This window comes from Balaenoptera borealis (genome assembly GCF_965194805.1).
Source record: "Balaenoptera borealis genome assembly, chromosome: 2".
In the NCBI taxonomy this organism is placed as follows: Eukaryota; Metazoa; Chordata; class Mammalia; order Artiodactyla; family Balaenopteridae; genus Balaenoptera; species Balaenoptera borealis.
The window spans coordinates 94218039-94506396 of NC_138867.1; the positions used below are offsets into that span (position 1 = coordinate 94218039).

The 288358-nt window shown below is 38.8% G+C and overlaps 2 protein-coding genes, 1 long non-coding RNA gene and 1 pseudogene across 12 annotated transcripts in view; 2 read left to right on the top strand and 2 right to left on the bottom strand.

Moving 5' to 3' along the window:
* Positions 1-27763: 27763 nt before the first annotated feature.
* Positions 27764-199588, bottom strand: LOC309622625. Its single transcript, XR_014241040.1, has 2 exons — positions 198849-199588; positions 27764-29379 (listed from the first exon to the last, which is right to left on the bottom strand). It is a non-coding gene; the product is annotated as an uncharacterized lncRNA (long non-coding RNA).
* On the top strand, positions 51389-80819 carry NREP (neuronal regeneration related protein). Of its 5 annotated transcripts, none has more exons than XM_082378591.1 (5): positions 51676-51743; positions 52296-52337; positions 53643-53711; positions 74711-74788; positions 79069-80819. In XM_082378591.1, exons 3-5 carry the CDS (start codon positions 53709-53711, stop codon positions 79192-79194), a joined length of 207 nt encoding a protein of 68 aa, XP_082234717.1. In that variant the 5' UTR covers positions 51676-51743; positions 52296-52337; positions 53643-53708; the 3' UTR covers positions 79195-80819. The 5 variants fall into 5 exon arrangements, with proteins under 5 accessions (XP_082234715.1, XP_082234714.1, XP_082234717.1 ...); XM_082378592.1 differs by lacking the exon at positions 51676-51743 and adding an exon at positions 51791-51923; XM_082378590.1 differs by lacking the exon at positions 51676-51743 and adding an exon at positions 51961-52108.
* Positions 199589-221246: 21658 nt separating the features above from the next.
* Positions 221247-222924, bottom strand: LOC309621760 (L-lactate dehydrogenase A chain pseudogene; annotated as a pseudogene). The gene has a single exon. The product of its transcript is annotated as an L-lactate dehydrogenase A chain pseudogene (transcript).
* Positions 222925-242782: 19858 nt separating this feature from the next.
* The window catches only part of YTHDC2 (YTH N6-methyladenosine RNA binding protein C2), an 83391-nt gene continuing 37815 nt past the window's right edge, over positions 242783-288358 (top strand). For 3 of the 5 annotated variants that reach the window (XR_014239172.1, XM_082375159.1, XM_082375160.1), the window contains exons 1-20: positions 242783-243189; positions 244731-244821; positions 251478-251674; positions 253011-253210; positions 258122-258288; positions 259056-259158; positions 260416-260572; positions 263517-263624; positions 264751-264899; positions 266653-266788; positions 270570-270696; positions 270909-270974; positions 275831-276009; positions 276263-276359; positions 276438-276525; positions 276612-276692; positions 278399-278481; positions 284953-285058; positions 286524-286643; positions 286952-287224. Coding sequence is in view for 4 of the 5 variants with exons in the window: in XM_082375159.1 (XP_082231285.1) it covers positions 243003-243189; positions 244731-244821; positions 251478-251674; positions 253011-253210; positions 258122-258288; positions 259056-259158; positions 260416-260572; positions 263517-263624; positions 264751-264899; positions 266653-266788; positions 270570-270696; positions 270909-270974; positions 275831-276009; positions 276263-276359; positions 276438-276525; positions 276612-276692; positions 278399-278481; positions 284953-285058; positions 286524-286643; positions 286952-287224 (2715 nt within the window). In the remaining variant the exon portion in view is untranslated. Of the gene's footprint in view, positions 243190-243282; positions 243501-244730; positions 244822-251477; positions 251675-253010; positions 253211-258121; positions 258289-259055; positions 259159-260415; positions 260573-263516; positions 263625-264750; positions 264900-266652; positions 266789-270569; positions 270697-270908; positions 270975-275830; positions 276010-276262; positions 276360-276437; positions 276526-276611; positions 276693-278398; positions 278482-284952; positions 285059-286523; positions 286644-286951; positions 287225-288358 lie in introns of those variants that run through there. The other 2 variants (XM_082375158.1, XM_082375161.1) reach the window with 2 other exon arrangements.

The window sequence follows — 288358 nt, forward strand, 5'->3', positions numbered from 1 at the left end:
TCTTTAATCCATTTTGAGTTTATTTTTGTGTATGGTGTCAGGGAGTGTTCTAATTTCATACTTTTACATGTACCTGTCCAATTTTCCCAGCACCACTTATTGAAGAGGCTGTCTTTTCTCCACTGTATATGCTTGCCTCCTTTATCAAAGATAAGGTGACCATATGTGCATGGGTTTATCTCTGGGCTTTCTATCCTGTTCCATTGATCTATATTTCTGTTTTTGTGCCAGTACCATACTGTCTTGATTACTGTAGCTTTGTAGTATAGTCTGAAGTCAGGGAGCCTGATTCCTCCAGCTCCATTTTTCGTTCTCAAGATTGCTTTGGCTATTCGGGGTCTTTTGTGTTTCCATACAAATTGTGAAATTTTTTGTTCTAGTTCTGTGAAAAATGCCAGTGGTAGTTTGATAGGGATTGCATTGAATCTGTAGATTGCTTTGGGTAGTAGAGTCATTTTCACAATGTTGATTCTTCCAATCCAAGAACATGGTATATCTCTCCATCTATTTGTATCATCTTTAATTTCTTTCATCAGTGTCCTATAATTTTCTGCATACAGGTCTTTTGTCTCCTTAGGTAGGTTTATTCCTAGATATTTTATTCTTTTTGTTGCAATGGTAAACGGGAGTGTTTTCTTAATTTCACTGTCAGATTTTTCATCATTAGTGTATAGAAATGCAAGAGATTTCTGTGCATTAATTTTGTGTCCTGCTACTTTACCAAATTCATTGATTAGCTCTAGTAGTTTTCTGGTAGCATCTTTAGGATTCTCTATGTATAGTATCATATCATCTGCAAACAGTGACAGCTTTACTTCTTCTTTTCCGATTTGGATTCCTTTTATTTCTTTTTCTTCTCTGATTGCTGTGGCTAACACTTCCAAAACTATGTTGAATAATAGTGGTGAGAGTGGGCAACCTTGTCTTCTTCCTGATCTTAGTGGAAATGGTTTCAGTTTTTCACCATTGAGGACAATGTTGGCTGTGGGTTTGTCATATGGCCTTTATTATGTTGAGGAAAGTTCCCTCTATGCCTACTTTCTGCAGGGCTTTTATCATAAATGTGTGTTGAATTTTGTCAAAAGCTTTCTCTGCATCTATTGAGATGATCATATGGTTTTCCTCCTTCAATTTGTTAATATGATGTATCACATTGATTGATTTGCATATATTGAAGAATCCTTGCATTCCTGGGATAAACCCCACTTGATCATGGTGTATGATCCTTTTAATGTGCTGTTGGATTCTGTTTGCGAGTATTTTGTTGAGGATTTTTGCATCTATGTTCATCAGTGATATTGGCCTGTAGTTTTCTTTCTTTGTGACATCTTTGTCTGGTTTTGGTATTAGGGTGATGGTGGCCTTGTAGAATGAGTTTGGGAGTGTTCCTCCCTCTGCAATATTTTGGAAGAGTTTGAGAAGGATAGGCGTTAGCTCTTCTCTAAATGTTTGATAGAATTCGCCTGTGAAGCCATCTGGTCCTGGGCTTTTGTTTGTTTGAAGGTTTTTAATCACAGTTTCAATTTCAGTGCTTGTGATTGGTCTGTTCATATTTTCTATTTCTTCCTGGTTCAGTCTCGGCAGGTTGTGCATTTCTAAGAATCTGTCCATTTCTTCCAGGTTGTCCATTTTATTGGCATAGAGTTGCTTGTAGTAATCTCGCATGATCGTTTGTATTTCTGCAGTGTCAGTGGTTACTTCTCCTTTTTCATTTCTAATTCTATTGATTTGAGTCTTCTCCCTTTTTCTCTTGATGAGTCTGGCTAATGGTTTATCAATTTTGTTTATCTTCTCAAAGAACCAGCTTTTAGTTTATTGATCTTTGCTATTGTCTCCTTCATTTCTTTTTCATTTATTTCTGATCTGATCTTTATGATTTCTTTCCTTCTGCTAGCTTTGGTTTTTTTTATTTCTTCTTTCTCTAATTGCTTTAGGTGCAAGGTTAGGTTGTTTATTCGAGATGTTTCCTGTTTCTTGAGGTAGGCTTGTGTTGCTATAAACTTCCCTCTTAGCACTGCTTTTGCTGCATCCCTTAGGTTTTGGGTCGTCATGTCTCCATTGTCATTTGTTTCTAGGTATTTTTTGATTTCCCCTTTGATTTCTTCAGTGATCACTTCATTATTAAGTAGTGTATTGTGTAGCCTCCATGTGTTTGTATTTTTTACAGATCTTTTCCTGTAATTGATATCTAGTCTCATAGCGTTGTGGTCAGAAAAGATACTTGATACGATTTCAATTTTCTTAAATTTACCAAGGCTTGATTTGTGACCCAAGATATGATCTATCCTGGAGAATGTTCCATGAGCACTTGAGAAAAATGTGTATTCTGTTGTTTTGGGGTTGGTCCACATTTTTAAAACCACATGAATCTCCCTCTCTCTCCCTGCATGGAGAAACTCTGGGCTAGCAGGAAATAAAACTATGTTGTTGTTGGGCTTCCCTTGTGGCGCAGTGGTTAAGAATCCACCTGCCCATGCAGGAGACTCGGATTCGAGCCCTGGTCCGGGAGGATCCCACATGCCGCGGAGCAACTAAGCCCGTGCGCCACAACTACTGAGCTTGCTCTCTAAAGCCCACAAGCCACAACTACTGAGCCTGTGTGCCACAACTACTGAAGCCCACGCGCCTAGAGCCTGTGCTCCCAACAAGAGAAGCCACCACAATGAGAACCTTGCGCACCACAACAAAGAGTAGCCCCCGCTCACCACAACCAGAGAAAAAGCCCGCATGCAGCAATGAAGACCCAACACAGACAAAAATAAAAATAAAATAAAATAAATTAAAAAAACAAAAAAGGAAAAACTATGTTGTTGTCAAGGCTGTATCATCAGAGGCAGCAGTACCCATCCACAGGGAGAGTTGGCTATATGTGCTCTTTGATACACATAGCTATTCCTGTCCCTAATATATAGGCATATGTATGCCTATATACAGGGCTAGATACACATAGCTATTCCTGTCCCTAATATATAGGCATATATATGTTCTCCACACCACAGCTTTTTATTTTGAAATTTCAAACCTACAGAAGAGAGGCAATAATAATACAATAACACTCATATAGTCTTCTCCTAGACTCACCAATTGTTAACATTTTGTCACATTTGCTTAATCTCTCTTTCTTTTTGCTCTCTCTGTAATAAACACACAAACATTTATTTATTCATTCAACCATTAATTCATTTACTTGCTAAAACATTTGAGAGCTAATTATGGGCTTGCCATACTTTACCTCCAAATACTTAAATGTATATCTGTTAAAAAATAAAATAAAACAAGACAGTCCTACATAAATGCAATTATCACATGAAACAATATTTATATAGTACTATTATCTGATACACAGTTCATATTCTAATTTCATCAACTGTCCCAATAAGGAACTGTACAGTTGTTGGTTTTTTTTCTTTTTAAAGTCTGGGATCCAATTAAGAGCAAGTATTGGGGCTTCCCTGGTGGCACAGTGGTTAAGAATCTGCCTGCCATTGCAGTGGACACGGGTTCGAGCCCTGGTCTGGGAAGATCCCACATGCCGCGGAGCAACTAAGCCCGTGCGCCACAGCTACTGAGCCTGTGCCCTAGAGCCTGTGAGCCACAACTACTGAGCCCACGCCACAACTACTGAAGCCCGCACACCTAGAGCCCATGCTTTGCAACAAGAGAAGCCACCGCAATGAGAAGCCCACACTCCGCTACAGAGAGTAGCCCCCTCTCACCGCAACTAGAGAAAGCCCGCGTGCAGCAACAAAGACCCAACACAGCCAAAAATAAATAAATTTTTTAAAAAAGAAAAGATTAAAAAAAAACCTCAGAAAAAAAAGAGCAAGTATTGCATTTCATTGTAATGTCTCTTTAGTCTCCTTTTTATCTAGAACAATTCCCCAGTCTTAAATATTTTGTATTTATGTGACATTGACATTTTTTGAAGAGTCCAAACTAGTCGTTTTGTAATTATTCTTTAATTTCAATTTGTCTGATTGTTTCCTCATGATTATTTTCAAGGCACACATTTCTTGTCAGGAATACTACATAAGGGATACTGTGTCCTTCTCAATGTATCGGTCAGGGGGCTCACATTTAAAAAGTTACTTGATTCTTTTTTATTCTCTTCTGTGTGGTTATGTTATTTATTTGATATAACTAGGTTCATTTATTTCTGCTTGCATTGGATTCTGGATCCCCCTATCCTTTATTATTTAACTTTATTATTTAATATATAAAACATTAACATGGCTCAAAATTCAAAACTATATAAGGTGGTGTAATCAGTGAAATCCTATTCCATCCTCTACAGCTTCTACTCTGTTTCTTATTATGTACAACAGATTTTGTATATGTAACAGATTTCTTCCTATACCTATAGATTTATATACATAATATATGTCTTCCTATACATAATAGATTTCATTGTTTTATTATTGTTTAATGTAGTTCAAATTGTTAATTGTATCTTTTATTGCATCTGGATTTTGAGTCATAGTTAGACATTTTTCCTTACACTTTTTGTCTTGAAGGAATTTACTCATGTTTTCTTCCAGTCTTTTTATGGTTTCATTTTATTTTAACATTTAGATCACTGATCTATTTTCAGTTTATTCTTGTATATGTGAGTTATCTTTTTCCAACTGACTGTCCAGGTATTCCAAATCATTTATTAAAAAGTCTATTCCCCCAATGTTTTAAGATACTACCTTCAACATATACTAAATTTCCACATGCTATCTCTTTCTAGATTTTCTATTCTGTTCTATGGTTCTAACTAAGCATTCATGTGCCAGTACCATATTGTTTTAATTCTATAGATTTCTGTTTAAATGTCTAATGGAGTAGTCCCTCTTTCATTTTTCTTATTTTTCTCATATAATCTCATCTCTATTCTTCTTCATTAAGCCTTTCCTGACCATTCCAGAAAAGGTTTCATAGCAAGTTTGGAATCAACTTGTTAGTTCCAGAGGCGGAAAAAAAGATGACTAGTTTCACTGGGGTTGCATTACATTTATAGATTAATCTATGGAGAAGTCATATTTTTATGGTCTTTATTTGTCTTATTCAAGAATAAGGAATATCTTTTATTTGATCAGTATACTTTTATGTCACTGAGGGGGACTTTCACATAACTTGTTAAGGTTATTCTTGTATATATTATCTTTTGTGTCTATGCATGATTTTTAAAATCTTCCCTCTTCCAAATGTTAACACTGATATCTGTGAGGGACATAACATAAAATGAAATCAAAAAAATTCTATCAGGAAATATAACTGATAATACAGCCAGGGGATTTTTATATGATAGGGCTATTAATAATGCTGAATATTCTTGCTTTGTGACAATAATAAATATTAATATGCATTTCAAATGCGACCTTGTCTTTCCCACTTGCATCGACATAAATGCTCTGAGCAATAAAAGATAAACTTAACATCTCCTGCAAAGGGAGAACCCCAAACATTAGAATATTATCAAAATGAGCAGGTAATTAAAAGGAAACAGATGAAAGCATCAGGAAAGAAAATCATGGTAAAGATGTGTACAGCATTTAGACACATCAATTAGCTGTCTGGTGAATGTGTATTTTAGACAAAATACTCATTTGGTTCCTTGTGACTGTATGTCAAACTGGATTTCTTGAAACCTCTCTGTGAAATAGTCTTCTCCACCTTTGGTAATCACCTCTGTCAGTTTTTGCCAAGATCTCTATTTAAGGCTTTTCCTTTGGAGGATTCACCTACCTTTATAACTTCATTTCCTATCCAGATTAAACAAAATCCCTATTATTAGACTTTACCGAAGTAATAATTTCTTCTTCTGACCTCTGACTGTATGACTGGTAACAATGGCACTTAATAATTTCCACGGACTTGCTCCACAGTTGTATTAAACTCATCTTACCTAAAATCAAATTTACGTCTGAAATCTTAATTTTTTTCTTTGACACATCATTCTCCCAGTTTTTTATTCCACTGGTTCATAGTCATTTACAGTCAATCGGTCACCAAATTCTGTGACTCTTCCATCACATTATTTCTTGCTTCTGTTATTTCAACTTCATTCTTAGGGTCATTGCCACAGTCTGGTCCAGCATTGATCAAAGGTCCATCTAAGGATCCCACAGTCCCTTGCAGCCCACTAAATATTCTGCAGAATGTTTTGTATTTTCAGAGAAAAAAAAAAGCTATGAAATTATTTTTTCATATACACTTTGTGTGTTTTAAATATAAAATTAATTCTAATTAAAAATACATTATGTTTTAAAATAATTTCTGTCCTCTAACATGTGCTGAAGACATGTCAGTTTGCTTTGGCTAATGTTCAGGTAGTTGGGTGGACCTTAGCTGATATTTTTCATACTATTAGTTTGTTATTTTTTACATTTGTTAAATATTATTTTTAAAAGTACTATGCTGATCTAGGCCCTTGCCATCTCTTACCTGGAACTCTGTGGTATCATACTTACTGTCTTTCCTGCTTCCCATATTTCATTTCAACACTCTCTCCTACATAAGGTACCAAGTCCGTTTCTTAGAAACATTCTGTTCTCCCTAATGTTTTCAATACTAGATCTTATCCTGAAAGTCTTTAACAATTTGGAGATCACCTGATTAATGATTCACCTATTTTTTTTGCCCAAGACAAACCATCTTCCTACTGTCCTTTCCAACACTGTATTTGACACACTATTAATGTTTTTATTCATTGGATTCTTTGCCTTAATATTTACGATCCCGCTTAAACTTATGCTCAACCAAATCTTATTTTTCCTTTAAGGCTCTATTCAATTCTTCTAAAGCCTTTCCTGACCACTCTAGGCAGCAGTGTCTTCTCCTAACAACCTATATTAGTGGTTCTTAATCAGAGTTACTCATCAGAATCCTCTATTTTACATTAAAAATTTTTAAAGTATAGATGCTTGTGTCCTCTGTCTCTAGATTGTGATTCCATAGGTCTGAGATATATAATCTGGGAAACTTGTTTTTTAAAGTTCTACCAGTGATCAGAGCTGGCTCCATAATTTGCAGGATCCCCCACAAAACAAAAATGCTGGGTCCCTTGTTCAAAAAGCAGGGGGAAAATGCCATTAAAAGTACTAAAATACAAAGCTTTTTCTTTTTTTCCCGTGATCTCTCTCTCTCTCTCTCAAGTTACCATGTTAGTTTTTACCTGCTATTTAAGTTTGTTATTTAAAAAGTATAAAATTTTAAGTCGTTAGAGTGAATTTTATTGTTTATCTTTATATTGTACAATGCCAGTTTTAAATGCAAATATAAAGGTATCTAGTTCAATTCATACTCCATAGCTTATACATGCATATGTAGTTTTTCTTATCAGAACAGTGGAAAACTTCACAAACTAACTCAACAGTTCTTTCAGTTCTTGATATGCACACATTCTATCAACACTCTCTACCTTCCACTTACTGAGGAGCAAAGAAAGACTGAAAGGAAAAGGACTTAGGAAAAGTTTTAACTTTCTCTTTCCTTTTATGTCATCATTTTATGCGTGTTTGGTGAACACAGGGAAGTAACACAAGTAAGAAAGGAAATTATATGATTCCATGATCACCATTACCTACTTTCTGCAAATTCTGGAAGGTAAGTGGACTATTGGCTAGGTCTTGGGAACATTTTATTTACAAATAATTTCTTAAGAAAATAACACTTTTCCTGATTCGGGGTTTATTGAACCAGAAGTAAGTGACTATAACCTCTGGACAAACCTAAATCAGAAATAACTGGTATTAGGCCCAAATATTTTATTCCTTAGTGGAGATATGGACCTAAAAATCTCAGATTTTCATGCAAACATTTGCATATTCAGTACAAGAGCAGATTAGAAGCATATAGGAAACCTAGGCACTAGAAACAGCAAGACTACAGTCGAGGGAGAAAACAAAAGAGAAAGGTTTTAAAGTAATTGTATTATGGAGTCAGTTATCTTAGGGCAAAAGATCTTCAACATCTGTCAGTCCCATGTGGGATTTAACATTTGATAATGCCAAACCTCCCAGGAAATGTTAAAATAGCTATAGTACTCTCTATTGACCAAGGTGTGGAATTTTAAAATCCATTTCCGAAGATTTTTGTATTTCATTTTTAGAAAATTTGGGCCTTAAATAATTTAATTTCTCATTTCTCTATGGTCTTATGTAAATAGGAGTTCAATCATATTTGTTATAATTAAATTTTACCTGTCTTTCAAGATCCAGTTGTACCAAAAGAAATAATCTTTTCAAATAACCATTTATTATATTCTTCAGGTCAAAATATCTAAGTTAGGTCATTAAATTTAAGGGGAAAGCTGTATCATTATTTAATTAGTTCCCAGTAATCTGTGCTTAATGTAAAGTTCCCAATAATAACAATGTGTAAAAGTGACAAAATGAATGATTTCTCTCTTTCTGGCAGACTTGATATCTTTTCCTATCAGTCTTCTCTTTCTGAACTTTATACACATTGCTTAGTTCTCCTTTTACCTAGACTACTTCCCTTCTTCCATAAATGTGTTCTATTGAATTGTCTAAAATCTACCTCTTGCTATTACACTCTTTTTTCTAAGAAAACCAATTTTTCTAAAGAGGATAAAAGTCCCATCCTCATCAGGGCATTTGCAGTTGGAAGGCTATTCTGACTCATTCAGGCTGCTACCAGCTCTAGCACTTCAATTATCTTATTTAGTGGACTCATTTCATTTGAACATAAAGATGGCACAATTTTGGACTCATTTGACATCTGAGATACTGCAATCCAGCAGCCCTGCTTCTGGCCTTCCCAGTTTAGCTGCAGAGACTCTAAGAACTCTAGCAAGATTATCAGCTTTATATTTAGTATCAGAAAGTGCATATTTAAGTGACGGACTTCATAAATTCAAGGGAAGACAGCCCATCCAGTAGATGGTACTTGCAAAGTCTGGACTCTTGCTCAAGTCGTCTTTTCTTCTCTAAATTCTAGTATATATATAGACTTGATCCTGAAGTGTTAGCACCTTTCACAGGATAACAATTGGGCCAGTATTCCACCACCTAATTTTAAGCTATAAGTAAAAAAATTCAGTTGCAAGAAAATAAAATGTCACAGTATAAATACAAGCTATGAGCTTTTTTTTTAACCACTTTTTAAAAATTGAAGTATAGTTAATTTACAATGTTGTGTTAGCTTCAGGTTATGAGCTTTTCAATATTTTTTCTCTGGCACCTGAATGGTGCCTGACTCATAATAGGTGCTCAAAAAATAAATATTCGTAGAATGGGTGAATTTTTGAATCTCAATTTTCTTCTCTAAGCTGTCCCATAGTCCATGTGTATTTACCACTAGTGAGTTTTTTACTTTCATTTCTTTATTTATTTATTTTTGCAGATACTGCAATTGTGTTTTCTTATCTCTTTGGTAAACACTGTCATTCCCAAGACTCCACTGTTTCTCTTAGCAGTATGGATCCCACTGATTCTTCAGTTTTCAAAATTATTATCCAGTTTTACAGCAGGAACAGCAACCCCCTAAATACAACTTAGTTCTTATTTATCAGCTTGGTAGTTGTTTTAAAGGTTTCATACAAGGTAAAGTTGTCTCTGAAATGTGACTTTTTAAAATTGTTGTACAGGCGATAAACGATGTTGTGTTAATTTCTGCTGTACAGCACAGTGATTCAGTTATATATATATATATATATATATATATACATATATATATTCTTTTTTATATTCTTTTCTATTATGGTTTATCACAAGATATTGAATATAGTTCCCTGTGCTATACAGTAGGACCTTGTTTTTATCCACTCTCTATATAGTAGTTTGCATCTGCTAATCCCAAACTCCTAATCCATCCCTCTCCCATCCCCGCATCCCCTCGGCAACCACAGGTCTGTCCTCTATGTCTGTGGGTCTGTTTCTGTTTCGTAGATAGGTTCATTTGTGTCATATTTTAGATTCCACATATAAGTGATATCATATGGTATTTTTCTTTCTCTTTCTGACTTCACTTATTATGATAATTTCTAGGTCCATCTATGTTGCTGCAAATGGCATTATTTCATTCTTTTTTATGGCTAAGCAGTATTCCATTATATATATATATATATATATATATATATATATATATATATATATATATATATATATGTATAATACCATGTCTTCTTTATCCATTCATCTGTTGATGGACATTTAGGTTGTTTCCATGTTTTGGCTATTGTGAATAGTGCTGCTATGAACATAGGGGTGCATGTATCTTTGTGAATTACAGTTTTGCCTGGATATATGCCCAGGAGTGGGATTGTTAGATCATAGGGCAACTCTATTTTTAGTTTTTTGAGTATCCTGCATACTGTTCTCCATAGTGGCTGTATCAATTTACATTCCCACCAACAGTGTAGGAGGGTTCCCTTTTCTCCACACCCTCTTCAGCATTTATTGTTTGTAGACTTTTTGATGATGGCCATTCTGACCGGTGTGAAGTGGTACCTCATTGTAGTTTTGATTTCTGCAATGTGATTTTAAGCTTCTTGAGAGCAGGGGGAAATACCACAAGCCCCTTTGTTGTACTTATAGGTCATATCAAAGTATTAGTCAATGAATAAGTGATCATTATATTCTGAATGTGTGATTAAGTGAGTCATCTATTATTAGTTATTCATTAATTCCCCAAATACTTAACTGGGCCAGACTGTGACACCACAGTAGGTTTGAGTAGACATTTCTTTCAAAATATTTTCCTTTGCCATGACTGTCCTTGTAATCACTGCCTCACAATATGATGAAAAATAAGAATTATGTAAAGAAGCAGAAGCCCTGAGTCTTGTCTTGGCTCTGCTTTCTCGACTCAGTGACTTTGGGATGCCAATTAATATAGTTGTTGTAGTAGACAGAATAAGTGTCCCTCAAAGATGTCCACATCTAATTCCCAGAACTTGTGAATATATTACCTTACATGGCAAAGGCACTCTGCACATCTGATTACATTAAAGGTTTTAAGTTAGGGAGAGAACCTGGGTTTTCCAGGTGGGCCCAATGTAATCACAAGGGTCGTTAAAGACAATGGAAGAAGGAGATAGAAGAATTGGAGAAGGAGGTGTGGGAACAGAAGCTAGAAGTGAGAGAAAAAGAGAAAGAGGGAGGGAGGAGGAGAGAGAAAGAGAAAGGGAGAAAGGGATTTGAAGATGCTACTCTGTGTCTTTGGAGATGGAGGAAGGGGCCCTGAGCCAAGAGACACAGTTGACTTCTAGAAGCTGGAAAAGGCAAGGAGACAGATTCTCCCTTAGAGCCTCCAGAAGGAGTGCAGACCTGCTGATTTCTTGATTTTAGCTCAGCAAAAGTCATTTTGGACTTCTGACTTCCATAACTGTAAGATAATACATTTGTACGGTTTTAAGTTTGTGATAATTTATAACAGCAGCAATAGGAAACTACTGTGGTTGTTGACTCAGGCTTTACTGTTCAAAAACACAGCATTGCCTCAGTTATTCTATCTCCAAATGAGAATAATGAAAGCACATTCCTCTTAGATGATTGCTTAGCTATGCTTGACTTTTAATAAATACTTATTTGCACCAAGTATTCTTTTTTTTGATAAATACATTTTAATATTTTTTCATATACTTACAATATCCTTCACAGGGAAAAAGGAAATAGGAAATTCTTTTGAAAGGGAAAGATAATGGACATGTAAACACCGAGTATTCTGTTTCTAATTGATTTTAAAATATCAATTGTAGCTGTCATTTATGTATTTTTGAGCTATTTAATTAGCTGTTCCTGGAAGAATTAGCTAAATTTTACCAAAGCAACCTACTCTCAGAGTAGGTTGTATACTTAGTATAGCTTAACGCATGAATCATTTCTTAAACAAAAATATATGTTACTGGATTTCAGGGTTAAATATATATAAATTGTTTGACTTGAATATTAATAATAATAGTAACAGAAACTTTACCTCCTATTCAGTTTAGAAAAATTATTATTATTATTTTTTTAAAGCATAGACTGTAAAAGACAGGTGAAGACAAATCAAAAGGATGATTCAAGCAACTGTGGAAAAACTTTGATGTCAAGGGAAATAGTTCAGAATAATTCAGATTGATTGTCTACACAGCTTGAATTTGCCAAATGAAAGCCAAGTTTCCCCCACATTCTGCTGTGCAGGGCTTCTTTGTGAAGCGGCGTCAGCAAAATCACCTTGATGTTTCCTACAGGAATCAGCAGTCTTGAATAGAATATAGCCGTGAGGTAGTCAGTCCACTCCCTGGCTGCTGACATATTCATTTCATTTATTCTTGTGTATTCATTTAATAATGATCCATCTGTGCTTCCACATCTAGTCATACAAAGTGGAAAGATTAAAAGAGAGTAAAACAGAGACACAATATGGTGGAATATCAATATCTCCTTATATGTCTTTATAATGCTACTTGAATCAAAGATACTTATACCAGTTAACTATTTTAAGACAAGGCAATTTTTTACATCAAATTTCTATACTGAATTCTGAACAGAACACATTAAATTAATTTATTTTCTGTTTATTAAAGATGGATGCTATAGATATCACTTCGATTTAAGAAATTTTTTACAATGGATACTCACTCATCAACTTTCCCTAATATTATTGGGTGTATAGCATTATGCAAGAGAGTGAGGCAAATTGCTAAAACCTAACACTTCTCAAAATGAAAAAAAGGTAATTCAGTTGGGAAATGCCCATATTTCCTTTGAATTCATAGCACCCACTTGACTGAGTGGCTTGTGGAGAGCTCTGTTATTTGACGTGCCTGGTTATAGTTTTTAAGCAGTACCACACATCCCCTTTCCCTTGCGAAGGCCCATTTGTATCCTTTGTACAGCGATGTTCAACAGCAAAGAGCTAGAAAACTAGAAATCACAAAGGACCACCAAATAATAAGAAACATTATCACAAAGGAATTTTCGAATCCTAATGTGGCTTTAACATGTGCCAGTTTAGCCAAGTGTCAACCGTATTACAAATGACATACATGAAACTAAGTTATTATCTAAGTTAGTAAACTTAATAACCTAGTTATAAACTAAGTTATAACTAGTTGTTATCACTAGCAGAAATGAATTTTATTTGTTCATTTCATTCAAACAATTTCTTCCTATTTTTTCCCCTCCCTTCTTATTTCTTTTCTCTCTTCTTTCTCTTATTTTCAGGTGCCGAAAAGTTACCAAAATATTTTTTTTCTACTGGTTCTGTGGCATCTAACCACTCTCCTTTTCAAACTTTGTAGATATTATTTATATATGCAAAGTGTCTTGAAGAGGAGAAAACTGTGCTTTACCCTTTTCTCACAAGGGCCCTATTAGAGTAGAATCTGAGCTGTTATCTAGTTTGCTAAAACCACATCATCTGTGGGAAATTAGGCTATTTATTTTTTTATTGTACACCAAAGTTTAATCTACACAATCTTTACAGTATTTTTCTTTTAATTTTAAGATGTTGGTAACAACATATATATTAAACCTTTTCCAAAAATATCATAAAGTTGGATTAGTTGGTTACTTAATAATGGTATCTCATTCTATATAGGATATCTAGAGCAGTGTATAGAACTCTAAACAACACAATTAAAATTGGAAACTCAAAAATTTAACTAGGAGAATGAGACTGTCAGGGTGGTAGGTAAGTATGCATTCATGCAGGCCATAAGAGCTTGTATAATTGTAAAACCTGGGCCATAAAATGGGCTCTAAGCTATCAATTAAATGTGAATCTCTTATTTGTCAATCCATTAAAAAATAATATATTTGCTCAGAGAAGCAAGTAGTTTCTTCACATCTGGGTCTAAAGCAAATTATTTTGTGTTAATAATAAAAATAATTCTCTCTTTCTCTCTTTCTCTCTCTCTCTCTCTCTCTCTCTCTCTCTCTCACACACACACACACACACACACACACACACACACACACACACTAACTCTTGGGCATTGGAACTAATATGTATGTAGCTTCAGAATGTTTTTCTACTAAGGTCACTGAGGAATACCATTGTCAGATGAGGGGTGGTTATAGGACCTTGAGCAGGGAATACTACCAGCTGGGACTTGGAAAGAAGTACAGTGAGGGAATATCCAACAGAGTTGAGAACATATGACAGAGACATGTTCTGAGCCAGCAGGTCTAGTGGCTGCTACTGGTTCCATGTGGTCCACTCCAATATACAAAATTCGAATCATTTTTTCCCTGTAAGGAGATTAACATTACCAAATCTCCAAAGATCCTAGTTCCCCAAAAGTGCTATCTTCAGATACAACCGCATTAGTTATGTGTTGTACATTGATTGCATTTACTTCATACCAAAATTTAGGAAGGGCATTGGATACCTGATATGTATCCAGAGGCAAGTGACAAGAATGGAAGAGGTTTCTCAAATTATCGTATCTGAGGAACATGTGACAGGCTTGGTGATATTTGGAGAAGAAAAAGAAACACTTAGTGAGTTCATGCTAACTATCTCTAAATATTTAAGACAGTCATGTTGAAGACTTTTTCTGTATAATTTAGGAGGCCAGGAAGGAAGCAGAGCTAGAACCACAAAACGGAAGTAAGCACCAAGGACAGATATTTTAACAAATGTAAGAAAGGACCCTCTAGTAATTAGAGTTTTTTGAAAATTAAATGAGCTGCTTTGAGAACTGCATAAGCACCCGTCATTGGAAGCAAACGATCAGAAGGTGAAGGAACATTAATGAAAGATAGAGGCTCTTTCAGAGAAAATTGGACAAGGTGGCCTTTAAGGCCCTTTCCAGCTCCTCAGCACTTTGATGGAAAAGTAGAGATCTCTTTTCATTTTTTTTCTAGCTCTTGCTCTTGCCCTCATCCTCCCTCTGCATCTTCTTCCCTCTACTTTTCCATCTCCTTCTTGTAGTTTACACATGAGAACCAAGGGGACTCGGGAAGACATATGAGTGCTTTAGACCTCACTCCTGCCCCAGTGTTGCCTCTCTCACCCCCTCCATTCCCACTCATTGCTATTGATAATCCATGTTTTCCCCAGTCTAATAAAATGTGGGGGACGGCAAGCACAGCTTCAAGTCCTCTTTCTTTTCCCTTCCACCAGCTCACCACCTCAAGCCACTTCTTATGTATAAATTATGGAGTCATCATGGCATGCACCTATTTTTACCAACAGTAGCTTCCAAAACTTGGAGTAATGATTAGTCACTTTAAGATAGAAATGAGTCACGTCTGAGTACAACATCTCTATGTTTAACAAAGTCATGCTTCTTGTTAATGAAGAAAATCATGATGGATATTTTGTGGTCCAAAGAATCTGTATCAAAGGAAGAAATGAAACAGGAATCTCAGTGATGGATTATTGCTAGGAACACTTCCTCTTATTTCTCTCCAGGAAGATAGGATACAGATTCTGGCCTGCAGTTCATATACATATCTGATGTTCTCTCTGGGCAAGATACTCAATGACTCTATAACTCCAAGCTTGAGGATGGCACCAAGGGAGCCCTGAGAATATAAGCCTTCCCTTGGCTGGAACAGTTTCTCCCTTTTCCAGGCACACCCAGCCTGACTTTGTGGAAAGTAATTTTGTTCCCAGATAGTATCATTGTATTTTCTCTATAAAAATAAGTGGGGAGGCAGAGTCAAGATGGCGGTGTGGGAAGATGCAGAGTTAGCGTCTCCCCACAACCAGGGTGCCTGCCGGCCACTGGTGGGGGACTCTGACGCCCAAGGAGACAGGAAGAATCCCAGAGTGAACCAGTAGGACATAGGGGGACTGAAGGGGGAGGAGAAGTGGAGGCCAGACAGGATCGGCACCCCTGAGGCTGGGGAGATCAGGAGAGGCAGGTGGAAGGGACTGTCCTGGAAGAGCGGGAGAGGAGTGAAGGGCGATCACCTGGCCCACTTGGTCCGGGGAGGCTGCTGAGCTCCCAAGCTGGCTCCCCACCTCCAAAGCCGCATCAAGGCCACGTGGGTCCTTGGGGGCATAGGAGGGAGGCCAAGGGGAGACCAGGAGAGGCAGGTGGGAGGGGCCCTGCGAGAGGAGTGAAGGGCATTTGCCCCGGCCACTCAGGCTAGGGGAGCCTGTTGAGCTCCCAGGCCAGTCCCCTGCTCTCCAAGGCACACCCACCCCCTCCTGCCGCATTGGTCCTGGGGGCATAGGAGGGAGGCTGGGGAGATCAGGAGAGGCAGGTGGCAGGGGCCCTCCCAGACTCCAGACCAGACGAGCAGGAGAGGAGAGGAGGGCGTTTGCCCGGCCCACTCAAGCCCAGGAAGCCTGCTGGGCTCCCAGGTGAGGTCCCCTGCCCTCTGAGACCAGGGGTGGGGGGCACGCCTGAGCCCCTTCTGGTCCTTGAGCCTAAACCCCATCCCCCACAGCCCTCAGGACCTTTTCCAGCCCTGTGGGTCCGGAGCATTGGCCCCACCCACCGCCCAAGCCTCGCCCATGCTTAGGCCCCGCCTTCCACAGCCAAGGCCTTCCCCCAACCCCTGCCCTTTTTTATTTCTTTTTTTTTCTTTTCCCTCCTCCTCTTTTTTACTATTGTGGTACTGATGTACCTTCCAGTTGTTGATTCATCTATATTTTTATTTTTACATTCTTTCTAACATATCTGTTAGTTTCCTAGTCTAATTTTATTTTTTACTTTATCATTGTTCTCATTTTTTTTTTTTTTTGCCACCTCACATGGCTTGAGGGATCTTGGTTCATGAGCCTGGGGTCAGGCAGAAGCTCCTGCGGTGGGAGCTCCAAGTCCAAACCACTGGACAGAGAACCTCAGAACCCAGGGAATATTCATCGGAGTGAGGTTTCACAGAGGTCCTCATCTCAGCACCAAGACCCAGCTCTACCCAATAGCCTACAAACTCCAGTGTTGGAAGCCTCAGACCAAACAACCAGTAAAACAGGAACACAATCCCACTCATAAAGAAAATGAGATGGCAGAAAAATATGTCATAGATGAAGGAGCAAGGTAAAAACCTACAAGACCAAATAAATGAAGAGGAAATAGGCAATCTACCTGAAAAAGAATTCAGAGTAATGGTAGTAAAGATGATACAGAATCTCAGAAATAGAATGGAAGCATAGATTGAGAAAATACAAGAAACGTTTAACAAAGATCTAGAAGAACTAAAGAACAAACAAACAGAGATGAACAACACAATAACTGAAATTAAAAATACACTAGAAGGACTCAATAACAGAATAACTGAGGCAGAAGAATGAATAAGTGAGCTGGAAGACACAATGGTGGAAATAACTGCCAAGGAGCAGAATAAAGAAAAAAGAATGAAAAGAATTGAAGACAATCTCAGAGACCTCTGGGAAAACACTAAATGCACCAACATTTGCATTATAGCGGTCCCAGAAGAAGAAGAGAAAAAGAAAGGGTCTGAGAAAATATTTGAAGAGATTATAGTGGAAAACTTCCCTAACATAGGAAAGGAAATAGTCAATCAAATCCAGGAAGCACAGAGAGTACCATACAGGATAAACCCAAAAAGAAACATGCCAAGACACATGTTAATCAAACTATCAAACATAAAATACAAGGAAAAAATATTAAAAGCAGCAAGGGAAAAGCAAAAAATAACATACAAAGGAACTCACATAAGGTTATCAGCTGATTTTTCAGTGGAAACTCTGCAGACCAGAATGGAGTGGCAGGATATACTTTAAGTGATGAAAGAGAAAAACCTACAAGCAAGATTACTCTACCCAGCAAGGATCTCATTCAGATTTGACAGAGAAGTCAAAAGCATTTCAGACAAGCAAAAGCTAAGAGAATTCAGCACCACCAAACCAGCTTTACAACAAATGCTAAAGAAACTTCTCTGAGGGAAACACAAGAGAAGGAAAAGACCCATAAAAACAAACCCAAAACAATTAAGAAAATGGCAATAGGAACATACATATCGATAATAACCTTGAATGTAAATGGACTAAGTGCCCCAACCAAAAGACACAGATTGGCTGAATGGATCCAAAAACAAGACCCATCTATATGCTGTCTACAAGAGACCCACTTGAGACCTAGGGACACATACAGACTGAAAGTGAGGGGATGGAAAAAGATATTCCATGCAAATGGAAATCAAAAGGAAGCTGGAGTAGCAATACTCGTATCAGATAAAATAAACTTTAAAATAAAGACTGTTACAAGAGATAAGGAGGGACACTACATAATGATCAAAGGATCAATCCAAGAAGATATAACAATTATAAATGTTTATGCACCCAACATAGGAGCACCTCAATACATAAGGCAAATGCTAGCAACCACAAAATGAGAAATTGACAGTAACACAATAACAGTAGGGGACTTTAACACCCCACTTATACCAATGGACAGATCATCCAAACAGAAAATAAATAAGGAAACACAAGCTTTAAATGACACAAGAGACCAGATAGATCTAACTGATATTTATAGAACATTCCACCCAAAAGTGGCAGAATACACTTTCTTCTCAAGTGCACACAGAACATTCTCCAGGATAGATCACATCTTGGGTCACAAATCAAGCCTGGGAAAATTTAAGAAAATTGAAATCGTATCCAGCATCTTTTCTGACCACAACACTATGAGACTGGAAATCAATTACAGGAAAAAACTGTAAAAAAACACAAATACTTGGAGGCTAAACAGTGTGCTACTAAATGACCAAGAGATCACTGAAGAAATCAAAGAAGAAATAAAAAATTACACAGAAACAAATGACAATGAAAGCACTGTGACCCAAAACCTGTGGGATGCAGCAAAAACAGTTCTAAGAGGGAAGTTTATAGCAACTCAATCTCACCTCAGGAAACAAGAAAAATCTCAAATAAACAATCTAACCCTACACTTAAAACAACTAGAGAAAGAAGAAAAAAGAAAACCCAAAGTCAGCAGAAGGAAAGAAATCATAAAGATCACAGCAGAAATAAGTGAAATAGAAATGAAGAAAACAATAGCAAAAATCAATAAAACGAAAAGCTGGTTCTTTGAGAAGATAAACAAAATTGATAAACCCTTAGCCAGACTCATCAAGAAAAAAAGGGAGAAGATGCAAATCAATAAAATTAGAAATGAAAAAGGAGAAATCCCAACTGACACTGCAGAAATACAAAGGATTATGAGAGACTGCTACAAACAACTATATGCCAATAAAATGGACAACCACGAAGAAATGGACAAATTCTTGGAAAGGTACAATTTTCCAAGACTGAACCAGGAAGAATTAGAAAATATAAACAGACCAATCACAAGTAATGAAATTGAAACTGTAATTTTAAATCTTCCAACAAACAAAAGTCCAGGATCAGATGGCTTCACAGGCGAATTCTGTCAAACATTTAGAGAAGAGCTAACACCGATCTTCTCAAACTCTTCCAAAAAATTCCAGAGGGAGAAACACTCCCAAACTCATTCTACGAAGCCACTATCACCCTGATACCAAAACCAGACAAAGATGTCACACAAAAAAAGAAAATTACAGACCAATATCACTGATGAACATAGATGCAAAACTCCTGAACAAAATACTTGCAAACAGAATCCCACAGCATATTAAAAGGATCACACACCATGATCAACTGGGATTTATCCCAGGGATGCAAGGATTCTTCAGTATGCACAAATCAATCAGTGTGATACACCACATTAACAAATTAAGGAATAAAAACCATATGATCATCTCAATAGACGCAGAAAAAGCTTTTGACAAAATTCAACACGCATTTATGATAAAAACTCTCCAGAAAATTGGCATTGAGGGAAACTACCTCAACGTAATAAAGGCCATATATGACAAATCCACAGTAAGCATCATACTCAATGGTGAAAAACTGAAAGCATTTCCCCGAAGGTCAGGAACAAGACAAGGATGTCCACTCTCACCACTCTTATTTAACATAGTTTTGGAAGTCCTAGCCACAGCACTAAGAGAAGAAAAAGAAATAAAAGGAATGCAAATTGGAAAAGAAGAAGTAAAACTGTCACTGTTTGCCAATGACATGATACTATCCATAGAAAATCCTAAAGATGCCACCAGAAAACTACTAGAACTAATCAATGAATTTGGTAAGGTTGCAGGATATAAAATTAATGCACAGAAATCTCTGGCATTCCTATACACCAACAAAGAAAAATCAGAAAGAGAAATGAAGGAAACATTACCATTTACCATTGCAACAAAAAAGATAAAATACCTAGGAATAAACCTGCCTAAGGAGGCGAAAGACTTGTACTCAGAAAACTATAAAACACTGATGAAAGAAATCGAAGATGACATAAACAGATGGAGAAATATACCATGTTCTTGGATTGGAAGAATCAACATTGTGAAAATGACTATACTACCCAAAGCAATCTACAGATTCAATGCAATCCTTATCAAACTACCAATGGCATTCTTCACAGAATTAGAACAAAAAACCTTACAATTCATATGGAAACACAAAAGACCCTGAAGAGCCAAAGCAACCTTGAGAAAGAAAAACAGAGTTGGAGGAATCAGGCGCCCCGACTTCAAACTATACCACAAAGCTACAGTAATCAAGACAGTATGGTACTGGCACTAAAACAGAAATATAGATCAATGGTACAGGATAGAATGCCCAGAGATAAACCCACACACGTATGGGCACCTAATTTATGACAAAGGAGGCAAGAACATACAATAGAGAAAAGACAGCCTCTTCAATAAGTGGTGCTGGGAAAACTGGACAGCTACATGTAAAAGAATGAAATTAGAACACTCCCTAACACCATACACAAAAATAAACTCCAAATGGATTAAAGACTTAAATGTAAGACCAGACACTATTAAACTTTTAGAGGGAAGCATAGGAAAAACACTCTTTGACATAAACCACAGCAAGATCTTTTTTGACCCACCTCCTAGAGTAACAGAAATAAAAACAAAAATAAACAAATGGGACTTAATTAAACTTAAAGCTTTTGCACAGCAAAGGAAACCATAAACAAGACAAAAAGACAACCCTCACAATGGGAGAAAATATTTGCAAATGAAACAACAGACAAAGGATTAATCTCCAACATATACAAACAGCTCATGGAGCTCAGTATCAAAAAAAAGAAACAATCCAGTTAAAAAATGGGTGGAAGACCTAAATAGTCATTTCACCAAGGAAGACATACAGATGGCCAAGAGGCACATGAAAAGATGCTCAACATCACTAATTATTAGAGAAATGCAAATCAAAACTGCAATGAGGTATCACCTCATGCCGGTCAGGATGGGCATTATCAAAAAAGCTAGAAACAATAAATGCTGGAAAGGGTGTGGTGAAAAGGGAACCCTCCTACACTGTTGGTGGGAATGTAAATTGATACAACCACTATGGAAAACAGTATGGAGGTTCCTTAAAAAACTAAAAATAGAACTACCATATGACCCAGCAATCCCACTACTGGGCATATACCCTGAGAAAACCATAATTCAAAAAACATGCACCACAATGTTCATTGCAGCACTATTTACAATACCCAGGACATGGAAGTAACCTAAATGTCCATCGACAGATGAATGGATAAAGAAGATGTGGCACATACATACAATGGAATATTACTCAGCCATGAAAAGCAATGAAACTGAGTTATTTGTGGTGAGGTGGATGGACCTACAGTCTGTCATACAGAATGAAGTAAATCAGAAAGAGAAAAACAAATACTATATGCTAACGCATATATATGGAATCTAAAAAAAAATATTAAAAATGGTACTGATGAACCTAGTTGCAGGGCAGGAATAAAGAGGTAAACATAGAGAATGGACTTGATGACATGGGGTGGGAGGGCGAAGCTGGCGCGAAGTGAGAGTAGCCTCGACATATATACACTACCGAATGTAAAATAGTTGGCTGGTGGGAAGCAGCCGCATAGCACAGGGAGATTGGCTCGGGGCTTTGTGACCACCTAGAGGGGTGGGATAGGGAGGATGGGAGGGAGGCTCAAGAGGGAGGGGATATGGGGATATGTGTATGCATATGGCTGATTCGCTTTGTTGTGCAACAGAAACTAACATGGTATTGTGAAGCAATTATACTCCAATAAAGATCTATTTTAAAAAAATAAGTGGAATGAGTGATGATTAGGAACCTTGAAAAGTGTAACTTTTTGTTTAATTGCCATCATTGAGTATCCATTGCCCTAACAGTTCTCAAACCAAGGCCTGTAGTTTTCACAGATGATTCGCAACTAAATAAGGTTTGGAAATACTTCACATTCTATTTTTCTTGGAGAGTCAAAATGCACATTAATATATTAAAAACCCTGAGAAGTCCTGCAGGAAGGAAAATTGTTTTAATATGTTTAAACTAACATTTCCTCAACTTATTTGGCCACGCAAAACCCTTTTTTCAAAGACCATTAGTGGTACAGGACACCATTCCTCTGCTGGATATAGATGAGAAATGCTACATTATAACAAACCAAAGCTGGTACAGCATACATATAGCCCAGTACCTGACCTTAAATAGCACCCAACAGTCATCTTAACTAAATCTTTTATTCTGCATCTACCTGGCTGACAAAGTTAAGGATAACAATGACCAATTGTGTTGAATATTTGGGCCAAATAATCTCCTTTCCCCAACATATAGAATATATGAGGTAATATTGGGAAGATTTTTTACCTTTTAAGAAAATTAAAATTTCAAATTATAAAGCAGTAAGACAAGAATTTACATAGGACACCTAAGTTAGTGCATCTTCCTTGCTCCATCTCTCATGGAGGTAGTCAGCACAGAGATTTAAAGTGGAGATATTGTGACCAATTATATAGTTTGTAAGTCTATTGGAAGTGTCATCTATAGTTTGGGGGTTGTCCCCTGCTGATATTGTAGAACAATTAGGCCTTTCTACCACAAGTTCATGCAAAGCCTGAGAAAAAGTATCTATTTTAAAAAATACCATGTGGTTCTTTGTTTTCCTACACCCACTTACTTGAATTTTCCACTTACTGTGTATATTGTGGGAAATTTCTGGTTTTTCTCTGCTTTACTCATCAAAGTGTTATTTTTAGAGATAATTTAGAACTCTCAGATGCCCAGAAAATCTATTTTCAGCTCTATTTTACAGAAGAGTCAAAAGTTTCATATAGTTAAGTGTAAATGAAATTAAGCACTCAAAATGTAAGAGAGTCTAATTTGAAACACAGATTCTCCAAGTTATGAATATGTTCCAAGGTTGGCAGAATATATGATCACATCTCTAAGGATTGCCATTTATACTCCAACACAGGCAGAGGTGAATTAATGCCTTTTTAGCCTGATAGCTAATAAATTGCTTTAGGTGAGGACATTTTGAATGAGTTCAATTTTATGGTGAGCTTACTAGTCACACTGATAAGCTGACAGTTCCATAGACTACAGAACTTTCCGTCCTCTCCTTATGGAAATCCAGGGACATAGGCCTGGAAATAGGAATGCAGCATTTAGTAATATGGACTGGCATGTTAGAGTAAATATTTGGAGCACTCAGTAGTTGCAGATACCACTTATTAAGCAATTACCTAGTGTTAGGTGCTGTGCTAAGCATAATATTAATAACAACAGCTAATATTCAAAGCATGCTTATTCTGTACTGGGCACTATGATGAACACTTTATGTGCATTTTCTCTATTGATCCTTACAATTATAAACACGGACGAGCCTCATTTAAGATGAAGAAACTGAGACAAAAACCAGAAATTTTCCAGTCACATGGTTAGTCTAGATGGATTAATAGCTGAGTCCTGAGGAATTAATTCCTTATTGTGTCAAGCTACTTGTTTTCTCCTTGGCTATCCTTGGCATCTTCCTTTTTATTCCTGAAAGGTGAACCAGTGCCTCTCCTGTCTCAGTCTGCTTTGGCTGCTATAACAAAATACCATGGACTTATAAACAACAGGAATTTATTTCTCACAGTCCTGGAGGCTGGAAGTGTGAGGTCAGGAAGCCAGCATGATTGGGTGAGGGCCCTCTTCTGGGAAGCAGACTTCTTATTGTCATATAATGGAAGGGGCCGGGGATCTCTCTGGAGCCTCATTCATAAGGCACTAATCCCATTCATGACGGCTCCACCTTCATGATTTTCAGCACCTCCCAAAGGTCCCAACTCCCAACATCATCACCTTTAGGGGCTAGGATTTCAACATATGAATTTTGTGGGCACTCAGACATTCAGACCATAGCACGTCTCATCCTTCCTTGCACTGGTAGCCGTAGTCTTTCAGGCTACAGAACTCTTGAAGTTCAAAGAATAGTACTTGAGTTCTAACAAGTGCCATGAAAACAGATATGACCCAATTCTTTAAGCTTCAGAGAGAATTAGTCCAAATTTCATTACAAAGTTCTTTAATTTTTTTCTGAGGATCCTGGGAGTGAGGCTGTTTTATTTATCTATTGCAGCATAATAAATTTTCCCAAAATTAGTGGCTTAAAACAATAATAATTATTGATTATTTCCCAGACTTTCTTTGAGTCAGTTAGGACACGGTGGAGATGGCCTGACTCTGCTGCACAATGTCTGGACTCTATGCTGGAAAATGGGAAGATTGAGAACAGGAATCATCAGGCTTGTATGCCCACAGTTTTAAGAGTTGATGCTTGCTGGTTGCTTAGCTGAGGCTGTTGGTCAGAATATACCCACACATGGCCTTTCCATGGTGCACGAGCTTCCTTCCAAAATGGTGGTGTGGTTCTAAGGGAGACCCCCTGTGAGAAAGCAAGAGCCAGATGGAAGCCATATTGCCTTTTTGGACCTAGCCTCAGAAGTCATGCGGCATTCCTTCCCCCGTGTTCTAGTGGGTGAGGCATTTATAAGGATCTACCAGGTTCAAGGAGAAGGAACACAGACTCCATTTCTTGATGGATATGTATTAACATCACATTGTAAAAAGAGCATGAGAGATGAGGTATATGTTGGTGTGGACTTCTTTGCAAAGTAACTCGCAACAGGAAGCAAGAATGAGAAATGTAAAAATTTTCCAAGTCACTGATGACCCTTAGCTCCTGCTTTTACTGAGTTAGTTCCACTAATAAATTGTCTGTTTTTTATGTCCTCTCTCTGTTCTCTACCACATACAATAAGACTTGAAATCAAGCCTGCTTCCATAATTTACACACACAAAGAAATACACTCCCTACCAAATAAACACTCACAAGCAAAAACACTCATTAAAGTATTTTCTGTGAAGCAGACTTGACTGAGGCTTGCAGCAATGGATGGTATTTACATTGCAGCCAAACAACTTAAAATAGAATATTGGAAAACCCTAATATGAAAAGCCCTCTGGATCCTTTCCTATGTTCCAGGGCTCTCCTCCCTGGTTTCCTCTGTTTTCTTCTCTATCCCTTCTCTCTCAGGAGTAATAACTTTAAATGCCTTCCATTTTCTTATAAAAATTAATTCACATTCGCTCCACTGAATCTGCATACCCTATACTCAGCACATAGACTCTCTCTTGTGTACAAAGACCCACTAGTGTATTCTGCTAAACCACACAGGCCATCTAAATCTAAGCCTCACCCTTGCTCCCTCCTCCACCTCTTTCTGCAAAAGGAAAAGCGAAGAGATTTAGTCCTTCATCTGTATGAATTATTCCCTGTTTCCACCCCGAGCTTCTCCATGGAAAAGGCAGAAGTTGCTACATTCATTTGTGGTTTTAAATAACATTTTCCCCCTCTGCATTTCACTAGCGTGCATTGACTTGCAGCCAGCACTATCCACTTCAGTTTTCCATCTCTAATTTCCAGAACATTCAGGGAAAGTTTCAGCCTCAGACTTTATGAATATGCTTCAGAACAGATCTTCTGAGGCAGAAATCACCATTCAATCAAGAGAGAGCCTCCAAGTCCCCATTTATAATGAAACCAAATAGGTAAACTCCACTTTTGTCCTCTCTCCTATAGCACAATTCTGGGTTTGCTTGGGTTCCCTTTCCAAAGTCTATCCTTTGATCTTAGGAACTTTTAGAATTAGATTGACTCAGGAGAGGAAATATCTAAATACGATGGAGATGCTCTCTGACTAGTTCCTAAATAGCCAGATTCTGGAAGAACATTGCTTCCCATATGGCAACTATAATACAAATTCCAACTATTTTCTCCATAGTCATGTCCTCACTACTCCCATAACCCTCTTCTTAGCAAATCCACCCAAACCCTCTCCTCTCCATTCCCACAGCCCTGCTGAGAGGGAGTGCACCACATGATTCCACACACTTGCCTACAGAGAAATGGATTATGGTGGACGACTGGCTCAAACTCATCCAATCACATGGTTTTCCTAGGACAATGGGATAGGACTAAAGGATAGTAGCTAACATAGTCTGAGCAAAGCAGAGCAAACCTCTCAGCAACAACGGGGCACAAAGCAGATGCTGACAAATTTGACATGGATGCAAACCATTTGGCTTCCAGAACTGGAGAAAAAAATCTAGTTCCCCAAAGCCATCTAGTTCCTGCTTCCACCCCCTTGAGGGGTCTGACTCTTCCTCTCGCCCCTGGGTTGGCTGAGATATCCCCAAAATGAAACAATAAGCTGACCCTTATTGCTTCAATCACTTTGCAACCAAGCGAACAGATTATTCTACACGGAATATGAGAAAGAAAATGGAGAGATATTTTTATTTTCATTAATTTACTTACCTACTGTCTTCTGGGCATATATATTGTAAGTAGTGAAGAATTATAAATCAAGGAGTTTCAATAAAGTATGGTTGATGTTCCTCTCTGGTACTCTAGGACTGTTAAAAGGATAGAACATACTTTAATACTGAATGAAATGCCATTGTGAACTTATCCTAGGTAATCAAAGAAATTTCTCGAGAAATGGTATGCTACTGAAGTATCTCTAAAGATATTTTGCATGAACTAACCCTTAGACAGTGAACTTTATTTAAGGAGGCTCCGTAGCAGGGCTTTGCAAGATGCTAAAGAATATGCTACTCGACAGTTTTCTCAAGAAATCTCTATCAGCTCCTTAGGGTGAGCAACACAGCAAAAACAAACAAGCAAACAAAAAAAAACAACCTTGTAAAGCATTTCTGAGAAATGTGTGCCCATTTCAAGAAATGGAGTCAAATGCATTAGTAAATTAAGACATGTAATGGATTTGGGGAAAGCCTAAGTCACAATTGGAGTTGGACTCTGTATGAAGCTGCATGTATAATTCTTTTTTTTTTTTTTTTTTTCCCATGGATGACCACAACAAAAGCAACAATGATTGCAATTACCAAACATGAAACACACTCATACTATGTCATAATATTGACATTCAGTCCAGTAATCCTTCACTGTAACAGCTCCTTTACTTTGCAGTGAAAATTGATTTGTATATTCTTTGCCTCTGAGTCCTTGTGGGATTTTTTTTTTTTTTTAATTCAGACAGAAAGTCACACAAATTATACTCATCCTCATCAGTTCACTCAGTCCCATGTAATTAATTATTTTTTCATCTTGATCTTTTGTTAGCACTTTTATGAGTTCATCAGTTTTTCATTAGAGTTCTGAAAATGCTTATTCATTCAGTTCAGCAGTACAGTCAGTTACCAGAAACCTGTACTTGTAAGAGTCTTTTCCATGAATTTCTTGAAGATGAAACCCTTTTATAGGAACATATTTGCAAAATCATCAGAGTACACCCAGAACTGTCTGTAAATGACAAAAGACTTAAAAATGACCACGGTTAAAGATTTGATGAAAGTTCATAATAATGCAGTTGACAAGAAAATTAGTTATTTCTGAGATATACATTTTAAAGTAATAACTAGGATTATTACTTATAACATTATACCAGAACATATAAGATTTTTAGAAATTTCATGCAATGTCTGAAACATTTATATTAACATATTTCCATACATATTTCCATACAAATACAAATATAAGATTTTTAGAAATTTCATGTAATGTCTGAAACATTTATATTAACATATTTCCATACAAATACAAATATAAGATGTTTAGAAATTTCATGTAATGTCTGAAACATTTATATTAACATATTTCCATACAAATAACCCAATGAAAGTTTAGTATTAGTTGTTTTGTTTGTTTTTTTATACTGCAGGTTCTTATTAGGCATCACTTTTATACACATCAGTGTATACATGTCAATCCCAATCGCCCAATTCAGCACACCACCATCCCCACCTCACCGCAGTTTTCCCCCCTTGGTGTCCATATGTCCATTCTCTACATCTGTGTCTCAACTTCTGCCCTGCAAACTGGCTCATCTGTACCATTTTTCTAGGTTCCACATACATGCATTAATATACGATATTTGTTTTTCTCTTTCTGACTTACTTCACTCTGTATGACAGTCTCTAGATCCATCCACGTCTCAACAAATGACTCAATTTCGTTCCTTTTTATGGCTGAGTAATATTCCATTGTATATATGTACCACAACTTCTTTATCCATTCGTCTGTTGATGGGCATTTAGGTTGCTTCCATGACCTGGCTATTGTAAATAGTGCTGCAATGAACATTCGGGTGCATGTGTCTTTTTGAATTACGGTTTTCTCTGGGTATATGCCCAGTACTGGGATTGCTGGGTCATATGGTAATTCTATTTTTAGTTTTTTAAGGAACCTCCATATTGTTCTCCATAGTGGCTGTATCAATTTACATTCCCACCAACAGTGCAAGAGGGTTCCCTTTTCTCCACACCCTCTCCAACATTTGTTGTTTGTAGATTTTCTGATGATGCCCATTCTAACAGGAGTGAGGTGATACCTCATTGTAGTTTTGATTTGCATTTCTCTAATAATTAGTGATGTTGAGCATCTTTTCATGTGCTTCGTGGCCGTCTGTATGTCTTCTTTGGAGAAATGTCTATTTAGGTCTTCTGCCCATTTTTGGATTGGGGTGTTTGTTTCTTTGATATTGAGCTGACTGAGCTGTTTATATATTTTGGAGATTAATCCTTTGTCCGTTGATTCGTTTGCAAATATTTTCTCCCATTCTGAGGGTTGTCTTTTTGTCTTGTTTATGGTTTCCTTTGCTGTGCAAAAGCTTTGAAGTTTCATTAGGTCCCACTTGTTTATTTTTGTTTTTATTTCCATTACTCTAGGAGGTGGATCAAAAAAGATCTTGCTGTGATTTATGTCAAAGAGTGTTCTTCCTATGTTTTCCTCTAAGAGTTTTATAGTGTCCAGTCTTATATTTAGGTCTCTAATCCATTTTAAGTTTATTTTTGTGTATGGTGTTAGGGAGTATTCTAATTTCATTCTTTTACATGTAGCTGTCCAGTTTTCCCAGCACCACTTATTGAGGAGACTGTCTTTTCTCCATTGTATATCTTTGCCTCCTTTGTCATAGATTAGTTGACCATAGGTGCGTGGGTTAATCTCTGGGCTTTCTATCTTGTTCCATTGATCTATGTTTCTGTTTTTGTGCCAGTACCATATTGTCTTGATTACTGTAGCTTTGTAGTATAGTCTGAAGTCTGGGAGTCTGATTCCTCCAGCTCCATTTTTTTGCCTCAAGACTGCTTTGGCTATTCGGGGTCTTTTGTGTCTCCATACAAATTTTAAGATGATTTGTTCTAGCTCCGTAAAAAATGCCATTGGTAATTTGATAGGGATTGCATTGAATCTGTAGATTGCTTTGGGTAGTATACTCATTTTCACAATGTTGATTCTTCCAATCCAAGAACATGGTATATCTCTCCATCTGTTGGTATCATCTTTAATTTCTTTCATCAGTGTCTTATAGTTTTCTGCATACAGGTCTTTTGTCTCCCTAGGTAGGTTTATTCCTAGGTATTTTATTCTTTTTGTTGCAATGGTAAATGGGAGTGTTTCCATAATTTCTCTTTCAGATTTTTCATCATTAGTGTATAGGAATGCAAGAGATTTCTGTGCATTAATTTTGTATCCTGCAACTTTACCATATTCATTAATTAGCTCTAGCAGTTTTCTGGTGGCAGTTTTAGGATTCTCTATGTATAGTATCATGTCATCCGCAAACAGTGACAGTTTTACTTCTTCCTTTCCAATTTGTATTCCTTTTATTTCTTTTTCTTCTCTGATTGCCGTGGCTAGGACTTCCAGAACTATGTTGAATAATAGTGGTGAGAGTGGACATCCTTGTCTCGTTCCTGATCTTAGAGGAAATGCTTTCAGTTTTTCACCATTGAGAATGATGTTTGCTGTGGGTTTGTCATATATGGCCTTTATTATGTTGAGGTAGGTTCCCTCTATGCCCACTTTCTGGAGAGTTTTTATCATAAATGGGTGTTGAATTTTGTCAAAAGCTTTTTCTGCATCTATTGAGATGATCATATGGTTTTTATTCTTCAATTTGTTAATATGGTGTATCACATTGATTGATTTGCGTATATTGAAGAATCCTTGCAGCCCTGGTATAAATCCCACTTGATCGTGGTGTATGATCCTTTTAATGTGTTGTTGGATTCTGTTTGCTAATATTTTGTTGAGGACTTTTGCATCTATATTCATCAGTGATATTGGTCTGTAATTTTCTTTTTTTGTAGTGTCTTTGTCTGGTTTTGGTATCAGGGTGATGGTGGCCTCATAGAATGAGTTTGGGAGTGTTCCTTCCTCTGCAATATTTTGGAAGAGTTTGAGAAGGGTGGGTGTTAGCTTTATTCTAAATGTTTGATAGAATTCACCTGTGAAGCCATCTGGTCCTGGACTTTTGTTTGTTGGAAGATTTTTAATCACAGTTTCAATTTCATTACTTGTGATTGGTCTGTTCTTATTTTCTGTTTCTTCCTGATTCAGTCTTGGAAGGTTATACCTTTCTAAGAATTTGTCCATTTCTTCCAGGTTGTCCATTTTATTGGCATAAAGTTGCTTGTAGTAGTCTCTTAGGATGCTTTGTATTTCTGCGGTGTCTGTTGTAACTTCTCCTTTTTCATTTCTGATTTTATTGATTTGAGTCCTCTCCCTCTTTTTCTTGATGAGTCTGGCTAATGGCTTATCAATTTTGTTTATCTTCTCAAAGAACCAGCTTTTAGTTTTATTGATCTTTGCTATTGTTTTCTTTGTTTCTATTTCATTTATTTCTGCTCTGATCTTTATGATTTCTTTCCTTCTGCTAACTTTGGGTTTTGTTTGTTCTTCTTTCTCTAGTTTCTTTAGGTGTAAGGTTAGATTGTTTACTTGAGATTTTTCTTGTTTCTTTAGGTAGGCTTGTATAGCTATAAACTTCCCTCTTAGAACCGCTTTTGCTGCATCCCATAGGTTTTGGGTCGTTGTGTTTTCATTGTCATTTGTCTCTAGGTATTTTTTTATTTCCTCTTTGATTTCTTCAGTGATCTCTTGGTTATTTAGTAACGTATTGTTTAGCCTCCATGTGTTTGTCTTTTTTCCGTTTTTTTCCCTGTAATTCATTTCTAATCTCATAGCGTTGTGGTCAGAAAAGATGCTTGATATGATTTCAATTTTCTTAAATTTACTGAGGCTTGATTTGTGACCCAAGATGTGATCTATCCTGGAGAATGTTCCGTGCGCACTTGAGAAGAACGTGTAATCTGCTGTTTTTGGATGGAATGTCCTATATATATCAATTAAATCTATCTGGTCTATTGTGTCATTTAAAGCTTCTGTTTCCTTATTTATTTTCATTTTGGATGATCTGTCCATTGGTGTAAGTGGAGTGTTAAAGTCCCCCACTATTATTGTGTTACTGTCGATTTCCTCTTTTATAGCTGTTAGCAGTTGCCTTATGTATTGAGGTGCTCCTATGTTGGGTGCATATATATTTATAATTGTTATATCTTCTTCATGGATTGATCCCTGGATCATTATGTAGTGTCCTTCCTTGTCTCTTTTAACATTCTTTATTTTAAAGTCTATTTTATCTGATATGAGTATTGCTACTCCAGCTTTCTTTTGATTTCCATTTGCATGGAATATCTTTTTCCATCCCCTCACTTTCAGTCTGTATGTGTCCCTAGGTCTAAAGTGGGTCTCTTGTAGACAGCATATATATGGGTCTTGTTTTTGTATCCATTCAGCCAGTCTATGTCTTTTGGTTGGGGCATTTAATCCATTCACGTTTAAGGTAATTATCGATATGTATGTTCCTATGACCATTTTCTTAATTGTTTTGGGTTTGTTTTTGTAGGTCCTTTTCTTCTCTTGTGTTTCCCACTTAGAGAAGTTCCTTTAGCATTTGTTGTAAAGCTGGTTTGGTGGTGCTGAATTCTCTTAGCTTTTGCTTGTCTGTAAAGCTTTTGATTTCTCCATCAAATCTAAATGAGATCCTTGCCGGGTAGAGTAATCTTGGTTGTAGGTTCTTCCCTTTCATCACTTTAAGTATATCATGCCACTCCCTTCTGGCTTGCAGAGTTTCTGCTGAGAAATCAGCTGTTAACCTTATGGGAGTTCCCTTGTATGTTATTTGTCGTTTTTCCCTTGCTGCTTTCAATAATTTTTCTTTGTCTTTAATTTTTGCCACTTTGATTACTATGTGTCTCGGCGTGTTTCTCCTTGGGTTTATTCTGTATGGGACTCTCTGCGCTTCCTGGACTTGGGTGGCTATTTCCTTTCCCATGTTAGGGAAGTTTTCGACTATAATCTCTTCAAATATTTTCTCTGGTCCTTTCTCTCTCTCTTCTCCTTCTGGGACCCCTATAATGCGAATGTTGTTGCGTTTAATGTTGTCCCAGAGGTCTCTTAGGCTGTCTTCATTTCTTTTCATTCTTTTTTCTTTAGTCTGTTCCGCAGCAGTGAATTCCACCATTCTGTCTTCCAGGTCACTTATCCGTTCTTCTGCCTCAGTTATTCTGCTATTGATTCCTTCTAGTGTAGTTTTCATTTCAGTTACTGTATTGGTCATCTCTGTTTGTTTGTTCTTTAATTCTTCTAGGTCTTTGTTAATCATTTCTTGCATCTTCTCAATCTTTGCCTCCATTCTTATTCCGAGGTCCTGGATCATCTTCACTATCATTATTCTGAATTCTTTTTCTGGAAGGTTGCCTATCTCCACTTCATTTAGTTGTTTTTCTGGGGTTTTTTCTTGTTCCTTCATCTGGTACATAGCCCTCTGCCTTTTCATCTTCTCTATCTTTCTGTAACTGTGGTTTTTGGTCCACAGGCTGCAGGATTGTAGTTTTTCTTGCTTCTGCTGTCTGCCCTCTGGTGGTTGAGGCTATCTAAGAGGCTTGATGGGAGGCTCTGGTGGTGGGTAGAGCTGACTGTTGCTGTGGCAGTCAGAGCTCAGTAAAACCTTAATCCACTTGACTGTTGATGGGTGGGGCTGGGTTCCCTCCCTGTTGCTGTGGTGGTCAGAGCTCAGTAAAACCTTAATCCACTTGACTGTTGATGGGTGGGGCTGGGTTCCCTCCCTGTTGGTTGTTTTGCCTGAGGCAATCCAACACTGGAGCCTACCCGTGCTCTTTGGTGGGGTTAATGGCACTCTCTGGGAGGGCTCACGCCAAGGAGAACTTCCCAGAACCTCTGCTGCCAGTGTCCTTATCCCCACGGTGAAACAGAGCCACCACTCGCCTCTGCAGGAGACCCCCCAACACCAGCAGGTAGGTCTGGTTCAGTCTCCCCCAGGGTCACTGCTCCTTCCCCTGGGTCCCAATGCACACATTACTTTGTGTGTGCCCTCCAAGAGTGGGGTCTCTGTTTCCCCCAGTCCTGTCAAAGTCCTGCAATCAATTCCCACTAGGCTTCAAAGTCTGATTCTCTAGGAATTCCTCCTCCCATAGCCGGACCCCCAGGTTGGGAAGCCTGACGTGGGGCTCAGAACCTTCACTCCAGTGGGTGGACTTCTGTGGTATAAGTGTTCGCCAGTCTGTGAGCCACCCACCCAGCAGTTATGGGATTTGATTTTACTCTGATTGCGCCCCTCCTACCGTCTCACTGTGGCTTCTCCTCTGTCCTTGGACGTGGGGTATCCTCCTTGGTGAAGTCCAGGGGCTTCCTGTCAATGATTGTCCAGCAGCCAGTTGTGATTCTGGTGCTCTCGCAAGAGGGAGTGAGAGCACGTCCTTCTACTCCGCCATCTTTATAATTCTTTATGTAAGGAATTCCTACCTCTGACTGACAATGGGCCATGTAACGCGCAAACAGGACATGGTTCAGAGGAAAGGAAGTAGGCTCTACACTCACTAACTGTTAAGCAAGCATTTAAGCTCACTGAGCCTGTTTCCTCATTTGTAACATGAGGATAACAGCATTATTTACTTCAGGGGGATATTGTGAGGGTTTAACAATACAGTGCACGTAAAGCACTTGGCACATGCGTTGATGTGCTCAATAAATCTCATAATACTTGTATAGTAGTTGTTATCTTCATGATTACAACTCTATCTGGAAATTCTGGTGCAATTTTCCTGGTATACGGAGAGCCTGATGTGCTGGCTGGAGACTGGCAAGCAACTTGCCTCTCCTCACCCAGACCACTCGGTTTCTGATTTGTGTTTGTATGTGTGTGTGTATGTGCTTGCACACACGCTAAATTGATCCGTTCTAAATCCTGTAGTTTCTGCCATCAGGCTTCAGTTTCTTTGGCTTTCTTTAGCTTGCTTTATTCATGGGCAAAACAGAAAAACTGTTTTGATATTTTGCTGTCTAACCTTTAAAATTACCCACAAAACAATCATATTCCTGGACCTCCCTTAGGCTATTTGTCTCAGTTATCAGCCTCTCACGTGAGCCCTCACACAGGCAATCAGATGACAATTAGACTAGATGGGAAAAAGTGACCCAACCAGCTAGCAGAATATTTTTGGAGCCTTGCCATACTTTAACTATGTCCCTGACAGTTTTGGAACTTTGACAGTCTTAAATCATGCACCTTGCCCTCAATATGTTTACTTTTTCTTTTTTAGATTACTCAAAGTAATACAGTCAGCAGTTTTGGACTTAAAAACCGAGGTTAAAACATTTTTTGTTGCTAAATACCACTAGCATACATGTTTTGGTTAATGTGCAACTATAGTGAAGCATCATTTCATTTATTCCTGAGTGTCCCACCTCTCTTACACTCCCACTTTCCCATTTAAAGAAAAATGTGTGCGTGTTTACATCACATAGTACACAATTCGAATTGTATAATAGGTCATACAATTAAAAGTGAGCTACACCGTTCCCTCTCAGAGGCAATCACTGTTAGTTTCTTGTGATAAACATATACTTAAGCACACAAAATGTAGCATACATAGATATTCTCAGCTAAATTTCCTGGAGAGAATTAATCTCTCAAACCCTAAGGCATCAGTTGTATGTGATAAATTAACTTTTCTCCTTGGCATCAGGATGGGTATTATGTACCATTCTTGGGAGAATTGAAGAAATAATTACAAATAATTTTCTGTGTGCTGTGGTTCAGATGAGGAACTCTAGTTGAGAAATGCTTTCACTTAACAATCTAGCTTGCAGATTATATACATGGATACGTGTAGAGCTGCTGCCTTCCTCCTACACATCCTCCTACTCATCCTCATCCATTTCCATGTTCTTCCTCTTTTACTTTTTTTTACTGAGGTATAACATAAATTGGAAAGTGTGTAAAGTGTGTCAATCTTAAGTATATAGCATGAAGAGATTTGTATATGTGTACACCCATGTAAACACCATTCAGATCATGATATAGAGCATTTTCATCACTTTAAAAGGTTCCTCATGCCCCCAGAATCAACCTCTAGTCTCATGTCAGTCACTACAATTAGTTCTGCCTGTTTTGAAACTTCATATAAATGAAACCGTATTTGTATTTTCCTTCTTTCCTTCAACACATCAGAGAGATTGTCCAAGTTGTTGTGTATATCAGCTATTATTTTTATTGCCCAGTATTATTCCATTTTATGAATAGATTCGCCTGTTGATGGACATCTGGATTGTTTCCAGTTTGGGGACATTTTGAATAAACCTGCTAGGGACAGACTTACACATGTATTTTGGTGGCTACAGGCACTCATTTCTCTTGGGGATATACCTGGGAGAAGACTGGGTCATAAGGTAGCCCTATGTTTAGCTTTAGTAAACATTACCAAACAGTTTTCCAAAGTGGTTGTTCCAACTTTGTTCATTCTTTTTAACAGATGAATAGTGTTATATGATTTTTCCATGATGTCTTTAAACTAGCCCACTCTTAATAGATATATAAGTTGTTTCCAAACATTTGCTATTACAAAATGTGTTTCAAATATTGTACTTTTACATAAATCATCTTTACAAATACAAGTTTATCTATAAGGAAAAGTGTAAGAGGTGAATTTGCTGGATTCAAGGATTTGTGCATTTTTAATTTTAGTAAATATGAACAAATTGTCTCCAAAGTGTTTCAGCTAGTGGATATACCTACTGGCAATATTGGACACTGTCTCACCTCATACTCCAGGCACAGTATATCATAAAATGTTTTGAACTTCTCTGTCCAACAGGTATAAATTATATTAATTTGTGGTATTAATTTGAATGTCTCTTATGATAAGTGATATTGAGTATCTTTTGTAAGTTTAAAAAGCATTAGTATTTCCTCGTCTGCGACTTCTTTTAAAATATACTTTACCAATTATTCTTTGGGGTTGTTGGTCTTTTATTGATTTAGGGGAGCTCTCTTTACATTAAAGAAATCGGTCCTTTCTCTGTGATATGAGTTGCAAATATTCTTCCCCAGCTTGTTGCTTGTCTACTACCTCTGTTAATAATTGAAAGAGTAATTTGAAATATCCTTTACATCAGGTTTCTAAAGCATATTTTACAAAGCCTTAGTCTGCCCTTTCTTCCGCCACCCACAAGATGGGTCTTGATATCATTAGTGAGTAAAAAGTTTATTCTCATGTATGCTCTAAATGCATTCTCTGGATTATTAGAAATAATCTTGCCCTAATGCACACTCCAGAGAATTGAAAGTAAGCCTGCTTATAAAAAAGCAATTGGCAGACACACAGAACATGAGTATGGCTGCTAGCTTAACAATTTTCTCAAGAAAGCAAAAGACAAGTTGCATTCTTAGTAAGATTCTGTGTTAGGGTTATTTGTTCAGCTTTGAAAAGTGTTTATATGTGGTAGTCAGATGCCTCATGCTTCCCTAGGGCAGTCCACAAGTCAGAGAGAGATTGGCAGGCACGGCACACTGTTCCCAAATCCTTGGTCAACTTGGAGCATCTCAAAAAATGCCCTCAAAATGAGGCGTATTCTAAATAGCGATATCACTGAGATGCTTAAAACAATTAGTCTCATTCTTCAGGATGATTTCTCCTCACGCACTGACCTCTTCCATTAAAATCACAGTGTTATAACCTAACATTCAGTCACTTTCTTCTCCATTAGATTCTTTGCGGCCAAGTACCACTTATTATTTGTATCAGCTTCCTATTGCCTCCATAACAAGCTGCCACACATTTAGCAATTAAAACAACACCCATTTTTAAAAATCTCATAGTTCTGCAGGTTAAAAGCCCAGGTCACCATAGCTTGGCTGAATCCTCTGCTTAGTGTTGTAAGACAGAAATCAGGGGGTCAGCAAGGCTGTGTTTTTTTCCAGAGGCTCTGGAGGTGAATCAGTTTCCAAGCTCATTCAGGTGGCTGGCAGAATTCAGTTCCTTGAGACTGTAGAGCTGAGGCTCCTGTTTCCTTGCTGGCTGTCAGCCAGGAGCTCCTCTCAGCTCCTTAAGGCCACCTGCCTTCCTGTTTTATTGCCCCCGCACACCGCTCGGTTTTCAAACCCTCACCACAGCACTGGCTCATTCTCACATTTGGAATCTCTCTGAATTCCCCCTTCTGTGACATCTTGCTGCAGCTAAAAGAGGTTCTCTGCTTTTAAAGGCCTATGTGACTAGGTGGACACAACTGGATAATCTAAAATCATCTTCCCTTTTAAGGTCTGTAACTTTAATTATGTCTGCAAAGTCCCTTTTGCCACGTAAGATCACATATTCAGAGATTTTGGGGGTAGGACACAGGCATCTTTGGGAGGCCATTAAGATGCCTACTGTACCTATTATTTTTTTTTCTTCCTCTCTCCCTCCTTCCCTCTTTATTTCTCTCTTTCCTCCTCTTTCTTCTTTATTCACAGCATCTAGCACAATGCTGAATTTGTAATGTAAGGAGAATGAACATTGATGAGTTGAATGATCTTTTTAGAGTTCTTCATCTTGAGGCTTTAGTCTAAATTCTCAGAATGTATATTTAATCCAGAATTTGTCGGGTGGTTTATGAACCGCCAGAAGATCAGAGTAGAAAAAACACAAGGGGCTTCTCATCACCTTTCTCCTGCAACCTCGGATGAAGGGCCTGTCTGGTCCAAGAGTGTGGCTTTGTGTTTCTTAGTCTGAGGAAACACTTGGGGTTGTCCTAAGCACCTCAGGGCTGCTGTGCCATGCAGGGCTCTGGGGACAGAACAGGTAAAACTCTGTGATGACACAAGCCAAATTTGGACTCGCCGGGGTTTTTAGAAAAACAGAGAAGAATATTAGGCACTCGATAGAAGGCAATCTGTTTTGGAACAAAGAAATACTGTGGTAGAGGAAGAACTTTAGATCACTGTAACCTTATCTTTGGTTCTGGGCTCTTCTTGGCAGAAAGCAGAGACATCTTTGCATGAGAATTTTGATCACAATCTACCCAGAGGCAACTGAGAAAGACAAATTCTCACCGTTCCCCAGCAAATTTCACTAAAGATAAATCCTTATGGTTAAATATTCTCAGTGGAATAAACATCTCCAAATTTCTTGAGCAAAGAGATTTTGACTAATACTTTAGCTCCGACTGCTTGGTTTGAGTGAAATAAAAGCACTCTATCATTATTGGTTTTTTGCAATGGTCAAGGACTAATTAGTTACCTTCAAATACTATTTATTATATTTGTTTTAGAGAGTTAGATATTTACTAGAGTTTTTATGTATGTTTACAACTCAGTCTCCCCTTAGGCTGCACCTTCCTTGAGCAAAGGATTCATCTTTAATCCAAGGACATAGTACAGTGTTGGGCATATAATAGTTCCCTAATTTTTAAAAAATAAAGGCTCAGAGAATCAAATGAAAGTTATTTGCACTGTAACTTGCACAGTTGGATCTGTTGGATCCCTCAACCAGAGACATATGGATGATGTATAAACATAATTAATAGTTGAAAGAAAATGTGTTTATGTGCAGTAAAATTCTGGAATTATCAATACTATGTTGACTTTAGTTGAATACAGATAAACATGGAACCTAAAATAGATCATCTGAATATCATTCCTCTGCTACTGAAGAGAAACTAAGCAGCAGTAACCATTAGTAACAAGATAACATTACCTAATCCAAAACTGCCATGCTATGAAACTCAACATCATTTGTATTATACCTCCATGATTAATAACATGTAATAAGAAAGATTCATGAAAAGGAACATTTCAGGAAAATAACATCTTTCAAGTTGAGTCAAAAGTTATTCCAGTTACGTTCTTCATGGGAAACAAAGCAACCCCCTACTCAGAGGGTATGATTATAGTTCCCATAAAGAACCAGAGACATCCGTGTCAGTGTTTAGTGAGAAGCTGGATGAGATGACTTGGTTTTGCAGCTCTCAGGCCTTACACCTGTTCCTTTATGTGGGACCAGACTAAGTATGCTCACCAAGTGCATAAAGAAGTTCTCCCAAACCAAATGATGATTTGCTTATGGCAGCTGAACTTCCAGACTTTCAGAAACTAGAATATTTCTTAGGTAGAAATGAGATTGCCCTTTAAAATAAAGCTTTGCATATTAATGATGGACATCTCAGAATCATTTCTAAAATTTAGTGAAACAAGCACTGACAAAAATGACAAAAGAAGAGTATTTCAAAACTACTGAAAAATTAAAAAAAAAAAACCTTCCATCCTGTCATTTCTGATTGCTTATCAGGAATGCAAAAGTGAGGAAGTGAGCAAATAGAGTGTGACTGAGATAATAATTTTACAAATCATCACAGTTTGAGGGCAACTAAAGAATTTCATTTAAACAGAAGACCACACTTATAGATTTTCATACAATAATTCCATTCTAAGCTTTAAAGTCAAAGGATTTTAGAGTGTTAGAACTGGAAGGGATTTGGAGAAATTTCCAGTCCTCTTCCATTGTCTTATAGATCATGGAATTCCAGTAAGTCAATTTCCTCTAAAACTTTTTCTAATTACAGTTTCTTATAGTGGCATTTATAACAACCTATAAACTAAGCTATTTTAACAGCTGATATATATTTTTAAATCATTCTGTAATCACGATTCTTTTGCTTCAGTTTTTTAGCTAAAACTGTGGTCATGAAGAATGTTCTTAGGGATTTTGATATAATTTTTGGTTTATATTAGAAGGATAGGGAAATACTAAATTTTGATGGCACAATAAAATCCTGCCTCTAAATTTTCTATTGGATGTGTAATATATATGGAATATATACATGTTCAATTGTTTTATATATATATATATGTACATATTACATATACACATAAAAGAATATGAAGCATCTGGTCAGACAGTCCTGCTTTCAAATGCTATCTCTGTCATTTAGTAACTGTGTGTGATCTCAGGCAATTATTTACTCAGTAATCCCAGGTCTGTTAAAATGAGTTTTAAAATGCCTAACTCAAAGAATTTTGTGAAGTTTAAGGGGGATTATGCAGGTGAATGTGCCTAACACAATACCTCTCAAAACATATCAGCTCAGGGCTTCCTTGGTGGCGCAGTGGTTAAGAATCTGCCTGCCAATGCAGGGGACACGGCTTTGAACCCTGGTCCGGGAAGATCCCACATGCAGCGGAGCAACTAAGCCCGCACACCACAACTACTGAGCCTGCGCTCTAGAGCCCGTGAGCCACAGCTACTGAGCCCACGTGCTGCAACTACTGAAGCCCACGCTCCTAGAGCCTCTGCTCTGCAACAAGAGAAGCCACCGCAATGAGAAGCCCGTGCACCGCAACGAAGAGTAGCCCCCTCTCACCGCAACTAGAGAAAGCCCGCGCGTAGCAACCAAGACCCAACGCAGCCAAAAATAAAATAAATAAATAAATTTTTAAAATGTTTTTAAAACCCATATCAGCTCAATAGCTTCTTCTTTCATTCCTTCCTTCCACCAGCACTCATCTGTCTTTACCTACTACTTAAACACACTCCGCATCATTTCATTATTTCTAAATGAAGTATCAGTACTATTCTCCTAATAGCTGTAGGAAAAAATTTTTTTAACTTTAACATGGATGAGAAAAATAAATGTAAACACTTTTGTTCTTTAGGTGAAAACAGAATTTTCTATATTGAACGTTTCTTTCCTGGGAGAAAAAAAGGTTCCACGCATGAGCTTTGGAAAATACTTTGAAAGTACTCATTCAAATCACGATGTAGCGCTTTTTTCTCTTGCTTACCCAGGGAGAGGGAATAATTGGGAATAATTTGTTATTTTTCCTTCCTGAAGTCTAGTCAAGTTAGCATCAACTTCATTTCGGCTTTGGCACTAAATCAAACTTGAGCTTGATGTGGTTAAGGATTAAGAAAAATAATTTTAACACCTCAAATGAATTCTAAAGCTAAGAGCTGCCTTTACAGCCTAAAGAGAGAAACTATAGTTTGCTTTTATAATCCTCCACAAGTTCTGTGCATATTTGAAGTTGAATATTTATAATTTATTAAACATTTAGTAAAACTTCATTATCTGAACCATTTGACCATTTAAAACTCTATTTTTGAAGAAAAACTTGTTCTTTTATACTTATACATTAAGCAGATATTTTATCTACTTAGTGCCAGGTTTTATGTCAGACATCAGGGATCCAAAAATCAAAAGTAATCCCAAAGTCTGGTGATAAGACAAGCAGACACAATGAAGTCTTACAATACAACATAACACATCCTAAACTAGAAGAATGCTACCTTTCTGATCTCATCCTTGGTACTCTTTTCTCTTCCTCATTACACTCTAGTCACATTATCTCAATCACACTTTTCCTATCCTTGAACACCCCCACTGATTCATGCCTCAGTACCTTTGTACTTGCTTTCCCCCGCCTCTGATAGGGATGCTTATCCCCCATATCTTTCAATTGCTGGCTCCATCTCATTATTCAGGTCTTAGCTCAAGTGTCAACTCAAAGAGGCCATCCCTGAATACCCCTTCCCTCATCTTGCCCCGGGTCAATCTTTGCCACATCATTTAAAAAAATTCTTCATCTAAAAATGCCTTGCTTACTAATTTTTTACTTGTATCTTGAATATGTGATTGTAATTGTAGAATTAAGTTCCATTAAGATAGTGCCTGGATCTATCGTGTTCATGGCTCTATCTCCAGTGCCTAGCCCTTTGCCTTGCACACAGTAAGCAGATGCTCAATAAATATTTGTTGAATTGAATGAATGGTGCCATGAGGAGTAACTGGGGCCATCAGGAAAACTTCACACAGAGGGTAATGCTGAACTTGAGGCTTGAAGGACCATATTTGAGATACGGGATTAACACCCAAACTGGGGACTGTTTAGAAGGATTTAAGGAAGGTTTCCACCATATGTGAATGAGTGTGTGGAAGTGTGACCATTTGCATAAACAGAGAACAGAAGATGGTCCCATACTTCCAAGGGAGATGATAACTTCAGTTTTGGATAAGGTGAGTTTATGATGCCTGTGAGTCATTCAGGTAGGGACGTGTCATGGACACTTAGACAAAGGGAAAAAGATCTGTCCTGGAGACAGAGATTTCCACTACTTTTTTACCTTGTAAAGCCACTCAGGAGAGTTGCCAGTGAACTACTCCTAAGCATAGATCATTCAGGGACTGCTTTAATAATTTTTTTTTTTTGTAATTTGCAGCACATTTTGTGAAAATTACTGAAAATGTGCTGAAGCCAGACTTTGAAACATAAAGCTAGACTTTGAAACATAAAGCTAAACTTTAAAAACTTAAATTTTGTTTATCTCATTAATTTATCTCATAAAATCTTCCTTCATATATGTCCCCAAAATACACCTCTGTCTAATCTCAGTTTAGCCTAGCTCAAGTTGAAGCATTGACTGCATGGATTCCATTTATATGTCACCAATTTAGGCTTTGTTCATGTGTGTCCTTAAATCCCTGGGGTGGAGGAGAAGTTAAAGTAAATTGCAACTTATGAAAATTGGACAAAAAGAACTCAGGACATTTTAAACTGCAAAACTATAAAAGGTAAATTCGTTGACAGAAGGAACAAAGAAGGTTCTGAACTTAGCAACCAATGAAAAATTACCATTCATATGATTTACGACAGAAATTTTCTCTTGTCCAGCTCTTCCAGGGAAAAAGCTCTCACCAACCCCTTTCCTGGGCCTTCAGCCCTTCTCTCCCACCAGAACCGGAAGGACACCCGACTCCCTGGAGGAGAAATCAATGGGCTGCTAATTTGAACTTGAAGTTGTGAAGAGGAAGCAACAGAACACCAGGGAGGATGAAAAGAGGGGGAGTGCGGGAGGCAAAGGGCTAAGAATGCCTAGTAGACAATGGAAGGGAGGGAGACTCAAGGAGAGAGGCTTTCAGATGTCCATCCCAGGTGGACTCAGTGTGTAGGAGGCAACTGAAGATGCATAATGGAGAACCACCTTGCACCACCCTCTGCACTTGTGATCTTGATTGTCTAAACCTAAGAATTTTCTCTCTACTAAGGAGCAGTGTTTAACCCTTTCAACTTTTCAGGGCATAGTTAAGGGATTACAGCTGGATTCTTTAAGGCTCTGATCTTTTGGTGCAAAATGAGGCAAACCCATGCAAATGAAGACCTGGCAGTTTTTCTTGGACTCTTGTGATTTCAGCTTCTTAATGTGCACATTCTCAGAATTCTCAGGAAAGTCTCATGGGACTTTCCAATCACAGAGTCAAATTCTCACTGTTTTATTATGATGCCTTTGAGAATCAACAAAAATAAAACTTCACCCTGTCTTAAAAAATGCTTAGGACACCTTTTTCAACTCTAGAAAGATGTTTAATTTAGGGCCAACGCCAAAAACACACAACTCCAAAACTAAGATGAACCTGAGGTTATGAAATCTGTGCCCTTTTAAAAGGAACCGTAAGGATAGGTATGTAAATGAATGTATGTTTGTGGTGCGTGGGGCGGGGAAGAGAACCTTAGGTTTTCAGTTCTGTTTTCTGACAATACGTCATTACCAGTATTTGGTGGAGTAACTGGCACATGATGTCATTCAAAACCATTTGTGAAATAAATTAATCACTTCAAAGATCTCAAGTTTACAAATTGTCCTGCCTGCAGAACCATCTCTTTTCTGTAAATTGCCAGAATTTATGGGGTAGAAGACGGAAGATGAATCGGTGAAAAGGTCAAAGAAGCCAGAGAGTAAAGGCTAAGAAATTAAGGGGAGTCAAGGAGTGAAGGACTAACCAGTGTCCATTGGATCTGGGAATTTCTAGGCCTCAGGGCACAGCAGTGTGGGTGCAACAGCATGATGATTAAGAGACAGGATTCTGGAGTCAGACTTCCTGAGTTCAAGTCCCAGCTCCACTCTTTACATTGTATTAAGTAATTGGGTGGCTTTCTTTTCACCTCAGTTTTCCGTCTGTGAAATGAGGATACAGATGTAACAGAATTGATACAAGGACTCTATAAGCTAACTTTCAGCCCAGGAGGAATTCTTGTTTCTTTTCTTTCTTTTTTTTTTTTTTAATACATTTATTTATTTTATTTATTTACTTTTGGCTGGGTTGGGTCTCCGTTGCTGCACGCGGGCTTTCTCTAGTTGTGGCAAGTGGGGGGCTACTCTTCATTGTGGTGCGCAGGCTTCTCATTCCGGTGGCTTCTCTTGTTGTGGAGCATGGGCTCTAGACGCGCGGGCTTCAGTAGTTGTGGCACATGGGCTCAGTAGTTGTGGCTCACGGGCTCTAGAGTGCAGGCTCAGTAGTTGTGGCGCACGGGCTTAGTTGCTCCGCGGCATGTGGGATCTTCCCGGACCAGGGATTGAACCCGTGTTCCCTGCACTGGCAGGCGGATTCTTAACCACTGCACCACCAGGGAAGTCCCGGAATGCTTGTTTCAAATGCTATTTTCTGGGGACTTGAGGGTTTTTGGTGAAAAGTAATGCAGTCTAGTCATGGTTTAGATAGTCCAATCAGTGTTACTAGCTAGAGTTGTGATCCTAAGTGACTTCTTTCAATTTTTTTGCCTTTTTCCTCATTTGTTAAATAGGAATAATAAAATCTGTTTCTTGAAGCTTATGAGATATGTATTGGAAGATTTTTACAAGATAAAAAGAAAGTACAGCAAAAATATGTGAAAGTATTATTATTTTTAAATTCAAACACTTTGATCATTCTTTGCATGTGTATTCCCATGAATTCCAGGGAACTACAACATTTGATGTCTGAAGTGTCTGGCAAGGGTTTACCTTCTTGAGTATCTCCACAAGGAGAGGAAGTAAATCACTCCAATTTTTTAAAAGAAGAACTTCATACTAAAGGCAAAGAGCCTTCTGGCTTCCAATCAGCTGTTTCTCCCTTTGGTCAGCCTCCTCCTTCCATCTGCATTCTCCACTAAGTGGTCAGATGAGAAGGGTGATGAGGTGAGGAAAGTGCCTAATGAGGGTTCCCCAAACTATAACCCTGGGTACCTCAGGTTCTATTGAATCCTGAAGTCGGAGGATGACAAATCCCACTGTAAGGGGACAGAACTTGGCTCAGCTGTCAAGGTGCTTGAGTTAATTTCAAAAATAGATTTAGTATGTATAGAATTTTGTTTTAACCATGGCACAGTATCAAGGGATATTTAAATCTGGAGACTTTTTTTGTTACTCCATGTCTTGAATAAGGTGAGCACTACCTTCATATAATAAAATGGTGTACGTTCTGTCAGCTTCTTAGAGCATGTTTCTGCATTTTCCCAGTGTTATGGAGAATATCCATTGATTACTTTAATCAGTTTTTAAAAATTCACAATTTCCCCTTCTTCTTTGTTAAGACCAATTAGCTAACACACACACACACACACACACACACACAAACATACATGGGCACACACACACTGGGACTTTTAAATTCCTTATACTTGTTTTGGAACAGCATTTACCACTCGTATTATTTTTAAAGTTTTTCACCACCATTCAGATAAGTTTTAAGGCAAGCAGAAGGCTAATTTTAAAATATGTTTCATATGGGTCTGTTTTGCATAGTAGGATAATCTGAATAAATCTTCCTTTGAGACATTCCTTCCATTTATCTCTTTGTTTCTACAACAGCCAGCTTGTTCTTCACCTACAGGAGGGCTAACTTGACTTTTCCAGGGACTTTCAATTATTTCTAGATGCTGGGCAAAATACAAGCCTGAGATCACCATGATTTTCAAAAGTTCCTCATCTCTTACATTTGTCCTTTATCTTTCAAATGCTATGTTCATCATTATGTTTGATAGAGTGACGTAAGTTGGAAGTTATCCTATATCCACTTTTATGTTCAGATTTCACAGTTTGCTAAATATAAACCTATTTTTCCTCCTTTCATTGCCAATGTCCCCAACATCAATGGCTCAGTTCTTGATGTTTTGTGTTACTTCCTGAGACTTAACTGAATTCTCAGATATGAAGACACTTTTCTGAACATATTCTCAGTGTGGGTTTCTCAGTGGTGGAGTGGAGAATCCTCATCTGTGCTGCCTTCAGCAGCTGTGTAAATACAGCTGGAAACTTGCAAGTGGACAGCGTTGATTGTAAATTGGTTTCCTTATGTGTTTCGGAATGCTGTTCTGAGAACCATGAACCCTGAATTTCAGATGAGTTTCCATCGCTACAACTTTCATATACATATTTAATATTACTTTCTGGGTTTAGACAAAGCCTTGCCCTTAGTGGACATGTTACTTCTTTAGGCTTAGGCTCCTTCTTGGACTTTCTATTTTACAATATCCTAAAACTCATAACAAACAGAAATATTACAAATCCTTTAGTCTTCTGGATGTTTGGGGTAAGGCAGGTGTATTAGTCTACTAGGGTTGCCATAACAAAATACCACAGACTGGGTGGCTTAAACAACAGAAATTTATTTTCTCACAAATCTGGAGATCGGGGTGTCAGCAGAGTTGGTTTCTTTCAAGCTTATCTCCTTGGCTGGTAGATGTCCATCTTCTCCCAGCATCTTCACACGGTCTTTCCTTTGTGTGTGCCTGTGTCTTAATCTCCTTCTTATAAGGACACCAGTCACATTGGATTAGAGCCTACCCTCATGAGTCATCTTACCGTAATCATCTCTTTAAAGACCCTATCTCCAAATATAGTCACATTCTGAAATACTGGGGGTCAGGACTTCAATGTATGAATTTTGGAGGGGACACAATTCAGCCTATCGTAGGAAGGAAGCAGGAGGAAAAGGGAGGTAGTGATAAGAAAATTACTCAAAGCTTGCTGTTGGAGTATTGAATGTATGAGTTCTACACTCAACAGGTACAGAATTGAACTTATCATCACCTCCTTCTCCTCCCAAATCCACTCTCCTTCTTGTGTTTTCTGTTTCAGGAGGGACCATCGTCATCTAAGCAGTCACAGAGCCAGAAACCTGGAATCATCTTGGACTCTCTTCTCTAGCTAATCCCCGTTACTCTATTAAAACCCTAATGAGTCCTGCAATTCTACCTTGGAACGTATCTTGACTCCTTTCCTCATCTCATTTCCCATGGTCTCTACCTTAATTTGGGCTATTTATAATTACTCACCTGGATTACTATAATAATCCCCTAATTCATCTTATTTCCTCAATTCTGCCCTTTCTTCCTACTAAAATTCATCCTCCAAACTGCTCTAAGAGTAGTCTTTCTAGGAAAAAAAAAATCTGGTCATGTCACTTTCAGATTGAATTTCTTTAATGGTTCTATATTGCTTTAAGCATAGAATTCAAATTTCTTAGCTCTAATATGCAATATAATTCTTTCCCTTCAGTCTGATGGTCACATGTTCATTTCTGGATGAGCATTATTAGATCCAGGCAATCCAATACACTGATTGGCTAAAATAATTAGCATCTACTCCTTAGGGTCATCTTCCCTGGAATCATGGGCTGGATGGGGGAAAGATGGGGCCCAGGACAAAATCAGGGTTTCACTAAGAATGTGGAGGAGGAAAGAGACAGTGGGTGTCAGGCAGGTAACCAGTCATGTCTTCAGTCTGTTCCTTCATGGAATTTGCAGCCTAGTGGTGAAGACAGAAAAATAAAGGCAAAGTTACAGGGCAGTGTGATAAGGACAATTGTGGAGTTTTGCACAGGGTGCACAGCAAGCATGAAGGCTCCTTTGTAAATTAGACCAGGGCTTCAAAGAAAGTTTCCTCAAGGAGGTGATACACAACCCAAATCTGTGAAAAACGAGCAAGAGTTAACACATTGAAGAAGAGGAAAGAGGCATTGTGGCAGCAGGAACAGCAAGTGAAAAGGCCCAAGAGTCATGCAAGAGTCACTGGGGAGCCACACATCATTTGGGTTGACCAGAGAGGAACTATATATGTCTTATAAGTTTTATTCTATAAAGTTTCCGATAATACTTCTATTGTATTCTATAAAGCTACTGTGTATGTACTGCTAACTAAAGGCCAAACACGGTACGCAATTCCACTTAATACAGCACTCTGGGGTTAAAATGTAAACCCCAACCGAAAGATGAAGAAACTCAGACTAAAAGGCTAAAGAACTTATCCAGGGTCATATAGACCTGGCTCTAACCAATTTTATACACAGCCTTTCACTTAGAATTCAACCTCATGAAACTTGTTACCTCAAGCAATGACATAGGCTGAAAACAAATAGAATTGCAGGAACATACATTTGAGAACCAGATATCTAAGAGAGATTGAAGGAAAACACTGTTTCTAAAGTACATCTTCTCTTTTTGACCAAGTCCTCTGATGGACTATTCTTTGGCATACATGTCAAGGATAGAACACAACGGTCAGTTTCTGAAGCAGGGTTCTTCTGTCACCTGGCTGTCACCAGTCAGCAATCAAATTTCTTAGCTCATGATCTGCCCCCGTCTCTGCTGGAATGTCTCTTTCCCCCTTCTTCAATTTGCTGCCTTTTGTTCATTCTTCACAGATTCAGTTTAAGCATCACCTCCTTTAGGAAACTTTCTTTGAACCCCTGGTCTGGTTTAGAAAGGAGGCTTTGTGTTCACAGTGTACCTTGTGTAGAACTCTACAACTGTCCTTATCACAGTGCACTGTAACTTTGGCTTTGATTGTTTCCCTACCCCCTCACTCCAGTCTGTAAAGTCCAAGATAAGGACATTGCATTCTTCTTTTTCCTCTTTCCTAAGAAAACCTCAGTTTTGTTCAGGTCTCTGTCCCTCCTGCATGTGGTCCACATAGCTCAAGAGAGGCTACCTCTTTCCTCTCACGAATGGATCTGATTGTTTAAGCCAGTGATTCTCAACCAGAGGTAAGTTTTCCCCTCCAAGGAACATTTGACAATGTGTGGACACATATTTGGTTGGCACAGCCAGGGCTTGCTACAGGCATCCACTTGGTAGAGGCCAGAGATGCTGCTAAACATCCTACAATGAACTGGACGGCCCCCTATCCCCTCCCCACTGCGCCCCTTGGCCCCATCAAAGAGTCATCTGGCCCCAAACATCAGAATACTACTGAGGCTGAGGCACTCTGGTTTAAGTCAGTGTTTGTGTGACTTTGTTTCCTGACCGTTAATGGCCTAGGGATGAATATGAACCATACGGATGCAAGGGACTGATATACCATGAATGGGAAAAAGATGGGATGATAAAGCTAGAAAGCTGGATTGTGGTTACGTTGTGGCAAATTTTAAGTGGAAGACTAAGTATGGTCTTTGTACTGTAATGGAGCAGGGAGTAAGTACCGTGGTTAAAAAGTATTTCAGGCGAGTGGGTCTACCATGTCACCCGCAGGATAGATGGGAGTGGGACAGAGCGTGACAGCCAGGAGCACCTGAGACAGCTAGTGCTACATTTCCTGAGTGAGGTGACATGGTGGGTGGTCCTATTTAGGTCCCTAGTGTTTAGTGTAGTCTCCTACACCCAGAGGGACTCAAGAATGTTTCTTGAATAGTTGGTTTGCAACTGTTTTCTGGAACACAGTAAATAGATTATGATTCTGACCCAGTGTTCTTATTACTTAAAAAATCTGTGTCACCTAGATGTCTGTGATTACACGTGAAGAAAAAATAATGTTTAATAAATTCCAAATTTCCCTGTGTTTTGAAAGGACATCCTCTTAGGTAAATTTTGCATAAACACTAAAGGCAGTTTGTGTGTGTGTGTGTGTGTGTGTAGAAATGTTTTCTTGTAGAAGTAACTTTTGAACATACTTTCCTGGGATAGATTTTTGGTTCATGTGGCAGTGCCCTGTTGGGTTTCGAGTCTGACTCTGAGGTGAATGCCCAAGATCTCAATGTTGGGGTACCCTTTACCAGCTTCCTGGGGCTTCAGACCTGCAGAGGCAGCCCCCAGGCTTCTGCCCTATCCCACTGCCCCGTTTACTCCACAGACCTGCCTTCCATCACTTTCCTGGCTGGTGAACACTGGCCCTGAAGGCATTAGGGAAGTTCACTGAGACTTGTTTTTTCCCTTTGTTCCTAGTAATGGTTCCAAGGTAAGTTTTTTTGGCAGGAAAACGACTGTGATGTTTTAGATTAATTCAGGGAAGCTCCTAGTGGACCCCTTAAACATCGCACCCACAGGCAGCCTAATCAGTACTTGCTGCTTTGGTAGTGTGCAAGGACATCTATAGTCCTGGCAATAAGGTTACAGAGAATTTAGTCTTTATAATTGAGTGTAAAACATTGCTTTTTAAGGTGTGCTTTTCTGTATTCAAAAACACTTAAGACTAAAAAATAAGACATTCTATAAATATATGTTTAATAACTTAGTTTTCTAAGTCCACCCCCCCTTTCCTTTTGATTGTTATAATGGAAAACATTGCTTTCAGTGATTAGAAGTAAAATGTTGATGGCAAATTTAAAAGACATTATGATCCTTTATATCTTTTTTCTCTTGGCAAAGCAATTTAATTAGGAAATAATCTTGTCCTCTAACATCTGACAATTACCATAAAATTATATCCCGTTTGGTTGGCAACAAAACCAGTTTGTTCGAATCTGTAGCAAAATTTTGAGCTTTTACATTACTGTGAAAAGACAGTCAGATTTTAAATAAGAAAGATAAGGTTTTTAAAAAAAAATCAGAAATGCAAAGAACCGCTTCTAAAACGCAATCTCCAATTTTCAAAAGTACGATTTCAGTGGGGCTGAGAGTGGGGAACCTACTAAATCCTTCAGGGAAGGAGAAGGGAGCACCTGGGGAGGGTGCTGATCACATCAGAGCTCAACTCTTGTTGCCTGTGCACGCGTGTGACTGTGTGCACGCACGCGTGTGTGTGTGTGTGTGTGTGTGTGTGTGTGTGTGTGTGTGTCTGCCTGCGTGTGTGCGCGCGCGCAGCCACAGGGCCGCTGGGGTGCTCGGGCCGCGGGCTTCCTCGCGGCCGGGAGCGGGGCGCGCGTCCCCGGCTGGGCAGACCCGGGTCGTGCGCAAACGCATGCAACGCCGGCCCTTTGTGTGTCTGTGTGGCTCCGCGCCGCCGCGGGCACCATTTTCTGCTCCGCTCGGGACAGGCACATAAAAGGGAAGGCGGCTGCCGCCCGTCGCCGTCCTCTTTCCCTCAGATGCCCTCTGCTGCAGGTTTATTATTACAGTACGGGCCGCGCCGCCTCTCCCCGCGGCCTTGGCCAGCCGCCGGGCTATGCAGCGCCCTGGCCGCCTTCACGCTTGGCTCGCCCCCAAACCGCCTCCTCCGCCTCCTTATTTGTCTGAAAAGCAACCGCACGTCCAGGCGGAGAAGTCCGCCGGGGCGACAGAGGCCGGGCCGGCGTGAGTGCGCGCCGCGCTGCGGGGGGCGGGGCCGGGGTGGCGCGCCTGTCTGCGGGCCCCTTTGTCCCCCAGGCCCGGGCCAGCGCAGTGGGGGCAGCGGGGTGCCCGGGGTGCCGAGGGCCGGGGCGCGCGCTCGTTGGCCGCTCGCCGACCGGGCCCCGAGTCGCCGATTCCTGCCGAGTAAGCAGTCTGGCTCCGCCGCGGCAGCACAGTGGCAGCAAGGCTGGGGCGCTGGCGCCGCACCAGCCCATCAGAATTAGCTCATTGTTCACTAGCACACTAGCAGCAGAGAGAGGGAGAGAGAGAGAAAGAAACTGACTCTTAGAGAAAGAGACACACACTCTTGGAGAGAGAGAGAGCGCGAGGCAGGGAGACCTTCCCCTCCTTTTTCCAAGGCTGCACTTCTTGGAAGTGAAGCTGGTTTGGGTTTTGTTTCCCTTCCCCCTCCTCCCTCCTCTTCCTCCACCCCTTTTCCCTCCCCCTGCCCCCTCTCCCCATCCCCCAGCTGTCTTTCTAGCATGATACCCTTTTTCATCCACATTTGTGTTTCAGGTGTAGAGAGGAGAGAGTGAACAGGGAGCGGGGCTTTTGTCTGTAAGTATATGCCATTCCCATCCCCGGCCGGGAGCGCTGCTTTCTCTTTTGTGTCGATTTCTTGCCGTTGCTCTTAGCTGGACCCTTCAACCCTGCAGAGTTCATGCTTCTTCCCTCTTAATTTTAAAGAGCTGAAGCGTGTACTTGGAGAAATTCTGGCATTTTGGGTCCTACTGCATTAAGGCTGGAATTTAACTTGGGCTTTTTTTAAAAAAATGCACAAGTTAAGAGGGAGAATTCTTTTGCGAAGGGGTGGGGTTTTTTGCTTGTTGGTGTGGTTAATTTTTGTTCTTCTTGCTCATAAAGCATTGTTAGGAACTGTTTTGTTTCTTTTCATTAGATGCACTTTGGTGCATGCAAGCCTCCCCCCCGCGCCCCCCCCCCCCGCGCCTTTTATAAAATGAATTTGTGTCCCTCCATCCTTACACTTTATTACTCTTTCAAAGCTGCTGTCGCCTCCAGGGGTCTTTCCAGGCATTCGATCTTGCAACACTTTTTTTTTCTGCATTTTCTTATAAAGCAGTTGAACTTCAGGGGAGGGAGGGCTTAAAAATAACTGACTGCTTTTTGCTTGATGATGATAATAATCTGATTTGCATTTATATGTATCTGTAATACCATTATAGGAAAACTCGAAGAGCTTAAGATACCCTGTTAGAGAACTTTTAGTTTCTCCATTCATCTTAATTTTTGTCTTAACTTACGTTAACAAAAGAACTGTGTTCTGATGACACAAAGGTTGAGAGGAAAATCACTGCAGCATGTACATTAATGTTTATTTGGTTTAGGGAGAAGGGCATAATGGTGTATATTCCTGACTTTTCCCCCTCAGTGTAGTTTTTTTTTTTTTTTAAGCACGGAAGGTTATGTAATGCAGTGCCATTTCCAAAAATATCCACTCTGAGGCATTACACTACGCGGTGGAAGGCTGATTCCTATTCTGCTGTCTTGATTGCAAATATACTGCCAGTAGTATGTCTGGGAACAAAGAGCAGCCAGAAAACAATCTATTTTTATCACTTGGTTCTACTTTTAAGTTTGAACTCCTGCAATTTAAAGATGAACCCAACACTAAGAATAGCCCAGGACTCTGGGAAGCTAGGTACCAGGGATTCCTTTGTCCCCTATTTAGGCCTACAGACGGATTGAAAAGCTCTTTCAGAAGCCCCAGTGGTTACAATAATTTGCATGTAACTTAGCTTAACCACAGAAAATGGTTATTTGTCTGTAGCGTCTAAACAGGCTTTCTCATTTGCTGACCTGTGGTATGGCAATTTGTCTACTGTATTTAAACATATTTTGCAGGTTGGTTGGTCTCCTTGGACTGAAGAGAGGGAGGGTGCAAGGCCAAAACTGTTAAGGATTCTCAAAATGGTAAGCATTGGTCATCAGAGGAGATTCTCAGTTGCTTTTTATCAGTCTTTATTCCATATAAATATCAACCACCCACCTTCATCCTGCCTGAACCCTCCATTGTTCCTACCCCATCTGACCTTTCAAAGGTTCTGTCTGTAGCCTGGGGAGCTTTGCAGTACAGCAATTTATATGAATTGGATGTGGTGAATTAGGGATTAGGTCTTTGATTTTAAATCGTTTTGAATAGAAAACTGAAATTCCTCTTTCAGAAGTGACGATTTATTTAACTCCAACAACAGAAACCATTCTGTTCTTTAAGAAGAGTGATATGTTGTGACATGCGTGGAAGAGGTGGCAGCAGTAGGGCTCAAACAAAGCAATGACTCTTCTATTAGAGATAGCCAGAACTTATCCCCAAAAGTAGGAGTCTGTGTCCAGCTAATCCAACAGCTATAGGGTGTGCTGTCTTTGAAAGCATTATATACATAGAGCATGGACTTTTATATTAATACACTGTCTATTGTATCTCAAACATAATTAGTGTTTTTTTGTTGTTGTTGAGTTATAACTTCATTTATGAGAGATATCTGCTCAGTTTTAGAAGATAAGCATGTTATCCTCTAAATGAAAGTGTAACTATTTCTGATAAGCATTATGATCCACAGAGGAGGCAGTTAAGTGTTTGATGACTGATTAAAGAGATGAAATACACATTCAAAACAGTTGAATAAGTGTATTAATTGTCTTTGAAAAATTTCCTCTATGGAAATAAAGTTGAACTGAAAAAAAGAACAAATGTCATGAAACTTTTCACTTAAGTACAGCATGTCCTACTGCAGATGTTTATGCTCTTTAAAACACCTCTTTGCCACTTAGAGTGTGTGATTTCCAAATTTAGTTTTCATTTTTTCCTTTAAACGAGGGAGGAATTTAATGAATCAAAATTGAATCCGATGTACTTGATGTTTTCTTTGAGAACAATCCAAGTATAAGCTTCCAACGAGAAAAATGAATCAGAAGCAGTTAAATGAATTCTGTTAATAAGTAAGCTCTTATTTTTTGTGTATGCCTCACCTGTCATTTCAACAGGTGGGTGTCAAAGCACCTAATCAAATAGATCTTGTTTGGACATAGATTGATAATGACCAAATTAAGGAACTTAAGGTAGAAGGCAAAAGGGATGAACAGAAAATTAAACTAATCAGTAGGTTTTGTGCAAATGTTTCCTAACTCCATATTAAATTCCTAACTAGCCATTGTCACAGAGTTCTAGGATGGTAATAAAATAAACTGCTGCAAAGTATTTTTGTTTATTTAATTATCTTTTACCGTGACTGGCCACATCATCTTGTCTTGTAGCTCTTTATCCCAGAACCTTACCCTTTGTGTCACCATAGGTAGACCATGAAGATTCATGTGTATTGTGATATGTCAGGTGACCAGTTTGGTTGAACATCAATTTGACCACTGACTCTGCCAAAACTAGCCCTATAGATCAGGCTCAGAGAGTAAATATCATGTTTCCGTAGTAGTGAGCAGAGTGAGCTTTGTGGAAGGCAAGCATGTGTGCCAAAGCCGAGAATAAAAGTTGGAACGATTTGCATGCCGAAGAGCAATTCGAATTATTACTACATGTTGTCAGTTTCTTACAGTTGTCATTTACGTATGGTGGCAGAATGAGAAATCACAATTTGTTGCTCTTGGAAGGATTTTGAGTCATGGAAAAATTCTCACAACTTTTTGGTGATCCTTTCATCAAGATGTCAGTCCCTTTTGGCACAAGCCCATTGCCTGAAATGAAACCACGAACAGTTATTGTCGGTGGGTGATTCCAAGTAACTTTCTAGCAATTCTCTTATTCCAGGAGGTCTGAGGTCTTCAAAGTCTTTTCACATTCTAATGTAAAAAAAAAAAGTTTCGGTTGTGTTTTTTTTTAAACTGATATTAGAGGGGTCTTATACCTCCTTTTGTCCTTTTTGGAAAAATGAAGTTATTTTCTTTCCTTGATTAAAACGGATTACTTTGCTGATCTCTGTAACTGGCTTTTTAAAGACTTAGCCCGTCTACAGTAGAAACTAGTGCTAGGGAAGCAATAGAGTTAACACCTGGCCACCTCTAGGAAATATACAAACATGCCTTTTCTGTTAAATGTGTATTTCCATTTGCATAATTTAAAGCATTAAAGAGGATCTAATTTCAGTGTATTTGACCTGCTTAGTAAAGGGCTTATTCCAAATACAAATTTATAATCAGCTCATTCCAGAGTGAGAAATTAACTAGTAGACTCCAGAATTCAAAACAGAGTGATTCAATATTTAGACATTTGACATACCCTAAAGTGATGTTTCACAACGATAATTTGAAGGCACTAAAGAATACTAGTGTGCCTTTTGCATTATCAAAAAAATACAACTGCTTTGTTAACACTACAAGGCATTAATCACATTGTATTCTGTGTAGGGGACCCTTTGGGCACAACTCCAGGGGGCACCATTTACATAGACTACAGTTCATCTGGGGTTGTGCGTTTTAGGAGGACTGTTAAAAGTTTTAATTTTGAGTGTGGTTTGCCTTATCTTAGTTTTCTAGAATGTTTTTTTTAATAACTCATCCCTTAGCTTTTTCAGTTTTCTAGTAAACATACCTTTTTCCAGTCCCCCCCCCGACCCCCTTCTTTACAATTAACAAGATATTGTGAGTCTGCAGAAATCTTCAGCATTTCTTTAATTTATATTTAGCTTTTTGTTAAATTTAATTTCTAAGATTATATTTTATATGGGTTCTTGGTTTTTACTTAGCTGTTTTATTTTAAAGGTACTTGCTTCAGGTACATCACTGAGAAGAAAATACTTCAGAATGAGCAGATGGGTCTTATTGAATAGTTTGAAAAACTAAATTATTTAATTCAATGTCAAGAGTAAGTCCTTATTTTCAACATGACTACTCTCTGTGCTGTATACTTGCCTCCAAGTATGGATGTGCCATGGATTCACAGTGGCATAAGCATGGGCTCATTATGTTTTAACAGAGACCTAGGAATTGGAACAATTTTAGATTCTCTCTAAGACCGATGCTGAGCTTTTCAAAAAGATGAGTTGACCCCATTGTACCGTTCATAGAGCTCTGCTTTCTGTACAGTCTGTGAAGTGGCATTCATGGGCTTACAAGGAGACTCTTTCAATAATCTCTCCATTAACATAAGGTTTCCTTGTTTAAAGAAAAAGACAAAGATTGCGGAGGGATGAGGTCCTGTTGGTAGCTGTGCCATTGGGTTTTGGAATGTAAATTTACAAGTTGCTTAGTGATTCTTGATTGTGGAGATGCTGAAAAGTACCTAGGAGGGTAATTTTAGATGGTACTATCTTCTCTTTCACCAGGCCTTCTAGCACACTGTGAGGGGAGAATTGGGAATTGTTTGGGGAATGAGGACAGTAGGGATGGTCTATCTGGGTTTAGCCCAGTCCTGCTTCCTCTTGAACTAAATAGATATTTCAGGCAGGAGAAGATATTTAAGCAGAAATCCTGGAATAAACAGTTATTTAAAGCACCATTCTATTTTCTTTTGTTTGTTTCTTCTATTTTAACCTGATGCAATTCTTAAAAACTGGCATGTAAATCAGATCTTCATAAATACACTGAAGGAATTCACTTTATTTTAAACCCTAAGATGAATACTTTAAAATCAGAAAATACACTTCTAAAATATGAATACTTTACTAAGCCAAATGAGTAACCTCCAGATTATGAGTCTTATACATCGTGTTCACTTACATTGGACCGACTGGGAGCCTTGGAGTGAAGTACTGTGGCCTCCTTGCTCTTGCACATATTTTTTTAAATGCTGTTTCTGGCTGGGAAGTCTTTTAAGGCCTTATTCTCACAACCAAAGTGAAATGGAGGGTTGAGATAATTATCTGAATAATTATGCTTAAAACAAAAAAAAAAGTTGATTTTTGTCTGATTCATCTTGGCTATTCAAAATGTTGCTGGAGTGAGGTAGGAGTGGGAGGGATTTGCCTGAATTATCTGAATAATTCCTTTGTTATACAGGAAAAGACTAGCAATAAGGAAATCTTACCAGCAAATCCAATTTGAATATACCAGAAAATATATTACATGTACATGGACTGTGTCATCTTAGTTGATCAAGATATATTTAAAAAATTCTAATTTTAAACCACTCCTTTCTTTGTACTGGAAAACAGGTTAACCATAAATCTCAGCCCACAGCTGTAGAAATTATGGTTACTAAAAATATTACTTATTGGTTCTAAATTTATCTGAAATGGGTATTTCTGGACATATTTTGCACCTAAGGACAGCTTCAAGAATCTCTCATCTCAGTGGTTTAAAAAACAGCAGTGATCCTGAAACTGATCTATTAGCGCATGACAGTATTAGCAGCTCTAATGGTTTGGGACTTAAGCATTAGCATGGCTCTCAACTAAATTCTAAATATCAATTCAGTTATTAGTAGCAATGACATGGTATTAACCTAGTGTAACACTAGATTATACTCTCCTGCATTATTTGTTAGTTGGATCACATACATTTCTTTCACTGACCAGCTAAATTATAGGCTCCCAGAGGGTTTATAAACTTCATATACAGTGCTTAATAAAGTATTAAATATATGTTAGAAGCCCAGTAAATATTTGGTCTATACATGCTAATATCTATTAAGTTGGACTTTCAAAAAATTCATCCTTAATGACTTAATCTTGTTCAGTTTTGGTGGACTAGAAGTAATTTGTATCCTTTCATTCTTCTGAAGAGCTAGGAAGTTGAAGTGAGTGTAATTTTAGTTTCCACAGCAAATTATTTTCCTTTTTTTTTTTAATGTACCTCAATGGCATATTGATTTTTTTTAAATAAATTTATTTTATTTTATTTTTTTGGCCGCGTTGGGTCTTCGTTGCTGCACACGGGCTTTCTCTAGTTGCAGTGCACGGGCTTCTCACTGCAGTGGCTTCTCTTGTTGCGGAGCATGGACTCTAGGCACGCCGGCTTCAGGAGTTGTGGCACGCAGGCTCAGTAGTTGTGGCTCGTGGGCTCTAGAGCGCAGGCTCAGTAGTTGTGGTGCATGGGCTTAGTTGCTCCGCGGCATGTGGGATCTTCCCAGACTGGGGCTTGAACCCGTGTCCCCTGCATTAGCAGGCAGATTCTTAACCACTGCACCACCAGGGAAATCATCCATTATTTATTAACAGGAGAAAAAAATTGTGATTAAGCCATAAAGCCACTTGCCAAAAAAGAATGGCTTGCAATTGCTCACCTTTACCAGCGTTTAGAGCCACACTCTGAACAACCTGGTACGATGCTAGCTCTCTAGGTTTGATCCAGCTGTGGTACTCAAAACTCACAGCAGCTTTTCCTGCAGTCCTAAAAATCCCCTCTGGGATCCAGGAGGACCTTTGCTCCCAGTATTGGAACTTTAAAGCCTTTACTTATTTCCAGTATAATCTCATTCTGTGATATTATGAAAATGGTCCCAAGAAAACAAAGATGCCATGTCTGAAAGTACTGAAGAAAATGAGAAGAGTTAGCAGTAGGGTTATGTATATATTCCTGTGTCAGCTGAACAAGTTTTTTTTGAGCATTTTCTTTGTGCTTAGTTCTTTACATTATGGAAAGTGCACAGTTGGCCAGTGCCCTCAGTGGATTTATATTTGAGTTGTGGCAGGAAGACTAATATGCATGACAAACTTAAACATTGTCTTGCAATATAATCTAGTGCTGAATTGTAAGATGCAGAAGAGTGGTATTATTGGGGACTGGGGATTATAGGCAAAAACTTTTTTTTTTTATTTTTTTTTGAAAACTTTTTTTTAAGGAGGTAGAAATTCAGCTAGACCCAGAGATGACAAACGTATGGCATGTGTGCCACCACTGACCCTGCTATATACCTGTGGCAGACATTGCTAATCGGTGTCTTGACGCTCATTATTATTATTCACCCTGAATATGATTTCCAAATCCTCACAATCTTGTTCTGTTAACAACTGATTGGAGTCAGCACAAAATTTGAAACCTAGAAGCTCCTTGAGAACAGGTACTATGCCTTCTTAAGATTTTTAGGGCTTAGCATCAATCCTTAATAAATATTGAGTGAATGAAGAATTAAGAATATTCCGGTAGATTTAGTTGAGAGAAAAGCATATTTCTCATAAAAGAAAAGTATGCTTACAGGAGTGAGCATAATGCATTTTTACTACAGTAGGGAATGTCCTCCTCCCTGTTTAGGGCCTCTTTGCTCTCAAAGACAGACCTCACACACTCGACCTAGAAGTTGAGGACTTGATGTGCTGAGCCAGAGGAAGCCACTGAGCGGGCATCTTGGAGATGGCCCGAGGCTCTCACTCAGGTTCCAGCCTGTCTCAGGTTCTTTGCGTTTTGATTGTGCCCAACAGAAAAGAGCACACACACTCACATACACCTTCTGATTGATTGTAAGCCTAATTTACTGCTGCCTCTCACTCTCTTTGGGTCAGGGTGGAGTGGTGGAAAGGAAAGAAGGTCCCTAGCTGGAAGGAATTGGGAAGGGAGCACACGCTTAACCTCTTTCTTGGGAGAAGGTGGCAGCACTTCCACTGGTAAATGCCGGTGGGTTCGTCAGTGTCCACTTGGCCAGAGAGGGTGTTGCTGCCGTGCCAGCTGCATGAAAGGAGGCCCCATGCGTCCCTTCTGTGAGGCTGACTGGGTGTAGCCATGTGCTAATCAGTTGCAGCCACACGCACCCAGCTGGTTCTCTCTCTCTACTTCTTCCTGATTAGCCAGACGTACGTATTCAAAGTTCAAGCCAACACTTACATCACCATAATAAAATTGTTTACAATTTGAGGCCTACAGGCTGTTACTAATTTAGTCAGTAGTCTAGTGACCATCATAAGGGAATCTTGTCACATGATACACAAAAGTTAGGGAAAGCCAAGACCAAGAAGGATTTTTCTGGAATCTCTTCTGGAAACAGCACAGACTCAGAAGGCATCAGCTGCAAGGTTTTCAACATGAAATGATTTTACCAGCTCCTTTGGCCCCTTCAGATGAGGTTGGACTCATCCCCTAAGTCTCTCAGTAAGTGACATAGGTAAGCACTATTCCTTGAATTCCTTAAGCCTACTCCCACCTCATACCTTCAAGTATTTTTTTTCAGCTTCGGTGTTTAAGCCTTCATAAGTTTAATTTCTGTGGCTGGACAGCCATGCCAGGAACTCTGTGAACTCATCTTTTATTTCTAGCTACTATAGCATATATTTTCTTAGAGGGACCAGGCCACTTGTTATTCTGAACATGCCCCAGGAGGCCCTCCCTCTGTGCCTTTGCTTACTCAGTCCTAGAAAGAATGCCCCTCCTGACAAAATAAAGCTCTTCTTCCAGACTGAATTTAAATGACAACTCCTCCATGAAACTCACCCCAGGACATCCAGCAGGAATGATCTCATGCTCCTCTGTACACTCATCACACAACAGTCTACTTGTAGCTGGCTTCTTTCTGCATGCTTTTCTACCCTCCAAGATTGTAAACTTGAAACAAGAACACTGACCGCTAGTAAGTGAACATCAGGCCTCTTTTTGTGATAGCAGTTGAGGCTGTGATGCCTCATTTTTTTCCTTTTCCTCTACCAGGATGGTGAGTTCAGATGTGGGAAAGTTTCGTCATTGACAGGGAACTCTAGAACAGCTGGTGAAGTTGATTGGCATTCTTTTCCTACAAAGTAGAAGGAACCCCTAACCTTCATGGACCTTAGAATAGATTGCACCTCCATGAACCAGTCTGACAATTGCTCCAGTACCTGTGTAGGAACTGGCACATTCTTAGTAATCAATAAATGTCTATGGAATAAATGAATGAGTCAGACCTCAGGGATACATGGAGATCTGTTATTTCTGGGCAGAACCGGGTGGTTCACCTTGAGATTTACAACTAGTAATAGCCCAACACTTTGCAGGGTCGCGACAGTGCAGTCTGTAGAATGTATGACCCAGGAAATGAGATCACCATGGACAGGTGATGAATTTGCTGCTGAAAACCCCTCTCACTGAATAAAGAAGGCTCAGTGTTTGTTAGGGAGGTAAAAGGGGAGAGTTAAGTGAAGTCTAAGCACAATACAAAACCAGCTCTGTAGTTCTGTGCTCCCTTCTTCTACACTTCTTTAGACAGAAGAGGCCCTGAGAGTGTCCAGAAGGTTGGTTCAGTGTGGTCTGCTGGAAGAGGACTCTCATCTTTAGGGTGGAGTCACACATCCACCCAGAACACTGGCTGTGGGGTGCCGTTGTGCTCCAGGTTATCAGTGGCGTTTCGCCAGTGGTCCCAGTTTGCCTCTCAGCAGTCTGACTAAGGCATTCATGACGGTAGAGCATCATCCGCTCTGGTTTCACAAGGTAATGAAATCTTCATAAATGAAATGACTGCCTCTTATTACCTTAGAATGGTTTCCAGTCTAAGCTTTGTGCCTGAAAAGTGTTAGGATTATCTAGCTGGAAGTATTTTTAAACCCTTGATTTTACACTATGCTTGTTTATCCTCACTCGTAGACTAAAATACAAACGTAATTCGTGTTTGAAAAGGAGAAGGAGAAGATATTTAAGAGCATGTGCTCGATGAAAGGAAGGTCTCTTTGCCCCTTTTAAGCTGAGATTGGGAACCAGAGCCCTTGATTGGAAAGAAAGGGAGAATGGCTGAATAGTTGTTGCCAGTGAAAATATGAGCCAGAGGCTCATACCAACAGGCAATTAAAACAAGAGGGAGATTCATAACGTGCACAGAAGTTTTGGTGTGGTTGCTCGGTTCTAGCTCTTCTCCCTTCTCCACTCCAGCCCTTACTCAGATCACCATCACACACCAGTGTCCTTTGATTACTGGGGCAGGTAACAGCCTTCCTGTCTGAATTGTGTTTGATACAATTCCAGCAGGGAAAAATACTGCAGTCCAGTGGCTGAACAGGGAGAAATCTACAAAAGTTGTGTTTAAAATGGGTCCAGGCATTTTGAGGTCACTTTTATTGGATAAAGTCAGTGTCGGATATAGAACCCATTCTTGGACAGGGAAGAGTAGAAATTAGGAGAAGATACTGCGTGTTTGGCAGCCAGCGTTCAGAACTGTCAAGGAAAAGCTAGCGTCTGTAGTTAGATGAAAAAAAACTTACTAAGATACTTTTAAACATGACCCAAGTAAGGGATTGTTATCAAGTACTTTACTAAGAAGGACTGTTTCATGTCCTTCATTGTCATCATAGTGAAAGTTACCAAAAGGCTTATTGAGACCATGAGGGGAGAGTCTGTCCTTGTGCACCTTTGCCAGGCGGTTGCTGAACCTGCGTGCACTGTTGTGTCATGTGGGTTTGGCAGCACATGGTTGAACATTTAGCCTAGTGCCTGCTGCGTTGTAGGGACTCAGTTAACACTGGCTGAGAGAATGAATACTGGGCAGGGAACAGACCCACTGTTTGAAAGATGCGATCTCATGTACTTTCTGTGGTTGCATGGCTAAGAGAATTAGAATTTGAAAAGATGAATTCATTAACTAGCCCTCTACTTTCCTTAATAGATGTCCAGGATTTGGTGGCTTAGCTCTAGAAAACTTTTTTGGAAAAAAAAAAAAAAAAAGAGGGGTTTTCTTTGCTACTTTGGCACTTCCAGCCCAAGCTAATGGGACATTTTCTTTGATAATATGTTCATTCTCTAGAACTGAAAGCTACCTACTAAATATTAAATGCTTCACAGAAAGTAAGTACTTGGTAACTATTTCTTGATTTATTGATTGGATAATCAATTAATGTATCTAGTCAACCAGTTCAGTTAATAGAGCATCAAAAATTCTGCCCACATCTTCTTGGAGCCCTTCTCATCTTTGTAATTTTGATCCTTAGTCACCTGGATTTGACTGTTTCCAAAGCCTAGATGCTCTGGACTGCAACTAAGGCTCCATTTCATGGTGCCCTGTGGAGACTTAGGTCTAATTATACATCACGGAATGCCTCTGGCCTTTGGATATTTTGTTCACTTCTTGATAATAGAATCTTAAATTGTTCTGATCTTGTTATCAAGGTCTGGGATTCAAGTCTCCATATCTTTTCATTTCATCTTCATTAAGCCTATGCTTTTTTTTTTTCATGAGGACTCCTTTTGAAACTTTAATTTTCTTTTACAGGATTAACTGTCTACACTGTCACAATCAATTCAATTAGAAGTTCAATTAAATTTGTTTTTTTGGCATCATGTAAACAATTCATCTGATAGTTAATGTGAATTTTTACCAAATTGATCAGTATTCTTACGTTGTTCAGACAAACCCAGAGGGGCACTATGTCTTTGACTGATTGAATACAGTACTCTACCTGTAGTCTGAGTATCAGATACTAATTTCCTTGTTATTTTCTATTTGTTACCTTCATGATAGTAATAACTAATAATTGGCTTGTTCCCTGATCTCTATTTTTCCATTTTTCTGTCTTTAGTACTGACTGCATTTCTACTACGTTAATTAAAAGTTTCCAAGTGGAATAGGGTTAAATTTTTTTTTCCTTCTGAATTACCATTCTTAATAGTTTCCACACGGCCTCTCTGGTCTAATAAGTGTTTATTTTCTTCCTCTTCAACTAGGATTACTTTATACGTAGTGTATGGTTTGTATATCTGCATATCATTGGTAAAGATAAGAGTTTAATTCTCCTTTGACTAAACAGTTTGTTCTGAAATTGAAATTTTGAAAAGCAAAGTTAACAGTGAACATGATTTCAAAGGCATCTGATGAAAGAAAAATATTCTGAATTAGACTGTCTGTTACTAGGCCATCAGAGAAGAAGTCGTTTGAGAGTTCATTTAGGGGTCATATGGAAACGATTTGGTTTCTCAGCAAATGCCCTTTGTAATTAGCTGCAGTGTTTGCTAGATATTTGTATTGTGCTGAACATTTCCTTCCAGGGAAAATTGAAAAAAGACAAAACTGTGGTGATGAGTGTTGCTTGGGTTTAATTAGATCCGCCGTCCTCATGTAGCCAAGCGAGAGCTGCTGCTCTAAGAGTAATCTTTCCCCAACTACTGTAGTGACACGTGGACGAGCACACCCTCTGTGCCCTCAGACAGTGCTGATTTTTTTAGGTAAGTTACTTTTGAGGGCAGCTATTTATCAGAAACACAGCTGGCAGAGCAACAAATATTTCTGAGAAAACTACTCTTGATAGTAGGTGTCAGAAATCTATCTAAATTTCATCACAAGGGCACTAAATGGAGATGCGCAGCACCTACTTGGGGGTTGAAAACAGGCCCCAGCTCTCAGGGGCCTCATGATGCCACTGCAGGTGGCTCTGGGGAAATAGCAGAGAAGATTGATATTGAGAGACCGTGTTCTCTGAGAAGAGAGGCTGGGTTTGCATCCTGTCTTCTCCGTTTCTTGGGTATGTGATCTTGGGCAGGCTCCCTGACTGCTCCCCATCAGCATTCTCAACTGTCAAACTGTGAGGATGATGGTAATAACAGCTACCCCAGGTCCACTTAGTCCTTGCGTGCTGGACCCTGTTGCCATGGCTTTACAGGTATTGATGCACTTCGTCCTTGCAACAGCACCCTGAGGATTAAATGAGTGTGCCTGGAAAACATGCCTAAAATTAAAAAAAGAAATTATAATGAACTCTAGTATGCATTGCCATGGAAAACTGTGGGTCTCCAAATGTACATACTCTGCCCGTGTGGGTTCCAACAACTCTCATGCATCGCTCACAGTTCTCTTCCTTTGGAGTAGTATAGTTTTGCTGATTGGTTTGCAATCGAAGAAGGACTGAGGGGGAAAAGCCCAAAAGATGTCAATGTCAATGTATTCTGTGGTCGCAGAATGCAGTCAGGACTCGGAATGAAGTTCTGAGTTTCCAAAGCTGTCTTTTTCGCATTAATTGGAATACGTGATCCCTTTCCCAGGGAATTTAGCCTCCTAATTTGGCATTCCTTTTGCAGTTATCTTCACAACTCTTGAGGTAGTTGTTGGGTGACTCCCAGTACCGAAACACCTTGTCGATTTGGGTTGGTGGCCGCCCCCATAGGTCTTCTCTGCTTCCCATGGTACTGCCTGACTGACCTTTGTCAGGGAGAAGACTTCTACTGAATCAGACCAAGCTGTACTCAATGGGGCTGAAAATCCAGATGGTGTACAGGGGCACATCCATCCTAACCTTAATTCTATTCCTCTTGTACTTTTAGTTTTTTGCCAGTTTTCATAGAGGACAGGTTACTGGAAGCCTCTTAGTGCCCTGTTTGTGACCTAAACACTTATAGCATGCAGATATGGATCTGGCTATATTTTCCCCCTTTTTAAAGCCAATCTTCTTATAAGATAATCAACTAGCCTCTGATTTAAACCAATTTTAATTACACCCTCTCCACAACAGAAACCATTTTCCCTCCAAATTTGGTGATCTGTTATGATGCTGTTTGCTGTTGAAGAGTTATCAGTCTTTGAATGACCAAGACGGTACAAGACAAGCACTGAACTGTGAAATGACTTTTGCTAAATGCTGAGCGGTTTGCAGCTGCCAGCAGAAGAGGGTGCATTGATGGAAAGCGAGAATAACTTCTTTCGGAATGAGCACTTTGGGAGAAAATACACACTTTCTGGAAAAGTCAGTCTTGCTCATGTCATCAATAGGAATGCTTTGAAATGTCCACAAGCTCGTCAAAAGCAACTGGCTATCTCATCATTCATCCAGATCAAGAAAAACCCCAAATCCTTATGTCCAGATAAATAAATACCTATTTCACTAGCCTTTGATTGAGGGCTTTAGCGAAGGAAGTCTGAGTTTTCAGGACTTATTCTTCCATGTTGTTGGTGAAAAGTTTTATAAGATTTTAGTGGATAGTGCAGTAACTTCAGGACAAGAGGAAAGAAAAATCAGTATTCTTGGTGAGTAGAAATCAGACTTCTTATAGTTATTTGAAACCCAGCATACCTAAAATTATTCAAACCAGCTAATAAAAGCAAGTCTAGATGTTTCCTATTAACCTTGGAATGTGCTTGGAAAAAGTCCTGCTAATTCCAGATGTCTAGTATTGGAAAGCATATCAACAGCATGACTCTCATTTGTGGCAGAGAATACAGTTCAAAAATTCATAAGTGCAGTTTGGTGCACTGGGGCCCAATATGGTTTTCTTTCTTTCTTTCCTTCCTTCCTTCCTTTGTTTTTCTGTTTTTCAGTCTTTTGCTCTCTCTCTTTCTTTCTTCCTCTCTTCCCCCCCTTCATTCCCTTTCATCCTTCCCTCTTTCTTCTTTTCTTTCACCTTAAAAGTAGGAGAAACATGGCAAGATGTGGTGTTTCTGATTTCTTGATTACAAATGAAAACCAATTTATATAAGGGAATAAGGTGGTCCAGACTTAGAGCTCAGATGTGTTAAGTAAATATTTATTCTGGTTCCACTCCAGGGAGGTAAAAGATTTTATTAACATATTTGTTGAGGTCATGGGGCAAGGAGAAGCTTATGCTGTGCTTAAATGCCTGAGGGGCCTTTTTTTTTCTTGCTAATTAACAAAAGCCAGTATTTTTTTTCTGCTGAAAAGAGCAAATGTCTTGTTTTGTGGCCTGCACTTTCTTATTGTTCACTCACGAACTGCTTAATCTCAAACTAGAGTTTTTAAAAGCTGCTTTATTTTTTCCCTTCGTTAAGAAAATCTCTTCTTAGATATCCCTTATGAGATTTGTTTCCAAGCTTTCTTCTTGTACTTTTTCTCCTGGTTTACTTTGGGCTGTTATCAGCTTTTTGTACTTTGTTTTGTCTTCATCACTGAAAAGAAAAATCACCCATTAAAAGTCTAGATTTGAAGTGTTGAACTTAATTCCCTGAGTCCAGTGCACAGTTTGGCTCTGATTACTGTACCAGGCTGACCTCCAGCCCAGGGGAGGGTGCCTTGGCAGAAATCTGAGAATTCCTCGATCAGTAACTCCCTTTTTTGGATTTATGGAGCCTTTAGGTGGATGGCTTTGTGTTAAGCGTGTTCCTGTTGGAAAGGAATGAGGCTGGGATGAGAGGAGTTTGCACAATACAAACGTTTGCAACTGACCTCGGGTTCGGCACACTGAGTTCGACAGCTACTGCTTCACCCCTGCCTTGAACCACACGCCATCCAAACCCCCCAAACTCACATAACGCATGGTTTCAAAGAGGGGTGAAAAAGCAGAGTTGGGTAATGTTGTTAACCTTTTGTGGCTTGCTCTTGACTTGATTCCTTGCTTCTCTAACTAAGTCTTTGTTCTTATTCTTAGAAATCAAATTTTAAAAAGACTCAGCAGCCAAACAAGCAGAATATTATATTGTGGAACAGAGTGACTGTGAAAGCTCTTTGTGCTGACGATTAATTTCACATGTAAACACTTTCATTTTGTTGCCAGTGAGGAGACTTCCTTTTCCTTTCTCTGCCTAGTTGAAATCTAGAAATGAAATTCCACAGCTGTCAGGCTCCCACATATTCATCAGCGGCCTCTCAAGATGGCTTCACAACCAGCAGAGGGAAGCTAGAGGATTCCACTATTAAACTCTACACAGCTTGTTTCAAACACCCCAACTCACAAAGTAAAGAGATATGAATCCTTTGCCTGCCTGACCTGTAATCACGGGCAGTAACATAATCTGCTGCATAATAGTAATAAAATGTGGACATTTTCTGTGCCCATAGTAAACATATGCACCCAAAGCAAAGTTAATGCCCGTGGGCTTAACCAGTTTGTGAGCTGTGAACCACGGTTGTCTCTCCCACCCTTATTTCTACAGATTAAGAACTTATCAGGCCATGGAAAAACCGGGAGTGTCAGCAGGTGTTGTAATACAGCAGTGCCCTAAAAGGCCATGCCTTCCTTTCTAGCAGGAGGGCATTTGTGGTTGAGTGCAACAGTCAGGTGTTTGTAAGGCTTTCTCTGTGATTACCCATTGTTACCACAGCCAGCTCCTCTGTGTGTGTGTGTGTGTGTGTGTGTGTGTGTGTGTGTGTGTGTGTATTTAAGTTAGGTCGCTGCATGTTTCACTTAGTTCTCGAACCAGAATGTTGGCCAACTTGGGGACCAACTAACACTTTTATTTTACTTTCCAGAATCTGCAGAGGTGACGTACACTATCTGAATGACCCAGTGTTCTGCATATTTATCTTTTGGTCTTCTAATTGCAGGTCATTTCCCCCACTGTGTACTCCATCTCCAAGCAGCATTCACAGGGTTAGGCAGATCTCTAAGAGTAGGTCTCTAGAGAGGCAGCTCAGTGCATCATCTTTTGGCACCATCTAATCTTTGATGTAATGCTGTTCAGAGAAAATGACCTTGTAACTCATTTATGGTTTCGGTTTACATTCTGCCCTCTCACATGTCCAGTAACACCTGGGAGAAGACTGGCTTTTGAGGGAGATTCTTAATAGCACCACTTCAAAGGGTATTTGCAGAAATGAAGATCATGTATGTGCACATAAATTCTCCTTGTATTACAGTACTGGGTTTCACAACCTCCCAGCCAATTAGGCAGAATAGAACGTGGATCCACACGCACACACATGTGCACACACACACACACACACATTGGCAGAGAGATGATAAAATACACTCCTTTGCTGCTCAAAGAATTAATTATGCAGGTTGGACATCTGCTGCTCTAGTTCCCTCTCCTAATTGCTGGGGTGGGCACCTATCCTTGGTAAATCATAAAAAGGCCATTGTTTAAGCACATAGAATCCCACCAAGGGTAGAAAATAATATTATAATTATGGTCATTAACAAGCAAGCCATGCAACATCTTCATAGCAGGTTTCTGAGAAGTTACGTTAACCAGTGAAGTAAGCAGCATATATGTCTGTGGTATATTTAGGCTCCGAATAAAGCCATGACCCTGCTTTGAAGATTTTTCTCATATAACAGTCTCCCCAAAGAAATATTGATAAAGACAGTAAATGAGCAGAGGGAAATATGAATTTAGAAACAGGTAATAAATAGATATAGTTCAAAATTTACATGCAGTATGGTGGAAGTGATAGGAAGCATGTCAATTAGATTGATGCTGTATGTGGACTATACTGTTGGAAAATAAATAGCAAGTTTTGCCATGAAAAGCTTGAGAGGTTAGAAAAAAGAATTTGAATGATAATCTAGTTGGCATTTTGAGGGGCCGGGGTACCTTGCCTGAGTGGTCCCTGATTCCTCCACATTTTATTTTTCTAATTTGAACAAATTCTAATTTGGCAATAATCATTGCAAGCTAATTGTCTTATAGGCTTTAAAAAATGAAGTTAGTTTTCACTGTGCATTGCCCTGAGAATAAAACAAGCCTGGAAAGAAAGAAGGAAATAAAGATTACAAAAGGCAAAAACCATGAGCATTTTCTTCTAAACTTGTATGCAGTGATAGACAGTTGAAACTTAAATGCCCAACCATCAAATACATTTAAGGGAATCAGGAAGAAATAGTACCTTTTCTCCATAAAACTATATTAGTGGGCTAAAATATATTCAGTATACTTGAAAGCAAAAAAATTGGTTTTAACTAAGAATTGCTCATGGATATCTAAATACATATCTATCATGATTAGTGAATTTAAACCAACATGATTCTTCATGTTCTGTTGTTTCTAAACAGTCATCAATGAGATAAATGTAGCATTATAGAAAAAGACGCATTGACTAACATATTCAATGAGCATAAACCCTCAACCTTCCCCCGAATTCAAGCAAAACCTTTGCATGTTCTCCAATTTAAAACATTAAAATACTTCATCTCCTCTGTATTTTCACAAATACTGATGTTTTCTTAATTGCTGAGGCTATAGCTTGCTTCTCTGATTCCTGACATCTGGAAGAGCAGTATTCGAGCGGGTTTGAGGATTTTACTTGAGCAAAAGCAAACAATTGTTTATTTTATATACGGAAGACAGTTTTAAAAGAACACACTTCTCTTGTGAAGACTAAGACAAACTTTGGTTTACTTGTTTAATAAGACAACAGTTGTGAGGGATTCCCATGTGCTTACATTTCTGAGGTGCTCACACCACCACCACCAAGAGAGAACTTGGTGAAGTTTAAGAGAGGAAAAGTTAGTTGAACCAGTCTTCATGAAAAACACAAACTTGAATCCAGAAACCTGAACGCAAGGGATACAATTTAAGCCATGTGTCCACTTTCGGAGCATCAGTTGACTAATACCAAGAAGAATGAACAGCGTTGGGGTCCAGCAAGAACAGATGCTCTCCGGAAAGATAGATCAACTTACCCTCTTTTCTGACCCACATAGTATCAGTACTCAGAAGCCTGTATCACAGGGTCATTGTCAGCTTCTAATATTCTGAACTAGGTAAGAAGCAGCCTGTGGGGTTGCATCTGTGTTGTTACTATTGTGGCCACTGAGAGCTGTAGCGAGATCTGGCCGAGGAGGCGCCTCCCCCCACAGAGTTCATTACATCCTTACCCCTCAGCCTTCTGTCTTCCTTGGCTTGCATCTGGCAGCCATCACATACCCTCCCAGATCCCTTGCTGCCACCCTTATTTCCTCTGTTGACAGCACTAGTGGATGTCTTGCTAAATGTTGGTTTTGTTTGTTTTTTTAAATCTGTTGATGGATATTCCAAGCGCTATTACAGTTGACATAACCTATACATTTTTTTAAATTGCACTTAAAACACGCTGTGTTAGTTTCCTAGGGCTGTCAGAACAGAGTACCACAGACTAGGTGGCTTAAACAACAGAAATTTATTTTCTCACAATTCTGGAGTCTCGAGATCTGAGGTCAAGGTGTCAGCAGGCTTGGTTTCTTCTGAGGCCTCTCACCTTGGCTTGTAGATGGCTGTCTTCTCCCCGTGTCTTCACATGGTCTTCCCTCTGTGTAGACGTGTCCTGATTTCCTCCTCTTGTAGGTACACCAGTCATAATGGATTATGACCACCCATATGACCGCATTTTAACTTAATTACCTCTATATTACCCTATCTCCAAATACAGTTACATTCTGAAGTATTGGGGGTTAGGACTTCACCGTATGGATTTTGGGAGGAACACAGTTCAGCCCATAGCACATGCTTTAAAATGATCTTTTAGAGGATCTATCGCCCCTGCTGTTTGCCTCCCCTGCCCCTTGATTTGAGCTCTTAAGAGTCAGGAACTCTATTTCTCTTCTTGTCATATCCAGAGTCTAACTGTGTGCAGCACACTGCGGGTATTTCACAAACTCACGGTGAACGCCCGCGTGGACAAAGGTATTCTGAGTTATTTGAGAGTAAGGATAATGATTGTCATTGATGTTTTTCCTCTTAAGTCTTTCATGTTAGAGGCTTCAAAACACCACAGGTATAGGAATGAACAAAGCAGTAATGTAGGTAGCATATATTTCTAATAATCTGCCACCTTTTCCCAAAACCAAAAAATAAAAGTTTAACTATTCCACTTTAGATTCTGTGTCCAGGGATATACTGAGTTCTTAGAGACCAGCCAGACAGGTGTTAAGAATGTAATTGAGATTCTTATATGTCCCTGCCATTTTTGGCTTAAAATTCTGACTCAGAAGGAGACTAGATGAATTTACCACAAGGCCAAAGTGACATTTATTTTTCCTAACGTATACCCTGATTACTTTATGATTCACACACTAAAAAAATGCCTAATTAGAATGCCCTTGGTCAATCTGTAGCTAAATTAATATGTTTCAAAAGAACAAATTTGAAGTAGGGAAGGAAGTTTCCTTAGTCATGGATTTGCTGACAGATACTCATTGGCATACAGTCACTGGCTGTTTTTCTTTGAAAAAGGAAAGTTCTCGGAAAAAAACTTGTAATAAGTATTGTAACAGTAAGTATAATAATTTCTGAGGGGTAAGCTGTTTTTCCCTAAAGATCAGACTTGGGTGGCTTCAGTATTCATGTTTTGGACCTAGAAGTTAAATGCTAATGTAGTGTCATTTTGTTAAAGTAGAATACCATAAAAAAGCATAAGAAAACAGATACAACATTTACTTGATTTTGCTTTTCATTGCATCCATGTGCCTACTATGTTTCTACATGTATCAATGTTTTTGGTTTACAATAGAATATTATTTCTTGCTAATACATGTCATGTTTTTAATAATACTTAAAGCATGCCTTGAAAAGCAGTAGTATAGAGATGTCATCGTCTTTTATCTATTTATATTAAGTGAATTTACAGTAGATCCCAATTTGAGATCGCCTATAATTTCCCAAAGTGGGATTCTGTGTGCTGTGACTTTCTTTTAAGCCTTAAACAAAGCTTGTGCATCTAAGATTGCAGTTTTGTTTTTTTCACCCATTCCTGGTTCAGGGGAATGTCAGTGGTGTCTGTCTGTCCCAAACAAGGCAGATGGTGGCGTTCTCCTAGAAGGAGCTGAGCAGAGGAGGGAAAGCTGAGCAAGAGGAAGGAGTTTGGGGTTGGGGGAACCAAATGGCCCAGAAAGCAGACCCAGTCCAAAGTCAGAAAACAGGCCCAGTTCTTGCAGCATGAGCTCTCAAATATTTAAGACCTAAATGTGTGCGGTGGCTGTGGACTGGTGTAATTTTGAAAGAGGTGGTAGGCAATTTGCATTCTGGGATAATTCGAGGACATCAGGATGGCAGAAAGGACCCAGCTTTAGAACCTGGGAGCCCGGCTTGAGTTTGAGTCCTATCCTACACTGTGTGACTTTGGGCAAGTCATGTGACCTTTCTGAGTTTCAGTTTCCTCTTCTCTGTAATGATAAGACCTATTTACAACCTACCTTCAGGATAAACTAGGTAATGCATGCAAAATTGCTTTGTACAGTGGGATGTGCCATAAATGTCCCTGGGGTTGAGCAAAGATAGTTTCTGTTAGACTCTCCCACAAAACCAGCACAGCCATCACATTTTGTGCCTCAGACCCCCTGACCAAAGTGACTGATTGGGACATTGAAAACATTGCAGTCAGCCCGATGATTAGGCTATCACATCTAGTGCTTTCAGAAATAAACAAAAAAAGATATATAAGTCTGTTAACCAATTAATGAGGTGTAATTCTTAATATTATTTACTAAATGTGAAGCTTATTTACAGCATCTAGAGAATCAGATCTGGAGGGAATCTTACCTAATTTTCTCCCCTCCCTTCAAGCAGGGCTGTATCAAATGTAAATTAGCCCTGACAGATGGTTGTTGGATTCGGTTTCTAAATTTCTTAAAGAAGATTTCACAGTTTTCCTCTCTAAATTCTTTTAGTAATTTAACAATTCTTATGCCAAGTTCTTCCTTACAGCTGACCTAAATCTGTAGTTGTAATTTAAGTCCTTATCCCCCTACTCCTGCCTTTACCAGCGATGGAGAACAGCTGGTCAGCAACCTTCTTAGGGTGGTCATAACCCTTTTTAATATTGAAAGAAGAGTTGCTCAGTGGGACTCACTCTCTCCACCTCGTCCCACCCCTGCCCCACCCCCCCATATGCAACAGGTAGTGTCCTCTGAATCATTCATGGCGATGCCACCAGTCCCCTGCCCTGCCCCTCTCTGAGACACTTGGCTACTTTCAGGCAGCTGGGCAGAGTGTGTTGTCAGCGGACGTGTGGATCTGGGGAGGATACAGGCTGCTTCTTCCTTTCCTCCATATGCTTTGTGCATAATTGAGCCTTCTAATAAATGAATCAGGATTTAACAGTGTTTGGTGGGTACATGACACATTTATCTCATAAACATGGAGTTTTGCAAGGATACTTATCACAGGTTGCTTTGAATATTAGGCCTCCCCAGTGCCTTAGTTTGCTCAGGCAGTAAGCCATGAAGCTACCACTTTGCATGCTAAAAGATAGCACTGACTGATATCTCTGCTCTGTTGGACTTGGTCTTGGAAGACATCGAGCTAAAACTCTCCTGAGTGCAGTGTACATTCAGAAGCACACTGACAGTCTGAAAGAGCGGTCGGGCTTCCCCAACACTCTAAGTTGCAATTGGCAAATAAATGACCATTGAGGAGAATTGAGCTCATTAAGCTGTTCCCAAGTGGTTTCAGAGTGGATGCAGTTTTTAATCTGAATGTGTGTGCTTTTATGTCTCTCTAGGTTTATTACCCAGAGCTTTCTGTCTGGGTCAGTCAAGAACCATTTCCAAACAAGGAAATGGAGGGAAGGCTTCCTAAGGTAAGATCTCTAGCTGACATTTTGTTAAGGTTTTTTGTTTTTGGTTTTTTGGTTTTTTTCCATTTAGAAACAATTTTTTTTTCAAAACCCAATTATTTCTAATTTTAATACTCATTATTGTCTACTATAATAATCCATTAACCTGATACTATTATGACCTTGGAAATAACATATACTACAAAAAGAAAAAGAATATCCTAAAGTCCTATGACTCTTACAGTTCATACTATCTTTCTTTCTTGACAAGTCCAAAGTCCAAAGCAAATTTTCATTTAAGAATCATGGAACCAATTTGTCAAATGTACCTTTTACAGGTTTTTAATTTGTTTGTTCCATTCCTGGGTGGATAAACTCAAATATGAAGATATCTAACTAAAAGATATCTTAAAAGTATAAGATGGTGACAGTTTTGTCTGGTAATAATACCTGACTACCTGATAAGATTACCCATGAAACAAAAGAGAAAGAATATAAAAAAGCTGTTATATTTTTTCTTCTAACTTTTAGCCTAAAAATATTTTCTATAAACATGCTTTCATTGTTCAGACATCTTAGGGCATGACAATTCTCTGCCTTAAGAAAATTTGTAAAATTTAGATTTTAGCAGCATTTCAAAACAGCAACAACAACAACAAAAACATTTACCAGTTTTTACTGTAGATACCTTTGGACTTTGCCTGTTAGGGTAAAAAAATCAATTTGACCTTAAGCAAGGAGGACTGTACTTTTTAACCACTGACCTACTGATTTTGCAATTAAAAAAAAAAAATAGAGTCCATTGAAAATAAAATTTCCATTTTAAAATTTCTTAAGTGTAATTGACCAACGGAGAGGACTCCCCAGCTACTACTGTCATTTCAACTTTGGGAAACTATCTTACTTACCCTTAATGGTTTCAGCAATTTCCTATCTTTTATTAACAGGCAGACATTAGTTAAAGAGATTATGTCTACTGGCAGTTTGCACTGAAAGAAAACAATTCTAAATCACTTTTAATCTTTCAGAGAATTTCTGAAGGTCAAGGTCGAAATCATTGGCAGCAAAGTAGGTGAACCAAATGATTTGGGCCCTGCCTGACCTAGAGTTTTTATGATCTTGTAGAGTTGGAGTGGAGGTGTGCTAAAATACTGGAGCTTTACTTAAAACACACCCACACCCCACCTCCTCAGCACGACCACACCACCGGGGGCGCCGTATAGTCTAGACATTCTTTACTGGGCCACCTCAAGGCATAATTCCCCTGAGTAGCTGAGGGGAAGATGTGATTATGGAAGAGAAGGGGGAGAGTATAGTCTTTTCGTTAGTTCCTGCCCCATTGAGGCCTCCAGAGGTCCTCTCTTTGATACTGGTGGCATCAACTAGAGGGGCAAGACTGGGCAAGTTCCTCAGTGAGGTCAACAGTGCCTCCCTTTCCTCTTGGAAGGCCAGTCTGTGTCCTAGGCCTTGCCTGCATTGAGGTATGCTCCAAGGGGGCTGGCATAGTGGATCCTGGAATTCAGGTCTTCGGTTATTTTGAGTTCTTTCCTCTCTAAATATATGAATAGTATTTTAAGCATAATATATTTGTCCTTTTTCTAGCTGTTGCCTTCTGGAAAAGCACGTCTTTGCATAATCATATGAAAAACAATCTTGGCTTACTTGGCCCAAAGCACATTATTGAGTAACTGGGGGATTCATGTACTAACAGTCATCAGCAGAGAGGGCCATCCAACCTAAGGTACATCAGCGAAGGGACGTCTAGGAGCACATCCCCTCCTCCCGCCTTCTGGATTACTCAAGTTCCTCAGTCCTGTAGGGACCATTATATGGTGGATGATAGAGGAAGATATGACACTGTGTGTATGAATTCTTGCAAGGCCTTACTTGTGGGGAGTAAGACATCTTTGTGTCTCCTCTTCAAAATACGTCCTCCCCTTGCTGCAGAAGCTTGAAATTCCTTTAATGGGGGCAGAAATATCTTTTTTTTTGTTAATGAAGGACAGGAGGTAGGGACTGAAATCTAGTAAATTCCAGCCTCCAAAGGGGGGATGCACAGAACTTTATCTCCCCAGGAGCTCCCCAGGGTGCCTCTTAGCAGAACTCCCTGCATGGTTTACCACCACTGCCTTGTTATCTTCCAGTTATTCAGGTGGCTCCCATACAGCAAGTTAATTAAGGGCAGGCTGGCGGGACTGCTTTTGTCTCTGTTGACTTAAAATCTAATAGAGTGCTCAATCCATATAGTAGGCACGCAAAACATGAATAATGAAGGGAAGACACGTGTGAACATGTTGGGGCCTTGAAAGAGAAAAAAATAATAAACATGATAAATTCAAATCTGAAATAATCTCCTTCACATTTTTTTTCCTGAAAGGACTTCTTTCCCAATTACCCAGATCCCACCCAGCTCTTTATTTCATTTTGTTGTATATTTCTTTATGGAGATAAGAGATTAGTAAAACTGTGACTTATATAAGGACCAACTGATGTTCTATATATTCACTTCACAGTAAGTCTGAAGGAGGCAGTGTTAAAGCCGGCCATGCAAAGAGTATAGCTGTTGAGTGAAATGTGTTATGAACTTTTGATTCCCCTTTCTAGGCCTATGACAGTTAACAGCCATTGAATTCTTCATTTGTCCAAAACTTAAGCTTGTCATATCCTGAACCATGATGCTAACTGGTTGATGGGGGGGAGAAACAGACATTAAAGACATCAGGATTACAGTGGATTTCTTTTTTTAAGTAGTGGGATTGCATGCCAAAATTTCAAGACTGAAATTATTTTCACAAGTGAAGGGAACTGCCCAATACAATGCTTTTGGATATTTATCTAGATCCTTAAGTGTGTGTAGATGATGAATTATATTTTAATTTAATTTTCTGGTTTGGTCCTGTTGGTATTTAATGATACCAAAACAACCTCTAAATCACAAACTAAGACTGGAGCATTAAAGTACGTACTGGGTGGATTTCATATACATTCTAAAAATGTTACATGCTCTCAAAGTCTGAGATTTTTCAAAAATATTTAGGTATAACAGGTGTTTAATATGGGAACCCTATACAGTAAATAAGACTTCTTAAAGTTGAATTATCTGTTGCATTTAGTTCACTCTGGCGGCTGCTGAAAACATTTATTTGGTTTCAAGTTGCTTGGAAGTCCCTGACTTCTGAATTAAAAAAATTCGAATAAAGTAATTTGCAGATCACAAAGCAAGATTATCACTTTAACCCAAGTACTTATATCCAGTCAAATTGGCTTATTATAACTATCCTGTTAGAACATGTGACCTGAACAAAAAGGAAAAGAAAAAAAAACAGATCTTTTAAAACCATAGTGGATAATTTTTTTTAAGACAACTCTAGTAATTGTTAGGCTAAAAGAGACTCTTGTCAAATGTTCACTGTATTCATTTCTGAATGAGGCATAAAATCTAGTTGTGATAAGACCTTTTTTTTGCATCATCTTTTGGGCAAATGGGCTTCATTGTCCTGTCCTCTTGCTGTTTGGTTGTGATGGGGAGCTTCTCCCCGTGGGTACTCAAAGGATCATCAGTCACAGTGTGTTTGGATTCTCCTAGTCAGAAACACGAAACCCTCACTCATCAGGATCGTGAGGAGAGACTGGAAAAGCCCCAGTCAGTCCAATCTAGCTGAATCTCACTCTCTTCTGGCCTTGGTTTCCCACTAGTCTCCTCTTTTCTGCAGCCGCTGCCTTCCCACCCCCAGCCCACATGATTTCCCTCCCAAACACTCCCCTGCCTTTGGTACCCACTTCTGGTTCTTACTGTAAGGCCCATAGGGACTGTCCCAGTTGCTTCTAGAATAAACTGTACATAAATTACATTTGTGCAGTTGTGGTATGCTTTAAATATTTTTATTAGGTATTAGAAAATAAGTATCCCTTCCCACCACGGCCACTGAACTCTTTTTTAAAAAAAAGTGTTAGCACTCCTAGGAACACCTCTCACCCAGTCTTCTGTCGGGGGTCCTATCGGATGCTGGAAACTGTCTTCAGGAACTTGACTCTGGGCAATGCTGTCTCCTACGTGGCTGGGCCCAGCCATCAGGGACGCGCTGGATGCCACTGCAGCCGTGGCGGCTAGTGTTTAATTACTTCATGCCCCGACAGACCTAATATTTACATTCAGGTGAACTGTGTTTAATACGTAAACTCTGCAAAAACACCAGAAGTTCGGGGATGAAAGGCGGGAGAGAGAAGCAAAAGTTTTCAAATGGTTTTAGGAGCGTGACTCAGTGTGTCTCTTTTCTGTGTGTGTCTGTCTGTGTGCTCTTCAGGGAAGACTTCCTGTCCCAAAGGAAGTGAGCCGCAAGAAGGATGGCCAGACCGAGGCTGCCTCCCTGCATCCACTTGGCAGCAATGAGCTCCACTCCCCGGGAATCAGTTACCTCCTCTCTTTTTAATCACCTCCATTTGTATTACACATGGTGTATGGGTATTGATGAGGTCATGGTATCATATATGGGATTTTTTTCTGTGTAAATCATCAAGTATAAGAAGAAACTATGGGACTCTGAGCCTTGCTTTAGAGAATTTACAGTGGACAAATAGGTATCATCAAACCAGTTTTTAATCATTCTGACTCAAGTGAAAACGCTCAGAATTTCACACTGTGAATCCACGTTTACAACCCTTACAGGTGGGCCTTCAGGCCTGGTTTGCTACGACGATGTCTTCCACAACTCAAACCCCCTCTGCTCTCACACAACCGGTCCACTTCTGCCTTTTCACTCACACAGCTCCCGACTGCTTCTTGCAGAGGCTGAGAGTCCCCATTTTTTTTTTTTTTTTTCATTTAGATGTAACAAGCCTAGTAGTTTATGTTCATCAATTGTCTGTATATCTCTATATTTTATCCATGTACTCTTTCGATGTATAGAAGTAGTTTGAAACTCATTGTTTCCTTGTGGTAAGTGACCGAGATGCTGCCACAGGACCTGAGACACTGATGAATGGTGCTATTTTGGACTTTCAACATGCTCCTTGGCAAGGTAGCTCTGATGGAGTTATTTTTTATTTTCATGTTCTAAGAAGGTGTTGGTACTCTGTTTCCCCGAATGTTGTTCTCTAGACTGGATTGACTTGTTCTCCTTGTGTCTTCAGTGTGGCTTTCTTCTTCAGCGTTGTAGGTTGAGTGAGTGCCACCACAGAGCGGGAGAGACCCACGTCTCATGGGCTGGCACTCCTGGACACGCAGTCACTGTAGCGGGAGCAATCACAAAACTGTAATTTCCTCACCAAATCTCTTCCTTTCCATAGCCTCGCCTGCCTCACTTAGAGAACGAAAAGCAATAATTTGACAGGCGTTTTTAGGTGTCTCTTTTGGTTCTTTTCGTTTGAAAGAATATTTGGGGAAAAAAGGGCAAACTTTTTTTTTTTTTTTTAAACAAGTGCCCTCTGGAAAAAAATCTGAAAAACTGACATCTCAGTAGGAACATGAAAATTATACCTTTCCCAAAAATTAGGTTGGAAAAAAATGTTTTTACAAATTTTTTTTTAAAGGCAGAGCACTCTTTTTCGGCAGTTCTGATAAGCAAGGTGTAGATTTTACATTTTTGTCCTTGCTCCCAATGAAATGGATAAACAAAAATACAATCAGACAATACCATCCACTCATGGAATGTTGTTGTGTTAGCCAGTCTGAAAGCCCACCTTAATTTTTATATAACTGTCTTTTAGCTCTTCCTTTGACAGGGCAGGCTTTGTTCTGAACTGTCCCGCTTCTGACTGTTACACATCAACCGACGCATGCACTGCACTTCTTCGTTCTCTTCTCGCTCCCCCATTGGCCTGAGTTTCCTGTGCATTTCCCCTCTCCCTCCTTTGTTAGAATAGGTATATCCGCTGTGTAAATAGAGCAAGAAAACAGTATTCTGCATCTGTGGCATTTCCGTAGAGTTGCAGTTGTGTACTGCTGAATATGCAGGCTTTTGTAACAATGTGATCTTTACTGATGCACTCACAACAAGTACCCAATGTATTTTAGCTATTTTAGTAGTATTCAATAAATATGCAAGCTGTATGGTAACTGGCTTCGCTCGTCATTGGAAAGGCCTACTTTTGAATGCTTTCACTTGTTCATGTTAATTCATGTGCTCTCAGAGCCCCAAAAGTAGACCCAAGGACAAATATCAAAAGAGATAGAATCAGCTCTGCCTTTCATGCATTTTCCCTTCTGAGGGTTTTATGAGATTAGGGGCTAGGCAGTGGCTCATTAGGATGGTATTTGCAGAGCTGCCTCTGGGTACAAAGGAGAATTAAACCGAGACCCTTTTATTTCTATATTTTCTCTTTCAGGGCACTCCCACGCACCTCAAAACATTCTTTCTTACCCCTTGCCATAAAGACCTACTCTGTGGTATTCTTTACCCATCTCAAAAGATACCTGACCTTGCTGCTTCATGGAATATTTACACACACACACACAAAAGTGTACAAATGTGTAAGACAAAAGGCTTTATCCACTTGTAAGTGGATAAAAATTTGAGATAGGATTTTAAATCATGAATTCATGTATAGCCAGCTACCTGGAATCTAGCAAATGATAAGCTAACATCACAGCTGGGAGGAGTTACGTCTTGCCTTCTTGCCCTGGTTAAACTGGAACAGGAAAGGTGATGAGGCCAGGCCAGGAGGACGGTAGGCTGGGTTGCTTTATGCCCCTCTGTGTTAATCTATTGCCACCTAGCAAATTACAACCACACTTGACATCTTGGAACGACAAAATTTGCTTGTCTCACAGATTCCATTTGTCAGGAATTCAGGAGCAGTTGAGCTGGTGTTTATGGCACAGGATCTGTCCTGGGTTTGCAGTCAAGAGGTGAGCAGGCTGCAGTCATCTGAAGGCTTAACCAGGGCTGGAGAATCTGCTCCCAGTATGGCTTGCTCACATGGCTCTTGGCAGGAGAACTCAGTTCCCCCATGCATGGGCTTCTCCACAGGGCCACTTAAGTGTCCTTATGACCTCTGGCTGCCCCTGCAGTGAGTAATTCAAGAGAGAGCTGGGAGCAAGCCATAATGCCTGTGACCTATTCTCAGAATCACTATCATCCATCATATTCTATTCATTAGAAGCAAGGCACTAAGTATAGCTCACATTCACAGGGAGGGAATTAAGCTCTACCTCCTGAGGGGAGGAGTATCAAAGAATTTGTGGACACATTGGAAAACCAGCACACCATCTGAAGTTAAAGCCTCAGGGTAATTGTAGGCCAGAGGCTGGAAGTGAGAACGGCTGAGAGCAGACCTATAGCTATTTCTTTGATTGAAGAAGTTTTTACAGTCCTTGGAGCTCCAGAGACTGAAGGCAAATGAGGAGAGCATCCAGGAACTATAATACTATTTACTAATCCAAGTGCTATTAGCCCTGAAAGGAATATTTAGAAAATGTTAATGGAAGCTGTAAAAACAGGGAAGCTGAAATAAATGATGTTTAAAAGTCCATCCAACTAAATGGCTTGGGTTTGATGATGACAACTCCCTCAGTCCCCATGAAGCTTGAAATACTAGATAATTGACCATGCACTTCACTCTAAACTTGCAGGACCCACGTGTGAATCAGCTACGACTCGTTCAGGGTTAATAAACTGCTGAAGCGGAGCTGGAGCTAAGAAACTGGAGCAGTAGCTGGAGTCAGAGCGGGAGACCCAAACTTTAGTTAAAGACTGCTTTGTTCTCTCTCTAGAGGTAAAAATATCACCCAGGTGCCTTTGGGCGGACAGAGATTGGTAACTAACAACCGCAGACCGGATATGACCTGTAGACTTGTTCTCTTTGGCCTGCAGTGTGTTTTATAAAAATGTTGATTTAATTGCCAACATTTACAAATCGGAAGGTTTTCACATGAAAATTCAGGTTTTTGGCTTCCCTTGAAAAATGGGAGCTGAGTAGCAGCCTCCATCTCTGGTGAGGCCTGGCCCCTCCATTGTCCAGTCTCACACCGCTAATCTCAGACCCCGTCTGCTTTGTTCGTTTACATCACCTGCCTCCCTCTGTTGGCTTGTGAGTTTGCAACATGAAACTTCTAGTTTCAAAAGATGATGATGTGCTTATTTGCACCAACAAAGAGCCAGGGGATCTTCTACTTTCTGTTTGATAGCTGGAGCACGTGCATGTCTGTGAACACCAGACTGGAAACAGGCTCCTCATTACTGGTCCCCAAACAGGGGCTGCTGCAGTTCCCTCTGCACCTCCGGGCCCTCTTTTCAACTTTTCAGTTACTCTCCTCCAGTGACTGAGATCCCCAGGCTAAAACGTCTTGGACTGGGTTAGGTTAGGCTACATACGGGTCTGATAAATGCAGGGTTTTCAAGCCGGGGTATGTGTAACTCAGAGTATGTGAAGTCTTTCCAGGGAGTACATACATGCTCATGGATAGTTTTAAGGAACTCATTTCTAGATCCTCTATGCAAACTAGACGCGTTCCTAAGATTGTTCTGCTGAGAATGAGTCTGTATTCACAATAGTCCTCTCTCCACATTATATAAAAAAAGATACAGGTCTCATACATCCCAACTCTTAATGTAACAAATTGCCCTTAATATGACACAAAAACCCCAGATGTGGCAAACAAAGAGAAAGTTTCCTTTAATGATTAATCATAAATCCATAGTGCTTTGGGCTTTCCCTTCTTATACACACAAACTGATAGATTAGAAAACACAAGAAGTGAGGTGTTTGGACTCATTTGGATTTTCAGAATTCAGATAATACTGGTAAAGTGGAGTGATGGAAATAATGACAACTTTTACTTAATGCTTTTTCCTCTTTCTCCTCCTGACTCTTGTCAAAGAATGCCTTGCACTTGAGGGAGAGTCCTGAGTGAAGCAAAGAGAAAATCAGTAGGAGACATCAACTACCCAAAATGGCTTGTTCATGTAATTGTAAGCAATTTTTTCCCACTATTCTCCATACTTATCCCTAGGATATTTCTTACCTGGGAGGAAAGTAACTTAGAACAGCTAAAGCAGTATAGGTTTGCAATGCTGATTATTTTCAGTGTAATTAGGATGCCTTTTGAAAATACTCAATTTTTACACAATAAAATGGATAAAACTCAAGAATAAAAAATTTTCATATGGATTGTTTCAGACGTGATGTGCATTAGTTAATAAAATTATCAAAAACCTGTGGTATCAAAACAGCATGAAATATTTGTTTCAATTATAGTCAATTCTCATCATATTCTGTCTTATAAAATGTTTAATATCTTTTTCATAACAACAAAAAATATTACGTGCTGCTAGACTGATTAGCAGCCTAGAACCTTTCTATTATTTGTGGTGTTTCTGATTTTTACACTAGTTCTTATTTAGTGTAAAAATTTAGTTCTTATTTAGCTGCTGACTGACTTCTCCAAAGTCAGTCAGCAGCATTCAGTAACCTCACACAATTTTACTAGAGATACATCATGCCTTTCATCATTTTTCTTACTTGATTAAGAAAGTGTATGGATCATTTTGTTTTTATAACTTATTTAAACATGCAATAATTAATTATATTAGCTCTATATCATTTTCATTCTGATTGGTTTTAGTGATCAGTTTCACAAGATATGCTTTTAATTCTCATTGATTTTTATAATAATCCTCAAAATAGCTATTTGAATTGAAAAATGAAGTCAAAGTTTTTTTTCTGACAGAAAGTGAATCTGATTTGACTAATTGGGTTAACAGTGAAGACTGGCTCTGCCAATGCGGTTTGTGATGGACATGTTCCGTAAATGGGCTGAATCTGCAACTCCAAGGTAACAGTAATATGGTTAAGGGAAGAAATAAGATCAAAATATTTTATCCAAAAGCATTATTTTGGCAAAAGTATAATGAAATTAGTAATATATCTGGTTTTCCTTTCATTTCTGAAGACATGGGATTTAAAAAGGTGGGTCTAGGTGAAAGCATTACAGCATAATTAACAATCATTTGGTAAATCGTAGCAAAGATCTTTCTTCCCAGAAATTGAGAAAGTGAATTAGATTCTAATGACGAGAAGAAATCTCTTTGCAAGTCAGGGTGCTTTCCAATTCGTTGCTTATAAGAAAAATGCAGAAGGACCTAATCAAGTTATCAGGTGACAGAAGATTAGAAATATTTTTTGATAATAGATCATTATATGAATTTTGGCATATAACATGGAAGGAGATCAAAGAGTTGAATTACACTGCTATAATAAAACACTTTCAATTTCTACAGTTCATAGCTTAAAAACAAACAAAAGAAATAGAATTGATGACAACCCCTGTCTCATTTTAGCAATAAGTAATATTCATTCACGGATACTAGAACTAACTGAAAAAATTCATCGTCTCATTGAGGTGCATTTTCATTATAATTTCAATTTTTGTGTTTAATAATTAATATAATATATGCATGTAGTTTTAATTAGTAGTGAATTGCTATTAGTGCTAATTCATCCACGCAGATTTTTTTAATGCTTACAGTTTTATGGTCACAGAAGATAAAAGTTTTAAAATTTAGATCCATTTTTTTATTGCAGATAAATGTGATAGGGTGATCCATATTTATTAACATAAGATTCTTAGAGGGAACTGGAATAAAAATTTAAGTTCATGAAAGAAAAAGTCAAATTTCTTCAAGTTAAAGAATTGTTTGTTTTTAAAAATAAAATTATGGATTATCAATTGCATGGTGTTTGGATTTTATTGTATACATTTATGAAAGAAATTCGACTTTTATGTCAAAACAGAAACATTTACAATATACTCTAAATTATAACCTTTGAAAGTATTTAAATTTACGATGAAAAACTTTACTATTAACTTAAAAATTGCATGACGGAAATACTCTATTAAGATTCTCTTTTTTTAGAACAAAAATGTTGTAAGATCTCTGAGCTAGATAACCACTTATCCACTGGGCTTTGAGGAACTCACTCTTGGCCAGAAATACTTCTCACCCAGCCCCAGTGCCTGAATTCCCCCATTATTCTTCTGAATGAAGGAGCCTTGAAGTTTGCTGGCCATGAACTTAGTGCACTGCAGGGAACCAGACTCCCAGGGAACACAGCAGGAATGAATTTTGATGGGGAAGGGAAAGAAAGATCCAGACTACCTTTCAGTAGATGGTCCACTGAGGCCCTACTGCACAGGGAAACGGCAGGAGGAAGATCTCAGAGATCGGTCTTCCTGGGCTGCGAATTCAGTAAGTCGGTAATTCTCAGAGCCTTTACTTCATTTCCTTACAAGGTCAAATCTCTTTAGTGCTAATCCTTTTCTTCCAAATGCTTTTAGACACTTCGTTATAGCTCTATCTAGCATATCCAAAAGGCGGGGATGGTGGTCAGTGGTCACAGGAGAAGGGGGCCCAGGTCAGTGAGAGGTGGGGTTATACAGCCGGCTCCCAATCCTTGAGTCCTTGGGACCCCAGCACTGCTGGAGAAAAGCCCATAGAGCGGCAGGCAGCTTGGGCATCAGGGCAGAAAAAGGGGGTCGTCTTCTTTTATTGTGTGTGTGTCCATTAGGCTTACCTCTGAGCATAACTACATAGAAATAATGTGAAATTGATCTATTCCCTCTCACAATACACAGTGCCATTAACACATAGCTTAGCTATTTCACTGAGAGACCCATGCAGCTAGCGTGAAAGCCTCATGGAATAGAGAATCTTAAGAATGCATTAATTTGCTGATCCTTCAAGTCGGGCAGCTTTAATTATTAGTTGGAACCTTTCTGAGCCTAACGCTTGTATTACTTTCCACCCACCCTTTGGTCCTAGCTGAGTTCTCAGAGCTACAGAGATTAAGTGGGCTCTTTCTTCCACACAACAGCCTTTTTCTCCTCCAGGCAGAACTGCCTCAGTTCCTTTAGCCAGTTCCCCTGTGATCTGTTTTCTGGAGCTTTCAACCCCCTATTGCCCTTTTACAAGAACCCTTGTTTGTGGCTGACCCAGCTCCTTTTTAAAAATGATCGCCGAGGTCTGGGAAGGATCAAGGGCGGAGGCTTACACCAGGGACACATCATATGGCTCGCTGGCCCTCTGGGTGTCCTGTGATGTAGCTCAGCTGAGGGAGCAGGGGTCCCATTACTGTCCCTACAGCTGCTGTAGAGCCCCTTGCCCTCTGCTCCCTGACACGTGGGGCAGCCCCAGTCCCGAGCCAAGTCTCCATCCTCACCATAGTGCCGCTGCCAGGGCCCCTGAGAAGGAGGAAGACAGGCACGTCTTTTCTCAGAGGCCCTAGACCTTCTCCTGTTCCCTCCTCTCCCTGGGCTGTTTGTTCTGGAGAACTGGGAGAGGGGAGCAAGCAAGCGTAGCCACTCAGGCCTCTTCAGAGGCTGCTTCCCTGGTTCGCTCCTTCAAATCCCAAAGCTAGCTGCTGAAAAGCAAATGTTCCCTGCAGAGCTAAGGGGCACGGCTTTCTTGGAGAGAGGGGTGACCGGGATGCTCGAATTTGTCACTAACAGCTAGGACCCGCTTTGTCAGATGTGATAATGAAGGAGCGTTTGATGTGAGTTCTTGTGGAGGAGGACTAGCTCAGAGGGACATTTAAAAAGTGTGGCAGCATCTCCTGGGAAGAGTGTGAAAAATAGCCGCTTGCTCGTTGTCTGTGTAGGACACTTGAGGAGCTGCCGCTTATATCACTTCACATATGGCCCCTCTGCAGTGATACGAGGTCAGAATCATTAGCTCGGCTGAGGGATAATGAGTTGCCCAGAGTGGAATAGCTTGTCTAAGATGGCAGAGCCTTTTCCTTAATCTTTACGTTTCCTACACACTCTTACATGGCTTTTGGGGATATAACACGGTGTTAAACGTAGACTTAGCGTGTTGTTCATCAATTCCATGCCTAGGTGTACAGCCAAAGAACTGAAAATATGTGTACACAAAACAAATGTATATGGCAGCATTATTCATATTAGCCAAAAAGAAGAAATGACTTAAATGTCCATCAACTGATAAACAGCTAAACAAATGTGACATAGCCACACAATGTAATACTGTGCAGCAATAAAAAAAGCAATGAAACACTGATACATCTACAACGTGGATGAATCTTGAAAGCCTTATGCCTAGTGAAAGAAGCCAGTCACATAAAGTTATATATTGCATGATCTTATTTATATTAAATGTCCAAAATAGGCAAATCCATAGAAACAGAAAGTAGATTAGAAGTTGCCAGGGGCTGAGGAAGGAGAGAATGGAGAGTGACTGCTAATGAATATGCCTGATTACCATGTTCTGGAATTACATAAAATGTCATGGTTACACAATCTTTTGAATATACTTAAAACTACTGAATGGTACATCCTAAAAGGATGAGTTTTATGATATATTAATTATGTCTCAATTTTTAAAAATTCAACAGTAAAAAACCATCCAATCAGAAAATGGCAAAAGACATGAAAAGACATTTCAACCTAGAGAATATACAGATGTGGCAAGTAAGATGTGAAGATTGTTCGACATCATTAGCCATTAGAGAAATGCAAATGAAAACCACAATGAGATACTACTACACACCTATCAGAATAACTAAAATAAAAATAGCGCCAACACCAAGGGCTGCTGTGGATGAGGGAAAACTGCATTGCTCATACATTGCTGGAAGGTAAAAAGTTCAGCCCCTTTGGAAAACAGTTTGGTAGTTTCTTAAAAAATTCAGCATGCAACTAATGTATGACCCAGCTATTGCACATCTGGCCATTTATCCCTGAGAAATGAAAAGTTCTGTTTATGTAAAAGCCTAGGCCTGAATGTTTATGGCAGCTTGATTCATAATACCCTCAAACTGGAAACAACCCAGATATCTTTCAACAGGCTGGTTAAACAAACTGTGTACACCCGTATCGTGGAATACTACTCAGCAATAAAAAGAAATGAATTATTGATACATGCAACAAGCTGGATGAATCTCCAGAGAATTAGACTGAGTGAGAAAAAGCCAATCCCAAATGCTTACATACTGTATGATTCCATTTATATAACTTTTTTTAAATGACAAAAGTGTACAAATAACAGATTAGGGGCTAAAGAGAGGGTGTGGGCAGGATCAAGTGATTAAAAGCACAAAATGGAACTTCCCTGGTGGCGCAGTGGTTAAGAATCTGCCTGCCTATGTAGGAGACATGGGTTCGAGCCCTGGTCCAGGAAGATCCCACATGCCGCGGAGCAACTAAGCCCATGCGCCACAACTACCGAAGCCCGGGTGCCTAGAGCCCATGCTCCACAGCAAGAGAAGCCACCACAATGAGAAGCCCACACACCGCAACGAAGAGTAGCCCCCGCTCACCGCAACTAGAGAAAGCTCTCGTGTGGCAACAAAGACCCAACATAGCCGTAAATAAATAAATAAATTTATTAAAAGAAAAAAAAGCACAACCTGAAGGATCCTTGTAGTGATGGAAATGTTCTGCATCTTAACAGTCTCAGTGTCAGCATTCTGATTGTGATACTGTGGTACAGTTTTGCAAGACGTTATGACTGGGAAAACCGCGTAAAGAGTACATGAGATCCCTCTGCATTAGTTCTTACAACTGCATGTGAGATTACAATGATCTCAAAATAGAAAGTTTAATTTTAAAAATAGAGGAAGAAAAAAAACATTGAATGGCTGCAAAATATTCAATTATAGCAAACTTTCTTATCTATTACCTTATCTCTGATGAAACTCTTTGCCCCCAAAGCTATATATGTATCTGTCATGTTTCCTTATTATATTTTGCCAAACTGCTTTCCCAAAAGCTTGTACCCACTTACACTCTTATCAACAGGGTAGGCAGAGATACCTGTCCTACGACATCCTCACCAGACTTGCAGTACTCACCTGGTTTCCAATCTGCTAATTTTGTAAGAGTAAAATAGTACCTCACTGCCCCTATTTGGCTTTCTTTTTTTTTTTTTTTTTTTCATATTAGTGAGGATGAACATTTTAAAATGTTTATAAATCACTTATATCATTTTATGATTAGTCTATTCATCAAGGACCAAGGGATTCCTCTGACTCTTCATGCATGAAGCAATGGGCACAGGAAAACATTATGAGCTGGTTAAAAATTGATTGTCATTTATTAAAAGATACAGTAAAAGTAACAGGTTTGGGTGTTAAGGAAATCCTGAGGTGAAATATAACCAAGAAATGGGGAGATGAGCAGACATAAGCAGGACAAAGTCAGAGTTGTGGCCTAGACATGATTTAAGCCTAGGAGAAGTCAGGAGGTGATTTCTGTAGAGATAGAGGTATTACAGCAAGAATTTCATAGATAAAGAGTTGCTTGTAGCCTTTCCCAGTGGAGAAAAGGAGCACAGAGGTGGGTAAATATACAACAATTGTGCAAGAATCAAATGGCATAGAAATACAAATGGCAGAAAGCTAGAGAGGTAGTCCAGGGTACAATTTTAATCCCAGAAACAAGGTCCTAGTCTATTCTTTAAAACAAATATGGGGTGAGGGTTGCTTGAAGATGTGTGTGACTGTGCATGTAAAGTGGGGAATGGGAGATGTCAGATTGGTGATCGTGGACTCACCTGAAAGAAACGTGAAAGCAGAAAATCATTTACACTGCTTATAACAGGAATAAACAGGTAGCAGAGAGCTTGTGACTGTTTTTCAGGAAAAGGACACAGAGTTAGAAATGAAGAAAAAAGTGATCTCTCTAGACCAACCTTCTCAATCTGTAAAAGTACAAGACTAGAGGAGCCTCCTATGACCACACATGGATAATCACATCTAAATTACACCTGCCAGGAAAGAAAAGGGGCCAATATTGTAGAATCTGTGTGCTGGAGAGAAGTAAAGAGACCTGTCTACATCTAATATTCTACCCTCAGCAGGAATCTCCTCTGAAACCTTAGATAAATTTCTGGTAAGACCAAAGACAGTTTCATCTTGGATACTAACCTTGATAGGAATTTATTTCAGCAAAAGATACCTTCATCTATTTTTGTAATGCTCTAATTGCCAGAAAATTACTTCTTTGAGTTGACTCACTATTTTCCTATTTCTCACTCTCACCCATAAACTGTAGTTCTCTCTCTGGAATCACACAAAACAATGACAATAATAGTTTATATTTACCGAGTGCTGGCTATTTGACACTATGTACATTATATGCATTATTTCCTTTAGTTCCCACAACAATCTTAAAAATAGGTAATTTTTATTATACCTGCCTTACAGATGAAGAAATGGAAGGCAAAAGAGATTATGTAAAATTCCCAAGTTGATGTGTGAGAACAGCCAATATTTGAATTCAGGCTTTTTTTCTAAAGTATTTTTTTAGGTTCTGCTAAGCTGCCTTACAGGTCTAAGCCTGTGCCCTCGTGAAGAGCCCTGTGAAGTTTTGGAAACCAGCTCCCGCATAAGAGGTACAGGTTTCTGCCATCAAAATATTGCTACATCTGCTTCTAGAAACATCTCCATGAAAAGTATGGTCAGATGACATAAAAGGACAGAGAACGGGCACTTCAGATTGTATGAACTGTTTTGTGCCTATTTATTAATAGATGTTTGCTTAATAGACGTCTGATAGACGTGTGGCAGAATTTGTTTGGAGACCTGCTTTCATTATAACTTGGTAGTGACTTTGTGGGGAGGTAACTAATCTCACCCATTTCTATTATCTACTAAAACATCTGCCATTATTCACAAAAACAAACTAAAAAGAACCTCAGTGAATGATCAAACTGGCTCAGGACGGTTAGCAACAATTGGTCTTAAAGACAGGTTTCCAGGAGTGAGCATGGTATGTCAGGGGATCTGATCAGTGTAGAGTGGAGGGAGGTGATGGGCTCCCTCTCTCTGGACACTGACCTCTCTGCTCAGTCCAAGATCGTGGCGACCCTTGGCAGGTTCAACATCACGAGACCTCCACTGGAGCTTTAAGGACTCAAACTCCAGCCTTCGTCATTTTCACACTTGCTGCTGGCCCATCCCAACTTTGGACAAGCTAACGTGAGGTTTTGATTCACTCAAGGATAGCTTGTCTATGTAGAAAAGACTATTCAGGTGTTGATTTTGTTCTCAAAATTTGATACTCACTTTGTTAATGCTTTTTAATAACCTCATTCTTCCTTAGGCTCTAAATGCAATGTATAAATCCTATTATTCTAGTTATGCCTAGCAATTTTAGCAATCACTCTAATGGCCTTAGAACAACATGTGATCACATTTAAAACTAGTTCATTAAACACTTTCACATATTTTACATTGCATTAATAACTTTAATATATTTTATTTCCATTTAGAGTAATTTGTTTGCCTGATTGGCAAACTTTCCCAAGTACTAAATAATTCATATAAATCTAATAAATTAAGTTTATAAATATTGTGAACCCTGAGTTATCTTAAGTGATACTATTGTATCATATAGTTAGTAAGAATTCCACTGCAAACCAGAAGTCTGAATCAGTTACTTAAATATTTTACATTGAAGTTACAAAGCTGTCATTCAAATGCAATTCCCAAACATTACAAGTATGCAAAATGTTGAATTTTAAGTTTCCTTGATGCAAAAATGTTAATATTATTGGGTTTTAATTTTCTAAGATATTTCTCTACTCAATTTTCAGTTCTGAGATTGAAAGATTCTTACCTTTCAAGGAGGGCAAGTACCATCGTTGTTAATTGATGACTAGCGTTTTTGGCCTGGACCTTGATGAGATGCAGTACACTTTTTTAATACTTGATTCCATAACTTTAAGAAAGGTATGCCATGTGATCTACATTTTTGGATTCAAGACATACACATTATCTATTTTTTCCTGAAGTCTACTCACAGAAATCTGTAACTCACCATTCGTGCGCCAAAGTGACCACATTATTGATTCTTTGTCTCACAAGATCTATACATAATCATCTTCCTGCCCAGACCGAAAGACCTTTGACCATGGCCAGATCCCTGCATTCTTTTTCATTGACTTTCTAATATTACAAATTATAAAATGAATATTAGATGTCTCCCCTGTGACTTGAAGTCATAGGTGATGTGAAAATTTTACTGACAGGCTTTTTTTTTTTTTTACCTAATCTTTGGTTTTTATCTGGTCAGACTTAGGCTGAGATCATTTCAGATGCTAACTCTGCCATCTTGTCCAATTTCATGTCATCCTTGAATGTGATAAACTTCTCCTACTTCTCTGAGACACTGACGAGGGTGTTGACTGGAGCGGAACACTGCATGGCATGTTGGGGTGTCTGTCTTCAGCTTGTCTTTGGTCTGTAAGTCAGCTTCCTTCAGAGATGTCATGCCTGCCTGCTCATGGGAGTCATCTGGGGAGATTACCAAAACCTGACTTCTGGAATTCACTCCAGAGCCTAAAGAGCTGTGGCACAGTCAACTCTCTTGGACCATTTAACAAGCTCCCTAGGCTACTCTTAAGCAACTGTTTCGGCAGTAGTCCAAGGATTAGCTTTCATCACTGCTGCCTCTTTTTCCCTGACTTGATTACAAGGACAGAACTTAGGCTTTGTCAAGTGACTTGCTTAAGTCTAGACTCACTCGGTTTAAAGCACCCGCATCTACCTGTAGAGTAATCATAGCCATAAAGGAAACCGTAGCCTGGCATGACTTTTCCTTGTGACACAGATTGGCTCTAAAAGATTAACTCCAACCTCATCGTGTGCTCGGGAAAAATCCCGAGAATGATGTTAAATTTAATAGTCTTCAGCATCTACTTTATTCTCCCTTTTAAAAAGTTAGGTCATTTCCCCCCTCTGTACCATGCTCCCTCCCCCCCCCCCACTAAATCCTCCAGCTCTGTCCTTGGTCTCCATTGTTAGTTTCTCAATATTCATCTGTGATGAATCACTGACCTTATTGTCATCTTTCTTTTACCCATGAGTGTAAATTTTCCAGGTCTGAAGAAACAAAATAGCTATATATTTAAAAAAATAAAACCATACCAAAAAGAATTCCAGCATGAAGACATAAAAAATAGGCTCTAGAACAATGACTCTAGTTGTCTTGATTACTTAAAACTACTTGTCTGGTTTTTATCTGAATTGCACTTTGGCAAAATGATCTTTCTGCACTTATGATTGAAAATAACTTTGTTGCTTTTACTGTTCTCTTTGTGTTCTTATTTTCTGGTATTCCCCAAAGTCTGGCCCTTTCCCCACAACTGCTACCCACCCCTCTGCCCCATCCTGCCACTGTCTACTCTCACTATCTATTTTTTTTTCTAGTTACTCTAAACATTCATAATAGAAATGCATTTTATCTTATGGAAAAATATATGTCACTAGAACATGACCTCTTGTGTGAATATCCTTTCCAAATCCCCACTTTGTATGGGCATCTGTGACTGACCAGTCCGAGATGTGCAACTCTAAATCTCCCTGGCCAGCCACCTATCTTGAAAATCTCTTATTCCAACTGGGAAAAATATTTGCTAACATGCCTCTGATAACCTCCTCATGGAGGGCTTTTTCTTGGTCCCTTTCCTAGTACGCCCTTGGCGATGGTGGAACATCCTCCTGGCTCAGGGCTCCATTCTCCCCTCCCTCCGCTTTCTTCCCAACCTCCTTAACTTCATGCCAACTTCTGCTTTATCCAAAAGCTCAGGTTTCTTTATTTCCTCTCACAAAAGACTTTAATGGCCCAATCAGTAAGAGACTTGACTCTACTTTAAACATGAGCCCAAATCTTCAACATCAAAAAAACTGGCTTTACTTCCCCAATGTAAGGCAATTTTAATCCTCAGAAACACAATTACTTGATCCACTGCCCAGGATGAACAGGGCATACTTGTGTTCCATCCTGGGGAAGGTCACTTTGTATCTTGGAATGCGCCAAGAGATTAAGAATGGGTTGAGATTTTATCCCCAAAACATGTTCATTCATATCCTGAATTATATGTCATCAGCTCACCTTTATAGGTGAGTATCCAGATAGGTGGTAAGAGGGTGAGTGGGCAGGAGGAGGGAAGGTCCTGGGTCAGGGGAAGGAGAGTATGTGGATAGGAAGTGGGAGGCTGGAGAGTAGGAGGTGGGAGTGTGGGTGGTACTCTGCAAGCTTGGGCTTGCCTAGAGCTGGGAAGATATTTGCAGCACTCCAAACCTCTTAGAATTCTCTTGTCCATTATATCTTATAACCCAACCACTTGAATTCCTTTCTTCTTTCTTTTCTTCCATGTGCTTTCAATCTTTGCTTGGTATACTGATTCCTCATAAGAATTCTATGATTCCAGAGAGAAGGAGGTGATTCTAAGTAGAAATAAACAGCACCAAGTTTTTGTAAATTCATAATTCTTATTATGACACTAAGCAAGGCATTTTTCAAGGTTTTGAAATTCTAGCCTCATCATAGCAGAAGACATTTTATGCAGAGAAGATTGCCAATAATGGAAATGAGACTCAGAAAAAATAATTGCTGTGTTTTTGAATACTATTGAGTTAAGTTGAAATTTTGAATAAACAGATAACTGGATTTATTATTCTGTAATAGAGGAATAATGGTACTAGACAGAGTATAAAGGTATAATCTTGTGGTTCTCATTCCAGGGATAACAGTGGCAGTACTGTTGACTAACGTAAATGGAATTATGTTCATTTAAAAAGTATCTACAGAAAAACTGTCAATTAGAAAATCATCATTGAGCACTCACTGAAGGCATCTCCTTTGTCTCCTGGAGAATTTCATTTTTAGCAACTTCAAGGAAGAAAGTAAGGTTGGTGTTCACCATCCACCACCCATCCACACATGCAAGGCACCTGATTTCAAAACACCTGGAACCACCCATAAGGCCTGGTTTTAAGTTCAGGGAGATTTTTTTTTTTTTAATTCTAGAATTTTTGCATATCTTTGCATGTTGACTTTTAAACATATGGAATCATATATACAAAAATAAGTTTGATAGCGTCCTGCTATTTTGGTGGCCAAACTCAATTCAAAGAATTGTCACATGTAAAGGATTCTAAATTGATTAGATTCTGGAGTATAGGAGAAAAAAAATACATACAGTGACACAGAAATGTAAGGAAAGAAGAGACGACATTTAAAAGTCTTCCTAAATTCACAAATGGAGCTATATAAAAAGAAATTTATACCATGAACAGTCTAACTAAATCCACTTAAAAAATATTCCTTTGTTAATATTGCCTGGAATCCTGTATCCAATTCAATAACAAAGGGGTGCTTTTTTCTCACTCCTCACCCTGGGAATTCTGGGAGATTTCCTTAAGCTTACTGTCAAGCTGCAGAAGCACCGGAAGAGTCAGATGTAGAGAGCCGTAGAATCATGACATCCTAATGTCATTGAGAGACATTTTTATGTGAGTGCTGTCACTTTGTGAAAAAGAAAGTAAATGCAAAGCAGTTAATTTCAAAAAGGTTAACAAGGGGGTAGGACCTCCTTGTTAGCTTTCAGTTTCCTGTGAAAGAAGAATGTCTTCTGTTTTAGTCTCTTACCAAATGCCCATTATTGACCTCCCTTGTTTCCAGAATTCACATAACATCTGTTGCTATATTTTCAGAATAGGTTTCTTTCCCTTCTTCCAATTATGAAAGCAAAACATAACTGTAAAATCAAGTTCAAATGTTCAAAGAGGGTGAAAATGTTCCAAAATCACATAGGCAAGTGATAACCTCTTTATTTTCCAGATCCTTTTGTTTGCATATATAACTTATTACACATATGTTATGATTTGCTTTCAAAAGCCAAATTGTTTTAGACGTACTGCATGCAACTTGCTTTTTTTTTCACTTAACAACACATTGTGAACGTTTTCCATGCCAGTTTATGCATCTCCATCTTGTTTTGAATGTCTGCTTAGTATTCTGTTGTTTTACTATATCACAATTTAATTAACTAGTACCATATTGATAGACTTTTAAGTTGTTTCCCATTATTCATTACTATAGATATTTCTGCAATGATCATACTTATGTAAATTATCTTTGTGCCTGTATGTGGACATTGCAGTGGGGAAGGGAGGTTAGACTGTTCCAAGAAATGAAGTTGTCATGAGAAATATATATAATGGAATATTACTCAGCCATAAAAAAGAATGAAATCTTGCCATTTGTGACAACATGGATGGGGCTAGAGGGAATTATGCTAAGTGAAATAAGTCAGAGAAAGACAAATACTGTATGATTTCACTCATATGTGGAATATAAAGAACAAAACAAACCAACAAACAGAACAGAACAGAAACAGGTTTACAGATACAGAGAACAAACTAGTGATTGCCAGATGGGAGTGGGGGTATGCATTGGGCATAACAGGTGAAGGGGATTAAAAGGTACAAACTTCCAGTTAAAATATATGTCATGGGGATGTAGTGTGCAGCACAGGGACTATAGTCAGTAATGTTGGAATAACTTTGTATGGTGACAGATATCTACTAAGCTTATCATGGTGATCAACTCATAATGTACATAAATGTTGAATCACTATGTGATTTTACTATGCGAAACTAATGTAATATATATCAACTGTACTTCAACACAAAAAGAAAAAGAAAAAATAATCTTTGTGGCATGTGAAAATAATATGAAATTCAAATACCAGTGTCCAAAAATAAACTTTTATTGGAATTCAAAAAAAAAAAAGCATTTATCCTGCTATAAGGATACAGACAGTCTCTGATGAACTCTGAATTACAGATACTCAAACACAATGTTATGAGGTTAGAGAAATGAAAAAGATAGATTCTCCATTAGGGGAATCTCCAGAACCTGTGAATATGTTACTTTACATGGTAAAAAGGACTTTGCAAATGTGATTAAGGATCTTGAGATGAGGTTTCTTGGAGTATTCAGGTGGACCCAATAAAATCACAGAATTCTTATAAGAGGAGGGCCAGAGAGGAGGCAGAGTGATGGCAGAAGCAGAGAGAGATTTAAATATGCGACCCTGCTGGCTTTGAAGAAGAAAGAAGAGCCACAAGCCAAAGAGTGTGAGTAGCCTCTAGAAGATGGAAAAGCCAAGGAAACCTCCTCTAGAACCTGTAAAAGGAACACAGACCTGCCAATAGTTTGATGGTAGCCCAGCGAAAGCCATTGCAGACTTCTGACTTCCAGGATTATAAAGGTATAAACCTGTGTTGTTTTAAGCCATTAAGTTTGTGGTAATTTGTTACAACGGCATTAGAATACAGAGGAGTAGAGACAGTTTAATGGAAGGTAATATTTCGGCTGAACTTTGATGCATAGGTAGGATTCTAATAGGCAGAAATGAGAAATGGAATTCCCAGCAAGAGAACAGCATGGGCAAAGGCACAGAAGTGAGAAAGTACAAGGTGTATCCAATAGATATTAAAAAGCACGGGAGCCATTAGGGAAGGAGAGCCTCGGGGACACACAGAAAACAATACCTGAACTCACATGCTCTGTGTTCAGGGAGTACTTGGATGACCTCAGAGAAGAGGTGGAGGGGATCCCTCTCGAGCAACGCCTAGGAAAAAGAATTTGGGTCTGGCGGCTTGGCTAGCATTAGGTGAAGGGTGCGGGAGGGGCACTGGCGGAGGGGAATGGGATAGCAAGAGGCAAGAATCCAGCCCTGACAAGAACGGGCAGGGTAAGGAGCTGCTGGGGAGAAAGGAAGCGGGGAGGTTTGGGGCGGGCTAAGGTATGCCTCTAATACCGAGCTGAGGATTGTGACCTTCTGCAGGGAAACACTGAAAGCATTTGAGGACACCAGTAATATGAGTTGCTTTTTGTATGCCTTTGTTCCCTGCAGAATGAGTGTGCAAAGCCACATCGTGCCCTTTATCTGCTCCAGGGGCTGGCTGGTAAGGGAAATGGACAATTCTTGAGGCAGGGAGACAAGAGTAGCTTCGGGCTTTTTGGCTGCACAACTCACGTTCTCAGACCTCTTATTTTGTCTGGCATGCAGAGAGCTGACTTGTATGGACTGGAGGCTAGGGTGGCACTGTGGGATGGGTGGGATGGTGCAGAAGCCCTTGCGAGACACATGGTATAACAGCATGAACCCTGAGCTAGAAATCAGGGGACCTGAGTTACGGGCTCAGCTTTACAGCAATGAGCTAGCCACACGAACTTGGGCAAATGACCGTATCTCTCAGGGACTCAGTTTCCTCACCCTTGAAATAAAGGTCTGAGCTGGGCTGTTTGGCAGCGGTAGGGGATACAGTGCAGCTATGCTGATGACCCCTGAAGCATTTCCACTTTGACTGTCCAGAAACCCTGGGTTTTTGGGCTGGTGAAGGTGCTTTTAACATGCAGCATTGGACAACCCAAGTCTTTCCTCAGCCACTTGTCACTCAATGACCATGTCTTGGGCTCTTTATTTGCAAATAGCAGGTCACTGAGCAAATCTCCCTTCCTATTTGGCCAATAGCACAAGGCAGGAGTTCAGAGCCAGCCCTGACTGATCCCACTGCCAAGTTGCCAGATGGAAGGGAGAGGGCACTGTTGGGTGGATGGTCTTCTCACAGGTGTGGATCCTTGCTGAAGACTGAGGGAAAGAGAGCAGAATAGGAGACCACAGAAGGAGGGGGACCCAGCAAAGTATGCTTTGATCATCCATGTAAAAGTACAGCAAAGTCATATGCAAATAGCATAAAATAAGCAACCAGCCAAATTTCTAACGTGTAGTAAGAAAAAGAAAAATTGCTTCGAGAAAATTGCAGAGGGTTCCCCCTGGAAATTTGCATTTATGACCAGCATGACTCTCCAGATTTCAAGGGAGTTGACTATACAAGTCATCCATTGGGCAAAAATTCTTGAATTAGCCACAGGCTAAGTGCTCTTCTAGCTGTAGCCGTAACTAACACTGGAAATCAAGATTTCAAGGGGAACCCAGGGTCACCGTTTTCAGAATTCAGTTTGTGTATTTTCTTGGAAACGTTGGATACCAGGCCTCTTTCTGAGACTAGATATGGGGCACAGGATTCGGTAATACAGAATTAATTCAAGTTCAGACACTGTTAGGGGAGTGACCTGATACAGGAAAATCCTCCTGACAGTGAAATATACAGGAAACACTGCCTTTCTGCCCTGGAAAATGTTGATGGTTTTGTTGCATTGGAGTTTTCCTGGCAGATTTAACTGAACAATTTTTTGTGGTCTCGTCTAGCTTTATGATTTGGTGAATCAAATTCGTCTCCTTAGATGTCATCTTCAATCAAGGAAACTGAAGGAGAACCTCGGGCAATGCCAGGTAAGTTACAGCGTAAGAACAAGAACAAGAGCAAAGTGATATCACTCAATAGAAAGAAGTTCATTTTTAATGCATGGTTGTTATTGTATCAGTGAATTGAAGAAATAAGCCTGTGCCAACCAAACTTATTACTACGAAGCCATTAATTGTTAATTGCTAAAAGACAGATTGCTTCTGACCTGAAAATCCGGAACTTGCTTTCTGCCGCCATTAAGAATAACTGCATGGGCATCCTTGATGCTTATGTCAAGAATATTTGTTCTAGAAAACAAAATTCAGAGAACCCTGAGGGACTTTGAAGTAGACAGTGAAGCAAATAGCATGTCAACATCCTGAATACCTTGTGTAATTTTCTCGGCCGCCATTAACTCGAAGAATGAAGCACAGGAAACCTGCCAGAGAAACGTTCAGCAGTGTTGGAGTGCTTTGCCTTGAGTGTGTTTGAATGAAGTGCTGGATGCCACAGAGGCAGTGGGGAAGTCGAGTGCTGAAAGCAGATCTGTGTGCAGCAAACCTGTCACGTCTCAGCCACGCTCTTCCTGCTGGGCCGAGAGACCGGAGGCTTCCTTCATTTCCTGATTTTTACCCTGCAGTCCTTCCCACCACACCGTTCCACTCACCCCTAATGGAGACCTCTTTATTAAAATCTTCGAGAAAGCATCGAGGAGACAGCCTAGGGTTTTCAGAAGGACGATCAGTTAAAAACAATGCCATGTTTTGCAGACAAAAGAGAGGATCATAATGAAGAGAAGAAAGGCTGTCACCCTGACGTTGATGGCCACCTGCCTCTCCTTCTTTTATTTTTCTAGACTTTAGGGCCTAGATGTTATTGCCTTTTGACATCTGTATTAACCCCTGAATTGTGTCCCTCCCAAATTCATATGTTGAAGCCCTAGCCCCCAGGACCTCAGAACATGACGGTATTTGGAGACGAGGTCTTTAAAGAGGTGATTATGAGGTTGTTAGGGTGTTCTTATAAGAGAGGGAGAGACACCAGGGATGTGTGTGCCCGAGAAAGGGCCTCGTGAGGACACAGCGGGGAAATGTCCGTCTGCAAGCCAAGGAGAGAGGCCTCAGAAGAAACCAGTCCTGCTGACACTTTGATTTCAGACTTCTAGCCTCCAGACTGTTAGAAAATGCATTTTAAGTCATGCAGTCTGTAGTATATTGTTATGGTGGCCCTAGCAAACAAGGACAACCCCAATGTCGGCAAACTCTCCAGCTTTTTGGGTAATTTTTCCTTTTAATTCAAACAATGACAGTAGAAAAACAAACACAATGATAGTCTGGAATCCTATCCCGTGCCATATGGAAATCTGATCTTCTCACATTCTTCTCTACCCTCCCACCACCCCTAGTAAACTTTTGAAAATTTGCTTAGGGATGATTTTATGTTCCATTAAATGACTTGTTCTCCCCTGCACCCCTCAGCTGGCTTTCTTGCTCTGACTGATATTCCTTGTTTACTAGTCATTCATCTTTTGCCATCTCATAACTTGCTTCCTCCTTAAGTACTGACATTGGACCCTCCCATATGGACATGGATAATTCCTCCAAGTACCAGAGAGTCTACAGCAATGTTTAACATAGGCTTATTGAAGTATTAGGTGTAAGAGGAGGGAATAATAACGCAGAAAGAGAAAATTTAAAACTGGCTTCTAGATAGGATGTCTCCTGGAATCTCCTCCTAGGGGCTTCTGCAGGCTGCCTTGGTCCTGAGCTCCCTATACCCTGCCACGAATGGATCCCCTGACCTCTGTGCATGGGACTGAGCTTGTTCTCCTCTAGCCAGCATGGAGGGCTCCAACCTCAGCTCAGTCCCAAGAAAAGGGAACAGTCCCCCTTTATGAAGGTGGGATCAAGGCATGACTTAGTTTCTCCCTGGATCTATGGTTGATGAGGAAAATCCCACCTTCCAGAGGACATCCCCACACCCACTCCCAGGGGGTGGGTGTGCAGCAATGCAATCCCATGATTCTATCCTCAAGTCTGGCACACAGTTGTGTAACTAAAGGGAGTAGTTACACAGGAGACAGTTTATGAGAGTCATTAATTAAAAAGTAATTTTAAAAAAAACCACAAGATGTCTATGATGTGTAAGAGATACCATTTCTGGATTTAGTAGAGAGCAAAAGAATCATGCCTCAGATTATTGCTTTCCCAAAGGGTTTCTTCATGGTAGCTGATAGTTGTGAACAAATAAGAAAAAATCTTTCCCCATGAAAGAAGAACATTTAGGGATAAGGAGAGACATCACTCAAAAGTATATGCTTTTCTCATATTCTCCTTTCCCAACTGTAATCTTGTAACACCTCTACCATAATGATGACAACCATGAAATAGACTTCCTGAGCTAGACTGGTAATTGCACTTCACTGTAAAAATAACAATAGCAGCAACAATAAGAGTAATAATAATACAGACACCAGCTATTTGGGTCTTAAAATGTGAGAGGCATTGCCTTATTGCTTTACAAACATTATCTTTATTGGTCTTCATCACAACTTACTCTGAAGTAGGCAATATTACCCCTGTTTTCTAGATGAAGAAACTGGGTTTAGAAAGTAAAACAAGTTACCCATTAATCTCAGCTCTCAGAAAGATTTTTTTTTAACCTTTACTCTCTTTACTTAGTTCTTCCTAAGCTGATTCCAGGGTTATCCTTTTGTCTAAGAGAACATGACGTTGATGATATCTTACTTAATTGGATACTGGCATTCCACTTAGCCAGGATCATACTCGACAGTTTGTTTTTTCTGGGAAAACCTAATATCCTGAATTGATTTTGGAAACATAAAATTATTTTAAGGTCAGCTTCTTTTAGGTTAGTAATTTAATTCATTTGGACCAAGATTCAGTGAGAGGCTAGAAAGGCCACTGTGGCCACTGAGCCATGAGGGGACCAAGTTGAACAAGAGGCTATCCCCGCTTCAAGGATTTTACATTAGCATTGTCAACTAAAGCCTCCTCTTTAGGGACAAGTTCTCTATACATGCGCTGTTTGCACATGCTCTCTGTAAAATGCTTCAAGTAGCATGCTTTGAGGTGCTAAGCTTATCCTTGGTACTCTGAGAGTAGGAATTGAATTCCACCACATGATCCATTTGAAATGTCATCTGGAAACAATTAAGGACCAACAGCTCTTCCAGATGGCTCATAAGTGATACTCTTGGCACTTGGTGGCCAAATATTTGCGGAGGAGAGGAAAACCCACTCTTTTCTAACCACAAATGAAAATACAGTAAGTGCTAAAGCCTGACTCCTCCTTAAATAGTCTTTCGGGGAAGGGCCAAGGTGACAGGCTGTCATGTAGTCAGGTAATTAGAAAGCACATACCTTGTGGCAGTCACTGGTCTAAGTAATACCCAACTTACTGGCAAAAACTAAGGAAAGGAATTAGCGGATTGGGCAATGATAAACCACGGGCAGCCAAATGTTGAAGCTACTAAAATTTCTTGGGTTGGAAAATGATGTCAAGAAATGTAGCATTGCACAATAGCTCTTTTTTTCAAAAGAGAAAAAAATACTTATATACCATTCAGAAAAACTAATAATCACTAGTGAATACTTGTGGTGGGCACTATCTCTCTGGTGGGAACAATGCTATTATTTATGTGTATTAGTGTTTTTAATGCTCCTAGTCTTATGAGGCCTGCTTTCCGGGTGAGGGAACAAAGACAGTAGCGTGCTAGGGTGGCTTCATTCCAGTTTGGAATCCAGTGGGTTCATCCCAGTCAGTGCTGGTTTATGACTCTCATAGTCCTTAGATGCTTTGGCCTTTGTGGGCCCCTTCTCTGTTTAAAAGTTAAAATTAAATTTTACAACTGCATTGGTGTAAAGACAAATGTAATCCAGACTAGATTCATTGTTATATATTCATATTCGGTATATTCTTTTTCCCTTCTGATTTTAAAAGAAAGTAAAACGAAGGCATTTTTGTAGGCTCCTAAAAGTATGGTGGGCTCTAGGCACTGTGCCTAATGGATTGATTAGCCCTGCTCAACTGAAAATACTCTTTACCTGACTCTCTTGCAGCTAAGGGCAGCCTTGTGACATCAGCTCAGAGTTTCCTGGAAATTTTGGAAGGGGTGATGCTTCCCTCTTCTTTGTTCTTGCTGCCTAGAATTAAGGACACGAAACCCTTAATAGACACAGCAGCCATCTTGTAACCGGGAGGTGATAATGTCTTCTTATTAAGGACAAGAGAGGAACCTTGCCTCTAATGGTATTTTGAGTTGCAGCATTAGTTAAAAGTCTTGTTAGATAAGGGGGGAGGAAAAGATAAATCCTACATATTTAAGCTAGTGAGGATTTGGTTTTTTGATATGAGCAGCTAACTTCTCTCCTAGTTCATGTAATGCTGCAGGGCCTCAGTACTGTTCTTTGGTACAATGTCAGGACGTCACACAAATCTGTTCCAAACATCAGGAAGCAGCCTGAGGACCTGGAAACGTGTATAGGAGCCACTGGCACAGTGAGTGACTTAAGACTTAATAGTTCTCTGAGAATAAATACAGAGTGAAGTTTTGCCCTTTCCAGGTGTGACTACAAAGCCAATGGACCCTAAGAAACTATGCTCATTCAACAAACCCACAGGAGTCTTCACTTCATCATGAGACACAGGAGCTTGAGATCCAGGCTTCAGCTGCCTACACTCAGCTGATTTCTCTACGTTTGCAGTTGTGGAGAGGTCTGAAAGGGACCTTTCAGTATGATGGGAAAGAGAATGGACTCCATCTTTTCAGAGACATTTGGCTGCTGTATAGGACCCCTTGGTGATGGGGTAAAAGGCTCCATGTCCTGCACAGAAGAGGGACAGAGTTCCCCTGCGGGAGAAGGTCAGTGCACAGACTTGGGGTGGGCTCTGTTCCTGTTCTTTTGAAAACCCAGGAGCAGGCAGGACAGTTCCTGGATTCCAGGGCTGAGCTGGATTCCTTAGCAAGCCTGCAGTAGCAAGTGAAAAATCAACTGTGTGAAATATTGATAAAAGCTGTATCAGAAAAGTTTCTTGATGGAATTCATAGGGCAAACAAGTCAGACTGTTGAACATGTGAAGAGCAGTAGTCCCTGTAAGTCTATTATGAGAAAGTCAGACAATTTATTTTAGGTAAATGACTTTTTGGCAGACCCTACTCTACCGGGGGCTGGTGACTTGGGTAATATCGTTTACAAATTCATTTTTATTTCTATTTTTGTCACTCATTTATTTATTCAACAAACATTTATTCACCGCTAGTGTGTGTCAAACACTGTTAGGGAAACAGACTCCGTTTCTGCCTTCAGGGGGGTGAATGAGCTGGTAGGGCAGATTAGATGAAAGCAAAGACAAAAGAAGCCAACAAACTGACAATAGCTGTAATGAAAATACAATGGAGGATGGAAAGTAGCTTGAGTTTTTAGAGCAGTGGTTCCTAAGCTTGTTGGTATTATTAGAGTCACCTGAGGATCTTTTAAAACTCCCAGAGGCCTGGCTGTACCTCAGACCAGCCATAATCTCTGGGATGAGACATAGGGACCAGTATATTTTGGACGTCTCTATGTGATTCTAATGTGCAGACAAGTTTGGCCACCACTGATATAGAGGAGGGGGGTGGCCCTCTTCTTCTAAAAAAAATTAGGGGTATTCAGAGCTGAGACCCACAATCATGCTGCTAAAAGTGGGAGCTTGTTAGAAAAGCAGAACCTTGAGATCCACCCCAGATGTACTGAATCAGGCTCTGCATTTAACAAGATCCTCAGGTTATGGTAGATGCAGCAAAGTCCAAGAAGCAGTGCAAAGCAGTAGTTCTCAATTTGTAGGCCGCAGATCAGCCTCACCGGCAACATGTTAGAAACGCAAATTCTCATCCCCACTCCTGACCTACTGAATCAGAAACTCTGGGGGTTGGGCCCTGCCAGCTGTGCTGTAGCAAACTCACCAGGTGATTCTGACGCACACTGGTGTTTGAGAAACACTGGCTCAAAATAAGAGTATGGGGAGACCTTCAAGATGGCAGAGGAGTAAGACGTGGAGATCATCTTCCTCCCCACATACATCAAAAGTACATCTACATGTGGAACAACTCCTACAGAACACCTACTGAATGCCTGCAGAAGACCTCAGACCTCCCAAAAGCCAAGAAACTCCTCACGTACCTGGGTAGGGCAAAAGAAAAAAGAGACAAAAGAATAGGGATGGGACCTGAACCTCTGGGAGGGAGCTGTGAAGGAGGAAAAGTTTCCACACACTAGGAAGCCCCTTCACTGGTGGAGACGGGGGGTGGCGGAGGGGGTAAGCTTCGGAGCCATGGAGGAGAGCGCAGCAACAGGGGTGCAGAGGGCAAAGCAGAGAGATTCCCGCACAGAGGATCGGTGCTAACCAGAACTCACCAGCCCGAGAGGCTTGTCTGCTCACCTGCCGGGACGGGTGGGCTGGGAGCTGAGGCTCAGGCTTCGGAGGTCGGATCCCAGGGAGAGGACAGGGGTTGGCTACGTGATCACAGTCTGAGGGGGGCTAGTGCGCCACAGCTAGCTGGGTGGGAGGCCGGGAAAGAGTCTGGACCTGCCGAAGAGGCAAGAGACGATTGTTTTGGGGTGTGCGAGGAGAGGGGATTCAGAGCACCGCCTAAACGAGCTTCAGAGATGGGCTTGAGCCGTGGCTATCATCGCGGACACTAGAGATGGTCATGAAACGCTAACGCTGCTGCTGCAGCCACAGAGAATCCTGTGTGCAAGCACAGGTCACTATCCACACCTCCCCTCCCGGGAGCCTGTGCAGCCCGCCACTCCCAGGGTCCTGTGATCCAGGGACAACTTCCCCAGGAGAACACACAGCATGCTTGAGGCTGTTGCAATGTCATGCTGACCTCTGCCACCGCAGGCTTGCTCCACATTCTGTACCCCTCCCTCCCCCTGGCCTGAGTGAGCCAGAGCCCCCTGATCAGCTACTCCTTAAGCCCCCTCCTGTCTGGGCAAAGAACAGACACCAGAGGGCGACCTACATGCAGAGGCAGGACCAAATCCAAAGCTGAACCCCAGGAGCTGTGCGAACAAAGAAGAGAAAGGGAAATCTCTCTGTGCAGCCTCAGGAGCAGCGAATTAAATCTCCACAATCAACTTGATGCACCCTGCATCTGTGGAATACCTGAGGAGACAGTGAATCATCCCAAAATTGAGGCTGTGGACTATGGGAGCAAATGTAGACTTGGGGTTTGCTGTATGCGCCTGACTAGATTCTGATTTTTGTTTATCTTAGTTTTTACTGCTTGTTATCATTGGTGGATTTGCTTATTGGTTTCATTGCTCTCTTTTTTAAAATTACTTTTAAATTTTTGTATTTTAGTAATATATTTTTTAATTTTTTATTTTTATTTTTTATTTATTTATTTATTTATTTAAATTAATTTATTTTTGGCTGTGTTGGGTCTTCGTTTCTGTGCGAGGGCTTTCTCTAGTTACAGCGAGTGGGGGCCACTCTTCATCGCGGTGTGCGGGCCTCTCACTGTTGCGGCCTCTCTTGTTGCAGAGCACAGGCTCCAGACGCGCAGGCTCAGTAGTTGTGGCTCACGGGCCTAGTTGCTCCACGGCATGTGGGATCCTCCCAGACCAGGGCTCAAACCCGTGCCCCCTGCACCGGCAGGCAGACTCTCAACCACTGCGCCACCAGGGAAGCCCCTAATTTTTTATTTTAATAACTTTATTTTATTTTACTTCTTTTTTCCCCTTTCTTTCTTTTTCTCCCTTTTTTTCTGAGCCATGTGGCTGACAGGGTCTTGGTGCTCCAGCTGGGTGTCAGGCCTGAGCCTTTGAGGTGGGAGAGCTGAGTTCAGGACATTGGACCACCAGAGACCTCCTGGCCCCATATAATATCAATCAGCAAGCGCTCTCCCAGAGATCTCTGTCTCAATGCTAAGAGCTAGCTCCACTCAACGACCAGCAAGCTCCAGTGCAGGACATCCCATGCCAAACAACTGGCAAGACAGGAACACAACCCCACCCATTAGCGGAGATGCTGCCTAAAATCATAGTAAATTCACAGACACCCCAAAACACACCATTGGATGTGGTCCTGCCTACCAGAAAGACAAGATCCAGGCTCATCCGCCAGAACACAGGCATGAGTCCCCATTACCAGGAAGCCTACACCACCCAATGAACCAACCTTGCCCACTGGGGGCAGACACCAAAAACAACAGGAACTAGGAACCTGCAGCCTACAAAAAGTAGACCCCAAACACAGTAAGTTAAGCAAAATGAGAAGACAGAGAAATATGCAGCAGATGAAGGAGCAAGGTAAAAACCTACCAGACCAAACAAATGAAGAGGAAATAGGCAGTCTACCTGAAAAAGAAATCAGAGTAATGATAGTAAAGATGATCCAAAATCTTGGAAATAGAATGGAGAAAATACAAGAAGTGTTTAACAAGGACCTAGAAAAACTAAAGAGCAAACAAACAATGATGAACAACACAATAAATGAAATTAAAAATTCTCTAGAAGGAATCAATAACAGAATAACTGAGGCAGAAGAATGGATAAGTGACCTGGATAAAATAGTGGAAATAACTACCGCAGAGCAGAATAAAGAAAAAAAGCATGAAAAGAATTGAGGACAGTCTCAGAGACCTCTGGGACAACATTAAACGCACCAACATTTGAATTATAGGGGTCCCAGAAGAAGAAGAGAAAAAGAAGGGGACTGAGAAAATATTTTAAGGATTATAGTTGAAAACTTCCCAAATATGGGAAAGGAAATAGTCAATCAAGTCCAGGAAGCACAGAGAGAGTCCCATACAGGATAAATCCAAGGAGAAACATGCAAAGACACATATTAATCAAACTATCAACAATTAAATACAAAGAAAAATTAAAAGCAGCAAGGGAAAAACAAATAACGTACAAGGGAATCCCCATAAGGTTAACAGATGATCTTTCAGCAGAAACTCTGCAAGGTGGAAGGCAGTGACAGGACATATTTAAAGAGATGAAAGGGAAAAACCTACAACCAAGATTACTCTACCCAGCTAGGATCTCATTCAGATTCGATGGAGAAATTAAAACCTTCACAGACAAGCAAAAACTAAGAGAATTCAGCACCACCAAACCAGCTTTACAACAAATGCTAAAGGAACTTCTCTAGGCAGGAAACACAAGAGAAAGAAAAGACCTACAAAAACAAACCCAAAACAATTAAGAAAATGGTAATAGGAACATACATATCGATAATTATCTTAAATGTAAATGGATTAAATGTTCCCACTAAAAGACATAGACTGGCTGAATGGATACAAAAACAAGACCCATATATATGCTGTCTACAAGAGACCCACTTCAGACCTAGGGACACATACAGACAGAAAGTGAGGGGATGGAAAAAGATATTCCATGCAAATGAAAATCAAAAGAAAGCTGGAGTAGCAATATTCATATCAGACAAAATAGACTTTAAAATAAAGACTGTTACAAGAGACAAAGAAGGACACTACATAATGATTAAGGGATCAATCCATAAGAAGATATAACAATTGTAAATATTTATGCACCCAACATAGGAGCACCTCAATACATAAGGCAAATGCTAACAGCCATAAAAGGGGAAATCGACAGTCACACAGTCATAGTAGGGGACTTTAACACTCCACTTTCACAAAGGACTGATCATCCAAAATGAAAATAAATAAGGAAACACAAGCTTTAAATGACACATTAGACAAGATGGACTTAATTGATATTTATAGGACATTCCATCCAAAAACAACAGAATACACTTTCTTCTCAAGGGCTCATGGAACATTCTGCAGGATAGATCATATCTTGGGTCACAAATCAAGCCTTGGTAAATATAAGAAAATTGAAATCATATCAAGTATCTTTTCCAACCACAATGCTATGAGACTAGATATCAATTTCAGGAAAAACACTGTAAAAATTACAAACACATGGAAGCTAAATAATATGCTACTAAATAACGAAGTGATCACTGAAGAAATCAAAGGGGAAATCAAAAAATACCTGGAACCAAATGACAATGAAAACATGACGGCCCAAAACCTATGGGATGCAGCAAAAGCAGTTCTAAGAGGGAAGTTTATAGCAATACAATCCTACCTCAAGAAACAAGAAAAATCTCAAATAAACAACCTAACCTTACACCTAAAGCAATTAGAGAAAGAAGAACAAAAAAACCCCAAAGTTAGCAGAAGGAAAGAAATCATAAAGGTCAGATCAGAAATAAATGAAAAGGAAATGAAGTAAATGATAGCAAAGATCAATAAAACTAAAAGCTGGTTCTTTGAGAAGGTAAACAAAATTGATAAACCATTAGCGAGACTCATCAAGAAAAAAAGGGAAAAGACTCAACAGAATTAGAAATGAAAAAGAAGTAACAACTGACACTGCAGAAATACAAAGGATCATGAGAGATTACTACAAACAGCTATATTCCAATAAAATGGACAACCTGGAAGAAATGGACAAATTCTTAGAAAAGCACAACCTTCCGAGACTGAACCCGGAAGAAATAGAAAATATAAACAGACCAATCACAAGCACTGAAATTGAAACTATGATTAGAAATCTTCCATCAAACAAAAGCCCAGGACCAGACAGATTCACAGGCAAATTCTAGCAAACATTTAGAGAAGAGCTAACACCTATTGTTCTCAAACACTTCCAAAATATAGCAGAGTGAAGAACACTCCCAAACTCATTCTATGAGGCCACCATCACCCTGATACCAAAACCAGACAAAGGTGTCACAAAAAAAGAAAACTACAGGCCAATATCACTGATGAACATACATGCAAAAATCCTCAACAGAATACTAGCAAACAGAATCCAACAGCACATTAAAAGGATCATACACCATGATCAAGTGGGTTTTATTCCAGGAATGCAAGGATTCTTCAATATACACAAATCAATCAATGTGATACACCATATTAACAAATTGAAGGATAAAAACCATATGATAACCTCAATAGATGCAGAAAAAGCTTTTGAGAAAATTCAGCACACCAATTTATGATAAATACTCTCCAGAAAGTAGGCACAGAGGGAATTTATCTCAACATAATAAAGGCCATATACGACAAACCCACAGCCAACATGGTTCTCAATGGTGAAAAACTGCAACCATATCCACTAAGATCAGGAACAAGACAAGGTTGCCCACTCTCACCACTATTATTCAACATAGTTTTGGATGTTTTAGCCACAGAAATCAGAGAAGAAAAAGAAATAAAAGGAATCCAAATCAGAAAAGAAGAAGTAAAACTGTCACTGTTTGCAGATGGCATGATACTATACATAGAGAATCCTAAAGATGCTACCAGAAAACTACTAGAGCTAATCAATGAATTTGGTAAAGTAGCAGGATACAAAGTTAATGCACAGAAATCTCTTGCATTCCTATACGCTAATAATGAAAAATCTGAAAGAGAAATTAAGGAAACACTCCCATTTACCACTGCAACAAAAAGAATAAAATACCTAGGAATAAACCTACCTAGGGAGACAAAAGACCTGTATGCAGAAATTATAAGACACTGATGAAAGAAATTAAAGATGATACCAACAGATGGAGAGATATACCATGTTCTTGGATTGGAAGAATCAATATTGTGAAAATGATTATACTACCTAAAGCAATCTACAGATTCAATGCAATCCCTATCAAACTACCACTGGCATTTTTTTACCACTAGAACAAAAAATTTCACAATTTGTATGGAAACACAAAAGACCCCAAATAGCCAAGGCAATCTTGAGAAAGAAAAACAGAGCTGGAGGAATCAGGCTCCCTGACTTCAGACTATACTACAAAGCTACAGTAATCAAGATAGTATGGTACTGGCACAAGAAGAGAAATATAGATCAATGGAACAGGATAGAAAGCCCAGAGATAAACCCACGCACATATGGTCAACTTATTTTTAAGGAGGCAAGAATATACAATGGAGAAGAGACAGCCTCTTCAATAAGTGGTGCTGGGAAAAATGGACAGCTACATGTAAAAGAATGAAATTAGAACACTTCCTAACACCATACACGAAAATAAACTCAAAATGGATTAAAGAACTAAATGTAAGGCCAGACAGTATAAAACTCTTAGAGGAAAACATAGGCAGAACACTCTATGACATAAATCACAGCAAGATCCTTTTTGAGCTACCTCCTAGAGAAATGGAAATAAAACCAAAAATAAACAAGTGGGACCTAATGAAACTTAAAAGCTTTTGCACAGCAAAGGAAACCATAAACAAGATGAAAAGACAACCCTCAGAATGGGAGAAAATATTTGCAAATGAAGCAACTGTCAAGGGGTTAATCTCCAAAATATACAAGCAGCTCATGCAGCTCAGTATCGAAAAAACAAACAACCCAATCCAAAAATGGGCAGAAGATCTAAATAGACATTTCTCCAAAGAAGATGTACAGATTGCCAACAAACACATGAAAGGATGCTCAACATCACTAATCATTAGAGAAATGCAACTCAAAACTACAATGAGTTATCACCTCACACCTGTCAGAATGGCCATCATCAAAAATCTACAAACAATAAATGCTGGAGAGGGTGTGGAGAAAAGGAAACCCTCTTGCACTGTTGGTGGGAATGTAAATTGATACAGCCACTATGGAGAACAGTATGGAGGTTCCTTAAAAAACTAAAAATAGAACTACCATATGACCCAGCAATCCCACTACTGGGCATATACCCTGAGAAAACCATAATTCAAAAAGAGTCATGTACCACAGTGTTCATTGCAGCACTATTTACAATAGCCAGGGCATGGAAGCAGCCTAAGTGCCCATTGACAGATGAATGGAAAAAGAAGATGTGGCACATATATACAAGGGAATATTACTCAGCCATAAAAAGAAATGAAATTGAGTTATTTGTAGTGAGGTGGATGGACCTAGAGTCTGTCATACAGAGTGAAGTAAGTCAGAAAGAGAAAAGCAAATACCGTATGCTAACACATATATATGGAATTTTTAAAAAAAAGTGGTTCTGAAGAACCTAGGGCCAGGACAGGAATAAAGATGCAGACATAGAGAATGGACTTGAGAACAAGGGGAGAGGCAAGGGTAAGCTGGGAAGTAGTGAGAGAGTGTCATTGACACATATACATTACCAAATGTAAAGTAGATAGCTAGTGGGAAACAGCCGCATAGCACAGTGAGATCAGCTAGGTGCTTTGTGACCACCTAGAGGGGTGGGATAGGGAAGGTGGGAGGGAGACGCAAGAGGGAGGGGATAAGGGTATATATGTATACGTATAGCTGATCCACTTTGTTATACAGCAGCAACTAACACAACAATGTAAAGCAGTTATACTCCAATAAAGATGTTAAAAAAAAGTATGAGTATGTTTTCTACAGATGAGGAGGAGTGGATGTCAAGGGCACGAACACATGAAATTCAGGCAGGCTGTTAGGGAACGAGGAATGACAAGAAGTGGGAGGAGAGATTAGAGAGGTACCCCAGGAAGAGCACTGAAGGCCCTCAATCCTGTTCTAAAATATCCCACGAAGGTGATATGTATATTAAAACAATTCTGCCAGATCAAAAATTTTTGATCCTTCTCTATATGATTGACTTCAGAGAAAGTAAAAAAAACAGATTCACCCTTTTTCATTCGGAGTTTGTAACCCCAAGTGGACCATGCATCTACATTATCCAGCTTGGTCCTCCTTTTTATTCTCTGGATATCTGACTATTTTCAGACATTTGATTCATTTCTGAAGAATAAAGATTTATTGCAATTAGAAATATGCAGAGAAACGTACTGAGGACTGTAGACAATCTGAAAAAAATATTTTCAGCATTATAGAATTTATAGTCTTTCTAGGTAACTGTTAGGAAGAGGATAGCATTCATCTGTATGTAAAGGCTCTGGTTTGTGTAATCAAAAGTCAGCTTAAATAGTTGAAATTGTTCCTTAGTCAAGATAAATTGTATTCTACCACTTCTTGATGAAAGGATGCATTACAGTTCTATATGATTAATTGTTCTGAAATGAATTATTTCAGAATGGCTTTGGTCTATGTATATTACACAAATATAATGTGAATATGCATGTGTGTGTATGTGTAAACAATTCAGAAACCTGAAAATATTAGCTTTATATATACATGCACATACATACATGTATACATATGTATGTGTATGTATGTATTTATTATAAGGATTTGGCTCATGTGATTATGGAGGCTGACAAGTCCCCAGATCTGCAGTCAGCAAGCGGGAGCCCCAGGAGAGCTGATGGTGTGGTTCCAGTGCAAAGGCCAACAGGCTTGAGACCCAAAAGAGTCACTGTTTCACTTCGAGTCCAAAGGCAGGAAAACATGGATTTTTCAGCTTGAAGACCATCAGGCAGGAGAAATTCTCTCTTATTTGGGGGAGTGTCAGCCTATTGTTCCACTCAGGCCTTCACCTGATTGGATGAGGCCCACCCACTAGGGAGGGCAATTTGCTTCACTCAGTCTATTGATTTAAATATTAAACACACCCAAAATCACCCTCACAGAAACACTCAGAATAATGTTTGACCAAGCATGAACCTTGTGACCTATTCAGGTTGACACATGAAGTTAACCATCACATCCACTTAGAAAAATGTGACCTAGATGGAAGTCAGACCACCTCTATAGGGCCTGAGTTTTTCCTGAATTACTTACTTTTTGCTCCAACAAATTTGCTTTCCAGGTTGTTCACCTGAGCCAGTCCTGCCTGCTCCGTTAACAGTCTGAAGGGCTTGAGGCCAACCTGAAGACTCTTCTTGGTGAATCATCACCCTCTGTTGTCATCTGGGGTTCCAGGATCTGGCACCATCATAAAGGTACCCAGAAAAATAGGGCATTCACCGCTATCTGGCAGTGCCTTCTCCATGCTCCCCTCCATGGCTAGCCTGCTGCTTTGAGAAACGTGGTCCTGTAGAGTGTAGAGGAAAGATGAGTGAGGCTGGAATCAGGAGACTTAAACCCCAGTTCTGCTCCAATTCTTTGTTTCCTTAGACAAATAACTTTTTAGTCTCTTTTTCTCTATCTGTAAAATGGGAATACCCACAGCCCTCATAAAATTTTGTGAATCCTAAATTAGCACAAATCATCAAAAACTATACAAATGGCACTTCCTGTTATTAATTTTTAGTAGCTAGAACTAAAAGCACTTGAAAGAGTCATCGACTTATCACTATTTTTACATTGTAATGACTATTGGGACTGTAAACTCCTGGAGGGCAGAAACCAGACCACACAGTTGTATAGTAGCTAGGCAGGCATCGTCCACACATATATGCTTAGTACAAATGTAGCTGATGACAAAAGAGTAGTTTTCTAATCTTTTTCAATTGGCTTAAAATTTCCTTATTTATGGCACACTAAATATATCTTCCAGAAATAGGACTGCCAGATAAAATTCAGGATGCCCAGTTAAATTTGAATTTCAGATAAATAATGAATACTTTTTTAGTACAAGTATGCCCCATGCAAATCATTTGCTTTTTATCTGCAATTCAAATTTAACTAGGCATTCTGTATTTTTATTTGTTAAATCTGGCAACCTATCCAAAAAGGGAGTTGGCAAAATTTATGTTAAAATTGAACATTAACATTTTCTTAGGTGATGAATATTTGAAATATATGATATAAAAAAATATTATATTTAAGAGTTTTTAATGGTTCATACATCTGTTTGGCATTTAAAAATGATTTACTTAAAAAGCTAATGGACCTAAGTATATGTTGTAGCCTTAGTAGTTTTATTCATACGATGAGGACAATAATATTTAATGCACAGGGCTGTTTTGAAGTTTACCGGGGATTACATGTGAGAAAGTTCTTTGTAAACAGACCCAGAAACAGAGTCTCAGAGGAGCATGAACTTTGTTGTCTTTGATTGAGTTTCACTGTTGCCATTTATTGCTGTGTGAGCTTGGAAAAGCTACTTAACCTCTCTATGCCTTGTTTTCTCATCCATAATATGCGGGTAATAATAAAAGTGACCAATAAGATTTTTATGAGAAGGAAAAAAGAAAATGCATATGTAGTGCTTAGTGCATAATAAAGCACTTCATATAAACGTTAGATTGTATTAAAAATCTAGAAACTGTCCCTTTCTAGAAAGTCACTAATACGCGGTAATGGGAAGTTATGGACCTGACTCCAAGTATAAGCTCCTCCTGTGTCTGAGGGTTCCTTAAAGCAGGGCACGTGTTGCTCTTGCACCATGAGGTGCCCAGGCCGTGCTGTTGACGGGAAGCGCTAATAATACACTGGCGCTCGTGCTTGGGGTTCTCACTGCCAGTCCTCTTCATGAATACTAAGGATGGTGACTCTCTTCCTACTCTGCACGTGTCATTACAGGCTTTCATGAAAATGCAGCAAGCCCCCAAAGGTTTATATCAGTTCAGATCATTGTTGTTTTAACTTCGTAAAGAGCATTAATATCATCATCAAGAAAAATACGGCAAATTTTACAATTGCTGCTTTAACCTTAGCAATCAGCCTGGTGGGGCAGTAACAGTGGCGGTGCAGCCATGCTCCTTCTTATCACAGAGTCTTGGGTGTGCTCCTTCTGCAGAAAGAAGCTGAAAGAAATCATTAAGCATGAGAAGTCCACCTGTTAGGTCAGGATCTCAGACCACTAGGCGGAGCTTAGTGAGGCACTGGGGACTGTAATGGGCTTGTCTGTCTCGGAAGGGGGTTGAAAGGTCAGGTTCAACCTACAAGGTGAAAGGCTCTACGTCTTTTTTTTTTTTTTTTTAAATCAGTACCACTTTGCTTTTACTGTGTTGGAAAGTTCTAGGTTCCTCACGGCTGATGAATATTTACATTAAACTCATGGCCAATGAATATATGCTCTCGAATGTTCCCGCTGAATTGTTCAGCTTTTCCTGGGGCTTCATGAAGACAAGGAATGATTGGATCCCAGTCCACCTATTTTTCTCCCAAGGTTCAAGTTTATTTGGTTAATTAGATGATCAACAGCCGTTTGTTCCATTAATTATGTTCTCTCTTGTTGACCCTGTTATCTTAAATCCCACATTTTAAAAAGTAAATATGACTACTTGGGCATAGAGGCATGCTTTATTGGATGAATTGCCAAGTTTTTTAAATGGGACTTTTAAAAAAAAAAAAAAAGATGAAATTGATAAAGTTAAGACAAAAAGGGGAGTTGGACTCTCTAACTCCTTTTTTATGGCTAGCTCTGCCTGATGGCATCCTGCCTTCTCAAACCCCCTCATCCCCGCCCAGTCACATTTCTCTGAGCAGCTGTGCCAGGATTTCATACAGGAAAGGCTTTATGCCACACGGCCCTTTCAGACGTCACATCTAAATCATCTTCATTAACCTTGAAAACTTGGATCCCTAGCGGGGTTCCTGGCACCCCAAACAGCGGAAGCCCTGTATGTGAGCTTGAGGCATGAGGCCCCAGAGGCAATGGCATCCTCTGGTTGAAATGCATTTTCAACAACTTGTGTGCCACTGAGCTGCTGCTTCTCTCCTCCTTTTGGTGAAAGGAAACTTCAAAAGATTTGGTTATATGAGATTTACAATGCATGTTGAACAGAGGAAATCATGCATCCTTTAGACATTTCCCTGTGTTTAAGGAGACGTGTGGTGGTCATGGTTTCTAATGTAAATATCAGAACCCTTGACTGTATATGTTGACGTAAAGGGACAGAATATCTAAAATCAGAATTATAGGTGGTAAGCACGCCTCTCAGGAGTCACTAGACCAATGATCTTTCTTTGCTTCAGGATCAGCTAGGAAGTCAGTCCTCTCGTCTCTTCCCAGTTCTCTCCTGGTTTTTCTAGTCTCTCTTCAGTGCTTTATGTTTAGAGAGATTCTTTTTTTTTTTTTTTCTTTTCCCCGTGAATTATTTATCTATAACCCAGGCCACAAGGAGAAACATCAAGATATCAGCATCCTTCATGCTGCTGGGAACCTTACTAGTTGAAAAACTCATATGGCTCCCAAACATAAATGTGGCTAATTTGAGCAGATTCTATATTCCATGAGAAGCACCCTCTAATCCTAGACTCAACTCTCTGCTCCTCATTCAATGCTAACTCTACTTTTACCCTAAAAGTATTCCTTCTTCAGAATAATAGTAGTAATAATAATACTGATAATGATAACAATTGATATTTAGCCAGAGCTTCCTAAGTTCTGGGGGACTTACTAACTCATTTAAATGTCCACATAGCTTCCTTTAAAGTCTTCCTGGGAGTTTAGAGAGCTTCTCTCTAAGGATAATATTTTTTAAAATTTAGGATAAAACCGTATTTTATTATTAGAAACAATACTTAGAATTTTGGGAGAAAAAAATCAGAAAATACGAATAACCAAGACAAAAGGAAATGTTGAAAGCACCCTCCATCTCTTGCTCCACAGTGTTCACCAGCAAAGTCCCCAGGGAAGCGGTGCTCCTCCAGGGCAGAGGTCAGGAGGAGACGCCCTTCCGGGCAGTGGGTCCACAGGTCCCCATGGGCTCTGAGCTTCCCAGGCTTTGTGCACTGAAACCCGAAATCCTAGCCTTTGAGCTTAATCCTCCCTCCCCTGCACTCATCCTGCCCCCCACCCCCAGAAACCTGGAAAAGTTAGGGAGAGGGCAGGGTGCCAGATGTTTGCACAGGAGGAGTTCATGTATAGGAGGCTAAAATGTATTTACAGTGGGCAGCTGGGGAGCTTGTCTTGAAGCTGCATTTGCACACAGGCATACTACGTTTACTCAGAATATTTAAGAAATGGACATAACTGATGTTGGATGCTGAGAGACTGGTGGGGCAAAAATCCTCCTATGATAACCCTTGACATTGGCTTGTGATTGACCCCACTAGGGAAAGAAACTTGATAGCACTTATGCCCAGTGAGCCAAGAGAGAAAGGGCAGCTGGGGCAGAGAAAGGGGCCCAAGACAAAGGCTGTTATGTCATCTGCTTGCCTGGGGTTGGTTCCCCCAGGACCCAAGCAGTGCAAACTCAGCTTGCTTTCTTTGTCTTTATTGAATTAGAAGGAAGTCAAGGAAGCCTGTATGATTGTAAGTCAGGGAAATGCGAGTGGCTATGAAAATCTTGCAACATCAAACTTTCCCATTGGAACTGAGCCAACCCAGGGCAGATGTGTCAAACGTCTACTTTGGCTGCTTTGCTTGCTCGCTCCAGGAAGTGGCGGGGGCGGGGGGGGGAAGCAGGAAGGGGGTGCAGAAAGATGCAAATATCGTCAGTAATGTTGCATTCAGTCCTAGGGTGGGAGACCTACAGGTAAACGGAGCCCCACTTACTGCAGAGAACTGTCTGGAAAACAAGAGCAAAGACAGAAAACCAAACAGTTCTCTGCACAGGAATGAGGGAGGAAGGGGGCGAACTTGGTGGAACGTCAGGTCTGCCTAGAGGCAGAACAAATAACCACAGGCTGGAAAAGTACAGTGGAGGGGAAATGTGGGCCAGGCAGATTCTTCACAGGGCTCAGCGCAATTTTCCTTGGCATCCTATCAGTTCTGTTGCTGTTGCCTCTTGGAATTGGACCATCTCGTGCTCTAAGTAAGCACATTCTCCGTATTTTCACAAACGGGGAGTGGGGAGAGCCTTCTGAGGTCCACAGGAGGCCCAGAAACCATAAAAGAAAAGGTCGACAGATTGGAATAATTAAGCCAAAACTTCTGCTTGGCAAAATCAGCTCACATGAACAAATTTAAAAGTCAGATGAAGACTGTGGGAAAATATTTGCAACACATAGAAAAGACAGAGCTAATATCTATCATAGCTAAAAAACTCCTCCAAAACAGTATAAAAAGACAAAAGGGGAAAAAAGGGGCAAATGATAAGAGGCATTTTAGAGAAGAAATTACAAATAGACAATAACATTTGAAAAATGCCCAAACTCACTAACAGTTACAGTAATTGAAATTACAACAATTGTTCTTTTTTGGGGGGGTCAAGTTGGCAAAAATTGAGTAAGATTTCGATGGCATATATGACAAGACAAAGCCCTTTACAATTTTGTTAATGGATGTGACCTTTTTGAAAGACAATTTAGTAGATTTTATCAAATTTAAAATAAACAAATTTTCCAACCAAGCAGTCCCACATACAAGATTCTGTCTCAGAAAAGCTTTGACTCTAGAGGGAAAGGTGTGTGTGTGTGTGTGTGTGTGTGTGTGTGTGTACACATTGTAACAGCAAAAAACTGGAGACAAACAATACCATCAATAGGGAAATGGACAAATAAATCATAGAACATTCACGCCAAGGAATATTCCAGGACCACTGAAAAGATGAGATGGATCTGAATGTACTGACATACTAATATGTTAAGTGAAAAAAAGACTCAGAAATATATTACATATATATTATATATATAAAACACATGTGTAATATATATGTGCATATATAGACATATATAATGTAATTCTATTTTATGAAAATGAAAGCAAATATATTATCTGTGTTTGTATGTACAGTGAAAAAAAGTATGTACATAAAAGACATACACACACACACACGTACACACTCCAAACTAATAAAAGTGGTTGAATGTCAGGGGATGAGGCAATTAAGTAATAGAAAATTGGTTTTTATTTGTTATATTTCTGTGTTGCTTGAATTTGTTGCTACAGTCTCTGTTACTCTCCTAGTGAAAAAGCACAATGAAGCGATGTAAACAGAGACACACATGCATTCCTATTACTCTCCTGTTGTAAGCAACATGCTAGTTGTAGCGTAAGAGTGTGGTGTACAGACAAGTTGCCAACAAACACATGAAAGGATGTTCAACATCACTAATCATTAGAGAAATGCAAATCAAAACTACAATGAGTTATCACCTCACACCGGTCAGAATGGCCGTCATCCAAAAATCTACAAACAATAAATGCTGGAGAGGGTGTGGAGAAAAGGGAACCTTCTTGCACTGTTGGTGGGAATGTAAATTGATACAGCCACTATGGAGAACAGTATGGAGGTTCCTTAAAAAACTAAAAATAGAACTACCATATGACCCAACAATCCCACTACTGGGCATGTACCCTGAGAAAACCATAATTCAAAAAGAGTCATGTACCACAGTGTTCATTGCAGCACTATTTACAATAGCCAGGACTTGGAAGCAACCTAAGTGTCCATTAACAGATGAATGGATAAAGAAAATGTGGCACATATACACAATGGAATATTACTCAGCCATAAAAAGAAATGAAATTGAGTTATTTGTAGTGAGGTGGATGGACCTAGAGTCTGTCATACAGAGTGAAGTAAGTCAGAAAGAGAAAAACAAATACTGTATGCTAACACATATATATGGAATCTAAAAAAAAAAATGGTTCTGAAGAACCTAGGGGCAGGACAGGGATAAAGACACAAACGTAGAGAATGGACTTGAGGACACGGGGAGGGGGAAGGGTAAGCTGGGACGAAGTGAGAGAGTGGCATTGACATCTATACACTACCAAATGTAAAATAGATAGCTAGTGGGAAGCAGCTGCATAGCACAGGGAGATCAGCTGGTGCTTTGTGACCACCTAGAGGGGTGGGATAGGGAAGGTGGGAGGGAGACGCAAGAGGGAGGGGATATGGGGATATATGTATATGTATAGCTGATTCACTTTGTTATAAAGCAGCATCTAACACAACAATGTAAAGCAATTATACTCCAATAAAGATGTTAAAAACAAAGAGTGTACAGAACAGAACCCTTTCCTGCTCCTGCAAGTTTGCTGACTGGCAGTAACAGGTAATTGTGGAGACAGTTCTAAACTGAGGATGAAAGAAACTGGATGCCCTCCCCGCTGGGATGTTAAGACGAGGCACTTTAGCAGAACCTCTGAAGCAGTATTCTCCACGCTCCCATCTCGGTGTCTCTAAAACAACAACAAAAAAGTCACCTTCTTTAGAATTCCCACCTCATTAGTGTCCTTGTGAGGATTCACCGAGGTAATATGTAGAGCATTTGAAAGGCGGCTGGCACACAGTAGGTGATAAGTAGATTTTATTATTACTGAAGTGGTCAGTATCCCTTTCTATCTCACCTCCCAGTGTGGAAGGAAGGGGATTTCAACTGCTTTCCCAAAGCTGAAGTCTTCTAAGTCTTCCCTAGTGAAATGTGGGCAGATGAGCTAAAGGGGAGCCTGGCATCTCCTTCCTCCTGGATGGTTGCAGGTGGTGTTCCTGGAGTGTGGGAAGGGGTTTTAGGGAGAGTCAGAGAAGGGGAGGGAAAGGCGAAAGGCAAGGCTTATCCCCCTGGTTTCTCATGAAATCGATCCAAGGTGACTCAAGAGATTTTTTGCTTTTCTAAACCCGGACCAGCTGCAGAAGAAGAAGACACAACAACCCACTGGTCATTCTGTGGAACTTCCAATTGAAGTACAAGGTGAGAGGGAGAAAATGGCCCTGAGAAGCGGGATCCCCAACACAGTGAGGACCAGCGGGGCCCCTGATTATCCGCGATGGAGCTGGCCAGTGGCTCTGATGGATGTAGAGTCTGGCAAGTGTCGACCTGAGCTTCTGGTTGCCCTCCAGCTAGGAGTCATTATTCTAATAAGCCGGCCGATGCCCTTTCCTTCCCAGCTTCTCACCAAAAGGTTAAAACTAGGTGGTGGAGAATAGGGAAAGAATCTTGAAATAAGAATATTTGGGGGTTGAAATTATAAAGTAGAGTTTTTATAACTGAATTGGACTAAAAAATATCACCGTACTAGACTAAGTTTAAACTGGAATGAGAAATAGTTAAGGACTCTGTTCCAGGCTTATTTTGCAGCACATGTCTATTCGTGGGAGGAGGAGGGCTTGCAGAAAAAAAAGGGTCAGGGGTTTGGGGCCAAGAAAGGTACATGTAGTTCCTGAAATAAGGAGGCATTATGCTCGTATGCTTTTCCCTTCTTCCATCTGCCATTCTCTATTCCTTCTTTTTGCTCCTAAGGAGACATTTCCCTCCCCCTTTCATGGACTCATATAGATTGAAGGGGTCCCAGAGAAAGGAATTAGCTCACCTTTAAGGTAAAAAGAATCAGGAGGTCTTTTTGTTATTGTTGTTGGTTTGTTCGTTTAAGGCAATATACTAGAAAGAGCACTGAAAATGGAATTCAGGAGATCTAAGGGATCTGGGATAAATATCTTAACCTCTCTTTGGCTCAGTTTCCTCATCTATAAAGTCTGGCATTTGGTACAATTAGATGGACTCTAAGATTTCCTCTAGTCCTTATGTTATTTCAGCTTTACTTCATAGAACTGAAAGGGACCCAGGCTGGCATCTAGTCAAAACCCTTACCCTATGTAAGAATATTCAATGGGAAAACTCAAGAGATGTATTGAGTTTCATGAATTGAGTGTTTCTGTCTTAGAATAAATTGGTACTTTCCTTGAAATATAAATTATCTAGAATCAAACAGTGGTTTCCTCCAGCCATGTTACCCATTCCTTTTGTGTGTGACCATAGCATTTATTCATCAAGGACACTGAGCTGGAGCCCCAGGCTGTTTCCCAAAAGTTCCCTAAAGAGGAATATAATGGCTATGGACCATTGACACCCTTTAGCAGAGACCAGGGATGCTCGAGGATAAACACCATTAGGGTTAGGTTATGCTAGTGGCAGCGATGGACACACCCCTAAATCTCAGGGGCTCAACAAACACAAAAGTTTATTTCTGGCTCATGTGAAGTATGTGGGTCAGCAGGGCTGTCTGTTATCCAATGGCTCGAGGGTCCAGGCTCTCTCCATCTTGTGCTGCCAGCATCTCAATATGTGACTCCAAGTTCATCCTTCAGGGGAGGAGATGGATGGAGAACGCACACTGACAGTTCAGAACCTAGGGTCAGAAGTACCATATCCCTTCTGCTCTCATTCTTAACTGCCAGAACTCAGTCATAAGTCCCCAACCCAAGTGAAAGCCCCCCGGAAAGTGTCAGAGAGCATGTGGATAGTCAGTGAGCACTAGCTGTCTCTGGATAAAGTGATGACTCAATCAGGACATAAAATCACCAAGTGAGAGGCTGTTCCCTGCCTCGCGTGTTTGGAATGGGTGACCAGAAGCCTTGGTTTTTAATCTGTGGCTTCTTGAAACTATTTCTTTTTCTTCTCAAAAAAAGATTTTAGCTTGGGAAAACTGCAGCATCTTGCTAGGAAGGAGGTCTTCTCAACTCTACCTCATCCTCCCTAGAGGTGGGGCTGCCTTCAAGTGGCGGCATCACACTGTTGATTCACAATATCTTTAAGACAACTAAAATCCTCATGTCGTTGTTCCGAGGAACTGCTGCCAAGCCAGGCCTTCACATTTTCTAACTGTGCTCTTCACTCTACTTTAAACCTAAATGCAGGACTTTCCATTTATCCTGTTCAGTGTCATCCTTTTACGTTCAGACACTTGCTTCAGCCTTCTGAATTTTTCATTCTATCATTTATTGTAATAGCTATTTCTTCAGAATTTGCATCCTACACCAGTTTGATGAGTATGCCTTCTGTGTCTACATCCAAGCTCTCGAAAAAAATAGGCCATGGGCAGAGCCTCCAGTGGAACCCCAGAGACCTCCCTGAGGGGCATCGCAATTCATTAATAAGCACAGTGGGTCCATTTGTTCCACTAGCTTCAGATTCTCCTTACCATACCATCAAGCAGTTCACATTTCTCTGAGCTCTCAAGGACTTCTTGATATTTCACGACCCGCCTGGGTGACACTGAATTCCTCGACTCACTCCTACTCCTCAATAGTCTACTGGTTGATGGCACCGTCCAGCCCACATGCCGGAATCCTGGGAACAATCCCCGAACCTCCCCCTCCTTCACCTCCCTCAGGAGTGAACTGGTGTAAAGCAGGAAGGGCTGCTCCCCTCTTGTGCCTGGGCAATGGCCTCTAAGCATCTCCCCAGGTCTCTGGTCTTTTCTCCTCCCGTCCTTCCTCTTCATCCTCACTGGAGTTCTTTCAAAACTGCAGGTCATATTCTATGACACCTCTGAATAAAACCACCCAAATTCTCCAGTGTAAGGACAATATTAAAAAGATTTAACAAGTAGTTGAGCATGGACAGCGACCAAAGACAAGGCCAGCAGGGCTACTCCAGATGGAAAGCAGGGCACCTTCCACCCTCAGATCCCTAATGTCTCCCAGCCGCTCTGTCCCACACCCTCCACCCCCAGGCAGGGGTTTCAGCAGACCCCACATTTGCATCTCAACACTCTAGTTCTCCTTCCTCCATCCTTTCAAAGCTCCTTCTCCTTCTCAGAAAAGGCCTTGTCTCCTCTGAGGCTGTAAAGCTGTTTTTGCGTCATCATGCATTTTGTCCCACTCCCTGGCTTTTGGTAGAAACTGGCTAGTCTTTCAGGCTTGACTCTATTGAGTCAGAGCCAAGGTTTTAGCATTCAAAAATAAATAAATAAATACAACAAGAGCTACCCCCCCATCTCCTCCCTCCCTCAAACTCCAGGCTCTTAGAAGTGAAAGCTTTCAAGGCTTTCTTTTTATATTCTCAGCCAGAAGTTGGATGCTGTTCTGACTGGATCCTTTTGTGTCTTTTCTTTGGGGGCAGTCAGCCTTCGTCTCTTGGTCTGGTTAAATGGTGAAAGAGTCACAAGGTAAAAAAAGATTTTCTGAGAAAAAAAAAGACTTCTCATAGTATTTCAAAATATTATTGCAATTCTTTGTTGATATGGCCACCAACTCTACTAAATTCAGCTCCATGTGGGCAGGGACCAATGTTTGATTGACCTCTGCTTTCCCAGTGTCTGAGACATATTAGACGCTCATTAAATGCCTATTGACTGAGTGATTAAACCAGTGAACAAAGGGTAGACCATATTTATGGCATTTTGCTAATCTGCCAGTATATTAATTTTATAAAAAAGGAAATGGAACGATTTGACTTAGTTCCTGTTTTTGCTTGGCTCAAACTACAGGAATAGGAAAATGTATTGCATCCTTTGAACAGGATTTCAGAAACCACAGGGATTTCAGGACCACATCCGTGGCAATCAATTTTTGTAGGGGAAAAAAAAAAAGGATGTGTGCTTAAGGAAAGAGAAAATTTAATAACATAGTATTTGCAGATAATAGCTAATTCCTGTGTACTGGGGATGCATAAGTTTTCAAAGAGAAAAAAATACATTTTATTGTCTTCTCACCTTTATGGCTGTTTTCTCCTATTATTATTTAATTAATGTAACTTTATAAAAGTAAATCAGTGATGTTGTCTGGATCCCTCTTTTCAAAGCCTGCCCAGCTTACTGGACTCCCTAGCCCAGAACCGGGCCTTAATAATGGGTATATTAACATAACAAAAAGTAAAATTATATTTCTAAGGTGCTAAGTATTAGACCTTCTTAATTGTTTGTTTCTAGAGGGCCTATTTTTCTCCTTTATGTGATTCCCTCCTTCTTTTTATGTGACATTTAAAAATAAATTACCATTGACCTTGCATAGTCATTAACAGATTACAGTGGCTTTGTGCCACTGATGGGTGTCCACAGCTGGTGCCACATCTGTGGAATGCATGTGAAAGCCATCATTGCTGTGCTCGTAGAAAGCCATATAACAAAGAGGTGAGTCGGTGAGTTCTGGATCCAGAGAGCCTGCTTTGAATTACTGCTCTCCAACTTGCTTGGAGGGAATTACTTCTTACTCAGAAAATGACTGGAATATTTTATAATAATGATGAAGATAACACCAAATCTGTTGATTACACTGGTGACTCACTACATCCCTTTGATCTCACCGAAAGAAGAGCTGGATGAGAAAGTGGGTGTGAGATTAGCCCATGGCACGAGCTGTCCGGATGGCCAGGGCTGCCCCAGCCAACCTGGCCTGCTGGGGCAGTGGCCTCCTCCTTCCCTCCACTCCGTGCGCTTTTCTCAAAAAGCTGCAGCCTTTGCAGCCAGAAGCCCTTCCTGAACCCCCTGAGTGGTTATGCTTCCCCATCGGATGGGCCTACAGGCTCTTAGGGTCCATCCCTGGGTCAGGAGGCCTTTTGTTTCCCCGTCTCCAAGTGCTGGCTCATCACACAACCAGGCAAGTTATGAAAAGTACAGGAGGAGATTTTCTTAATGCATTGCATGGCTACTATATTAGCTGTGTGTGCATGTGTGTGAACAACTAAATATAGTGGGTTTTCTTTATCTCCTGGTTCCATTTTTATACCCGGTTCTTGAAAAGACATTTTACTCATTCTTAGTTCAGAAAAAATTAGGCCCACTTCGCAGTTCAGCTGTTTTCAGTTATGTTACTCCACCCACTCTCTGTTTTTCTGGGCACTCGTTTACCCACTAAAGGATTTATAAGGCAGCCCTGTGCCCTCTCCCAGCCACGGTGGTCACCCTGCCTCCACGCACCTAATATGTACCCCCGGGAGCTTGCTGGTCCTGCCTCAGAGACTGTGCCAGGTAGAATATCAGCCCCTCTTCTTCCCCCACCCCCCGCCACTCCCAGACATTTGTTGGTACATGAATATCAGCCCACGGATGCTATGTTGCAAGAATCATTCTGTATCTTCATATCTTTAAATCAGTTTAAGTCTGCCCTGGGCCCTCCTCCCTCAAGGCTGGAGGGAAACGTAAGTTCAGTCATTATTGGGACTCCCCACTTTCAAGGCCTGTGCAAAGGAACTTATGTATTGCCCAAGCAACAGGTTGGTCCCTCTGGTCACGGGCTATGGTGCTTGCTGGCTACTGCTGAGATGCATGTGGTTTAAGTCCAACTGGGGCCATCAGCCCCAGCAGCCATCTTCAGATTCCAGATTTCATCCTGGAATCTTAGGGATAGAGCCCCGTCTACCTAGGGCCATCTTTCCTAGATGCCCTCTACAGTTGTTCTTGGGGTCTCTTCCCCTCCTCAGGCTTCTGTCAAGGAGCAGTGTGTGATCCCCACCATTAGAGAGACTCTCTGACCTTCATCCTTCACCATCTTGGGAAATTTCTCTCCCCCTTGAGAGTTGCCATCTTTTCTCTCTTTCCTCTCTGGGACACCTGGCATAATTTCTTCAGAGGGTTTAAGCTTTCACAAAAGGCAGGAAAGACCTTTGATGTCAAGTTTTCTGTTGTGCAAAATCCCTGATTCAAGCAAAGTGTTAGGATGCTTGAAGTGAGAAGATGGAAAAGTACTGCGAGTCAATTATTTGCTCAAATACTATCCTGTTTGCTGTTTTTTAAATGAATAAACTCTAGTTAGGAGAACCACCTAGGCAAGACCTGAAAGTGAGGAGAAAGGCAGGGGTGACACACAGACATCTGTAGGGGGTCCTGGGGAACAGGGATGGCTGTAATGGACCCTGGGACGGGGATGGTAGTTGCTATAGCATGCGAATTCTCACAGTTCCCCTGAAGTGAATGCCCCCATGAGGCATCTGGACTCTACTTCTGTGGTGCTCCACTAGCATTTCTTCCTTTGTACCTTTCTTGTCATGTCTCTTCTTTTATTCATTGCATTTTTCTTCTTTTTCTTTCCTCGACATAATTTCAGGTGGTGCTCACAACTATAATATGACTACCATACAGTTTGATATTCTTTGTTAAGGTATCCAGATACCACGAAGGCCTGGTTTCTGAGCGGTTAGTCACTGAGCCAACTTTATAAGGAAAACAGCCCATAATCCGGTCGTTGCATTGTAATATTCAGATGACCAGATTGGATCAAATGTGATTTGAAGGTTGAGCAATCACCCAAGTGTTTGAGCCATTTTAATGCATAACTGTCTCCTTAATTATGGAGTCAACAGCGGCATTAGCTGTTTGCTACAACCTGGGCTTCTCATGCTGTTTGCATGATTGCCACCTTCTTGCCTTCTTTCAACTTATAGCAAAAGGGAATTTCTGGGCCATTGTTTTCCGTTTCACTTACTTTCCATATTTATGCCAGTTAAATATTTATAAATGTTTAAGCTTGTAAAAGCTGCTTATTGTATTTCTATTATCCACCTTTTTTGTAGAATATCTGTTTTTTTTCATATGCTCATTACAGAAAAAGTATTTGAGCTAAACAAATGTACCATAAGCTTATACAATTTTGCAGCACATCATTTCCTGTGTCCTTTTTCTATCACAAAATTGCTTTTCAATTCTTTTCTCTACATTTTTTTATTCTATGGAACAGAGGTCAGCACACTACTTCCCATGGGCCAAAACTAGGCCATGGATTTAGTTTTGTAAATAATGTTTTGTTGGAAGACAACCATGCCTGTTATTTTAAGTGTTGTCTATGGCTGCTTTCACATTACAGTGCCAGAGTTGGGTAGTCATGATGAAGACTGTATGACATGAAAAGCCTAAACTATTACTACCTATATTTTTACAGAAAATGTCTACTGACCCTAGCTGTGAAACAATAACCAAAAATCATTTTCATCACAGAATCTTAAGAGTTTCAGAGCTGGAAAAGATATGAGCCCAAGAACTTCCTTTTACAGAAGATAAAACAGGTCCATGCAAGAGTCAAGCATTACTGAATGCTCATTATATGCCAAGCGCTGTGCCTTAGCAAATACTATCTCACTTAGTGCCTACAACCAATACTATTATTTCTGGTTTTTATAGGTGAGTAAATCAGGACACGAGAGCTTAAATAACTCTCCTGTGGTCACAGAGCTATAATAATAAGTGGAGATGGATTGGACTCAAGAAATAAGACTTTAGAGTCTAAGAAGAAAGCCATTGCACAATTCAGCCTCTAAGTGAAGGAATTTTCTGGAAGTCCCACAGAAAGTAAATGTCAGAACTAAAGCTAGTGCCTGGTTTCCTGTTCTCCCATGCCATCTATTAAAAGTAAAGATGTTTATTGACTTCTGTGTTCTGTGACCAAGGGAAGAAGAAGTCTTCTTCACATGTCTTTTCTGAGTCTTGACTGAAAATATACTACCCGTTGGCTGGTGGTAAGACATTTGTTCTAGCAAGACTGGCATCAGTTTTTTCCTGGGTGAGTCACACAGCTATGGCTATGTTCCCTGGGAACTTGCTTGGGCCTTGACTTAACCTGTTAAAATTCTTTGTAAAGTGGAATGGACCACCCATTAGAGGCCCCTCTGTTCCCATGAGGAAATAGGACTCTTCCTCCTCAAGTCAACCTGTTATGGCTTAGCCTTCCCTGTGTTCGAATAGTAGAACAGGAACTGCTATTTGTGGTCATAAAATTCATAACTAACATTTCCAATAGGAGCAACCTGGGGCAACAGGCTGTAAGAATTATTGATTCTGCATTAAATTAAGCTTTTGTTGATTATACTAATACTTGCAGCTTCATGATCACTGGGGCTCCACGTGGTCAGGACCCCCAGGGCCTCAACACCCATGGCCTGGCCCCACTGCCTTAGGAACATATACTTCTCAGTTTTTAGTCAGTCTTACCTTCATGTTTTAATGCCTAAGTCTTTGTTTGTTCTCTCTTCAGGTTTCTGATGTTGTTCTTCCTAATTATTTTCTCCTGAAATGAAGGCCTTCCCAGTGCTAAGCCCAGGCTTCTCCACTTCTAGACAAAGTGGCCCAGCTGGGCAGATTGCTGTCTCCCTAGAAGTATGGTCATTATCTTCAGCTGGGTGCTTGATGTGGAACAGCCTGGCAATCTTCTCTGTTTCCCTGGTCAATTCACATTCCCATTTCTCCCTCAAAATTCCCCCCAAACTTCTGACTCTCTCACTTACCTCATCAAATTGGAACTCTCCAAATCGCTACACTGATCTGCTCTCACATCCCTTTCCTGCTTCGCACCTTGCATTTGAAAAGGAGGCCCTGGGACTTCCCTGGTGGCGCCAGGGTTAGAATCCGCCTGACAACAATGCAGGAGACACAGGTTCGATCCCTGGTCCGGGAAGATCCCACATGCCGTGGAGCAACTAAATGTGTGTGCCACAACTACTGAGCCTGAGCTCTAGAGCCCATGAGCCACAACTACTGAGTCCACGTGCCACAACTACTGAGCCTGTGCTCTGCAACAAGAGAAGTCTCCGCAATGAGAAGCCCGCACACCGCAACAAAGAGTAGCCCCTGCTCGCCACAACTAGAGAAAGCCCGCGTGCAGCAACGAAGACCCAATGCAGCCAAAAATAAATAAAAAATTGTCTTTAAAAAAAAAAAAGAAAAGAGAAAAGGAGGCCCTCCTCCTATGAAAGGTCAGATGTTCCGTAGGTTTTACCCATCACATCATGTCTCAACATCTCAGGGAACTTGCACTGACCATTTCCCTATCTTCAGGTCACCTGCGCAAGCATGCCAATTTGTAAGAGGTGAAAAAACATCCCTGGAAAAAGTTACTGTAGAAATATAGTATCAGTTAATCCAGGTTTCCATGTGTAACCTTAAAGTATAAATTGGTTCCCCTCCTACTGAATAGAAATTGAAACCAAACAAAATAAAGCAAACAATAAACAAGCAAATTCTCCTCCAGCTGTGAGCTACCACACATGAGTTCTTGTGATCTTTCATGTTGCAGGATGCAACCTCGGTGTTGCCACCGACACAGAAATCAGTTGGCTGACTATTGTTTGGAGTCAGCTGAACGCCTTATACCCCATACAGTGGAAAAGCATAAATGTGTATTTGACTTCCATGAAATCAATGATAGATGAACCATTAAAGAGAGAGCAAGAAGAAAAGTGAGAGCTGAGAAAATAACAATTTAAATATTATGAGCCATTCTGCCTGCCAGTCTCTTCACTGCTCATATGACCTACAATCGTGTTGTCAGGGAGGAGGAAAACGAATCCCTGGAGTGTGTACTGCGCCCATCTTCATGATCTCATTCCTCATCACACAGACGCTGAACTCATCATTATTGTCAGCATCAATCATCATGGTGAGTCAACATTATTACCATCAGAGCCAGGCAAGGATATCCAGGATGCATGGTGAGTATTCAGTAGCATTGTTTCCCCTGCTTTGTTAAATGTGTCTTTCTCCTTATCTTGCTATCCCATAATTTAATATACTGTAGAGTTATATTTTTCATGTGTACACTGCGTTATATCCTCTGTGTGTTTTACACATGTATATATACATGCTGCCTTAGAGGAGCATATGTACCAAACCACATATATTCTACTGTATGTTCAATTTAAAGGATTCTCAAGGATTACTTTGAGAAAACATGATTATCATTTTGCTCTTTGACTTTACAACTTAACCCCCTACATATGCTGTGGCCAACTACAATCTAGAGAGTAATGCTGTTTTCCAGGAGAGAGTGACTTATTACCTAATAATTGTACCTAAAGATGTTATCTAATTTAAAAAGATCACAATAGAAGGCAAGAATTAGAGAATAACTGGGAAACTTTTGCCAACATGAAATCCAGGAGAAAGAACTTTAAAACATATTTTGAACAAAACCTGTGGCTAACATGTTTATTTCCATCCTTTGAGAGTTAGAGTGACCTAATAACCTAACCCTAACCCTAATCCTACCCCTAACCCTAATACTCTATCAAATCTAAAGGCCAAGAAAAGAATAGACATAATAAATTATATAAAATGTTTAATCCTATATGGAAGAAGATGTCATAAACAAAGTCAGTAAACAAATAAAAGATCAGGAAATATATCTGCAATATATAATCCAATAAAAATTTAACATATGTAATTGTATTAGTTATCTAATTCTGCAAAATAAATAATCCCCAAACTTAGCAGCTTAAAACAATACACATTTATTACTCACAGTTTCTGTGGGTCAGGAATCCAGGCACAAATTAACTAGGTCCTCTGCTTTAGGGTCCCTCACAAGATTGCAGTCTAGATGTCAGCCAGGCTGCAGTGTCATCTGAAGGCTCGAATGGGGAAAAATCTGCTTCCAAGCTTATGTGAATGTTTGCAGGATTCATTTCCTTGAGAACTGTTGGAATAAGGGCCTCAGCTTCTTATGGGCTGTTGACTGGAGGCCACCTCAGTTCCATGCCAGGTGGCCCTCTCTATCAGAGCAAGCACATGAGAAGAGCCACAGAGAGAACACTAGAAAACTGGAAGTCATGGTCTTTGTGACCTAATCACAGAAGTGGTATCCCATCACTTTGCTGTATACTAATCTCTAGAAGCAAATCACTAGATCCAGCCCACACTCAGAGAGGGGGATTACACAAGAGCATGAATACTAGGATGTGAAATCACTGGGAGACTTTTTGGAAGGCTGCCTACCACAGTGATGTACAGATTGCTTGTATGTATTGGTTAGAAAAAGATAACACAATATAAATGTGAGCAAAGGATAGGAATAGGCAATTCACATAAGAGAAATCCAAATGATCATTCTACATGTGAAGAGATTCTCATTCTCTACAGTAGTCGTGAAAATGCAAATTAAAATGGCAGTGACAGAATCACATTAACTCTCAGATAAGACTCAAATTAATTATGAACATGAGGAAACAGCACTCATACATCTATTGCTAATGGAAATATGAATTCTACAGCCTTTTTTGAAAGGAATTTGTTAATATCAATGAAAATTTTAAAAATATCTTCCCTTTGACTTAGAAATCTAATCCATCAAGTTAAAATCAAGAATTCACACACACATACACACACACACACACACACACAAACCACACACACACCTTCTTACTGTAGTATTGTCTTGGTACAAACAAACTGGAAACAAAATAGATAGCCATCAACAAAGAACTAGTAAAATAAACTGTGGCATGTGTATATGTATTGAATAATATTATGCAGCCATTAAAAAGGATGAATTAGAGGAAGAGAATGCATGCCAAAAAAACAAAAAAAAAGGGAAGACAGAGGGGAAAAAAGAAAGGAACAAAAGGCAAATAAAGATGGAGCGAAAGAGTATAACTATGAGAGCAAGCATGTATTTATATAAAGTTGTATTTATTTGTGGCTATGTGAACAAAGAAAATAGACGGAATAACTTTTAATGGGTTAATTCTGTATTCAGTGGAGGAATTTCAATCATATGTTTATGAGTCTACTTTGAACATTAATCAATAACATAAAGTACACATAGGATGACATAAGCATAAGGAAAGATATGGGAAAATATGCAGCAACTTTTTAACATTGATCACCTGGGCTGAGTTTGTTAGAGAAAATGGTGGAAGAAGAGGATAAGGAGGAACCTATGCAATAAACAAAACAAAAACCAAACTATTATTTATACCTAACAGTGAATATGATTTAAAAAGCAGGTATAATCTTATCTCATTTATATACTAAGATAAATATATATGTATATTTGTATACATAGAAGTGCAAGAGTCACCAGAATGTTCATAGTGGTTGTCTCAAGATTGAGAGTCCAACTAAGTTTTATTTTCTTTCTTATAATTTTATATATTGACTTAATTTTAAAAAATAGCCTGTATTTATATAATTGGAATGGAATGAAATTTATTTATAGATATATATACTTGCACACATATGGATACACGCACATATGTTATGTATAAATATAAGTTATGACTGTGAATGAGCCCGAATTGGCAGACAAGATTTCTGTCGGCAGGAGAGGAGAAAGAGGGCATTTTATGTCAAAGACGCAGTACAAAGAGAGATGCCGACTCAGAAAAGCAAAAAATCATACGAAGGGAACACAAAAGATTTGATTGGCTCATACGGAATGGGTAAGAAAGTAGTAGGATTCTACGTGTAAGCTGGAACCAAATTGCGAAGGACTTTAAAGACAGTTCAGACCTTATCTAGTAAGCCGTGGGGAGCAGCATTTGAGTTTAAGGTGACATGATAAAAATCTGTTGGAAGATGAATCTGGTCCTGGTGTTCTGGACAGAATGGTGAAGAGGGCCCGGAGTCAGGGAGAGCGTTACTGAGGTTAATTATATAGACTGGGCTTGAGGCAGTCGGGGCCGGAAGTGGGTTGTGTCGGGGGAAGAAAAGGACACGTTGAGCACTGCAAAAAATGGCTTAATGATGGGGTTCCTGGCAAGGAGATTTTGAGGAACAAAGCATCTACAAGCACCAATTACACCAACACACTGCCCTTGTCCTTCTGCTTGTGTAACAGAAGATATGCAGGCATTTCTGAAATAAGTAAGAATAGCACATTGTGTATACATAGACCTTTACCATTTATTAAGGACTTATACATTTACTGTCTAGCTCTTACCTTCACAACAATCAAGCAAGAGGTGGAAAGAAGACGTGATGTCCCCCTTTCTCAGATGAAGGAGAGAAAGCTTCAGTATAAGCCATGTAAGCTATGTAAGCTTGCCCAGCCTTACATAGCTTAATATCAACCTAAAGACTTGACCAAAATTTTCTCTTCGAGTTGGTCTTCAGCCCTAGCCTTTGGAAGGCCTTCATATAGCGTTTCTGACAGTATTCCTGATCAACAATAATTTGAACCACCAGGGTACAATAAAATCTAATCTGTGTAATGACAGTTAAACAAACAGGCCACGCTAGTTGAGTTTACTATTAAGAACTGAATATTCACTTTCAAATATAAGGAAGCATCCCAGACACAAAGAGAAAACCTACTTATGTGCTTTACATGTTGAAATTCTTACAGTTTGTAAAATTCTGCCATAGCTCATTATGACTGTGAAAATCGTTAATTTTATGTAGAATAATTTGAAGTTGATTTCTAAAAATACTTAGAAAGCATTTTCTTAAAGCAATGCACAAAGCTTCAGTTTGTGGCATTGTTTCAATAAAATTATATCTTCTAGTATATGATAAGAGAAGATAAGTCTTTACCTTAGTATATTACTACTAAATAGAAAAAAAAAAATTAAATCCTAGGTGGCAACATCACTATTAGCAGTCTCTGAGACCAGCAGAACTGTCCAAAAAAATATATTTATATATATATTGCTCCTCAATTAACCTAAATGGAAAGTGATTACTTGGAATTGAAGATTTACAGTGTAATGACCATAGAAGCAATCCAGTAGCTGACATTACCGAGAAATTGTTGTTCCTCTAACGTAATGTCCAGTTTAAAAAAATTTGTCAACTAAAAACTTTAATAACAAAATTATCATAATAATTAAATTGTTGTTGGACTAGAAGCATCCATTCTGTGATGAACTGAAGTTTAGAGTAGCCTTAGCTTTGTTGAAATTTGACATGAACACTTGTCTACAGAATACTTTGTGTCCCACTGAACTACCTACTATAACCAGCTAGTAACTGTGAGAACCAGGTTCAAACTCAGTCACTGGCTTCCAGCCTCGTGCTCTTCCCTGCTAGAACACTTGCTCCCACCATCCAGGGAAGGGATGAACACAGAGAAGCCCTTAGCTTGCCAAATTATTTGGACAGTACTGCTTCTCTTATTATCACTGTCTCCTCAAAGCCTTAGCGTTAGTAGTGAGATCATGGCCAGTTCAAGCCACTCAGAAATATAATTTGTATCACCTCCTGGAAACTTCAGAGCTTTCATGCCCTGAGCAAAAAATGTCTAAGTGTTATGTCAGTATTAACTGACTTGGGTCTGGAAGAGGAGTCGATTCTGACTTAGATTCTTGCACAACAATCAATAGTATTATCCAGAACAAACTCTGATTGACCTAAATTAATTTCTTGGAAAGTGTTCTAGGTATTTTCCAAAAAAGACTAGAGAAGTATAGGACGTTAGCCAGCTTGGCATTGTTTATCCAAGAAACCTGCCAAAAAACCTGCCAAAAGTCTGGTCCCATTTGCCGGTGTCAATATTCTAGTGTGCAAACATATTCTTGTGCAAGGGACATTATGTAAGCTAGAAATTAATCTTAGTCATTCATTGTCCAAGGATAGATGCTACAGAAGGACGCCCCAGTAATTCCAGAATCAATGTACTCCATGGTCTCTGGTGAAGCTATGCTTTATTGACTTTTCAACAAGGGAGGGAAGCCCTTGGAGAGCTTGTTTGAAACAGTGTTGAGGACAGTGGTGTGGGGAACTGCTGGTGGAACTAGATGGGGACCCATTGTCTTCTTCATATCTTTGTCCAAAGCACTAGAACTAAATATGTGATCAAAGGCCTTTTGCTTTCAGCCAGGGTGGACTTTAGTCCAGTTATTCTCTGTCTATATCACAGCAGCAATGACTAGAATGAAAGTCGATCTGAAAATGTCAGTCCTAGCCCAGCATTATTAAGCAGGAGAATATCTTCATCTCTAAGACCTTATAATTTGAATTGAGTCACAAATAGCAATATGGATGTAAGGATAATACCATACTATCAAGTCATGTCAAGACATATCATGATGTCAAACATGATCTACCAAGGTGTCACTGTCAAACGTTTAGGATGATAACGTCTCAGTACTGTCAGTTACTAAGCAGTAGAATTGAATCTTCCACTTTAATGGCTATTTGGGCAAGTCACTGACTGGGGCTCAGCTGCCTTACCATCAAGTCAGGGGGTTGGGGTGAGGCTGGTCACAAATCCTAAAGTTTTGTGTGGATCATTGAATAAGAGTTTGTCTAGCTTACTTTGTTGAAAAAGGCCCCTTCCTATCCACTGCCCTTCCTTCAGGCATTGGAATAAATACAGTCCAGCTCTCTCTTTATGGCTCACATTCAAAACTTAGAGACCAGAGAAGAGAAATGAGAAAAGATGGGAAAATATCTTCCCAAGGCCATAGCCTCATTTCCTTCTGGTTTGGCTCCTTGTCTTTGAGGTCCAAGGAATGTGGGCAAATGTTTGTGCTTGTGATTGATTTAACAGGAATAAAAAAAGATGAGGCAGTTCAGGTTGCTCTTGTCAATCCAGAGATCGGTTTCCAACTCCACTTTTCTACATTCTCTAAAGTAATGGGCCTGCCCAAGAGAGAATAGAACAAAGAAACTTGTATGGAAGATCATGATCTCTGCCAAGCCAAGACCACCCAGTGGACTAATGGAAGGACAGAGGCCAGGCAGGGCCACAGGATAAGCATTGAAAAGGATATCTAGTGAGACATGAGAATTGCTACTCTCAATGTCTCATTTCTCCAAATACTCCATCTCTTATATAACCAGAAACTCTCTTTCCGTTCATTTGTTCTACTTCTGCAGCTTCTTCTGAAACTGATCACTTGTTCCTTTGCAATTTTGTATCTTGTTATGGGTCATTTTTCTAACACTAGAGATGCTAAAAGCTGCAAATTCTGCCAGAGAGTGACTCATAAATCTCATTTGCATTAAAAATTTAAAAACTCATAGAGTTTGAGCCAAACACAAAACTACTCTTCTTGGGATGTTTGAAATCCTTTGAAAATGAAAACAAAGACTTTAAGTAGATAGCATAGTGAATAAAGAAATTAGTCATAGTAATAGCTGTCACTTATTGAGGAGCTACTATGCACTTAAAGTCACCAATGACCAAGTTTCATTGGAACAGCATCTGTTAAAAGATAAAAAGATGGTCTTCAAAGCAAAAGTCTGGGTCTTTTCAAAGTGGCTTCTGTAAGTTACCTAGGGAACTCAGGAGTATATGTGTGTGTGTGTGAGTCTTCACCCTGGCACTAGAGATGGAATCATAGGGGTTTTGAGTCCTTCAAAAAGTGTTGATGGTGGCCAGTTGATAGTGAGCCATGGTGACCGTTGTCGGATAGTGGTGTGGAGGGGCTGAGAAGGAGAAGAGTGGCCCAGTTCTGCCACCATGACCTTGTGGGTTTTCATGGCCCTTAACTTCACAGTGGGGGCTGGACTTGAGAGTCCAGAATCAGCTAAGTCAGAGTTGGTGGACAATTGGATAATCACAGGCTTGAGCTCCAAGGAGGGATGGCAAGGTACCTTTTTAGGTGCTTCCAGCAACCAACCACATTTGCCATTTTGCCTCCCCTTCACTTCTAGAATAATTTTAAATAATAATATTTAGCATATACTCAGTGCTTGTTTTGTTCCAGGCTCCATTTTAAGTAATTTACATGTACAGTAAGTCCCCTACATATGAACGAGTTCCATTCTGAGGGCGCATTCATAAGTCCAATTTGTTCATAAGTCCAACAAAGTTAGACTAGGTACCCAATTAACACAATCGGCTATATAGTACTGTACTGTAATACGTTTATAATACTTTTCACATAAATAACACATAAAAAACAAACAAACACAAAGCCTAAAGCAAACTTAAAATCTTACAGTACAGTACCTTGAAAAGTACAGTAGTGCAGTACCACAGCTGGCATACAGGGGCTGGTATTGAGTGAACAGGCAAGAAGAGTTACTGACTGGAGGAGGGAGAGGAGGTGGGAGATGGTAGAGCCAAAGGATTGCCAGCAATAGGAGACGGAGGGCAAGCTGCAATTTCACTCACGCCTGTCGTTGATGGAGTGAAAGTTTGCAACTCAAAGGTTCGTATGTAGGGGACTTACTGTATTAGCTCACCCAAATAACAACTTACGAGATAGCTAATATTATCATTCTATATTCACAGATATGAAAACTGATGTTCAGAGAGGTTTAGTAACTTGCCCAAGGTTAAACAATTAGTAGGTGGTGAATCTACAATGTCTAACTTCTGGTTACGCTATGATTACACCCCCCTCTAAGAATAATTCCTTTCTTGCTCTATCACCCTGCATGCTGCCCTTTTTCCTATGTGCCTACACTATTTCTTGTGCAATTTCACACTCTCTTGCAAATTAACAAGTAATTGTACAATTTTTAAAGATTCTATCCCACTCGGAAAGGTCGGACAGATTACTTGAATATATTGTGCTCCGAGTAGAGATGCCCCCTTCCCCCAGGGTGGGAGCACATAAAGTGTAAACTCTTTCCTATAATCAGACAAATCCACAATGTTTGTGAGAGTAAAAAAACCCAGGTTATCCAACAATCCGGCAGAGAGTCCAACTGTAATAGATACAGTGAAACAAGATAGGTTACAATTATGACAAGAGGCTCTGCAAGATCCCAGACTATCTCCTCAGTTACCAGTCTTGCTACTTATCAGGGTACTACTAATGCGCATGTATTAATATAGTTCTGGTTCCAGTGACATGGTAGATTGAGCTAACTAATATTTAATGTTCTAATGCAATTATATAGAAATGCTGAACAAAGTAGAGTGCAGAAATTTTATATTACAGCAGAGCTCAGAAAAGGAAAATTTCCATGTGCCAGAAACGAAGAGTGAACCCAAAGTCAGAGCTGTGAGCAACTCATTGGCTGCTTTTCTATGAGCCTTGATGCAGGGACCCAGACTCTCTGTGTCTTATGGCTCCACCATCTTCGTTATGTAATTTCCAAGGTCACTGTGCTTATATTCATCAAGCTGATGGAGGATAAAAGACCACAGAGGATGGCCTGTTGGAAAGTCTTATAGGCCAGGCCTAGAAATAGCCTATACTACTTCCACTAACCTTCTGTTGAACTCATATCACAGTGGCTGGGAATGCAGGCTAGCTGTGTACCAGGAGGAGGAGGAACGGTGTTCGGAGATTATAAGTCTGTGTCATGTAAGCTAAATAGCCTTACCTTCTAAATAGTCTGAATAAATGGGACTTGGAAAAAAAGATACAAACTCTTTAAGTCACAGTGGCTTACATTTTCAGGAAGAACAGATTGAGGAACTTTTAAATAAATTAATTAAAAGTTAAAAGTCTTTGTCTGTGGGTACATTCTCTTTTTACCTTATGGCCGTGGCTGTAGATGGATTCCATGTCTTTACACTTCTCTTTCAACAGGTGAAAGTATGATATCCAATTTTACAGCAAAGGAGGATACTTTACTTTTCCATTAATGAGTTCTTATATGCCTAATAAAGTTATTTCTCAATTCAGGGGAACATGTTTTCCTTTCACTACTCAAAATTGGCATGTATTTGTTGCCTTCTGTAGCAAGCTATGAAAGCATACAGATCAGGAGGTTGAAATATCTGCACATGTTTTTAGAGATAACTGAGTTCAAGTGCCAAGGCCAAATCCACTGAATTATAGATGTATTCAGTCAGATGAAAACATAAGTTTTTATATTTCTGAGCATTTGCTTTATAGTCATCTCACATAAGAGTTTTAGTTTTGCACAAAGCTTGAAGGTTGGCTTGATTTTTCTTAGTTTGCCCTAAAATATATAGCTCATTGGCTAGAGATGTCAATATATAGCTCACTGACTAGAGAGGTAAGGAGCAAGAAAGAAGAGAGTATGCATTTAGTTTTCTTCCCCCTATCTGGAACATTTTGCAAGCTTCTCTTTATCCATGTGATGTGGAAGTCCTTAAGACAGCCTGCCAGCCCCCTCAGGCTCAAGTAGGGATATTCACTGCTCACTGTGCTCCAGAATCACTGTTTTCTTCCCTTCCTCCCTCCCTCCTTCCTTCCTTCCTTCCTCTTTTTTAAATTGACATATAATTGACATAAAAGATTGTATTAATTTCAGGTGTACAACATAATGATTTGATATATGTATATATCGCAAAATGATCACTACAGTAAGTTCAGTTAACATCCATTACCACACGTAGTTACAAGTTGTTTTTCTTGTGAGGAGAAGTTTTAAGATCTACTCTCTTAGCAACTTTCAAACATACAGTACAGTATTGTTAACTCTAGTCACCATGCTGTACCTTACACCCCCGGGAGTTACTTATCTCATAACTAGATGCTTGTGCCCTTTGACCACCTTCACCTATTTCACCCACCCCACCCCACTGCCTCTGACAACCACCAATCTGTTCCCTGAGTCTATGAGTTTGTTGTCTGAAGATTTTTTAGATTCCACACATACATGATTACATACAGTATTTATCTTTCTGCCCGACTTATTTCACTTAGGATAAAGCCCTAAAGGTCCATCCGTGTTGTCACAAATGGCAGGATTTCCTTCTTCTTTATGGCTGAAAAATATTCCATATGTATATATCTATCTATCTATATCTATCTATCTATCTATCTATCTATCTATCTATCTATCTATCTATCTATCTATCTATCTATATCACATTTTCTTTCTTATTACCATGTTTCGTCCTGTTCCTTGGGCCTCCTGCCTGCTTTTCCCTCTGCCAGGAGCACCATCTTTGCTAATTAACACCTGTTCATCCTTCAGATATCAATTTAAACTTCATTACACAAACACACAGCCCCAGGAAGCCTTTCCTGAACCATAGGTTGGGTCAGTGCCCTTATAATATACTCTGTAAAACTGGGTACGTCCCTGTAGCAATTTAGCACACTTGCAGTTAATTACTTTGTCATGGTTTCCCCTGTGAGAATATAAGTCCCGTGATGGGAGGGGTCATCTGTCTTGTTCACCATTGTATCCCTGGTTGCTAGTTTAGTGTCTGGTTAAGATGGGCATCCGTAGATGTTAACTGAACAAATGAATATTACGATTATCCACAAAATGTTTGGAAAGCCTTGCCTGTGTCCCTTTTATGTATCTATGGCTTTTTATGAGGAGAGGGCTAGAATACACCTTCACAGACCTTCACAGTTGAGGACGTCTCCGCTCAGTGGTCTCTCTCTGCTGCAGCTCACTGGTGGCTCGATCTACTTGTCAGTGTTCCAAACACAGCTTGGTGGAATCTGCAAGAGGATGGGCAGGTATTGTCTTTGGCCAGCCACAGGCAGTGGTTTAAGAGCTGTGGCATATCAAGCCTCTTTAATTGTGCCTAGACATGTTATTAGAGTAGGACAAAACCTAGGAAACCAGAAACTGTATTGGAAAGGCTTGAGATCCAGAGGTAGATTTGGGGGTGGGGGGCGGGCGGTCAGCCTCCTACAATAGTGTTAATAATATACGTGGTCTGAATCTCAATACTGTTCTCTTTGTACATGGGGAGTAAAGCCATTGGGTCGGGCTTCAGGGTGGCTCAGGTCTGAGGACAAGCACTGACCCCTCATTCTCTGCACTTGGCTTCCACTCAACCATCTGAGAGGACTTTGGGATCTCAGGCAAGGGAACTTCTCTGATTCTTTCATGATTCCATTTCTGTCTTTGCCAGAGGGCTTATGGAGGATTTTTCTCAAGACCACGGCTGCAAAGGGGTTGTCTCATGTCAGTGAGAAAGACGGATCCACTCCTTGGAGTGAGACTAAATAAAAACTGTAAAGTCAATAAGGTTGCATTTTTCACAGGGATCCCTGAGAAGACTCAGGCCATCCAGGGCCACTGGACTACCGTCAGCAACACGTGGTGTGGACCTGACCCGGGATTCCCTTACAGCTGGAGTGGAGAACAAAACACCACAAGAGAGGTATCCGTTCTGAGATCCACAAGTGAGTGTCTGTGATTCTGCCCTTTGTTTACATTTAAATTTTCATCATTTGGCTTTTATGGACTGACAGATGTGACTCTGATCCTTGCTTTAACTTTTTCTGTGGCAACAGGTGAATAAGTTGCATGTCTTTTCTGTTAAACCTTGAGAGGGGTTCGAAACTAACCTTTTGAGGAGAGAAGGAACTAGCAGACCCTCAGCTAGTGTGAATCTGCCACTTGGCATCTGGGCTGGAACCTTCTCTCAACCAGACCCTCAGTACTGTAACTCTACAGGCCTTTCCTCCTGAGTTGTACCTTCATCTATTGCTTTTGCCCTGTGCCTCTTCAGCATTCATATCACAGTATTCTGCAAAATTGCTTTTCACAGATGTGTTATTCTTAATTCTCTTAAGCTATCTAGGAAATAGGTTTTTTCCATGAACTGAGCAGCAGTTCTAAAGCCACCTATTTGGTTGTGTTAAGTGGATGGGTCTCGCTGCACCTAGAGTTACCTTGCCCTTGCATATACCCTTGTCTTTTGTTTGTAGTGGAATCTGAAAGGGGTTGTATGTGCATAATGCCCACAATATAATGGCATGTAACTTGTAGAGTGTCAGCAGATGGGTGGTCTGGGAACAATAATAGGTCTGACATCTTGACTTAATTCTCATATATCCTTCTTTTCCTATGATCAGTTTTTGCAAGTCCTGCATTATCAATACATGAATTTGATAATATAACCTGTATATATTACATGCATTACCCATAGAAATAGAAAACTTAGAGAATACAAACATAGGTTCCTCAAAAGTTAGGCATTATTTCACAGAATCTTTTCAATTTCTCTCTAACATTTCCCTCTAGAATGAATTTACTGCAATATTCTGCACGGAAACTGCTAGCCACTTCCCATTACCTATGTTCTGCTTCTTGACCATAAGTTGGGTACATTGCTGCCCAGCTAAAGGCACATTTCTCAGCCTTTCCTGCAGCCAACTTTGGCTAGGCCATTAAGTTTCAGCCAGTGAGTTGTAAATGTAATTTTTTAAAAATAGATATCACATACATGTTTATTCATTCATTTATGCTTTCAGTATATAGTTAATTTTTAAAAATTAATTTATTTTTGGCTGCATTGGGTCTTCGTCGCTGCACATGGGCTTTCTCTAGTTGCTGTGAGCGGGGGCTACTCTTCGTTACGGTGCACAGACTTCTCATTGCGGTGGCTTCTCTTGTTGTGGAGCATGGGCTCTAGGTGCGTGGGCTTCAGTAGTTGTGGCACGCGGGCTCAGTAGTTGTGGCGCATGGGCCCAGCTGCCCCGTGGCATGTGGGATCTTCCCAGACCAGGGCTTGTCCCCTGCACTGGCAGGAGGATTCCCAACCACTGCGTCACCAGGGAAGTCCCGTAGATGTAATTGTTAAGTGGGGTTTTGGGGTAGAATTCCCTTAAAAGAGAGTCTCTTCCATTTGCTGTCTGGTACATAGATGTAATTAGAAGACTTGTGGGGGCTTTCGTGAACAAGGACCACATCATAGGGATGATGATACAGAGGCCTGGAAGGATCCTGGGTTCCTGATGACTCTGTAGAGCCACGTCATCAGCTCTAGACCTTTGTATTCCTTTTGTGTGTGAGAGAAGTAAGACACATCTATTTTGTTTAAGCCACTGTCATTTTGAGATTTTCTGTTATATATTGCTGATCCTAATCCTAACTCATAGAAACATCTCCCATCCACTTAATACCATTGATTCAGGGATCCCTGAATGAGTATAGTAAGTATTTTCAATCTATGACTTTAAGGATAAAATGGCAAAAGTGAGTATGATGACTCCAATTTCAGGGGCTAAAGTAATTGCTAAGATTCAGGAAAAAATAGACCTCAGAACCTTATTTTCTTTCTTGCCCTTTCTGTCAAGTGTAGGATTATTAAAGTCATTACCCAAGAGAAATGTCCACTGCTACATAGAATCTGTAGCTTCACATCCCTCATTTCATTCCCATCCTTACACCGTCCTACTTCTCTTCTTAGTACATATGAAATTAAATGGTTTGCTACTCAGTCAAGATTAGAGAACTTTTGCCATCAAAGTGTGGTTCCTGGGCTTGAATGAAAGAAATTAATTAGCATTTGTGTGTATGATTACTGGGTTCTAGAAAGGAGTGATTGTTCAAATAATAAATCAGTTCATGAAACAAAATGCCAAAAGTGTTGTTTATTATAAGAATGACATCAGAACCCTCCATTGTTTTCCAACCAGACACAACAAATCTTAAACTTTGTTCTTAGTGGTGGTTGTTTGAATTATGGATACTAAGGTCACCAGGATGCCAGAAAGGAAAAGACAGAGCAGAGGCTATGTAACGTTTTCAGAAAGGTGAATAAAGAAAGAGGCATATCTTCAATTAAGTATGATCTGTTTCTTTAATACGTCCAGCTCAGTTCTCCTTTTCTATTTACATAGAGTTGAAATTAGAAACATTCCGTAGATCAGTGAATCTATTTTAACTAAAAAATATAAGGAAAAGATACTATATAAGGAATGTCTGACTCCCTCTTGGTGATATTGACAAGCATTGAAATATGTTAATTCTCTTGAGTCCATTTGTCCCCAAATTGTGTTTCTCTCATTGCAAGCATATGCGGTGCCATATTATTGGCAAAGATTATCTTGTTAGAGTCAAAAACCTATAAAGAACTAAATATGTATGGAAGGAGCTTGGAATATCCTTTTTCTAGAGTGCACTGCGTCTGAATTATAATAGTTGATAGTTTCATGATCATTCACTTCTAACCCAATTCCCAATACCTCTGAAAGAATTGGCAGAACACATGTCACCATTATATCTCAGGCCACTTAATTGATCATTATAAAATTATACTCAGTCAACTCTCCTTTCTCATTATGGAGAGAAAGGGGGCAAAGATAATTCCCAATTAGAATGAAAACCAAAGTATAGTCAACTATTGATTAAGTGCGATGACTTAACTGTGGTTAAGAAGAACCTTTATGCCCAAGCTTTGGTCTTTTCAGTCCAGCCAATGTCAACAGTCATCATTACTCAGCCAGTGCCCAATCATGAGCCCTAATCAGACACCTACTCCTCACCTCAACCAGGGTGCACAAGTTATTCCAAAGCAACATAATGTAACAACAGCAATGATCATCCTAGGTAACACAGTGTTCTACTCAGTAGCACTCAACAGGATTCTTTCAAGCCAGGTATTCACTCATTTATTCTTTACAATAACTCTCTGAGATTCTATTTTAAAGATAACTTCACTGAGGCAAGAGATTAAATAACTTGCTCAAGGTCACTCAGCTACTAACGATACATCACAGGTAGTCTGACTTCAGATCCTGTGGTCCTAACCACTCTAGTGAAGCAAATAAAACAAGGAAAACATGTTGGAGAACATTCTAGTAAAACCTGATCTTTTCCTGAATAGAGCCTGTCTCTTCTCAATGTGCAAAGGTGTTAGTATCTGATTAACAATTGCCCTCAGGCGATAATTCTTAAAGGGAATATTAACAAACCTCTTTGGCCATGTGTTCTACTTAGGAACTTTGCTTAGTGAAAGCGAGTGTGAGTCATGCATTTAGAATTATGTCATCCTCAGATAAGTATCTCTCTCCCAGTCTCCCCTCCGCCCCAAGTTCAGCCTTTGAAGGAACTTTAGTATTTATCATTCTCTGGAAATGCTCCCATCCTCTCCAAGTGTCACTGTGTGGACATTTCAAATGCATTTATCTGCTCTTTAAATGCATACACTATGTGCTAATAACTCAAGGAAATATTCTATCACCTTTCTCAAAGAAAAAAACGTCTTTGACTCTGGTGTTTTCAATCTCCTGTTCTTTCTTAGTGTAATAGTTTATAAATTATTAAAATTCAACTTTTTTCCTAGGAAGGCTAAATTAACAAAAAAAATGGTTCATTTGTTTTTATATAGGAATAGTAATTAGGTAAGCTTAGTAAATCACCAGCGTAATGAACCCGAACCTGGAAACCAGCCTGACTTGAGTGTCATGCGGTAAACTCAGCCTCTGAAAACCCTGCCTATGAAGATGCAAAATGCTTTATAAATATTGAGTCTGATTCTATCCTTTGTTTCATAGATTGTTAGACTCAGGGGGCTTCTACGACATAGAATCTATGTTAATCTTTTCATTTACAAATGGGGATAGTGAAACCCAGGAAGTATGAGTGACTTGTCTAAGGTTACACAGTTATTGGCAAAGCCAGGATTCAGCCTATGTCTCCTAGCTTTCTGCCAGTGATCTTGCCATTTCATTGTCTCTCTCGGTTAATTTAGAGTCATAGAAAAGGCCTCTTTTGAAATCGTCAAGGGGTGTTTAGGGTGAGATGAATGTTAGGAAAGTGTCACGTGCTCTGGCTCAGGAATCTCAAGCCCAATTTTCAGGAGCGAAGACAGGCATTTACTATCATTCTCTCAAGAGCAGCTGTAGGCTCTACTACTTTACCTTTTCTAGAATTCCCAGGAGAAGGGGTGGGGGTGGGTGGGAATACAGAGCATGTTATTATGCATCATGGTGCTACTGCAGAGACACATTGATTAAAGATAGTACCTTTTCTCTGCAGGTCTCAGTTGTTCTACTTTTTGGTTTGCTGCTTTTGTTCTAGCTCAACTGCAGTTCTTCTCAAAGCACCCTAGCCTCTGACCCTTAGAATTCCCCCAAGTCCCTGGGCCCATCTTCCTTCTTACCCTTGCGTATTGTGACCCCTAGGCCCTACCTCCATCCCTTGCCTTGTGAGCCTTTCTTCCCAAACTCTGCTTTCAATTTTTAAAAATATTTATTTATTTTTAATTAATTAATTAATTATTATTATTTTTTTGGCTGTGTCAGGTCTTAGTTGCTGCACGCGGGATCTTCACTGAGGCACGTGGGATCTTTTGTTGCAACGCACGAGCTCTTTGTTGCGGCACGTGGGGTTCTCTCTAGTTGTGGTGTGTGGGTTTTCTCTTTCTAGTTGTGGTGTGTGGGTTCCAGGGCACGTGGGCTCTGTAGTTGTGGCGCATGGGCTCTCTGGTTGAGGTCCGTGAGCTCAGTAGTTGTGGTGCATGGGCTCAGTTGCCCCGTGGCGTGTGGGATCTTAGTTTCCCGATCAGGGATCGAATCTACATCCCCTGCATTGGAAGGCGGATTCTTTACCACTGGACCACCAGGGAAGTCCCTGCTTTCAATTTTTACAGCCACTCTATTTCTTAGCATCATCCCTTCCAAACCAATAGCTGGCTTCCTGCAGAAGCCCTAAGAAGCCCCTCTCCTTGTAGCCCCTGACATCCTCCAGCTGACTTCTCTAGACCCTCACTGGATTCGTGCTGTGGATGAAACCCCAACCTCTCCAACAATAGAAAATTAGGAATTCATCCATTTCCCTGGAAGTCTTGCTTAAATTACCTTAGGTTCCTTCTCCTCCATTTCTCTTTCTTTGGTATAGTAGGCGGAACACTGGGTTTGGAATAAAAATAACTGGGTTATGGTTCCAATGCAGTAATCTCACAGTCTTTAGTTCTGGGCGGGGGTGGGGGGGCATTTACTCTTTTTGAGACTCAGTTTCCTCATCTATGAATGAGAGTGGATGACAACAGCCCTAGCTACTTCAGTGGATGATTATGATGTCAAGTGAAATGACAGATTTTTTTGTTCATAAATCAACAGATGTTGGCACCTATTTAGTGTCAGGATGTAGCTGTAGTTGGGGGTAACCAACTGTAACCAAACAGGCAGACTCATTGCCATCTCAGATATGGAAACTGTTTATAAACTGGGAATCAGCATACCATTATTATTCTGTACAAATTCCACCTCCTGGAATTTCCTTGCCCCTTCAGGCTTATTGATTAAAACCCCAGGGTCTGAGGAAGGCTTGACACTCATGACATACCTTAGAGCCCCAGGACATGCTTGGCCAGAGGAATGAAGATTCAAGCACACAGGAGAGAACTTATACAGAGGATACCAACCCTACATCTACTCTGAGAAGCCAGAGAGAGACTTCTCAAACGTGCTTGCAAATGGTAATGGGGTGGGGTGGGCTGAGGTGGTGATGGAAGCTGCCATCTGGCTTTGTATCTCAACCAGCCCAGTCTTGGCTTCATGCACTGTTATTTGGATCCCACCTTGCTGCATGTTTCAGCTAGCACAGACTCGGGGGTAGAGGGAAGCAGCATCAGCCGTCCTAACTACCTCAATCTGTTTGCCAGACATTACCTTTTGGTTTATCCTAGAATACCTCAGAGAGTCTCTTTCTCTCCATTCCTGATGGTCCCTGAAAGATTTTTATTTGGAAGTATGAGCATAAGAGCAGGACTCTCACCTTCCACACCCCAATCAGTAAACAAGAGAGAGAAACAACTTAGCAGCTGTCTGTCTATAACGTGCATTCCCCTGGATTTTCTAATCAATGCTAATTTCCTTGCTGCCAACACAGTCTCTATACATTTAGACACTATATGTTGAAGATCACTTCCAAAATATAATATTAAAGGTTTTCACTGATTTTCCTGAGCCCCGTTTACAGTGAACCAATCTGTCTCAGCAAATTTTGGGACTCATAGCAAAAATTCAGACTTTGAGAAATATCTTTGCAGGGAACTAGTTATATATAAGTTAAGGACCTGTTAAACTGACTGAGTAATCTTTCCTCATTCTCCAGCTTTGTCTAGTGCCAGGAAATTCTGAAATAAACACTTAGCTTGAAGCTGATTTTGAAGAGGAAGCATCGCTGCAATTCAGGGTTTTGCCGTGAGGAAGTCTATATCATTCCTTCTTATAAATAAATCCAATACTTATATAATCAACTGAGATCATTCTTGGAGCCGATACAGATAGTAGTGACAACAGCTGATGAAACAAATTTTTTTAAAAAGTGGGGGTGAAAAGGTGAGAGATGTATCAAAGCATCCTCATGTTATAGGCTGGCAGTGAAGAATCTGGTAACACAAAAGGTCAGAAGTATAGGCACATTCCATGCTCCAAGAAAACTAGAATCTTTCTGAGTCAAAAAAAAAAAAAAAAAAGGAAAAGTTACTGCAGTGGCTTTGCATTGTCTACCTCATTTCCCAGCAGAATGTACCACCTGTGCTAAGAGCTAACGTCTTCTTGTTGTTGACAGGTTGCCAGGAAACCTAAGGTTGTGTGGTGAGGGCCCACCAGGTATGGAATAGGTTCCAGTGAAACCTGAACTATTCTTTCCAAGGTGCTGCTGGCCTTTAAGCCAGCATATCTCAAATGAAGAGCCTTAGGAAAAACAGGTGTAAAGCATGTAAACAACAAAGTCTTATGTTGTATCCAAACTCACGGGGTCTGTGTCAAGCTGTGGCAGTGTCACAGGGCTGGGACAAGGTATCAACGTCCATGCTCTGACATGTCTTTTTGTAGCAGGAAAGATTTCCCAAATTTTTCATATTCAGAGTCAGTAAGATATTTCAGAGAAAGGCAATGAACTCCCACATTGTTTATTGACCTTACTTAAGCATTCATACCAGTGTGTCTGGCAGCTTTGGAAACTATTGTGTAAGTGGGGTTACCCAGAAGTGATTGCCAACATTCTGAGAATATTTCATGATCAAGGATTTGGCAAATTCAGTGTGAATGGCATTACCCCTAACCCTTTCTTTTATAAACCAGATTTCAGCTCTGAAACAGACCTTGGATAATTATCCCTTTTGAAAATGCAGCCCTGCTTGGGAACCCAAGCAATGCACGTCAATGCGAGGACCCATTTCCAACCCTCCAGTCAGCTCTCCTGTTCCCACAGGCTGCCATCTCTCACTGATACCTTTGAGGAGAGTAAATCTGGGCTGATGACGGAACATTCTTTGCCCACAAAGGAAAAGCTGCACAATCAACAACCTGTATGGGCTCAGGAAAGCATCACAGGTTGAAAATTAGGCTGAAGAGTGTGTATCAAGTATCAAGCCCTTTTGGGAAAACCCCAGACCTGGCCGAAATCCCTTGGCAAGAGCACAGGGCAGAGAGCCTGAGGCTTGGGCCGCCTGAGCGGCTGACTGATATTTGATTCTTTAAATAGACAAAGAATTCAAATCGAATCAGCAGACACGTCTCTAGACAGATAGACGGAGAGAGCAAGCTATGTGTCTAAGAGTGCAGGATGGGTCAGGGCAGGTTTTAGGCGGGATACCTTAAAGCCTGCAGCTGAAACGGTCAGAGATGAAATCGCTGGCCATCACTGGGGAAGGTGTTTGGGCTTCAGAGGAGAATGTAGGGCACACTGTGGAAAGTCGGCTTTGTTGCAAACCAGCTGGCCACCTTGGCAAGTTACTCAACCTTTGAACCACCTTGGATAACAATGAGAGCACCCTCATAGAGTTATGATGGAGACTAAATGAAATTTGGCTGTTAGAGAGTCTCAGACATAGGAAATGCTCAAAAATGGGGAGCTAGAACAATCAGGGGCTTAAGTTAATGAACGAACTCGTAAGGTGTCTCTTTAAAGCCGGATAAATAAATTCAGGACTTATAGACAGATAACTGATTTATGCAGCACACTGAAGATAGGCTTTTTAATAGATGGTGAATGTGGGGCAGTTGAGGATCCAAATGAGAAAAAAAAATGTTGGCTATGTACCTCATTTCATACCCAAAAATCTGTTCAGCATTGATTATAATCCTAAACGTAAAAGGCAAAATTATAAAGCTTTTAGAAGAATCTAAGATAATATCTTCCTGAACTCAGGGGAGGGAGTGTGGTGGTGAGAAGCAAGGACATTGAAGGAACTTCTGGGTCCTGGCAAAGTTCAGGTTCTTGACCTGGGAGATGGGTCTGTGGTTGTGCACTTCGTAATTATTCTTTAAGCTGCACGTAGATGCTTCATGCACTCTTTTCTTTGTATGATCTCTCTTTTCTTTCACATTCTCTATGGTTTCCATGCTTCCTATATGTCCTTTTAGCACATACCATGGTCAGGCCATTTAGAGGACAAACACCATTTTTAGTGGAAAAAAAAAAGAAATCAAATATAATAAATATTTAAACACAGTAAAATACAAATATTTTATGTATATGGTTGCACAGATAGGCAGGCACTAAACGCACGGGGACATTTTTTTTTTTTTTTTTTTGTAATTTACTATTTTATTTATAGCATTGTCATAAGTGTATTTTCATCTTTTTTTTTTTTTTTGACACAGTTCACAGTTCCATATCAGTCAGGCACACAACAAGATGTTAGCACTCTCTTCTTCTTCTTCTTCTTTTTTTTTTTAATTTCATCGGCTCCTTGTGCACACATTCTGCCCAAGCCCTTTACCATGCTACAGTCCCCAGGCCTTTCCTGCTTGCACTGACTATTTCTCCTAAGTCACTACCTCTTTCCTGCTTCAAGTCTTTGTAACCAAGTTACATCTTCCTGTTGGTGGATAAATTTCTAACTACTCTGCTTCATGATACAGTTTCTCAAATGCTTCCTCTTCTTTCTTCAAATTTGCCCCTCTTTCTAGATCACCAGGCCAAAATATTGATTTAGGGACTACATTCCCATCTTGTGGCCTTATCTAACCCTCATGTGCCTATCCATTTTAAAGCAGCAGATCTAAAATCCATATTTACCTATTTACCAGAGCCCCTTTGGGGCCTACGTTAAGAAAGATTGAAATAGAATTCACAGAAAAATTGGCAAAAGAGTAGTTCTTTGTATTACCAATGTTAAACGCAAAGCATATGCTTCATAAACACTTACAATAAAAATTTAGGAAACTCAGCATCAGATGAAGTATTTAAAGTATCAATATGTTAATGTTCAAATAGAGACAATACCAACTGGAATCTAGGAGCACTAAATTGATCTGCCTGATACATTTATTGGTAATGAGTGTTTTGTATTGAATGCTCTTATTTTAAATAGTTTAGTTTTTAATAGAAATGCTTAAGTTACTGGATAAACATTGTAATATCTTTGTTAGCTGCCCCCCTGCCTGGGAGAAACCTACTCAGTTACTTGGTCCCACTACACCATACTGACCACTGTCCAGTTTGTAGCAAAGCTATCTAGAAGGAAATTATCCGTTTCTCAGTGCCTAGAAGGAAGTAAAGAGACAACAGATGACATGCTGCTTCTTGTGATTTCCCCTCCACATAATGTCCAGAGCACACCTTTCCTGACATTATTCCTCTCGCATCAGTGTCTGATCTTTTCTGTAATCCTGCTCCTAACCTCAATAACCTGAATCCTGGCTCCTCTGGAATTGATTTTTCAACGTACTCTAGTCCTGTATCCTTCTCCAGAGGGTGTAGGTTCTGGATTCATCCTGAAGACGTGGGAAAGTGCTGCCTCCAAGGTGCCCTGGTTCCCCTACCCTGGGACAGAAAGCAAACCAGGGGGATGAGAGGAGAGACACAACTCAGACAGTGCTCCATGAAGTCAGAACTATAATACTCATACTTCAGGCAATATGATGACGCTTGCAGATTTTTCTAATGCCTACAGTTTAGCTGCTATGTGTCCTCCTAGAAAAAAGTCAGGACAAGATGGCACTCCAGAGAGGACAGTAGATCGCAGAGTCATTTATTCATTCACTTGTTTATTCAGCATCTACATTGTTCCCAGATTAGACAAAAAACAATCAATAAATAAAAGGAGTATAAATTGTGGTCTAATAACAGCATGAGAGAGAACAACAATAACTACTATATGAGGGGTTTTTTATTGTTTTTTTGCCTTTGTTTTTGTTTTTAGGACAGGAAAGAATTCTAAAGGGACCAGAATGGTCCAAAAATGCCTTGTGGAGAGGTGATGCCCAAACTGGGACTTAAAACTAAGGATTATTAAGGAAGGTAGGGAGGAGAGGACATTTCGGAGAGAGGAAAAAGCAGAAACAAAACTAGGATGCAGGGATGTGGCTTGATTATTTGGGAACAGTAAAGGGACCAGGAGAGTTAATGATTGTAGAAGGAAGCAATGGGAAATAAAGTTGGGCTTGAGGGTGGTCTTCCAGGTAAAAACACATGGGACTTTTTCTGTGGGTAGCATGGAATCTTGGTAAGTTTTATCTGACAGTACAGGGCAACAAGACTCAAGAAGAGAGACAGAGAGAAAAGCTAGGATGCCAGGCAAAGACCAGGTGAAAGGAGGTGCCGAGGAACAGAGGGAACCTTGGGAGAACTGGATCATCCATTGCCTATCCATTCCATTGTAGACTGGGAAACTGGGAACGAAAACAAAATATAAATGGATATGAAGCTGGGGCAGTGAGACAGGAGGAGCAGGGCCTGTGGTGTGAGGCTCATTGAAGGACTGTGTACAGATGAAAGATTCCGATCATACTTAGTGCAAGAGGCAGCCTGCTCTCCTTTTGACCACTGGTGGCTCTGCAGAGTCCCTGCTTTCCTCAAATGCAAGTTCTAAGGTAACTGCCTTACTCTGAGGTAAATCATATGTACTATCATTCATGAAAATCCTTGCCCTAACTGATTGTCTTTTGCTAGATTCATGCCATCTTTTCAAGATGAATGATATCAGAAAGCTATCAAGATTAGTAAGAAATTTTAAAATAGTATTTATTTCATTTATCCCATCTTTATCCCATCTTTTCATTTCAATTTTATAATGTTTTATCATGTGCAAAATATATTAGAACATTTGTGTGCATGGGTGTGTGAAATTTATAAATAAATACATATACATATATTGGAAATGCTCACCCATATATATATATTTTTTAGCTCATAAGGGTGTGTGATCAAAAAGTGTGGAGACAGCTAATGTGAAATAACCCTTGAGGTCAGTTCACGTCAGCTTGAGCTATAACCACTATCTAAAATACAGCGTATATGGGAAGGTGACTCCTGTCATTAACAAGAACAGAGCCAGGAGGGATTCTCCTCTCCTGCACTCCAGATGAGGAGTCTAGAGGTTGAAGTGGAGCCCTCACCACCAGCAACACCAGGGCCAAAGAAAACTTTTGTCCATGGAGGCACCAGCCTGGACTCAAATATCAATTCATGAAAATCTCTGGTGAAGGAAACTTTAGCTTCTATTTGATACAAATCATTTTTTAAAACATGTTTTTCACTTTTCTTATGAGACACACATTTTGCATTTTTTATTATAAAAATTTTCATGTATATACACATATATATAAAAGAGAGTTTACTTTAATGGATTCCTTCTTATCTGTTACCTAGATTCAACAAATATCAACATATTGCTATACTTCATCCAGCCCTTCTGTACTTTTTTTAATTGCTTGCATTTTAAAGCAAATCCCTGCCATCATATTACCTTGCCCAAATATTTTTCAGATAGGAATAAAAATAAAGACATTTTCTTATATAACCAGAACAGCTTTGTCACCCAGACAAAATTATCAATAATTCTTTGATATCATCTGTCTGTCTGTCCATTTTCATATTTCTCTGATTGCCTAAAAAATGTTTTACAGTCAGGTTTTGTTTGGTATTGGGGTCTAAATAGGGTCCACATATTGATGATAATGTATTTTGCTCTTCATCTCCATTCTTTTAAATTGAGGTATAATTTATATATAATGAAAAGCTCAAATCTTGAGTGTACAGTTCAATTAATTTTTGACAAATGCATACACTTGTGTGACTCATACCCTGATCAAGATATAGAACATTTCCATCACTCAAAAGAGTTTTCTTAAGTCCCCTCCCAGTCAGTTCCTACCTCCTACCCCAGAGGCAGTCACCGTTCATAGGTTGGCTTTGACTGTTCTAGAACTTCATATGAATGTTACTATAGAGTATATACCCCTTTTGTGTCTGGCTTTTTTTTGCTCAGCTTAATGTTTTTGGGATTCATCCATATTTTTGCTTCTGTTAGTTATATATTGCTTCTTATTGATAAATTATTATATTATTCCATTGTATGGGATACCGTGGTTTGCTTATCCATTTACCTATTGATTAGGTTGTTTCTAGTTTTAGACTATTATAAATAAAGGTGCTGCAAACATTCTCTTTTAAGTCCTTTTATGGATGTAAGTTTTCATTTTTCTAGGGTAAATACCTGGGATTGAAATTGCTAGTCCATAATATGGTAAAATGTATATAAACATACATTATATAAAACTACTAAGGAGTTTTTCAATGTGTCTGTACCTTTTACACTCTCATCAGCAATGCATGAGAGTTTTGGTTGAATCACATCCTTGCCAATATTTTGCATTTTCAGTGTTTTAAAATTTTAGCCATTCTAGTAGGTGTAAGAGGTTATTGCTGACTCTTTTAATCATCAGTTCACATTCTAGCCATTATTTTTTCATTTGTTTGTTTTGTTTCTTAAAGAAATTAATTGAGGAGATCTGAAAAATGTCCCAATGTTCTGGATTTGGCTAATTGCTTTTTCACGATGTAGTTTAACTTGTTCCTCTATTCCCTTCATTTCCTGTAAGCATTTCTGGTGCATTTTATTATTTTGTGTTTATGTTTTTATCTGGTATAATGTTACTTTTGCTTGAAAGATTTATTTGTACTTACTTGTATTTCTTACAAGGAATATGTATTGGCGATGAATTATTTCAGCTTTTGCATGTATGAAAAGCTTTTATTTTGCCTTTGACTTTGCAAGATATTGTAGTGGAATAGAGAACTCTAGATAGGATGTTTTTCTTTCACTACTTTAAAGGTGTTGCTCCATTGCCTTCTAATTTGAGGACAAGAAATCAAATAAGATTTCAAGCAAGAAATCTGCTATCATCCTTACCGTTGTTCCTCAGCATGTATGTAGTACACCTTTTTGCCTCTAACCGTGTTTCTATATCACTGGTGTTAAGAAATTTGATTGTGATTTGCCACGGTGTAGTTTTCTTGGTTTTTCTTGTACTTGAGTTTATTGAGCCTCTCAGATCTGTGGGTTATAGTTTTCATCAAATTTATAAACTCTTAGCCATTATTACTTCAAATATATATTTTTTCTGTCCCCTTCCCCATTTTCTCCTTCAGACTCCAATTATACTTATCTTTGGCTAGTTCAGGTTGTCCCTCAGTTCACCGATGCTCTGTTCACTTTTTTGTAAGTCCTTTTATCTCTGTTTCATTTCAGATAGTTTATATTTCTGTCTTTAAGTTCATTAGTCTTTTCTTCTGCAATGTTAAACGTAATCAATTCCATCTAGTATATTCTTCACCTCAGACATTATAGTTTTCATCTCTAGAATCTTTATTTCTATATACACTATGTCTCTCTTAGCATGTTCAACCTTTCCTCTAGCTTGTTGACCATGTGGAATAGTGTTATAGTAACTCTGTTAATGTCTTTGACTACTAATTCTATCATCTCCGTCATTTCTGAGTTAGTTTCAATGGACTTATTTTTTCCCTCATTATGGGTTGTATTTTCCTGCCTCTCAAGATGCCTGGTAACATTAGATTGGCTGCCAGACATTGTTAATTTTGCCTTAGTTTCCTGAAAATATTCATGAGCTTTGTTCTGGGACACAATTACGTTACTGGAAACACTTTGATTATTTAGGTCTTGGTTTTAAGCTTTTTCAGTGGGACCCAAGCAATATTTAGTCAAAGGCTAATTATGCCTCACTACTCAGACAAGACCTTTATTAGTGATATATCCAGTGCCCCATGAATTATGAGGTTTTCCATTCTGACTGAGGGAATCAACACTATTTCTAGCCCTGTGTGAGCTCCAGACATTGTTCCCTTGAATCCTTTTAGTGATTCTTTCCTTGGGCTCGGGTAGTTTTCCTACATAGATGCTTTATCCATACTTAACTGAATACTCAAGGGGGACCCTCACATGATCTTCCAATTTCTCTCTCTGATTATGTCTCCCTTCTGTTGTACCCTACCTCATGAACTCCAGCATGGAGTCATTGGCTATTTCAAACACCCAACTCCATCTCCACAACTCAGACCTCTAATCTCTGAACTGCAGCCTGGAGACTTTCTCTAGGCAGTAACTTGGGCAATTGTAGAGCTCATTTCGTTTGATTTTTTTCCAGTCTTGAGAGCCATTTTTCACATATTTTGTCCATTTTTTAAATTGTTCAAAGCAGGAGGATAAATCCATGCCTGTTACACCATCTTGATCAGAAACATAAACCTCTGTTTATGTTTGTTTAATTTGTTTTAAGTCAGCTTTATGGGAGGAGCTTCTGAGACACAGAGAAGGCAAAAACAGACCCCAAACCACACAGGCCAGTTGAAGAGGAAAACTGTAATACAGGACTCTTACCCAGAAAAGTAGCCTCATACACTTTCTCCAACACAATGTGGACTTGGAAAGAGCTTCACACATTTCGCTCTAGCAAGGGCTGGGAGATAAGGATGTGATGGTTAGACTGAATCCTAGAGAAGAGAAAAGAAAGATTAAAGCAATGGCATAGACCTCAGTCTTGGGTTATGCAATTTGTATTGTCTACTCTGTCCTTCCTACTTCCAAAGCCTCTGGAAGCTTACCTTGACTTCTTTACCTTCTAGGGAGAACAGCACCTAAGTCCATCTCAGTGTGATCTTTCTGTAAATTCAGTGTTCACACCGCAGCACAGAACATATATAAAGGCACCTGCAAAGGTGTGGTTCTCAGAGCAGGTTGTTGAATGACTTGCAAAGTGCACCCAGGGGCATATAGCAGTTGCTGTCATAACATATGATCCAATTCAGCCAATCCATGGCAAATATTTTTATTTCTAAGTCTTTGGAAACTAATATGGGCAGTGGCATGACTTGACAGCACACTGAACATCAAAAAGGTTAATATCTATCCCCTGCCTTCTCAAGGCTGAGTACAGTTAATACCACCAAAATCTAGAGATTCAGCCAGGATGGCTTCTGGTATAGAGAGGAGATGGAGACAAAAACATAGGGTGAGAGAGCCCTAGACAGAAGATTGTTAAGAAGCATGGTCTTTTTCTCACTGGTAGATATTTGTAGGATTTGTAAACTCCAAGTTAGCATGCAGATGTACTCATTATTGGTACTGTCATCATTAAGTGGACCACAGACAAGTGTTATCCTCTAGGAGACACGTGTTGGGACATGAGGGTTATCCTGAATGACCAGGTTGGGAGCCCTGGGGCTCAGCTAGGCTGACATGGGCGGACCATGTGAGAATATCCTGCCAGAATATCAGTTAGCTCCCAGGGAAACACAGAGAGTCTATCCTCACTTTGAGAAATACTTTTTGGAATGTTTGTAATTACAAAATTTTGTGCTATGAGAAAACCAAGTCTACCTTCAAAGTACCCTTCAGCTTACTAAGGAACAATTGGTTGTGCTTCGCTGTCTGCAGTGGTAGCTTAGAAAGCTGAAAGAACAATAGACAATCCTGGCAAAAAGCAGTTAGAGAAACTGACTCTGTTGGAACCTAGCCACGATGCTGATTCTGAGAGGATCAAATAAAGCTACGGAGCTAAGGGCTTCCTTGGGGACCTTTCTTTTGCCCAGATCCTCAGCTAGGTCATGTCTGAAAGTGAGAGACAAATGATCATAAAAGTTCAAATTCTTCAATATCACTGTTTATACAGAAAAGGAGAGAAAGCTATGCCAATGGACTCTTTTTTCTCTCTAGAATTGTCAAACTAATCTTCCTAAAACATCTTTTGGATCAAGTCACTCTCCAGTTCAAGATTTTACAGTGACTTGTCTCCTTACCACATGAAGCCTGGGTCATTCTAAGTCTCACTTTCAAAGTCGTGAAGAAGAGGTCTCTGCCCAACCTCTGCCTGTCTTATTGTTCACTCTCCCCAAAAAGACGGAACACATCAAGTTGTGTTAAAAACCTACTACATGCAAAGCACTAGTTGACATTTACATACATGTTTTTTACTTAATTTCCCTCATTTTAAGGGTGTATACATTCAGATGAAGGTTCAGAGAGCTTGAGTGACTTGCCTAAATTCACAGACCCAGCAAGAAAAAGCCAGGATTATAAGAGCCAAGTTTGCTTAATTCCAAAACTCAGGCTCCTTTAATTGTATCTTACAGCTTCTGCACCATATTTCTTTCTTTTAATATATAAGTAATGAATGAATACATCTCATTATAAAACAGTCAAGAAATATATTACTATGTAGGAAAACATGCGAGAGCCCTCACTCACCCACGTGGAACTCTCAAATGCCTCCCACATGTAAACATTGCTAACAATTTGGTATTCATCTTTCTAGCTTTGTTTTAGCATTTATAAATATGTATGCACAGGTACACATGGGATTTTTTTTTTTTAACTTAAATGAAAAAGAAAAGTTCTCAAACTTACTTCTTTTAGCTAATATCCTTTCACAGTGATAAAGTCCTAAGGCAGATACAACTCTATCCCAATATTTATAACACTTACATAGCATTTCATAGGTTGGATGTGTAACCTTTATTTAGTCACTGAGGGGCATTGAGGATTTCCAGATAAGCACCTTGGCAAACATGTGTGAATCTTTTAGGATAGATAATCACAGGTAAAATGCTGGCTAAAGGTGTATACATGTTTTGCTATCGCTGGCTGCATAGGCTGGTACTAGTTTATCTGTAGTCTGGTCTCACCTCATGGATTGTTATAGAAGTTGATTATCTTCTTAACTTTATTCATCATTTGCATGTTTTGCTCTGTGACTTGCTTGTTGATAAGTTTGGCTCACTTGAGAAGGGGGCCGGTTCCTTGTCATTTTCTTATTGACTAGTAAATCCTCCCTTCATATTATGAACATTATTCTTTGTTATATGGGCCCTAAATGTCTTCTCTCAAGTTGTCTCCTGTTTCTTGACATACCTTATAATGTCCTTTGTCAAGTCAATTTAAATTTGTAATTGTGAATTTGTAATGAGTTTAATTTAAATTTAAATAAGTTTAAATTTGTATGTGGTCAAGTTTATTAATCTTTTTTCTTTATAGCATCTGGGTTTTGTGTCTTGCTTAGAAAAAAATTCTCCTCCTTTCATCCTAACCACTACCTTTGGTCAGGATAATGATATAGAAATTATTCATTTTTCCCCCAATATATATATATTTCATTTACAATTTATGTTTGTGTATGATATTTGAGGGCACTGAATTATTTGTTTCCAAAAACTGAAGGTTCCAGAGCCTCTGTTTCTAGGAACAGTAGACTACATAATTTTGACCAGACTTTCTACTGAGAGTAGAGTAACTAAAAAGCTAGAGAAAAAGGTTACAGTCTTAAAGGCACCAACCAACTAACTAATGGGTGGAGGAGACTATGACTTCCAAACCAATGAAGGAGGGGAAATGGAGCGATAAAACAACATAAGTTATTATTCATTTTACATATTCTTGGAATTAATTTATTAATATATTATTTAGGACTTTCCCGTCTTTGTTCAAAGGTGAGATTTGCTTCCCACTTCCCTTCTCCATGCAGTCTTTTGTGCCTTGGGTATGAGGGTTATGCTAGCCTCGTCTCGAGTTAGGAAACCTTCCTTTTTTTCTATCTTTGCAAGAGTTTATAAAACAGAAATTATGTGTTCTTGAAAAGTTTGGCAGCTATAATCTATGGAAGAGCAGAAATTATTGCCTTTTATGGTATAGATCTTTGGGAATCTTTTCTAGTTTTCCACAGGTTTGTGCATTTTTTTCTATTCTTCTTTAGCCAGTTTGGGTAATGCGTTCCCAAAAATTTTCATTTCATAAGGATTTTTCATATAGCATTGTCTCATAATTCAAAAATTTTATACCTATTTATAATTATATCTTATTTCTCATTTCTGCTTTATTATTCTAGGATCCAATGTGTCAGTGGAACATCTTATGCCAAATTGATTCTTATTTCTTTGAGGTAACTCTAGCTCTAACCCTAAGAAAATTGTAAGATTCTCCTCTGTGAGTTTTAAGATTTTCTATCATTAGTGTCTTACATTTCATCAAAATGTATAGAAACAAGACACTTTCCCTATTTATCCTGCTCGGCACTCACCCTGCTCACCATTTAATGTAAAGCTCCTTTCTTCCCCCTTAGATTTTCCCCAGATCCCATCTCCATCTTGTTCTTTATATTCTCTTTTGGGATGGAAATGGAAGCTTTTAATGTACCCTTCATACCACGTAAATTTTCTGTCATACTTCCCAAATCCTTGCCATTTTGAAGTGTCTTCTGGGAGTATTTTTACTTACTCTCTTTTACCAATGTGCATTCATCTTTTGCTTTTTATGATCACATTTTTTTAAATTTCCATGCGTTTACAGAGTAATAAACTCTTATTTGCTGAATGCAATACCTTCTCTTAAGCTTCTCTAGATGTTAATTATGCTAACTTTAATGTATTTGTCTGTTTGTTCTGACAATTTTTTTCTTTATGTTATTTTATTCTCTATGTATCTTTATTTTTTTGTACTTAGTTTTCTTCCAATGTTTTGTGATTATTAGTAGCACCCTCATCTTTCCATCTGAGACCCTTATTCATGTCTCTATGGAAGCTGTTTCTGTTCCTGTAGCCTGTTTCTGATTAGTAGGGGATGCCATGGTTTCATTTTTGGTTCTAGGTCTGGATTCCTTTTCCTTCTGAGGGCCAAATAAGTATCTAGTCCAGTGGTTAGCAAACTTATTCTATAAAAGGGCAGATAATAAATATTTCAGCTTTGTTCAGGGCCGCATGGACTCTGTCTCCAAGATTCAGTTCTGTGGCTGTAGCACAAAAATAACTATAGACACTGTGTAAACTAGTGAGCATGACTGCATTCCAAAAAACATTATTTACAAAAATTGATGTCCAGCTGACAAGTTTGTCTGTCCCTGACTTAGACCGTGACTTCAAAGATGGCAGTGATGGGCCTTCTGTTATCCAGTCCTGAGTGTGATAGGTGCTGACCTGTGGCGTCAGGGAAGTTTAGCTAGAGAAACCCCAGCATGGTTGGGCCTTGTTTGGGGCTGTGTAACTCTATAATTTAATTCTATTTTTCCTTCTCTATCCTGGGAGGTGGTTAAAAATATTCCTTCAGAAATTTCTTTTCTGCTTAAAATAGACAGTGAATTCTGTTGTTTGAAACTTGAAGTCTGATTTATACACTGTCCTCCTTACATTATAGTAAGTCCTCTAAATTTCTGTTCAGTAAAGGTGCTTATTTTCTTATACGAGTATAAATTAATTCTATCTTTAAAATTGTTTTCTGTCGTCTTATGCATTGTACTCATTCTGTCACCTTGCTTCATTATCTCTCAGTTAGTTTGGGTGGAATTTTAAACAGTGAGTGTTTATTCTCTTCAGCCTTTGCCTGAGGATCTTGCAACTTTGACTCTTGTAGCGTGTATTCCTCAGCCTCCTCCTAATGTGTAATGCTCAACTCATTCATATATCTAAGACATGGCAGGTGTTATTCCCTTACCTTGAAAGTCCCACCTGTGTACAAAACTGAGTGTCACCACCTCCATGAAGCCAACTCAGATTTCATCAGTATATCTGTGCTCTGAGTTCTCAACATGGCTAATATTGCATGAGTTGGTTCTGAATTAACCTACTGTTTAAGGTAGTTAATATAATAACAAGATCTAACATTTATCAAGCCCTTACTATGGCCTTGACATTATTCAGAACACTTCAAAGTGTTAATTCATTTAACCCTCATTACTCTCTGAGGCAGACACCGCTATTATCATCCAGTTTTACAGGTATAGCATAGATTAAGAGAATTGTCCACGGTCTTAGAGCTAGTAAGGAGCACAGTCAGGATTCAAATCCAGAGAGTCTGGCTCCAGAGCCTTGGTTTTATTCTTTATACTATGTTACCTGCTGTGGCTTAGTTTTTTTCCCCTGTTGAATTGCAAATCTTCTCACTGTCCTCTAGGAGCCTAGTTAGCATGATGGACCAGAATGGATATAACTTGGTTCTTGCAGATTAATTATATCACCGTGTGATGGCCATGTAGCCACTGTGATATAATATCAGTCAAAGTTACTCTAATCCACCTGGTTCCTCCATGTCTAAGCAAGAAAAATTGTCACTATCCACCTGAGAAGTTCCTAAGACATCTGAAGCCTTATATGGCTGTGCCTGTCAGGGAACAGCCCTGGGTCTGAAGGTATCCAGCAGTTATCAAAGGTGGCCCTCGGTCCCAGGTGAAAGACACAGCTCCCCTTTGACAACTCCCTGTTCTAACCAGTTAGTGGGCTTTGGTAGAGACCATGAGCGTAAGATCACAATACTCATTGGGTGATCCTGTTTCTGCTCATTTTCAAAAGACTATGAGTGACTTGAAACTAGAAAATAGTGTACTCATTCCCTTTCAACTTGCCACTTTCCAGAGTAAAAATAACACACAGTAAGTATTTAATAAATGCTGATAGAAATTGAAAAGCATCCCACTTTATTTCAGTGACCACAGAAAGATGAAAATGGTTTGAAGCACTAGCTAAAAGTCACGTGTGGCACGGTGACAGCTGCAAACCAGAAGGTTTTGATTCCTGGGACTGATGGATGTTACAAGCATCATCTCTAAGTAAACAAATGCAGGCAGAGGGATTTCTGTCAAGAAACACGATTGCTCCCATTTACAGTGTGTAAGGTTTCTTGACACCTTGTGAATCATAAATATTAGAGACAGAGGACCAGATCATCCCTTGCCTCATTTGGGAAATTATTACATTTTTTGCTGCCACTTATTACCAGACTGCATTTGTTGTCAAGTTGAGGTGTGTGTATGTGGGGAGAAGGGGAGGTGAGGTGATTAGGGAAAGGAGTATTACAGGGAAGGGTGGAAGGGTAGAGATTTCCTACAGATTTTTGTCTTCTCTCTTTCTAAACAGTCTTTTAAATTTCCAAATTTGCCTCTAATTTATAAACATTTCACTTTTAAGCCACCATGATGCTTCCCCTTTAATTTCTTTCTATCTTAGAGGATAAATCTTGCATTTTCTTGGTATATATTTATTCCTGTTTCTTGTCTTTACTGTCTCCATTGACTCCTCATTGCTTTCCCTGAGGTTTTAGAAGGAAAAAGATATGGTGATAGAGGCAGGGGTCCAATAGCATAGAGTCAACAGGGACATCTCTGCTCTTGGGGATGGAAGAAAGCTCATGATACTCAGCCATCAAAACCAAGTGTAGACCTCAGGAAGACAGAAACAGATCCACAGACACAGAAAACAAACTTATGTTTACCAAAAGGGAAAGAGGAGGAGGGGTAAATTAGGAGTTTGGGATTAACATATACACACTACTATATATAAAATAGATAATCAACAAGGACCTACTGTATAGCACAGGGAACTCTACTCAATATGTTGTAATGACCTATAAGGGAAAAGAATCTGAAAAAGAATATATATATATATTCATATATATACATATATTCATATATATGTATATATATGAATCACTTTGCTGTACACCTGAAGCTAACATAACATTGTAAATTAACTATACTTCAATTAAAAAAAAAAGAATTGTGTTACATTTGAAGACACCCCCTCCTCCTCCAAAAAAAAGAAGATTGATTCTTCCAGGCTGCAAAACCAGAAGTCTCAAAGGCATGCCTCTGAGCATAGGCTTCTAATAAACACAATTCTGGAATTATTTCCCACACCAGTGGAAAAAAAATCCACTTCTTTGTCCAGTCTAAGAGAAGGCCTTGAGAAGAAACATGCTACCTCATAAGGGGCCAGATGTGTACCCACATCAAAGAGCCCAGCCTCCCTGTAATCCATAGGGATGAAATGTTTGCATTGTTTTCAAGATGGAAAATTGCTGTTAGTCTTGACCTCTGAGGGAAAGGAGAAACAGGAAGCCACTGGGAACACAACATAACATGCTGAACTTTGAAATTATAACAGGAAAATTTGCTGCCTGACTTGCCCTCTGAGAGCAGCTTTCATTGTCCCTTGTAGAAAATAAAAGGAATCTCTGAAAGAGACGCTAAGTCATATATGTTTGCTCACAATGTTTACTGTAACTTGAGAGTCTGACTTCAGAGATGTTCGCTCAAGTAAGAGCGTCTGGTTTAAAAAGGAAGTTTCAAATACCACTTCTTGCTTTTCCTTCTCTTCCATGTACCTTGTGTTCTTTTATTCCAAGATCGATAGTAATGTCTACTAACATCTCATAAAGGGTTCCATAACCATGAGAAGCTATATTAATTCATGTCATGCCTGCCAGTTCAAAGGACTTCTCAAACCTTTTCCATTAGCACAGTGTGGTGGAAAGGAAACTGGGCTAAGACCTGGGATCCATTTTAGCTTTACTAGGGATCGATTATGAACAAATCAAGTGATCCTTCTGTTCTACAACTTTATTTTTTTAAAAAAAAAGAGGGGGTGGACTTCACCAGAAAATATAAAGTCCCTTTCAAATGATCTGACCCCAAAGTTCAAGCTTGTTGATGCTTAAATTACATAAACTTCACTGGAATATAAACCGTGAGCACAGGGTCTTAGTCTGTTTTGTTCACTCCAGTATCCCCAGAACCTAGAACAGTGCCTGACTTTTAATAACTTTGTTAAATGAGGGATGGATGAACAGATAACTAGGAGGCATTACTTCATAAAGAGTTGTGATCCGAGCAGAATTATTATGTTGCACAATGGGAGCAAGGAGGATTCAGCTTCCTTCATCTCAAAGGGAAGAGCCCAACGGGAGCTGAGAATTTAAGACAAGGTTCAGTCCAGAGAAAGAGGCCCTTCTCCCAGCCTCTGAAAAATATGTGCTGGTTCTATGGAACCAAAATGGAGAAATGAGTAAGAGGAGCATGATGAACAAGAAAGAAAGCCTCCATTCCAGGGGCCAGACGAGCACCACATTTAAGTGTTGGTATGTAGAGTGATGGGTATAAATATGGAAAACCGCAAACAGAGGAGAGCGATTAATGCAACTTACACAAGTACGACAGAAAAAGACCTGAGGATCAAAGTGACTGTAGATATAACTAAGCAAGCAATATATGCTGTCACTAGGAAAGCAGTCTTTTGTAATTGCTGGCATTGGTGAGATCCTTTTTAGATCCTTCATTTTTAAATGCAGAAAGGGTCTATAATGGAATAGGAGAAATAAAATATCTAGAGGAAAGAAAATAAGCCAAAGAATTCACTATTGCTTTATTTGGAGGAAACTTTCAAGTATAGAAATATAAGGAAAAAGGTTTTATAAAATTCATTGTAGAGAAAAACTTCCTGGTCATGAAGATAACTTAAGAAATGCACAGTCAGGGAGCAGGGTGAAATCTCTTGCATTGTGCATATAGTATTTTCAAAAAGTATAAATTCATGTGGAAACAGTCTGGCAGTTCCTCAGACAATTAAATATAGACTCTGCATGATCCAGCAATTCCGTTCCTAGGTATGTATCCAAGAGAAATGAATACACACGTCCACAAAATCTTAGACATGTATGTTCATAGCAGCATTATTCATAATGGCCAAAAAGTAGAAATAATAGAAACAACACAAATATCTATCAACTGATGAATGGATAAGCAAAAGGTGGTATATCCATACAATAGAATTTTATTCATCGGTAAAAAGAAAGTACTGATTTATGCTGCAACATGAATCAACCTTGAAAACATTATGCAAAGTGAAAGAATCCAGCCATAAAAGGGCACATATTGTATGACTGCACCTACGTAAAATGTACAGAATAAGCAAATTAATGAAAACAGAAAGTAGGTTAGTGTTTGCCTAGGTTGGGGGGTGGGGAAGCAGGGAATGGAGAGCGGCTGCTAATGGGACAAGACTTCTTTTTGGAGTGATGAAAGATACTTTAAAAATAGATCATGGTGATGGTTGCACAACTCAGTGAATATACTAAAACCCACTGACTTATACATTTTAAATAGGTAAATTTTGTGGTATGTAAATTTCATCTCAATAAAACTGTTAAATTTTTTCAAAGTGTAGACATTCATCTGGACTGAAAGGGTCTACGTGTAGCCAGGCTGAGGCCAAGGATGTACCATATGACCTCTTACCAGCTCTAGATACTATTACCCTCTGACTTTGACCCACAAAGATACCAGACTTAGATGTGATCCAAAGGATAAGTAAATTGGATTTTTCAAAAGGGTCACAAAGATCTCTTCATATAGATCATAAGGGAAGATGCTTTACTCTGAATGCCTGCACTTAGATGCTACTGGAAACCAGTTAAGACTCAACTTTTACTGTCCGGAAGTGAAAAGTCCTATATGTAGAGTCCAAGCCACATACTCTCTTTCCTAAATGACTGGCCTTTGTTCCAAACTACTCTTCTTCCTCCCACTCTTGCAATCCTCTACAAAGAGAAGACAATGTGATCTTTTAAAATGTAAATCAGAATGTAGATTCTTCCTATTTTACTGAACTTGAAATCCAAATACTTACCCTGTCCTGCAAGTCTCACATGAACTGATCCCTGCTTCCCTCCCCACTCTCACTTTTACCCACAAGCTCCAGCCACACTGGCCATTTTCTGGTTTCCTGGGGGCGCAAAACTTGTTTCCAGCTTAGGGCCTTTGCCTCAGCTCTGCCCTCTCCCAGGAACGCTCTTCCTTCTGGCTCTGTGTGGCTGGAGGCCTCCTCCTTTGTCCTCTAGCCTCAGCTTCTCCTTAGCATGTCAATTCCTTAAGAGGATACTGCTTTATCCTTGGGGCTTATCGTATATTAGACACTCAATAGTATGTGTGGGAAGAATGAATTACCGATTTCTTCATTTTGAGGAGCTATGGTATTTACCTCCTGGAACAAGCCTAGGAGGGTCCCCATTTTATAAATGAGAAGGTAGAGACATGGCCTGTAAGAGGCTGCCTAGCAAGTAGAGGTGGATTTTGTTGTGTGTGAGGATAATTTATCGGGAGAGTAATTTAATGATTCTCCTTGTATTTCCCATCTCCCACTCTGTCAAGCAGGTTGTCAGGCTTTTCATTTCCTTATGTCAGAGATTGCTGCTGGGTTGTTTGAAGGCAGCTGCTCTTCCTGTGTTTGGATATCCTTCCTGTATTTCTTCCCGTTGAAGAGCTGATGCTGGTGTGCTGGCGGGGTGAGGGAGGAGGAGAATGGCTTTGAAAAGAACTGGTCTGAGAGGGAAAATTCCAGCAGACCGAGGATGAGACCTGGGGCCGTGCAGAAGCGTGCCCAGCTCATTGCAATGGCGGGAGAAATCAAGACCTCAAAGGGACACGGTCCCAAGTATGAGTCAGAAGGCCAGGGCTTTCCTGCCCCAGCACAGTTCCACTTCCCTGGGCAGGTTACAGGGGCAGAAAGTTGGATATTAAGAGCTTACTAGGTTTAGACCATGATGATGTCAGTGGGCCCATCATGTATGGAGATAAGAAAGCCTTATTCCGTAAACTATGCTATGTCATCTCCCCTTGAGTTTGCAAAACTCAAGCGAAAATGAAAATCATCCATTTCTCTGAACAGAAGATCACACATTTGGGTAAATATTTGACCAAACTGACATGTCCATTAGGAATCTATTCAAACCACCCAGGGCAAAGCAAACACCTGCTCCAGGCCTGAAGGAGAGAAAGACAGCAGAAGGAGTGAGGCATCCTGAGGCATCCTGCAGGGAAAATCAGAGCCAGTGCCTTTTACGGAGCGCATCGAGGGAGGACAGACGGGCGTGTATTTTTAAATAAGAGGGTAATTTGGTCCTCTTAGCTGTTGGCTCAGAGGTGCCCAGCTAAAGATAAATCATTGCCACTTTCAAAAGTTTACCTGAAGGGAATTGGCTGAGCCAGTCAGTGACCTGTTGAGGGTTCAGCTGCCCTGGGTGCCATCTTTTTAGTGAGGTTCACTGGGCAGTTGATGAGATTCTGATTCCATGGTCTGTCCTCCCAAGGCGCGTGAGGACCTGCTCTAAGGAGCCGGCTCTTTCCCCTCAGTCACCACGGCCTCCATACCAGGGGCCATGTGCTCCCCACCCAGGAATGCAGACAGGTTCCACTCACACCGCCAGCCCTCTGGAGAAGGCAACAAACCTCCTTCACTGAGTGGTGGGAAAACAGGTCTCTGCCAATATTTAACTGGTGAAACTGCTTAAGTGGACTCCCAACTAGGGTGACATGAGAGCAGTAAGTACTTAAGCAAGATTTATGAGGTAGCGCATTCCTGGGCAGTCAAGGTTGCTGCAGGCATCCAGTTATCAGTGGGCTTAAAGCTGCAGATTGTCTCAGTCACTCGTGAAACTGCAATGTCTATAAAATGGCATTTTCCTGTCTTCAGAAATCCCTAATAAGTCCCAAACTTTCTTATCAACATGAAAAAACATACACTGTTGGGACTTCCCTGGTGGTCCAGTGGTTAAGACTCCATGCTTCTCTTGAGGGTGGCCCGGGTTTGAGCCCTGGTCGGGGAAATAAGATCCCGCACACCATGTGGCACTGCCAAAAAAACCACTACACTCTTGCTCTTGCTTTGCTGGGTTGGCTGTCTCTGCCTTCCACTCCACTCAGCACTTCACTAGAAGGACCCGCATTTGCCCTCTCCCAGCACGCCAAGCTCCAAGCATGCTGCCTTTCAAGCAGGACACCTCATCTAATTATTTTCTAAGCTAAGCTGGATACCCAGCCCGCCTGAGTATTAGACAGTGGCCCAAAAGAGTGCATGAGACTCCTGCCCATCTTACAGTCTTGGTCTCTGCCCTTCCCCCTGAGAAAAGCCTCCAAGTGGATGTTTTGTAGACACATCAAATGCAGTTTAACCAAACACTGAGCCCATATTCTCCTCCAGCATGGTCCTCTATGCCAGCATCTTTCTGTTCGTGGCACTCACATTCCCATTTCCCTAAAAATTATCACATCATCAGACTCTTTTTTTACCTTCATTTCCAATATTCATTCTACCATATCTAAGATGTTCCCATTGCAGACTTCTTTCATGCTTTCTCTCCTTTCCCACGTTCCCTGATCCAAAAATCTGGGCTTCTAGCTCAGTCTCCTGGATGGTTCTGTAGCCTGCATTCTGTATCCACCTCATTCTTCCAAAGCCCACCCCCAGGTGACCCTTCCTCATCTATTTTCCGTTGTTAATTCATTCACTCAACAAAGATTAAGTTCTTACTATGTGCTGGGTACTGTTCTAGGCACTGAGTGTACATTGCAAAAAATATGCACAGTCACTAGTATTTTGGAGCTCACATTTCTAGTGGAATAAACAAATATATAGTAAATCAGATGGGGGTGAATGCTGCAGGGGGGAAAGGAAAGCCTTTAGTAAGAGGCATAGGGAATGCTGGGGATGGTGTGTTGTTGTATATTGGGTGGTGAAGGAGGGTGCTTCTGGGAAAGTGATATTTTAGCAGAGACCTGAAAAAAAGAATGAATGGGTGAGTGCACGAGTCATTTGAACATCTGGGAAAAGAGCAGTCCGTGGAGTGAGAGCTGTAAGTACCTCAGAGGCAGGCTCGGTGTGTTCAAGAAGCAGTTAAGGAGACCAGTGTGTCTGGAGCAGAGCTTGACATGAGGGAATAGTTGGCTATGAGGGCAGAGAAGGGGGCAGGGGGCAAGGCCAGCCAGTATAAGCACTTGTATGCTGTTGTAAGGACTTTAGCTTTTATTCTAAGTAAGATGCAGAGCCACTTGGGGGTTTTGAGCAGGAATCTAATTAGAATTTTAAAAGGAATACTCTGGGGACTTCCCTGGTAGCACAGTGGTTAAGAATCCGCCCGCTAATGCAGGGGACACGGGTTTGATCCCTGGTCTGGGAGGATCCTATATGCCTTGGAGCAACTAAGCCCGTGCGCCACAACTACTGAGCCTGCGCTCTAGAGCCCGAGAGCCACAACTACTGAGCCCACGTGCCACAGCTACTGAAGCCCGGGTGCCTAGAGCCTGTGCTCCACAACAAAGAGTAACCCCTGTTTGCTGCAACTAGAGAAAGACTACACGAAGCAACGAAGACCCAACGCAGACAAAAATAAATAAATAAATTTATAAAAAAAAAAAAGAAGGAATACTCTGGCTACTTTATTGAGAATCAAGGGGAGATGGTGAAATGAGGGAGCCCAGCTAGGAAGCCATTACAGTCATACCGGTTGAACCAAGGCTTAATGGCAGGGGTGCCAAGAAATAGTTGAATTCTGGAAATATCTTAAAGGTAGAGTGGTTAGGATTTGCTGATGGGTTGAATGTGGGGTGTGAGAGCAGACTCCAAGGTCCTCTACCCAAACCATTGAAAGTCTGGAATATCCATTTATTAAGATGTGGAAGACTGGGGAAAGAGAAAGTTGGTGTTGGGGAATGAGTGTGAAAATCAGGAGTTTGGTTTTGGACACGTGAAGTTTGGAATGCTTTTTAGATACCTGCGTGACAATGTCAAATAGGCACTTGGATGTGTGAATGTGGAGGTCAGAGGAGAGATTAGGTCTGGATATGTACACTTGACAGGTATCAGCATATGGATGGCATTGATGAAACCAGATGAGATCACCAAGGGTGTGAGTGTTGGGAGCTCATGTAGGGTGTGCAGTGGCTCTGGGGATTTCTCACTGACTATAGAGAACAAAAGCACTTTGCACCCTAGGCTTCTCTCCAAGGCTGTCTGGAATCCAGCCTGACCTGGCTGTTCAAAAACCCGGTCTTGCCGTTTGTGAATCCTCTACACAGTCATTACTTTCATCTTCTCCTCCCTGAGTCCCTGGCATACCTTGCACATTTTTTATTCTAAGCCTTAAATGCTACCCATCTTAAGAGGTCCAATTCAAATCCCACCTTCATTTATTCATTTACTCCCCAAATATTCTTTGAAAATCGACAGTGTTAGGTGCCAAAGATACAGCAGTAACAAAACAATCACTTTCCAGAAAGCCTTTCCTGACCTCTTGTCTCATTGCCCTTTCCCTTATTTTCTATAGCAAACAAACCCATAAATATTAATTGGCAGTATGGTACAGGCTCCGTGGAGGGCGCTGGGACAAAACTGGAAACAAGAGATGGTCACAGTCTATTGCAAAAGCAGGTAATTAATACGAAATTACAAAAAAGTATGTTCCTCGCTATCACAGGAGAATGCACTGTATTAGGCAGAATAATGCGTCTCTGGCGGCAAGATGTCCACACCCTAATGCCCACAACCTGTGAATGTGTTAGTTTGCATGGCAAAAGAGGAATTAAGGTTGCCGTTGCGGGTGAAATTAAGTTTGCTAATCAGCTGACTTTAAGATGGGGACATTATCTGGGCTATCCAGGTGGACCCAGTGTAATCACAAGGGTGCTTAAAGGTGGACGAGGTAGCAGAAGGGAAGAGTCAGAGAAAGATATGTGACGATGGACGTTATGTTGTTGGCTTTTTTTTTTTTTCACAATTTTAAAATTTACTTTTTTTTTTTAATTGAAGTAAAATTGACATATAGCATGATATTAGTTTCAGGTGCACAACACGATTCAATATTTGTGTACATTGCAAAATGCTGACCATAATAAGTCTAGTTAACATTTGTCAGCATACATAGTTACAGGGTTTTTTTCTTTTTTCTTTTTTATGATGAGGACTTTTAAGACTTACTCTTAGCAACTTTCAAATATGCAATACAGTATTTTTAACTATAGTCACTATGCTTTTGACCCCCCTGTTCACTTGTTTTGTCCATCTCCCCCTGCGACCCGACAACCACCAATCTGTTCTCTGTGTCTATGAGCTTAAGTTTTGTTGTTGTTTGGTTGGTTTTGTTTTTAGATTCCACATATAAGGGAGAACATATGGTAGCTGTCTTTCTCTTTCTGACTTACTTCACTTAGTATGATAATCTCTAGGTCCATCCATGTTGCTGCAAATGACATTATTTCATTCTTTTATTTTTAACATCTTTATTGGAGTATAATTGCTTTACAATGGTGTGTTAGTTTCTGCTTTATAACAAAGTGAATCAGCTATACATATACATATCCCCATATCTCCTCCCTCTTGCGTCTCCCTCCCACCCTCCCTATCCCACCCCTCTAGGTGGTCACAAAGCACCAAGCTGATCTCCCTGTGCTATGCGGCTGCTTCCCACTAGCTATCTATTTTACATTTGGTAGTGTATATATGTCCATGTCACTCTATCACTTCGTCCCATCTTATCCTTCCCTCTCCCCATGTCCTCAAGTCCATTCTCTACGTCTGCGTCTATATTCCTGTCCTGCCCCTAGGTTCTTCAGAACCATTTTCTTTTCCTAGATTCCATATATATGTGTTAGCATATGGTATTTGTTTTTCTCTTTCTGACTTACTTCACTCTGTATGACAGAGTCTAGGTCCATCCACCTCACTCCAAATAACTCAATTTCGTTTCTTTTTATGGCTGAGTAATATTCCATTGTGTATATGTGCCACATCTTCTTTATCTATTCATCTGTTGATGGACACTTAGGTTGCTCCCATGTCCTGGCTATTGTAAATAGAGCTGCAGTGAACATTGTGGTACATGACTCTTTTTGAATTATGGTTTTCTCAGGGTATATGCCCAGTAGTGGGATTGCTGGGTCATATGGTATTGCTGGCTTTGAAGGTGGAGGAAGGAAGGCACAAACCACAGAATGTGGGTGACTTCCAGAAGCTTGAAAAGGCCAGGGAATGGATCCTCCCTTAGAGCCTCCAGAAAGGAATGCAGCCCTGCTGGCACCTTGATTTTAGCCTGATGAGACCTGGGTTGAACTTCTGAACTGCAGAACTGTAAGGTAATAATACATGTGTCTTGTTTTAAGACCCTACGTTTGCAATAATCTGTTATGGTAGCAATAGAAAACAGCACTTGATGGTGATGTAGCTCTTTCACAGCTTTGTGTGATCTCCCCCAATATAAATTGCCAGTTTCCAAAGATCAGCAACAGTATAAATATCTTTAAAAATTCCCTCTTTTAATGCTCATATTAATCAGGGTTCTTTTGGTTGGAAGTAAGAGGAAACTTAGCAAAAATTTTCTTAAGGTGCAAAACTGGCTCCATCAATGACAAGTTCTGGAGTAGGTCTAGCTTCAGGCACAGCAGAAGAGATGATGAAATGAGTTTGACATTGCCAGAAACCCACCTCTCCTCTGTGCTTTCCTCTGTGCTCACTTTCTTCTGATTGGCTGTTCTTCAGTGGGGGCAGCTCCAGGCTTACTTTCCACGGGCTTAGCAACCCCCAAAGAAAGAAGGAAGCTTTTCCTCAGCTCTAGGAGTTGAAACTCATTAGATTTATTTGTGTCATCTGCCTGACCCTGCCCTAATCATGGTGGCCAAGGAAGGACCATGGTCTTACCACCGGGCCAGGGTCAAGTGCCCAGCCCTGGAGACCAGGAGCAGGGTCAACGCCCTCTCTCCCCAGTGTGTGGAGAGAACAGGGGAGGGTCCACCGTGACCTCCCTTTCCCTGTAATGCCAGAGCAAGGAATAAGTGTCCAAAGCAGGCTACGGAGAAGTGTATGGACTTTGAAGTCAAATAGATTTAGTTTCAAATTCCATCCTTGTCTTTTCCTAACTGGGTGTTGATCAGCAGTCTTACAACCTTTCTGAGCCTCAGTTTCATCATAAGCGGTTACGTAATAGTGTCTGGCTTACTGAGCAGTTCTTAAGCCAGATTATCTGCATAAAATTGCCTAGCACTGTGCTTGGCATGGACAAGGTACTCAGGAAGAGTAGTTCCTTTCCCTCTTCCCATTTAGTGAAGGAGAGAGTCCTGTAGCCCGGCAGCTTCCTACCAGACACCTCTTCCTGGCTCACATTCCTCTCATCTCCAGAAAGCCTTACTCTTCTCTCCCTGCTGCCAACTTGAATCTACCAGCTCTGCAGGGGAGTTCTTGGCCATCTCAGAATCCTTCATGCTTCTCTAGCTGAAAGGGAATGCTCTTCAGTTACTTATTTAGAAGCAATGACCCCCCGTGCTCCTGCAAGAGGGATCCCTTGCACGAGATCGCTGCTAGGACCTTAAATCTACAGCGGAAGGAAAATACAGGTGTTAGCATGCACAAAGAACTGCTTTCACTTTCCTCACAAGTGCCATGGAGAGAGGGGGCTGCCACTTATACTTCAAGGTGGAGCAAGCAAAAACAGAATTTGTTGGATGTTCAGCAAATCAATAGTGAAGCTGGGAGCAGATATTTAGAACTAAATGGAGCCAAACTTGGGTGGTTCTCAAAATTATCAACTTAAGAAAAAAATCTATCTGGCACTGTCCCCAGAGCTATCCCGTTCACTATCTCACACCTTACCTCAAGCTATCACTACCCACGTCAAGCGCTAAAACAGGATTGGCAGAGCCTTGCACAGAATTCCAACCAGTGCTAATTCATTTCCATGAGGACTCAGTACAGAAAGACTAGGAAGGGGTAAAGAGAGTATCTCTAAATCCTTAAGACCTGTCATTAGTTCCTTACTTCCTCAGTTGTTTTAGGTCTGGCCTTATTTTAAAGACTGGCTTAGACACCCTCAACTCCAGACCTCAACCATTTCTGGTAGGTAAGTATTGTTAGAGCTTCTGAGTTTGGATGAAGAGGGTTTTCCTCATCACCCACATGCAGCCAGAAGATAGAAAAACTTCTAAAAATTCCATTCCACTAGAAACCAAGTGGAAAATCACATTGCAGCCCAGTTTCCAAGCCAATAAAGATGAACAATCCAATAGTGGGTAGGGTAGGGCAAGAGAGGGGGGAGTGTGGGAGAGAATGAATAGAGGGAAAGAGAAAAGAAAACCCTAAAGCTATCTTCAAATGTCAGGGGACAAAATGAAATTAAGTTGCCCAGATGCACAGAATGAAAACATTTAGTCATTCCCCCAAATCTTCAAGCATGAATAATAGGCTCTGTATTAGCCTACCCAAACTAGGCAAAAATCCCATTAGCAGGTCTACTTTTTAAGAAAACAACAAAATCTCTGCAAATATGGTTAACTCACCCTAAATCTGCTGCCAGAGGAAAATGTCAAGGAATGAAATGAGATTAATAGGAAGATGAGGGTCACAAATAAGAGAGGGTGGTAGAGTTAATGGCATCTTTGGGATCTGAGAGGAGACTATGAAAATGGCTGGCTTTGGTTTCACAGAGACAAAATAATCAGCTTGCTTACTGCACCAGTTTTCATATTCTGCATTTTCTTCCTGAGGCAGCAGGAGGATTTGCAGTCTTATTTTGCATACTCAGCTTCACAGAAGGAAAGCAATATGGTGTACCATTGTGGGGGAAATGACAGAAGTCTGAACATTTAAAGCAAAAATTGAATCAAAGTACTGCCATGTTAGCCTTCCATCAGAACCTGAGTTAGATTTATGTTCACACTGGTTGATTGTTGGGCAGGGAAGGTCACAACCTTACTTCTTTCTGAGCCAAGGAAGGTTTTATGGCCTTTCTGAACATTATTGACCCCATCTCCTTCAGGGACATTCTTTTCTCTGAGCTTTGCAAATACCACACTCTTTTCCTCTCTACTTCCTTGAAAGCCTTCTTAATCTACTATGGAGATGACTCTTCTCTTCTTGATGTTCCCTGGGGTTTGATCTGGGCCTCTCCCCTTTACTGTTCTCTCTCTCCTCAGGCATTCTGATCTGCTCCCACAACCTCAGTTACCATCCTTCTGTTAAGGGCTGTCTTCCCTTTTGAGCTCCAGAGCTGTGTAATGCAGTGTATCCTTCAAATTCTTTAACTTTCCTTCCAGAATTGCTGTGTTCTTGGCCCTCCTGCCCCAGTGAATAGTTCAACTATACTAGTAGAAAACTGGGCAACAGCCTTAACACCTTTCTCTTACCCATTCCCCACATCCACTCAATCCTCAGGTCTGTCTATTCTACCTTCTAAATATTTCTTGAATCAATCCACCTTATTATAACCATCTTGCCACCACCTTCAACCAAACCGACATTGGGAGAGAGTGTAGATGTTAAGAAAACTGTCCCTGAGCCCAGGCTTAAATTCCAACTCTATCTTATATTACTCTTGAGCAAGTTATTTAATTGGTTTATCTTTCAGTTTTCTCATCTATAAATTGGTATGATAACACAACAACCTCATTGAGCTGTTGCAAAAGTTAATGACAATACTGTATGGCTGAGTCACTTTGCTGTGCACCTAAAACTATCACAACATTGTTAATCAACTATACTCCAATATAAAATAAAACGTTAAAAAAATTAATGACAAATACATGTGGAGTGCTGAGAAGTGGGCCCAGCATATAGTTAGCTCAAGATAGTGTTAGTTGTGGCTATATATTATTACTATTATTATTACTGTAATTATTATTGCCCATCTCTCACTTAACTTCATCTCCTTATATTCACTAATACTTCTCTCCAATCCTTTCTGCACATAACATCAAGAGTTACAGTTTCTAAAGGCAAATCCTATTGTGATACCACCTTGATTATTCAATTTCCCTCAGGATAAAGTCCAAATTCCTTCACATAACTTAAGAGGCTCTTCATTACCTGGAATTTCCCTGCACCTCTCTTGCACCAAGTCCTTTCTGACATCGCTGGTCTTTTATTATTATTTTTATTTATGTATGTATGTTTTTATTTATTTATTTTTGGCTGTGTTGGGTCTTTGTTGCTGCGCACAGGCTTTCTCTAGTTGTGGGAGTGGGGGTTACTCTTCATTGTAGTGCATGGGCTTCTCATTGCAGTGGCTTCTCTTGTGGAGCACAGGTTCCAGGCGCACGGGCTTCAGTAGTTGTGGTGCGTGGGCTCAGTAGTTGTGGCTCGTGGGCTCTAGAGCACAGGCGAAGTAGTTGCTTAGCTGCTCCGCGGCACGTGGGATCTTCCCGGACCAGGGCTCGAACCCGTGTTCCCTGCATTGGCAGGCAGATTCTTAACCACTGCGCCACCAGGGGAGTCCCCTCTGGTCTTTTTCACATGACAAACATGCTTCCCTCTCTTTACACGGATAACTTCTGCTCTCATATAAATTCTCCTTTGATTGTCCCTGGCCTGTATTGGGGAAATATAATCAGAAACAAAATCTCCCAATCCAGAAAACCTCCCCACAAAGGTAGTAGAGAAAGGAAGCAGGTTTATTATTGAATAAACATAAAACCAGAATGTGATGTATATATCACAGGCAATCCACTAAAAGATGGTGAAGACAAAGAAATCTCTCACCCTTTTTTGTAACCAAGTAGATACAGCCTATTACATACATGTTTTCAAGATAGATAATAACTAGTCCACAAGTAAGAGGACTTGATAACATCATTTGTTACACACAGTTCATTCCTAGTTTACCTGGTAATTGGGGTGACCATCTGTGTTAGCTAATTGGCTTTATCCAGAAGAAAAACAAACTTCTCATACTTTTATGACGGGAGGCAGTTTTGCAACTTGGAGCAAGGTACCCACCCAAGGTAGGCTCCTATTCTCCCTTAGAAACTGGGAGGTAGGCGTGCTATCTCTCTTGATGTTTATGTTTTGAAAAGATAGCTCCCAGGTTTTTGAGAAAGACATTCTCTAAAGCTGGCAGGAAGCCTACTTAGTTTTCAAAAGGATTTATATACATTTCAAAGAGAGGAGAAAGTACTTTACAATCACAAGTTTTCTATAGTAAATGCTCTGAGTAAAAAAAGAAAAAAAAAAGAGAGAGAGGGGGGAATCTTTTCCTTTCTTTCCAACAGGGAGAATGGAGCCTCTTAATTTGTATTTATTCTTACACTTGCACCAGAAGAGGTTACGAGCCGCCATGTCTGCCCACAGCACCCCTTTCTTCCTCTGTATTACACTTGAAGCACCATTCAGTATTTCCTTCATTTACTCTTTAATGAGTGCCTACCTGGTGCTGGATACTGGCTACACTATGGTAAACAAACTGACATGGTCTTATCTGAATGAAACTTCCAGTTACTGAGGGAGCTAGACAAATAATTAAACAACTGTATGTTTATTTATCTATTTTTTCCTTTCAAGCACGATTTCATTAGATCGCTTAAATATCCTTTCTTTTTAAAAAATTTGTAAAGGTTACTTTCCATTTACAGTCATTACAAAATACTGGTTCTGTTCCCTGTGTTGTACCATACATCCTTGAGCCTATCTTACACCCAATAGCTTGTGCTTCCCACTCCCCCAACCCTGTATCGCCCCTCCCCACCTGTCCCCACTAGTAACCACTAGTTTTTTCTCTGTATCTGGGAGTCTGCTTCTTTTTTTTGTATTCACTAGTTTGTTGTGTTTTTAAGATTCCACATGTTAAGTGATATAATTTAAAATGTGATGAGTATAAAACAAACATGTTGCTTTTGAATAGAAACATTTTGTTCAAGAATTAATTAATGATTGAATAAGCACATTTCTAGAGATCCATAATTTAAGGAAGAGAGATTGCTTGGGCAAATAAAAAGAAAAAATTAGGATTGGAATTTGTCTCTAAACCGCATAGAGAGTGACAGCCTCTCATGTAGTCAGGATGGGTTGAGAGTGAGGAAATTGCTTCATGCTGTTATTGTCTGCCCCTCTCTTTAGAGGATAAAAGGATGGTATAAACAAAATTCTTATGAAGCTGATATATTATCAATGTTGATGCAAGTTCAGACAGTCAAGTTGTGTGGCTCTAAAATTAGTGTTCTATTTCTCAGGACATCAGTTAGGACAAATATTCAATTTTCTAGATGTTGGCTGACTGGTAACCTCAACCAGGATCATATATTTCATCCCAGGACTTGTAAGAAAGGGTTGGATAGCAGAGATTTATATAAGAGAAAGAAAAGGCAACCTCGTAGCCAGTTCCAGTGGGCCTACTTCCAAGAGTGCTGCCCATGTTGGCAGCATCTGTGCCTGATTTTCACTCCTATTCTATATCCCAGCCAGAGATATGCCCTACTGCTCTCCAAGATAAATCCAGCATTCCATTCTATGCCCTAACCTCATATATATTTTTTACATGTTAACTCTGATCCAGCCAAGGAAGCTCCCTTGTTGGAAGACATAAGGGTAGCTTAAACAACAACTTTGAAGCTGATGTTGGTTGTATGAATGAACATCTTTAAAGATAAACGCCAGAGATATAATGCTCTGAAACTATAGTAGTGACCTCTAATTTTGATGTCATGGGCTTGAGAGAGAAGTGTTCAAAAAGAGGCAATGATTTAGAGTGCATCAGACTGACCTATAGAGATTGGAGTTTCTAATTCATTAGGTCTGTGTTGGAGCCTGAGAATATGCATTTCTAACAGTTTCCCAAGTGATGCTGATCCTGCTGGCCTAGGGGGTAAAACTTTGAAAATCACTGTTTGTTGCTGATGGTTGCTAATCATCTGCACATTAGAATCATCTGGCATGCTTTAAAAAAATACCAATGCTGGAGTACTACATTAGACCAATAACGCCAGAATCCCTGGGAATAGGGCCAGACATCTGTATCTTGTAAAGTGCCACAGTGAAACCAGGGTTGAGAACAACTATCTTACATAAAGCCCTGGGAAAGAAAGCAGAGGAATGAGGGGAAGGTAGAAAGGGTAGTGTGTGAACATAAGTGAATATATTCTCTATACATGTTGTAAGGTATAGAGAGGAATCAGAACATGGTAGATTATGATTATATGTGGTGTAAGCCTCTCCTATGCAAGCTGGACCAGAGAAGGGGAGTGACTTGTCCAAGATTTCACAGCAGATTAATAGCTGATTTAGACCCTGAGTTCTTATGATTTCTAGTCCAGTGATTTTTTTTCCTTCTGCCACTGAACTTGGACTTTACCTCTGACAGCCTCAAAACACTTATGAGAAACTCAACCTTGGGGACAGACACGAGAATACCATGTGATAAATCCCATGCTATGGGAAAAGGAACACCAAGATGGGTCATTTAGCTCAGTCTAGGAAGGTAAAGTGATGAGTGGGCACTAACCAGTGGAGAAAGAAGGGTAGTTCAGAGAGAGAGAGAGAAAAGTGCAAGCCAGGGTGTAGAGGTTGGTTTGTGAGGGATCTGCAAACTTTTCAGAAGAGCTGTAGCATAAAGATACAGGCAGGTAGAGCTCAGATCTTGAAGGACCCACATCCTATAAGTAATGGGGAGGACACTGATGGATTTTAAATAGCAGGGTGTAGAATAACAGGATAAGATTTGCATTTTAGATAGGTCACTTTGTCAGTGATGAAGAAGTTTTATTTGAGGAGAGCTAGTCTGTAGGCAGGGAAACATTTAGGGCACTGTTGAAATAGTTCAGGGGAGATACATATTTTTAAAATTTTCTTGAAGTACAGTTGATTTACAGTGTTGTGTTAATTTCTGCTGTGCAGCAAAGTGATTCAGTTATACATATATATATACACTCTTTTTCACATTCTTTTCCATTATGGTTTATCACAGGATATTGAATATAGTTCCCTGTGCTCTACAGTAGGACCTTGTTGTTTATCCATTTTATATATATTAGTTTGTATCTGCTAATCCCAAACTCCCAATCCTTTCCTCCCCCACCCCCCTCCCTCTTGGCAACCACAAGTCTGTTCTCTATGTCTGTGAGTCTCTTTCTGTTTCATAGATATGTTCATTTGAGTTGTATTTTAGATCTCACATATAAGTGATATCATATGGTATTTGTCTTCCTTTTTTCTGACTTTCTTCTCTTGGTATGAAAATCTCTAGGTCCATCCATGTTGCTGCAAATGGCGTTATTTCATTCCTTTTTATGGCTGAGTAATATTCCATAGTGTGTGTGTGTGTGTGTGTGTGTGTGTGTGTGTGTGTGTGTGTATACCACATCTTATCCATTCGTCTGTCGATTTACACTTAGTTTGTGCCCATGTCTTGGCTATTTAGTGCTGCTATGAACATAGGGGTGCATGTATCTTTTTGAATTACAGTTTTGTCTGGATATATGTCCAGGAGTGGGATTGCTGGATCATATGTCAACTCTATTTTTAATTTTTTGAGGAACCTCCATACTCTTTTCCATACTGGCTGCACTAATTTACATTCCCTCCAACAGTGTAGGAGGGTTCCCTTTTCTCCATACCCCTCCAGCATTTATTTGTAGACATTTTAATGATGGCCATTCTGACCCATGTGAGGTGACAGTTTTGATTTACATTTCTCTAATATTTAGCAATAATGAGCATCTTCTCATGTGTCTATTGGCCATCTGTATGCCTTCTTTGGAGAAATGTCTATTTAGGCCCATTTTTCAATTGGGTTGTTTGGTTTTTTGTTACTGAGTTGTATAAGCTGTTTGTATATTTTGGAAATTAGGCTCTTGTTGGTCACATCATTTGCAAATATTTTCTCCCATTCTGTGGGTTGTCTTTTCATTTTGTTTATGGTTTCCTTTGCTGTGCAAAAGCTTATAAGTTTGATTAGGTCCCATTTATTTATTTTTGCTTCTATTTCTAGTGCCTTGGGAGTCATACCAAGAAAACATTGGTATGATTTCTGTCAGCGAATGTTTTGCCTATGTTCTCTTCTAGTTTTATGGTGTCATGTCTTTTGTTTAAGTCTTAAGGCCATTTTGAGTTTATTTTTGTGTATGGTATGAGGGTCTGTTCTAAATTCATTGATTTGCATGTGGTTGTCCAACTTTCCCAGCACCAATTGCTGAAGAGACTGTCAGGGGAGATATATTAAGGGTATATCTTAGAGCAGAAATATAGAGTAGGGGAGAGAGCACTGACTTGAGAGACTTTTAGAACTGAATAACCCAAGGTTTGGTGATTGATTTGAGATGGTATATGAAAGATGAGGGTGGATCAAGCATGATGCTGAGCTTCCAGGGCTGGGCAATATGGAGCAACTGCAATAGGAACATTGGAGGAGAAACATATGTGGAGATGAAAAATGCCATTTGGAGAACGTTGAATATTGAGGAGTCTGTAGGTTATCCAAGTGGAGATGTCTAGTACATGTTGAGTGAAAGAAAATTATTCACAATTCCCATTCAAAGAGAGAGTTAGAATCACAGGGGTAGCTGATAAAAACCAGCAGGGCATGATTGACTATTTCCTTTCCCATATTAGGGAAGCTTTCAACTTTCTGGAAAGTTTTTATCATAAATGGTCTTGAATTTTGTCGAAAGCTTTTTCTGCATCTATTGAGATTATCATATGGTTTTTCTCCTTCAATTTGTTAACATGATTTATCACACAAATAATATACAGGGGAACTCCCATAAGGTTAACAGCTGATTTCTCAGCAGAAACTCTGCAAGCCAGAAGGGAGTGGCAGGACATATTTAAAGTGATGAAAGGGAAAAACCTACAACCAAGATTACTCTACCCAGCACGGATCTCATTCAGATTCAACGGAGAAATTAAAACCTTTACAGACAAGAAAAAGCTAAGAGAATTCAGCACCCCCAAACCAGCTTTACAACAAATGCTAAAGGAACTTCTCTAGGCAAGAAACACAAGAGAAGGAAAAGACCTACAATAACAAACCCAAAACAATTAAAAAAATGGTAATAGGAACATACATATCAATAATTACCTTAAATGTAAATGGATTAAATGCTCCAACCAAAAGACATAGACTAGCTGAATGGATACAAAAACAAGACCTGTATATATGCTGTCTGCGAGAGACCCACTTCAGACCTAGGGACACATACAGAATGAAAGAGAGGGGATGGAAAAAGATATTCCATGCAAATGGAAATCAAAAGAAAGCTGGAGTAGCAATTCTCATATCAGACAAAATAGACTTTAAAATAAAGACTATTAGTAGAAACAAAGAAGGACACTACATAATGATCAAGGGATCAATCCAAGAAGAAGATATAACAATTGTAAATATTTATGCACCCAACATAGGAGCACCTCAATACATAAGGCAAATGCTAACAGTCATAAAAGGGGAAATTGACAGTAACAAAATAATAGTAGGGGACTTTAACACCCCACTTTCACCAATGGAACGATCATCCAAAATGAAAATCAATAAGGAAACACAAGCTTTAAATGATACATTAAACAAGATAGACTTAATTGATATTTATAGGACATTCCATCCAAAAACATCAGATTACACTTTCTTCTCAAGTGCACATGGAACATTCTCCAGGATAGATCACATCTTGGGTCACAAATCAAGCCTCAGTAAATTTAAGAAAATTGAACTCGTTTCAAGTAGGTTTTCCAACCACAATGCTATGAGACTAGATATCAATTACAGGAAAAAAACTGTAAAAAATATAAACACATGGATGCTAAATAATATGCTACTAAATAACCAAGAGATCACTGAAGAAATCAAAGAGGAAATCAAAAAATACCGAGAAGCAAATGACAATGAAAACACGATGGTCCAAAACCTGTGGAATGCAGCAAAAGCTGTTCTAAGAGGGAAGTTTATAGCAATACAATCCTACCTCAAGAAACAAGAAAAAATCTCAAATAAACAACCTAAACTTACACCAAAAGCAATTAGAGAAAGAAGAACCAAAAAAAAAAAAACCCCCCAAAATTAGCAGAAGGAAATTATAAAGATCATATCACAAATAAATGAAAAAGAAATGAAGGAAACGATAGCAAAGATCAATAAAATTAAAAGCTGGTTCTTTGAGAAGATAAACAAAATTGATAAACCGTTAGCCAGACTCATCAAGAAAAAAAGGGAGAAGACTCAAATCAGCAGAATTAGAAATGAAAAAGGAGAAGTAACAACTGACACTGCAGAATGAGAGATTACTACAAGCAACTATATGCCAATAAAATGGACAACCTGGAAGAAATGGACAAATTCTTAGAAAAGCATAACCTTCTGTGACTGAACCAAGAAGAAATAGAAAATATAAACAGACCAATCACAAGCACTGAAATTGAAACTGTGATTAAAAATCTTCCAACAAACAAAAGCCCAGGACCAGATGGCTTCACAGGCAAATGTTATCAAACATTTAGACAAGAGCTAACACCTTCCTTCTCAAACTCTTCCAAAAAATAGCAGAGGGAGGAACACTCCCAAACTCATTCTACGAGGCCACCATCACACTGATACCAAAACCAGACAAAGATGTTACAAAAAAAGAAAACTACAGGCCAATATCACTGATGAACATAAATGCAAAATCCTCAGCAAAATACTAGGAAACAGAATCCAGCAGCATATTAAAAGGAGCATACACCATGATCAAGTGGGGTTTGTCCCAGGAATGCAAGGATTCTTCAGTATACGCAAATCAATCAATGTGATACACCATATTAACAAATTGAAGGAAAAAAACCATATGATCATCTCAATAGATGCAGAAAAAGCTTTGGACAAAATTCAACACCCATTTATGATAAAAACTCTCCAGAAATTAGGCATAGAAGGAACGTACCTCAACATAATACAGGACATATATGACAAACCCACACCAACATCGTTCTCAATGGTGAAAAACTGAACCCATTTCCACTAAGATCAGGAACAAGACAAGGTTGCCCACTCTCACCACTATTATTCAACATAGTTTTGGAAGTTTTAGCCACAGCAGTCAGAGAAGAAAAAGAAATAAAAGGAATCCAAATCAGAAAAGAAGAAGTAAAACTGTCACTGTTTGCAGATGACATGATACTATACATAGAGAATTCTAAAGACTCTAACAGAAAACTACTAGAGCTAATCAATGAATTTGGTAAAGTTGCAGGATACAAAATTAATGCACAGAAATCTCTTGCCTTCCTATACACTAATGAAGAAAAATCTGAAAGAGAAATTAAGGAAACACTCTCATTTACCATTGCAACAAAAAGAATAAAATACCTAGGAATAAACCTACCTAAGGAGACAAAAGACCTGTATGCAGAAAACTATAAGACAGTGATGAAAGAAATTAAAGATGATACAAACAGATGGAGAGATATACCATGTTCGTGGATTAGAAGAATCAACTTTGTGAAAACGACTATACTACCTAAAGCAATCTACAGATTCTGTGCAATCCATATCAAATTACCAATGGCAGTTTGCACAGAACTAGAACAAAAAGTTTCACAATTTGTATGGAAACACAAGAGACCCCGAATAGCCAAAGCAATCTTGAGAAAGAAAAACAGAGCTGGATGAATGAGGCTCCCTGACTTCAGACTCTACTACAAAGCGACAGTAATCAAGACAGTATGGTACTGGCACAAAAACAGAAATATAGATCAATGGAGCAGGATGGAAAGCCCAGATTTAAGCCCATGCAAATATGGTCACCTTATCTTTGACAAAGGAGGCAAAAACATACAATGGAGAAAAGACAGCCTCTTCAATAAGTGGTGCTGGGACAACTGGAGAGCTGCATGGAAAAGAATGAAATTAGAACACTCCCTAACACCATACACAAAAATAAACTCAAAATGGATTAAAGACCTAAATGTAAGACCGGATACTGTAAAACTCTTAGAGGAAAACATAGGCAGAACACTCTATGACATAAATCACAGCAAGATCCTTTATGACCCATCTCCTAGAGAAATGGAAATAAAACCAAAAATAAACACATGGGACCTAATGAAACTTAAAAGCTTTTGCACAGCAAAGGAAACCATAAACAAGACAAAAAGACAACCCTCAGAATGGGAGAAAAATATTTCCAAATGAAGCAACTGAAAAAGGATTAATCTCCAAAATATACAAGCAGCTCATGCAGCTCAATATCAAAAAAACAAACAACCCAGTCCAAAAATGGGCAGACCTAAATAGACATTTCTCCAAAGAAGATATATAGATTGCCAACAAACACATGAAAGGATGCTCAACATCATTAATTATTAGAGAAATGCAAATCAAAACTACAATGAGGTATCACTTCACACCAGTCAGAATGGCCATCATCAAAAATATCTACAAACAATAAATGCTGCAGAGGGTGTGGAGAAAAGGGAACCCTGTTGCACTTTTGGTAGGAATGCAAATTGATACAGCCACTATGGAGAACAGTATGGAGGTTCCTTAAAAAAACTACAAATAGAACTACCATATGACCCAGCAATCCCACTACTGGGCATATACCCTGAGAAAACCATAATTCAAAAAGAGTCATGTACCACAATGTTCATTGCAGCACTATTTACAATAGCCAGGACATGGAAGCAACCTAAATGTCCATCGACAGATGAATGGATAAAGAAGATGTGGCACATATATACAATGGAATATTACTCAGCCATAAAAAGAAATGAAATGGAGGTATTTGTAATGAGGTGGATGGAGTTAGAGTCTGTCATACAGAGTGAAGTAAGTCAGAAAGAGAAAAACAAATACAGTATGCTAACACATATATACGGAATCTAAGGGGAAAAAAAAGGCCATGAAGAACCTAGTGGCAAGACGGGAATAAAGACACAGACCTACTAGAGAATGGACTTGAGGATATGGGGAGGGGGTGGGGTGAGATGTGACAGGGTAAGAGAGTGTCATGGACATATATACACTACCAAATGTAAAATAGATAGCTAGTGGGAAGCAGCCGCATAGCACAGGGATATCAGCTCGGTGCTTTGTGACCACCTAGAGGGGTGGGATGGGGAGGGTGGGAGGGAGGGAGATGCAAGAGGGAAGAGAAATGGGAACATATTGTATATGTATAACTGATTCACTTTGTTATAAAGCAGAAGCTAACACACCATTGTAAGGCAATTATACTTCAATAAAGATGTTTAAAAAAAAAAAAGAAAATGTGGCACATATACACGTGGAATATTACTCAGCCATAAAAAGAAATGAAATTGAGTTATTTGTAGTGAGGTGGATGGACCTAGACTCTGTCATACAAAGTGAAGTAAGTCAGAAAGAGAAAAACAAATACCATATGCTAACACATATATATGGAATCTAAAAAAAAAATGGTTCTGAAGAACCTAGGGGCAGGACAGGAATAAAGACGCAGATGTAGAGAATGGACTTGAGGACACGAGGAGAGGGAAGGGTAAGCTGGGACGAAGTGAGAGAGTGGCATGGACATATATACACTACCAAATGTAAAATAGATAGCTAGTGGGAAGCAGCCGCATAGCACAGGGAGATCAGCTCAGTGCTTTGTGACCACCTAGAGGGGTGGTATATGGAGGGTGAGAGGGAGATGCAAGAGGGAGGGGATATGAGGATATATGTATACGTATAGCTGATTCACTTGGTTATACAGCAGCAACAAACACAACAATGTAAAGCAACTGTACTCCAATAAAGATGTTAAAAAAAAAAGTAAATTTTAATTAAAAAACAAAAACAAAAAACCAGCAGGGCAATGCAATCATGGAAACTTGGGGTGGTGCCAGAATTTCAGGGGAAGGCAGAGCAAGAGGGGTCATTGAAAGAGAATCAGTGTGTAGTGGAACAAAAGTACTTATGTGTGAGTCATCACCCCTGTTAATCACTTTTCCTCTATTTCTTACCCATGCTTGAAGAAGAAATGTGTATTTGGCCCCTCATTTCTTGCTTCTTCCCCTTTCCAAATTAGTAAGGAAAGCAGAGGCAGAAAGGGCAAATAAATGTATATAATAAAGAGATGGATGGAAGAAGAGTGTGGGAGAATAAAGAAGAAGAGTCTCATCTCTGGAGCTCAGGAAGAGAATTTTGGAGATTTTGGTTTGAGAGGCTCCAAACCAGCTGTGAGGTTTAAGAAAACTTGTGTTATAGGAATCTTTGAAAAATGTGGCTGAATTAGATTCCCTTTAATATTCTTAGAGGGATCTAAGGCTTAATGGTTTTTAGTTGTTGCTCTGGACATTTTTGGGAAAGTCTCTGTGTAGGGACTGAGCAATAGGACACAACAGATTTACTAGGGTTATAAGAAGGAATCATCAGGGATGTAGGTGGCACCCAAAAGGAAAAATGCCACAGAAACCAACAAGATGATGGAGCAGCCCTCAGCACTGAGTGCTGCTGAGAGATCAAATAACCAGGTCAGCTTTTGCCAGTGCAGTTTCGGAAGAGTTGGGAGTCAGAAGTCCATGGGCAATGAACGAATGATAGGTAAAGAAGTGGGACAGTGAGTTTGATATACTCGAACGAAAAGCTTGACTGATAAAGGACAGAATTAGGAGTAGCTAATGGGAGATAAGAAGACCATTTGAAGTGAGACATCAGTTTATGCACGTACAAAGTGATTGATCTGAGCAGATGTTTCAGTTCAAACACTTTGATTCTCTCTTGCTCTTTAGCCAAAGGCCAGCTCCTCTTGCCTGATGACAACTGCACATCACCCTCATGGAATAATGCTAAAGAAAGAGTAAATAAGAAGGAATTTGGTTCTTATCCAAGAATATTTGGGAGAGAAGTTCCCATGCTTTTCTGTGTGCTTACTATAGCCGTTTTGTTGTTTGTTTTCCTTTTTTAGTTTAGAGGTTCACTTAGAAAAAATTATTACAGAAAATTTTTAAAAATGAAATCATCTGACTTCCATTCTCTTTTAATTAAAAAATTGAATAATATATATATATATTTCAATAGTAAAAATGGTGTGTCTCCACAGTTTAGCCTTTGTGCACACTGGAAATGAAATGTCTCCTGCTTCCTCTGAGTGAAGCAATAGCTTCTTTAAAGAGGAAGATGTATTTAGGAGGAGAAAAGTTAAACCCATGGCCATCCTTACATTCTTACTTGCAAATTCAAAACTCTCTTCTTTGGTGACTTCAAGTCAAGATCAGCTTGCCTTGAAAGCAGGCTTGTCAATAGTGTGCTAAGAAAGTGGTAAAAATATCTTTTCAACTATTGTAATAGAGTTGATATTCTGCTATTAGACCTCCATTCCTTAGGGTTTGGGATTGTCCTTTCTCAAAATGTCAGACCAGTGCCACACAAAATGTGATCTGTAGAAAAGCAGCAGAGGCAACACTAGGAGTGTGTTAGAAATGCTAATTTCCCCACCTCACTCTAGACCCACTGAATCAGAATTGCTGGGCGGCGGTGGTATGTAGGGCCCAAGAATCTGTATTTAACAAGCCCTCCATGTGATTCTTGCATCTGCTGAAGTGTGGGAAGCACTCTTGCAGGCTCCTAGGAAGGAACCCTGTCTCCTCCATCTAAAGCATGTTCGGTATCTTCCTTTGCTCCTTGAGATCCATTCGCCTGCATTCTCACACTGCTGGGTCCTAAGAAGCAGATCTGTATTGGTAATATCAGCAGTATCCTGGGGAGGATTGATTGATAGAAGACACCAGAAGGAGATGGATGTGAGAAGAGTGTGGTCTGAGATGTTTATTTCTTCCCAATGCCCTTTCTGCAAGGTCATCAAGGGCTGATGGCTTCCTTTAACTGAAGGTCACAGCTTCTTATCAGTTGGCTCTCTCCACACAGCTCTCCCTGCCTCAGTTTCCCTCCTTTCACCTCTTTGTAGTGGTGGTGATGAATTCCTTACTACTGTCCTAGTAGCCCCAGGAAATTGCACTATCCCTGGTCCTTTCCCTGTGTTTAACTCCACCTAACAGATAATTTGTAAGTAGTCACTTTATAATACTTCCTTTAAATCACCCAACTTAAGCGTGCCTTCCTTTTCCTTTCAGGACTCTGACTGACAAAATCCATACATTCCCAATGCCTAGAATGATGATTAACAAATCTTTATAGTAGGAACAAATGAAGGACAATATAGATGGTCCTATCTTATGATGGATCAACTTACGATTTTACAACACTTAACAACAGTGCGAAAGTGATACACATTCAGTAGAAACTGTACTTTGAATTTTGATCTTTTCATGGGCTAGCAATAAGTGGGACGATACCTTCTCGTGATGCTGGGCAGTGGCAGCTCCCAGTCAGCCATGAGATCATGAGGGGCAAGAACTGATACACTTAGAACCATCCTGTACCCATATTCTGGTTTTCACTTTCAGTACAGTATTCAATAAATTAAATGAGATATTCAACACTTTGTTACAAGATACGTTTTGTGTTAGATGATTTTGCCCAACTGCAGGCTAATATAAGTGTTCTGAGCACATTTAAGGTAGGCTAGGCTAAGCTATGATGTTCGGTAGGTTAGGTGTATTAAATGTATTTTCGATTTATAGTATTTTCAACTTATGATGAGTTTATTGGGATGTAACCCCATTGTAAGCTGAGGAAGATCTGTATATATGGAAAGGCATAACCCTCTCCAAGAGCAACAGTTATTAGTAGCTTAGTGACTATACTTTTTAAAAAATGCCAGTAGGTCAATTTTGTAATGGGATATGGAAACATGGGATATGGATTTTAGAGACATGAGGTCCAGAGCATTGGCTTTGGGAAGTACTGGCCTGAATACTACCCTAATGCATTAAATGGGAGGTGATTGATCCCAGGGGCCATCAAAATTCACTGTCCTCAAAAATTTCAACAGTAAAATAGGTTAACACAGTCACAAGGAAGGGAAAAACTTGGTAGGCAATTCAAAAATAGTGACTAAGCCTTCAGGAATTAGCAAGTATGGCTGGTGGGAGAAGAGGACCTTACAGCAGTATATTAAATCCTGGCTCTTACGGGTGGTCCAAGGATATCCAACTGGCTCATGCTTAAGATGGGCAATATTAAAGACAAAGCTCTAGTGCTTGGAATGGTGCCATGCTGTATTATTATTCAGTAGGCATTGTGAAGAGTGGCTATTTTCTTTTATCAAAGAAGAGATCTACCAATATCAATGTCCTCTATCTTAATAGAATCTGCTCATCTTTCTTGTTAACTGATCTGTGGTACATTCCTTAGCCTTTGCCAGCATTGAAAAGCACAGTCAATATGAATCAAAAGGACTTGGAAGATATGGCATTTGGGGACGTGGTGTACAACCCCACTCTGTACTCCATCATCTTATTTTATTTCCCCCAGCTCAAGCTTCCAGGGCCATCTATAAGCACTGATCACTATGTAAACAAACACAAAGAGATGGGCAATGGACATTGTTTAGAGTTATGATATCCTTACTGTGTATTTTATGTATTTTAAAAATTCTTTCCTAAGAGTAACTGAATTTACCAACCAGCTTATCAAAACAGGCAATCCTTGGAAGGTTGTTTTTTTTTTTTTAAAAGTTTCCATCTGCAGCATAATGTTGTATATCCAGACCTGCTTCTTTTATCACTTCTTTCACCCAAAGTTCCCTCAACACATCTTGAATCAACTCTTCAAATTTCTATTCTGGCTCACCACATGTCAAATCTTGCTAAGCAAATGAAGAAACAACACTCAACATATCTCTTCCTGTCAACGGCAACATCTGCGTTCGAGTCATTAAAGACTAGATACTGAATTTTATCCCACTGTTTACTCTCATATCAAACTTGGTAAGGAATGTATACAAGCACTTTCCCTTATAATTATGGACTGAGGTATGCAGGGCTCAGAATCAGCGCTCTTTGGTTTAGCATCTTGTGCCTTGATTACTAATTAAAGTAACTCATCTACAACTAATTCCATCACATGATGCGTGTCCTGCCTGACAGGATGCAAATTTAACTACTCTGCTAGACACAGGATACCTTCTACTGCAGACAGGGAAACTGTAGTCACCAGCATGAAATGTCATCTGCTTAAGTCATTTTAACTCCAAAATAGTAGTTTCTGTATCTACTTAGATACAGAATACTTAGTATTACCTAAGTTTTTGTACTTTAGTTCCTGCAAAGATTGTTTCTACTTGATGGCACTGAATGCCAGTAGATCCTTAAAAAGTTACTAAAGCCAAAATAGTCATTGTGCCCAAGAAATGACACTTAGTCCAGGAAGACATGAAAATGTTTGGGTAGCTGGTAATTTGCCATATTTTAAGACCCATCTGAATAAATAGTGAATGAGGGAACCACCCTCTCTACCTAAAAAGCTTGATAGAACAGTTGTTTTATACACATTTGAAACTAAGCTATTGGGTTTTTAAAATTCAGTAAAGAAAGAAATATGGACAGTAGTTGACTGTATGTGCAGGTTTCAGCTCCCCCTGCCCACTTACACCAAGTGTCCAGCACATCAAATTATTCATCTCATATCAACAATCTCCTGTTGGAAATCCAACAGTCACTTCAAACTCAGCAAGTCAAAAACTGATCTGATCACTTTCCCTCTTATATTATGCTCCTTCTTTTGACTTTGTTATCTCAGTGAACGGTAACCTACTTACCCAGATGCCCAAAGCTAAACTCTGGGAGACATCCCCACCTTAACCAATCACCATGCCCTCTTTTTTCTTATATGATATTTGATAGTATATGATATTTCTCAATTCCTTCCTTCTTTATTCTCAACATCCAGTGTCTTTATTTTGTTCCTCAAAATTTCTTACCTGAATAAGTGACATATCCTTCTAATTAGTCTTTCTGACTCCAGACTATTGAGTTTCAATTAATTCTCCAATTGTAGGTCAAACCGGCTTTCTGAAAAATACAAATATGATCCTTGGGCTTAACTATCTTTCAGTACCTCCTCATATCTTTAAATGTTTTTTTAAAATCCAAACCCCTTATCGTGGCACACAATCTGCTTTATAATCTGACCCCACCCTTGTGCCTTCACCTGATTTCCTGCCACTCTTCAACTCTCACTTGATACTCAAACTGTAACAAACTACTTGTAGTTTCCTGAACAAGGCCTGTAGTTTCTCTCTAGCCTTTACACCCTAGCTTGGATCTCAAGTGGGGCATCTGTGACCACAACCCCCCAGAACACATTAGGCAACATCTGGAGACATTGTTGATCGTCAGGCCTGAGAGGGGTGCTACCGACATGTACAGCACAGTCTCCCACCACAAAGAATAACCCAACCCCAAATGTCAATAGTTCCAGGATTAAGAAACCCTACCCTGTTCCTTTTCCTTCCCTTGTGTGGCAGAGATTACTCATTATTCGCAGTATCATTCTCCATTTTTCTTTGAATCATCAAACCTCCCAAGTTTAGCTGGGCCACATTCCCCAGCTTCCATTGCAGCCTAGTGTAGTGTGCAGTAAAGGGTTATTATTGTGGGCCTGAGATTTCTATCCTTAGGAAGCCCTGCTTGCAAGGCTGACCATTGGCTGGCATCTGGGAACTCGAATTTCAGGAGGGTTCCCACCAGTCCCTGATAGGAGTGGGTCACTATGCCTAAACTGTATAAAAATATATAGTTTATGGTGACCTCTTGCTTTTCTTCTGGGGATCTGGAATTTTGGTACCTTCTCAAGTAGAAAGTGACATGACCAGCTCCAATAAAAACCCCTGGTACCGAGTCTCTAATGAGCTTTCCTGGCACAGAGCACTTCATACATGTTAACCACAGTTTGTTCATGGAGGAATTAAGTACATCCTATCTGACTCGACTGGGAAAGTACTTTCGGAAGCTTGCAGCTGGTTTCCTCTGTACTTCACCCAATGGGCCTTTTCCTTTGGCTGATTTTTCTTTGTATCCTTTTCTTACAGTAAATCTTGGCCATGAATTTAACTGTAGGCTGAGTCCTGTGAGTATTTGTGTATCACTGAAACTGGAAGAAGTCTGGGAATTCCTTAAAAAACATGTAACTAAATTCTGGCCAGGGAGAAGTGAACAGAAATCAACTTCTGGGTCACATCCTTAAAACAAATTGTTTCACTCTTCTTTCTCTTTTCCTTCTTCATATATACTGGCTTGTAGATTGGTACTAGCCAGCCAGCTTCAATCAGGTGGGCAAGGACCATACCCTGGAGTAGAGGTTGGCAGACTTTTCCTATAACCAGGCCATATGGTCTCTGTTGAAACTACGCATGTCAGCCACTGTAGCACTGAAACCGCCATAGACAATATGTACACGAATGTGTATAGCTGTGTTCCAATAAACCTTTATTTACAAACACCGGAGGGGGGCCAGATTTGGCCTGCGGGTCATGGTTTGCCAATCCCTGCCCTAGAGAACAGAGACAGAAGGTGTCGAAAGACAATTCTCCATGGGTTTAACTCCTATGATGTGATCACCCCCACTTGCTATCCATACAAATATCCTAGGAGAGTCCTCTCCTAAGTGTTTCTGTCTAGTCCCATATATATATATCTATCAAAACAATTACTCGTCTGAATTGTCATCTCTCTACTCCGTTATTCTGTAAGCTCTTGAGAGCAAGGACCATTCATCTCCATATCTTTAGTGCCCATCACAGGGCTCAAGATGTATCGGGACTCAAAACAATTTTTTTTTTTTTTAAATTACAGGTCACATTTTTTTTTTTTTAGAAAATCACGTTCTTTTATTTATTTATTTATTTATTTATTTATGACTGTGTTGAGTCTTCGTTTCTGTGCGAGGGCTTTCTCTAGTTGCGGCAAGTGGGGACCACTCTTCGTCGCGGTGCACGGGCCTCTCACCATCGCGGCCTCTCTTGTTGTGGAGCACAGGCTCCAGACGCGCAGGCTCAGTAATTATGGCTCACGGGCCCAGCTGCTCCGCGGCATGTGGGATCTTCCCAGACCAGGGCTCGAACCCGTGTCCCCTGCATTGGCAGGCAGATTCTCAACCACTGTGCCACCAGGGAAGCCCCAACAATTTTTTTGATGTGGTTAATCAAGTACACTTTACACTTTGCTTCTTACACTCTTTTTTTTTTTTTTGAATTTTTGAATTTTATTTTATTTTTTAATACAGCAGGTTCTTATTAGTTAACCATTTTATACATATTGGTGTGTATATGTCAATCCCAATCTTCCAATTCATCACACTACCACCACCACCCCCCGCCACTTTCCCCCCTTGGTGTCCATACGTTTATTCTCTACATCTGTGTCTCTATTTCTGTCCTGCAAACTGGTTCATCTGTACCATTTTTCTAGGTTCCACATACATGAGTTAATATACGATATTTGTTTTTCTCTTTCTGACTTACTTCACTCTGTATGACAGTCTCTAGATCCATCCACGTCTATACAAATGACCCAATTTCGTTCCTTTTTATGGCTGAGTAATATTCCATTGTATATATGTACCACAACTTCTTTATCCATTCGTCTGTCGATGGGCATTTAGGTTGCTTCCATGACCTGGCTATTGTAAATAGCGCTGCAATGAACATTGGGGTGCATGTGTCTTTTTGAATTATGGTTTTCTCTGGGTATATGCCCAGTAGTGGGATTGCTGGATCATATGGTAATTTTATTTTTAGTTTTTTAAGGAACCTCCATACTGTTCTCCATACTGGCTCTATCAATTTACATTCCCACCAACAGTGCAGGAGGGTTGCCTTTTCTCCACACCCTCTCCAGCATTTGTTGTTTGTAGATTTTCTGATGACGCCCATTCTAACTGGTGTGAAGTGGTACCTCATTGTGGTTTTGATTTGCATTTCTCTAATAATTAGTGATGTTGAGCATCTTTTCATGTGCTTCTTGGCCATCTGTATATCTTCTTTGGAGAAATGTCTATTTAGGTCTTCTGTGCATTTTTGGATTGGGTTGTTTGTTTTTTTGATATTGAGCTGCATGAGCTGGCTTGTATATTCTGGAGATTAGTCCTTTGTCAGTTGCTTCATTGGCAAATATTTTCTCTCATTCTGAGGGTTGTCTTTTCGTCTTGTTTATGGTTTCCTTTGCTGTGCAAAAGCTTTGAAGTTTCATTAGGTCCCATGTGTTTATTTTTGTTTTTATTTCCATTACTCTAGGAGGTGGATCAAAAAAGATCTTGCTGTGATTTATGTCAAAGAGTGTTCTTCCTATGTTTTCCTCTAAGAGTTTTTTTTGTTTGTTTGTTTGTTTGTTTGTTTGTTTTTTAAACATCTTTATTGAAGTATAATTGCCTTAAAATAGTGTGTTAGCTTCTGCTTTATAACAAAGTGAATCAGTTATACATATACAATATGTTCCCATTTCTCTTCCCTCTTGCATCTCCCTCCCTCCCACCCTCCCCATCCCACCCCTCTAGGTGGTCACAAAGCACCGAGCTGATCTCCCTGTGCTATGCGGCTGCTTCCCACTAGCTATCTATTTTACACTTGGTAGTGTATATATGTCCATGACACTCTCTTACCCTGTCACATCTCACCCCACCCCCTCCCCATATCCTCAAGTCCATTCTCTAGTAGGTCTGTGTCTTTATTCCCGTCTTGCCACTAGGTTCTTCATGGCCTTTTTTTTTTCCTTAGATTCCGTATATATGTGTTAGCATACTGTATTTGTTTTTCTCTTTCTGACTTACTTCACTCTGTATGACAGACTCTAATTCCATCCACCTCATTACAAATACCTCCATTTCATTTCTTTTTATGGCTGAGTAATATTCCATTGTATATATGTGCCACATCTTCTTTATCCATTCATCTGTCGATGGACATTTAGGTTGCTTCCAGGTCCTGGCTATTGTAAATAGAGCTGCCATGAACATTCTGGTACATGACACTTTTTGATCTATGGTTTTCTCAGGGTATATGCCCAGTAGTGGGATTGCTGGGTCGTATGGTAGTTCTATTTGTAGTTTTTTAAGGAACCTCCATACTGTTCTCCATAGTGGCTGTATCAATTTACATTCCCACCAACAGTGCAAGAGTGTTCCCTTTCCTCCACACCCTCTCCAGCATTTATTGTTTCTAGATTTTTTGATGATGGCCATTCTGACCGGTGTGAGATGATATCTCATTGTAGTTTTGATTTGCATTTCTCTAATGATTAATGATGTTGAGCATTCTTTCATGTGTCTGTAGGCCATCTGTATATCTTCTTTGGAGAAATGTCTATTTAGGTCTTCTGCCCATTTTTGGATTGGGTTGTTCGTTTTTTTGTTATTGAGCTGCATGAGCTGCTTGTAAATCTTGGAGATTAATCCTTTGTCAGTTGCTTCATTTGCAAATATTTTCTCCCATTCTAAGGGTTGTCTTTTGGTCTTGTTTATGGTTTCCTTTGCTGTGCAAAAGCTTTTAAGTTTCATTAGGTCCCATTTGTTTATTTGTGTTCTTATTTCCATTTCTCTGGGAGCTGGGTCAAAAAGAATCTTGCTGTGATGTATGTCATAGAGTGTTCTGCCTATGTTTTCCTCTAAGAGTTCTATAGTGTCCAGTCTTACATTTAGGTCTCTAATCCATTTTGAGTTTATTTTTGTGTATGGTGTTAGGGAGTGTTCTAATTTCATTCTTTTATATGTAGCTGTCCAGTTTTCCCAGCACCACTTATTGAAGAGACTGTCTTTTCTCCATTGTATATTTTTGCCTCCTTTGTCATAGATTAGTTGACCATAGGTGCTTGGGTTTATCTCTGGGCTTTCCATTCTGTTCCATTGATCTATATTTCTGATTTTGTGCCAGTATCATATTGTCTTGATTACTGTGACTCTGTAGTATAGTCTGAAGTCAGGGAGTCTGATTCCTCCAGCTCCGTTTTTTTTCCCTCAAGACTGCTTTGGCTATTTGGAGTCTTTTGTGTCTCCATAAAAATTTTAAGATTTTTTGTTTTAGTTCTGTAAAAAATACCATTGGTAATTTGATAGGGATTGCATTGAATCTGTAGATTGCTTTGGGTAGTATACTCATTATCACAATATTGATTCTTCCAATCCAAGAACATGGTATACCTCTCCATCTGTTGGTATCATCTTTAACTTCTTTCACCAGTGTCTTATAGTTTTCTGCATACAGGTCTTTTGTCTCCCTAGGTAGGTTTATTCCTAGATATTTTATTCTTTTTGTTGCAATGGTAAATGGGAGTGTTTCCTTCATTTCTCTTTCAGATTTTTCATCATTAGTGTATAGGAATGCAAGAGATTTCTGTGCATTAACTTTGCATCCTGCAACTTTACCAAATTCATTGATTAACTCTAGTAGTTTTCTGGTGGCATTTTTAGGATTCTCTATGTATAGTGTCATGTCATCTGCAAACAGTGACAGTTTTACTTCTTCTTTTCCAATTTGTATTTCTTTTTCTTCTCTGATTGCCGTGGCTAGGACTTCCAAAAGTATGTTGAATAATAGTGGTGAGAATGGACATCCTTGTCTCATTCCTGATCTTAGAGGAAATGCTTTCTGTTTTTCACCATTGAGAATGATGTTTGCTGTGGGTTTGTCGTATATGGCCTTTATTATGTTGAGGTAGGTTTCGTCTACGCCCACTTTCTGAAGAGTTTTTATCATAAATGGGTGTTGAATTTTGTCAAAAGCTTTTTCTGCATCTATTGAGATGATCATATGGTTTTTTCTTCTTCAGTTTCTTAGTATGGTGTATCACATTGATTGATTTGCATATATTGAAGAATCCTTGCATCCCTGGGATAAATTCCAGTTGATCATGGTGTATGATCCTTTTAATGTGTTGTTGGATTCTGTTTGCTAGTACTTTGTTGAGGGTTTTTGCATCTATATTCATCAGTGATATCGGTCTGTAATTTTCTTTTTTTGTAGTATCTTTGTCTGCTTTTGGTATCAGGGTGATGGTGGCCTCATAGAGTGAGTTTGGGAGTGTTCCTTCCTGTGCAATTTTTTGAAGAGTTTGAGAAGGATGGGTGTTAGCTCTTCTCTAAATGTTTGATAGAATTCACCTGTGAAGCCATCTGGTCCTGGAATTTTGTTTGTTGGAAGATTTTTAATCACAGTTTCAATCTCATTACTTGTGATTGGTCTGTTTACATTTTCTACTTCTTCCTGGTTCAGTCTTGGAAGGTTATACCTTTCTAAGAATTTGTCCATTTCATTGGCATTGAGTTACTTGTAGTAGTCTCTTAGGATGTTTTGTATTTCTGCGGTGTCTGTTGTAACTTCTCTTTTTTCATTTCTAATTTTATTGATTTGAGTCTTCTCCCTCTTTTTCTTGATGAGTCTGGCTAATGGTTTATCAATTTTGTTTCTCTTCTCAAAGAACCAGCTTTTAGTTTTATTGATCTTTGCTATCATTTCCTTCACATCTTTTTCATTTATTTCTGATCTGATCTTTATGATTTCTTTCCTTCTGCTAACTTTGGGGGGTTTTTTTGGTTCTTCTTTCTCTAATTGCTTTAGGTGTGAGGTTAGGTTGTTTACTTCAGATTTTTCTTGTTTCTTGAGGTAGGATTGTGTTGCTAAAAACTTCCCTCTTAGAACTGCTTTTGCTGCATCCCATAGGTTTTGGATCATCATGTTTTCATTGTCATTTGTCTCTAAGTATTTTTTGATTTCCTCTTTGATTTCTTCAGTGATCTCTTGGTTATTTAGTAATGTATTCTTTAACCTCCATGTGTTTGTATTTTTTATGTTGTTTTTCCCTGTAACTGATTTCTAATCTCATAGCATTGTGGTCAGAAAAGATGCTTGGTATGATTTCACTTTTCTTAAATTTACTGAGGCTTGATTTGTGACCCAGGATGTGATCTATCCTGGAGAATGTTCCATGTGCACTTGAGTAGAAAGTGCAATCTGCTGTTTTTGGATGGAATGTCCTATAAATATCAATTAAATCTATCCGGTCTATTGTGTCATTTAAAGTTTGTGTTTTCTTATTAATTTTCTGTTTGGATGACCTGTCCATTAGTTTAAGTGAGGTGTTAATGTCCCCCACTATTATTGTGTTACTGTTGATTTCCTCTTTTATAGCTGTTACCTTACGTATTGAGGTGCTCCTATGTTGGGTGCATATATATTTATAATTGTTATATCTTTTTTTGGATTGATCCCTTGATCATTATGTAGTGTCCTTCCTTGTCTCTTGTAACATTCTTTATTTTAAAGTCTATTTTATCTGTTATGAGTATTGCTACTCCAGCTTTCTTTTGATTTCCATTGACATGGGATATCTTTTTCCATCCCCTCACTTTCAGTCTGTATGTGTCCCTAGGTCTGAAGTGGGTCTCTTGTAGACAGCATATATATGGGTCTTGTTTTTGGATCCATTCAGTGAGCCTGTGTCTTTTGGCTGGAGCATTTAATCCATTCACGTTTAAGGTAATTATCAAAATGTATGTTCTTATTACCATTTTCTTAATTGTTATGAGTTTGTTTTTGTAGGTCCTTTTCTTCTCTTGTGTTTCCCACTTAGAGAAAGTTCCTTTAGCTTTTGTTGTAGAGCTGGTTTGGTGGTGCTGAATTCTCTTAGCTTTTGCTTGTCTGTAAAGCTTTTGATTTCTCTGTCGAATCTGAATGAGATCTTTGCTGGGTAGAGTAATCTTGGTTGTACGCTCTTCCCTTTCATCACTTTAAATATATCATGCCACTCCATTCTAGCTTGTAGAGTTTCTGCTGAGAAATCAGCTGTTAACCTTATGGGAGTTCCCTTGTATGTTATTTGTCGTTTTTCCCTTGTTGCTTTCAATAATTTTTCTTTGTCTTTAATTTTTGCCAATTTGATTACTATGTGTCTCGGCATGTTTCTCCTTGGGTTTATCCTGTGTGGGACTCTCTGCATTTCCTCATCTTGGGTGGCTATTTCCTTTCCCATGTTAGGGAAGTTTTCGACTACAATCTCTTCAAATATTTTCTTGGGTCCTTTCTCTCTCTCTTCTCCTTCTGGGACCCCTATAATGCGAATGTTGTTGCGTTTAATGTTGTCCCAGAGGTCTCTTAGGCTGTCTTCATTTCTTTTCATTCTTTTTTCTTCATTCTGTTCTGTAGCAGTGAATTCCACCATTCTGTCTTCCAGGTCACTTATCCGTTCTTTTGCCTCAGTTATTCTGCTATTGATTCCTTCCAGTGTATTTTTCATTTCAGTTATTGTATTGTTCATCTCTGTTTTTTTGTTCTTTAATTCTTCTAGGTGTTTGTTCTTGAATTCTTCTAGGTCATTGTTAAACATTTCCTGCATCTTCTCGATCTTTGCCTCCATTCTTTTTCCGAGGTCCTGGATCATTTTCACTATCATTATTCTGAATTATTTTTCTGAAAGTTTGCCTATCTCCACTTCATTTAGTTGTTTTTCTGGGGTTTAATCTTGTTACTTCATCTGATACATAGCCCTCTGCCTTTTCATCTTGTCTCTCTTTCTGTGAATGTGGTTTTTGTTCCACAGACTGCAGGATTGTAGTTCTTCTTGCTTCTGCTGTCTTCCCTCTGGTGGATGAGGCTATCTAAGAGGCATGTGCAAGTTTCCTGATGGGAGGGACTGGTGGTGGGTAGAGCTGGGTGTTACTCTGGTGGGCAGAGCTCAGTAAAACTTTAATCCGCTTATCTGCTGATGGGTGAGGCGGGGTTCCCTCCCTCTTGGTTATTTGGCCTGAGGTAACCCAACACTGGAGCCTACCTGGCTCTTTGGCGGAGCTAATGGTGGAATCCGGGAGGGCTCACACCAAGGAGTACTTCCCAAAGCTTCTGCTGCCAGTGTCCTTGTCCTCACAGTGAGCCACAGCCACCCCTGCCTCTGCAGGAGACCCTCCAACACTAGCAGGTAGGTCTGGTTCAGTCTCCTATGGGGTCACTGCTCCTTCCCCTGGGTCCCATTGTGCACACTACTTTGTGTGTGCCCTCCAAGAGTGGAGTCTCTGTTTCCCCCAGTCCTTTTGAAGTCCTGCAATCAAATCCTGCTAGCCTTCAAAGTCTGATTCTCTAGGAATTCCTCCTCCTGTTGCCGGATCCCCAGGTTAGGAAGCCTGACGTGGGGCTCAGAACCTTCCCTCCAGTGGGTGGGCTTCTGTAGTATAAGTGTTCTCCAGTTTGTGAGTCACCCACCCAGCAGTTATGGGATTTGATTTAATTGTGATTGCACCCCTCCTACCATCTCATTGTGGCTTCTCCTTTGTTTTTGGATGTGGGGTATCTTTTTTGGTGAGTTCCAGTGTCTTCTTGTCGATGATTGTTCAGCAGTTAGTTGTGATTCTGGTGCTCTCGCAAGAGGGAGTGAGCGCATGTCCTTCTACTCCGCCATCTTGAACCAATCTCTGCTTCTTATACTCTTTACTACTTATTCCCCAGAGTCCTTGGCAGTCAAATTAAGAAGGCAGTATTACTCATCCAGTCAGAACTCTACCCTATAGCATTCTCCCAAAGCCTTCTAATCTCTAAGCTACATCTCAGAAGGACACTCAGGGGTGCACATGTCTCACTTTAGGGGTGCACTTGTTCTAGACCTTACATAGCATTTAATGCAATAGAACAGGATATACACTGATAGAATGTTTATATCTCACTCCCAGAATCAGGTCCAGCATTTTAAAATTTTACCCAGTGAACTTCATGTTCATTGATCACAGGATAATGCTTCTGCTTCTGTGAAAATAAGGGTACCAGAAATGTCCCAATAATTCAGCTGCTGTCACTTTTAGGAGTATTTGCTAACACAGCCAAGGGACAAATTATACCCAGTGGGACTTGTCTTGCTTATGAGACACAAAACTGCTCACTTGTCGGCCAGAATTTCTGGCTCTTGTACATCCTCCAAATCCTGCTCCACTGTGCACACTCTCTACAAATGAGTTCCAAACACCTTCCTATAAACCCTCCTCTATTTTTGGAAACAGCCCCACTGGGCTTGTTGAAGCTATAGCATCCTTATTAACATAATTCCTCTTTCTTTTCCCTGTGGCCATGACTGGATGTTAATCCTCTAACATCCAAACTTGTATGAGATAAAGATTTGATTGTAACTGAGAGACATCTGGCGCAGGTCAGAACATATTTTATGGGTAGGCTGTCCAAGTGCAAAGATTTGGGTGTATTCTCTGCAGGCTATCAACTTCCCTATGACTAACTGGGCCATCACTTGCAGTTCTGATTAAGCACATCACTACCCATATGAAGTATTCTCTGGTTCCAAATGTTCACATTGTTCCCATCATGGCTATCTTTCCTGGTACCTGTCTTCAACAGTGAAGTGGCATCAACCCCTTGACAGTTCCCTGAGGGAATCAACAGAACCAGCCTGTTTCTGGCCTCAGTGTCTCCTGAGGCTGCTGGTATAACTCCTTTGGATGTCAGTTATTGGCTGTTAATTGTTTCTTAGTTTGAAATAGAATAATTAATAGAAGGACATTGAGACTTTCTGAAACCCAAGATGGATATGAATTACATATTCATAAATATTTGTAAATATTGACAAATTGGAACTTATCTGACTTGACCATTCATAAGGCAAGAGAAGCAAATGTTATATGAAAGTGGTATGTCAAAGACTGGGCGAAGCCTGGGTTGGAAATGAATGATCCCAAATAGACAATATTCAGCACAATAGCATAAAATTGTTGGCCGAAAGAAAATGATGATATTGAAGGAGCATATGGTGTTTTGGCCAAAGTTTATGAGAACTGGGAGTGTCATCCTTAAACCCAAAGGGCAGATGTAAGTAAGTACCTAGGGATTATCTGAATCTGTATCAAATAGAAATCAAATTCCTTATCTTGCATCATATAAAAAGGTAATACAAGATAATGAGACAAAATGATAAACTAACCCAATCTGGTCTGTTGTCCTATGCTTAGTTCACTATTTCTATGTATCTGAATAAATTCAGATAATTTTTCTTGCATTAAAGCCTTTAGTATCCATCCACCATTCAATTTCTACCCATCCTACAAAGCCTACTATAAATCTATTTCTACTCGGAAGCATCCACTGCTCTCCCTTTAGGCTCCATCTTTACAGAACTTGTCTGCCACTCACATGAATACCTTCATGACACACAGCCTTGTGTTACTCAATGTTCCTTTTTATGAATTATTTTTATTATCTCACCTCTTGAGATCGGAAGCCTTCACCAAAGCAGTTAGCTTAGCACAGCTATGTGGCAGCTACTCACACTTGTTGATGGGTGGGTTTTTAAACATTGTAGAAGTGAAGAAAAACCAAAATAACAAACACCGTGACACAATGGACATGAACGATGTGAAAGCCAATTTGTATGGGAGCTGGGGCCTCCCAAGGAGTTTCGGGGCTTCTTTCTCAAGAAGTTCCCAGATGCCAGGCCTGAGGCAGAGTTCCCAGGGCAGGAGCTCCCGGGCTGTTCCCTTCCCCGAATTCTGAAGTCCAGTATAAAGTCCTAGTCAAAGGCCCCAAACTTGCTGTCCAGAAAGAAAACTCAGGTTTGTACTGTTTGACAGGTCACCTTGCAGGACAGACCCTGGACTTCAGCAGTTGTCTGCAGTGACCCAAGCACGGGTAGGACATTCTGCAGGAGTTCTTGGATCCCAGCACGAGGCCATGTAGGGTGAGTCATGTGGGGCCTGAGAAAAACCAGATGCTTGGGAAAGAAGTAACAGGAGATACTGGAAATACTGTATGGTCTAGACTGAATGCTTCAGTGGTCTCAAGATAAATAAAGTAGGCCAAGGGTGAAATGTGTGAGCTCAGTCAGCTTTACCCAGGAGACTTCCAGCTCCTATCTTCAGGAAACAGCTAAGGCTCGCTTATGTGACCACAGGCACACTTGGCATGCACTTTCCTTGCTTTCTTTCAGCCTGATTTGTGTACTTGAATTTATAGGATGGCACGTTCCCATTACAAGCATTTCTCCAGATCCTGGGGCCTGATCTTGGGGCATATGGAAAGGCAGTCTCTACAGGTGTTTCATTCCTGCAGGAGGTGTTAACTGAGGTGCCTTCCCCTGCCGAGGAAGGATGGGTGTTCAGGGGCTCTTCTCCGGCTATTTGCTCTCCTCAGATGTTACCTGCAGGTGGATCGGTGCTGATGATTGGCATGTTCACCAGAGACAGATTTGCAAAGGCTGAGGGAGGACTGGCTGGTCCCAGGAGGGGCCTGAGCCTAATGGTGCCTTAGCCAGATGGCATCAGAGAACGTTGTCATTCACACAGACATGAGAGATGGTCAGTGCAAATCTTTCGTTCAACAGGCTAGGGAAACAATGCTCCAAAACTAGTGCTTGCAGAATTGTCTCTCAACATTGTTTTCTTCACATCAGGTTCGGAGGTTCCATCCAGGCTCCAGTACTGTCATAACACGGGTCCTGTCCAGCTGGGCTCACCCATCTGTGCCTACAATATGCCAGAGCATTGTCTCAGCTTTCCCAGGGTGAGTTCCTGAGTTGGCTTTGTTTCCAATCATCCTGTTTCTGACCCTCACTTTGATCCTTTGGCTCATGTCCCACTCAGCTCCTCTAGCCTGATGAACTTTTTGATTTATTATTCTTTTGACTTGACTTAACTGGACTTTTAATCAGCTTTCTTCCTCCTGATAGTCCTATGCAAGCCCCTGTTGGCACCCTTCCAGGCCCCCTCCCACCCTTGCAGACTTTTCTCCAGGATAGCCTGACTGGGGATGAACTAACTCCACCCTCTCTCCTGCATCTGACTTTGCCTGAGAAGGCTGTAGGAAGCAGCTCTGCAGAAACAGATGTGTAATCAAGTTATATGAGAAAGCCAGAGTCCATATACTTAACAGACCCAAATTCTCCATCGACGAATAGACTATCATAATATTTAGTCTATTGACTAATCAAATTAATGTTGAAACCACCAAGCCCTTAGAGGACCACAGGTGGCAAGTGTCAAAGAACTGACCTCGATGGGCAAGTAAACTTTTAAGTCTTTGAAGAAAATCCAGGCTTGAGATCCCAGGCTTACAAATGGAATTCACAACTAGGCTTGTGATTACAGTGGCAGTATATAGTGGTAATAAAAAAATGAAGAAATACAAGTCTTCTGAAGAAAATTGAAATTGTATCCACATGAGCATAATTTAAGTAAATACTCTGAGCACTAATGCGATGCCTTCCGGATTGCCAGCTTTCCAGGCAGACATATTCAAATACCCGAGTCTGCATTCCCAAGATAAATTCAGTTTTTCACGCCTCTCAGACCTAATATGTGAAGTTAAGGACTGTAAGTGAGCAGTAATGTTTTTCTTCATTTTGTTTTACTATTTATTTAGCCCAGCATTGCCTCTGTGATGTTTCAGTCTGCACAATGGAGAATAAAGCACCTTATAATTTCTTCCTTTGGGTTTGTGGTTCCACTGTGCCTTCTACCCAAGAAATTTCCCCTCTCATCTCTGTTTTTCCAAATCCAACCATCCTTGAAGGACAGTGAAAGTCCTGCCTCTTCCTTGAAGCCTTCTATGATGTTACCAGCCAAGCATGTTTTGTTTTGTCTTATCTTTTGAGCTTTTGTACTGCTCATTTTCCTTCCCATTCTTCTAGCGTTGCTTGATTATATGAACCAAATATTAAAGCTCATGAAAATTTCCCCGGGGATACAGATCAACATACGACCTCATCTAGTATGCTTTCTATCAAAATACAGTTCCTTAGTTAGGAATTTGGACTTTTATTTTAATGATATCTTAGTTCTAGGATTAAGCGTGGCTTCCTTTTAAAATGGGTTGCAAACTGGCAGCTTGTGGACCATATTCAACACAAGAAGTGGGGTTTTTTTTTTGCCCTACGCAGTGTTGGGTGGCCCAATGTTTTAATCAAATCAAATTATTATATGCTCAATATTTTAAAATTTGGAACTTTCCTCAAAAATATATATTTCTCGCTTTGCTTCAGCTCTCTGAAGATTTGGCAGCACGAGGCCCTCCTGATTACCTGTAGGAGTGACGCTCACTCCAGATAGAGTCAGCACTCCGATTGCTCCAGTCCTTATGTCACTCGTGTTTCTACAGCACGGAAACTGAGGGCCCTTATGCCTTCCATCATCTTCCAAGCATTTCACTTCATCCATTTGCCTTATCTGTCTTGTCTCCATAAGCATCTGAGTTTGCAAGGTCCCTTTTCACTACATTGTTTTTACCTACAGTTTAACCTAACTCTCTTTGCTTTCTTCAGATTTTAGTAGCAATTTTAAACTTCCTCTCGTCTTCACTTTAGGTGTCAACATTCTCTTACCTAGCTCACTGGCTGCTGAGAGTCTTCAGAACTTCAAAGCAACTTAATTTCAAAAGCTCTTAAGGACATACCTTGATATAATCTGTCTTCTTAACTCTTAATCATTGAAACACTTCTCATTCACTCTCTGCTCCCTAACTCTTTTTTGAAGAGAAACTGACTTCTGATCTGTATTGCCTGCTCCATTCTGTTTGGTGAAAGTTAGAAAGAGCAAGATGGTAGCATCATCCCCCCTGCCCGTGTCCCTAGACAGTGGAGAGCAGCCTATTTTGCAATACAAGTGAGAGAAGTCTTCCACCAGCTTGAGGGTCACGCTGGCATCCACATTATTGTAAGTCACCTCCAGGAAGCAAGAACTGATACCTGCAAGGACCACACAATGGTGATGATCTTCCCTGTGAATGAGACCCGGGGAACCAACCTGGCACTTATGGAAACTAAGCCTGGAGAAGGGCTGTGCAGTTCAGCCTGTTCTCTTCCTGATCCAGTCTGTAAATATGCAGTCAAATCTCGTGACACTCTGAGCTAATGGCGTTCAGCTACTGGAAGGTCTTTGGAGGGCAATCAGGTGCTAATAAAAATATGCTAATGGCAGCTTGTGATCTAGCAGCAGGACCCCAGGATTTGGGGTTGGCATGGCAACTGCCAGCAGATAGTTCACGCAGAACAGGAACAACGGAAAGAATTAGAATGAGCTGCTTAAATGCAAGTGTTAATGAAAAATGTGAAACACAATTGAGGATCAGAGAGAATGTTTGGTGCCCTCAGCGGCAAAAACAAAACACACAAACACACAAAACAGAAAACCTGTAAGCAAAATGAAGCCCTTCCTTTCTGCTATGGCCATAGAAGGCAAGCCAGCCACTGGGAAGAAGTTAGTATTTAGCCTGATGGTTTCATAGAGGACCTATGACCCTGTAGAAATCTGTGTCTCATATGTGGATGAGAGAAGTGTCATATGTGTATGTGTCTCCCTGCCAAGGCTGAAAGAAGAGGTCTGACAGGGAACAGCTTTTAGCAATCTACTGTATCAAAGGCAGTACAGATGGCAGTTTTTGCCTTTAGTTTAACTGAATGTCAAAGAAAAAAAAGGGGGGCTCCCTCACAAGAGCATATCCAATATGTAGAAAGAGCTTGAAACTGGGGCTTGTACCCATGTGCATATCAATCACCGTGAACACCTAAGGCATGTTTCAATGTGTGTGCACATGTGGGCATTCCTGTATTTTACACGTGCCCTGCACTCTTTCCCCGCTTTGCCTGAAGCTGGAAGTTTCATAGTAAGTCAGCCTCTGCCACTGTGGGCTTGAGACCACAAAGAACAAGATTCTTTCCTGCTTTTCCACTGCGAAGAGTCAGTGCCGTTGGAAATGATTTCCCATGGCGGGGACGGACGAGAAGCAGGCTAAGTTCACTGTCTCCGTTAGCCTTGCTAGCTTATGTGGCTGAGGGGAACAACACAGAATAAAATCATTTGGAAGGGAGCTGTCTGAGACAGGCAGGGATGGGAATGACTCCAGGAAGACAGAAGTAATTTATCTGCAGCCATCGCAGACACTCTCACGTGCCGAAGATGGAAATGAAGCCAGCTATGCAGAAAATGAGGCATGCATATCTCTGGGGGCGCAGAGGAAGAAGGAAACAGAGAGGTAGATGGACCGTGAATTGAGTTTGGGAATATAGGGGATCCTGGGAAAATCTGTAAAAGCTCAAAGCACGATCCATAGGCAGAAGAGTAGGAATTCAACTCCTAAGATTCGTGTTTCCTTAGCCTCACCTGAAACTTCTGCTTTGGGAAAAGGTTGTGTCATTTGACAAATACACTTTTCCAATGACTTAGGCATAGCTTCCTTCTCTTAGTCACTTCCTTCCTTCTCTTTGATACAATAGGCCCTTAAAGAAAGACCAGGGGAGAAAAGCTGGTGGAAATGCGTGAGACTTGAAACAATTGCTATTGTCCTAGACATGGTCAATCTAGCAGTGACTGACAGGTGTTCTGCTGCTGAAAGGATGGTCCTAGGTATGGCTTCATGTAAGTAATATCTGGGGAAATCTAGATTTTGTGGGGACAGCCTGAAGTTTATATAACTGGGGAAGCCCCGTTTAAGAAAAAAAAAAACAGAATTACAATACAAAATTGCTAAGACCCTCCTAGAGCCTTGGAAAGGGTCTGGGCAAGCGAGGAGCACGCCAGATAATATTCACTACCTGCCGTATATTATTACGTCAACACCTGCGGGGGCAGGGGAGTGCCTTTCCATTGAGGGGCCCTTAGGCAAGAAAAAATAGGGTCCATTTATTCTTTTTAATTTAAGCAGTCAGCCAAGATGTAGCCTGGGCTTAAAACACCCACACTGTTGTCTGCTTATTAGACTAAATGCTGCATCCTGTACTGTTAATAGCACTTCCTGAGGAAATGGGCTGAAATTCCAAGATAATATCACTAAGAAACCAAGCGACGTTAAGGTGACGGGCATATTTCCAGAGACACCTACATGACTATAGTATGTCACCTCAAATAAGGCACAATCTCCTGGTCTTGTAGCAGACCTGATGGTGATGTGTATGGTATAAAACTGAAAGAAGCCAAAAGGTTCACTTTGAATCCTTCTAGATGCCAAAGGCAGGCAGCTCATTGCTTAGAGGATAAGTACAAATTTAACTGGAGCTATTGTAAATAGTATGAGACTCCTAAAGAGTGATGTGACATAAGAAAATAGAGCCCTGAGGTGATAATAGGAGTCTTTTGTTTTGGACTCACAGGAACACCTGTGCTTCAGCTCCACGGGAATTTAAGGGAGCCAGGGAATTTCTGTCTTCATCAGGGGATGTCTTGCTGCTGGTCTCCTCTGAGGGGCCTAGTTTCTTCTGAGAAACTAGGCATCAGGCACAAAGGATGTGAATGGATGAATGAGGACTTTCTTCTGCAAGGGTGCCCTCTTGTGGGAAACTCATTAATTATCTTGCAAGGGAAGGGGCCGTCCACCTACCCTGTCATCTTACACAGGGCACAGTTGTGAAGATTCCCAGTTACCTATAAAGCCTCAAAGACCAAGTCTCATCCAGCACTGATCTCTCCTCTCTCTTCTCACTGTGGCTGAACTGGTGTATTTCTCAATTCTATGAGATCCTTCTAAACCGGTAACCCAGTTCCCTGTCAGGCAAAGTGAGTGTCCTGAACACAAACTGCTTGCACCCTCCTCGTTCATTTTCCTGAATTCTCCTAAATACACAAAACCCTGAATTAATCTGTCCCTTACTTGCCTCTTCCCTGGCCTTCACCCTTCATTCCTGCCAAGTCTTTCAACTCGCTTTTGCCTCCAGGCTCTCTCACAGGCTATTTTCCTTATCTGAAACACACTTCCTCTTAACCTTCTCCAAATCTTAGTGATCCTTCAGGTCTCAGCCTAAAAATCTGGGAGACCTGTTCTCCTCCTCCAAGCCTGGAGTTGGGGCATGTCCTACAAGCACCCACAGTGGTCTTTGCTTCCCAGACATAGCTCTTATTGGATTCTGTTTTAATTACCTTTTTATTTATCAGCATCTCCCACTAGACCAGGCTCCCCAAAGGCAAAAATTCTGTTTCTACCTATTTTGTTCCTGGTGGTGACACCAGTGCCCAGCCTGTTGTCTGTCACTTAATAGGTGTTAAATAGGTGTTGGGTGATGAATAAATGAGTGACAGACAACAAGACACCATTCTCTAACACTGCACACGCTCCTTAAACACTAATGCACACACATTCAATACAATTCCTGGGCAGTATTTGATCACCACCAGTTTAGTAAACAACTACCCAGCACCTACTATGTGTCAAACACAGAAATTGACACAGTGTAAAAGGAATCAACAGAGAAATTAAAGAGAAGTAGAATATAGCTGGGGCTACAGCGCCACAGGAGGAAAGGGGATCACACAGGAGAGGAATGATCCGCTGAAACTTCACCTGCTGAGAAGGCAAAATTCTCAAAGGCTTTACCACTTAGGTGGTCATTGTTAGAAACATTATCACGAGCAATTTCAGTTGAGTGGTGAAAATGATTGGCTTGTTACTTTTAATCACATTTGGAGGCTTCTGTGAAGAATAAGAAAGGAGTAGGCACTTTTTGTGTCTGTTGCAAGAAAGATCCCTGAGAAGGTTTTAGTTTTGATTAATTCTTGGCCTTCACGTGGATCCAGTAAAAGGCTCTGATTTGACCAGCCCTCTAGTCAGGACCACTGTGGAGCTTCACATCCCCCAAATCTCCCTGCCTTCTTTGAATATTTAGCCTCCTTGTCTTCTCACAGGGCTCAAGGAACAATCTAAGATTGTGAGAGTAGGGTAATTGCTGTGACTCACTAAAGAAGGCCTCCCAGCACCAAAGTGTTACCATGAGCTCTAAAACCTGCAAATCTTATGATAATTATTCCTGAAGCTCCTTGGCAGCCCTTAAGTATAATTATCATGTAATCTGCAAGGCATGTAATGTTTTCAAAACAAGCATGAATGGAAAAGAAAGCTAATGAGCCTCTCCCTTTTTTATTAGCACAGCCCTACTCTGAGGTCAAAGGGACCGAGGCGTAGGTAGCCACAGGTCATGTCCAAAAGCGCCTCCCTCTGGTGGGAGGTCTGTCACTTTGTAATCTATTGCGACAGGCTTCCGAACAGTGACTCTGTGCCATCGTGCTTTGTTTCCTCTCTCTGACACTGCGGGTGGCTCTAGCAGTTCCTATGTGAAATATTCAAGTGAGTCCTAAGGATTTTAAGATGAACTCAGAACAAATTACCTTTGTCAGGCCTGGTGGACGGAGGCTTTTCAGTTTGCTTGGATTGCCATGTGGAAAGGGGGGAATTGGGATAAATCGGCCCAGAAAGCCTGTCAGTTCTACTCCTGATCCACGAGGATTGGGGATTTCCTCCTGGAGAAGAGTATGGTGATTACCTATCTCCTCTGGAGCCATCAGTGCCCTGGTGTGAAATGGGGCAACTATGTTTAAGAAACAAAGCGCAACACAATTTTATAGCTCAGGGCAGGAGACCAAGAAAGGCGAATCGTGTGGCTACTTGGGGAGATATTAAGTGAAAGGTAATTTTGAAAACTGCAGCCCATGTCCAGCAGGAGAGAGCTTATTTAGCTGCAGCAGTTACAAGGGGCTTGCCTGTGTAGGATGGCAGTTGGAATCACCGGATGAGGTCCTACAGGGTAGAGGCTGTGCCTCCGTCCTCTTGGTGTTCCAGGACACAGGTTCTGACACACAGAGGGACCTCAATAGTGACTGAATCACTATGATCCACACAGAAATGGAGACTCTTTCCAGAGCTCTTGGAATGTAGTAAATTGAGACAGTGGACTGGAGAGAGAAAAGAGAATGGAGTTTGCTAGTGTGGAGGCTACAACCTCTGTCTCCATGTGTTATCAGGTGTACTCCTGCTCTCGCCCAACCCCCCACGTTCCCTGCCCCAACTCTGGGGAAACTCTCCTCCAGCCAGGGCAGGAAGATCTTTCTTTTCAGACATCTATCCCTTGGCCAGCTGGTCAACCCTCAAGGACAGAGCAGTCAGATTCAATATAGGACAGTGCTTGGTCTCACAGCAGAGACAAAATGTCAAAAATGGATTTTTAAACATAAAATTTTGTTATTTGATTTATTTCATAAACCTATTTTAAAAAGATAAGTAAATATAGAAAAGGCCTGGAATCACTGTAGCCTTTGATAATATTTTGAGCATATTTCTTTCTTATCTCTTTTTCTAAGCAGTATTTTGTTTTTTCTGTAATTGTGGCATATGGCACAAAGCATTTGTACCTTACTTTAACTTAAGCCATAATTGTTTCCCTGTGATGTTATTATGTACTCTCCATAAATATTTTTCATGGCCCTATGATGATAGGGGCATAGTTTATGTACCCATTGCTCTATGGTGGCAACATGATATTATTTCCACTTTTTCACTGTTCACTAATAGTGCCATAAAGAATGTCCTTAGGCATATAACATTATCTTTCTTTAAAATTATTTTCTTAGGAAAATCTTTTATGACCTAGGGTTAAGCAAAGAGTTCTTAAGAATGACACCAAAATAGGATCTGTAAAGAAAACAATTAATAATTTGAACCTCAGCAATTTAAAAACTTTGGCTCTGCTTAGGATATCACCAAGAGAATAAAGAGACAAGTTATAGATGGGGAGAAAATATTTGCAAATCACCTTTCTGACAAAGGCCATGTATTCAGAATGTATTTTTAAAAGATCAAAACTCAACAATAAGATAGCAAACAACCCAATTAAAAAATGAGCAAAGGACTTGAACAGAATCTTTGCCAAAGAGGATATAAGGATAGTGAACATAAACACACGAAAAATGCTCAACATCATTAGCCGTTAGATAAATGCAAATACAAAACCACAATTAGATATCACTACACCCCTATCAGAATGGCTAAAAGAAAAAATGATGACAATACCAAGTGCTGACAAGGAACTGGAACTCTCATACATTGCTGGTAGGAATGCAAAATAGTACAGCCACTCCGGAAAACAGTTTTGTGGTTTTGTATGAAGTTAAACAGACTCTAACCGCTGACCCTGCAACCCCACCCCTGGGTATTTACCATAGAGAAATGAAAACTTACGTTCTCACAAAAGCCTGCACACAGATATTCATAATATTGATAGATTTGTTTGTAATAGCTAATAGCTGGAAATATCCCATGTCCTTCAATGAGTGAAGGCATAAACAAACTGTGGTATATCCATACAATGGAACACGACTAAGTAGTTAAAAGGAACAAACTATTGATGTACTAAACAACTTGGAAAAATTTTGAAAGCATTATGCTGATTAAGAGAAGCTGGTCTCTAAAAGTTACATATTGTATGATTTTACTTATTTGACATTCTCAAAAAGACAAAGATAGAAACCAGATTAGCGGTTGTCAGGGGCTGGGGGATGAGGGTGTGACTATAAAGGGAGTTTTCTGGGTGATGGGACAGTACAGTTTCCTGATTGTGGTGGTACAAGAATCTATCCATGTGTTAAATCTCATAGAATTCTACTCCAAAACAAAAAAAGTCAAATTTACTGCATGATCATTTGGGGAAATTAAATTAAATTTTAAAATAGAGTTATTTTTTAGGGAAAATCACCAGAAGTTGAATAAATGGGATAAACAGTCAGTCACAGGATGAAAGAGCTATGAGGAGCTTCATTGGAGCTGAAATCTTATTAAGAACAATATTACATATCTGTTGGTTTGTAAACTGGTCCCCATGCAAGGAGGACAAGGAGAAACTGAAGAAAGAGGCAGACCACTCCAGATTGGCAGGTGGCAGTTTTCATAAGCAAGAAAACTTACGTAGGAGGCTTGTCTTGGGTGGTTGCAAGACCAGTAGATCTCTGAACCTGATAGCCAGAATATGAGCTTATATGGGGGCCTTAACTGGGTTCAGTCACATAACCATCCACATGGTCTCAACAACACATTACTCTCTCAAGGCTGCATCCCTGAAAATGGCTCCAGCTGTGGGAATGGTGGGCGGAATGTATATTCCAAGGAGGAGAAGAGTGTGGGGAGCCTCTGATTGCCTGGGTTCAGCTTACAGGTCACCAGGCAGTCACGTCCACTCGATGACCTCCTCCAATAATATCTAGTTTGAATGTGTGTCAAGAAATCTGTTCTAAGATATTAACAAGCTGAAAAGTCCTTAATAAGCTTGCCATATGTCGGAATGTTGAAAACGCATTTTTTTCCAAATTTATTTGATTTTATTCAAATAAAAGTTGAAATTGTAGATTTTTTAAGCTGTAAGGTGCTTTAAAGATTCCTTATTACCACCCTTACAGATGAGGAGATTGAGGCAGGAAGAATCCCACAGCTTGTTTGTGCAGAGCTGACGTCTGCTGTGAGTTCTGCCTCCTTCCTCTTCCCTCTGCTCTTGAGCAGTTCTCCTTCCCTGGCCCCTAAAAGTGTAGAATTTTTCCTGACTGGTTGGGTGAACTTCCGATTGGTCAGATAGGCTTCTGGTAACATGGCCTGAATACAAACAGAAGATATGCTTGCTAAAGTTTCAGAGCACTGTGTCCTGAGGAGCAAGTAAAATGATCACAGGTTTATCCATTTTACTCTTTATTTTACATAGAGCTAGAGAAAATCTAGAAGGGAAAAGGATAGAAATTGTTTTGTTTGCCTGCTACACTCTGGATATCCCTATTTTACCTCAATATTTGGTTTGGGGAAGTAACAGGAAAATTTGATAATGATTAAATTGCAAAATCAACTGAGGGAAGTATTTTAGGAGAGGCAATTAGATTTGTTGTAGGGAAAGAGGTTTTCCGATGAAGCTGGGGGTTTGGTGTTGGACAAAATCAATTACATTTGAGTTACACCTATCTCCAACTGCACCTTGGCTTGTGAGTGGGGTCTAGTTGTATGAATGCCAGCTGGTAACGGGCAATTAATGTTCAATGAATGAATGAATGAATGATTTTCTTGCCCCCATAAAATGTCGACAGAAAGTTTTAGAAGTATTAAGATGATATCTCAGTTCAATATGAAGAAGAATTTTCTTAATTTTGTTTAAAAATGGAAGAGAAAAACTTAAAAAAAAAAAAAGAATGAGATACCTTGTAGAATATTTACTCTTTTATTCTCTGTGCAAGCAGAGGCCAGAAAACCACTGATAAGGAATTTAGTGGATGGTGTGAATATACAAAATCTAGGATTCCTTCCAACTCTAAGATTCAAAGATTCTGTGGTAAAAATGTTGCCTCATATTCAAAATTATTCAAAATGCTATTCTCCTGTTCACATCTTTATTTTTTCCTTCAATCTCTTAAATCAAAAGATTTGGTAAAAATGTTGATGAAAATTGAGGTAGTTATGCTATATGAATATAATATCTATCTTATATCTATCATCTATTTCCAAGCTAGGATAAACATTCATATATATATCACATATATTCATGTAATTCTACATATGAGATGATTTTAAAAATTCTAAGATCTCAGTTACGTAATTGATTTATTTAGGTATCAATTAATTTCTTATATCTGTCATGAATGTCAAGTGCCAAAGAGTGATATCTGGTCATTAAGATCAGCAAAATGCCCCAAGTGGCTATTTCTATTCCATTTACTACCAAAAGGGATTGGTTATTTGGTGATTCTGTCTACAACTTGGCAATGATTCTATACACCATTTAAACTTATGTAAGTATGCATCTATAAGCCTCAAGTGGGAGTTCATATTTGAACTTTTTTTTTCACATTAACCTTTCTCTCAAGGAAATGGTAATGATAATATGATAAATATTTGTATAGGAATTTATAGTTTGTAGAACAATTCTACACATTTATTTAATATAGTGAATTTTACACCTTGTTATAGCCTCAATGCAATTCTACTGTGGCTACCATTTTATAGATTAAAAACACTCGGATTCAGTGCAGTTGGGTGTCTTGCCCAAAGTTACCCAAATAGTAAGTGATTGAGTTGAGACTGAAAACCCAGTTTCCCAATTCCTGATTCCACATTCCTTCCCCTTTACACTAATATTGATAAATGTTCTCAGCAGTTTCTTCAGAGGTAATTGAGTTAATAATGGGGTTCTTTGATTTCTATCTGAATGCTCTTCAGTGTAAAATGTAGGAATGTGATAAATCTAAGTACTGGAGAAATAGGCCCTACAGAAACAGACTGTTTGATTTATAAAATTTTTTCAAAGTCCCTTTACAAAACTGTAATAACGACATATGACTTTTTAATAAACGTAATTTGGAAACATTTAAATGTTGGCAAGATCTGCTACTATATAATGAAATGACCAATCAAACTGTGGTATAATCCCAAATAGGAATATATCATGACTGTATCTATATGACTCCAAAATAACTGCTTTTTTTAAAGAAAATTGACATTGCAGAGTCTAATTTTTAAATTAATCTTTCCATTCGTTGGTCATATTTTTGACATAACAGAGGCAAAGCCTCTATCTAAAAAATATAAATACTCAAATGAAAATTGAAGAATTCAGTCCAATATATCTGGTTTTTCTTACACACAGTCATTTTTATATTTGACTTCAGGGTCTGCTCTTAGATCTTAAGCTTCTTGAGCACAAGCTGTATCTAGATTATACTTTTCTCCAAGACACCATTAGGCATAGGGGAGTGGTCTAATAAATGTGTACTGAGTTGAATAAAACATCAAACAGATGGGCTTCCACAGTATTCTACTCTATGATCTGTGGTAATTTTCCACAGCTGTTTAAGTTTCTCACCAAAATGAGAACCATTCCTTTCAACATGGACAGCCACACCTTCTTTCTTAAAATCATTTCATCCCATGGCTTGAGAACATTTCTCTCCTGGTTTACAGCTCTCCTTCTTGCTTTGCCTTTCTCTTTAATGTTGGCACTTCCCAGGATCCTCTTTTCTACTTCCTTCTGATCCCTTTACCCGTTATACCGGGGTATCTTCATATATTAATTATCCCCAAATCTATATCAGCAGCTCATAACTTTCAGTTGATGTCTAGATCTATATATCTAGCCTCCCACTGGGTAGCTTCACATCTTCACTTGAATATTGCACAAACACATCAAACTAAACTTATTCTCTTTCTCCACAGCTGGTTCCTCTTATTATGTCCATCATCCACTTGTCTTCCAAGCCAGAAACCCTAGAGTCCTTGCCTCCCTCTGCCCCTCACTTCCCACCTTCTATGAGCCCCCTTGCCATGCACATAACATATTCATAGGTTCTAGGGATTAGGATGTAGATATCTTGAGAGGCATCATTCTGCTTACCACATGGTCCACCAGATTGTCCTGTACTAAAATGAAATGGCTGCACCTTTCTACCTCTGCCTCAATCAGTTATTGGATGGAGAGCCACATCCCATTGGATCTAAACCCCAGGAAGGTTGTGACCTTGGTGAGGTCTCTGCGGCAGAGTTGGTTCCTGATGGGCTGACAGCTGAATGTTGTCTACTGACAGCGCTCTTAGAAGCTGGGACAATAAGCTCCTTTCTTGAAGGAAGAACTGCATGGTGCATCTCCATGTTCATCACAGTTCACTCTTTGAGCCATCTGGATCCACTTCTTCATAGCTATTTGGGAACAGCTCCTTTTGGATTCTGGTGGGTCTCTTAATCTGGGGGAGTCTTAGAGGAAGTAATGGGAAAAAGTACAATTCTGAGCACTGCTGCAGGTCTTGGGGTCCCAAGTGATACTCATTGTCCCCCTTCCCCACTAGCAAGTCTAGATTCCCCTTACCCTCAGAGAGCTGGCCTCAGTGGCTTACCTCGTGGCACAACCCAGATCCTCATCTCTGATTGTGGCACTTGTTCATTTAATTATAACTGAATAAGGGAGTATGAAAGTGGTGCCCAAATGAATAACTGAACAAGGGAGTATCAAAGTGGTGCCCAAATGAATCACTCAACATATTCCTCTTTGCCCCTGTTGTATAATTATAGCTCTGCCTCTTCTTAATGACTGGCATCAATGACCTCAGCAAAGATGTTGACTTTTCTTCTTGCCTGCTGATACCTGTATCCCTTGGTGGAAGAGTTCTTCCATAGAAGACCAAGATTTCTAACCCAGCAAAGGCAAGAGCTTTGTGGACAGGAGGCCCACATTTCCCAAAGGGGTCATGGGGAGTCAAGGTAAGTGTGGTCACTTCTGCTTCCACCCCTTGGCTTCTAGACCCATGTAGTCTTCCTAATGGGGATGCAGCACTATATGAAGCCTTTGATTCAAGGTATATCCTGTGTCCTGGAGGGGGTTCCACCGTCCTCATAAAGTATCACCCTCAAGCTGGTGTTTCAGCTGTACTTCCAGGAAGCTGTTCTACTTCTCTTTCCAGAAGCTTCTTGGTGGTGCAGTATGTGATATGACCAGTGGATCCCATGATCATGAGCCCCCTCCTGTGCTTCAAGTAATGTGAGTTAAGTGATTTGACATAGTGTTATGTGGGATCTCATGCCCATAGAGCAAACACTCTGTAAGCCCTTGGATAGTAATGCTGGCTGAAACCCTGGAGGTTGGAAAGGCAAACCCATACCAAGAATATGTGTCTAGTGTAAGCATGAATCACAGGCCTTTTCAAACTATTAGTGGCCCAATGTAGTCAACTTGACCAACAGGTGAACTGATGGTCAGTTCATCTCCTCAAGGAATAGTGCCATATTGGAACTCTAGTATTAGTCTCTGTTAATGCCAGGCTAGACATCTGGCAGCAGTAGCAGCAACATCAGCCTTTGTTAAGTGGGTGCCTATATTGCTGGGCCCAGGCATACCCTCCATTTCTGTCTCCATGGCTGCTTCATTCATATGCCCATTGTGCTGGCACTGGGGTGGCTGATGACAGGGCCTGGCTGGTGTCATCTGGTTGAGTTATTTTGTCTACTTTGTTGCTTAGTGCCTCTTCTGTGGTTGATCCTCTTTGGTGGACTATAAAATGTGATAGAAAGGTTTTCACATCTTTTGCCCACTCCCACGTGTCCTTTCATATGTCTCTATCTAGTCCTTCTTGTCTCCCTGTTTTTCCAATTTTCCTGCTTTCATGCTCCTGACCAGCTGGCTAGACCATTTGCCACTACCTATGAGTTGTATATATTCTAACTTGGGCCATTTCTCTCTATACAAAGTAGATGACCACTTGAAGCTCTGCCCATTGGGAAGATTTTTTTCCTTGCTACAGTTTTGGTTCTCAGGGAAGATACCTGGAGGTAGAATATGGTGTGCAAGATATCTATTAAGGACTGTCCTTGAAAGGACTGTGGGAAAAAGAGAAAGGAAGCAAGATTAGGTAAAGGGAGAAGTATAGCTTGGTATGGGCCTAATGGCAATCTGATAGGAAACTCTGGAGTTAAAGTGATCTTTTAGAGTTGTCCTATGTTGGTCTGTCATTGCTGGGCCTTCATATCTCCACCTCAATCAGTCACTGGGTCTCGGCTGCTCTGAGAAAGTCGTGACTCTGGTCAAGGAGTTTCTTTTTTTTTTTTTTTCCCTGTTCAAGGTTTATTTATTGTTTTAGTTGGTATAACAGATAGTTGGCTGCATTATTTATGTCGATTTTTCCTTTTTACATTACATGGCAATGTATACTATTCTGATACATATAGTACATAAGATTCTTTAGAACAAGACATAACAATGTCTTGTTATGCACAAGACATGCAACACTGGATTTATAATCAATCCCAGAATGTGATTAATTGGAGAAAAAAAAGTTGGACTAGGCATCTTGGCTAAAGGAACCAGAAGTTCTATAACACAGAGTTAAATACACAACTGGTTTGAAGGGCAACTGCAGCATCTGCAACATTGTCAGTGGTACCTCTTGAGGAAGTAGAACTATTTTACACGAACCAATTTAGGACCACACAAGATAAGTGCCATGCAGCATCAGGATACAGCTGCAGGGTTTTACGAACCATTCCTATTGCTAATGTTAGGAAATTGATGTTTTTCCTAGGTTGTCTTAACATTACTGCTTTAGTCACAGACCAGATATAAAGGACAATATGCACAACCTCCAACTAAAATCCTTTTGTAGCCTAGACAGTGAAGTGGTATGATATTAGACTTTAAAACTGCAGCTCTTTCTGGATCCCCCAAAGTGTATCTGCACTCTTCTTCAAACAGGCCTGTTCCTCAGGAGTCAGAGTCACTTTCACAACATCTGAGATTCCATTCTGTCCCAAGATGCAAGGAACACTAAGGAAGACATCCTCTTTTATTCCATAGAAACCCTTAATCATGGTGGAAATCGGATGCACCCGCCTAAGGTTCTTCATTATACTTTCTGCCAAATCTGCCACAGATAGTCCAATGGCCCAGGATGTGTAGCCTTTCAGTTTGATCACCTCATAAGCACTGTCAACCACCTGTTTGTGAACTGCTTTCCACTGTTCCTTATCTGCATCAGTGCCTAATTCAGGGTGCAGATTCTTCAGGGAGACACCAGCAACATTCATTCCACTCCATACAGGCACACTAGAGTCTCCATGCTCCCCAAGGATCCATCCACGACAGCTTAATGGGTGAACTCCCAGCCTTTCCCCCATGAGGTAACAGAACCGGGCTGAATCCAAATTGCAACCGCTTCCAATAACACGGTTTTTGGGAAAGCCGCTTATCTTCCAAGCCACATAGGTCAAGATATCCACTGGATTGGAAACAACAAGCAACTTGCAGTTTGGGCTGTATTTTACAACATTAGGAATGATGAATTTAAAGATGTTCACATTACGCTGGACCAAATTAAGACGGCTTTCTCCCTCTTGCTGACGTGCTCCAGCTGTGATAATAACCAGCCTGGAGTTTGCTGTCACATTATAGTCTTTGCCAGAGACGATTTTTGGTGTTTTAAGGAAAAGGCTGCCATGTTGGAGATCCATCATCTCTCCCTTCAGTTTGTCTTCTATGACATCAACAAGAGCAATTTCATCTGCCAAGTCCTTCATTAAGACACTGATGGCACAGGCCATGCCAACAGCACCAACACCAACCACTGTAATCTTATTCTGGGGGGCATGTTCTTCCTTAAGAAGATTCTGAATCAGCTGATCCTTGAGAGTTGCCATATTGGACTTAAAACCGAAAGGAATCGGGAGTGCACGTCGGACGGGCGGGCGGGCGTCGGCGGGAAGCGGCGCTGAACCCAGAATTGGCGGCAGCTGCTCGGGTACCCAAGGAGTTTCTTTGAGGCTGAGTCAACCCCTGAACAGTTTGACAGCTGCAGGCTGCCACTGATGACACTCCCAGCAGCTGGACAACAAGTCTCTCTTGAAGGCGGATTGGGTGGCACATCTCTGTGTCCACACAGAATCAGATAGCCTGAGTTCAAGTCCTGTCTATGCTGATTACTTCCTGGGTGATCTTGGACAAATTACTTAACTGTTTTGCCTTTCGGTTTCCTCATCTGTAAAATGGGGGTCGTAGTGTTATTTATTTCCTAGGGATATTGTGAAATTCCAGGACATAATTCATGTAAAGCACATTATACGGATCACTAGGAAGAGCCCAGTGAAACTTAACTATTATTATTTTTTATTAGAAAAAATGGATCAGGCTATGCATCATAGTATTACCAGGACCTTTATTGTTGGATAGCTATCATCAGACCTTCTCCTTTAAAATGTTTTCTATTTTTTTTTTTTGGTCTGGGTTTAGATATAGGAAGTTAGCTATCCAGTATTTAGATTCAAATCTCTGGAGAAGCAGTCTGGTATTTTCTTTGCACACACAGCACCTCTTGTACGTAAGAGGCTTGCATGTCTTCTTGCAGCTAAAGGGTATGGCAAACACACCAGGGAATCTTGGAGCAGGCTGAGTGCGTGGATGGCTGTGCATCAGCATCGCTCTCTCCTGACCTCAGATGACGACTGGCTCTCCAGCCACCTCCACCCCAGCTATGGCGAGTCTGGCAGGCTGTGAAGGGGAGCCTTCTATCTGGCAGTTACTCAATGTTGGTTAGCTTTCAATAATTCCTAGCTAAATATCATCTCTTGTAAGGAGCCTAGGTATCCCGGATTTAAGCTGAGCAACCATACTTTGTGAGGGCTCAAACTGGCCCCCCGTGAAGGAAACAGTGAGACCAAGAGCCCCGGAGAGAAACGCCCCAACCCAACATCTTAGGCAAAGCCCATAGGGCGATGGTTTTCAAACTTTAGATTGCGACCCATAAAATGCCAAATCATTTTAGTGGATGGTGATCAGCTTTTTTTTTTTTTTTTTTAAATGAGCTAAAGAAATAGAAAATATCTGAATGTATTTAACCTAGTAGTCTTATATGTTGTTTCAGAAAACCTTTTCATTTGTACACGTATTGCTTTTTCTGGGATACAGTGTAAAAAGAGTGTATTTAGTTGTATATCTGGCCAAAATACATAACCTTAGGGAGAAGATACTTGTAGCAAGAACAATTACCCTGACACTCTGAGCCAGGAAGCCTTACTTTTCTTTCCTTTCTTTTGATGAGGAAAGGCTTGAGACATTTTTCTTAATCCTGTCCATTTCATTCACCTTCTGTTCATCATACTTGGGTTAATCAAGGAAGAATGCATTTTATTTCTGTTCCTCCTATGCCCCGTCTCAGTTCCAGGTGGTTTCCAGGTGGGCCTAGAAGGCCGGACTGCTCCATTTCTCTCTCCTCCGGGGCAAAGCAGTCAAGAGTGAGCTAGGTTGCTGGGTTCTGGGAGCGGGTTGGAGCAGCCGTCTTATCTGAGATAGGCGAAGCCAATGAAGAAATTACAGAAAATCTCATTTGGATCCTCAAACCTAGGTTGCTAGACCGAAATCTGGAGCCAACGTGCAGAGGCAAACAATGTTCAAAACAAAAGTGGAGTTGGAAGGGTTGATCTTGCACTGTTGAAATAGGAGGAGGGAAGGCTAAAGGGAAGAATTCCCAAAATAAGGAACATCCACAGCAATGCTTCATGATCTGAAAATGAGAAAAGCTAAAAACCTGTAAGTTGTTTCCTTATCTATACATTTACATATTTTAAATGTGACCAGAAGGAGATAATAGGGGCGTGTGTTATATGGGCGTATCCATTTCCAAATTATATAGCTAATTGTGCATTTCAGTATGTATACATTTTACTTTAAAAAACAATAAGCCCCTCCCACAATGGGAGGATACAGTGAGACTGCTCCAGCTATGAACTGGGGAGGACGTCCTCACCAAAGAAGGAGACCATGATGGTGCCTTGATCTTGAAATTCCAGCCTCCAGAACCATAAGAAATAAATTTCTGTTGTTGTATATAGATATAAAATTGAATAAGAGTGGGAAATGTATGGAGGTACAAATGGGTCAAGAATGGCTGATTTTTGAGGCTGGGTGATGGGTACATGGGAATTCATTATACTATTCTGTTTACTTTGTGTTTGAAAGTTTCCACAATATCTCAAATGCCTTTAATAGTCTTCCTTGTAATTAATCCATCCAAGGGCTGATATTACCTTTTTCTCCATAACCTCAAACCAACATGGAAGCAATGAATGGGTTACACTTTTTCCACATTCTTAACTGCTCCCAACAGCCAAGTCCTGAAGTCAAGAGAGACCAAGCTCTCTAGGAGAGGCATATCAACCATAGTCACATTGGGCAATCAGAAGAGATCTAAGAGAGACAGTAGATTTGTGTCTGAAATATTTAGTAAATCCAGCATTTCTCCATGGGCTCCACAAATCTCTTTAATGTCAGACCTTTCCAGAAGTCTATGTAGGTAAGAAGAGACTCGTCTTGTTATTTCAGTTGTGCATTGATAATTAAGGAGGCAATAAGACCTATACCTACCTAGAAAGTACCCGATGTTGTGAATTATGACTAGAGAAGGTGGGTGGCAACAGCTGGCAATTCAACACATGTGGTTTGCTCTAACAGGAAGCCACAAACTAATCTTTGAGGCCCAACGCAGCATGAAACCTGCAGAATTGCTTGCTCAGGGCTAGGAATATAAAACCTTGCTGGTGAGGAAATGGTCCCCCTCATCTACCTCCTCATTAACAGGTCCTCTGTACTGCCAGAGGCTGATCTTGATGTCTAATGATATGAGGCAGAACTGGAGCACTGATGTGAAATGATGTAGTAGAAAGGCATTCTAGTCTTGAGTCTTCAAGTAACCATACAGTATTGGACAATCCATCCAGCTAAGCTATACTTTCCTTTCCTCATATGTAAAATGATTCGGTTGAATTCTAAAGGTCCATTTTATTTCTAAAATTCCATGATTCATTTGCCATAGTTAAAGTTTCACTCACCCATACCCATTATATTGGCAAATTGTCAATGAGGCAGAATTGTTCTCTGCTCGTGCATTACCCTCATTCTTTTTTTTAAATTGAAGTATAGTTGATTTACAATACTGTATTAATTTCAGATAAGAGTCAGTCTCACAAGGAGAGTAATAATTACTTCTATGTGATGATTTAGGGCATAATAAGATGGAATCCCAAATTTGCAAACTCTTCACTAGCTATAGCATTTCCTGAATTACACTAGAAGAGATTTATCTCTTTGCACTTTGGAGATTTCTCTTTAAGACTCCCTTATTAAAATGGAAATGTCCCTGGAAGAATACTCAGTCCTTAGCGCTGATTCAAAACTTTATGGAAGTAGTCCATTAGGTAGATCTTGTGGGCAGGAGGAGAGGAAGGGGCTGAAGAAGAGTCCAAACACCAATGTGAATCTATTGCACTTCTTGGGCTCCACTACCCTGAGTGATGGATTAGTTGTTATAGGAAAGGTAATATAGAGGGATTAAGGTTAGACAATAGTTTGGGGAGGGTTGAATCAGTTGGAGTCAACATGAATTTTAGCACATGACTCTGAAATTCCTTCCATCTCTGTTATGGACTGAATGTTTGCATCCCCTCAAATTCACATGTTGAAGCTCTAATCCCTAATGCTGTGGTATTTGGGGATGGAGCATCTGCGAGGTAATTAGGGTTCAATGAGGCTATGTAGGGTGGGGCCCTCACGATGGAATTAGTGCCCTCATAAGAGGAGACTTGAAAGAGTTTGCTCTCTCTCTCTCCACATACACATACCAAGGAAAGGCCATGTAAGCATGTGGGGAGAAGGTGTCTGTCTGCAAGCTAGGAAGAGAGCTCTCACCAGAACTGAATCCTGCTGGATGTTGATTCTAGGCTTTCCAGCCTCCAGCACTATGAGAAAATTAATTTCTAGTTTAAGCCTCAGCCTGTGGTATTTTGTCTCAGCAGCCTGAGCTGACTAATACAATCTCCTTTTAATCATGTAGCCCCCTTCCCTTCCAGTGTTAGCCATGAGCCAGTTTGCCAAAGTAAGCATGACAGAAAAATCCTCAAGACAATTGAAAGCATTATTCTTAAACATTATTCCTCAACCAGAGGTTACCAGGCTGGTCTTTCTTCTGGAACTGTTGCTGAAGTTGATGACTTTTGGATGAAGTTGAGTACTTTCAGATGATCTATTCAAACAAAGTGGTTGCATTTCTTTTTTATTTATTTATTTATTTATTTAAATCAGTCATCAATTTTATACACATCACTGTATACATGTCAATCCCAATCGTCCAATTCAGCACACCACCATCCCCACCCCACCACAGTTTTCCCCCCTTGGTGTCCATACGTTTGTTCTCTACATCTGTGTCTCAACTTCTGCCCTGCAACCCGGTTCATCTGTACCATTTGTCTAGGTTCCATATACAGGCGTTAATATACGATATTTGTTTTTCTCTTTCTGACTTACTTCACTCTGTATGACAGTCTCTAGATCCATCCACGTCTCAACAAATGACTCAATTTCGTTCCTTTTTATGGCTGAGTAATATTCCATTCTATATATGTACCACAACTTCTTTATCCGTTCATCTGTCGATGGGCATTTAGGTTGCTTCCATGACCTGGCTCTTGTAAATAGTGCTGCAATGAACATTGGGGTGCATGTGTCTTTTTGAATTACGGTTTTCTCTGGGTATATGCCCAGTACTGGGATTGCTGGGTCATATGGTAATTCTATTTTTAGTTTTTTAAGGAACCTCCATATTGTTCTCCACAGTGGTTGTATCCATTTACATTCCCATCAACAGTGCAAGAGGGTCCCCTTTTCTCCACACCCTCTCCAGCATTTGTTGTTTGTAGATTTTCTGATGATGCCCGTTCTAACTGGTGTGAGGTGATACCTCATTGTAGTTTTGATTTGCATTTCTCTAATAATTAGTGATGTTGAGCATCTTTTCATGTGCTTCGTGGCCGTCTGTATGTCTTCTTTGGAGAAATGTCTATTTAGGTCTTCTGCCCACTTTTGGATTGGGTTGTTTGTTTCTTTAATATTGAGCTGAATGGGCTGTTTATATATTTTGGAGATTAATCCTTTGTCCATTGATTCGTTTGCAAATATTTTCTCCCATTCTGAGGGTTGTCTTTTCGTCTTGTTTGTAGTTTCCTTTCTTTTGCAAAAGCTTTGAAGTTTCATTAGGTCCCATTTGTTTATTTTTGTTTTTATTTCCATTACTCTAGGAGGTGGATCAAAAAAGATCTTGCTGTGATTTATGTCAAAGAGTGTTCTTCCTATGTTTTCCTCTAAGAGTTTTATAGTGTCCAGTCTTACATTTAGGTCTCTAATCCATTTTGAGTTTATTTTTGTGTATGGTGTTAGGGAGTATTCTAATTGCATTCTTTTACATGTAGCTGTCCAGTTTTCCCAGCACCACTTATTGAAGAGACTGTCTTTTCTCCATTGTATATCTTTGCCTCCTTTGTCATAGATAAGTTGACCATAGGTGTATGGGTTTATCTCTGGGCTTTCTATCTTCTTCCATTGATCTATGTTTCTGTTTTTGTGCCAGTACCATATTGTCTTGATTACTGTAGCTTTGTAGTATAGTCTGAAGTCAGGGCATCTGATTCCTCCAGCTCCGTTTTTTTCCCTCAAGACTGCTTTGGCTATTTGGGGTCTTTTGTGTCTCCATACAAATTTTAAGATGATTTGTTTTAGTTCCATAAAAAATGCCATTGGTAATTTGATAGGGATTGCATTGAATCTGTAGATTGCTTTGGGTAGTATAGTCATTTTAACAATACTGATTCTTCCAATCCAAGAACATGGTACATCTCTCCATCTGTTTGTATCACCTTTAATTTCTTTCATCAGTGTCTTATAGTTTTCTGCATACAGGTCTTTTGTCTCCCTAGGTAGGTTTATTCCTAGGTATTTTATTCTTTTTGTTGCAATGGTAAATGGGAGTGTTTCCTTCATTTCTCTTTCAGATTTTTCATCATTAGTGTATAGGAATGCAAGAGATTTCTGTGCCTTAATTTTGTATTCTGCAACTTTACCAAATTCATTAATTAGCTCTAGTAGTTTTCTGGTGGCAGTTTTAGGATTCTCTATGTATAGTATCATGTCATCTGCAAACAGTGACAGTTTTACTTCTTCTTTTCCAATTTGTATTCCTTTTATTTCTTTTTCTTCTCTGATTGCCGTGGCTAGGACTTCCAGAACTATGTTGAATAATAGTGGTGAGAGTGGAAATCCTTGTCTCGTTCCTGATCTTACAGGAAATGCTTTCAGTTTTTCACTGTTGGGAATGATGTTTGCGGTGGGTTTGTCATATATGGCCTTTATTATGTTGAGGTAGGTTCCCTCTATGCCCACTTTCTGGAGAGTTTTTATCATAAATGGGTGTTGAATTTTGTCAAAAGCTTTTTCTGCATCTGTTGAGATGATCATATGGTTTTTATTCTTCAATTTGTTAATATGGTGTATCACATTGATTGATTTGCATATATTGAAGAATCCTTGCATCCATGGGATAAATCCCACTTGATCGTGGTGTATGATCCTTTTCATGTGTTGTTGGATTCTGTTAGCTATTATTTTGTTGAGGATTTTTGCATCTATATTCATCAATGATATTGGTCTGTAATTTTCTTTTTTTGTAGTGTCTTTGTCTGGTTTTGGTATCAGGGTGATGGTGGCCTCATAGAATGAGTTTGGGAGTGTTCCTTCCTCTGCAAATTTTTGGAAGAGCTTGAGAAGGATGGGTGTTAGCTCTTCTCTAAATGTTTGATAGAATTCACCTGTGAAGCCATCTGGTCCTGGACTTTTGTTTGTTGGAAGACTTTTAATCACAGTTTCAATTTCATTATTTGTGATTGGTCTGTTCATATTTTCTGTTTCTTCCTGGTTCAGTCTTGGAAGGTTATACCTTTCTAAGAATTTGTCCATTTCTTCCAGGTTGTCCATTTTATTGGCATAGAGTTGCTTGTAGTAGTCTCTTAGGATGCTTTGTATTTCTGCGGTGTCTGTTGTAACTTCTCCTTTTTCATATCTGATTTTATTGATTTGAGTCCTCTCCCTCTTTTTCTTGATGAGTCTGGCTAATGGCTTATCAATTTTGTTTATCTTCTCAAAGAACCAGCTTTTAGTTTTATTGATCTTTGCTATTGTTTTCTTTATTTCTATTTCATTTATTTCTGCTCTGATCTTTATGATTTCTTTCCTTCTGCTAACTTTGGGTTTTGTTTGTTCTTCTTTCTCTAGTTTCTTTAGGTGGAAGGTTAGATTGTTTACTTGAGATTTTTCTTGTTTCTTTAGGTAGGCTTGTATAGCTATAAACTTCCTTCTTAGAACTGCTTTTGCTGCATCCTATAGGTTTTGGGTCGTCGTGTTTTCATTGTCATTTGTCTCTAGGTATTTTTTGATTTCCTCTTTGATTTCTTCAGTGATCTCTTGGTTATTTAGTAACGTATTGTTTAGCCTCCATGTGTTTGTGTTTTTTACGTTTTTTTCCCTGTAATTCATTTCTAATCTCATAGTGTTGTTGTCAGAAAAGATGCTTGATATGATTTCAATTTTCTTAAATTTACTGAGGCTTGATTTGTGACCCAAGATGTGATCTATCCTGGAGAATGTTCTGTGCACACTTGAGAAGAAAGTGTAATCTGCTGTTTTTGGATGGAATGTCCTATAAATATCAATTAAATCTATCTGGTCTATTGTGTCATTTAAAGCTTCTGTTTCCTTATTTATTTTCATTTTGGATGATCTGTCCATTGGTGTAAGTGAGGTGTTAAAGTCCCCCACTATTACTGTGTTACTTTCGATTTCCTCTTTTATAGCTGTTAGCAGTTGCCTTATGTATTGAGGTGCTCCTATGTTGGGTGCATATATATTTATAATTGTTATATCTTCTTCTTGGATTGATCCCTTGATCATTATGTAGTGTCCTTCCTTGTCTCTTGTAACATTCTTTATTTTAAAGCCTATTTTATCTGATATGAGTATACCTACTCCAGCTTTTTTTTGATTTCCATTTGCATGTAATATCTTTTTCCATCCCCTCACTTTCAGTCTGTATGTGTCCCTAGGTCTAAAGTGGGTCTCTTGTAGACAGCATATATATGGGTCTTGTTTTTGTATCCATTCAGCAAGCCTGTGTGTTTTGGTTGGAGCATTTAATCCATTCACGTTTAAGGTAATTATCGATATGTATGTTCCTATGACCATTTTCTCAATTGTTTTGGGTTTGTTTTTGTAGGTCCTTTTCTTCTCTTGTGTTTCCCACTTAGAGAAGTTCCTTTAGCATTTGTTGTAGAGCTGGTTTGGTGGTGCTGAATTCTCTTAGCTTTTGCTTGTCTGTAAAGCTTTTGATTTCTCCATCAAATCTAAATGAGATCCTTGCCGGGTAGAGTAATCTTGGTTGTAGGTTCTTCCCTTTCATCACTTTAAGTATATCATGCCACTCCCTTCTGGCTTGTAGAGTTTCTGCTGAGAAATCAGCTGTTAACCTTATGGGAGTTCCCTTGTATGTTATTTGTCATTTTTCCCTTGCTGCTTTCAATAATTTTTCTTTGTCTTTAATTTTTGCCAATTTGATTACTATGTGTCTCGGCGTGTTTCTCCTTGGGTTTATCCTGTATGGGACTCTCTGTGCTTCCTGGACTTGGGTGGCTATTTCCTTTCCCATGTTAAGGAAGTTTTCGACTATAATCTCTTCAAATATTTTCTTGGGTCCTTTCTCTCTCTCTTCTCCTTCTGGGACCCCTAAAATGCGAATGTTGTTGCATTTAATGTTGTCCCAGTGGTCTCTTAGGCTGTCTTCATTTCTTTTCATTCTTTTTTCTTTAGTCTGTTCTGCAGCAGTGAGTTCCACCATTCTGTCTTCCAGGTCACTTATCCGTTCTTCTGCCTCAGTTATTCTGCTATTGATTCCTTCTAGTGTAGTTTTCATTTCAGTTATTGTATTGGTCATCTCTGTTTGTTTGTTCTTTAATTCTTCTAGGTCTTTGTTAATCATTTCTTGCATCTTCTCAATCTTTGCCTCCATTCTTATTCCGAGGTCCTGAATCATCTTCACTATCATCATTCTGAATTCTTTTTCTGGAAGGTTGCCTATCTCCACTTCATTGAGTTGTTTTTCTGGGGTTTTTTCTTGTTCCTTCATCTGGTACATAGCCCTCTGCCTTTTCATCTTGTCTATCTTTCTGTAAATGTGGTTTTTGTTCCACAGGCTGCAGGATTGTAGTTTTTCTTGCTTCTGCTGTCTGCCCTCTGGTGGTTGAGGCTGCTAGTGTTGGAGGGTCTCCTGCAGAAGCGGGGGGCAGCTGTGGCTCACCAAGGGACAAGGACACTGGCAGCAGAAGTTCTGGGAAGTACTCCTGGGCGTGAGCCTTCCTAGAGTCCGCCATTAGCCCCACCAAAGACGGTTGCATTTCTTAAAGCAATTTTTACTCTCTTAACCTGTCCTACATGTGATGTAGGTTTATTAACTTGATACCTGTTGGAGCTGGAAAGGCTTTTTAAAAAATTATCAACATTTTCAAACATGTTCCAAAGTAAAGAGAATGGTACAAAGAGAACTCTTATAATCATTACCCAGATTCAGTGATTACCAGGATTTTGCTGGTGAAGATTTTAAAGAAAAATATCAGTGAGAGACCAAGTATTATATTTACAAAGTACTAAGTGTGCCATGGGGAAAGTAAAGTCATTATTTTGTGGAGTGTAAATATACTGTTAAGGTAGAGAAAAATGTGTCTAATTCTTCTTCGACTACATGTAAAGGTAAATTTGGCCTAAGCTTTAAAAACTAGATTCTTTAATAAAATGGAAACAGTAAATATTTAGTGATAAATTTTTTTTCTGTCAGTAGTTTTTTTGATGTTTTCTTCTCTTCAGAAGGTCCCAGGAAGTGGTTTCCAGGAGAGGGCTCCACAAATAGACAGGTTCTCCCTCTTCATATCTGAGTTCTTTTGAACATTCTCCTGAGGGAGAAACTTAGGGGCATTCATTCTCCTCACCCTGCTGCATCTCCTCTCATAGATTCTTATCTGATTCTTCTTACAATCACAGCTAAATCCTTGATTTTTACAGCCTACTCTTGACTGGCCTCCTAAGAGCTTCATTTCCTTACACTTCTACAAAGATGTATGCCAGTGGACATATTTTTATCACTCTTATCTTCAAGCCACATAGTGGTTCTGCTTCCCTGTAAAATCAATTTCCTCTGCTCCCAGACCATAGACTAGACTTACACGTCTCCCCTCAGGTCACTGCTTTCTTCCTTGCTTCCTTCAACCTGCCTCGCCTTGTTCCCAGTGGGTAGTCTTCAGGGTTGTGACATGGTACTTTGTCTTCGCCACCACCCCTTTGCTTAGAAAGTTCTTAACTGTGAGCTTTTCCATACTTCTTCTCTTTTTTACTGTGCATCTCTTTAAAATTACATCTACTTAAAAAAAAAAAAAACGTAGCAAGACTTCACCTGGAAGAGGTGACCTTCCTCCTCTCCTCGGTTATCCTCAGCATGAGATAGCAGGTGCTGTTTTAGTTACACAGTGCATTTGCTGGTCTATTGTGTTCTCATTTTGGTGCTGAGCTTTAGTATTTGGGAGAGGTTTAAGGGTGTCCCAGATAATTTTGAGGCACATCCTGTAAAAGTATTCATTTAAAATTTACACTCTGAGATCTAAAACACCATGTGTATTTAAATTTTTCCCTGAGTGCTGAATATATAGTGTTCGATGTTTCAGGTAACAATTGGAATAGTCTATGATGACATGATAGTGGATAAGAAAAAGAAGAAGAATACAAAATAGTTGATAGAAACTTTCAGAGAGAGAGTTTATTTTTATGGTTTTTAAATATGCACACTGCCTCACATGAACCCAGTGTCTGCCATCTCAACCTCTACTCTGATTACTGCAATTATAGTTGTTCACAGTTGTATACTAAAACCAGTGATGGTCAAGGAGGGCCTAGAGCAAAAGATCATTTTCTAGTACCACCTTGTGGCCAACCTTTTAATATACCTTTATGTAGATAGGAAGGTAGATAGATATACAGAGTATTAGCAAAATATATATTTTTGATGTCTGTGTAATTATACATGTAATAAATGATTGAGCTGGAAGAAATTTCACAATTAACTCAGGTCGTGGGGACAAATTTCACTCCACAGATTCTGATATGCAGGACTTCATTTCTCTGTAATTAACTTAATCTCAGTCAGTTCAGTGGCCCCTAGTCCACCCCTAGGCTTGCTTCTAAACTCTGGAGGACTTAAGGGGTATCAAGGCATCAAGAAATGTGGGAAGGGTTTCTCTCTTTGGTTGTCAAACAACATTGGTCACTTCTGAGTCTTTCATTCCTTGTTCCCAGCTGCACAAAACCTTCAGGTCTGATGTATGTCTCTGCCAATTCTGGGCCCCTTTTGGACACCAGGAATCCCCTGCTGTTCTACACCACACTGAGCGCCCCCCGCCTAGACAGCCCACACCACCACTTTCCCAGGCTGCTTCCTTGGGGATCCACCTGGGAAAGCTGCACAGGTCAGGCTCTTAGAGGATCTCCCAGACCATCTGGAGTTTCTGTTTTGTTCTCTTCTAGGAGGGCAGGGCTCAGGATTCTTTTTAAAAATTAATTAATTAAAATTAAAAAAAATTTTTGGCCGTGCTGTGCTGCATGTGGGATCTTAGTTCCCCAACCAGGGATCGAATTTGTGTCCCCTGCAGTGGAAGCTTGGAGTCCTAACCACTGGACTGCCAGGGAACTCCCTCAGGATCCTTTTTAGTGACTCACAAGCATGTTAGTACATGACTTCTTCCTCCCCACAAGTCTCTCCATTTCTTCCACCTCCCAGCCCCTGACAAGCACCTTTCTATTCTCTGTTTTGATGAGTTTGACATTTTTTTCTTTCTTAAAAAAAACAAATCCACATATAAGTGCTTATAATTCCACATGCAGTGTTTGTCTTTCTCTGTCTGGCTTATTTCAGTTAGCATCATGTCCTCCAGGTTCATCAATGTTGATGCAAATGATAGAATTTCCTTATTTTTTAAAAAAGTGTGAATAATATTTTATAGTGTGTGTGTGTGTGTGTGTGTATATGCCATATTTTCTTAATTCTTTCATCCACTGACAAACACTTTGTTTCCTATCGTGAAAGATGTTACAATGAACATGGGAATACACATATCTCTTCCAGATAATGGTTTTGTTTCCTTTGGATTTCTACCCAGAAGGAGGATTGCTGGATCATATGGTAGTTCTACTTTTAATTTCTTGAGAAGTAACAATTCTCTTTTCCACAGTGGCTGTACCAGTTTACATTTCCACCATTCGTGTACCTGTTGGCCATTTGTATGTTTTCATACAAATGAAGAAATACTTATTCAGGTCTTTTGCCCATTTTTACTTGGCTTATTTGTTGTTTTGCTATTGTGTGAGTTCCTTATATATTTTGAATATGAACCCCTTATGGGATATGTGGTTTGCAAATATTTTCTCCCATTTCATAGGTTGCCTTTTCATTTCGTTGATAGTTTCCTTTGCAGAATAGGTTTTTAGATTGATGTAGTTCCACTTGTTTATTTGAGCTTTTGTTGTCTAATCCAAAAAAATCATTGCCAAGGCCAATGTCAAAAAGCTTACTCCCTATGTTTTATTCTAGGAGTTTTATGGTTTCAGGTCTTATGTGCGAATCTTTAGTCCATCTTTAGTTAATTTTTGTGCATGGTGTAAGATAGGGGTTCAGTTTCATTCTTCTGCTTGTGTATGTCCAGTTTTCCCATCACCATTTATAATTAGAATCCTTCTGTAAGGAAGAGCTGTCCTATCCCTCCTTTACTTATACATCCAGTTATGTATTAATATTACTGTGGGCTCATGGATGTTTATTTTATTTTATGGGTTATATTCCAATACTATCAATATTTTATTAGTCAGATTGTGCCAGCATTAGCCCCTAGGGAAGAGCTCCTTGAGGTTGGCTCCTGTGTTCTTTTGATAAGCCTGTATCCTGTTTTGAGCAATTCCTTACCTTCTGACACATAAAAGTGTTTCAGGTTCATCTTGTTTCTGTCCTGTCCCAGCCCTGGAGTCAACCATTTCTTTAGGGAACCTTGGTTCTTTTTATTGGAGAATGGAATTTGGAAACTAGGATCTGAGTGCTAGATGTACACAATAATATTGGGATGCCTGCTTCTAGGCCATCTCAGTGTTTACACTCACACATACATTCTTACACAGTTATTTTTATTTCTCTACCTATCCCTCTGTGTATATATATTAAAAGCCATGATTTCATACTGATACTGCTAATTCCAGTCCAACACCACAGACCTCATTCTGGCTTTCCCTCTTTCCTTGTTTGTAATTCCTTCTTCCAAAATCTGGCTGCACACTGGAGAAGAGGGAGAATCACAGGAGGGGTAGGATAAATCACTTCTGTCCACATTCCATTGACCGGTACTCAGCTATTTGGCATCATAATTTCACGGCAAAAATAGGGACAGAAACATTGGAGAATATGGGAGAAATGTGGTCTAGTGTGCTTAGAAAGAAGAGGAGAAACATGAAAATTTATGAGCACTAGCATCTTTGCCATAGCCACAGTGCCATGCAAATATTGTAATTTTCTACGTGTGCCATGAAGTGAAAAATTTGAGAAGTACTAGAGAGACTCAATAACTTGTCAAAATTAAGGAGCAGCTAGATTTCTTCCAATTAAATCATATTATCTAATTAGGGCTGAGCACAACAATTTTATTATTATTATTATTTGGGAATATTTTTGATATGTAAATAATGAAGTCAGTGGGAAAACACCAAAACTTGAGTATAATAAATAGACTCAAGGTTTCAATTCAGGGCACATTTTGTTCACCTTAATCTCTAAGACAAATAGAAATCTGAGTGTTTATGTATGTAAGTCTGTTTGTTGGGTTAGGTTTTTGGGTTTTAGTTTCTAAATTATCACTATTTTTAACTCTGTGACATCCTGTGAGGTACTGTAGGAAAGTGACTAACATGGTGGAACAATAATTATTCTTTAACTGATACTGAGTTGCTAATTCAAATTCTGTATGGATATATTAGGAGTTGTGTGGTCGTTTCTACTTTAGTAAAGGAGACGGCTGTTCTCTGTGGCTTACTTTCTAATTTCTTATAAAGTCTTAATGTATCTTCTGGGATTTAAAATATTCTGCCTTCCAAGATAGCCGTTCTTCCCCTTTTAGCATAACCATATCCGAGATATTTTCTTGTGGGTAATTAGACATATTTACTTTAGATAAATTATCTGAGCTAAACAGACCTGCAATTTAGTACCTTGTATAAGGGAATATTTAATTAATACAGAATATTTGATCATTCAATTTGGATTGAAATTATATTTCAGTTTAAAACATAAAAGATCACATAACAACTCTGTTTATCTGGAGGTCCAAGAATGACTTTTATAAAGGAGGGAATATGTCTTCTGATATTATGTAGGAAAAAATAGTACTAGACTCAGAGTCTTGTAGGGTTTTTTTTTAAAAAGCAAATTTATTAAGGTATAATTGACATTCAATAGCACATATTCACAGTGTATAATTTTAAAAGCTTTGATATATGTATATATAAATGAAACCATCACCCAAATCAAGGTAATGAATATATTCATCACCCCAAAGAGTTTCCTCATGTCCCTTTGAAATTCCTTCCTCTCCATGTGATCCCTAGGCAACCACTGATTTGCTTTCTGTCACTATAGATGAGTTTGCACTTTCTAGACTGTTACATGAATGAAATTATATAGATGTACTCTTTTTGTCTGACTTCCTTCATTTGGCATACTTATTTTGAGTTTCATCCATATTACTGTGTGTAACAATATAGTTCATTCTTTTTATAGTTGAGCAGTATTGCATTGTATGCATGTATCACCATTTGTTTATGCATTCACCTGCTGATGAATATTTGGATTCTTTCCTGTGTTTGGGCTATTACAAACAAAGCTACTATGAACATTTGTGTTCTTGTCTATGTACAGATATATGCTTCCATTTTTCTTGGGTAAATACCTAGGAATGGAATGGCTGGATTTTATGGTAAAAGTGTGTTTTACTTTTTAAAGAAGCTGCCATACTGTTTCCAAAGTGGTTTCTTTCCCATCACTAGTGTATGAGAATTCCAGTTCCTCAACTAGCTCTCTAATACTTTGTAAAATCAGTTAATTTTAGATATTCTGATAGGTATGTAGTGGCATCCCTTTGTGGATTTAAGTTGCATTTTTCTAATGATGAATAATATTTAGCATTTTTAATGTGTTTATTTGCCACCCATATATCTTCTTTGGTGAAGTGCCTGTTCAAACTTTGCCCAGTTTAAAAAATTGGGTTGTTTGTTTTCTTATTATGGTATTTGAGAGTTATTTGTATATTCTGGACATGCCTTTTATCAGATATACGATTTGCAAATATTTTCCCCCCAGTCTGTGTTTTATCTTTTCATTCTTTTAACAATGTCTTTCAAAGAGCAAAATTCCTAACTTTGATGAAATCCAATTTATCAATTCTTTCCTTTAATGGTTTGTGTTTTTGGTGTTATATCTAAAAAGATCTTTGTCTAACCCAAGGTCACAAAGATTTTCTCTTATGTTTTCTTCGAGAAGTTCTATAGTTTTACCTCTTATATTTAGGTAATGCCTATAATCCATTTTGAGCTAATTTTTGTGTATGGGAGGGCAGGTTTGGGATTATTTTTAAAATTTTATTTGCATTTGGCCATTCAGTTCCAGCACCACTTGTTGAAAAGGCCAGCCTTTCTCCAGTGAATTATCTTTTTTACCTTTGTCAAAAGTCAGTTGTCCAAATATATGTGGGTCTATTTTTGGACACTCTATTCTGTACCAATGATCTATTTATTCACCTTTATGTCTGTACCACACTATCTTGTTGAATGCAGCTTTATAATAAGTCTTTAAATCAGGTTGTGTTAGCCCTGAAACTTTTTTTCTGCTTCAAAGTTGTTTTGGCTACTTTAGTGCATTTCCATATGAAGCATCAGCTTGTTACTACTTTAGAAAAAAATTGTGCTGGGATTTTGATTGGGATTATGATGAATTCATAGACTAATGAGAGGAAAAGTGATATCTTAACACTACTGAGTCTTCTGGTCCCTGAACACAGTATATGTTTTCATTTGTTTGTCTTTAAGTTTTTCTCAGCAATGTTCTTTTGTAGTTTTGGGGTTTTTAAATAATTTGTAATAAGATAAATTCACTTTTCTTTCTTAGACATGTTTTGTTAGTTGTTTGCACCTAACTGCAGTGAAAAGTGAGGTCAACATGAAAGTGAAACATAGCACTTCAACTCACTCCTCATTGGCCAGAACTAATCCTATGTTCCCACCTAACTACAACAGGGCCAGGAAGTACAGTTCTGGGACATCCCTGGGAAGGAAGAAAACCAGAAATATTTGAGGAACATCACTATTGACTGCCATAATATCTTTGGTTGCCTACCCAGTAGTCATTCTCCATCCCTTTTTACTTGCTATGAGAACCCCAATTTTGTCCATTCTCTTCTAGGTGACCACCTGGTTCAAAAAAGACCAGACCTTTCATGGTAATCCCATTTTTCTTTGCTGGTTATTGGGTTAGCCATGTTCTGGCTAGGAGACATAAGGATGTTTATGCCTGGGACTTCTAGGAAAGTTTTTCTTTATCTTGAAAAGAAACATCAGATGGGGGCACTTATCTTGCCTTTATCTGGTTCTGTGTGATGATGTGCTTACTTGGATCTGCAGCCAAAAGGGGAGTGTCAAACACTCTTAGGAGGCAGAGTGCTAAGCTGAACAGATTCTGCATGACTGAGGGCATTGGTGTACAATGTTGAACTAATCACTCCTGGAACCACCCTATCCCAAGACTTCTTGCTATGTAAGATGATAAATGTCCTTATTTTGGGCCTTTTTTTATCTTGGGTTTCCTGTTACTTGAAGTCAAAAGCATCTAGTTAGTACTGAATGCTAAGGATGAGCCAGGAATTGTACTAAATACTTCATCTGCATAAAGGTAATACAGTCTAACTTAATTCCCATAATAATGCTGGGATATAGGTGTTTTTATCACATACGTTTTATGGATGGCTAAATTAAAGCATAGGGAGATTAAGTCCTTGCACAAGGCCATAATTATAAAGTGGTAAACACAAAGATTAAAACTTTAGGTCTATCTGACACTAAGTTCAACTTGAAATCATTTGTAAATATTCCATATTTTCCTTATTTTTAATTTTTTTCTGAAGCACATGTAAAAAGTAGAATTGCAGTGTTCACCCTAAGCACCAGAAATTTCTAGGAGTATGCAAAAACATTAGATAATGTAGAATCTGATTGACTTTATAATTTACTGCTATGTAACTTAAGTGAATATTCTCTTTTATTTCAATGAACATATTCCATATGTTTACTAGGTACTAGGAATACAAATATTTTGGCATTTATTCCAAAAGAAAGGAAAGAAAGAAAGAAGAAGCACACATTAGATCAATGCCTAATACTTACATATTATGTCAAATTCACAATACTATAAAATGAATATTAAGTATACCCATTTTACAGATGGAAAACCAGAAGCTCAGAAGGCAAAGTAAGTAGTCAAGTCACAAAGCTAATAAATGATGGAGCCAATAAAGTGTAGAACAAAGAGGTTATCGAGTGAGATTGAAAGCAATATGTGTCTGACCCCACATAAAATGTTTTCAGTTTTATCACAATATGTTTGGTGCATCCAGGTATTATCTTCTATTTATGATTTGTCCTGGAATGAAGCTAGGCCTCATGATCAGCTGGGCTTTTTTTCCATTACGTCATTAATTATCACTAGCATGGCCTTGGACCAGTTTTTAACCTCATCCAGCCTGTTTACTCATTTGTATCATGAGGTAATATAACTACTTCATATGATTTTGTGAGGATTGGAAAAATAAAGACAGTGCCCCTGGGCACTTAATAAATGGCAGGCATTATTACTGAACAGCTAAGGAAATTAGGATCAACATAGTAGAAAATGTTCACACAGTTCACTGGTAACCATGCCAGGACCAGGACACAGGACTTATTTCTGCTTATCCAGAACTCTTTCTAGTAGCCAATCGAATTGATTAGGATCCCAAGGATTATGAAGAAAGTTTTCAGAGGATAGAGATGACAAACCTTAATTCCAGATTCTACAATATGGAAAACCAATAAGTATTTATTGTATGACCATACAGTTCTAGCTACTGATGAAACAGTGGCAAACAAGATAAACAAGGTTCCTGCTCCTAAAAAGCTTATGTTATAGTGGGAAGAGCAAATAATAAATATAGAAATAAACAAAATAATTTCAAACAGTGGTAAATGATAATGGGTTGATGTAGGAGAGCCTATCTAGGTAAGGGATGGAATCCTGGCTTATATGAGGAGAAAGAGGCATCCATGTGAAGTACTGGGAGGAAGATTGTCATGTGCAGGAGAAAACTGTGCAAGTGGAAAGTTCCCCTGATGGTAATAAGCTTGGTGTGTTCAAGGGACAGAAAGAAATTAGTGCATTTGAGCACTGTGAGGATGAGAATGGTGCGAGGTAGACAGAGGCCAGATTAGGCAGGGTCTTCAGGGTCATGGTAAGGAACTGAGGGTGTTTTATAGTTGCAATGGGGAGCAATTGGAGTGCTTTGTGTAGGGGTGTTAACCTACTTGGCTTGTACAGTTGTCTCTCTGTGGGGATTGGTTCCAGGACCCCTTGAGGATACCAAAATGCAAGGATGTTCAAGTCCCTTGTATAAAATGGCAGTAATATTTGCATATAACCTATGCACATCCTCTTATGTACTTAAAATAATCTCTAAATTACTTATAATACCTAATGCAATGTAAATACTATGTAAATAGTTGCAGTGCACAGTAAATTCAAGTTTTGCTTTTTGGAACTTTCTGGAATTAAAAAAAATTTTTTTTTTGGTTTAGTGGTTGGTTGAAGCAGTGGATAAGGAACCCAAAGACACTGAAAGCCAACTGTGTTTTTAAAAAGATCACTCTAGTTGCTTTCTGGAGAATGGATAATAGGAAGACTAGAGTGGAAGCAATTAGGGTGGCTGGGTTTAGGTTTATGTTAGTGGAATTGTATACAAGCAAATGGACATTCTCATAATCTTCCTTGACATCCCAAACTAAAGGGTTGCATCTTCCTATTTCATCATCTCACATAGCACTTACAACTACCTTTAATCATTTTTTTGTTTACTGTCTGTTATTCCCATATAGGGTTGCCAGATAAAATAAGGCCACTCAGTTGAATTTGCATTCAGGTACCGAATAATTCTTTACTCTGTGTGCTCCCAAATATTGCATGGGAAATAACTATACTGAAATTGTGTTCCTTATCTGAAATTCCAATAAACTGGGCATCCTGTATTTTGGTTTACTAAATCTGGCAACTGTACCCCCACTAGAATGTAAACTCCACGAAGGCAGGAGCCCTTTCTGTCTGGTTCCCCAATGTATATCTAGGGCACATAGTAGAAGCCCACATATGCTTACCGAATGAATTAATGATTTAACCAAATAGCGAGCGACTGAATAAGTGGTTGAACGAGAGCCCCTCGGGACGGGGGTGGGGGTTGCGTGGGGACAGGAGACGACAGGGAGAACCAGCTCGACAGGGAGCTGGAGATCGGGGTGCAGCGCCCAGGATGCCAGAGACAGCCTGAGCGCTGACGTCACTGGTGCCGGCCCCGGTGACGTCATCACGCCCGCGCTCTCCGTCCGGCTGGGGCTCTAGTGCGGCCGGCGCCTCATCGCCTGTTGTGGACACCGGGGGTTTTCCGGTGAGCCCGATCCAGCGCAGATAGCCTGTGGAGCCGTTTGGCCACGGCAAAGGCCCCCGAGGCCCACTTTCCTTGTCGTTGGCCGTCAGCCAGCAGGCCTGGCCGCTCTACCGCGAGGAGAACATCTCCTCAGGGCCATGTCCAGGCCGAGCAGCGTCTCCCCGCGGCCGTCGGCTCCTGGAAGGGGCGGCGGCAGCTGCCCGGCGCCGTGTGGCCTTGCGGGCGGCGGCCGGGCCAAGGGGCTGAAGGACATTCGTATAGACGAGGAGGTGAAGATCGCGGTCAATATCGCTCTGGAGCGCTTCCGATACGGGGACCAGAGAGGTGAGGTTCCTGACACGGACCCCGCCGGCTGCCCCACCTCCCGGAAGCCCGGCCCCTCGTGGGAAGGGGCTGCCTCACAGAAGGGAGGAGAGACGGGGGCGGTCCACCGGGCCCGGGCGAGGTGGGCGCGGGGCTGGGGCCAGAGTTGTGAGCCTTGCCCGGGGATGTGAAGAGCCCCGTGGCGTCCTGCGGATCAGCCGGGTAACGGGGCACTTGCCTCGTCCGAAGGCACGAAAATCAGGTTGCTCAACTGCAGGAGGCATTTCTTTCCCCAGGGAGAGGCCTTTCGGTAGCTTTGCCACAACTTTTAGGTATTGTTAAGCCCCTACTTTTTTTTTTTTTTTTAAAGGAGGTGGTGGTAGCCTTAATCGAGGTACGTTTAGTTTGAGTTCGGAAGTAGAGGGGCGGAAGGAAATCAGACGAATAAATACAGTGGCAGTATGTAGTGCTTTGTTTACATCCCGGAAGTATCCCTCTAAACACTTTAAAAAAAAAAAAGAAACTCGTTCAGTTAGACGAAACGTCTTCCATACCTCTTAAGGTTGCAAAGCTACTTGTCTTGGGTCAGACAATGCAGAACCAGCAGCTGACCTGTGTGATCAGTACAGTATATTGAGAGCTCATTCCGATTTGCTGCTCTAAGTAGAGGACCCCTTATTCTGGAAGCTTAGAGTCCTTCCCTCTCCTCCCAGAAAAGGACCTGGACAGAGTGATTCTGAACTTTCATTAAACAGAGGTGAAGCCCCAGAAATATACAGCATCATATCCAGTCTGAGACAGTGAAATAGGGATTCTGTGCAGTTTTTGAAGGCGAAGACAATGGAATCTGATGCTGAGCCTTCATATTACTTGAGCATACCTCATCCTTGAAGGAAATAAACATTTTGTTAGTTAAGCAAGTAAGTTAAGATAGTAAAATATGTTCTTCAGGAGCTCAAGATTTCAGCACAAGTAAGAGGACTAATCTTTGGTGAACATCAGGGTCCTTTATCACATTTAGGTTTAAATGTTATTAATATCAGAATTCTGGTAGACATTCAGTGGTTAATTAGTGCAGGCATATCTCATTATTGCACTTCACTTTATTGTGCTTTGCAAATACTGTATTTTTTTTACAAATAGAAGGTTTGTGGCAACTCCATGTTGTCAGATGATGGTTAGCATTTTTTATCAATAAAGGATTTTTAAATTAACGTGTGTACGTTGTTGTTTAAGACATAATGCTATTGCACACTTAATAGGCTACAGTGTAGTGTAAACATAACATAGGCCCTGGAAACGAACAAACCAACATAGGCCCTGGAAACCAAAAAAATTTGTATGACTTGCTTTATTACGATATTTGCTTTATTACAAGGGTCTGGAATCAAACCCACAGTATCTCCTAGGAATGCTTGTATCTACTTTTCACATAAAATATAATAAATTTGATTATATGTTTATATGATTTTTCATATTTTATAAATATATATGTGTATTGAAGTACCTTGAAGGAAAATTGCTGATCCACAAATGATGCTTTGTGTTTTTTTTCCATGTAGAAATGGAATTTCCTTCTTCTTTGACCAGTACGGAAAGAGCCTTTATTCATCGATTGAGTCAGTCTCTTGGTTTGGTTTCTAAAAGTAAAGGGTAAGCTGATAAGTTTTCTTAATTGAAAAAATTATTTACCAAAAAAGAGAAATGTTTTTGACTAAATAGTTATTACTGCTTTAGTTAGATTCACATCCTTAATTATATTGTGTGTAGATGATCTGATTCATGTCTGTACCAAACTCAGCTCTTTGCTTTTCTTACTATCCCCCTTTTTTTGTTTTCCCTGATTGGGGGAGAGTGGGAGAAGAAGGTAAATCTTAAGATGTAGAGAGAATGGTTTAAAAGTTGAAGTTGATTGCATTGAGAAAGGTATTCTCTTCTTTTATGGAAACCAAAACTTTTTTCTTGAAGAATGGTTGGACTAAAAATAATAAGTAAGATTATTTACAGAACTTACCTCTTTTAATGCTACTGTACTATAATGGTATGCTTTTAGAACACATGCTTGTTGTTTTTTTCATACCAAGTCACGAATCTGATGATTAGAACTGATTAAATAAAACTGAACAGGAGGAAACATATATATTTTTTGAAGATCACTTATCCATAGTGGGGAAAAGTCATTTGAGCCATCCATATTGAAGAACTCTAAAATTCTGTGGAGTTATTTCATTTTGGGAATAAGAATGATGGGATTGATATAGAGTTCTTAGTATTGGTGCTGTTGACGTTTTGGACTGGATAATTCTTTATTGTGGAGGGCTATTTTGTGCATTGTAGGATGTTTAGTAGCATACCTAGCCTTTACCCACTACATGCCAGTAACACTTCCACCCCCAGTTGTGACAAGCACAAATGCCTTTAGACATTTCCAAAATCTTCCCTGGGAGCAAAATTGCTCCTGGTTGAGAACCACTGAGATTGGGGGAAAAAAAGATGAAATTTCAGTTTCCAGTTTTTAGGTTAAGAAGAGGGAAAACAAAGCCTTAATTAAGTGAATATATTAATAACTAAATAGAAGGTCCTAAGGTGAAAGTAGCTGAGGTTGGAATGTCTTGCATATGAATGTCCACCATAGTGATAATACAGTTACTGACTGAGACAAGGGATGTAGCTTGGGTGCATGTGCACTTTGAACGTCACTAAAACCAGTGTTGGCATCCTGGGAAGGTTCCACCCATATTATAGTCCTCTGGATAGGTAAAATATTGCACTTGAAAATAAAAATAAGGTGCAGGGCCACAATCCTTTATCCAAAAACACCTGGGCCAAATATGTTTTGAGATGCAGATTTTCAGATTTCAGAAAGGCAATAGGGTATATTAGCAGTATGTTATATTTCTTGCTGAAAAATGTATGACTATTCACACTAAGGTAAATAAAAATCATAAATAGCTTCATGTTAATTTAACCAGGCTTTGCTGCCTAATGAAGTTGCTGCAGACTTACAGAAGTCTGCCATTTTTCAGAGCTGTTTGGATTTAAGGGTAGTAGATAAGAGATTATGGGCCTGCACTAGAAAATATCTGTTATAAATGCACTGTTGTGCAGCTACATCATTTCTGTGGTTACATGGGTTTTTAATTCTAAACAGTGAACTTGGAAATGACCTTTAGAAATTACTCTTAGAAAAGCAGTCCATTGGACTAGACTACTTCTACTTTTGTTCAGTAGCATGATCCTTTAAGGGATGGTCCAGAGAGGAAAAAAAATTTGGGGGGTAAAGGGAGAGCAAGTTATCAGGACAAAAAAAGGGGGATGAAGAAACGTTGAAGAGACAGAAAGGAAACAGGAAAGAGATGCTAAGGGAATCAAGGCAACCCCACCTATTACCTCATCCCTACTCCCTATATCTAATGCTCCATAAATCCTCTTCTTAGTAAATGTCCTAGCTCTTTCCCAATCCCTTTTTATCTCTGAGCAAACTTAGTACAATGTTTTTCTAGTGGTCCTTGTCATTTTCAAATGCCTTTCCTTCTTTTTACATATATAAAGAACTAAATCACTTTGAATATATTTCTTAAATCCTTTCTTTTCATTTATATGAGAATTTGTACCTGACTTGTATGGGTTTTTCTGTTCACTCTTGAGTAAAGATCTTTTATTTTTAACCTCCTAGAATTAACTTTGTTAATTTAGGATAGTTAAGTTAGTTAATAATTGTTAAGTTAGTCTTTCTGTTGTGTGGTTTTTTTTTTTTTTTTGTGCCTGGTATTATGATTCCATAATACCTATTTGAGAGGTGTGGAGGAAAGGGCAAGAAACCTGGATTCTAATCCCAGTCTCTCACTGCTTTGTTCTTTAGCTTTGGTCATGTCCCTTAACTTTAAAGGCCCGTTTTCTTAAATGTAAAAAATGAAGGAGTTAATCTCTATGTGTTGGTTAAGATTCTGTGATCCCGTAGTTTATTTTGAGTTTCTTACAAGGTTTTTAAAAACAGATTCCAGACTTACTGTGTGATAATTTACATTTTTGTTTTTTTTCTGATCACTTTTTAATTTTTTTATATCTCCTTTCTTTCAAAATGAAGCCACATGTGTTGGATTTTGTTTTTCATCTCCTCTTAGAGAGTTGAATTTACTTTGAATTGATTATTTTCTTTATAATTGCTCATCTTTTGGTAAAAATACTCTTGTTGGAGTAACACCCCCATTTTGTGTTCTTCACTCTATCCTAATGTTTTCTTAGACATTCCAGTCAAGTTTTCCCATACCCAAAATTTCACCTCCTTGTAATTTGTTCTGTTTTTCCTCAACCTATGTCACTGTGTTCTAAGAGCACACTTTTTTGAGTCTTTAATTTGTTCATGAATAAAACAAAATTCTTTCCTATTCTTCTTAGTCCAAGTTAGACAAAAAGAAATTTACAAGATGAACTTTGTTAAAAACTTGTGGAAAGAGAAAATATAAAGTGTATGAAAGCAGGTTTTCCAAGTACAGGTTTTTTATCCTGTGATTGCTGAAGGTGCTGCTTAATAGGTATTCAGGTATTCTACTCACCCTGACCAGGAGGCTATACCCTACAAGACCCCCTTTCAGATCTGAGTTACTGCCTCCCTTACCTCCTGCCATGGGAGATTGCATACTGCACTCCACCTCTCTTCCCCTAGCTAAAACAGGAAAAATGGGTTAAAAGTGATGAACCCTGTTAGTGAAGTTTTGGATATCCATTAAATAAACCCCTACAGTGCGCAGTAATAATAGTAACAGCAGCTAACATTTATTAAGTGCTCTTGTGCAACAGGCATTGTGCTAGGTGCTTTAAGTAGATTATTTGATCCTCACAACAGTCTTGTATGGTAGGTTCTGTTTTTTCAATACCTGGTGCCTGTATAACAGATGAGGCAATCCGAGCTTAGAGAATTAAATAATTTTCCCAAGATCACACAGCTAGCAGGTGACAGAGCCAGCAATCAAACATAGTTAATGTTTAGCTAATTAATTTTTGTTTTTCACAGTGAGTTCATAGCAGTGTTTTAGGAACTGCGAGGAGTTAAGACAGAGATATTGGATAAGGCTCATCTCTAAGTTGCTTATTGTCCATTAAGTCACAAAAAGAAAAAAATTTACCACAAACAGCATCACATGAAAATAATTGTGTTTAGTGACAAAATTAACTCGTTTGGTTTATTATTTTCTAGGTAATCGTGAAAAAGCACAAATTTGTATGATTCAAACTTTAATAAATTTGTAATTTTGTATTACAGTATTGAGGATAAAATGGTTTGGAGTTAGATCTTTGCATCTGTCTGCTTAGTGGAAGTATAAATTAAAGGGAAATGAAATTAAGTATATACTAGACATCAGACAAATGTGTATTATCTTTTTAGAGGCATTAGCTCCTTGGCGGCTGTGAGCTTTTTAAGCAGTGATTTCAGATTTTGGTTCTTTAGCAGATTTTTAAACTGTTCTCAGGTTTGTAAAGTGGGGAATAGCAAGGTGTATGGTTGTATTTGAGGTAAATTATTCAGTAACATGCTGTGTAAATGAAACATTTATTAATATTAAAATTGCATCAAATTTGATTAGTTATATCATCATTTTTCTTTAAAAAGAAGAGGCTATTGAAATGTCATAACTTCATTATAACATGCATGATTACTTTTCCCTTTGAAAGTTAGAAGTTATGATGTTCTTATCTGTATTTTTAGTCCATTTACTTTTATACTTAAATATGGCATATAGGGCTTGCATGTTATTATTTTTAAAAATTCTTGTGGAGTTCATTTATCTAGCATCTTTTCCATGTTGTGCAGGTAGTTTCTAGTCAATTTTGCTGTGTAAAGGGAACGACTAGATGTTCATCAAATTATAGTTTTGGTTACCTTGGAATGAAAGCATGATGAGGAGATTTCAGTGTGTTAGTTTACATAGTGGGACAACTCTACTATATTGAATGTTTTCATCCACACAATAATGAAGTGAATATTTTGCCAAAATTTCACTAATTTTTAAATTATATATCAGTGTCACTGTGGTGCTGAATGGGGTAGGAATGAGCACTAATAGCCTAATAGCACTAATAGTAGAATTTTTTTACCAAAACGTAAAAGCTATCAAGTTGATATTCTCTTTCTGTCTCACCATCTGGGTTCAAACTGAATTTAGTAAATTGTAAATGGTAATGACTAAGTACTCACACTTGCTTAGTATGAGTTATTGTTATGGATTAATGCTGAATTATTATTAGGCAACCTATGTTAGGAAAGTCTCAATCTGACCCGTTATTTTTGTTGTGAGCTTATTGAGGAAAGAGTATATTTTCCTCAACTTTGTAATCACAGCTTCTAGCATAGTGCCTGGCATACAGTAGGTACTCAATATATGATGAATGATTGAATGAATGAATAAAAGAAAATTAAAGGTGAAATATAGCAAAACTTTCCTGAGATGATTTTTGAGAAAATTAAAGCATCTTGGAGCTGATAGAAATATTAGAGGTTTTAAAATTCTGTGTCAGAGAAGGAAAATGATTTATTTTTGATCACATAGCTAGTTAATTGAAAGATTATTACTAGCTGAACACAAGCCTCCTGACTGTTTCTCTAGCGCTCATTTCAGCACACTTCTGGCCTTCTATAGTTAAAATTTTATGAAGTACATGGAACAGAAGGGGAATGAATGATTGAGTCTATCATGACTGTACTGAAGTTTCAGAAAGGTCCATGGGAAAAGAACCTACTGCAGAGAACATCTCTAGAATCCAATAATTCTGATTTACCATGAAAATGACTAAAATTTCTACATCAGTTAAATTTTAATAAGTTCATCTTTATGCCATCATTTAAGCATCACTAAGCACTTGTTCAGGAGTAGATGATGGCATAGAAAGGGTATAATTCATTGAGGAGTTTCCAGAAATTAAAAATCTTGGTAAATTGAAAGCCTCACTTAGAAGACTTAGATAGCTAAAGCTGTATAGGTTAATCTTCAGTTTCATGTCACTCTATAGTGAAGATATTGTTGAAAGTATTTAAATTAGATTTAGGAATTAGGAAAATTCTAAAATTTAATTTAGAATTAGTAAAATTATATATATAATTTTCATTGTATTTGTGGCTTTGTTGCTCATTTCTGTAATATGATAGTGGCATTAACAAATGGCAAAACATTTTATGAAATGTTTTGTGTAACTTTTTTTGGTACAAGAAATGTTATTTTTTCCTGGCTATAATTATAATAATAGCTTTCATTTATTTAGTGTGTACTTTGTAGCAGATACTGCCCTTTACATGCATTATCTTATTTAATCATATGAAGAGTCCTTTGAGGCAGGTATTATTATTATTATTATTATTATTATTATTATTATTATTATTATTATTATCATCATCATCTTAGGCTCAGAGCTATTAAATAATTTGCTTGTGGTCCCACAGCTAGTAGGTGGTAGAGATAGGATTCAAATCCAAGTCTGTGTGCTTTCATAACCCAGGCTCTTTACAGTACTACATTGTACTAGATTATAGACATGTATTATTAAATCATTCAAAATACATTTGAGGACTTCCTGTGTGTATAACATTGTACTTAGTACTCCTGAAGCTACAGAAGTCATCAAAGACATAATTAGGACCATTTAAAGAAGTAAATATACCTACGTCAGGTAACTTGAGAACAGTTATAAATCATCATTACCTTATAATTGAAGGCTAGAGTCAGAAGCTTTGAAAAACTTCTTTTTTTTTTTTTTTTCCCAGTATACATCTGAAAATACTTATCAGTAATGCTGATTTGTGTTTTTTTGGTCCAGCCACTAAACTTGGCTTTCTTAACAGGTTTTCATGGGAGTGTGACATTACCGGCATACTGGAGAAACATTCAGTGGGATATATTAGTCTGGACCACTGTTATAATTGGACCACTATAATGTTTTCATTATCAATTTTAGATTCTGTTGTTCAAATTGAGTTTCTCCCTCTATATGTTTCCCAGCATGTATTAACTGGTGATGTTTCATCCACCATGAAGCCTGCTAAGACAAACTTTAACACTTAGGGGTAAGTAAGCCTTTTTTTGTGCTGATTTAAAATTGGATTTGCAGCATTTTGAAAATTTAATTGAAAATAGTCTTGTGGCCACTTTAGTACTAAATTCCTCTTTACTGAATTTTCTGGGATTTCCAGCATCTTATCCCAAAGCATTTTGATCTTTTTCAGTGTTTTGCTTGAGACATGTTTTCTAAGTAGCCATATATCATATGTGAACAAATTGACTATATATAGTAAATAAATGATTTTTATTAATATTCAGAAAGGGAGCAAGTAGATACCTAACTGTGAAGAAGAAAGATGGATCAGAAACAACTCATGCAATGATGACCTGTAATTTGACTCATAATACAAAACATGCTGTTAGGAGCCTAATTCAAAGATTTCCTGTCACCAATAAAGAGCGTACTGAACTTCTGCCTAAAACAGAAAGAGGAAATGTGTTTGCAGTTGAAGCTGGTATGTATTTTCTGGGGAGCTTCCTTGTTTATCCTATTATTTCTTGACTGTTCTTTTTCCACTTAAAATTTATTTTTAAAAACTAACATGAAATATGATTTCTCAATTTGAATAGTTGGTTAGAAATGATTAAGAGTTGTGAAGATTTTGGAATGAAATGCAGTGTTAAGGCATGTCATTAAGTTAGACAGGGTTTTTTGTAAAGTGTTACAGTAATAGCTAAACATTTATTGAGCACTTATTGTGTGCTAGACAGTATACTAAACTCTACATAGAGCCTCATAGCAACCCTTGCAAGGTAAGAATTTCCCCTATTTCACAGGTGAAGAAACTGGGGCTCAGAGAAGTTAAATTTGTTCAAGGCCACTCAACCAGCCAGTAAACCACAAAGCTGGGATGTGACTCCAAAATCTGAACTTTCCTATGTTATGCTGCCGTGACACACTAATGAGTGGGATTTTGAGTTGGGACTTTAGCTTCTGGGAAGAGACAGGACAGAGTCTTCAGTACATTAACTTGCTCAAAGGTAGATAAATAAATATATTTAGGTTATAAAATGAAGTAATTTTACTATTTGGAAAAATAACTTTTCTAATGAGAAAGTTATTTCTTTTATTATCTCCAGTGAAAGAATCTGCATAATTTCTACTGGTGGAGTACGTTTGCAGAATGTGGAAATGCATGGTGCTAGCTATCAAGGAGTTTTAAAAATACATGCACATAAAAATATTTTGAGTTATGTGAAGAGTATAAACACATCATGACTTTTGTATTCCTATCTGCTTAAATGTAGATGTTGGCTAAAATGCACAATTAGGAGATTTGTTAAGCATTAGGACCTTATATTTACACATATTATTCTGTTTGATCACATAATCTTACATGCTAACTTTAAGCATAGAGGGTTTTTTATTTTTCATATGTGTTTTCATATTGTATGTAACAGAATTTATAAGTATAATATACATTGTTTCCTACTCTAAAATTATAATTTTCTGTGTTATAATTGATAGAAACAAGCCTGAAAATTATTTTAGGATATCAGAATTGGGTTTTATTTTTAATGATTTTTGAATGATTGACTTTTGTTCATTTTTAAACATTGTGCACCAGAAATACTTTTGGGAAATTTGCCTTCTAATTGATATAAAAATGTGTAACATATTCTCTAAGAATATTGTGTGGCAGTACAACAGCTGAGGCATTGCTTTTTAACTTTACACTGAGTAGGGAAGAAACACTTGAAAGGAATTACATTAGAAATTACTTATTTTTGTTTTTTAACTCTTTTTATTGTTGATCATAAATTTTTTTGTTCTCTTATTTATTTTCAAAGAAAACCGGGAAATGAGCAAGACAAGTGGGCGACTCAACAATGGCATACCTCAGATTCCAGTGAAAAGAGGAGAATCTGAATTTGATTCTTTCAGGCAGTCTCTGCCAGTGTTTGAGAAACAAGAAGAAATTGTTAAAATAATTAAGGAAAATAAAGTAGTTTTGATTGTAGGAGAAACTGGGTCTGGAAAGACTACACAGGTTTGTTTCTTCTTTGTTGTTTATAGAAGAAAAAATTATTTTATCTCGTGGTAGTTTTATATCAAATTTACACTACATGTATTTTAACAAAAAACGAAAAAGGAACTTTTGTTTATTTTAGTGGTTATTTCAGAAATAAATTATTACTGGAAGTACATTTTGAGAATTTGTAGAAAGGTAATATTTTAAAATATTTATTTTTAAATTAGTACATAAGGGCTTTATTTAAACAGAGGTGAGGTTGTGATTTGGTATCATGAAAGGAAAATGGACTTTGACCTTCAGTTCAGATTCCAGCTCTCACATTTATTGAATGTGAAATTTTAGGCTAGATTTGTATCTCTTGAAGCCAGAGTCCTCATTTATAAAATGGTACTAACAATTGCTACCATTCAAGGTGGGGTTTAGAGATAATGTCTGTGAAGTGCCTAGCATAGTGTTTTTACGTAGCAGCTAAATTAAAAGTAATATTGATAACAACAAGAAGTGTTAATACAAAGTTAACATAAAGTGAGATTAATATGACATGTTTGACTTGGATGTTTAGAATCATAGTACTTCATTGTTATGAAGTTTCACTCATAGGCTGACAAGGTTGGAAGTAAGCATGGTACGATGATATGACCTTTTCTTGTTTATGTTCTTTAACATGTTAGCATGTTGAAACAGTAAAATTACTTTGCTTTTGATTGAGGTGCAGATAGAATAGTGAGTATAATTTTACATTTTCTTCTTTTCTTTTATGGACAAATAAATTTGCTTTTGACAATTGCTTAAGATTTCCTATGCTTATATTGGTTGGTTTCATAAAGTTAGTCAAATAAATAAGGCAAGGTGGTAGGAGAGGTTGACTATAAAATTTACCGGTTATTTACTTGTGGGACTTAATCATTTTCACAGAAGTATAACTGTTTATACCTAAAACTTGAGCCTATAAAACTAATTACAGACGTGATGAAATTTTTATATGAAGACAATGTATAAGATTTTTCTTCAACATGGTTATGATTAAGTGAAATTCCATGGAGTCATGCCAAAGAATCTGTTCAGATGTCTTAGATTGTTATAATTGTTTTAGTATTAGAAAGTTTTGCCAGTAGATGTTAATTGTAGCCATTTTAATTATATCAAATAGAGATTATGAAAGTTTTGATAAAATATAACAAATATGGTTTTATTTAAATTATTTGAGTGTTCTTCCTAAGGATATTTGCATACTGGAATTATAGATGTCTATTTTCACAATTATGTGTATCATTTTACTAGGTATGAAAAGATCTGGAGAATTTAGTTAGGAATTAAATATTATTCTCTTTGCTTTTCAAAAGAAACTATTAATGTAAATGGGTTTAAACCTAAGAAATAATTGTATCTTGTTCAAGGAGTTCAAGTAAAATTACTAATGTTCCTGTCCTATGAAATACAAATATGACATAGTTTGAAGTTAATATCGTTAGCCATTTTCATCTTTCCTTTGGTAGCATTAGGAAATTATTTGCCTTTTGAATGTTCATATTCATTATTCATGTTCATTATATAAAATTCAAACATTATAGAAAATATTATGGAAAGTGAAAGATTTCTAGTTCTCTTGCCCCCTCCTCTTTCCCTGGTTTATTGTCAGAAACTTGGAGTATGTGTTTCTGGGTTTTTTGGGGGGATTGTTTGTTTTGTTTTTATTCTCTTTACAGTATTGATATAGATTATTTTTAAAACAAACATGGGATAATATGTATACGCTTTGCATCTTGCTTTTTTCACTTAATAGATACTGGATATTTTTCTGTGTCAGTACCTAGCGATAGACCTCATTTTTTAAACAATTGAGTAGCATTCCTGAGCATTTTTGTAATAACAGTGATAAAATAAATGACTGTTTACTGCGTGCTGAAGTTTTACAACAGTTATCGTAATTAAACCTCTTATTAACCCAAGATATGTAGGCTTGTTATTATCTCTTTTTACAGATGAGGAATAAAAACTAAAACTTACAGATGTTAATCTACCCAAATTCACATAACTAGGAAGTGGCAGAGCAGGATTCTTACTCTGTACTTACTTTATTATATTGCATCCTAATATTTCTTTTCTAATTTGTGGGAATGTTTTAATAGGATAAATTCCTAGAAGTGGAAATGCTGGATCAAAAATATTGCATTTAAAATTTTAGTAGCTAGATTAACTAGTTACTGTCTGTTAATTCAAAAAAGAGTTATCATATTAAAATAGTACTGAATGTATTGAAAGTTCCCATTTCTCTAAAACTTAGGCAACAATGGATATAATTTTTTTTTTACCTTTATCAATCTGATAAGCAAAAAATAATGTTTTAATTTGCATTTCTCTGATTCTTAGTTGAGTATCTTTTCGTTTGCTTATTATCTATTTATATTCTGTGAGGTACTTATTTATATCTTATTTTTCTTTAGGTTTAATCATTTTGGATTTATTTTTAATAGTGCTTTGTACATTATGGATGCATGGCTGTTATGTGTTAGATATCTTAAAAACAATTTCTCCCAATTTTTTGGTTGCTTTTTTAGCTTTGCTTATGGTATCTTGATTAGTAGTTTTACATTTTTATAAATAGTCAAATCTGTCAGTCTTTTTTTAGGGCTTCATGCCATGCTCAGAAAATCATTTTCTACCCCAAGATTAAAAAACATTTTCCTACAAATATTTTATTCTAATACTTTTATATTTGTAGTTTTAAAAATCCATCTGGAGTTTATTTATTGTGTCATATCAGGTAGGAATCTAACTTTTTTCCTTATGTTAGTATCTAGTGTTCCAATACAATTTTCATTTAATAATCCCTTCCCCCGATTTTAAGATACTACTTTTTAAAAATTGAAGTGTAGTTGATTTACAATATTGTGTTAGTTTCAGGTGTACAGCAAAGTGATTCAGTTATATATATATATATATAATTGTTTTCAGATTATTTTTCATAATAGGTTATTACAAGATATCGAATATTGTTCCCTGTGTTATATAGTACATCCTTGTTGCTTATCTATTTTATGTAGTGTGTATCTATGGATCCCATACTCCTAACTTATCCCTCCTTCCCTTTTCCCTTTGGTAACCTTATGCTTGTTTTCTATGTCTTTGAGTCTGTTTCTGTTTTGTAAATAGACCCATTTGTATTATTTTTTAGATTCCACATATAAGTGATATCATATAATATTTGTCTTTCTCTGTCTGACTTACTTAGTATGATATTCTCTAGGTCCATCCATATTGCTGCAAATGACAACATTTCAGTCTTTTTTTTATGGCTGAGTAATATTCCATTGTGTACATATGTGTGTGTGTGTGTATGTATGTGTGTGTGTATATATATATGTGTATGTGTGTGTGTGTATATATATATATATATATATATATACACACCACATCTTTATCCATTCATCTGTGGATGGACACTTAGGTTGCTTACATGTCTTGGCTGTTGTAAATACTGCTGCTGTGAACATTGGGGTGCATGTATTGAGATACTACTTTTGATCAAATACTAAATTTCTATAGTACCTGGGTATATTTCTGGAATTTTTGTTATGTATTTTTAATTATCTGTTCCTACACCAAGTTCTCACTTTTTGCATTTTGTAGTTTTACAGTATGTAGCATAATATTCCTCTTTATTAGCTTCTCTTTTTAGATATTTCTTAGCAGTTTGTTTGCATTTATGCTTCTGGATGAACTGGTCAAGTTTAAAAAATCCTGGAGGGTAAGACATGCATGAAAAGATGTCCTTTTCACTCATAGTTAAAGAAATGAAATCAAAACAATAATTATATTTTTCAACTATTAAATTGGCTGAAATTTAAAAATTGATGAAATCCAGCATTTGCATAGATGTTGGGAAAACAGCGTCTTCTGCTCTGTTGGTAAAAGTATAAATTGTTTTGAAGGGCAGATTGATAATTTTTCTATGAAAATTTAAATTTATATGCTCTTTGACTCCACATATATTTGTCTTTGCATAAGTATGTGAAGATAGATGTTCACTGCAGCATTCTTTATAATAGTAAGCAACAGCATCAAAAATAACAAGCCTAAACAAACTGGAAATTACTTAATGTATAGTCATATTTGTTAAATTATAGCACATCCATAAGATGGAATGTGCAGCTATTAAAATGGATTAGGTAGATCTGATATGTTATTAAGTGACATCTGCAAATTACAAACATTAAGTATAATAATGACTTTGTGTGAATAAAAACCTTTTATATACACAAATAATTTAAGTTGTATAAACTTTTTTTTTCCCCAAACGAGTTTATAAGAAACTTAACAGTAGTTACTTTCATGGAGAGGACTATTGGTAGTGGTATGGGTGGGGAAGACTTTTACTTTTTATTTAAAATTTTTCTGACCTGTTTAAATTTAATTATAGAAAAGTGTCTGCAATCCTGGTATTAGGCTATTTCTGGTTTCTTTATATTTTTCACTATTTAAAAAAGTCCAATGGAATTTTGATTGTTGTTTTATTGACTTTATAGGATAACTTGGGGAGAATTGACATTTTTGTAATACTGATTATTCCTATCCAGGAATATGTCATATTTTTCTAGTATATTCCCATCTTTTATGTTTTTCAGTAGTGTTTTATAATTGTTTTTCAGTAGTGTTTTATAATCTTTTTCATGTAAACCTTAACTATTTCTTTATGATTTTGTTTTTAAGTGTTTTAGTTTTAGTTTCTATTGTGGACAAGATCTTTTTAAATTACGTTTTTTAGCTGATTATTAACAGTTACATGAAAGTTGTTGGTTTTATGATTATTTTATGTTTGGACATGTTACATAACTTTTTTTAGTTCTGATGGTTTTTCAGTTGATTGACATGGATTTTCTGGATATACAATTATGTTATCTTATAGTACTTTAAAATTTGTTTCAGATTCCTCAGTTCCTTTTAGATGATTGCTTTAAAAATGGTATCCCCTGCCGTATATTTTGTACTCAACCAAGACGATTAGCAGCTATTGCTGTGGCTGAAAGAGTTGCTGCAGAGAGAAGAGAAAGGATTGGTCAGACAATTGGGTACCAGATCCGTTTAGAAAGCAGGTAAAGACAATCCACCTGTAGCATTTTATCATTCTTAGAAAAGACTAAATATTTATATTTCACTAAATATAGAGCATGTGTTAGTTGAAAAGTTAGATGATCATTTTGCTCCAAGTAAGTTTATAATAGGACATTGAGCTCATGTCTAAACTTAGTGAGGTTTTGAATAAATAAATAGCTTGAAAAAGAGTTTGGGCCATAGATAGAAATCCTGTTTCATAGTTTCATGATAAAGTACAAGTTATTTCACCTCTTTGAGTCTTAGTTTCCTCATCTATAAAATGCGGCTAATGAAAGCATCTAGAGCACAGGTTTGATGTGAAGTTTACAGTAAGCACTCAGTAAATGTTAGTGAATGAATTGATTATTATTATTAGTAGTAGTAGTGCTAGTAGTACCTTCTTGAGAAGTAGTACCATTTCTTTGCTCACAGTTATTTGGATATAGTGATTCAAAAAGCTAATCTCATTTATGATATACTTTTTTCCCCCAAGTAAAAAATGTTTAAGATCTTTAAAAAATATCTATTTAAGTTCTTTAACAAAATAATTACTAAATTAAAGGCTGTTAGTAATAATAAATTTGTGAGATTATCAGGCATAAAATACATATTTCACATAACTTTGCTAATAAAACATATATACTAGTACACTGTTATATTAGTAACACTTATTAAAGTACAAAGGACACTAGCATTTAATATATGACCTTGTTTTAATTACATAAAAGATTTGTAATTGTGAAATTTATTTTGATTTTTTAAAAAGGGTTTCTCCAAAGACACTTCTGACATTTTGCACCAATGGGGTACTGCTTCGTACTCTGATGGCAGGAGATAGTTCATTGTCAACTGTGACACATGTTATTGTGGTAAGAATATTTAAATTTAAATATCTAATTAAATTTTTAGAATAGGATATAAATGAGAACCAATTTTTTTAAAACAGGCTATTCTAATCAAGTTACTTTTTTTTTTAACTTTTATTTTTTATTTTTATTTTTAAAGATTTATTATTTATTTATTTATTTATTTATTTAATTTATTTTTGGCTGTGTCGGGTCTTAAGGTCTTAGTTGCAGTACGCAGGATCTTCGTTGAGACATTCAGGATCTTTCGTTGTGGAGCAGGCTTCTCTCTAGTTGTGGCCTGCAGGTTTTCTCTTCTCTAGTTGTGGCGTGCAGGCTCCAGGGCATGTGGACTCTGTAGTTGTGGCATGCGGGTTCCAGAGCATGTGGGCTCTAGTTGAGGCACAGGAGCTCAGTAGTTGTGGCGTGTGGGCTTAGTTGCCCTGCAGCATGTGGGATCTTCGTTGCCTGACCAGGGATCGAACCCGTGTCCCTTGCATTGTAAGGTGGATTCTTTAGCACTGGACCACCATGGAAGTCCCTCAAGTTACTTTTTATTGTCCATAATTGTTAGAAATAAATATTTTATATTAAATAAAGATATTCTTACCATCAGGTTTTATGAGTGAGAATAAAATAAGTAGATAGTTTTTTAAAAAGTGCTTTTTATATATGAAAATGGCACATGTATTTTAAGAGTTCTCCAGAATGGTGAAAGTTTTCTTTTTTCTCTGTGCTTAGTCATCTGATTTCTCTTCCAAATCTTAGAGGCATACTTTAAAGTCATTTAACTTCATGGTTAAGCTGCTAAATTAACTAGCTGCTGATGAAATAAGTAGATGAATTACCACCTTATTAAAGAATTCTAAGCTTTTATCCAGTTTGTGTCAGAAAACTTAGATTAAGTTTTATAAGGTTGTGATAGAGCAGCTTTTGGAAACTTATTAGTTCTGTGCATTCAAACCACAGGACGCACCTGGTTCTGATGCTAACAGAAGCATATTAAAATAGATTTTGTATTTATTAAAATTACATTAAATTAGACTCCACTAATTCAGCAATTGTTGTAGTTTTTGTGGGAAAAAGGGCAGTGTTTTGTTACCCATAGTAGGTCGTTAATGTCTGATTATTTCTAAATTGTCCATAATACAAAATTTTCACTAATTGGCTGTGTCCATATTTAACTTGAATTAGTGTGAAACCCAGTAGTTCCATAATTTTAAAGACTTTAGTTATTTTTATGTTTTAACTGTTCCATGATTTTGTTTTTGTTTACTGCAGGATGAAGTACATGAAAGGGATCGATTTAGTGATTTTTTACTTACAAAGTTAAGAGATTTGTTGCAGAAGCACCCAACTTTGAAACTAATTCTTTCTAGTGCTGCCTTAGATGTAAATCTTTTTATGAGGTATTTCGGGAGTTGTCCAGTGACATACAGTAAGTTAAACTGTCAGATTTCTTCTAGGATTTTTATGAAAGAATACATTTTTGGCTTGATTTTATTTATTATAATAGAAATTGGGGAATGTTCTGATGTATAGAGCATCCGTTTATGTTTTCTCTGAGATATGCTTAATCAGTCATCTCTATATATTTTCATCCTCTCCTTTTCCATCTACAACTCTTTGGTATTGTGTAGTGAGCCAGTTCTCTAGTCTTAAAAGGAGATATACTTTATTTTGTATTCCCCTTTAAATTCTGTCCTATAGCTTTGCCTTTATTGCTAGACTCTTTCAAAGAGTAGTCTATACACCCATGTTTACTTCCCATGTACTTATAAATATGTTGCCACTTAACTTTTGTCCTTATCCTTTAATCAAATCTGGTTTTTCCACCAATCTTTAAAAAAATTATTAATTTCCTCCTCAAAAATTGAAAAAGTTGTATGTGTTTATCTCAGTGAAATAGTACAAACATTCAGGGAAAAAGTTCACAATCACCTGTCTTCTTTTCATTTCATATCTTTTCTTCCCTGAGATTACTTGATGTTGAAGCCTAGTGTATATCCTGTCTCACCTTGTCCATGCTCATACAACATATGTAAATATATACATATATATTGGGTTTATAGAAAATGGTTTTTACATAAATGGGCACATGCCATATACAATGTTTTGCAATTTACTTTATTCATATGACAGTATATCATGAACAGTTCTCCAGTTTAGTAGCTCTAGATGTAGTTCATTATATTGAAAAGCTGCTTTTATATTTCCTAATATAAATGTACCATGATTTATTTAACCATTTCTTAATATTTGGACATTAGATTGGTCCTGGATTCTCCCTTTCCCCTACTATAAACATCGTTGTTATGAGCATCCTTCTACATATATTCTTATATATTGGTGCTCTTATTTCTAAGGATAGATTCCTGAAAGTGAAATTGTTGAGTAAAAGAATGTATCTATTTTTAATTTTAACAGTAAGATGGTTTTGCCGTTTTACTTTTTCAAAAGGCTGAAATGATTCACATTTCTGCAGTTTATGGGGCTATTCATTTGTGCATTCTTACCAGTATTGTTTTGAAACTGATTTAATTTTACATAAAAATCTTAATTATATTTTCCATATATTTCTCATAATCGTTACCCTTTTTTGTGAAATGCTCGTATCCCATAATTTATTTGCCAGAACTACCTCCTAAGTCTCATTCTGTATTACAGCCTGTACTTTCTTGGTCTCCTCTGTGGGCTTCTCTTCTTTTGCATGGTGCTTAAATATTGATATTTTTGAGGATTTTTCTCATGATCCATTTTTTTTTCTCTTCCTCCCTTCCCTCCCCTTCCCTTTCCTCCTTCCCCTCCCTTCCCTTCCCTGCCCTTCCCCACCCTTCCCCATCCCCTTTCCCTTCCCTTCCTCCTTTGATTTCTTTGCTTTTTCTCTCTTTCCTGCTCTATGCTGTTCTCTACTAGGTACTGGGGGTGCACAGTTAGTTTTCCTGGAAGATCTCATTCTTGCCCTTGGCTTCTACTTTCTCTTGCACTGATGACTCCTGAATCTTTATTTCCCAGTTCAAACTGTTCTCCAGAGCTTTGGACTTGGTTGCTTATAAGCAGTTCACCTCTAATACGCCCAAACTGAATACTTAATCCTTTCTAAAAAATCTGCTTCTCTTGTGTTGCCTGTTTTGGTTAATCATACCATTGACCTAATCACCTAAGTCACAAACCTGTAAGTCTTTTTGCTCATAATATTACTGGGTGGTAAGGCACATAAAATTTATGCATCTGCTAATTGAAGGTCATTTTGGCACCTAACATTTGACATGTCTAAAACCAAACCCCAGTTCCCACAAGCCAACCTGTTTTTCTTTTAGCTTTCCTTGTCAGCCTCAGAAAATGACAACATTATCCATTGAGTTTTGTAAGCCAGACTTTCAAGAACTGTGGTTGACACTTCCTTATCATTCTTCCATATCTAATCTAATGCTGAGTTCTGTGGATTTTACTTCCCATCTATCTAGAGTCTGTCTGTCTCCTTCCATTTTCAGGTTATTGTCCTCTTCAGCCTGAACTGTTGTAATTGCTCCTGCTTGGTCTGTTTCATCCACTCTGCTTTCTTTTAAATCCGTTCCCCATGTTGCAGCCAACGTGGAATTTTCAGCCAGATTTCTGAAGTGGAATTTTGATGATGTTAAATACTCTTATGAGCTTGAAACTTTGAACAACCTTTACTTCAGAATAAAGACCTAAACCCTTAATAAGGCTTATCTATTTCTTCTGCCTCATCTTGAACTACAATCCCTTCTTCACACCGCTCTTCACATCATGTTCCAACTAGCTTGCCCTTGGCCTTTTAGTTCCTTGAGAACATCATACTCTTTCCCACCACAGGGGCTTTGTACGTACTGTTTTTTTCTTCATAGTATACTCTTTCCTCTCTGCGTAGCTTAGTCATTTTGTTTACCCCCTTCTCTTGGTTCTCATTTTTCTCAGTGAGGATGCTTTTCTTGATTCCTTCAAATTCCCCTATTATGTACTGTCATGGTATCTTGTACTTCTCTCTCATAGGACTTTTTACAACTTTATTTTTACATTGATGTTTTGGATTATTGGATTAGTGTCAGATTCCCCTGCTAGATTGCAAGCTTCAAGCTTCAAGAGAGCAGGAGGAACTCTGTTTCTGCTTACCATTTATATTCCTAGTGCCTAGCATGATGCCAAACAATCAAGTAAATAGTAAACACTAGAAAAAAACATGCAAATGAACAGTTGTCTAAAATATAGATCAGAGTTATATTTAAAGGACAATATGAGGATCACTTGACCTATGGAATTGCCTTGGATTAATACTTAGATTTATTAATTTGAGAATCTCATGTTTTTATGTGAATTATCTCTAAGATGCAAATTGACTGTTTAAAAAAATTCCTATTTAGTACAGGGAAGACCATTTGAAGTAAAAGAAATGTTTCTAGAAGACATTTTAAGAACTACTGGATACACAAACAAAGAAATGTTAAAATACAAAAAGGAAAAACAACGAGGTAAGCTTTTTATCAAACAAATATAAAAGAAAATTACTATTGATATTGACTTTTTGGAGTACTCCAGTCTTATACTATGCAGATACAAGGACACTTGAAAGTGTTTCTCTCTGTGTATAGTTGTAGAATATTATATTAGAATACTGTCCCATATGGATGTTCTACATTCTGGTTTATGTCCAGAAGTTATAATCTATAGAGAGGAATTGAAAGGGGATGCCAGAGATGAGGAGGCTGAGTGTGTCTGTATCCAGATATTCAACCACTATTTTAAGGAGGCAGAAGATTTGAGCTGGCTGTCCCCAGCATGTGTTACAGAGTGGGAGTGGGGAGTGGGTGAGGGAGTGAAAAGAGTAGCATATGAGTAATAACAGGCTCACCTTTGGTATAATTGTTGAGTTTTTCACATCTTGATATTGTTATGAATTGCATCAGTACTTTGAATTTAACATGACTTGCCTATTAATACATCTCTTATGATTTATACTATATCTCAGCTTATGAATTAAGGTTAAGTTCCTTTTGCTTACTTTTAACTACATTATTCATGATGGAAGACTTGGCTTCAAGCTTTGATTCCTTTGTTTAATTAGTATAACCTTGGACAAATAATCTTAACTTCTTTGGATTCTTCACTTGAAAAAAGCAATTAGCAATGCCTGTGTCACAGTGCAGTGCTGAATCACTAATATGTAAATTATAAAACTTCTGGTTCTCAAAACTTTTGAAAATGGAAATTGAATATAACTTGTGTCTCAAACAGCTAGCATGGTGGTAGAAATTCAATAAATGATTTTCTACAAAGTGCTATATGAATATTAGTCATTGATTTAAACAGTATTTGTTATATGGCTAAAATACTGTTCATTAAATTATGTCCTTATTTAGAAGTAAACTTCCTACTAGTAGATGAATAGATGAGGTTTTATAAAGCAGTTTCATGTCTCCTTTTGGTTCAGCGTAACACATTTTATTGAATGTTCCTAATTAATATATTTTTAAAAAGTAACTTTAAAATAAGGCCAACTTTTAGGTATTTTCAGTTTCACTTAATTTTTTTAAACAAAGAAATATATTTCAAAAAGCAAAGAATTTATCTACTTATTTTCTTTGGTAATTAATTTAGAGGAAAGACAACAAACCACACTTACAGAATGGTACTCAGCTCAAGAGAATACTTTCAAGCCTGAATCTCAGAGACAGAGAGCTGTCCCAAATGTGACTGAAGAATATGATTTATTGGATGATGGTGGTGATGCCGTCTTCAGTCAGTTGGTAAGACCTCAGTGGTTTCACACTGCTATTTTGAGTGAAAATTGTGTAATTTAAAGAACATTTTATGAGATTATATTTTTTATTACATTATTAAGGCATAATTCCCTTAGTTTATCTTAGACTACAACACATTTTTCAGAATAATTTTCTATACACTTATTTTTTCAAATAATGCAACATCTTTTATTGTTTCATTCTGAGTTAAAATTATTTCAATATTTTCTATAAATTTTGTGAAGAAAATAGTTGTAGATATTATGTATATATACATACATTATTATTGCTAGATATTTTATCATCTCAAAAGTTTAAGAACCTATGAGCTAAGCAATGCAAGATAAGCTAAGTTAGGAAAAAACTGAGAAAAGCCTGTTGGTATTAGGGCAAGTAATCAAGACTGATGTTTCTACCACAAAGCCATGTGACTCTGTAAAATCAATTACCCACTATAGACCTCAGTTTCTTTTTCTCTTCTGCTTTTCTCCCTTCTATTTTGCCACAATATCTTTTACAAATGAAATATTTTGTAGAAATCCTGCCTGCTCATCCATCACTCTCCATCCCCACCCCTAAGTGGGGCTTCTGCTACTTTGGATTCCTTGGAGTCTGTTTGAAAACTGGAACCAGTGGATTTCCTAGGTCCCTTCTGGTCTTTGATTCTGGTTTAGAATTCTTAAAAAAGCATTGGTGATTAGTGAGATGGCTGGGACTATGCACTTTTTAGAAAAAGAATTAAACTCTTTTGAGCATGAGAAGCTACATAATGCAGATATGCTTGCAGTTTTCTCCCAGTGTTTAAAGTTCTGATGCATCCAAATGAACTATAGTTTTAAAGAATGTGTACTTTTAAAGAATGTTTAAAAATTGTTATTTAGTGCAGGGAACATCCATTTGGTTCAGTGAACAGCATTTTGACCATTTAAATTCGTGATTTTTTTTAAAATTATTTGTTTATTTTTGGCTGCGTTGGGTCTTCATTGCTGCGTGTGGGCTTTCTCTAGTTGCGGCGAGTGGGGGCTACTCTTTGTTTTGTGGTGCGCGGGCTTCTCATTGTGGTGGCTTCTCTTTGTTGTGGAGCACAGGCTCTAGGCGTGTGGGCTTCAGTAGTTGTGGCATGTGGGCTCAGTTGTTGTGCCTCGCGGGCTCCAGAGCGCAGGCTCAGTAGTTGTGGCGCATGGGCTTAGTTGCTCCGCGGCATGTAGGATCTTCCCAGACCAGGGCTTGAACCCATGTCCCCTGCGTTGGCAGGCTGATTCTTAACCACTGTGCCACCAAGGAAGTCCCTTAATTAGTGATTCTTAAGCCTGGCTGCACATTAACATCCCCTAAGGAACTTTTAAAGTCCTATGGAATCTGGCCTCCATCCCAGAGATTTTGAAGTACTTGCTCTGGGGTGGGACATGGCTTCGGTGTTGAAAAGCTCCAGGTGATGTTTCCTCTGTTGTGCAGTTGGGACATAAGACCACTGATATATGGGTACATTTAGCAACATTCTGTCAGAAGCACAGTTAATATTGTGACTGTATCATACTCCTTTGTTGACAGGCTCATTCTCAGATAAAAGATGAATGTGAAAACAAGATACAATGTTGTGAGTGATTATGTTTGTGATGAGATGAGAAACTTTTATGTCAAAGCCTTTGCTGTAATACCGAATGGTTAGTAGTTCTTGTGGCGGTTATGGCCATCTCATGTTCTCTGCAAGCAAAGGTTAAGCTGTTAAGTAATTTATAATCTTTGCTTCTTTTTAAAGACAGAAAAAGATGTGAATTGCCTTGAACCATGGTTAATAAAGGAAATGGATGCTTGTCTTTCTGACATATGGCTGCATAAAGATGTTGATGCGTTTGCTCAGGTCTTTCACCTTATTTTAACTGAAAATGTTAGTGGTAAGTATAATTTATTTAAGTTTCTTTTTATTACCCTTGAAGTTATTTATTATGATAGAAGTATAGCTTAATTCATAAAATTCAAAATTCACTTTTTGTTCACAACCAATATTTTGTTCTTTTGGAGTACTTATTTCAAATGTACAAATCAGGATCTTCTTATTAGCATAGTAGAATAAATAAGTATTGTATTAAATCAGGGACTCTTAACCTAATGTCTCCAGAATAGTTTCATGGGGTCTGTGAATATATGACAGTTATATGCAAAAGTATTTTTATGTGTATAAAATTTGTGACATAAATATACTCCCCCCTATGCATCACCCTTACCCCTGGAATATCTTGGATTTTCAAAGAGATTTGTTATTTCAAAACAGGGGGAAAATGTTAATAACTTTTGCTCTAGATTATTCATTCAGTAAATGGAAAATTTTAGTATACCTTTAGTTATATAGGTTCAAGTTCTGATTCACATGTACCTGCGTTATGTCACATGACATATTTTCGCTAATGATTTATTCTGATTTCGTTAGTTGGTTATAATGGATATTGGCAATCAGGGGTGAGTTTTAGGACCCTGAAGGCTTTTAGGCAAAAGGTAGAATGATGATAATAAAAGGTCAGTACTGGAAGGGATTTAGATGTCAAGTAGTTTATCCCCTCACTTGGACTTCTCAACATTATTATTACTATACTTGATCACTCCTTTCTTGAAACATGTTCTTCAGTTAACTTCTGATATTCCCTACTTGATTTATTTTCTTCTCATCTCCCTGGCTGGTATATCTTGGTTTCCTTGGCAGGATTTTTTTCTTTTTCTTGACCTCTGAATATGGAATGTCCCAGGCCTCAATCCTCAGACCTTCTATTTACACTTACTCCTTAGATGGATCTCATCTAGTCGAAGCTTTAAATATTTATTTAAAATGACTCCTAATTTTACGTCTCCAATCCTGAACTCCCCCCTCACTTCAATACACCTCACCACTTGACATCTCCGGTTGGAAGTCCGTTAGGGGAATAAAACTAGATATTCCCCAAACAACTTGATTCTCTGTTTTTCTACCTCCCTCTCAACCTGCTTTTTCCTTAGTGTTCCCTTAGTGATCATTATCAGTTGTAGACCTCTTTAAAAATGCATATGCCTGGCCATCCCAGGCACACTGAATCTAACTCTAGGGTACTACCATTCACCTAGTTGCTAAGGCAACAAAATATAAAATCATCTTTGACTTTGCTCTCATACCCCACATATAATCCATTAGCAAATCTTGTTAGTTTTACCTTCTAAATAAGTCCCGAATCTCACATGTTTTACTTCCTCTACTGCTGCCATCCTAGTCAAAGCCAACATTTCTTTCCTGGACTATTACAGTGGCCTATTAACTGCTTCTATTCTTATGTTACTAGTCTGTTCTCCAGAGAACAATCAGATTGATCCTTTTGAAAAGGAAATTGGATCATGCCACTTCTCTTCTCTCAGCTGTCCCATGGCTTTCAATTACACTTTGAATAAAAATCAAAGTTCTTTCCCTGATGTAGTCTCTGACAGTCTTTTTTATCTCATTTTCTACTACTCTTTTCCTTGTTCACTGTGCTTTAGCCACTCTTGTCTTCTTGCTCTTCATATATGCTGGCCCATTCCCATCTTTGGGCCTTTGTTTTTGTTGTTTTCTATGCTTGGAACGCAGTCCCCACAGATACTCATATGGCCCAATGCCTACTTCATTTAGGTTTCTATCCATAAGTTAGGAAATTTGAACTCTGAGACATGTTGCTTTAAAATATTTATGAAACATTTTAAAGTATTTTTGTATTATCTTTGACCCTCTTCCTAGATATTTCTTTAGAGAATACTAGACTATTACTTTGATAATGGTCATCCTGTGGACCCAGGTCCCTCTCCTTTATAGTTTTATTAGACATTTTCCAGAGCCCAGTATTCTAATGTCTTAGGCCATGTGCATGTAGTAAACTAAAATGTTATGGTATCTCTATGAGCAGTAATTTACTTCCCATGTTTTTATTTCTCTTCTAAAATCTCAACTCTTAATTGGCACCAGAGTTGAAAATACTTCGTGTGATCCAGGAAGCCTTGGGCTTGGTAGATTTTTTTTTTAATCATATCAATTTCCCTCTGATCTTGTATAACCAGGTAGTAATTAGCTGGTTTAGTAAGACTAGGCATTCTATGGAACGCTGGATGCTAATCATCTATTGCTGCATAACAAATGATTCCCAAACTTAGCAACCTAAAACATCTATTATTTCACATAGTTTCTGAGAGTCAAGAATCTGGGAGTGGCTTAACTGAGTGGTTCTGGTTCCTAGTCACTCATGGAGTAGTAGTTAAGCTGTTGGCAGGGGTTCAGTCATCTTAAGGTTTACTGGGGCTGGAGGATGTGCTTCCAAGAAGGCTCACTCACATGGCTGTTGGCTAGAGGCCTCAGTTTGTCTCTGGCTATTGGCTGAAGGCCTCAGTTCTTTGCCATCTGTACCTCTCCATAGCATTGCCTTATTCTTCCCAGAATGTGGCAGCTGGCTTCTCCCAGAGTGTGTGATTCAGAAGAGAAGAAGAAAAAGCAAGCAGGAAGCTATAGGTACCTTTCATGACCTAGTCTCCAAAGTTGCACACCATCTTTTCCACTTTATTCTATTTGCTAGAATGAGTCACTTAGTCCAACTCACACTCAAGGAGAAGGGAATTAGGCTCCACCCCTTGAGGGGAAGAGTATTAAAGAATTTTTGGATGTTTTCAAACTCCCACACTTATCCATACCCCTAATTGAATATTCTGTTGAAACAGTAATTCGCGTATAGTGAATACAAATCATAATCTTTGCAGATCTCTGTAATAATGCATGTTCCTGGCCATCCCAGACCTACTGAATCTTAATCTAGGAGTAAGGCATAGCTATCTGTGTTTTCAGAAATAAAAAGCCTGAAGTAATTCTCTCCATAGGTCCCTCTCCCCACCTTGAGAACCGTTGGCTTATATTAATAACGGATACCATGTTTTAGAGGGTTGTTAAATAATGAAGATAATTGGGTATATATGGAAAATTAAAATTTTCCTTTTGTAATTATTTAAATTTTACTACAGAGGTTTTTTTCCAGTGGTGATTTCTTTCTGAAATTTTGTAATTTTGTAATTTATGAAAATTAGTTCTCAGTAATTATAGTATGTTGCATTGCTTGAAATATATTCTAAGAAGGAATTTAAATTCAATAAAAGTTTAATTTTTTTCTCATGGAGGGGTTTTATGGGAAGTAAACTTCCTGCCAGTGTTATTCTCATTAAGCATCTAAGATAGTAAGAACCTGGCATGATGGGGTAATAAAAGCAAAACGAAAGGACATCAAAAAATCATTTTGAACTTTTCATTTGCCCTTTTAAGCATTCATTACCAGATACTGATGAAAATTAAATTTTTAATTCTTCTTTAATTATATCTTGTCATTTGGTCAAGGCAATATCTAGATTTAGGAAGATTACTTAAGGATTCTACAAAGTTAGTAGCTTTCCTTTTCTGTTTTAATTAACAACTATCTTTCCTTCTCCTGCCTTCCAACTGATAGTACCTATTTCATCCTCCTTATACTAAGGACACATCAGTATCGGATCTTCTTGGATCAACTGAGTTAAAGGTTATACAATGCTGTTATATACTTAGGTAAAGGAGCAAGTCCCAGGTTAATTCTCCTAACATTCAAGAAAATTAAAATGATTTTCCAAAGTAATTTGGAAATTTAACATTTATGTATCTTTTCCTTCTTTTAGTGGATTACAGACATAGTGAAACCAGTGCAACAGCGTTGATGGTTGCTGCAGGACGAGGTTTTTCAAGTCAAGTAGAACAGTTAATTAGTATGGGAGCCAATGTTCATATTAAAGCATCAAATGGCTGGTAATTTTAAATTGCATTCATTCTTTGTATATCTTTGTATAACTACACATATCTTTTTTGATTTCTTATATGTCTTTATATTAAAAGCTATTTGTAATAATTGCTCATACATCTCTACTTTAATGGGTGAATGAATAAATTTGAGTAACTAGTTTTATAATTTTGAGAATATTATTTCTCTTTCTTAATTCGATATCTTTGAATTTTGGCAGGATGGCTTTAGATTGGGCTAAACACTTTGGGCAGACAGAAATTGTGGATCTTCTAGAATCTTACAGGTAACACTTTATACTATTTTTAATTAATCCTGACTCCTTTTTAAGAAACTTAGCCATATAAATCATAGAATGTGACAAATGAAGGCTATTTATAGTCTCTTATCCAGATTTTTTTTTATAGTTCTAAGGAGTTTTTCTAATAACAGCTTTCAGTTATTTTGTAGGTTGCTAGTAAGATCCACTGTATTATAATATTTATCTTATTTTTTATTTTATCTTAAAAAAGAAGAAGGGGAATTTCCAGTTAAACATGGTATTTGTCTCTCTGCATTTCCCCAGAACCTCACTAAAATGGTAAGGAAGGAATATAAAATGTGTAAACTAACAAAGTCAGAGAGAATGGAAGAGGATATGGCAACTGATGAAAGATGTTAGTAAATTTTTGGATGATATATGGCTAATGGATTACTGATGTTTGACTTAGCAAAGCTAAGAAAGCTGAAGCCTGAGTGCCTAAAGAGGGAAGTGCCAATGAGAAACAACCTCATTTTAGCTTTGAACTTCTTAGAGGCTCATTCAACTACTTCTGAATGAAACAAAGAAAGAAAGGGCTAAAAAAATAACAGAGTTAGTTGAAATTCTGTATGAGGAATATTTGGAATTTCAGATTCCCTTCTCCCCTGCCCTCAGGTGATATCTCTTTCCCACTGTAGCAGGATGTGGGAAGTTTATTGAAAAATTAAACCATTTAGAGTTTGGACTTGGGGTGACCAGGTACAGTGGGAGAGTGGGAGTAAGGTGTCAAACAGAAAAGGGGTTTAAGTGAAAGTCTACTTAAAGACTAAAAGTTGAGATACCATCCAATCCCTTCCCCTGCTGTCCCTATCGCCTTTTCCTGTTTGAAGCTTATGTTCTTTGGCAGAAAACTTGAGAATTCCTTCCTGGAAAAACAGACCAAGCCTAGAGAAAAGATTTAGAACTTTAAGAGGTTTGATATTCCTTCAATGAAATGACCATCTTTAAACCAGATAACTCAATTTTCCCCACTTGTACACATGGAGGTTTTTGTGCTTTACTCTTTAAAAATAAACAAACTGCCAAGGATTGATCACCAGGCATTTGAGTGGAAAAAGCACTCAAACATCAAATAAACAGTAACAACAAAAAACCCCAAGAAGTTGAATAAAACTGAGCATCAGTGACCAGAAGAAAACTTCAAAAATAGTAATCGAAAATAACATTCATGAACCAGAAAACAGTGTGCTTAAAAAAAAAAAAAAAAGGAACAGAACACAAATCTTTGTTCAAATTTCATCTTCATGAGGGCTACCCAAATTTACCTATCTATTGCAATCTGCCTCCCCCCACAGTTGATCCTCTTTAACCTGTTCTACTTTTTCTTTTGTCCATAGGACCTACCATCCTCTAATAAACTATATAATTTACTTATTTACTGTATTTATTGGTTTATTGTCTGTCTCTTCTCTCCAGTGGAATTTAGTAAGCTCCTTGTTTCCTTTGTTCAGGGACAGTGTCTGGATATAGATGTTCAGTGATTATTTTTGAAAGAATGAATAAAAAAGAAAGAGCCCTTGAAAATGAAAATATGATAGCAGAAAAGTAATTCAGAAGGGTTGCAAGATAAAGTTGAAAAAAATTGCTGACAAAGTAGGAAAAAAGACAAAAAAATAGAAAATAGTAGAAAAAGGATAGGAAAATTTATTTCCTATGTATTTTTTTATGAGGAAGCTGTTAGAGAATGTGTTCTACAAAAATGAGGAGTGAAGTAAAACAGAGAAGAACACAGTAGATCCAGCACAGGAGATAAGTGAAAGAAATGCTTAGTATGTTGGTGCACAGGGCTGTTACTATGGCAGCTGCCCAGTAAGCCTAGTCTCATAGAAACAGAAGACAGAGAGCTCCAGGAGGAAGGGCCCTCTGGGGTAAAAAGGATTACCTGATGGTTTTGATCATATTAAAAAGATTTCATGAATTTGTTGGACACTTTGGGAAGAATTAGTGCTAAGTACACAGAAAACAAAATTGTATGGGTTTGTGTGTGTGGAAACTATATGGGGATGGGGGTGGTGACCTCATTTTTCATTAATTGGAGAGTCACAGATAATTACTAAATTGTTAAATCAATAAATAGCAGATGATGCATGTTGCTTAGAAATACGTCAGTAAATACCAAAAGAAATGGCTAAAAGAATTGAAAAAAGGTCCTAGGCAGTGTGACTAGGAGTGGAGAGGGGTTTTTGTTATAACTTCTATAAAACCCTTGTTTATTAACACTATGTACATGTATTACTTTGATTTAAAAAAAAAAAAGGGCAATACTTTCAAAATCCTATGAAACTATTATAATTCTTCTTTTAGATAATTATTTTAGATAAATTTTGATATTTATATAGATTTTAGATTAGACATTTAAAGAAAAAAGATATTTAGAAGAAATTTAAAGAAAATATATTTTATAGTACATTGATAGCTTTTATCTATTTTCAACCTATAAGACTGTCAAAAAAATAATAGAGTATGAAGTTAAAATATATTAAAACATCTATTATTCAAGAACATATAAAATGTTTTATTTGACTTGGGTTTTTGTATTTAAATCTATAGATGAAGTCTCGGATATTAGATGAAGTAAACATTTGAAATATGAAATTAGTTTTATCATTTTAATTTCATTAAATGATAATGTAGAGTCTCAAAGTCTTGGCAGATCCAAATGCTAATTCTGGTGTGGTGGGTTTTATTATCATTTCATTAATAGCACCAGAACTTGCAATCCTTTTAATGCTAACACTTTGAATGTTCCAGATATTGTTACGGTGTTAGGTGTAGCTGAATAGGTACTACAGATTACCATGTAAAACAGTTATCTGGATAATATTTTAATTATCCTGGCTAAGTCAGCTTTCTTTTTATTCCACAGATCATGATGTTATCAACTATAAATTTCAAATATTTAAATTAAATTTATTATGTTTGCTGGATTATTGATACTTGATATCTAAAGTTTATAGCATTAAACAAAGAACATAATACCTCCTTAATTTACCTGGTAAAAATAAGAAAACAAAAAACTTGGAATGTTTTAAATTGGATTTAAAAATTTTAAATACTACAATTATAACGTTGCAGAAGTTTCATATTTTTCCTGTTGAAAGCAGTCTTTTTTTAAAAAAAATTATTTATTTTTTATTTTTGGCTGCGTTGGGTCTTTGTTGCTGCACATGGGCTTTCTCTAGTTGTGGCGAGCGGGGGCTACTCTTTGTTGCAGTGCACGGGCTTCTCATCGCCGTGGCTTATCTTTGTTGCGGAGCGTGGGCTTCAGTAGTTGTGGCTCGTGTGCTCAGTAGTTGTGGCTCACGGGCTCTAGAGTGCAGGCTCAGTAGTTGTGGTGCACGGGCTTAGTTGCTCTGTGGCATGTGGGATCTTCCCAGATCAGGGCTTGAACCCGTGTCCCCTGCATTGGCAGGCAGATTCTTAACCACTGCGCCACCAGGGAAGTCCCTGAAAGCAATCTTATGTTATTTTTCTGCTAAGCTCTTTAAGAAAGATTGGGCTGAACTGAACTTTCTAGAAATCATATTGATAATTACTAGTGATGGCAGTTTTATATTTTCACATACAGGATGAAGAAGCAAGGGAGTTATTTCAGTAATTTCTACTGATTTTGGCTTTCGGGAAATAGCATAATCAACCTGCTTTTAGTATAGGATAACTGAATTAGTAGTCATTTTAAGCTGATACATGTAGAGTGTTTTTTTTTAATATATGAACTATTCTCCAGAATATTGTTCATAATAATGAACAATTAGAAACAACCTATTAAGAAAATGTAAATGATGACCAAAAGTTTGTGTTTTTTTAAGTTTTATTGAGATAAAATTCACATACCATATAATTCACCTACTTAAGTGTATAATCCAGTGTTTTTTAGTATGTATGTTCAAAGAGTTATGCAGTCATCACCACAGCCAATTTTGAGAATATTTTCATCACCCCAAAAAGAAATCTGTACTCATTAGTGGTCACTTCTAATTTCCCCCAACTTTAGCAGCCCTAGGCAACCACTCATCTACTTCCCATTGCTATAGATTTATCTGTTCTGGACATTTCATATAAATGGAATCATATAATATGTGATCTTCTGTGATTGGTTCTTTCACTTAGCATAATGTTTTCAAGGTTTGTACATGTTGTAGCATCTTTTTAACGACTGAGTAATATTCCATTCTATGGATAGACCACAGTTTGTCTATCCATTCATCAATTGATGAACATTTAGGTTTTTTACACTTTTGGGATGTTATGAATAGTACTGGTATAAACATTTGTATACAGGTTTTTATGTGGACATATATTTTCATTTCTTCTTGTCTGTATACCTAGGAGTCTAACTGCTGGGCCATATGGTAACACTATGTTTAACAGTTTCGAGGAACTGCCACATTGTTTTCCAAAGTGGTTGCACCATTTTACGTTCCCACTAGCAGTGTATTAGGGTCCCAATTTCTTCACATCCTCTCTCACACTTATTATTATCTGTCTTTTTTATTATAGTCATCCTAGTGGGTGTGAAGTGGTATCTCGTGGTTTGAATTTCATTTCTCTCATGACTAATGATGTTGAACGTATTTTCATGTGCTTATTGGCTATTTGTATATTTCCTTTGGAGAAATGTCTTCAGATAGAGTTTTTTTAAAAACACTTATTGCCAAATTTTACTTTGAATAATATACTTGAAACCAAAATATGAATTACATTATAGTTAGAGTATTAATTGTCACTTACCCTCTTTAGAGTATATTGAAAATTTGAACATGGACATAATGGGAAACATTGGCCTTTAAGGGTTACTCTTTTTAATGAAATTTGACTTGGTCTGTTTTTTTCTTTTCTAGTGCTTCATTGGAATTTGGAAATTTAGATGAAAGTTCTTTGGTTCAAACAAATGGGAGTGATCTCAGTGCAGAAGACAGAGAGCTCCTGAAAGCTTATCATCATAGTTTTGATGATGAAAAAGTAGACTTGGATTTGATCATGCATCTTCTATACAATATCTGCCATAGTTGTGATTCTGGTAAATAAGTATTGTCTAAAAGAAATGAAGCAAAAATATATTCTTTGACTTAAATTTAGTATTTTGTGTGTGTACAAATTTTTATACAATTTTATTGATAATAATGCACAAATAATCTCTTGTGTCATCTTATAAGTATTAGAGTTTATCAGTACTTGAAAGCACATGATGTAGTTCATTATAGTTAGTTGTTTTGATTGATCTGGTTTTACAAAGAGATTTAATGTTTAAAAAAAAGTCATTCTTCTTCAAGGTGCAATATTGATTTTCCTGCCTGGATATGATGAAATTGTTGGTCTGAGGGATCGCATCCTGTTTGATGACAGGCGGTTCGCTGACAATACTCATAGGTAAAAGCTAAAGCTTTATATTTATTGCATTAAATAACAGTTAGGTACCACAATATATTTTCTCTTAATTGTCAACAGATACCAAGTCTTTATGCTTCATTCAAATATGCAAACGTCCGATCAAAAGAAGGTATTAAAAAACCCACCTGCAGGTGTTCGAAAAATAGTAAGCTTCATAAAATCTTCTTTTTTCCATTTTATTAGTCATTGGTTTTGCTTTCATATTAACGATAACATAATATCCTATTGCAGATCCTTTCCACCAATATTGCTGAAACCAGCATCACAGTCAATGACGTTGTCTTTGTTATTGATTCTGGTAAAGTGAAAGAGGTATGTATGGATAAGTTGTATTTTTACCTAAATGACGAAGGTTAAGTTCCATAACAATAAATGCTTTTATAAGCAGAATTCATTTTAATGGGAAAATTTCTGGTTCTAGGATGAATTTAACATAGTAAATGTTGGTTTCACTAAAGTAAATATTCTACCTTAAACAATTCAGTTTGTAGGATCTGTCTTGTTATTTTAGCAAATTATACAAAAAATTTAGCCTCTGCTCACTAAATATTAGGAATAAAATAAAGGATTTGGCTAGTTACAGTGAAAATTTTGTCAATGTGGGAATTTGATTACATATTTTGTATGTTTTCTTTCTACTCATGGGCATGGACCGTGTCCCTCTTGTTCATTGTTATACCTCTAGTGCTCCACATATAGTAGGTATTCAAAAGATACTTAGTTCAAGAGAACCATGCTGATAGAAAAAAAACAAACATAAAACCAGCCTTCAGCAAATGATGGCTAGCAGTAAAATTGGGTCCATCACCTGCTTTCGTAAAAATAAATTTTGTTGGAATACTGCCATGTCTACTTTTTACCCATTGTCTGTGGCTGATTTCACACTCCAGTGGCAGATTTGAGTAGTTGCAACAGACCCCCTCTGCAAAGGCTAAAATATTTACTGCCAACTCCTGATATAAATAAAAGGCAGCATTTATTTCCTTTTAGTGTTGGAATGCCCAGCAATTCTCAGCACCCTTAATTTTGGTTGATCCTTTCACTGAAATAATTGAAAGTGATAGAGGTAGTTGATTTTTCAAGGAGAGCAATGCTATCCATGTTGGGAAAGCAAATTATGTCTGTTCTAGTGGATATAGATGATAATTTTTAATGTGAAAATATTAATTACCTTTAGGTGTTATTTATCAAGTAAACTGTGATGGTAGTGCCAAAAGTTATTTTATATACAAAATTGTTAAATATAACATTTTATTAAAAACAAAATAAGCAGCATATTTTCTAAAAATCCCATAATTAAACAATTATGAGAACACATTTGTATTTGCTCTATATAGTTATTTTATGAAAAGGAAAGTGTAAAGTCACTGAATGATTGATGTATATATTCTAGCAATGAATTCTTTTAAAATATTTCTCTACGTAAGTTTCCACTTTAGAAGTGAAAGTATGGGGATAGTAATGGTTCTTTTTTACTTTCTCTTTTGTAACATTCTGGTTAGGCTAACTGCATTAGTAGTTCAGCAGGAGGTAAAATGGAAGGGGTTAAAAATTATTCAGTTGGGAATAGAATTACTTTAGTGATTATTGTTATTCTTCCAATCAGCTTCCTGGAAAGTATTTCAGAAAACGTCTTTCCCTGGTCACTCCTATTACCCACAGTGATGTAAATCTGATAGAAAATGACCTCAAGGAATAGATCAGTTCTCTCCAATCTTGATGCCTTATGAGAACTGACTGCCATTATCCAAGTGTAGCAGAGAAAAACAGATAGCTTAGCAAGGCACAGAATGAGGAAGTTTTACAGCTCTTCTAAGTTTAGTTTTCATTCTTTTTCCTTAGAATGTTTGTGACCAGAAATCTGGATTTTTTTTTTTTTTAAATCAGTACCCTGTTCTAATTAATCAAAAGGGACTTTGAATTAAACTTGATGTGCTAAAATATATTCATAATGTTTTCTGCTATTTCTTCTTAAGTACCTTTTATGTATTAACATGAAGGTGATTTAAATATTACAGAAATCCTTTGATGCACTGAATTTTGTTACAATGTTAAAAATGGTGTGGATTTCCAAAGCTAGTGCCATACAGCGAAAAGGCAGGTAATGTATATTTAATGGACATTGATTCAATTGCCTATAAAATGGAAACATTTTCATATGTATTACATATTTAATGTATATCCTACTTTCTATAAAATGTTAAAACTTTCATGTTAGTCTTAATTTTTATATTATTTTTGCAAAGCAGACCATTTTAATACTTATTTTAAAAGTCGAATTTAGGTTATGTTAAAAATAAAAATTTTTGTCTAGTATGATCTACACTCAGAAGACATAAGAAACTTAAAGAACAAAAATAAAAGCAGTGTAAGATGTAGGACTAATTTCTGTACAATACAAAAAAAGCTCCATGAAAATCAATTAAATAAAGACCACTACATTAACCTCACATATACCACATATGTCTCATATATACCTAAAGAAATGCAAATTAATGAGGTACTATTTTTTACTTATCAGAATGGCATCAATGAAAATTTTTAACAACACACATAACAAGAGTTGACAAAAGCATGGGCCAATAGGCTTTCACAGTTTGCTGATGGGAGTGTATATTGATGTGACTTCTTCAGAGGATGACTTGAAACTGTTTATGCAGATCTCCCCTTTAGCAGTGGATTCCACTTCTCATAATTTATCCTGAGTATACTTGCACATGTGTGCCAAGATGTATGTTTATGAATGTTTTTTGCAGTATTATTTGTAGTAGTGAAAAGTCTAGGAACACTGTAGTATCCATAAGTAGTGAAGTGATTAAGCAAATTATATTATTGCCACACAATGTCATACTAAGTAACTGTTAAAGGGAAATATATAGATGTATGTGTTTTATATGGAATGAGTTTTCAGAAACTCATATTAATTGAAAAAAGTAAGGTATAAAACATGTATCTAGTATTTTCTTGTTCTAAAAAATATCTGTGCATGTGTATGTTTGCATGTATATTTAGACACACATATGTTGTCAAGGCTGAGATAACCATTACAAAACAATGATTGTTGACTCTGAGAAGGAGGATTTGTCGGGCTCTTGGAGGAAGGAGACTTAATTTTTATTTTATATTTTTTGTATTTTTTGTATTTCGGTTATTTACTTTAGCACATACTTGCATTACTTTTTCATTTTTAAAAAGGCAAGATTAAAAAGAGTCATATTTTTCAGTAATTATTTGACTGATTTTTCTTGCATTTTAACTAACAAGAAAACATCAGATACTGACTTTAAGAGTGCTGCCTACTGAAGACGGTGGATACATTGATTTCTGTACTTTTTAACTTCATAGAATGCTCTTTGTTGTTGTTATTTGTTGTTGTTATTGTGTCAGTTGTCTTCTTATGACAAATGTGGCTTGGCACATTGAGCTGGACTTACACCATGTTAATAGTATATTATCAGGGATAAAAATCAGAAATTATAGAAATTTTCTTTGTCATCTTTTTCAACAGATGTTTTTTGGCAGCCTTCACTGTGCAAGTGTTAGGGATGCAATGATGAATAAACTATGGTCTGATGGGTAAAGTTTGAGATGGGGAAATGTTGCAGTCCATCTTGGAATCCAATAAATTAAGCAATTTTAATACTATGTGATCTGCACTGTAACTGGATAATGCTTCTAGAGGAGTTAAGATAGAATCTGAGACAAATATGATTAAATAGGTAATTTGGGAAGGCATTTCTGGCAGAGGGAAAACATTCACAGAGGCCTAAAGGCAAGAGTGACAAAGAAAGTTGTTTGGATGGAATTTAGTTTAGAGGAGAATAATGAAAAGTGAGTGGAAAGAGGTAAGTTGCAGACTGGTCCTTTAGGACCATTTTGTATTTTCTCTCTCTTCTTTTTCTTCTTAATAACATGGTTATAGTATTCTTTCACCTTTTTGAGGAATGAATAGGTAGAGACAAAAATGATGGTAGGAGGACCCCAGTAGGAGACTCTTTTCATTAATCCTGTCATTTACAATAAGGGAGAGATGAGAGTAGCCTGAATTATTATAGTGGTGGTTGAAATAAAGAGAAATATAGGCATACCTCCCCTTACTGCACTTCTCAGATACTGAATTTTTTACAAATTGAAGGTTTATGGCAATCTTGTGCACCCCGTGTTCAACAAGTCTATCAGCACTATTTTTCCAACAGCATGGCTCATTTCTTGTCTCTGTGTCACATTTTGGTAATTCTTGAAATATTTCAAACTTTTTCATTATTATTATATTTGTTATGGTGATCTCTGATCAGTGGTCTTTGATGTTATTATTGTAATTGTTTTGGGGTACCACGAACTGTGCTCGTATAAGAAGGCAAACTTAATCCATAAATATTGTGTGTGTTTTGACTGCTCCACCAATCAGCCATTCCCTATCTCTCTCCTTCTTCTTGGGCTTCCCTATTTCCTGAGACACAGTACTGAAATTAGGCCAATTAATAACCCTACAACGGCACCTAAGTGTTCAAGTAAAAGGAAGAGTCGCACTTCTCTCACTTTAAATCAAAAGCTAGAAGTGAATAAGCTTAGTGAGGAGGGGATGTCAAAAAGTAGGACAGGCTGAAAGCTAGTCCTCTTAGCACCAGTTAACCAGGTTGTGAATGTGGAGGAAAAGTTCTTGAATGAAATAAAAAGTGCTACTCCATTGAACACATGAATGATAAGAAATCGAAACAGCCTTATTGCTGATGTGGAGAAAGTTTTAGTGGTCTGGAAAGAAGATCACAACATTCCCTCAAGCCAAAGCCTAATCCAGAGCAAGGTTCTAACTCTCTTCAATTCTGTGAAGGCTAAGAGAGGTGAGGAAGCTGCAGAAGAAAAGTTTGAAGCTAGCAGAGGTTGTTCCATGGGGTTTAAGGACAGAAGCCAACTCCATAACATAAAAGTGGAGGTGAAGTAGCAAGTGCTGATGTAGAAGCTGCAGCAAGTTATCCAGAAGATTTAGCTAAGGTAATGAGGGTGGCTACACTAAACAGATTTTCCTTGGAAAACAGCCATTTCTTGGAAGAAAATGCCACCTAGGGCAGGCTGACTCTCTTGTTAGGGGCTAATGCAAGTGGTGACTTGAAGTTGAAGCCAGTGCTCATTGACCATTTTAAAAGTCCTAAGGTCCTTAAGAATTATGTTAAATTTACTCTGCCTATGCTTTATAAATGGAACAACAAAGCCTGGATGACAGCACATTTGTTTACAACATGGTTTACTGACTATTTTAAGCCCACTGTTGAGGCCTGCTGCTCAGAAAAAGTGACTCCTTTCAAAATACTACTGCTCATTGACAATGCACCTGGTCACCCAAGAACTCTAATGGAGATGCGCAACGAGATTAATATTGTTTTCTTGCCTGCTAACACAACATTCATTCTTCAGCCCATAGATCAAAGAGTAACTTCAGCTTTCAAGTCTTATTCGTTAAGAAATACATTTTGTAAGGTTATAATTGCCATAAATAGTGATTCCTCTGATGGATCTGGGCAAAGTAAATTGAAAACCTTCTAGAAAGGATTCACCACTCTAGATGCCATTAGGAACATTTGTGATTCATGGGGAGACGTCAAAATATCAACATTAACAGGAGTTTGGAAGAAGTTGACTCCAACCCTCATGGATAACTTTGAGGGAGGAAGTAACTGCAGATGTGGTGGAAATAGCAGGAGAACTAGAATTAGAAGCAGAGCCTGAAGATGTGACTAAATTGCTGCAATCACATGATGAAACTTTAACAGATGAGGAGTTGCTTTTTATGGATGAGCAAAGAAAGTGGTTTCTTCAGATAGAATCTACTCCTGGTCAAGATGCTGTAAAGATTGTTGAAATGACAACAAAGGATTATATTACATAAACTTAGTTGAATGCTCAACATCATTAATCATTAGAGAAATGCAAATCAAAACTACAATGAGATATCATCTCACACCGGTCAGAATGGCCATCATCAAAAAATCTAGAAACAATAAATGCTGGAGAGGGTGTGGAGGAAAGGGAACACTCTTGCACTGTTGGTGGGAATGTAAATTGATACAGCCACTATGGAGAACAGTATGGAGGTTCCTTAAAAAACTACAAATAGAACTACCATACGACCCAGCAATCCCACTACTGGGCATATACCCTGAGAAAACCATAGGTCAAAAAGAGTCATGTACCAAAATGTTCATTGCAGCTCTATTTACAATAGCCAGGACATGGAAGCAACCTAAATGTCCATCGACAGATGAATGGATAAAGAAGATGTGGCACATATATACAATGGAATATTACTCAGCCATAAAAAGAAATGAAATGGAGGTATTTGTAATGAGGTGGATGGAGTTAGAGTCTGTCATACAGAGTGAAGTAAGTCAGAAAGAGAAAAACAAATACAGTATGCTAACACATATATACGGAATCTAAGGGAAAAAAAAAGGCCATGAAGAACCTAGTGGCAAGACGGGAATAAAGACACAGACCTACTAGAGAATGGACTTGAGGATATGGGGAGGGGGTGGGGTGAGATGTGACAGGGTAAGAGAGTGTCATGGACATATATACACTACCAAGTGTAAAATAGATAGCTAGTGGGAAGCAGCCGCATAGCACAGGGAGATCAGCTCGGTGCTTTGTGACCACCTAGAGGGGTGGGATGGGGAGGGTGGGAGGGAGGGAGATGCAAGAGGGAAGAGAAATGGGAACATATTGTATATGTATAACTGATTCACTTTGTTATAAAGCAGAAGCTAACACACCATTGTAAGGCAATTATACTTCAATAAAGATGTTAAAAAAAAAAAGAATCAAGTATATAATTAATGTTATGAGCTTACAAGTATTTTATGTAAATAAAATCTAAATCAGATTAAAAAAAAAAAAAACTTAGTTGATAAAGCAGCAGCAGGGTTTGAGAGAATTGACTCTGATTTTGAAAGAAGTTCTGTGGGTAAAATGCTATCCATCCAACAGCATGGCATGCTTCAGGGAAATAGTTTATGAAAGGAAGAGGCCGTTGATGTGGTAAACTTCATTATTGTCTTATTTTAACAAATTGCCACAGCCTGCAGCCTTCAGCTGGTCAGTCAGCAGCCATCAACACTGAGGCATGACTCTCCACCAGCAAAGAGGCTGTGACTTTGAAGTCTCAAATGATGGCTAGCGTTTTTTAATAATAAAGTATTTTTTAAATTAAGGTATGCACATTGTTTATTTAGACATAATTCTATTGCACGCTTAATGTACTCCAGTATAGTGTAAACATAACTTTTCTGTGTACTAGGAAACCAAAACATTCTTGTGATTCACTTTATTGCAATGTTTGCTTTATTGCCATGGTCTGGAACCGAACCTGAAATATCTCTGAGGTGTGCCTGTGAGTAACTAATTCAAGAGATATTCAGGAGAGTAATATTGGTGATTGTATGTCCAGGGGGTGGGGGGTAAGTAATAGAGTGGAATGAAGGATGTCTTACAGGTTTCTACGAAAATTTTGTGGATGGTGGTGCTATTATTGGGGAAAATGTGAAGCGTGGTTATGTGGGGAGAATTAATTTTTGGTTGTGTTGTTTGAGTTGACTGTGGAAAATCCAAGTGGAGCTAAGAGCCTTCTGAAATACAGGTCTAGAATTAGGATAAGAAGACCTAGATGGATGGAATTTGAAGTTAGGATTATTAATATCACTTGAGAGAGAGCAGAATAAGGAGAGCAGAGGGCTAAGGTCTGACCTCAGAGGAACATCAACATTTAAGGACTGGGAAGGATAGAAATCTTTCAGAGGAGGCTGGATAGGTGGGAAAGCTAATGGGTATGTAGTGAGGGAAATATTTGTTGAAGGAAGGAATGGTCCAACAATGTCAGATTTTCTAACTTGTATCACACTGTGTTATAGTTAGGTTTGTCTCTTTGGATTATGAGCTTTGTGAGGATACGTAGGGATATTTCTGTGTCTCTGTCACTTGGCATATTCAGCCTTGCTATTAGCTGATATAGGGACTTTGGATGAAATTAAAAGTGCTTTTCCTCAAGATGTATTTCTAGTGCTTTCCAGAAAATTATGCAAGTCTCTATGACTGTGGGGTAAATGACACTCCCTTAGAGTTGTGTAATGCATAACTTCCACAACTCTGTGTTTAGTGGGCCTAAACACAGTGCTTACTATCAGCTCTGTAAAATTGATTAAACTTAAATTACCATATATTTATTCATGCCTTATTTTTTACTCACTTTTATTTTTGTGTGTGTGTGTGTATATATATATATATATATATATATATATATATATATATAGTATGTAAATTTTTACCATTGTCTTAGAAGTATTACTTGTCAGGTAGTATCACTTGTCATTCATGAATCTCACTTTATAAATGAAATAATTGAGTCCCACAAATGTGAAGTACCTTTTCAAAGGTTAGGGGATCAGTATCAGAGTAGAGGTTCAGACTCAGATGTCCTGATACTGGTTCATTGTTCTGTCTCCTAAATCATATTGCTTTTACAGTTTCCTTATTATAGTCTTTATTCCTTGTTTGAACCTAAATTTTGTGTTTTAATTTTAAGGGCAGGGCGATGCAGACCTGGAATTTGTTTCCGGCTGTTCAGTAGACTTCGATTCCAGAATATGTTGGAATTTCAGACTCCAGAACTTTTGAGAATGCCATTACAGGTGGAAATTTACTTAACTCTATCTAAAAGGCTATTCTTTGTGGGTGAGGGAGGAGAGGAGGGACCATTTCAACTTATACTGATTGGGCTTTTAAAAAATCAATTTATAAAATAAAATTATAAAATATATATTATGGAGTGTGGTTATATATAACTAATATTTTTTTCTGTATAAGAAAATTTAACTCAAAAGCCTCCAAAATTTAAAAGAATTACTTGAGTGCATTTGAATTTTAGTATGGTTTATAGATATATTGTTTTTTTAATATAACATTCTAGGAGTCTGTCAACCACATGAGTGTTCACCTTTTAAATTCTCAATGAGAAGTAGAAAACAAATCATTTAAAGTACAAAAGATAATACCAAAATCTCAGTTTAAGATGCTGAGCTTACCTTGGTAGTTTTGGAATTGAGTTCACTGAAATTTCCTGGCCTGTATGAATGGTTTTCCTTTTGGTTTTCTGACTTCATGGAACAGCCAAACACTATGTACTTTCTAGGGAACACTATCAGAAGTGCATTAATTTGATTCTCTGGTGTGCTGAGCTAGATGCTGGCTTCCAAACCTTAAAGAGACACTGGGTCATATTTTTGGCATCCAGGTACCTGGATGACTTCCCACTTCTCCATGCCTGTGTGCCATTTTCTATTCTTCTTAGGATAAAATGCAAAGTTCTTAACAAAAGCCTAAACTGTCTCTCCTGCTTGTGTCTCCAGTTTTAATTTTTTAATTCTTGCCTTTCCTCTTCTCTCTGCTCATACCAGTAGTTTCAATTTCTGAAGCACATTTTGTTCCCTTCTATCTTAGGGCCTTCATATGTGCTATCCCCTCTCCATTGAAACCGCCCCCTTATTCCTTTTCTGTTTAACTCCTAATTAATCTGTACATCTTAATTTAAGTGTCATTTCCTCAGAGAAATTGTCTTTGACTTCCCATGGCTGCCTCCTCCTACTCTTTCTTGAACTTGTGTTTACGTCTTTAGTTCCCTGTATCCTTCATAGCACTTATCCTAGTTGTAATTAAGTAGTTAATTATATAATTATTCTGTTTGTCACACACAGTGAAAATCCATGGGGGCAGTGTCTGCCTATCCGTTTCTTTTTCTCCAACTTGATACGTGGTGCCTGGCATCTAGCAAGCACTTAAATATTTGTTGAATGGATAAAAGATTCTAGAATGTAATATAAAGGGAAAAAAAAGATTTTTGGACAGTGACTGTTATTGTTATATATAAGAACTGTGTGAGGAGACATTGCCCGCAGTTGATGGAGCATGGTTATTAAAATTCTCACACTAAAGTATGAGCCCATCTTTCATAGAAAGACATTGTTCCCTCTGCTGTTCATTTTAATCAGAGACTCTACTAGTCTGTGTTGGGAAACTATAGTTCCCAGGATTTTTTAAAAAGTAAATATCAATTATAAGTGTCAGTATTTCAAAATTATTTGCTGTTCTTATTTACAGGAACTTTGTTTACATACCAAGCTCTTAGCCCCAGTTAATTGTCCTATTGCTGATTTCCTTATGAAAGCTCCTGAACCTCCACCAGCTTTAATTGTAAGAAATGCTGTGCACATGCTTAAGGTTGGTGTCTTAATAGTTTCATTTTACCTGAAATTTAAACCAATTGAGAAGATGTCTTAACTAATTTTGTACCTAAAAAAATTATCTTCATATTATGTATTTTGAATAATACTCTTGTGGTAATTATAGTAACACAGTAGGTATAGTTCATTTTTACGTAATATATTTGAAGCAAAATATATTTTTTATGAGGTACAGTAGCAAAAGAAAATTTATGTTCTTGTATCTTACTTATGGATTTTTAAGTATGTGGTTTCATTAAACAGTTTTTGGTCATGTCAAGTTCTATTTTATATCCTTTTATTTAGACAATAGATGCAATGGATGCATGGGAAGATCTCACTGAACTTGGATATCATTTGGCTGACTTGCCAGTAGAACCACATCTTGGTAAAATGGTCCTGTGTGCTGTGGTGTTAAAGTGTCTGGACCCCATCCTTACAATTGCCTGCACACTAGCCTACCGAGATCCTTTTGTCCTGCCAACGCAGGCCTCTCAAAAACGTGCAGCTATGCTTTGTAGGAAACGTTTCACTGCAGGGACTTTCAGTGACCACATGGCACTTCTCAGAGCATTCCAGGTACTATTATTGTCATTTTATTTTTGAAGTGTTGCTGGTTAAACACATTTCTAGGGTAAGTGTAACAAATTAAAAAATAGATATGATTCTGTTAATTTTGTTTCATTATAAAGTCACATTTTATTAATTGCTCAGAAAAATACCTTCCTAAACTGTTAATATGTTAAAATTATCATGTTTTTCTCTACTTTTTTCTTTCATTTTCTCAGTTTTCTCCTTGTAGAACTATGTATATGTATATTTTTATTTTTATTTATACTTATATGTATATTTCTTTTTTATAAACCCAAATTCCTTATCTTTAATCATATCTTGTTTAGGAATGCTCTAAAATTTTAGTTAAGAAACATTGTATATTATTCAAAGTATATAGAACAAAACTTAGAAGAAAATTATCTTGAATTTAATATCCATTTATTGATTTTTTAGAGTACATTCCTTTCTTGTGTGCTCAAGACACTATGTTAAGAATTTAATTTTATAAAGCAAAATCTAAAAATCACTTAAAAATTTTAAGATAATAATAGTGAAAAATTGAGGAAAGTGATAAATGGGAAAGAAAAGATAAGGATAGTGTGAGCCTGAGTAAAGGAAATGATGTATAATTTAGAAATTCAGCTATGTGGGGGAAGAATATGTTATTTCTTGAAAAGGTAGACATGTTATTTATCCTTCAATTCTCTTGAATGTAGGCTGTATCTATATATTAAAAAATTGTGTTTTTGCAGAAAGTACTCTTTTCCAGGCATACAGGATTTTTCCAATATATACAGTTAAAAAAATAATTGTAAGGTCTTTTGTGGGCATTATTGAATAGTGGTTGATGCATTGCTATTAATTTGGTCTATTAGATACCATATATTATAGTAGATCAGTTGAGTGATTATAACTGGGGGGAGATTTGGAGTAGAATTCCTATCTATTCTTTGTTTTTTCCCCAGCTCCTTCAAAAACAGAGAAGGTAAATTAATGCTTTTGTCTTTCAGTTATATTCCAAAGCAAGAGAACTCATTTTCAAAGAGAGCTCCATTATACTACATATAGGTGATTTCTAGGAATCCCACTTTCCATTCTCAGACAGATTAGGAGGGTGATATAAAGATTATTTTTAGAGGCCTGGAGTGGCAGGTTTCT

Excerpts from the sequence above, each read along its gene's own strand:
- NREP (XM_082378589.1), top strand. The coding sequence starts at position 51,616 with ATGCAGCGCCCTGGCCGCCTTCACGCTTGGCTCGCCCCCAAACCGCCT. Across the intron at positions 51,744-52,295 it reads GCGACAGAGGCCGGGCCGGC|GTGTAGAGAGGAGAGAGTGA; the intron begins GTGAGTGCGCGC and ends TTTGTGTTTCAG. Across the intron at positions 52,338-53,642 it reads AGGGAGCGGGGCTTTTGTCT|GTTGGTTGGTCTCCTTGGAC; the intron begins GTAAGTATATGC and ends CATATTTTGCAG.